The 251,735-nt window shown below is 40.1% G+C and overlaps 14 protein-coding genes across 43 annotated transcripts; 7 read left to right on the top strand and 7 right to left on the bottom strand.

Annotated features, from left to right (window-relative positions):
* Positions 1–10,116: 10,116 nt before the first annotated feature.
* entpd1 (ectonucleoside triphosphate diphosphohydrolase 1) lies at positions 10,117–27,107 on the top strand. 2 transcript variants are annotated; one of them, XM_044178701.1, is made up of 10 exons: positions 10,117–10,313; positions 18,434–18,561; positions 19,017–19,134; positions 21,599–21,749; positions 22,054–22,213; positions 22,357–22,560; positions 22,735–22,992; positions 23,613–23,726; positions 23,851–23,988; positions 26,485–27,107. In XM_044178701.1, exons 1-10 carry the CDS (start codon positions 10,298–10,300, stop codon positions 26,689–26,691), a joined length of 1,494 nt encoding a protein of 497 aa, XP_044034636.1. In that variant the 5' UTR covers positions 10,117–10,297; the 3' UTR covers positions 26,692–27,107. The 2 variants fall into 2 exon arrangements, with proteins under 2 accessions (XP_044034636.1, XP_044034637.1); XM_044178702.1 differs by lacking the exon at positions 10,117–10,313 and adding an exon at positions 15,239–17,269.
* LOC122867646 (potassium channel subfamily K member 1-like) lies at positions 27,079–32,731 on the bottom strand. The gene is made up of 3 exons (XM_044178703.1): positions 32,189–32,731; positions 30,233–30,637; positions 27,079–29,018 (listed from the first exon to the last, which is right to left on the bottom strand). The coding sequence occupies exons 1-3, from the start codon at positions 32,538–32,540 to the stop codon at positions 28,726–28,728; spliced, it is 1,050 nt and encodes a 349-aa protein (XP_044034638.1). The 5' UTR covers positions 32,541–32,731; the 3' UTR covers positions 27,079–28,725.
* A 788-nt stretch (positions 32,732–33,519) lies between these two features.
* Positions 33,520–45,269, bottom strand: LOC122867644 (thrombospondin-2-like). 2 transcript variants are annotated; one of them, XM_044178700.1, is made up of 18 exons: positions 45,082–45,269; positions 43,944–44,037; positions 43,683–43,847; positions 43,202–43,378; positions 42,945–43,118; positions 42,470–42,600; positions 41,422–41,556; positions 41,098–41,316; positions 40,856–40,963; positions 40,581–40,740; positions 39,355–39,473; positions 38,877–39,111; positions 38,163–38,390; positions 37,940–38,070; positions 37,508–37,648; positions 37,223–37,320; positions 34,701–34,840; positions 33,520–33,887 (listed from the first exon to the last, which is right to left on the bottom strand). In XM_044178700.1, exons 1-18 carry the CDS (start codon positions 45,256–45,258, stop codon positions 33,880–33,882), a joined length of 2,640 nt encoding a protein of 879 aa, XP_044034635.1. In that variant the 5' UTR covers positions 45,259–45,269; the 3' UTR covers positions 33,520–33,879. The 2 variants fall into 2 exon arrangements, with proteins under 2 accessions (XP_044034635.1, XP_044034634.1); XM_044178699.1 differs by lacking the exon at positions 33,520–33,887 and having other exon boundaries at positions 34,663–34,840.
* A 264-nt stretch (positions 45,270–45,533) lies between these two features.
* LOC122867977 (putative uncharacterized protein DDB_G0283223) lies at positions 45,534–50,362 on the bottom strand (the record flags this gene model as incomplete). Its single annotated transcript, XM_044179474.1, has 6 exons — positions 50,238–50,362; positions 49,638–49,800; positions 46,990–47,213; positions 46,782–46,847; positions 46,537–46,673; positions 45,534–45,878 (listed from the first exon to the last, which is right to left on the bottom strand). Coding segments are annotated over exons 4-6 (546 nt in total), but the record flags the coding sequence as incomplete, so codon positions are not given.
* psme4b (proteasome activator subunit 4b) lies at positions 48,988–86,044 on the top strand. The gene is made up of 47 exons (XM_044178698.1): positions 48,988–49,764; positions 50,459–50,599; positions 53,446–53,562; positions 55,155–55,199; positions 55,378–55,527; positions 56,304–56,367; positions 57,043–57,117; positions 57,228–57,350; positions 57,444–57,536; positions 57,816–57,994; positions 59,376–59,462; positions 59,960–60,146; positions 60,516–60,605; positions 61,294–61,358; positions 61,575–61,725; positions 62,278–62,376; positions 62,859–62,928; positions 63,898–63,965; positions 64,626–64,829; positions 66,345–66,502; positions 66,820–66,915; positions 67,009–67,064; positions 67,199–67,255; positions 67,375–67,430; positions 67,544–67,642; positions 67,737–67,799; positions 67,940–68,035; positions 68,250–68,381; positions 69,798–70,007; positions 70,106–70,242; positions 70,452–70,505; positions 70,795–70,924; positions 71,838–71,919; positions 72,264–72,417; positions 72,875–72,941; positions 73,033–73,158; positions 74,825–74,977; positions 75,096–75,200; positions 76,301–76,392; positions 76,598–76,729; positions 76,990–77,192; positions 78,591–78,676; positions 78,844–78,972; positions 80,482–80,637; positions 81,739–81,877; positions 82,060–82,193; positions 85,069–86,044. The coding sequence occupies exons 1-47, from the start codon at positions 49,571–49,573 to the stop codon at positions 85,201–85,203; spliced, it is 5,439 nt and encodes a 1,812-aa protein (XP_044034633.1). The 5' UTR covers positions 48,988–49,570; the 3' UTR covers positions 85,204–86,044.
* A 326-nt stretch (positions 86,045–86,370) lies between these two features.
* On the bottom strand, positions 86,371–91,140 carry chac2 (ChaC, cation transport regulator homolog 2 (E. coli)). Its single transcript, XM_044178705.1, has 3 exons — positions 90,777–91,140; positions 90,059–90,094; positions 86,371–88,488 (listed from the first exon to the last, which is right to left on the bottom strand). Exons 1-3 carry the CDS (start codon positions 90,909–90,911, stop codon positions 88,111–88,113), a joined length of 549 nt encoding a protein of 182 aa, XP_044034640.1. The 5' UTR covers positions 90,912–91,140; the 3' UTR covers positions 86,371–88,110.
* A 15,130-nt stretch (positions 91,141–106,270) lies between these two features.
* Positions 106,271–164,618, top strand: nrxn1a (neurexin 1a). 22 transcript variants are annotated; one of them, XM_044178674.1, is made up of 27 exons: positions 106,272–106,629; positions 107,761–109,184; positions 115,779–115,796; positions 116,553–116,582; positions 117,641–117,652; positions 128,253–128,554; positions 129,516–129,539; positions 131,463–131,624; positions 134,194–134,265; positions 134,591–134,815; positions 135,184–135,331; positions 136,291–136,421; positions 137,509–137,761; positions 141,600–141,803; positions 142,987–143,013; positions 145,820–145,942; positions 146,399–146,780; positions 147,198–147,388; positions 148,129–148,302; positions 148,601–148,627; positions 149,565–149,684; positions 150,629–150,810; positions 153,187–153,358; positions 154,300–154,389; positions 155,476–155,786; positions 161,146–161,224; positions 161,958–164,618. In XM_044178674.1, exons 2-27 carry the CDS (start codon positions 108,452–108,454, stop codon positions 162,257–162,259), a joined length of 4,494 nt encoding a protein of 1,497 aa, XP_044034609.1. In that variant the 5' UTR covers positions 106,272–106,629; positions 107,761–108,451; the 3' UTR covers positions 162,260–164,618. The 22 variants fall into 22 exon arrangements, with proteins under 22 accessions (XP_044034614.1, XP_044034623.1, XP_044034625.1 ...); XM_044178679.1 differs by lacking the exon at positions 142,987–143,013 and having other exon boundaries at positions 106,271–106,629; XM_044178688.1 differs by lacking the exon at positions 154,300–154,389 and having other exon boundaries at positions 106,271–106,629.
* Positions 164,619–169,319: 4,701 nt separating this feature from the next.
* fshr (follicle stimulating hormone receptor) lies at positions 169,320–186,611 on the top strand. 3 transcript variants are annotated; one of them, XM_044178672.1, is made up of 14 exons: positions 169,320–169,799; positions 172,831–172,902; positions 173,642–173,716; positions 173,956–174,030; positions 174,119–174,193; positions 176,090–176,164; positions 176,576–176,656; positions 178,310–178,378; positions 178,478–178,552; positions 179,155–179,340; positions 180,013–180,233; positions 181,037–181,128; positions 181,250–181,441; positions 182,782–186,611. In XM_044178672.1, the coding sequence occupies exons 1-14, from the start codon at positions 169,603–169,605 to the stop codon at positions 183,316–183,318; spliced, it is 2,022 nt and encodes a 673-aa protein (XP_044034607.1). In that variant the 5' UTR covers positions 169,320–169,602; the 3' UTR covers positions 183,319–186,611. The 3 variants fall into 3 exon arrangements, with proteins under 3 accessions (XP_044034607.1, XP_044034605.1, XP_044034606.1); XM_044178670.1 differs by having other exon boundaries at positions 180,947–181,128; positions 182,782–186,468; XM_044178671.1 differs by lacking the exon at positions 176,090–176,164 and having other exon boundaries at positions 180,947–181,128; positions 182,782–186,469.
* Positions 186,612–187,882: 1,271 nt separating this feature from the next.
* On the top strand, positions 187,883–201,310 carry fbxo11b (F-box protein 11b). Of its 4 annotated transcripts, none has more exons than XM_044178669.1 (22): positions 187,883–188,215; positions 189,411–189,574; positions 189,795–189,855; positions 190,107–190,248; positions 190,353–190,482; positions 192,023–192,106; positions 192,287–192,419; positions 192,574–192,680; positions 193,639–193,750; positions 194,937–195,043; positions 195,161–195,298; positions 195,388–195,605; positions 195,825–196,005; positions 196,173–196,295; positions 197,200–197,285; positions 197,435–197,511; positions 197,599–197,742; positions 197,966–198,076; positions 198,164–198,271; positions 198,382–198,490; positions 199,577–199,675; positions 199,883–201,310. In XM_044178669.1, exons 1-22 carry the CDS (start codon positions 188,128–188,130, stop codon positions 200,010–200,012), a joined length of 2,652 nt encoding a protein of 883 aa, XP_044034604.1. In that variant the 5' UTR covers positions 187,883–188,127; the 3' UTR covers positions 200,013–201,310. The 4 variants fall into 4 exon arrangements, with proteins under 4 accessions (XP_044034604.1, XP_044034601.1, XP_044034603.1 ...); XM_044178666.1 differs by having other exon boundaries at positions 187,884–188,215; positions 189,795–189,876; positions 190,104–190,248; XM_044178668.1 differs by having other exon boundaries at positions 187,885–188,215; positions 190,104–190,248.
* Positions 201,311–202,851: 1,541 nt separating this feature from the next.
* msh2 (mutS homolog 2 (E. coli)) lies at positions 202,852–218,335 on the bottom strand. Its single transcript, XM_044178665.1, is given in 17 exon segments — positions 202,852–203,136; positions 204,731–204,906; positions 205,728–205,975; positions 206,064–206,268; positions 206,918–207,163; positions 207,474–207,571; positions 207,673–207,823; positions 210,091–210,214; positions 210,337–210,378; positions 210,380–210,447; positions 211,855–212,054; positions 213,135–213,268; positions 215,086–215,235; positions 216,108–216,254; positions 216,485–216,769; positions 217,640–217,788; positions 218,086–218,335. Coding segments are annotated over 17 exon segments (2,808 nt in total). The 5' UTR covers positions 218,294–218,335; the 3' UTR covers positions 202,852–202,959.
* A 2,957-nt stretch (positions 218,336–221,292) lies between these two features.
* On the top strand, positions 221,293–225,681 carry gch2 (GTP cyclohydrolase 2). Its single transcript, XM_044178662.1, has 6 exons — positions 221,293–221,717; positions 222,507–222,616; positions 222,728–222,783; positions 223,344–223,375; positions 223,530–223,614; positions 224,868–225,681. The coding sequence occupies exons 1-6, from the start codon at positions 221,426–221,428 to the stop codon at positions 224,995–224,997; spliced, it is 705 nt and encodes a 234-aa protein (XP_044034597.1). The 5' UTR covers positions 221,293–221,425; the 3' UTR covers positions 224,998–225,681.
* A 1,457-nt stretch (positions 225,682–227,138) lies between these two features.
* On the bottom strand, positions 227,139–231,859 carry cript (cysteine-rich PDZ-binding protein). Its single transcript, XM_044178663.1, has 5 exons — positions 231,698–231,859; positions 231,424–231,489; positions 229,890–229,944; positions 229,607–229,710; positions 227,139–227,598 (listed from the first exon to the last, which is right to left on the bottom strand). Exons 1-5 carry the CDS (start codon positions 231,711–231,713, stop codon positions 227,534–227,536), a joined length of 306 nt encoding a protein of 101 aa, XP_044034598.1. The 5' UTR covers positions 231,714–231,859; the 3' UTR covers positions 227,139–227,533.
* Positions 231,860–233,351: 1,492 nt separating this feature from the next.
* pigf (phosphatidylinositol glycan anchor biosynthesis, class F) lies at positions 233,352–238,916 on the top strand. The gene is made up of 5 exons (XM_044178661.1): positions 233,352–233,732; positions 235,004–235,095; positions 235,457–235,573; positions 236,486–236,594; positions 238,539–238,916. Exons 1-5 carry the CDS (start codon positions 233,505–233,507, stop codon positions 238,650–238,652), a joined length of 660 nt encoding a protein of 219 aa, XP_044034596.1. The 5' UTR covers positions 233,352–233,504; the 3' UTR covers positions 238,653–238,916.
* Positions 238,917–245,564: 6,648 nt separating this feature from the next.
* LOC122867634 (cytochrome c oxidase subunit 7A-related protein, mitochondrial) lies at positions 245,565–251,152 on the bottom strand. 2 transcript variants are annotated; one of them, XM_044178660.1, is made up of 3 exons: positions 250,995–251,152; positions 246,800–246,934; positions 245,565–245,929 (listed from the first exon to the last, which is right to left on the bottom strand). In XM_044178660.1, exons 1-3 carry the CDS (start codon positions 251,064–251,066, stop codon positions 245,789–245,791), a joined length of 348 nt encoding a protein of 115 aa, XP_044034595.1. In that variant the 5' UTR covers positions 251,067–251,152; the 3' UTR covers positions 245,565–245,788. The 2 variants fall into 2 exon arrangements, with proteins under 2 accessions (XP_044034595.1, XP_044034594.1); XM_044178659.1 differs by having other exon boundaries at positions 246,800–246,952; positions 250,995–251,131.
* Between the last annotated feature and the right edge of the window lie 583 nt (positions 251,153–251,735).

Genomic DNA, 251,735 nt, shown 5'->3' with positions numbered 1-251,735 from the left:
AGCAAATGCTCACATTTGAGAAACTGCAACCAGTGAATTTCTGGCATTTTTGCTTAAAAAATGACAAACAAACAATTAATCAATTATTAAAATAGTTGTCGAGTAATTTTCTGTTGATAATCAGTAAAACAACTAAGCTCTCAACTCTACTGTAAATAAAATAAGACAGGATTTGGACACAATCTCTGTTACCAAAGCTGCTTTTTAACCATCGGTTTTGCATGAGAATATTTAGATATAAATATCTTAATATCTAGTTCAGATGAGACCATCCATCAGAATCATGATTTTAAAAATAAAAGTGTGATTCTACTTATTATTACTCTACATTAGGGCTGCGACTAAGGACTATTTTCATAATCACGTTAATCTGACTATTTGCTTGATTAATCGATTAGTAATTTGGTCTATAAAATGTCAGTCATGGGCATTCTTCAATATTTTCTGTTTCCTAAAGCCCACCGTGATGCCATCAAATTGCTTGTTTTGTAAAAACAAAAAGATACTCAGTTTGAGATCACATACTACTAAGAGAGGCAGCAATTAATCACAATGGAGAAGTAGAATTATGGAATGTTTAGCATTTCTGGTTGAAAATGACTTAAACGATTACTTGATTATCAAAACAATAGCCGTTTCTGTCAATTGACTAATCGATTAATCGACTAATCATTTCATCTCTAGTCTACATTATTTTAGTCTGGATACTGCCAGTAAAGGATAGGTTCACAATTGTTTAAGTCTGTCTTAAAACAATAGTCAAGTGCCCATACGAATATTGAAACAGGTTTTGCTTGCTGTAATCGTTCCTCCTGTTTATACTAACATTAAAAGATCCCTTCCGCTTTCTGTGCAAAAATGTATTGAAACCTGTCAAATTAATATCAGGCTTTACATGTCTAAGTTAGTCAAATTAAGTGAATAAGTGAATACATTTTCTCTTTGTGTTTTCCCGAACAGCGTTTCCTTGTTGAGCTGCAGTGGAAGCATAGTAACAAAAGGAGGGAAAGGCTGTAACTCTGGAACATATCCACTTGATTTGTCTAATTTAGCTGGCTGAAGTACCATAAACTTTGGAACACATAACAGAACGAGGACTGTATTTGTCCCCCATGAGTTACAATGAAAGCACATTAGGGAGGGATCTTCTAATGGCCAGTATGAACAAGAGGAACAATTAACAGCAAGCAAAAACTGTTTAAATGTTCATATGGAATTCCTTACTATTGTTTTAAGACAGTCTAGAAAAATTGTGAACCTATCCTTTCAGTTCAACTTCAATTTGCCATTTTGTTCCAGACAAAAAACAGTTACAATTGCTGTATAGTATGCAGTTTTCCTTGTTTTTTGAGGAAAATACAATAAGGTGGATGCACAATAACTAAAAGCGATGTAGCTAAAAAACCACAACCGACTGTGATAAAAAACAAACAAACAGAAAAACCTCAAACTAATTCAAAACACGCACAGCAACAAAAGAAGTTCAGTTTTGTCTGTCTCCAACACTCCTGTTTGCATATTTCCATTCTGTTCAATGAAAAAAAAAATACACATAAGTCACCACTGAAGATACCTTGCTTGAAAACTGTCAGCAACACTCCCCCCATTAAATTACACCTAAAATCAGCAGTTGGCCAAAGTTGCACTGGTTATGTGACATAACACATTGAGACATGCAGGCAGTTTTCTTAGTACTAGTTTAAGCCAATAGGGGGCAGTGCACCTCAAGCTATATGTAGATGAGAAATTCTATTAAAAAGGGGAAATTTTACTGATGTCAACTGTCAATTTCTGTATAATTTGACAACCAAAGAGCAAAACTGTTGTGAAGCTGCTCTATAGCTGGTGAATAATGCAACCTATTACATATTTGAAGGATAATTTGTTTTTGTCAGTAACAAATATGTTGAATAAAATTTAAAAAAAAAGGTCCACATCCATGTAAATCCAAATGATCTCTTCTGTGCGATAGACTGCTTTCCACTAAATATGACATCTCTACAGAAACTGATAAGGCTTTAAAAGCACCAAAAGCAGATTCAAGATTACAAGAGAAAGTTCCTCTTTCAGAGTGTTGCAAGATACATTAGCAGAACAAATAAAAATTGATCTCCTACTTCCAAATATAAATGCGTAGTTACATAAAGCTTTTGTCCATGTGACTGCCACCAGTCAATAACAGGGAGAAGTAAATGTGAGCTATTTTTGCCAAACAATCATGTTTCTTATTTTGCAGAAAAACTAGAGTGACAAAAAGCCTCTTTGTTGACAATTTCCACTTCCTCTGGGACTCGGTGTCATGGTAACACTCCTCAGCAGGAGGGGCTGTAGCCCAAAACAAGGTCAGCATGAGTGAAGAGGTCATATGAATTATGTATTAACCCTAACTGACTCTCTTATTTTGACTGACCCTTAACTAATTATATTTTGTCTTTCACAAGGCTTTCCATTTTCTTTCTAATATAATATGGAACATGAGCCATTTATTGGCAGGGTGGCCTGTGCTGTGACCCCTCTGCTGAAATGCTTTCATGTGTGGCTTAGGAAACTAATTTCTGATTACACTGTGTATGTGTATTTCAAGTCTTTTTTTCACTTGTTCTGTCTGTTTTTTCCTAAACATGTTCACATTCCACATTTCACCGTCTCCTGAACGGAATAAGGTTCAAGTTTCAATAAGACAAATGCATGAGAATTAAATATTGGGGACTATGTCATGTTATTCCATATATCATATGGAATCCATCTTTTACATTTGTAAAGTACTGAGAAATTCTAAAAAAAAAAAAAAAAAAATTTGAAGAATGCTGTTTAGACTAAAACATTGTTTTAAATAAAACTGTGCCTGAGTTTTTCCACTTTCATTCACATTTGTTAAAGGTGAATCAATCCACACACTTTCTCCATGTGAAAACACATTCAATAAGACGTGAGAACACAGAATTATCACTTCAAAGTGCTCCTCAAGCAGGTGGTTCTTGCCTCACAAGACATAAGACGTTTGTTTTTACTGATACAACAAGGCCAAGAGTCTACAGCCATGCTAGCAGCTCTGTGAGGCTGTACTTAGGCACAGTGGTGCTTTGAACTAAATGCTATCATCAGCATGCTAATATGCTCACAATGGCAATGCTAACATGCTGGTGTTAAGCCAGTATAATGTTTACCATGTTCACCATCATAGTTTTTCATGTTAGTATGCTACCATATGCTAATTAGCACTAAACACAAAGTACAGCTGAGGTTCATGGGAATGTCATTCATTTTGCACATACTTGGTCATAGTACCAGGACAAGTATTGGACAAATTGACATTTTGATCTGATGATGTTGCTAGATAAAAAGTTAGGGTATTGCCAAAGTTTTTACAATTAATTATGTGGGGAACATGAATGTGTGAACCAAATTTCATGGCAATCCATCCAATAGTTGTTAAGATCTTTCAGTCTGGACCAAAGTAGTACTCCTAGCAAAGAAAAACAGAAGTTAAAATGTTGTATGTTACAAAAAGTGGGGTTACTACCGTGACCGTGTTAGCACACTCTTTTCTCTTGCCTCAGTGTGGTTGTGGCTGATGAAATTAGACAGGCACAAGGTAGAACATGGAGACTGTACCATTAACATCCTGAGAATGAACCGGAGATCCTGTCTGTCTGTCTGTCTGTCTGTCTGCCACTTCACATCTGAGTTACAGGCTTGATAATGACTTGTTAAATTTGTTCTTTCACTCTCTCTTCCTCTCTCTGTCTCTCTTTTACAGCGCAGCATCTTGCTACACTGAAAACATTCTCAACAGGTGCTTTAAGTCTTAACATAATTCAATCAGACAGCTCTTACTGGGATGTTAATTTGACACAATGTCCCCCAAAATGCATTACAACTGTTATCGTCTTCCTCCCTTGTTCCATCAAGGTAATAAGCTTTTCAACATTCTTTTTCAGGAAATACTGTGAAAGCTTTGATAAACCAATTGCTTGGCTTTGACCCAAAATGTATAAAAATAAAACATAAATGGCCAATATGATAAAATCATAGCTGGTATGCATGTCATTTTTGGAATATGTTGCTAGGCTGCTTAATTTTATACTGCTTAAAAGGATAAGCCTGGTGATATTCTATATTTTTGTCATTGTCAACAAATTTATTGAGAAGACCAAAACCAACAATGCATTAGTCGATCTCTCAGTGCTATTCACCTTCCCTATCCTGTTTGTGGCTCAAAGCCACAAGCCCATTGATTCCTACCGAAGAAGAAAATCTTTAAAAAAAAGGCATCAAAAATATTAAGTAAGGTAATTTCCTAAAACAGCAGGGCACTGTAGTTTTTAGCAAGCATCACTCAAATCAGGAAGAAATCGTGCATTTTATGGGAATTATTTTTAGCTGTGGATTTTGTGCGCTAGTGAGTATTTATGGCAACAGGAAAGTGTATCCGAGATCCACCCATGTTCATTGTAATGAATTTTGTGCTAGTCCACTTAATAGATGTTGAGACATTTAACTGAATAGGTGAAAACTTGTCTGGTGGCCCTAGATGAAAAGTCAGGGGATCACTAAAGTCATTGGGATTCATCCTCCAGGCACCATAGATAACTGTACCAAATTTCATGGAAATCCATCAAATAGTCAAGATATTTCAGTCTAGATCAAAGTGATTGCTATCCCTAGAATGGCTATAATGGCAATAATATTTCTGATTATTCATATCAGAGCTAACATTCCAGCAGCAGTATATTCATTTAGCTTCAGCTAGTTATGTTTTTGGAGCAGGCCACAGAAATTATGGTAGTCTTGTTTGGTAAAGTTACTAAGGGAGATGTAAAAGTCTCTATTTTTCAATTTACAGATAAACCAAGTTGGCCACGGTTAAAATATTATCAACTGTGTCAAATCAAGTAAACCACAACAGAAACCATACCGGTATCCGCTATAGTTCCCATGAAAAGCTGACTGGAAAACATCCAGTTACAGTTGAATAGTTGCTCAAGGACAGTATCTTACCAAGAAAGGGGAAATTGGTTATAGGCCTATAATTACTAATTTCAGAGTTTACTTCAATATTATATTGCCTTGTTAACAGTGTTTATGAAAAATTGCTTTAATGAAGCCAGATAAAAGCAAACAATAAGACATAAGAACATAATTGTTAAAAACTGAGACGACAGAATCAAAGCAAAGCACATAAATAGAATTAACAACAGGGCCCCAAACTGTATCACAAATTATTTCTTTCATGTTGGAGAGAGACAGAGCTGCATTACAACATACAGTATAGTGTAGCTGATTTTAGTCTGGTTAGATTCCACGCAATGGATGGCAATAAGTCATTTAAATAATCAAGAGAGTGGAACAGTTTGCGTGTTGATGTTAAGTGCACTACCAATCCAGTTTGTTTTAGTTTGAAAGTCAAATTCTGATTTATATTTTGTTTGATTCTTTAGGTTGCTACTATTTGTTGTTACTATAATCGCATGATTGTCTTTGTTAGGTTCTACCATGCAAATTGTATCCGTGTGTTATTCTTGCTGTTTATATATCGAGGACAACAATGGAAATGGAGCGCCAAACTTTATTGTGATATCTTTGGCAAACAAGCTTAGAATCTTGCTTTTTACAGTCAGAAAAAATAAAAATAAAGTTAACCATACTGAGTGCATTTCCCCATAGGGTTACCTCCAGTGGTAATACATGATGAGAGTGCTTACTGGCAGTCCTAGAGAGTGCTTGTGCATCTGGTTTAAAATCAGCTGAACATCAAGGGTTCTGACACCACAAAGTCAGAGATCTCTGGCCAGAAGGGAGGCATAAAAGCGAAACGAGCCAGCACGTGTCTTTGATGTATGTGTCATAAAGGGAAGAAAAAATGCACAGTCACAGCCAAGAGCAACCCTGCCCAGATGTCTCCTCGCTCAAGCAGTAGCTGTCATTCTTGACTGACTTGAGAAATGGCATGTACAGTAAAAGTAAATCAATACTTCTTCAACTACACTGAACCTTTTAAACCACTGCGTAAAATAACCTTTGATGTGCTTTTTAAATAATTATGGTCAGGTGTGCCTCCCATTTCTAAGTGGGAGAAATGGTGGTACCAAAAAAACCACATAGCCCACTAACTTATCTCTAATAAACAGCGGGGTCTATCATCTTTCAGTTTCTGAAAATCTACCACCATTTTGTTGTTTTATTTAAATGAAATACAAATTGCTTGAACATCAACAAAACCTCAGTCAGTAAATAAAACCGGAAATAGAACATTCCCTGACTATGCAGCTTGTTGACATCTGTTATTAAGAGTGACAATATGAACTGAATAATGTACAGGGTTCCTTTTTAAGAGGTCAGCATAGATTAACAAAAGACATTAAACAGGAAATATTGTTGTTATGGTTGCATTTCATTAACCAGCTGCTCTCCAACTAAAAGCCCTCTTTGTGACAGTCAGGGAGAGGTCATAGAATTAATACTTTGATTTATTGATTGTCTTTTTTCAGTGATTGCTGATTGAATTTGTGGTCTAACCAACATCATGAGCACTGTCTGGCGACCCTCTTAGTTATTTTCTCCTCTTCTGTCTGTCTGTTAGTTGTCTCTCTTATCGTTCGGAGGAACTGTTAGATGTTGCACAAGTAAGTGATTTGTAAAATGAGGAAACAATGAGAGCCATAGAAAAGGCCTAAAAAAACTGTCACACTTCTTAAACATTCTGCTTGCAACAGCTTCAGTTTTGCTGTTCAGTCACTTTTCATGGTGCTGATATAGGAATGTGCAATAAACATTAAATTCTGTCCTTGAACAATACATGATACGTTGTTAGAACTAGAGAGAACTACTTTGTAAAATAATCTATCTTAAATGCTCAGTAAACCTCTAGTATTTGCATTTGAAGAACAAACAGGGTGAGTCCCATAAGGTAAATATCTCTATATAACACCAGCAATATTTCATTGCCAGCTTGATTCAACTTAACCAGGGCTGCCATACTTATACATCATCAAAGCCTACAAAGACTCAATTTGCTAGACGTTAAACAAATATTAATTGGAGTATCTTTTTGCTTGTTTAAGGATGAAAGGGTGTGGTTTGGACAAAAACAAATGAGAGTTAAAAAAACAGTTAATATGGCTTAGGAAATGAAGAGATTGTTCCTCAATGTCATGAAAACACATCCTGATGAGGTGATCATTTTGTGAAAAGTGTTGAGCAGGAGGTAAATGTCAAGTGATTTGGATTGGGCTCATCAATACGTTTCTGTGCAAGTTGTGATGAGATGTTGATGTGAGAGTAATATCATACGTGCAGTTCAGTGTAGCTTGGCTTCATACATATTCTCTATGAATAAGGCATAAGGTTTCTGTTTGCCTATTAATTTGTAAATTGTAGATATACATGTGATAACAGAGAGTTGTGGAGTATTACTAGACAGTAAACAATGATCACAGTGATGTACTTCATTAGTTTGTCTTAAAAATATATAAACAGCTGAGATATATAGGGCAGTATACCGCTAAAGGAAAAAATACCATTACTGCAGCAAAAGACATCAACAAACTAGACTACAGTATACACCGTTATTGAGTTTTATTGAAACTGAAATATTCAGTGCACATTAGCTAACATAACTACCTTCTCATTTACGAAAATAAAAAACTGTATGGCGGTAGTCTGATGAATGGTAGCTGAAGGCTTTGCCAGAGCAGCAGTGGTGGTATTCAGATCCTTTACTTAAGTACTAATACCACACTGTGAAAATACTCCACTACAAGTAAAAGTCTTGCATTCAAAACCTTACTTAAGTTAAAATATGTAGTATTATCAACAAAATGTACTTAAAATATCAAAAGTTTAAGCACTCATTGTGCAGTAAAATGTTCCCTGTCAGTGTTTTCCTATTATATATCATGTTTCTGGATTAATATTACTGCTGCATTAATGTGTATGTTGCATTTTACTGCTGTAGATGTTTAAGGTTGAGCTAATTTTAACTACTTTATATACTGTTGGGTAGTTTAATCTACAGCAATGCATCATATTCTATAAGCTCATCATGTTTGTAGCGTCACTGTCCTGTGAGAACTACGTATCTCTCAGAAAAACAGAATTTTCAACCCATGAATGAATCCTTCAGTTTATCAGAAACATTCAAATTCTCCACATGTGGAGATACATGGTTTTCACTGGACAGGATGGGTATGAAAAACATCGTTTTTCATCTGAAAAATAGTACCTAAAGCTGTCAGACAAATGTAGCGGAGTAAAAAGTACAATATTTGACGCTGAGATGTAACATTAGTGGAGTAGTAAGCGTCAAGAAAAGAAAATACTCAAGTAAAAGTAGAAAAACCTCAAATTTGTATGCAAGTACAATAACGTTACTTGAGTAAATGTACTTAGTTACATTCCACCACTGCAGATTGGGCATATTCGCAGTAGACAAAATCATCTCTAGTACGTGCAGCCAGACTAGCAATAGCAGCGAATGACTCGATGGGCATAGCACTTTTTCGAGTGCTCGTGCTTTTGAGATTAAATGTGAGAATCTGTGCTTACCATTGTTCCAAGTTTGAACAAGTTCACATCGCGCCTCATAAGAATCGCTGGACCTTCTTATTAAATTTGCATTTAACCATGGCTGAGCCTGCTTTGCTTGCTCGCAGCGATGTGTTCTTTGTGTTTTCCTTAAAACACATTATTCTTCTAGGTTAAAAATGCAGATCACAGCCTGTACACAAGGCGCACTACAGCAACCTACCAAGCGGAGTGTACGCTGCCTATCTAACGTAGAAACAAATAGATATTAGACGTTGTGGAAATTGTCATTGTTGTGAGATATAAAATACCGGTAAAATAAAACATAAAAACTTAAGGAAAAAAAACACCCATTCATTCTGCCCCAGATCAAATGTTATGCCTCCCATCCTACAATTCCAGACATTTAAGACATTTTTAGACCTTGAATATCAGAAACTAAATTTAATTTTAATATAATAACGTGTGTTTTTCTTCTATCACTGCACAAAATACTGGGAGAGCTCCAAGCAAAAATAATACTTCGGTCTGTGGTCCCAACATACAAAAAAAAAAAAAAAAAAAAACAAATATCAAAGCTTTCCCCCAATACCACTTCTACTGATTGCACTATAGACATTAGCATGCATACTGATCACACCCATATATTAACTGTTTCCTGCTGATGGTGGCAGATTGGAGGAGTGGTGGTTTATTGTCGTGGTTAAAGTGTAGCCATTAGTGTGAATTTGAATTGGACTGTGTGACCATGGTTCAAAAACAAACAGGGCTTTGTTTTTCAGCCTTGGTAAAAGTGCAACAAGCACACACACACACACACACATACACACAACATACAGGTAGCAGTGTCCATGCCATGGCCCTGGACTCAAGGTTTCTTAGTCATCCTGAACTGAAAGCTTTGTGCTACTCTACATGTAGAAATCTTACATAATACCTCTTAGAGTTAACTTTATAGGCTCTGTATTTGAGGTTAAAGACTTCAGTAGAACCATTAAGAGACCAATTTTTTTCCACAGAGTTAAGATTACATCTATTAAAACAAGAGTGCCGGGTATCAAGGATTTCAGCGGGAGACTGAGTTCACCCGCTGCCTTTTCTCTAATATCCCTCCAGCTCCAGCTTCCCTCCAGATCTAACACTGCTTTCATGTTTGACCCACTTTTACAAGACAGAGACAATGACAAAGAGAAGAGAGGCAGAAGGAAAATGATGAAAAAGACACCAGTGGAAGAGAGTGGGAGAGTTGAGGCAGAGTGACAGATTAAGATAGAGATATAGAAAGTGGGAAAATGCAGGAAGACTGAGTTAAAGAGTGACAGCGGCAAAGAGAATGGCAAAGGTGTAGAGAGAGAGAGAGAGAGAGAGAGAGAGAGAGAGAGAGAGAGAGAGAGAGAGAGAGAGAGAGAGAGAGAGAGAGAGAGAGAGAGAGAGAGAGAGAGAGAGAGAGAGAGAGAGAGAGAGAGAGAGAGAGAGAGAGAGAGAGAGAGAGAGAGGGGTAAAGAGAAGGCAAAGCTAAAGGCGCCTGGGAAGGAGGGGAGTGGGCTGAGCAGAAGGGGAGGAGGGAAGCTCTGCTTCTCCTAATAAAGCGAGTGTATGTGAAAGGAGGTGCTGAAAACGTTAGACTGAGCAGAGCTGCGTTACCAAAGAGAGAGAGAGGAAGAGAGAGGGCAGAGAGAAAGAGTGAGAGAGTGAGCGAGGGGGAGACAAAGAGGAGAGAGAGGGGGGCAAAGAATAGAAAGAGCATTGTGTTGCTGCTGAGAAAGAACCCATGTCTACACAAAGAGGTAGGTGTACTGCTATGACTGGCACACAAACACAAATACACACACATGCATCACACACACACACACACACACACACACACACACGAGCAGGAAATCCTTATTACCCAATGTATCCAGCAGTAGGATGTACCAGAAGTCTGTACAGTAAATGTATCAGGTGAGAGTGTGTTCTCTTCCAGCTGTGTGACTTGCTTCACTGCATGTAGCAGCTGTGTAGCTGTGCGAGGCAGGTGTGTAACTTTTCCATAGCATGTGTGGAGTGTGCCTACAGGCAGCATAAGAAGGTGCCTGTGTGTGCATGTGGGATTCAGCGGTGGCGTTTAGGGTCGGTGTGATTGTGTCGCTGTGGATAAATACAGTGAGACACTTACACAGAGGCACTTTTAAGATCATGAGAGGTTTATGGCAGTTTATCAGGCAAAGAGCATGTGACTGAGGGTAAATGTGCAATGTTATCTGATTATTTGATGGTTAAAGTTTGATTATCAATATATTTGACCAATCCAATTATTATTATTTTTTTTTTTAAATGTACTGATAGATCGACAGAGCAATTAGCTAATTACTGTTTCTGCAATCATATTTCATACTCACTATGAACCCAAATGGGCACTGATTTGTTGACAAGTCTAATGCAGAGCGGAGTTTTCAACAGAGCACCTACAGTCTATGGCTTTAGGCTACCTAGGTATCACTGAATTCAAGAATGTTTAGACAATCTCAAAATTGTATACAAAAGACACATATGCTTATGTTTGGTGACTGACATCTTACCTGAAGTTTCACAATAAGACATCTGGCTCCTCCCGTAGATTAAAGGGTCAGTTCACCCAAATAAAATAAAAAAATCATATGCCATGCAGATAGTTTTGATTTTATGTGCCAAAGTTTTATGATATCCTCGCTTTAAACTATATTTACAAAAGTCAAAAACAATGTGTCTTTCCACAAACAATTTCTTAGATATCACTTTTACGCTTGAATTTTTTAGTAAGTAAGTCATTTTAATGCGAGCGCCACAAATGAAATTCCATTCCCCTCCACTAACTGGTGTGAAAGCAGAAATCTCAGAGAAACTTGGAGAAATTAAACCTTAACTATGTTTGTTTGTAATTTGGGTGACTTGACCCTTTAATAAACAATCAAAAAAGGTTTGTTTTATGCTATTTAGGTATCAAGTGAAGAGAATGTTTGGACAATCCCATAAATGTATACAAGAATCCAATTTGCTTATGCTAAGTGGCTGAAAAATGATTTAAACTGTCAAAATAAGGCACATGGCTCTTCATGTAGATTAAAGGTGCTATTGATAACATTGATAACATCCAGCCACTAGATGACACACTTCCCTTCCCCCCTTCCATTACATTCCAGTGGTTGCCAGTTCGTTGCCCAACCTGCATATTTCATGGTTGAGTGAGGCTTAGACAGACTCAGTCAAGTTAAGTGATGAATCTTTCGTGATATAGTAATGAACTCATTTTGCAACATATAAACTATACATTAGCTATAAATTTAGGTTACTTTGTGCGGTGGTGTTTCATGTAACATTAACGTTAGACTGCTATATGAGATGACACCCTCAATAAAAGTCACGTTTTGGGTCTAAACACTATAATGAGCAGATTTACAGTAGTTCTGATATTTAATTTACCTTCGACATGCCACATTGGTAATATATTGGGATCCCACGTCCACTTCGTTCTTAAAGAAGAGCGACCATCTTTTTTTTTTTAATATAAGCGGACCAGTCAATCAACTTGCCCTGCATAAATTTGTACTGGCACCGAGCCATCTGTTATGTCAGACCCCGGCCCACTTCTTAATCCCCTATGATACCCATCTTTGTATGTAACGTTACATTGTTTGATGGAATTAAAAAGTTAGGTAACTGGATGCAACCGTTACTAATGCTAATGTAGCTCCTCAGTGATTGAAGCTGTTATGTTTCTACCTTTGACAACCTAACTGGTGACAAAAACAATCGTTTGCCATGCAGACGGTTTTGGTTTTATATGTCGAAGTTTTAAGATACATAGTTTCTTCAAACCATTACAATGGGGGGGAAAGGAATTTCATTTGTGGTACTCGCTTTAAACTACATTTTAAAAAGTCAACAACAATTTGTATTTTTAAAGTAAACAAAACTATCTGCATTGCTAGACACTACTAGAGGACCCTTTAATATCACAGTCTCATAATAGGATTTTTTTTAGTCCATCTAGGTTTCAAGAACGTTTGGACAATCCCAAAAATGTATACAAAAGCCAAATTTGCTTATATGCAGTGACTTACACCTTATCTACAGTGTCAAGATAAGGCGACTGGCTTTCCACGTAGATGAAAGTAAACACCAAGTCACCAGTGGAATAATATTCAATATGTGGCTATTATTTCACTCCAACCAGGGATGTTTCCTTTAGAATGATATCGCAATGGCAATTTTTTTTCTCTGCTTAAGGTCAGGGTAGACCTGCACAGCCCAGGGTTAGTGTCAGTGAGTCTGTAGGCAAGGTCAGACTGAACTCCAACGAGGACAGATCACTTCCCTGTGGCGAGCAGAGATGCTTCCTCTCATTTTTCATCATATGACGCTGCCAGAGGTCCCCTTTTCACAGCAAGCGGCAGACAATGCTGTTTCACTCTAAACAAGAGTATTTATAAAGCTGCTGAGTGAGAGTTTTTTGATGTTTCATTGCACTTTTTGCTCCACTACAGTTATCCGACAGCTATATTTATAGTTTGTATTTCTAATATTCCATCTCCAATTTTGTCGTCCCGTCTTTCCTTATATCTTTCCATCCTTGCTTCTGTCCTTTCATCTTTCATAATTTCTTTCCTTCCTAAACTGTGCTTAAATGAAAATGAAAATCCAGATCTGGAACAATAAATACTTTAACTTTAGATACTTGATCAAATTGTACTGCTGATACTTGTTTACATGTATTTACTACAAATGTAATGCAAGACTTCACCTTGTAATTGAGTACCGTGGTATTGCTAATTTTACTTAATTAAAGGATTTAAACACTTGTTTCAGCACTGCTGTTAGGCGAGTTATGGTGACGGCACCTCTGTAAACACATGTATTACCTCTACAATGTTCATGACTTATGACTTGTTAGAGCCTAACCACCAGAACAGGATAACCTGTCTTACAGAGACGTGTTGTCTCGTCTTCCTGTCATTATGAAACCACACAGTCGATCCCCAACTGTGTCACCCTTTGACTCATCACTGAATGTAAAGCAACAACCCTATCAGTTGCTGCTGATTCAATCAAAACACCCTCCTCCTTCCTCTATTTCTGTTTCTCTTCCTCTTTAGATTTTGTATTTCTTTTTGTCAGAAGTTTTATGAATATCATGAATATGAATATAGCATAAAATAGCAAACAAGGACCTGGGCTTCACCACATTGCCAACCTATGGAATGTGTATCTTGGCCTTGGGGTATTTAAATCACTACGTTGCCAGTTTTTCCCGCAGGATGCTTGTCAGGAGGCAGGAAGTTTCCTGCCTCCTGACAAGCAAAAGTTAGTTCAAGCACTTAGTTAGTTAGTTCAAGTACTCGTGTTTTTTATATTTGCTTAGATTGCTAAAAATCTCTTACAATCCTTAAAATATTTGCATTCAACTGATAGCAGACGTTATGTTTTCCCACTTCTATTTCCCCGTGCTCTCCTTTTCCCATCACTTCGTCTTTCCTCATGTTGTAGTCTGAACCATCCTCCTGGCCTCACCTTAACACGTGTGCTGAAGACAATTTTGGAAAGTGATGACATTTTGGTTGGTCCTCACTTCTTTACATGGCTGTTTGATGGTTAAGACTTGGTTTCAGGGTTAAGATTAGACTAGGTTTGGGATAGTCCAAGGGTTGGGGTTAGGCATGTAGTTGTGATCATAAGGGAATGCATAATGTCAATAAATTACAAACATACAAACCTGTGGCCTAAAAGCCTGTGTTTCAGTCTGTGTTGATGTTTGAAGAGAGGTTCTCTATGATGCCATACACAATTTCCTTCTCAGGTAAGCCCTGTTTTCTGTCTCAACATGTATTTGTGACTATGTGTCTGTATCTGTTTAGTTGGCAGCCAACAGCATCATCATCAGTAAGCGATTAGACATAATGTCTTTCCCTACTTTATTTCTGAAAGCAAATTAAATTAGGGCATTAATTGGAAACTAAATGGTCCATGTCTTGCTAAACACTTCTCAAACTTGACCATAACTAGAAGGAAGGGTGAGGTTCAGGTCAGTCCAGGGCACCTTTACAACCCTACTATAACCACTTCCGTCACAAACTTTTGTAATAAAAGCATGAGTTTTGTAATTGGAGCCAGTTGTCATTAATGGAGTCATTCATAAATGCCAATGCTGGTTGTTGTCACTAGCTGACACATCACAGATGTTCACATACATTTTAGTTGTGCTAGACAAACAGCTAATGACAGTATAAAATCAAGGCATGTGAAGACGTAAAACAAGTCGACATGTGGCAATCACATGTGGTTTCATTTTTGCTTCATTGCGGCTGTATGCCTTCGAGGAAAGATTTGATGAATCCCATAATCCTGCTGAAGCAAGAGGCTGGCCTTGTATGATGCAGCTCAGACAGTAATGCACTCAGGGTTTGTGGTTGGACCTTGGACACTGGCACTGTATGAGGCTATGATGGCCGACACCATGTGGCTACTTATATAGAAACTGTACGTGTCTTGTATTTTGTGTTGACTATTAATATCTTTAGAATTTCCATACCAATGAATTCCAAATATTTTCCCCATGCACTGTAAAAAAGTTAAGACATCTTAAAAGCAACTTTCTTTGCTGAATTGTAGCTAAATTTTAAAGAATTTGAGTTCAGTTTAAACTCACGTGTTTTGAGCTAAACTAAAAAAGGGTTGTGCCAATTATTAACTTTTTTTTAGATTTACTTTTTTCTTTAAAAGTACTTGAAAGTCACACCAACAGTTAAATTTTGTCATTCTTTGAGCTACAATTTTAAATATTATTCAGCAACACTAATTTGCTTTTATGAGTTTACAATAATCATAAATATAAAATAAATAAAGTTTTGGCAACTCTCACTTTTGTAAAGGAGAAAAGTAAATTATCTGAACTAAAGATTGTTAGTTGGCAAAAATGTTCCATGTGTGACAAAATAATCTTAACTCAAGGTCCACTACTTACTAGCTTTTTCAGACCTTTTAACCACATCTTACGGTCTTCATTCAGCGAATGGAACTTTTATAATTTTACTCCAAACTTGAGCATTTAAATTTGTCTAAAACCTCAAACATTTTGCAAAGCACATTTTTCACGCAGGGTGTTTGTTAGTATAGAAGCTACTGAAAAATCATTTAGATGATCAGACACAATGCATCCCACCTACACAGTAACCAAAAGACTTAGACTAACTTTACTGCAAGTTTTGCCCTTTTTATGTAGCTGTTGTCCATCAAGTGGTAACAAAAGCGGGAGCCAAAGTGGACATTGACACTAAAAAACAAGAATGTTTTTGGGCCTGTTTGTTGAATTGTTGTTAGGTGTCTCAGCCTTACAGTAAGACCCTAGTAGTAGTCTCTTCATGTCTTGCGTGCAATTTAATTCTGGTGGTGCATTAAATATTTTATTGTTACTTTTATTGTGGTAATATTACATTTTGTTTAATTTATTTGAAATATTTAATTTTAATAAATAAGCACAGAGCTACATCGGTCTGACTGTCATTTCCATATGTCACCTGCAGGATGCTACACTTGCTATTACAAAACGATAAAAGATTTCAGCTGGGTGACAAACCTATGCTCATTTACAGAATACACGGTGAATAAATAAACAGCCAGACTGCTGCAAGACTGCATCTGGTTGAGACAGCTCCTGGGTCATGTTTTAAAAAGAAAAATAGCCATGAACTTTGGTTGTTTCCTTAAAACTGACATGGTCAAACAATTACAGGATACTTTGTGGTGGCTGCATGTATGTGTGTTTCCTTATTGTGGGAGGTTCTGAGTCATACAGCCCTCACCAGGGAGGAAGTTTAGGCATTGATAAGTGAGATATATGTGTGTTGATTCTTCTCTTGTGCATGTTTAAATACGTGTGTTCACGTATCTGCAGTGTGTAGCAAGAAAGGAAAATAACAGAATGGGTAAACAGATTTGCAGGCAAGTCATGTTTTGGGTCTGCACACACACAGCTCTCTAGCAACCCCTATTCTTATAAATATACACACATATAGACGCACACACAGAGAAAAGCAGGGGATTCCAATCCGTCACAGAGATGACATCACAGCCTGCCAATAATAAACAGCTAAACAAGGGAGTCCCCACTTCCCCTCCCTCCTACACATCCCACAGAATGAAGAAAAAGAAAGAGAGAGAGAGAGAGAGAGAGAGAGAGAGAGAGAGAGAGAGAGAGAGAGAGAGAGAGAGAGAGAGAGAGAAAGAGAGAAAGAGAGAGAGAGAGAGAGAGAGAGAGAGAGAGAGAGAGAGAGAGAGAGAGAGAGCGAGCTGGGGTGAGTAACTCATTAGTTCACAGAAAAGGGGGAGTGGGGGTTGGGAGAGAGAGAGAGTCCCTTTTAAGGGGTTCACACACACACACAAGAGTGCGCTGACACACGCACAAACACACTTTAGCTGTGTCTCCATAGTGACTGACTGTGCTGCCCCGGCTTGGGGAGGAAATGCCAAACTCAGTGCTTCAGAGCCGCTCCACCAGAAGCACACAAACACACACAGCTCTATTCTAATCCTCTGTCCGGCCATGACGGAAATACCTCTCCTCGTCTTATCACTCTGCTACCTCCCTTTGTACGTTCTCTCCTTTTCCTGTCCTCCCCATATTTTCTTTTCCCTTCCACTCTCTTTTTTCTCACCCCCCCTCTCGCTATATCTCTCTGTCTCTCTCCCTCCCCTGTCAGTGGGAATTTCACTGAAGTAGACAACAGAGGTAAGTACTTGCTTCCACTCTCTGTTCACCATTGGCTCACTGCTTTCTTGTGCTGTAAATTTCAGTCTTTGTGTGTATTCCCACAGTAGACAAAGGTCAGGTTTACTATCACTGCTGCAGGTCCTGCTGATGCAGCGCGGCACAAAAGCAGCTGGGTGTGTTTGTTTATGTCTTTCTATGTCCTCATGAAATGTGTACTGTACTCTACGGTCAGGTCAGTTTCTACAATGTCTGTGTCTACTTTGCCATTTGTCATGTGCACCTAGATAGTATCTGCCAGCTTACTTATCCTGGTAATAAACAAACAACTGTGTGTGTGTGTGTGTGTGTGTGTACTTTTCAGCCTGGTGTCTTGTTCATCACTCTTTCCTATCACAACAGCTTTGTAAATGCAGCCTGTTACACCCTTTTTTGTCCCTGTATAAACTTTAAATATAAAAGCACATATTATCTACAATAGCATCTGTGTGTACGCTTCAAATCCCATACAATGGAAACTCAATGAGTACTTAGGAAGGAATGGGAACCAAACAAAGCAGTGGCAGACACAGCGACCATATATACTCAGGATTAAAATAATACTTATAACAGGATGTTGAAATTATTAATGACCGTTGGATAACACTGACTCATTGCTATAGCTTTAATCATAGTAGGTCAGTATTTCCATAATATACAAATTATCTTTTTGATTGAAGCCATTTGTTCTCTTGTTTTGTATAAGCACTTTGGCTATTTCTCCAAAATGAATGTGAAATTGGTTTCCTTTTATTCATTTTTCAAAGGGGAAATCTTGTTGATCTTTCAGCATTAGCTAAGTACTTTGGTGGAATACCCTTTCAAACGTGCTGTGGCTGAAATAACAACCCCCCTAGAATCAATGATCAGCTTGGCATGAGTTCAGACACACCAAACCAGAAATCCATCTGTAGTCCATGGTTACAAAACAACACAATTAAACACTTCCTGAAACTCCCGGACAGACTCTCTCTCATACACACAAAAACACATGCTGTGACATCACTCACATCTGGATGCAAGATTGGCTAACACACCCCCTTCCTCTCTTTCGATGTGTCCCCATCTTCCCCTTTCTACCCCGGCAACCCTCTCGCTTCTCCTTCCTGTCTGTCTGTCTGTCTGTCTTTCCGCCCCCGCTCTCAGAGATGAAAGAGAAGAACTCCTGGCACACGCCTGTGACTATCATCATCACTGTGATTGGTGTCATAGCGATTGTTGCCTTGGTGACGGTGGCAGTTTTGCAGAACAGGCCTCTCCCCCAAAAGTACAAGGTATGCTAGAGGAATATACTGAAATGTTGTAGCCTGTTCCCTGTGTGGGAGCCCAATGCATTACAGTGGGATCTCTGTCCAAAGTCCACATACCAAATATGGTCCCTTGTCAGTATGACCTCAACCTAGACTACTGGTTCTAGAAATCCACTACCAAATAAGGTCAGTGGATGTTGATAAGAATATTATCATTTATTAATATCACCACTCCTTTTTTGTCACAAATGCAAGCCCAGTTTGAGTCTTACAGCTATTAATGTCTAAAGTGCTGTTTTACTAAATAGTTTTAGCACAAAACTAATATTTTTCTGTCCGCACAGATAGACGTATTGCTGATGTCTGTGGGCTATATAATCATGACACTGAATGTTTAAATGGTATGTCTAGATGGAACTCATCCAGAGTTAATGTCTCTGAGCACTGAACTGGAATTCTTCCTTCTGTCTCCACTCCAGTATGGGATTGTGCTGGATGCCGGTTCCTCCCACACAGCTCTATATATCTATGAGTGGCCTGCAGAGAAGGATAACAACACTGGAAGAGTTGAACAGACACATTCCTGCAAAGTCAAAGGTATATGCTAGACAATGCGTCACATACACACACACTTAACCCTCACATTCACAACCACTAATCATACTAATGTAATATTTAAAAAAGGAGCTGTAAGCGTTCACTGCCACTAAATGTCGCAGTAGAGCACCAGCATCTCAGACCAAAACAAATGGGCGCCACGGCGCACCAGACTCCATTGAGAAACAGTAATTTTACCTCGTAGATCATCGTAAAAAACACACTTCAATTAAACTCTACAGAAACAAAATAAAACTCACCAAAACTTTGTTAGATGCGTTAGATGGAAGAAAAAAAAAAAAAGAAAAAAACCCAGCTCTCCTCACAGACGAACAGTTTCATACGAGGGACTCACATGCAGGACACCATTACTCCACTATATCTTTATACAGCAAATAGTTGCTATATTAATGTTCAGAATCTCATTTACAGAACCTTTAAGGAAGCGCAATAAGCTTATATAAACGTGCACATGTTTATATACATTGACTTAATGCGTTAACTGTTATTAAATATGCTAATTTTGCAACACTAGAACTAGTAAAAGTTGTGTCTTGCATAAATACTGACATACATGTTACCACTTTATAATAAAACATACTTTATAATGAGTTAATAAGTTGTAAATAATGGATTCATTAATGTCAACAGCTAATTTATTCATACTTCATAGATCAGTAATGATCCATTAATATGAAAAACTTTTGGGTTGCCACAGATTGTGAAAAGTTCTTTTTGTTGGTGTTTATTCACCTCCAGCATTATTTGCTTTGTCTTATAATCTAGTTTTTTCATTAATCAGGAAGACCAGTCTAATGGAGATTAGATTATTTTGTGGATTAACTGAATGATTGTTTGGTTTATAAAATGCCAGAAAATTTACAAACGTTTTTATCTACATAAGGAGTGGTGGCCACCATGTTTCTACAATAGCCCAGAAAGGACAAACCAAACTGGTTTTCTTACTAAGCTTAAGAGGTCCTGGTAGGCACACTTTTTTTCACCTTTTGACAGAGTCAGGCGCACAGGCCGCGATCTGTTCATCTGAATCTCTGCAAGAGAGTGAATAAGTGTGTGTCCCAAAATACCTAACTATTCCTTTAACAAGCTATTTATTAATCATTAATAAAGCCATTAGTTATTAGAACACAACTATTCATAGAAAGTGGCACCTACAGTGCCTGTGTTGTATGCACGTATATGTAAAGTCAACCAGTGTGAAAATCCAAATGTGTCTGTCCAAAGTGCCTCAACCTCAAGGCAACTTTCTTATGCAATTATTCTTGCTGAATTATTATAAAGCACTTTTGAATACACACACCATATAATAGACAGGTCTGTCAAACTGACTCCTGCTGTTACCTTCTCTTCTTTAAACTGATTTACTGCTTTTTATCTATCAAAAGCACTATCAGTGTGTGCTGGCCTCCCTCTTCATGTAATTTACATGGGTTATCAAGACTTAAAGTAGAACACTTTCATAGGCACCAGTTAGCAGATTCTCACAGACAATAGGATCAACATGTTTCTCTGAGAAGGTTTGCCAAAAACTACAGTGCCCAGCTGTTTGGGCCTTTTTTAAAAAAAAAAAAAAAAAAATGAAACTAGATATTTTTTGAGATGTTTTTTAAGATTTATCTCTTCAGTAGCAACCATTCTCAGGGCTGAGACACAGACAGGGTAAGGAAGTCAAGTATTGTGAGATGAACTAAAGCTGGTTTTGGGATTTGTGAACAGTCAGACAAACATAGAACACCACACGTATCCTTTAACCCAGAGGTTTGAATGAACGGAATGAATGGAAGTGAAAAATTATTAATTAGTTATTACATTAGTTATCAAAAGGAGATCACATATAGAATAGCCTAAATGTTTGTGATTTGGTTAAGAGATAGTTTTCCCAGAGTCAGAAACTAATGAATGCCTTAGGACAGACCTTTTTTTATGTATTTGGTGTAGTCTGAAGTTATGTCAAACAGCAATATTAGGCTATCTTGGCTCAATTGTTGAGTGTCTATGGGATCAAATAACATAATCGTAATCCCACAGGCATCCAGGAATTGAGCGAAACTAAGCAAGTATACTGGATGCTTTACTCATCTATATTAACTGAACACCTGAACTTACTCTCAAGCAGGGAGGAGGTGCTCATTCATGCTGGATATCTAATCAGGGATACCCCTGGCTATAATTTAGCCCACTGGGAAACTCAAACAGAGCAAGCTGAACACTTGCTTAAGGTAGAGTACATCAGGCATGCTTACAGGAAGCAGACACCTTAACGTCTTCACCAAGCTTTCTTCTCCATAGCAAATTTCCTTACCAGTTCATGAATTTGTACATATGACCTTCAATTTCCAAGCAGGCTAGCATCTCTGACCTCAAGGCTCTTATTATGTTTTATGGTCTCTAAATTTAGGCTGAATGACTTCCCCCTCTGCTTGACATTTTGCTCAACTTGCAGGTCCAGGTATCTCCAGCTATGCTTCCGTTCCATGGAAGGCAGGGGAGTCTCTGAGAGAATGTATGCAGGAGGCCAAGCAACGGGTCCCCGGAAAAAGACATCACGAGACCCCTCTTTATCTGGGGGCTACTGCAGGAATGAGACTACTGAGGTACACCACACATCCCCATAATCAAACATAAAACATGCATCCACAAAAAAGTAACACAGCAGGCCTTGACCGCCTTAACTCTGTAATTGTGTTTGCATTGGCAGCCAAAGTGCTGCTATCTGTAGCCTTCTCCATCTGGCTATTTTGTGATTTATCTCCACATGAACTTTAGTGCTATAGGAGCGAATATGTTACTGTCATATCCATTATATATGGCACAGTGTATTTATTATTTATGGGCTGCTGTACTGATTTGAATTATGGATGTGAATCACTCTAATGAATTTCTTGTGTGTGCATGCAGTATAGAGAACAGCTTGGCGTCAGACAAGGTCTTTCAGGCTGTGGAAGAAGCCCTGCTAAAGTTCCCCTTTTCCTATCAGGGAGCGAGATTACTCAGTGGCCAGGAGGAGGGCGCCTTCGGGTGGGTCACAGTCAACTACTTGGATGACCGCCTCAAACAGGTCTGCATGTCCCTGTCATGCATACATGTCCATGCAAGTTTGTTCACTTTTAGATGTGCTTTTTGTGTGTCAGTCAGGATTGCGTGTCAGTCAGTGTGCTCCTGCTGTGCACTGACTTCAATGCATCTTTGTCTTTGCTGCAGGGTTTGGAAACCACAGGCGCCCTTGACCTTGGTGGGGCCTCCACTCAGATTAGCTTTGTATCTGATAATTATGATGGTTCAGAGTCACCTAGTAACTCTGTGACCTTCCGACTCTACGGAAATGACTATAACCTGTACACCCACAGCTTCCTGTGTTACGGGAAAGACCAAGTACTACGAATGACGCTGGCACACCAGACTCAGGTTAACTGCAGATTTTTTTTCTGTTAACATTAATGGACTGTTTAAATCAAATCTAATCTGAGATCATTTGAGACTTAATAATCTTTAAGAGAGACATGATATGCTGAAATGTGCAATGATGCTGACTTTGAATTTAATTAGCTTCCTCTCTCTTACACCTCTTCACTTTCCTAGTCAGGTCCAGGAACAATATTAGATCCTTGTTTCCACCCTGGCTACACTGAGACAAAGAACTACTCAGCCCTCTATGACAGCCCCTGTGTGTCAGACAGGAAACCCCAGAAAGCTCCTGCAACCTTCACTCACACGGGAGAAGGGAACTTCCTACAATGCCAGAAAGTCATCAAAAGTGTTTTCAACTTTACTTACTGCAAATACAGCAGATGCTCTTTCAATGGGATCTTCCAGCCACTTTTGCAGGGACCATTTGGGGTAATGTAACACAGCTGTCAGTGTTTATTTATCAGCATATATCAGTGGCCTATGAAACACTGTGTTGTTTGGACTCCAAACAACACACAGGGGTCACACAACATGCAGATCTATCAGTTGTAGTCTTTAATAGTCACAGTTCACTGAGCATCTTCTGTTCTGGGCATGGCTTGTCTTTCTAGTGAGCAATGATTGGAGTTGTGAGCGCTTCTTGTTCATTTTAGTGTTCCTCATCTGCATCAGAATATGAACTCCCTAAAAATTCAGTTGTGTCAGTTCACCCAAATTCCATATAAAAATACATTTTCTCACTTATCTCTAGTGGTATCTAGCCATGCAGATACTTTTTGGTTTTATCTGATCGATCTTTGAGATTTCTGCCACCGCCCCAATATAATGTAGGTGAATGGCATTTTGTTTGTGGTGCACATAGCATTGTAAACTTGTATGTGAAAACCTCAACATTCCAGAAACAGTGTCACTCAGTTACTCTGAATAGTCCAGACCTCACCGAACAATTTTCAAATAATGATAAAAATGTATATACTTCATTTGCTAAAGATACCAGGAAAAGTAATTTTGTCTCATATCTACCCCCCCCACACACACACTCATTGTAGGCATTCTCTGCTTACTACTTTGTGATGAACTTCCTCAATCTGACTAATACATCCATCCCTCTGGAAGCTGTCAAGGAAAAGCTAACACGCTACTGCGCTACCCCCTGGAATCAGGTTGGATCAGTTAAACACACAAAAAAATGTCCTGCCATATTTATCTCCTTCTGTGTCTTATCTATGTCCTCCAACTTGTTTATACTGTACACTGATGATATTACTGCATTTGAACTTTGAACAGATAACACGCAAGCATCCGGAAGTAAAATTGAAGTACCTGGCTGAGTACTGTTTCTCTGGCACGTACATCCTCACCTTGCTGACAGAAGGATACAACTTCACCTCAGAGACCTACTCCGACATAAAATTCATCAAAAAGGTCAGGAGATCACAGTCCACTCCTTTCCTATAACACACTCAGGAGCCATGCCCCTACTTGATTTAAGTCATATCCTATTGGCCATTAACTCTGTGTGTGTGTGTGTGTGTGTGTGTGTGTGTGTGTGTGTGCGCGCGCAAGTGTGCCCTTGTACTTCTATCTTTGTGAGGACCTATTTGAGTTTTAGACCTTCAGGACATTTTTGAAAAATTTGTGATTTTGTCTGGTTCTCTCTTATTTAAATAGCTGGCTTGGGTTAAGACTTGGTTTTTATGGATTATAGTTAGATGTAGGTTTAGGTTTGGCTGTCCGAGATCGTCGGCCTCAACATTCAGCACTTCATATTCCACTTCAAAACATTGATTTTAATAGCATTAATGGTGGCTCAAAAGATTATTGATTGATAACTGATTGCTCAATTGAGAACAAACTAGATTACCCATCAAGGACTAGCTCAGTCTAGAAAACCTCACAGCAACCTTACCAGACAACGTCAAACAATTCCAAGACACCTGATGCACATTTCCTCAGTTTAGTCGGAGACACTTAGCATATGTCAAGGAATTGACAGTTAGATTTGGCAGGAAAGGCTCTGCTGTTCTCATCTGAACTAAAGCTCTTAGACAACTCTCTGGCTAGCCTTAGATTAGCAAGACACTTTTAGTATCTACTAACAATACATAGAAGAAAAATATTCTACACTGAATGTACCTAAGTGAAGCAATAAGCTGTTGCAATGTTGCAATTCCAAAGCCTCTCTCATATGAGATATAGCTCGGATGAAATCTGGCAAGTTACTAACATTATTCTGATTCAAAAGAAAACGTTATGCTGAATGTACCTAATCTATGTGACGCAACAGGCATGTTGCAATTTCCCTTCTATGGACTAAATGGACTCCCTTACTGTATATTGGGCTTTTCTACTATACCTTAGCGCTTTGCAATTTGCCTCTCATTCACCCTTTCACACACACATGCAACAGCTGGCTTAACCATCAGAGTTTAGTATCTTGCTCAAGCACACTGCGACATATGGACATATTCCCTAATGCTTAGCTAAATACCATATGGAGAGAAATTATGAATGCGACTACTTATCCTTCAGCATTTCCATGAGGCCAATATTACGAGGAAATACTGCAAGCAAGACAACCAGTATACATTACAATATTAGCCTCTGCAAGAGACCTGAATTGCAGTGAACCAATAAGAACCCCAAAAAAAAAAAGCCAACACCATAAGGGAAAAATTTCACCAAAACCAATTCAGCTCATAACAGGAATAGTAACTTTCACTACTTGGTAATTAAAGCAAGAACACATAATGTAGGCCTACATGTCAAACAACAGATAATTAGCTCATCTGCTACATTAAATAGTTTCACACCAATGCAAATACACTGATTTAGCAGCATAATATTAGCAAACGTAACTTACAGCAGCACAACATCACCAATGAGCATGTGGAAGTAATTAATCCAAATAATTCAAGCTAAATTGAAGCTACTTCAAGCTAGCTTACAGGCATTATGGAGAAAAACAGCCTGCTGAGCCAAAAACATCACTAGCAAGGAATGAAAGCAGAAGCAGGTACCTTGGACCCAGGTATAATGGCCGAGTGGATTTCAGGTGAGTATCCCCTTACCAAGAAGCAGTCCCACAGCAAACACTGTGAAACCAACTGTTGTTATAACAACCAGCCGACCAGAGTCTTTTGACGCAGCAACGTGTTAAAGCGTCCAAAAACAGGAAGAGCGGACTGTTGTGGCGCTGGCATGAGTGAATGAGCAGAATAGTGAGGAGCGTGTGCTTGTAATGGCCGCGCTGTACACCTGCATTTAATTGGACATTACTAGTCAGCTGGTAGCCAAGCAGAGAATAAGCCTGTGATGGTGACTTATGGAGGATCACAAGTGTCATGGAAATGGTTTCAGCATTCCATTAACTGAGATCTAATTGGACAATAAAAACAGGAATTGCTTCCAGTTTTGCCCAGTGCCACTTGTGGTATTTTAGCAAAAAATTCCCATGGCCCAAAAGGCATTTTCCCCATAGCCCACCATTATAAAAGAGATGTCTGTATAACTGTTGATAAGACACCTCAAAGTGCAAACAAGGTCAATTTTGACTCTTTCTATTATGAATTTTTGATCCATGGAGGTTTCATATCATCGTGATCACTTGTAAAGTCTATGGGCCAAGTGGAAACTCGCGGGCGGGGCCAGCGAGAGAAACATTACGGTGCATATTCAGTGGGCCGTATACCCCGGAAGTAAACCCGGAAGCTAGAAACTTTTTTTGAATAGGCGCTATCTTTGGGTGATGTATCCAGTTTTTTGTATATATGGGCTTTTTTGCCTTTATTTGATAGTGCAGTCGAAGATAGAAAGTATAGGGGAAGAGAGAGACAGTATGAATACCTCTAAACCATACTGGCATGTTGTACATCAGTGAATGACAGTGATAGTTTTCCCTCTTCCTGTGTTTGTGTCCAGATAAAAGGCAGTGATGCAGGCTGGACGCTGGGCTACATGTTGAATCTGACCAACATGATTCCAGCTGAGGCTCCTGACTCTCCCCCTCTGCCCCACGCCGGCTACGTCTCCATAGTCACTGTCACGGCAATACTGCTCTTCATCCTCGTCATCATCAGCCTGCGCCATCTCTGGCCCTGCTGCTCCAAACAGCCACAGATCGTATAAACACACACAGATACTGTATATGTATGAGTGACGGTGAGGGAGGGAATGTCTGTGAGGGCTTGTGAGTGTGTTGGTGTGGACTATTATACCAGTGTGTGAACAATAAACTTTACAATTTCCAGCCTTTGTGGGGAGGTCAAAGGTCAACGTCTGCTGTACAACAACAGATCTGCAGCTTATGTGGATTCAAGGACATTTCAGAAGGACAAATACTTTCTCTCACTGGGGAGTTAGTTCTGCTTTCTCATTGAAGGACAGTTTCTTTGTTTGTGTGTGAATGTGTATGTTTGAGTTTGAATGTGTGAATTTGAATGTGTGCTTGAATGTGTGTACCCACATAAGTCTGCATGTATGTGTCTTGAATTAGGATGTGAATATGACACTGTATGAATAAAATATCCCAAGTTTATATAAAATGTTTGATTCGCTTGTCATTTGTACATTTGTAAAACTATAATCAATTATAAAATTTCAATGTTGCATGATTTATGTATACTAAGCTAATTGGATTGTATAAAAACTACCATTACAAAGTTCTGTTCTTGATTAAAACCCATAAACCAGCAAAACGACAATGAAAACAGCAGCAAAATTATCTTTGATAGACAAGTTATATCCTTTTGATTTGTGATTTAGATTTTAAGTTGAGTCACTAGCTAATAAAAAAAAATTAATTAGACATAAAACATCCACCATACACTGCACATGTAGTTTAGCACTCCTGTAAACTGGGATGACTTTGACAAAACATATGGATAATAAAAACTGCAACATGTTACAACATGTTTCTTTACCCTCAGCTGTAACAATGACATATTCTTGCAGCTTATTTACATTTTTAAGAAACACCCCCCTAAGCAGCATGAGAGATAAATTCCCAGTAACAACTAACTGCATGTAAATCTATCTTTTGTATATAAAATCAAACTGCTTCCCTCTAGTGGTAGGATGGCACACATTGCAGTATGATTACCTCAATGCAGTACAGTACATTCACTTGGCAGTTTATTAGGTACATCTAGCTAAAACTAATGCAGCAGTCCTACTATAAATCCTCCCTTTATGAAGGTTATAATGTCCATGTTCAATGTTTTTATTGAAACAGTTTTAGAGAGTTACTGATTCAACTGTATGGTCATATGGAGGCTGCAGTTTGCGGTGCTGTTGGATTGCATTGTGTTATACAGAGAGTTGTTTTTTTGTCCACCCAATTCAACTGCAGCCTCCAAAATGATCATACGGTTGAATCAACACCACGCTAAAACATTTTTAACATAAAAATAATTTTATAACCTTCATAAAGGTAGAATTTATGGCAGAACTATTGTATTAGACTGTAGGCCTATTAGTTTTAGCTAGGTGTACCTAATAAACTGGCATCTGAGTGTACTTAAACATGCCATCAGGAGCAGAAGTCAAGTAATCACTTGTAAGCATCTAGGAAGAAAAAAAATGTGTATTACTTGCCATCAATTGATCTTCTTGGAATCATTGCACATAATGTACAATAGGCCAACTGATGGTATGCCTGATTCTCCTGGTACCGCTTTCCTACTTCCAAGAAGGCAAATATCCTATGCAAATACCACCATAGATTATATAATGTGCTATGAGCTGATGTGAAATCCTCTAGAGCATACTGTGCTACTTTTGAATTACGGCATCAAGACTTTGGCAGGAAGTGGAACCTTGTGGGGTTTTCCTCCGTTTGGGGCCCCAGCCCTTCCTCTATATCACAGATCTAGGTCTTATCTGCAGGGAATGCAACAACAGATGAGAACAAAAAACAATGCCTTCCTGTCTGTGGGTGGTTCCTGCTTTTACGCCTCAAATGTCTGTTGGTGTTGGCAATGGCAGAAAACAATCCCTTTTTAAGTGATCAGCTAACATGTAGATATACACATAAGCGTGCTCCTTATATATTCGTAGATACACACTTAGGCAGAGGTCAAAGCTGGTATGTCCTGAGCAGTCATGAATGGAGCACAAGTTTATGGACCAGTCGCTCAAAAACAATGTGTTCCAGACAATCTGTCATCTAAGTTTTCTGTTAACAGCAGATCCTGATGCTGGGGTGTAAGGCGTCAACTTGTTGTCCTGCTGTAGGTACGCAGCCTGTCCTGACACAGAAGGGATGACCGGTAGGTGATCTGTCACCTGATCCGAGTGGTCGCTCAGGTGATCGCGGTCAATGATGTTAGTCGTCTCAGAGTCCAGCTCCCGAAGGTTTTCTTGGTAGAACCTCTGTCTGAGGCGTCTCATCTGCGGAAGCTCACAACATGTCTCCAGCACCACCAGGACACACACCAAGCCCAGCAGCAAGTAGACTGGAGAGCAAACACACACACACACACACACACACACACACACAATGGCAGCATGATGAAACAAATTTCAGTTGAGTATGACTAATAAGATCAAATCAAGGTTTGGTCAGTAAAGAAAGGGTGTAGTGGCTACTAGTCATTGCTTTGTTTAACTCTGTCAATCAGAAAAGCTAAAATGGTAAATGGTGAAAAACAAGATGGACTTGTAATGCAGATATTATCAATGTTCAATGAAAACCTGTGTTTTAATTTTTGTGATTATGTTTTAACCTCAATTAAAGACCACATGGTCCTCTGCAGCAGTGGTTCCCAGCGTGGGGGTCAATATGCTCCAAGATGATAAAAGGGATAAGAAAAACAATTATTCATAGCTATGTTTATGTTATTTTTCTTAAACTGTTCACTATTTTTGCCATGCTAATGATGGCTCTAGGGATGGCAATGTTGGTCTGTCAGTTGGTCTACCATTTTGGTCCAGAGTAAAATATCTCAACAACTATTGAATGGATTGCCATGAAATGTTGTGATGATTTATAAAAACTGTGGTGATCCCCTGACTTTTCTTCTAGCGACATCAACAGGTCAAAGTTTCACTTATACTTATAATACACACTACTAGTTTATAACCAAATACCTGCAAAACTAATGACATTCCCATCAGCCTCAGCTGTACTTTGTGTTTAATGCTAAATAGCAAATGTTAGAATGTTAACATGCTAAACTAAGATAGCATACATGGTAAACAATACCTGATAAAAATCAACATGTTAGCACTGTCATTGTGAGCATATTAGCGTGCTGATGTTAGCATTTAGCACAAAGCTCCGCTGTGCCTAAATATAGCCTCACAGAGCTGCATTTTCCCTGTGAGATACTAGATAATCTTCAACTCTCCAGGCCTTGAAACATGACGAGGAAAAATCCCTCTTTGCTTGAACTGCTCTCAACTCATAGACTTATGCTAACTGAGACAATGAGGAGCAAGTAAACAATGCTTCGTTTTCAGGGGTCACAATCCAACAAGGTCAGGAACCACTTCTCTAAAGGATGAGAACATTAACTAATGCTTGAGCTTTTGAAACATTTTCTAAACCCATGGGTACAATCAAAAATGCAACAAATGCATGTTTTCCTTAATTGCTTAAGTTTTCACTTTTTGGAGATAAAATGCTTCCACCTGACAGCAATGGCAGTATATTCAACCACTTACTCACCTGTAATAGCCAGCCTGTAGAGCTGTGGGTGTGGGTTGGCCTCCTTACTGTTGGTCTCTCCGGGGACATAATCCCCGAGGCCAATGGTTGTCAGAGAGATGAAACAGAAATACAGAGACTCCAGAAAGTCCCAGTCCTTCTCCAGGCTGATAAAGATCCACGCAGGGATGATGAGGAGGAGCACGGTCATGATGATGGCTAAGCAGGTAGCGTGTATGGCGGCTAGCTTCGATTTACACATGGCCCATCGACGGTGGAAGTAGGACACTGGACGTTGAGTCACCAGGACCATAACCCTCTGCACCACAACAGAGAGGAAGAAGAGGGTAATGGGGATGCCAAAGAGGGAGTAGAAGATGCAGAAGGCCTTCCCTTCATCTGAGAGAGGAACAGTGTGGCCATAACCTGAAAACACAACCAGACATGCAGCATAGCCTTAATTACACAGGTTTAATTAGAGGTGGGATTCTTCTCCAGGAGCCATTTAGCACACATAACAATAATTAGATAGAAGGAAAGAAAGCAAGCAAGAAAGACAGACAGAGTTCAATCCAAGACTGACTAAATCTTAAATCTATAAATAAATAATAGGCTAAACAAATAAATGAATTATTCATTTAGTTTCAGTCCAGCCTTTCAAAACTTCATATGTTGACTGAGCGCCAAAGTTCTGTGGGTTTTAATTTGCTCCTTTTAACAAAACTTCCGGATAAAGTACTCAATGTGTTATGGAGCTTCAGGGGCGTCAATTCTCATTAAAATCACAATAATTCCCCAGCAACGTCTCTACCTGCTTCTGCTTACTGAATAACAAGTGGTGCAACAGCTAAAGCCCAACAAGATGTTAGTATAGTCAATATAAACAGTTAAATAACCTAAAAGGTTACCAGACCATATACATTTTATCCTTGAGCCTCCCCTGGTGTCAGTGTGATGACGTCCAAATAACCTTGACTGATTTTCATTTCAGCATAATAGTAGCCTACTATTTTCTAATACGTCACTTTGTATTGGATTTGTAAGCTGTAACTAATTACTTTAATTTTTATGGTTAATACATGATTTACTAATTCTTTACAAAGCAGCTATGAGTCATTAATAAGGACACCTTTTTTTGGTAGCCAGGGCAGGTTTTTGTCCACCAGGACAAATTATAGATCTAATGGACCACTGCTGGAAAAACCTGTGGAGAATCTGGACCAAACCACCACCATCCATTTGTGCATCCATCCATTACCAACTTAGTAATGTGTAATGCTCCAGACATGATGGTTTAGAAACCCATAAGTATTTATTAATGGATTACCAACATTTATAACCGAATTATTACCAAATAGCCTCGATAAGGATAAACACCAGCGAGAGGGATTTTTCACAAGTTGGCAAACCAAACGTTGTGATTAATAGCATTTTCGGTAACTGATCTATAAAGTATCTGATGTATTAAAGTCCCCCTCCACTGAAAAATATGTTTTGCTTATTGTTACTTCACGTGCAGAAGACACTAGAAGGCTGTTGTCACATTCATGTGATGAAGAGGGAAAGTTTCTCTGTGTTCACCTTAAATCTCAGTTTCAGACGTGGACGTTCCAGCGGGATTTTGTGACGTCACAACTGGTTCAGGAAGCCAATCAGCATTCAATTTACACCATGAGGTTTGGAAATTTGAAATTTTCAGCACACATACACACATTGAGAGGGGACCTTTTTGTGAAGGAGGAGACAATTTAAAAGAAGTTTATTGAACTTTTTTGTCCTAAAAAAAACCAAACTAATTATTATTCAAAGCAGAGTATTTTATGTCTGGAGGGGATCTTTAACCATAAAGCCATTAACACTAATCAAACCTTTCATAAAAATTTAACACTGACATGAATAACCGCAGCTTAGCGCTCAGCAAATATGATGCTGTGTAGAACACTTTACAGTCTTCACACTTGGGTCTCCGGACCTCACCTGTTGTGGTCAGCACGGTGCTGGTGAAGAACAGGGAGGACACAAAGTCCCAGTTGCGGTTGGTGTCGTTTCCCAGCACGGACACTCCGTAGTTGCTGGCCTCCAGCGCGCGGGCCAGAAGCTCCTCCAGGTTCGCGTCGGACACACAGGTGTTGTTGCTCAGGAAGTCCTGCCGGGCCGCTATCAGCTCCTGCCGAAGCGCTTGCTCGTACGGCTGCTCGATGGCGGAGAAGATCCCGGCGCCGATTATGAGGTAAAGGATGTAACCAGCAACCAACAGCGCAAAATTCAGCGCTGACTGGTGTCGCTCCACAAACTGAGCGCACGAGCCTTCGGTACAGCCGCGCACCATCCCTCCAGTTTCCACAAGTTAAGTTAATGGCACTTGATTTATTAACAAACTACACTCAACCAGTTTCAATCAACTAGACTGAAAGCCTATTTCTTTTTTGGTAACGACTTCTATCCTCTCTACCTGGTGGATGGACTCTTCTTCCTCATTCTTCACATCTCAGAGGAAGCGGGTAGTGATGACGTCGGTCATTCACCGCTGCAGGTAAAGAGAGAGAGAGAGAGTGTGTGTGTGTGCGTGTACCTGTGTGTCTGTGTGTGTGTTTTAGTGCCTTCCTGCCTTCCTGCACTCCCTCTCCAACTGGTTTAACAGGTGTAGTGTTTTGAGTCATTACAAAGGATTTATTTTCCCTGACACTCATGTTTCCAGATTTATTACTGGAAACACTTGCGTATTTTGCTTTTTTAAAGTTACACAAAACAGACAATGGAAAAAATAGGGTTGACAGGACAAGAACACTAAAACTAAGAAGAAATGTAAGGGATGTTGGCTACATATTTCCCTGAAATATATAGTTTTGTTTAGTTCTTCCAGGATGTTTAATCATTAATCTAGTGTTATCGGTTAAGAACAATCAATTCAATTCTTATTTACTTTACCCAGTAGTAGAAAGTAACTACTCAAGTACTGTACTTACAATTTTGAGTTTTACTACTTTTTACTTAGTATTGTACAATTAGTTGATAATACTTCTGTCCCTTTACTAGTAAAATTGACTTTTATATTTTTGTAGTGTGTTAGTGCTACTTTAACTTCAATAAATTATTTGAATACTTCTTCCACCTCTGACTCTACCAACCTCAACTAACCTTTAACAGCTTACTTTCTTCTCTCACTCACATCATTTGTAATTTTTACTTTCACCACTAAAAGGCGCTAGAGACCACGTTTCCACAATAGTATGTGAACTGTACTGGCCTCATCAGAAAAGAAAAGAAAAGAAAAGAAAAGAAAAGAAAAGAAAAGAAAAAAGAAACAATTGGGGAAGAAAAGTATTTTATTGATAAGTTACCACCAGACAGTGATCTACTTACTCCATCATCAATTTATCCTCCCACCTCTCCCTTTCACATCTGGTATCTGGCAATAAATAATTATTTACAACCATTAGCAAAAGCAAATGAAAAGCAACAAGAGGTTACTGTCACTAGAGATGCTGTCTGAATCTTACAGTAATATACAGCGAATGACACAGCCTGAAATCAATACTGTTGTATAAAAGCTGATAGATAGATGATGGTCACTAATTGATAGTCTTGGCAGGATAAAGGCCTGGGTCTGGTGCATCCTCTGTTGTGTTAAGATTTCCTGAAATGAATGTGGATCTCTGGTGGGTTGTTCAGGTATCTGGGGAGAAAAATTAAAGAAAAACAGGCCACAGATGTGGTCATCATCAACTTTGAAAAGAGGAAGTGATTTGCAAATGCTAAAGCACACAGTAATCAGTAGCAGTGGTGGAAAGTAACTACAAAGTACAGTACCTTTACTCAAGAATTGTACTTGTCCTTGAGTATTTCCATTTTATGCTACTAAATACATCTACTCCACTATTATTGAGAGGGAAATATTGTACTTTTTACTCCACTACATTCATTTGACAGGTGTAGTTATAGCTACAGTTGAAGATTTTACATAAGAAAGATAGGATAAACTTATAAAATACAACACATTGTTAAAGATTAAACCAGTGGTTCCCAACACTTTTGGCTTGTGGCTCCTTACAACGAAGCAGTGTCTAGTTGGGCGCCAAACATTTCAGATGTCAGTTCCACCAAAGAAACATTTCCGTTCTAAACTTCTCAGATGGTTTCATTTAAATAACTGTTTGAGGTCCAATATTTCACAAAAAAGCAAAGATTAGATGTTTTTTCTTCTTTCCACTCCCATTAATCATCTCACGACACCTCAGATTTATCTGGTGACCATTTAGAGGGGCCCGACCCCTATGTTGGGATCCACTGGACTAAACTACCTAACTGTATATAAAGTAGTTAAATCTAGCTCCACTTCGACCTGCTACAACAGTAAAATGCAGCTTACACATTAATGCATCAGTATTAACAATCTAATAATGCCATGTCACAGGGGCAGTAAAGGATCTGAGTACTTCTTTTTCCACTGATCAGTAGTCAGGATAAATGTTTTGACAGGATAACCTACCTCTGCACTCATATCTGAGGTCTGAGAAGAGGACGTGTTCCTGAGAGAAGACAAACAGTCCCAGTCTGCCTCCAGCCAGGGTGTGGTCGTACACCGCCCCCGAGTCGGATAAAATCTCCCTGCCCTCATACACCACCACCCTGCGATGGGCACACAACACAGCTAACATTATCATACACAGCCGTTATCATGTGTTTTACCACAGATGCAGACCACCTATTACTGCGGGTACCTGAGAGGAAACTCAATTTTCAACGTTATAAGTTTACATTCATGTTAAAAGCAGCATTTACTCAAATACTATACTTAAGTACAGTTCTGAGGTACTTTACTTATTTTTCTGCCACCTTATACTTCTACCCCACAACATTTCACAGGAAAATATTGTCACTTTTACTCCACTATATTTTACTTATTTATTACTTTGCAGGTTAAGATTTTAAAACCCTATAAAGTATAATATAACCTTATAAAATATGATGCATTGTTATAGTAAATTAAACCACCCAACAGTATATAAAATAGCTGGAATCAGCCAGATACAACATTAAAATGCTGCTTATATGTTAATACATCAGTAATAATAATCCAGTAGTATAATATTTAACAATATAACTCTTTTTACCTGCATAATGGGAAATTTTACTTTTATTCTTTGAGTAAATTTTGCTACTTTTACTTAAGTAAAGGATACGTCTTCCACCAAAAATCTCAATGTACCTAACATTACTGGGTCAAGCTTGTTGTTTATTCATGTATTTTACTTCCTGTTCCCCATTTTACTTTTTATACCTGGATAACACTGAAGACATGACGTCCACGAGAGCTATATTTAAAGCAGTTACAATGGCGCGTCATAGCAACTATCCAAAATAACGGTGTGTGTCTGACCTTCACAAATAAAGAGCAGGAGCTTCTTTTCAGCCTCACATTCAATAAGCGTACAGTAATCCTACAATCATTCAGTACCCAAATTGCAACACCGCCATCACTTCACATCTTCAAAGACAACCTTCTTTAAGAGTATTTTAATAATTTGACCAACTGGGCTTGTCACATTACAGTTTTGCTCTCTTTCCTCTTTTTTCTCAGCTTGAAAACCTTGCTATAGTACTGATGTTGTTCTCTCCATCTGCACATTAACAGCACAAAGCACAGAGAACTCATTGCCCCGGGGATGTTTTTGAAAGTCCATTAGTGAGAAGTACAACTAAGTAGAGATGTGGCAGGTTGAGGAGAACCGGGAACAACACAGAAACTGAATTACACTGTTATAAAATAACTCTTGGAGATTGATGATATCCTCCAGTGTAAGAACATCTGAGGGTATTTTTTTTTCTTCAAAAGGTGGAACTGAATGTGATTTTCTCTCATTTAAGAAGTTATTCCACAGATTGTTGCTCCACTAAAACCTGCATTAAGTGAACTTACTGCCTGAGCCCCAAATGTGTGATTTAAAGGACCATGACAGCATTTTGTGCATGTTTTATCCCATTTGGTAAATCACATTTAGTTTACAGAGTTGCTAGTGGTTTATAGGTACGCTTTTAAAATGTTTTTGGTTTTTTTTACCTTTCATTCAGCAATTTGTTTTCATTCACTTCATTACATTTTGAAAATCCACTTGGGTACACTTACAGTAAAACCTGCTTTAAATTGATGATCTCCAGTGAGCATAGTAGTTGTAAAAGCAGATTGAGTCGAAAAGTGATAGAAATATTCTCCTGTGGTTAGAGATATTAGAGTAGGCATTGGTTCTCGTCCCCAGTATTCTCCGGTGACTCCCCGGTACTCACTACAAAATGTGTAAATTCTCAAACAAACTGACAACCTAGCTGATAGGCAGGGAGGTAGCGCAGTAGTCCTAACTCAAGCCTCACGGCAGTACCAAACCAATAAGAATGGGATTTCATTGGACCGTGGCCATCAGAACCAGTCAACAGGGGGAAAAAACACATTCACATTTTTAAAACAATACAGGAAAATGATGTATGGGCTAAAACATTGGCACAGTCCTTTAAAAGCCAAGCCAATATCAAATGTTTAACTGTAAACTAAAATGTACTGGTTACTGCTGATGTAGAGGTATTTTCACTTGGGAGGAGCTGTTGTTCCTCTAAGGAAGTCCAGAAATCTTTGTTTTTGTAACTTTAAAAGTTGGGTGATTTCCATGATCACAATCCAGCTGTGGTTTATGACAGCTCGACATGAAAATATAAATTCAGGCTCCAAGGACGAAAACCAGCCAAGTGACGAATGCTTTAACTAAATACAGTACATCTACAGGTTCATTTATCAGCTGTCTTGTTTGTTACTATACTTGCCTATAGAAATAACTATTTAACAGAGAAAAGTTTTCAAGATAATAATGAGAAAACACAAGGGAAAAGTTCCTCATGTATGCTGGATATTCTGGGGTCTCATTCAAGAATCTTGCTTGAATAAATCTAACCACTGTTAGATCATCCAGTGATAAAAATGACACTTTATATGATGAAGTTATATGATGACAGTCTTTGTACCTGATGAACCCAGTCTTGGGTCTGTGGATGAGGTGCATGCGGTAGGCTGTGTAGTCCTTCCAGCCAATTTTATTGGGGTCATGCCACAATGTTCTGACCTGAAACAGACAGACAGTCAGACACACACACACACACATCAGGGTGGACAAGAAAATTGTACTTGAGAATCTGAGCTTTACTGTGCCAATCTAACAAAGGATGGTCTGTTCAAAGTTGTTTTAGGGAAGGTTTCTCTGTTCAAATAAGAAATAAGAGACAAAGAGAAATAAAGTCACTGATTCGTGCCTGGTGTCTTGTGTTTCCGGTGTGCCACAGGGCATTGCGTAGATACTCTCCTGGTCCTGTGGTGGAGTTGACCAGTTTGATCGAGACTCCTGCTGTGCCAAAAGCTTTGGATGGCTTTTTCTCCCAGTAGGCCTGAGACACCTGCTCTCATAGAAAGAAAGAATGTGGAGGATAAAAGAGAGTGAAGGTTAAGTCGATTTTTGTACAGTAGTACATGGCTGAAGACAATCACTGCACACAAAAAGTGTGTGTTTGAAAAGTCATCTTTCTTTTATGCACTTTTCCATTTCTTGCCAGTGAGAACTGTAATTATAATTTGTTAGGACATAGAGAAATGCAAAGGAGGTTATGGTCAAGGAGATATTTGAAGATGCATAAAGATGGATATAACTTTTGATTCAAAAGATTTTAAAGTCAGCCTTCAAACCTCACCTGTTTCCACATGACAACATAGAAGCGACGACTGGACTGGTAGGCGAACACAATGCCTGCGTAGTCGTCATCTCGGTTGGTATTCACGTAAAACGTCACACTGAAGTCTACCGAGCTGAACTTGTCATATCCTGTTTAAACAAAGGGATATTAATTTTGTAGACTAACAATTTTCATTATATTTTTTCTGGGTTAAGTATTCTTTTTTTATAGTTAATCCCACCTAAAGCGATGCCAGGGTCCGAGTTGGCTGTCTGCAGCAGCTCAGTTCCTTGGCTGCGGATGACCCACAGAGGGTCAGACTGCGTGGTGCCTTTAGGGTCCAACAAAACAACCTGAAACTTCCTGAAGTCTGTTGACCCAATATCCTGGTTCAGCGGACAGGGATCCAGCGCATCTGGAATACTGTCATTGTCAAAGTCGTCAAAGCATGCATCTCCACTACCATCACCTGCAAGAGAGAGGAATAAGGAGAGAGAATGCAACGATGTGATTTCCTGGATATATTTTTGCCAAGAAGTGGGGGAGGACTGGAAGAGATAACGTGCAACTGTAGTGAGAAAGTCCCATATGATGCTGGATAGTTTAAAGAAAATTTTATTCATGATTAATCACACTACTGAGAGCCATAAACGGTTTGTTGTTGTTGTCCAACATTAACAAGACCTGGACCACTGGAAACATGCTGGACTGATAGTCACAAGATTTTACTGCATGACTGCAAAATCCATTTATCATAAATTGTACAGAACATCTTCCCCTATGTGACAGCAAATTGATCATAAACATCTGTATCATGATATTAGAGATATTCTCAGTCCTATTGATGGATTTTCAGTAGATTCTGTTTGAGTTGCTATAGCTGACACCTTTATTTGGTTGTTTTGAGAAGACCTATCAGTCACCTAAAATTTAGAAAAACTGTAGCAACACTGACCATCAGAGTCCAGCTGGTCCCTGTTGGGCACTAGTCTACAGTTGTCCCGGTCATCAGGGATACCATCGTTGTCGTCGTCATGGTCACAGACATCTCCCTTCCCGTCCTTGTCATGGTCAGCCTGGTTGCTATTCGCGATGTAGGGACAGTTGTCTAGAGAGTTTTGGTGGCCGTCCTCATCGATGTCCTCATTGTTGTCGCACATGTCCCCCACCAGGTCACTGTCAGAGTCAAGCTGCAAACACACACACATACAATATACTTTATATATTTAAATAGTGTTAAATCACAAGTCTCCGTGCTTAGTTTTACCTTAACCAACACACCCACTCCCTGCATTTACTTCCAAGATTTCCTTTTGATGTATCAAAAAAATCCATCCATCCCTGATTGATTGTTGCCACCATCAATGGAGTTTTTTCAGTATGTTTTTCAGAAGATTCATGTGTGCTTTTAAGCATTTGTGTTTTTCAGAAACCTGCAATGGGTTGTGTAGAAGGGGACAGTTGTCACACTGGTCTCCAACACCATCCAGGTCTGTGTCCCTCTGGTCAGTGTTGTAGACTAAAGGACAGTTGTCACGGTCATTCAGAACCTCTGGAGAAAGAGGGACACACACACACACACAGCAGATAAATTGCATTTCCTGTGGCTTTTACTCTTTTATTACACATAAACAAGACACACCAACCACATATGGCAACTGTCAGTAGTGTGATTGAGAGCAACTGAGAGTAGTAGTTGTAGAAATACTACTACTACTAGTAAGCAAGTAGTTTACAGTGTTGATCTGTGTTTTATTTTTTTCTGGCAAATCTACAGACTCACTGCCACTCATTCATATCCCCTCCCTGCACTGCCTCTGCTGTAGCCTTGCTAAGCTAACTTTAAGCTAGCAGTTCATATCAGACTAGCAGGCATAGGACTCAATAGCATGACCTAGGAGACAGGTAAGTGGTAAAAAGTCTTTACTTGAATAAGCAAAAGGCTTCAAAAACAGAAAACAGGTCTAGGAATCACTGGAAAACTTCAGACAAACTGGTAAGCTCACTGGATACAGGTAAGACGAACTAGCAACAGACAAAGGGAGCACAAGGACTAAATACACAAGCGAGGAGGGTTAATGAGGAGCAGGTGGACACAATCAGGGTAATGACTCAGGCGGGAGACACACGAGGGCAGGAAACATCTGAAACAAGAGACAGAGGTGAGTATATCAAAATAAAACAGGAAATGATGAATGCAAACTAGAAACAAGGAACTTCTAACTTAGCTAAAAGGAGGGGATGTAACAGTTCAAACTGTTCTGAACCGCCTTATTGGCCGTCAGTAAAGGTGGAGACTCGGAGGAACTACAGTAAATGTCACTGCTTTCAATTTTGGCCAGTAAGACACGCACTACGGGTCCCCCCTCGAATAGTGTTTCCCTCCCCTTCAAACAGTGTTTCCACTGAGGTTTTGTAGAGATAACTGGTTGGGGTTAGAGTAAGGTTGGGTTGAGGTTAAGCATCACAGAAAACGACAGGTTCAAATGCATTTTCTGAATTTGTGAAGGTGGTAAGCTAAAGCAGGGTGTTGAATTGATCTCTTTTATCTCGTTGATGGATAGATATATAAAACAAATTATGGAATTCTTTAATTAAGACTGAAATAATTGGATGAGTAACTGCACGTTCCAGGCCTGGTATAGTGAGTCGCTCCTACCGTCTCCATCAATGTCGATGCTGCAGGCGTCTCCCTCTCCGTTGTCATCAGTGTCTGTCTGCAGTGGGTTGCTATCAAACGGACAGTTATCACAGCGGTCTCCAACCCCATCTCTGTCGGAGTCAAACTGACGAGGGTTGTACACCAGCGGGCAGTTGTCCTATGCCAAACACAGACATTTATGCATACATACACACACACAGTGGATGTGAATATTTGCCTGTTTTCAGTCACGGTATTCTCAGAGTTACTTAATGTCTGGGCCACAGTCTCACCCTCTCATCTATGATGTCATCATTGTCGTCATCAGGATCACAGGCGTCTCCCTGTCCGTCCTTGTCCAGGTCTTCCTGTCCAGAGTTTGGTAGCATGGGGCAATTATCCTGCAGCCAATCACAACTCAGTTTAGTGAAATCGCATCCAACCAGAACACTGCCAGCCAGTCATATTAGATTTTTTATTCTCTATTTTTTTAAATTATTCTATCTTCTTTCTTTCTTGTTTATGATTATTTTACCTTTTGACAGTGATAGGTTGCATTCTGCTTGCAGGTTAATCTGTTGTTGGGCCAGCCATCCAGATCAGAGTCTTCGCCACACAGGAAGCCATCACCCGCGAACCCGACAGCGCACGCACACTTGTACAAAACTTCAGACGCCAGGCCCAGGTACACGCACTCAGCATACTTGTGGCAGGTGTGTGTGTTGTCTTTGCAAGGATTGTATGGTTCACACACCTACAACCAAAGCAAGCATTTTAGAATACAAAAGTGATCCATGATTGTAGTTCAAAGCAAAGAAAGTGGTTCATACAAAAGAAAATGTTTATTCAAGACACATGCCTGCCTGGTTTTCTGGGCTTCCTGCAGTCCGAGACCATATGGCTGGGTGCCTTTATAGCGAGGAGGACAGGGCAGACAGTAGAACCCAGGGTCTGTGTTTACACACTCTGTGACACACACATCCTCCACTTCACACTGCAGAGATAGAGGGATTATCCATGTTCAGCATATCAAACACTAACTGTAAATACAAAGGTTTGACAGACTAGAGGTTGAACTCTGACCAATCATAGCTTTCACAACCTGCATGACGTGCAAACGTGATCAGGCAGGATCAGGGAGAAGCTTTCAGGATCTGGAAAGTGTACAACCCAAGTTTCACAGCAATCCATCCAATAGATGTCGAGACATTTAACTCAAAACCACAAATGTCATCCTGCTGGTGGCATTAAAGCAAAAGTCAGGGGATCACCAAAGTTATTAGGATACATTGTCTGGGAACCATGAATGCCTGTACAAAATGTTGAGCCAATCCATCTGTTAGATGTTGGGAGTTTTTACTGGATAAGTGATGGTATTAGAAGAAAAATCAGGAGATCAACAAAGTTATTAGGAATCACCACCTGGGGACCATGAATATCTGTATAAGATTTCTCGACAGTCCATCCTACAGCTGTCTAGTCATTTCACTAAAAGCCAAAAATGTAAACCTCATGGTCGCATTAGAGTAAAAGTCAAGCGGTCACCAAAGTCATTATGATTCAACCTGGGGGGACCATGAATGTCTGTACAAAATTTAATGATTATCAGTCCAATAGTTTTTGAGATATTTCTGTCTGGACCAAAGTGGTGCGACTGCCTGACTAGACGGACTGGCATTGTCATCCCTACAGCCATGCCTAAAAAAAATTTGACATTTTGTCTTTATGTTGGGGCCTCACAAGGCATCTTACTGTAGATGTAGGATTAGCTCACTTCAACTATAACTATATGGATAAGCTATATGGGACAACAATCAACAAACTGTTGCTTCCAGTGCCCCACATCTGTGACACTGAGCCATTGGCTCATGTGTCATGTGGTCTGATCCTTTGTCTGCTCTTATTACCTCATTCTCATCTTCACAGTGAGTGCCATTGCCATTTAAACCCAACGGACAGGGTCCACACTCCCATGATCCATCGCTATGTGATGTGCACTCCACTCCAGGAAAACATGGATTTGAGAGCAAACATATATCTGAAAACACATACAAATGTGCACATACAGTAAAGACAATGAATCTTTTATACATAGTCACAATCCAAATAATCCAAGATTGGGTTAATAGCACCTAAATTATTCTGAGGAAGTTGATATTTGAATCACTTGTCTGTTCTGTCCTAAGCCTCAATAATTGAATAAAGGATGTAGGATATTATTTTTTAATCCTCTATTGTTTGAAAATATGTTTCATCCAATAAGAAAGGAATAAGGCGTATCCATGGATGTGATGCTTAGCCTACTAAAGTAAGTAGTAATATCTGCTTACACAGTTAAGATGTACCTATAGCCTGAGGTTTGTGGACAGGGTTAAGGTTTACCTATAGGACATGGTTGTTTGTTACATGCTTCATAGTCCACAGCGTCTCCAGCACATGGCTTCCCCCCGTTCTGAGGGGCAGGGTTCAAACACTCCCGCTGGCGACTCATAAGACCTCCCCCACACGAGTCTGAGCACAGTGACCACTCAGTCCAGCTTGTCCAGGCTCCAGCAACTACACACAAGCACGTCATTTACATGTAAGCCAGTTAAGTACTACAGTGCAGTCTGTATGTGCATTTGTGCTTCTATACTCACTGGGGCAGAGTGTATTGTTGCAAGGTGATGTCTCCCTGGCGCTGCCCGTGCACCCTCTGCCTCTCCTCTGTGGTGGAGGGTTGTTGCAGAGACGAACCCGTGTGATGCTGCCTTCTCCACATGTGGTTGTACACGCAGACCAAGGAGACCAAAGGCCCCAGTTCCCGTCAGCACGCACTAGACATGAAACAAGCACATAAAGACTGTAAAAAGTCCAGGTTTTTTGTACAGTAGCCTGGAACAGTCTCTGAGTAGAATTCGACACAGACTACCACCACAGCTCCACACTGTGCATACATTTACAGAACTACAACATGTTTCCAATTATGATTACTCTAAAATCTCTTCGTGTAAAGTTACATACTTTTGCTCTTTGAGGAATGTTCTATTAATTCCCTTGGACCAGCTGTACTCAATCAATCACAAAAAATGTATTAAATCAAGACATGTGACAGATCAGACATGCAGAATGATGTCCTACCCTTGCGGTCACATTTCATCATCATGCAGCTGCGGGTTTGGACTGACGGGCCAGCACAGGACGGCATGATGCCATTGCAGGATCGGCCCCTTTGGTGCCCTCCACGTCCACAGGTGACCGAACAGTCGGTCCACTCAGACCACGGGGACCAGCCATCTTCATTATCTTTATACACACATATACTGTTGGTTTACCTTTATCACATTTTTTGATCTTAGCACACATTTTTAAAACTAAAGTATAATTACAAACCAAACTCACTGAGACAGACAGGACAACACTTTCCATCGATAAAGGATGGATTGATGCAGGATACAGGAGGACAAGACATCTGCTGACACACCACCTTTCCATCCTACACAAGGTGAGGAAGATACAAAATGTGTTCATACATTCAGAATTTGTAACAATATTATTAGTCAAACCATGCTAGTTTGAGTCAGATGTTTTGCTAAATGCCAGTCCTTGCAGAGGAATGGTATGCTGTCATGACTCATATTAAGTTTGGCTACTCCCTCAATCCATCCTTGACAAAACCAATGATGTTTTATAAGGAGAAACAGACTTAGAGAGGAGGATGAAGCAAGCATAAAATATAGGAGACTAAGAAAGGCAGCTCTGGAAATAAATAAAACCACATTGGATACAAGTGAAACTTAAGTATCTCCCTGTTAATACATTTGAAAGGAATAGTTTGACATTTTGGAAAGAATGCTTATTCGCTTTCTTGCCATATCTGAAGCTACAGCCAGGAGACCGTTAGCTTAGCACATAATAAATTGTACAGATTAAACAAACATGTACAAGATGTAAAGTAAGCTTTAGAGGTGCTGGTAGGCGATTTTTTTAACCTTAGTTTGAACCTTCTTTTTATGCTTTTATGCTAACCTAAGCTAAAGGTCTCCTGGCTATAGCTTCAGATTTAACAGATAAGAGAGTGGTATCAATCATCTCATTTAACTCTCAGCAAGAAAGTGAATAAGCGTATTTCTAAAAATGAAGAATTATTCCTAAAAGGTTAGGCTACATTAGAGCCATGCTAGAGGTTTCTTAGATTTTTTTTTGTTCCAAGATTTTACCAGGTCAAAACTTGAGACTTAATGTTATGGCTTTCAAGTCCCAAGTCAAGTCAGTCAGTCTCAAGTAAGCCAAGTCTTGCAGCAGTCAACTCCAGAGACTTGACTTGGACTTCCCCTGAAAGACTTCCCCTGGACTACATACAAAGTAGAATTACAAATAAAGATGGAAGTAATTGCAGCGCAGAAGATTTACCATCTAACCTACAGTAGATGATGCAGGTGATGTCTAAGTCTGTTGTCTATCTATGACAGGTCCCTCTCCCAACACCTCACTGCTAATATTTTAGATTGTAGTTACATAAGATTTGTTCAGCACTGACCTGGCAAGTACAGGAGGTGCAGCTGTCAACCTCCCAATCCTCCCCCTGCTCGTACACTCGTCCATCCTGCACACACCAGACCTCTTCGTCTCTGTGTCTGTCAAGATCATTGACATCACCGCCGCTGCCATGGCCACGGCCATGGCCACGACCATCCATCGCCATCGCCATCGCCATCGCCAAGGCCATCGCCATCGCCAAGGCCATCGCCATCGCCATGGCCATCGCCACGGCCATGGACACGGCCATCGCCACGGCCATGGACACGGCCATCGCCACGGCCATGGCCACGACCATCGCCACGGCCATCGCCACGGCCATGGACACGGCCATCGCCAAGGCCATCGCCACGGCCATCGCCACGGCCATGGCCACGACCATCGCCAAGGCCATCGCCACGGCCATGGACACGGCCATCGCCAAGGCCATCGCCACGGACGGCCATCGCCACGGCCATGGCCACGACCATCGCCAAGGCCATCGCCACGGCCATGGACACGGCCATCGCCAAGGCCATCGCCACGGCCATCGCCACGGCCATCGCCACTGCCGCTGTTGCTGCTGTTGCTGCTGCTGCTGCTGTAGCTGTTGCTGTTGCTGTAGCTGTTACGGTTACGGTTGCTGTTGCTGCGGCTGTAGCTGTAGCTGTTGCTGTAGCTGTTACTGTTACGGTTGCTGTTGCTGCGGCTGTAGCTGTTGCTGTTGCTGCGGCTGCGGCTGTGGCTGCTGCTGCTGCGGCTGCTGCTGCTGTTGCTCAGCTCAGCCAAAGATATGCGCATCTCTTCATTTTCTTTTGACTGAGAATACAAATACATACATGTAGCATTTTCAAAACATTAAAATCATTACCAGAAAAACAAATTTTTTTATCTATTTATATCTATCCCTATATTAGAACACAGAGACCCTTTGAATTAGGCTAGAATGGTGGTTGAGTCTATTAGTAGCCAACATTTTTAACACTGATGGTATTCTTTCTGCTTGTTTTCCCCCCCAAAAAATTACCAGGACATTTACCACAAACCACAGTGCTTCCTGCCAGAAAATAGAATGTCGCTTCTTGTTCCATTTGCCCTGAAAGAAGAGCTACTCTCTCTTGGTTTTGTCCCACAGATTTCCCACAAAACTCTACCCTGTCAAATACAAAGAAAAGTGCATTGCAGAGGCTGGTAGACTTAGACAGCGTTCTCTGCAATTGTCTCCGTTTGTTTATTGTAATTACAAAATGAGTCACAGTTCATTTTACAGTGTTTTACAGATGTTAGTGTTACACATAACATTTTGATATGTTTCAAATTATTTTTTTATAGAAAAGAAATAAAATGTATTTTCTTTTTCAGCTAAAATCCAATGTCTTGCTCATGCCATATCAAAATAAATGTAGCATCAGAGAGTTAAAAACAACAAACAAATGCCAACTTGCAGATGATACGTGTGCATATATTTGTGTCTTACTACTCTCTCCAGATCTTCAAGCAGGTTACTGGTCACAATACGCAGGCCTTGGATCTCAGTGAGCAAGCCCACCAGCTCCTCACATGGATGACGACAGATTTCTGATGACACATTGTCGACCTTTGCACCACCCACACCTATAGAGGAGGCACAAGTGTGTGGAATGATGGAATGATGATATATTTGAATGCAGGTTTACTATAAGTGTCTGTGACCAAATGCACATGTGAGAGCATGTATGGTACCTGCACACACAGCTGCTGCATAGAGGAATAACAAAAGCCAGGGAAAACCTCTCAGCGGACTCATTCCTGTTCACACATAAATCACATACACAGTCACCATGAAATATAACAACACTATACTGCTACACCACCGTACAATGCAAGCAGGACTGCTGCCGAGGAGATAAAAGAAGAAGAAGAAGATGAAGAGGGAATTAACCTTGCATACCTGCGTACTCCTTACTGGTCTGCCTTTCTCCACGATTAGAAATCACGGCTGGTAGGCTCGTCCCTGCTGCAGCTCCACGGGGGCTGTGATGGAATGTCTGTCTTCTTTTCCTCTTCCTTATGTCCTTATTTCCTTGTTTCCTTCTCACCTTGGTATCTGGCCAGCTTCCTCAGTCATTTGTTGTTGAAGCATCCAAAAGAAATAGCAGTTGGTGCGAATGAAATCTAAGTAAAGAACATGCGGACAGCTCTGTTGGTTCTGTAGAAAGTTCTAATGTGGTTATGTATTTGATTGAGTGTGTGTGTGTGTGTGTGTGTGTGTGTGTGTGTGTGTGTGTGTGTGTGTGTGTGTGAGAGGCAGGATCAGGGGCCATATATTACCCGTCTGTCTGGCGATGAACTGGGCTGCATATCTCCCAGCGAGAAACCCAGCTGGATGGAAGGAACTCTGTGTGTGTGTGTGTGTGTGTGTGTGTGTGTCTTGACGTCTCGAAGCAGGTTTCCCAGACACATCATTTACACTCTTCATTCTCCAAACTGAGACACACACGAAAACATGCACTCACACATTGAAACACATACACACACACACACACACGCACACACCACACACACACACACTTGTTGGCTGCCCGAGTTTTCCAATACTTTAGGAGCGAGAAAACTGGCATCACCATAAATCCCTGGTGAAAATGAGAGGTTTGATGTGTGTGCGTGTGGTTTGTATGTGTGTGTGCGTTTGTTCTTAGGACCGATCTTTCTTGATGTCTGCAGAAGATCGGGAGGTAAAGATGAGCAAGCTGATGGAATACAAAAACATCTTCTTCCATTGGGACCATCTTCTCTCTTTTCTTTCTCTCTCTCTCTTTTTCCTCCATCACTTTCCACCCTCTCTCCCTCCCTACCTCTCTCTCTCTCTTTCTCTCTCCCTCTCTCTCTGTTTGGTCTTCTCCCTGCTGAGTCAAAAAGGCATCATCGTCCTGAATCATATTTTCCATCTGTAGACTCCACTTGTGGAATAATGAATCTCACAGATGTGTGCACACATGCAAGCGCCTGTGCCCATACAAACACACTCACACACAATTCCAACAAATTCTCTATTTCCACATACCTAGAAACATCACAACGAAGAACAAATAGGGAAAGACACCATGTTTCTTCCTGGAAGTGGTTCAATGGTGGAGACAGTCAAAGCAGGTGCTGTCACTGCTCTGAGAGGCAGAAGAAGCCCAAAAGTAATAAGATCTGATGGGACATAAAAGGTAAAGACTTGGGTGAGATAACTTGGCAAAGTCCAGCGGGACACTCTTGGACTGATAAGCCGTGTGGAAGGCTGTTCTGGGATCTCTCTCAAAGTCTGTGACTATCTTCCCCTGTGTTTCTAGAGAGAAAATAGTTTTAAGGAGAGCACTCCGCTCGCTGTCTCAGAAAGGTGAAACTGAGTGAAGGCTGCAGGGCTATCATGGGCTGTAGACAGACCTGCAGAAGCAACAGTAGGAAACTGCTAGTGAGATTGAGGCATGCAGGGTTGAGAAACAGGGCACTTTATGCAATCAGGCAGCTTAAGAAAGGCTGAGGTGGAGTTGTAGCAATTGCCCCATTTCTCTAAAGGTAACCAGACCAGAGAACTTCAAGGGCTTTTGCATTATGCTCTAAGCCCTCGCTGTGAGCAGCAACCGTACTGCTAGGCAGGCCAGACAATGTCCTGCAATTGCTGGCACCGCTCTAAGCATGTAGTGGTCAGAGAATTACATGGGCTTAAAGTAAAAAGATTTACATGGAAGGGTGTACAGTAACGCAAGAATGAAGAAGGTCAGGGACAAAGGTATCAGAAGACAGCAAGGGTAGAGACAGCAAGATAGATAGATAGATAGATAGATAGATAGATAGATAGATAGATAGATAGATAGATAGATAGATAGATAGATAGATAGATAGATAGATGATTCACTGAATACACCAGACAGACAGAGTGCACCTCTTTGTTAACAGGAGAGGAGCATTAATCCAGTTATCAGATCATCCTATTATTATACAGATTAGTTTGCAGTGTGCACGGATATAGCGCCTCTGGGATTTGTAGTCCTGAATGATGCCTTCCTGGTTTCCTCCTAGTCCACTACCCAGTGCCCACACATGAAAGCCTTCTTATATCATCTCTTATTAGGCTCAGTGGTGCTGAAATCAAAGCCTGACCATATAGCAATGCACCCTCTCCAGCAACTTGTGGGCTAGTCATTTTGTTCGACCTCCTATCGTGCGTCATGGCGAGTGCACGAACCCTTATGCGCAGGCCGCCGGTGGACATCTGTGAGGTGTGAAGTGAGAGGTGACGCAGCGCCTGACATTGCAGGTCAGAGCGGAACCGGCCCATTTACGCGTAGGGCTTTGCACAGCTCAATTAGCGTGACATACTTTCCCCTGTGATCGCCTGCCTTCCGCCCGGTTGCTGGACACAGCGGATTATGCCCACTAACTTCGGAAGCACACTTCCCAGAAGGCACAACATTCATTAGATAAAGAGGGACGTTTTTCTTTACCTTTTTACACGCGCAAAGTGACCCGACTATCAGTGGAATATGACTGTGGATGGGGATATGGCTGGGTTTATCCCTCAGAAGGAGATCGTGTATAACGGCCTGCTACCTTATTCCGACCGGTTGGACAAGGAGGCCACGCAGCTGTTGGCGGAGATCAAAGCGAACCTGTCCAGAGCTGTTGTCCTCAGAGAGCTGTGGCCCGGGGTCGCGTTCTGGTCCAGGAAACTCTTCTCGTAAGTGTTGAAGCAAGGTTGTCCTCCGGATACAAGCTATATAACAACAAGTTGAACTCATTATTAGCCACGTAGGATTCATAATAATGATCTATATAGCAGTTCATTTAGGCTCTAAGGTCATTTTTGAGGCTGTTGTATTGGATTGACTGGGTGTATTTTTGTCCCACAATGCAATCAGTCCAACAAAATCACAGCCCACAGCATCACAAAGTATCACAGAGTTGCATGAATATATCTCTGGCACAGTAACAACAAAAACAAAATTAATAAGCTTCATAAATGTGCAAAAATATCAGGGCTGTTATACTGAATTACATTGTGCAGTGTGTCAGTATTTCCTTACAGGTGTCCACGGCTATAATAAATGTTAACTTTAAAACCCAGATATTCAATATTAGTTATTCAAGAGTCTATTGCCAAAAATAGTGTCATAGCAGTAATTAAAGAGGAGACCAGGAATTGTTACTGACCTTAGCCCTCCAGAGGGCAGCCTGTTCTGCCCCTTAACTTTAAATAATGACTGCACTGTTAATTCACTTTGTCCACTTGGCATCAACCCAGACTCAATTAGGTTAGTCAAGGTTTCATGTTGACAAAGTCAGCCACTGAAGCTGTGTATTTACTGTGTGTGTGAGGATATGGGTCAACTGCAGGAAGTGCTCAGCCGCTCACTGATGCCCCCCCCCCCCAGGTTTCTGAAGCTGTACGGCCGGAGGTTCTGTAAAGAGGACCATATTCTCTTCATCAAGCTGCTCTATGAGTTGGTCACGCTGCCGAACCTGGAGCCGCACATGATGCAAAGCTACGCCAGGCTGCTCATTCAGCTTCTCAAGTGGGTGTGACACAAACACACATGCATACACAAATGCATAAAGGAAATCTGAGCTCAGACATTTAGAAGGAGCTGAGAGAACCGCAGCTCCTTCGTATTAATAAAAGAAGCCAGTAGAGGTGGTTCGAGCATCTGATCCGGATTTCTCCCGGTCGCCTCCCAGTGGGCCCCGGGGCAGATCCAGAACATGAGGGATTACATTTCCCATCTGGCCTGGGAATACCTCGGGATCCCCCAGGAGGAGCTGGAGGAGGTGGCTGGGGAGAAACATGTCTGGGTAGCCTGCTTCTGGATGGATGGGTTGTACTATGCAGTACAGCACAGTAAAATAACTGTATAACTAATAAAACATGAGATAAATATTAAAAGTCTAGCAAATTATCAATGAGACCTTAGAAACCTGGAGTCCCCAGCATTGGCCTCTCTTGCCCTTCGGTATTCTTTAGTATAATGAGATCAGAGAGCAGCAGGGTTGGTAAACATCACTGTGCTACTATACGATGACACATGATGTGCTAAAGTGGATTTTTTATTTACCTCTCTGCCATTTGGAATGCTGCCATTTTGGAGCTTTAAACAACCTGCAGACCTGAGAAAGAAAAATAAAAGTCTTAGAAAGCACTCAGAGAGCAGATACCTCCATGAAGGCTGCACAATCCTCTAAATGTGTTATTTTAATGATTTTAATGATGATTTTAATGAATCTTGCATCTAGATCTGGATCTGCATCAAAATAAACATAGTGATAGATATTCATCCAAATAAGTGCATTATGGTGATTCACAAGAAAATAAGATTTTTTTAAAAGTACCCTTTAAAGCAACCACAGCTTCATTGTGATTTTCCTTTCATGCAAAGGACAATGTCTGGCAACACTGAAGTTTTGATAGATCTTCAAGTTTAGATGGACAACCATATTAGCCTCAATTGCTGCCCAATTTTGAGATTTTGTCAGTGTTGAAGTGAAAATGAAATGGCAGTTCAGTCTGATTGTGAGGCTACAATAATATACAAAACACATATGACACTGATATGAAATAGTCCACAAAGTCATAGTTAGTGCGTGGAGTAGTACTCAGACACTTTACCAGAAATACCAGTACAACAGAAATACTCCATTACAGGTAAAAGCTTGTCATTCAAAATCCTGCTTAAGTAAAAGTAAAATGTACTAAATGTACTGTTTCAAAAGTAGAAGTAGTCAGAAAAGTGCAGAAAAATGGCCCCTGTGAGTGATATTATAGATGTTAAGACTTGATGCGTAAGTAGCATTTTACTGTTGTATCTGGTTTAGGTGGAGCTAATTTTAACTACTTTATATACAGTTGAAAAGTTTAGTCCAGTGGTTCCCAGTCTAGGGTGAGGGCCCCCTTCAAGGTCTTACAAAATAAATCTGGGGGGGTCATGAGATGATTAATGTGGTATATGAAAGAAGAAAAAAAGTTCTTCTACACACAGTGGATTTGTTTGTTTTTGTCCCTTTCTCTAATCTTTATTTTTGTAATAAATATTGGATTATTTGACCTCTTAAGGGCTCGAACGGTTATTTAAATGAAACCACGCGACATGGTGCCCCGACCAGGCAACTACAAGCCAAAAAGCCGTCAAATAAATGTAGTGGAGTAAAAGTTTAAAGTAGCAAAAAATGGAAATACCTGAGCAACATACAAGCACCTCAGAATTGGACAGTGCAGTAAGTAGAGTTCTTGAGTAAATGTACTTTGTTATACACCTACACACACACATGCAATCAAGCAGACACACTCATAATAGGTAAAAAGGACAGTGAAGTATGTTGGCCTAACAGTACATTTATTACTTTTTAAGCCCTGACCTATATCATAGCTCCCTGCTTTTGTCTCTCAAATCAGATCTGTCACTACTTCGGCGACTGAAGGATATTCTTCAAGACGGTCACATTCATCACTTCCCATTTGTCTCCAGTTGTTTCCATGATTTTCACATCCATCACAAAACAACACCTTAATGTAGATGTCATTTGTCTGAGTGTTTTCCATTAGATGAAAAGAGAAAGATCTGGGCTAACCGTATATTAAGTGCCAGGTCTCGCAGCTGAGAGATGAATTTGATACTCAACATCACGCATCAGGTCTCAATAGGCTTTTTTTCCTTTCCCTCGCATTTCACCGTCATTTCCCCAATTGTCTCTTCTTCCCTTCATTTTTCAAATCTCCCCAATGAGAGTCTGTTCCATAGCTGTTAGATGAATGAGAGAGGAAGAGACGGGTAATCTCAGGCTGTGGAAATTGTGCATATTCTTCCCTTTTAACCTTTCTGTGGAGTTTCTTCCTATAAAAATTGTGATTTTACAAAGAACTAAGTAATAGTACAAAGAAAGCAATGTGAAAGTTTCTCAGGAGGATTTTAAGGATTAAAACCTTAAAAACCTGCTTGCTTTAAAGCTTATTAAGTACTCATTAGTGGCACACCAGTTACCGTGCAATTTAAAAGCTTAACAGGGTGTTTGAAAAATCAAGTCAAAGTAAAAGGTATTTTATACCAGCAGTCTACACCTGCAAATTACTAATGTCTGCAGCTGTCAGTCCAGTTATGCTTTATTGAATACAAAGAATCACAGAGTTGTGTTTGCAGACATGTCAGAAGTTGGCAGTCATCATGTTGAGCACAGCCTGCGAGGCAGTGACTCATTTCCCCACGATTACAGACTCGTTCAGACACCCTGTAGTTTCTCACTTCAACATTATTACATTTTGTCTTGACAAGGTTTTTTTTCAAAGGTTTGAATATCAAAGAACCTGATTGAAGTCCTGCAAAATCCTTATAAATAGCCCAGACAGTTGATAATTGACTTCTTTTTCAAACAGGAAGAAGGAACTTCTATCAAGGGATGACTTACAGCTGCCATGGCGACCACTCTATGATCTGTACGAGAGGGTCATCTACTCCAAAACTGAGCACCTTGGACTCATCTGGTTCCCCAAGTATGAAGTTTTACCTTTTCATTGACCTGTTGTGGGAACGTGAAACACAAGTACTTCCTATCAATTCCTATCAAAGATCTGTGATATCGTTTTATACCCTGTTGTTTTATTTTTAGACTGCCAACCCAAGCCTTATCCTAAATACCTATCTGTATTAAAGGAAAAGTTTGACATTTTGGGAAATATGCTTATTAGCCTCTTGCTAAGAATTAGATGAGAAGATTGACACCACTCTCTTGACTGTACGCGAAATATGAAGCTACCGCCAGCAGCTAGCTAACTTAGTTCAGACAGGAAACAGCTAGTCTGGCTCTGTCAAAAGTTAACAAAATTCACCTATCAGCACCTCTAAATCTCACTAATTAACATGTTTTACAATACAGTACAATCAATGTTTACATCTAACTCTCTGCAAGAAAGCGAATAGGCATCTAAATACATTAGTATCTATTACAGTTCTATTCCAAACCCTAAACACAAAAGTTAAATTCCTTCCTAAAAATTTAGAGTGAATATGTCAAATAGTACTGAATTGATTAGTTGATCAACAGAAAATAAACTTTGATAATCTTGATTAGTTGTGGGCTTTCGACCAGAAGGTCACCACCCCAAGGAACCTGGAGAAACCCTCAACTGTTCCAGTGGCTAACAGATCAGACTGTGGTTGTACCATGGATGTATTAAGAGAGTTGGATACGCTTCCCAAAAAGCATCTTCCCCACAGGCCGCATGTATAAAAGAGATGTCTGTAAAACACCTTTAAGACACCTTGAACTGCAAACAAGGTCAATTATTACTCTTTGTGTTATGAATTTTTAAACCATAAAGGTTTAATATTGGCAACATTTTCCCAGAGCCTAGAAAACAATTTTATGTGCATGTCGTTATCCCAATGTAAAGTCTATGGCCTGAGCCATGGAGAGAAACACTAATGAGCATGTGCATTGGGCCAGACTATGTGGAAGCAAGACAGGAAGTGGAAAAAAAACTTTTTTGGCTCATGTAGTGGGTGAGCAATTTTCATTCAGATGAACGGGCGCCATCTTGGAGTCCAGTTTCCAGTTCATCTCAAATGTCCATGAGGTGGTCATGGGCAAATTCCAGGTGTGATTGTGTGCAACTGTGTGACTGTGATCAGGGCCTTCGTGCAAAAGAGAGGCTAGCTCTCAATGAAACTTTTCTAAATAAATAATGGTTAAGAATTGTCAATTATCAAGCAAAGATGACAAACATTCTCGGGTTTCTGAAATATGAGGATTTCCGTCTTTTCTCTGTTTATATTGCTCTGAACCTATTATCTTTGGGTTTGGAGCTTGCTGAGACAAAAGCAATTCTAAGATGTCACCATGGGCTTGGGAACTTTCTATGGGCACTATTTCCTGACATTTCATTGACTGAAAGATTAATTGAAAAAATAACCAACAGATTGATTAATGAAATTAAATGAAAATTAAATAAATTATGTTAGTTGCAGCCTGAATGTTGAAGGTTTTTTTATCCTTAGTGAGGACATGTGGCTCTCACAAAATAGTAAAAACAGAATTCCTTTATAAACACACACTCACACACCTCCTCTCTCTGCTTGTTTGCAGCTCAGTGGACCACATTTTGAAGGCTTTGATCAAAAACTGCAGACTGTAAGTCTCATCCTCTGTGATCATGTAATTTGTTCGCCAGATAATGTATTGCTTTGATCTTCAGTTGAGCTGTGTACTGTAGATCAGTGTATCTATTTGTGCTCATGTCTGTCCTTGCTGTGTGTGTGTGTGTGTGTGTGTGTGTGTGTGTGTGTGTGTGTGTGTGTAAATGTCCCAGGTATTTCCCTGCATCGGCCACCCAGGAGATGCTGGATGAGTGGCGCCCCCTGCTGTGCGTGTTTGACGTGGTCATGCAGAAGGCCATCAGCAACATGGAGCTGTTCCTGCCCACCATCATGCCCCCGGAGGAACACAGCCAGGGCTTCCAGTAAGTGGGCCAACTTGAATGGCTCTGTTTAGAAACAGGATTATACGCCAAGTGCAGCTTGTCTCTGCCAGAGCTAACACAAAAGGTTTATAAAGTTTTAGCAAAAGCACCCTTTGTTTATTTATAGAACAATCGCTGCCAGCCGTAAAAGGTAAAATATGTTGCTTTTTTTTTGCCCTGTGATGGAAACTCTACCTTTAAATATGTTGTTAAATATTAACACTTTTATTAAGTAATTTGGTTGGATCTAGTGGCCATGCATTGCCTTAAGAGTGCATGTCATGTACAACCGCATTTTCAGGCTCTGTAAGCGTTTACACCTCTGCACCTGGGAGTTTGACTAAAATAGTGTTCTTCTTGCATTAGCAGTGCTTCCCCTCTCCTTGTTTTGCTAATATTTTGCTTCCTTGGAAAACCTTTGCCCCTCTCTCTCTCTCTCTCTCTCTCTCTCTCTCTGCACCCTTCATGGTTGTGTTCCAGCTACCAAGCCTCTTCACAGCGTTCACTGCATTCTTCAGTGTATTCACTCTTTCGCAAGCTATTTGTCAGGATTTAGTCTTGGATTCATTAGCAGTTTCCGCACAGTTTCCACAATACATCATCTTTAATACTTTACTTTTCCGTTTCAGTATTTCTCTCTCTCCTCCAGAATCTACAAGGGAGGTAGTGAGTTCATATTTGGGGGGGATTGAAAATAGATGAGGGGAACTCAGCTTCAGGTGTGTGTGTCAGTGTGTGTGCATGAATATAATAGTGTTTTTTGTGTGTGTTTTCAGGTTGTGGTTTTATGAGTTGATGAATCTTTGGACATCTGTGCAAAATCAGCCAAGCTGGGAAGGGGTGAGACACACACACACACACACACACACACAAACACATTCATGCACAAAATTTCAGGTATTTTTTGAGAATTTTTGAATTATACCTAGTTTTACAAACTGTTCACTGGCTTGAAAGTTAAAGTCTTAATGACACAGCGAAATGACCTGAAGTTGAAATGAATGAAAATTCCACCACTCCACATCAAATTTTCATATAAATCTGCAACACTGAGTTCATCCTTTGTGTACACAAATAAATACAGACCATCCATACCATAACAACCCACATAACCATATACCCAGTGCACTCGCATGTTACATTGCACACATACTATTTACAAAAAGTGACCAGTGCGTGAGGGAACATCAGCTATTCAGCATCCCGACTGCCTATGGAATGGATAGAGTCATTTGGATTGACACGCTTTTCTACAATTCCTGATGACAATGATTAAACTGTTGAAATGTTGTTGAAGTATTGGCAGTTTCCACTCTGCATGCAGATAAGATTTTCCATTTGTGCCTCCGCTCTGCTTTCAGCCAGCCTCCTGGCCCAAAGCGGCCTGGCTGTGCTCTCTTCTCGAACATCTCTTTTTTTTCAAAGTGGCTATATTTAATTCTTGGAATGACAGCCCTCACTTCTGGGAATGTTCTTTGTACTCGCAGTGATTGTTTGCCTGATGTTTTCTCACAGCACCTAGTGAACCTGTTTGCTCGCCTCGCCAACGATAACATCGGCTACGTGGACTGGACCCCTTATATTCCCACAGTGAGTCATTAGCAGAATTATGTGGATATACAAGTGTGTCTGTTAATGTATTTTATTGGGGACTGCTGGGTTATGTGAGTGAGGTGAAACTCTACACTGTATGTGTGCAGATCTTCACGAGGATCCTGCGCAGTCTGAACCTTCCAATTGGTGTCAGTCAGATGGTGGCACCACGGTATCTGACCAACTCCTATGACATCGGGCACTTGGTGTTGTGGCTCACAGCGCTTCTGGTACACACTTTGCAGACTCATAAAAATACATTAAAAAGCATATATATTTTTGTTGCAGCTGCTTAATTACCTAGCTGATTTGCATTCCTGCAGGGTGGACCAGGAAACCCTGCACAGAAGGAGCTGACCTGCCTCTTCAACAGTATTGCCTCCTTCTACCATCCCTCCAATCATGGTCGCTGGCAGGTAAGTCTCTCACTCACTCACACATGCACACACACACACACACAGTCTGAGCAAGTTGTGAACACATTTTCAGCTGCTTCCTGTCACACTCCTTTGATTTATAACCTGTCATTCAGGACTTGGCTGGCTCTCTTCGCACTAACAAAGCAATAATGAAATGCACAACTGCCGGAGAAAAGAACGATATCACAGATCTGTTTACTGCAGACTGTGTGAATGTGTCTCTGGATGATAACGCTAATGTTGAATGTCTGTGTGTGTATGTGTGTGTGCCTGCAGTCTCGACTGATGCGGCTACTTCAGCGTCTCCCGGCGAGCGTTGTGCGCCGCGTGCACCGCGAGCGTCACGCTGCCCCCAGCTGGATCACGCTGGTTCCTGAGTTTCAGAGGCTGACTGATGCAGACTTGCAGGAGTTCACAAACAGCCTCATCGGAGCCGCCTTGCTGGCCATGTTCAGGTACTGAACTTTGGTAGATAGCCATAATAAGAACTACAACTTTTCTGAATGTAATCTTGCACAGTTACACCTGTGTTTCAACATTAGAGATCTGGAGGAATTTACACACCCAGGAAATGTATTACTATAAGGATTATAACTCATGTACATGCATACATCCACACAAATATATACATATTCCTACATATATACTCATATGCTTAAATATATGATATGTAAATACAAATATCTGTACATATACACATGCATAAGATAAGATAAGTAGTAAACCAAACTTGACATAACATGATGACCATGTGTTTAATTTAACCACGGTATGGACAGTTGGATCACTACAAACACAACACAGTAACTCAGTATTATTCAGCGAGTGATTTATTTATAGAGCTTTTAAAGCAAGATGTACAAAGTGGTAAAAAGATAAAACTCATTAGGAGGCCATGAAAGCAAGAGCATAAAACATATTAAGCAACAAATGTTAATATAATATTGCTGAAAGTCTTAAATGAAAAAGTAAAATTACAATAATAGAATCAAACAAAAGAGTGATTAGAGATTAAGAGCAGCCATTCTGTAAAAATAGGTTGTAAGATGACATTTAAAGACAAAGACAGTGTGTAGGAAGGCCGATAGAAACTATTTCAATTCATGCAGAAATAGAAGCTATAGGTGTCATTGTGGGAGTAGGTGTAATCATTCTCTTGCACAGTCAGAGCCAATCAGTGGTCTTGTAATGACCAAAATGTCTCCAGACCTCCATCTTTTGAGCCAGAGCTTTGGTTCACAAATAGATTCTGACTACATGGTTGGTTTTCCACCGCCCAGTTATTAGTTTTATCTCAACAATATCACAGCTACCAAAACCCTCCAGGAAATGTGGTGATCAACAGCACTATCTTTGACTGAAAAGTGAACGTTTTGGAGACATCTAGGTCACATATAACCCTTATTTCAACAACATTTGAATGACTAGTTTAGAGTAGTTAGGAAGTGCTTCATATTTAATACAGATTTTGAAATGTGGTTAAAACAACGGTTAAATGTAACATAGACGTCTAAAACACCTTTACTTTTCAGCCAAATTTAGCCCACTTTTTAGCAGTTTTGACCTACAAGTCACCATATCAGTATTTACTGGGTATTGCTATGTAAACATGTCATTTGAATCAGTGCCAGTCAGTTATCTAACAAGTCCAAGCCCTGCTGTGGCTCACTAGTGAGTGCAGTCACTGGCCTCCAGACGGTGGCCGCAAGAAACAACAAGGCTAATCTGGACAAAGACAGGTCATCTGTGATTATCTGCCTGTGCGTGTGTGGGTTGTTGTTGACGCTATATTGTATATTGTTGTGTGTTCATCTGCCAACTTCTGTTGATGTGCAGTAAAACCGGCAGTACAGATGCAGCCTACTCTCTCCAGAACCTGGCTCTCCTCACACCAGAACTCGCTATACCACCTGTACTTGAGAAGTAAGTGTTTGTGTGAGATATCTGCCATGAACCCTGCCGAAAAAAATATCGATAGTGCAACATGAACAAACGTTAATATTAATGAATTTTTTTCCTATTATTATTCTATGTCTTACTTTGATTTGGGGGATAATCATGCTCTAAGTTTTGGAACTGCAGTTCCCATAATTTGGGGGAGTTTCTGAGTTATGACTCAGAGAAGGAGTACGAATTCTGAAGCAAATTGCAGAAATCTGGTGCTAAGGTACCACAAGGTTTTAAAGTACCTTAACTGCCTCCATAAGCTGTGTGTCACACAACTGCTGCAACTGCAGACAGAGTTGGTGAATGGGCCAAATCAGTGACCAAACTACAAGAACTACCTTCCTGTTGTTTTCAGAACACCAACATACACCTGTCCCTTTCACCTCATGCAGTACCTTTGCCTCATGTCTCTCCCTCTGCGCCCCCCTTCAACTCATTTTGTTATTTACCTCCCCATATCTTATGTATAACAGGACCTATGCAGCGATGGAGACCCTGACAGAGCCCCACACCCTCACCGCCACTCTCAGCTGCATGATTGGCATGGCTCGCAGCCTGGTTTCCCCTAACAACCATTACCCAGAGGGCCGTGCACACGTGCTCCCACTGCTCATGGGTTCTCTGCCAGGGGTGGACCCCAATGACTTCAGCAAGTGCATGGTGAGTAATGGATGTGTTGATTAGTAATGAAGAAGAATTGTCAGACAAGTAGACAATACAGCTCTTGCTGATTAAATTCCCTTCTAGCGTACTGTGGTCTATCCTATTAATAATTCCTGGAAGTGGAATGAGTATCTCAGTTTGAAGAACTCGCAATTACTGAGCCTCAGTCCTCAGTTTCTGCTTGGATTGTAAAATGGATTGGTTTTCTTTCTTGGTGTGTTCATTGTCTCCAGACTACATTAATCCATCACACCAGAATAAATTAATACATTTGAAAAAGTTATTCCACCAGCATCTGGTAGGTTATTTAACTTAGGCCTTAATCACGTAAGATGATGTAAATTGATCTATTGCCGCTCTGTCCAGATAACGTTCCAGTTCATCGCTACCTTCACCACTCTGGTGCCTTTAGTGGATTGTTCGTCTGCTCCTTCTCGACACAGTGATCTCACAGAGGTACACACACAACACACATTAACAATTTAGTCATGAAATATTAAAGATTAAATAAACATAATATCTACAACATATTAAGTAAATCTTTTGAAGTACTCTGCATTAATCAGACCTTTTTTCTTAAAGGAATAGTTTGACATTTTTGGAGAGGTAGGTCAAAAGATTAATACCACTCTCATGACTGTACAGTAAATATGCAGCTGGTTAGCTTAGCTTAGCACAAAGACTGGAAACAGGTGGAAACAGCTAGCCTGGCTCTGTCCAAAGCTAACACTGTAGCTTGTTTGTTTGTTTTATCCATACAAAAACTCTGTACGGATGTAAGTGTAAAAATGTGGGCAAAAAAAGTTGTAGTTTTTTGGGGGGGATTTACTGGAGTCTTTGTCACTATGAGGCTGCCAGTGCCAGGCTAGCTGTTTCCCTCTGCTTCCAATCTTAATGCTAAGCTAAGCTCACCGCCTCCTGGCTCCTGCTTGATATTTAGCATACAAACATGAGAATGGTATCGATCGTCTCACCTAGCTCTAGGCAAGAGAGCAAATGAGTGTATTTCCCAAAATGTTGAACTAGTCCTTTACATTTTTTACAACTATTTGGAATAAAACCAGCTCACATACAGAGTCATAAACTAAAATACACTAAGATTATACAAATACACTAAACAATAATTTCTATTTCTCCCTATCAGATTGAGAAAGATCTGTGTTTTGCTTCAGCTGAGTTTGAAGACTTCGTTCTCCAGTTTCTGGACAGGTAGAGACAAATTAAATTAAGTCAAACTGTCACTTTGTAAAACCTCGCTGTCAACATCTGAGTACGAATGTATGTCTTTCTGTTTGAAGTGCTCCGGTCTGCATCGCTGGCTCTGCTGGCTACGTAAAACAGCCTCTTTGGTTTTTTTCACCATAACACTGTTGACATTTGTGTAAATGTGTGCTTGTGTATGTGTGTCTATCTGTGCTCGTGCAGGTGTTTTGCTCTGATAGACAGCAGCACCCTGGAACAGACGAGAGACGAGATGGAGACGGATACCCAGACTCATCTGGAGAGCCTGGTGGAGCTGGGCCTGTCCTCTACTGTTAGCACCATTCTGACACAATGCTCCACAGAAATATACAAGGTAGTACACACACACACACACACACACACACACTCACAGGCACATCCTTGACTTAAAGGTAACGTCACTCTCCTTTAAGTTCATTAATTTGCTAATCCCAAACTTAACTTTAACCCTCACTGTACTCTGTGACCCTACTAAACACTTCTAATACAGATCGCTAACCTTTTAACGTAGCTGAGTTTTTCAGTGTTCTCCTAATAAATAATAACTAAAGATGTTTTTTTTACTTAGATAGGTGCTTATTTAGTCATGAATATTTAACATTTAGCAGCCACAGTTCCCATGATATAGCTGAGAATTCCCAATATAATTAATACAAATATCTTCTATCATTTCCACAGTATTAGCCTCATATAACACCTGATGTGTGGGATCAGCTGTTTCTGTGGAACTATTGAGTTTCCCAAAAAATATTTTGTACATAGGTGTACAACAGAAGTTAAAAAAGTCAAACTCTTGTGTTATATGTGGAAATTAAAATTTTAATACATACACGTTAAGTAGTACATATGCATCATCTGATCTTTCCAAACTTTGCCTTTGTGTTAGGTGGCGTTGCAGAAGGTGTATAATTTTGCCACCTCCAATATTTTTGAGACGTGTGTGTCAGGCAGGATGGTGGCTGACATGTGCAGAGCTGCTGCAAAGGTATGTGTGTGTGTGTGTGTGTGTGTGTGTGTGTGTGTGTTTATCAGATAGTGCTCTGCCTCACGTATTTTACAGTAATGTACTGTAGATTTGTGAATTTCACTCAGTAGATCTCAAATTCAAGAAACACAATACAGAAGAAAGATTTGTGGCCTTTCATGTTTCATATGTTGAAGGTTTTGATATAGTTGCAAGAAAATAACACCTTATAAAGTCATGTATGATACAAAATCATTTTTTCCCACTTACATGTCATACTGTGGTTACATCCTCATTTACTGTGTGTAATTTTCTTCCTTTTCAGTGTTTATGGTTATTTTACTTTGCTTCATTTTTGGTGAAATCAGTCCTTAATGGTGTCATTTTCATTTTCTGCATGCTTGTGTTTCTGCTTGGGTATCGAAATGTGTGTGTGTGTGTGTGTGTGTGTGTGTGTGCGTGTGTGTGTGTGTGTGTGTGTGTGTGTGTGTGTCTGTTTGCAGTGTCATCCCGCTGAGTCTCTGCGTCTGTTCGTTCCTCACTGCTGCAGCATCATTTTCCACATTACTGACAGTCAGTACCACACTGTGTGTGTGTAGAACAGTCTAGTGTGTGTGTGCAGAGTGCATACAACTGTAGTGTGTTTGCGAGAAGGCTGTACAAGACCTCTAGAATCTAATTAGCTTTGATTCACAAGTCTATTTTGTCTATAAACAAAACCTGCAGTTTTCACCGTAAAGAGAAAACTTGCTTCTTCATGTTTTTAACACATTAGATCACAGTGCAATTAAGAGATTTTATTAGACAGTGTGAAGTTTATTAAAAAAGGTGTTTTGTTTTTATTTTGTTTTAATCAGTGATAATTATCTGTTGATTAAGTCAACAAAGTAGACTTTTAGCAGTTGATTAATAGTGGTGGCTAAATGGAACAAAAATAAGTTTAGAATTTTAAGAACATTAACATTTGAGTTAGCAATTATGTGGTGACTTAGCCAGCAAGAAATATAATTTATGTAGCCATGTATTCTGTTATGTTTTCAAAAATGTATTTTAATGAAAACAGTCAAATTTTGTTGCATGTTTTTGCATGCAAACATGCTCACAGTTACAAACATGTTGATGTATGCAGGTATAATGTTTATCATGTTCACCATCTTAATTTAGCGTGTTAGTATGCTAACATTTTCTAATTAGCACTAAACAGCTGAGGCTGATGGGAATGTCATTTTGCAAGTATTTGGTCATAAACAAATTAGATTTTTGACATGATGGTGGCTCTAAATTAAAAATCATCATCAAAGGTATTACAATTCATCCTCTGGTGACCATGTATAACTGTACAAAATGTCACTGAAGTCCATCCAGTAAATGTTGAGATATTTCAGTCTGGACCAAAGCGGTTACTGACCGTCCATAGAGCCACCGCGCTAGCATGGCTAAAAACTGAAATGATCCCAAAATTAATCTAAATTAGCTCAGTCTGTCAGGGGAGTACAGTACATAATTCAGCTTCTTTATGTGTGTGTGTGTGTGTGTGTGTAGATGAGGAGCTGCAGAGTGAAGATGAGCTGGATAAGGAGCTGTTGTGGAATCTCCAGCTGCTCTCCGAGGTGAGACGAGTGTCTATCACGTCCCAAGGGCTTCAACACTCTAAAAAATGTTAATCCTACTCATTTATTTTATCTAGTTTGTGTCTTAAAGTGTTATTTAATCTCAAAATGATTGAAAAGTCTGCCGGGGTCGTTATATTTACTTGATTCCATTACAGATCAATTTGTTGTAAGAATATTTTGGAGTCAAGTGTCATTTCCTAACTGGTACTGAAGTGATTTGTCTATTTTACCTCAAATCAAGGTCTCATCATGTGTTTCTACAAAACTTCAGAATCATATGAAACACTTAAAATGCATGGAGGGATATTTTTCACAAAAAATATGAATAGAATTGTGACATTGTATGAGAAAAAAATGATGACCAAATGACATTTTTTGCAGTGTGCACCATGCACGGTCATAAATATCAAAGAGCTTTGTCGTTAACCAGAACATATTGATACCCTTTCTGTTTTGTTTTATTACTCCTGGGAGCTTAATGCGAGTGGGAGCGAGCCAGATGCAGTGATTTACTGGAGAACCTCAAGATTTAAGACACAACTCTCCACTGAATTGCCTGTGTCTGTGTGTGTACATGTACTTGTGTGTGTGTGTGTGTGTGTGTGTGTGTGTGTGTGTGTGTGTGTGTGTGTGTGTGTGTGTGTGTGTTGTTTTTAGGTTACCCGTGTGGATGGTGAACAGCTGTTAAAATACCAAGGGGACCTGGAGCGGATCCTGTGTGTGTGTGTGCGTCTGCGCTGTAAACGGGCTTACACACTCGCCTGCAATCTGGTGGAGCACACACTCCGGTCGCTGTCCCTCATCTATCCCACCGAGTACCGCAGCACCTCTGGAGGCTTTAATGCTGACCTCCCTATACGAGTAAACACACACACACACACACACAAACCTCTGCAATGCTATACGGCACAGAGGAAGATTAATTTAAAAGACAAAACAATGACCATCATTATTTAATCTTATTAACTAATACTAAAGTTAAATCCAGTTCCTCGACTAACTGCATAGTTTCAACTGTGGCTTATTTGCTAACCTCCGCAAGTGCAAATTGGCTGTTATCACAGCTATTACAGTATCTAGTCTGTGACAGGAAACAATGAGGCTGTCTTAGAAACACAAAATCCCATAAGTACAACCTTTAAAACTGCTCTGTCTTGCAGTTTAATTAAATGGGGTCTTACAGGTTCGGTAATTGCAATGCAAGGTCCATCTCCAGGAAGAGAATTAGAAAGCATTTAAAAAATCTGAAATTAAATGGCTACACTGCTGGACTATACTATCGTATACTGCTCTCTTTCTGTCACTGTCTCCCTTTATCTTTCAAGTTTGATTTCAAGTTGCATGCTTTGCATGACAAATAAACTTTAAATAAAAATAAATACCCTCAATAAATAAATAATGTAAATACATTTATGTTGCTTCTTGTTGGGAAGGGGGTTATTATGTTTTGTTTTGCCCTAACCAATCAGTACCGAGTATCTGTCCATTATTTTCCATTGCCATGGAAGCTGCGGTAGCTGTTGCTAGGAGCAGTTTTTCACAGAAACATTTAGATTTATGAGTTGTTATTTCTGTACGTGGACTTCAGCAAAGTGACTCAATAATGTCAGTTACACCGTTTGCTAACATTAGCCACCAAAAGCTACTGGTTATACCAGACCAAGTGAGGTGTGTATTGACCTTGTTTTCTTGCTCATAATTTGAACTTTTCATTTTTTATTGAACGTATGTGCTCAATTCTTCTTTGCTATTGCATAATCTCGCTTTAAGGCTGCTAAATGCAAGTTCAAAGGTGATTTCTCTCATGTCTGTTTCACTTTGTGGAAATTGAGCTGCTGCCCAGCAGTATTGCTATCATCACCCAAGAGAAAAATTTCTCTGTAATAGTTTTTTTAAAACCTTGATAATATTTTGTAATGTTTTGTACGTGAGTGCAGAGGTATGTTTCTGTTTTGATGTCGTGGTGGCGGTAATTGCACCTACGTTCCTCTGCTGCATTGCACAATTTCAAATACCAACCTCTTTTCATCTGCAGTTCATGGTAACTGATTATTTTGTTTAGATTTTATTTTCTTTGAATTTCTCTCATTCTGAGGTATTTTGCTAGTTGAATTCCTCTGCTAGTCTGTCATCTGATAGTAGATAAGTTTGTTGCATAATTATTTCTCTTCTGTCCATTGTTTAGTGTCCTTACCCTTGTGTCCTTACACATGTGTTTTAAATGCTTAAATACCAGTAGATTACACAGGACTGTGGTTTTGAGATGGACTGGTTGTTCTGGTTTGCTTGCCAGTTGTTCCAGTGGAACAACTGGCAGCAACTCTCTCTCTCTCTTTCGCTATACAACTTTCTGAGAAAACCTCTCTCTCTGTCCAGGACTGGGGCAGAGCTGGAGATGTGGCAGCCTTGGGTGTGTGTTGGCACGTGCCTGGTCAGGAGGAGGAGAACTTTGTTTTCCAGCTGTTGACCCGCCTCCTGCACCCTGAGCTGCAGCGAATCAAGGGCCACGTCTCTGGAGATCAGCCAATGAGCAGGTGTGCTGTCATTTTTTCCTTAGTTTTCCATTTTTAGACCTAATCACACACAACAAAACAAAGAAACCCGTAGCCTTTCATTATTGATAAAATGGGATTTTGTCTGCGTCAAAAGATGTAACCTGAAGTTCAACATCTGTTTTTAATATCTGTCTTAACGCTCTTGATGAAGCCTAATCAAGAGCACAGAGGGGGGAAATTGAATTTAGGTGCTCAAGAGTGTTGAAACACCTTTATAGACTTGCCAAGTGAATTTATAACAAACACAGACACACACACTGCTATAAAAGGACTGTAACGTGTGGTCTGATTCACAGGGAGGAGCTGTTGCAGAGTCTTGCGATTGTGCAACACTGCCTTCTTGGAGCTGGAAGCATGCTGCCCCCTCTGGATGGACCACACGTATCTGACCTGTGAGTCCTGCAGCTACACAAACACATATAAAAACCCAACATTTTTGTGCAGGCTTGTCACGTTTTGCCCCATACGTTTTGTTTTCTTCTCAGTGTGCCCTCCATGGTAAATCTGGGGGAGATCACGCTGCATATAGGTGTTGACTATGGTAAGAGAACACAAACAAGCAGCCACATAACACACATGCACAAGTAGTCGCTCCCTCAGTTTCAGAGGGCGATAAGGCTGCTCATCCTGCATTCTGTGTCCATACGGGACGTCTGTGTGTCTCCTCCCCTCCAGATGATTCACGGGAGAACTACAGAGAGTCCATCTGCCAAACCATGAAACTGCTGCTACGTGAGTGAAGATTTTAACTCCACAACACTCCGGCTCTAAACTCCTCACTTTGTTTGGAAAGTGATTATGCACAATTATCTATCTAATTATCAATCTATATCCACTTTTTCCAAATCCAGATCACATCTTGGAGTACTCAGAAGATGACACAAAGTCACTCTTCGTCATCATTAGGGTGTGCAGCCCTTGTGATTTTTCTGTTATTCATGTATGGAATGTTATTATTCTATCCTGCGGTAGGCCTGCGAAGGTCTCACAGCACCCTTTTGTCTTTCTGTCTCACTACAGATCATCAGTGACCTCATGTTTTTCCGAGGCACTCACAAGAAGGAGTTTGACTCACGCTGGAAAAGCTTCACTCTTGTCAAGAAGTCCATGGAAAACAGGGTGAGCTGAAAAAGCGCAACAAGGCTGCTGATTGTTGTCAGCCTCAATGAGTCGCTTGCAGGGTGATTTAAGTATGTCCTCTTTCCTTCTGCAGCTTCATGGGAAAAAGCAGCACATCAGAGCACTGCTCATTGACCGGGTTTTACTCCAGCACGAGGTTAGTTTAATAACACACACACTTTGTGCAGGGTCACAGCTGTAGCTGTAATCACATGCACATGAAATAAAATGTATTCTGATATTGCGAGAAGTTGGTGTTTTTTATAATATTTGAACATTGTATTTCTGTGTGAGTAGATGAGGAAGCTGGTGGTTGAGGGCAGTGAATATAAAGTGGTTCATCAGGAGCTGCTCTGTAATCTGCTGCTGCTTTCTACCAGCACTTACAGCCAGGTAAAACTGACACGACACACAAGAAAAATTAACAAGAAAAATCCAATCAGAACATCTGTTGGCTCACATTTACCTGATGTTATTAACATAAATATCTCTAATAGATAATAGAAATAGAAATTAATTGAGAATGTTTGCATGTGCATCTGTTTATGTGTGTATGTGTGTCTGTGTGTGTGTGTGTGTGTGTGTGTATGCATGCATGTCCTTGCAGGTACGTAGCAGGGCCCAGAATGTGCTGATGGCCGCACTGGGAACCTTTAGCTTCTCCTACAGAGACCTGATTCCCCGAATCCTACAACTGCTCTCACCACAACACACCACTGGCACACAGCAGCAGTTTAAGGTACCACACCACACATATACAGTCCACATGGTGACCAACACAGTTGTCGCTCTGGGCTTGCTCATAATGGTCACTGTCCGTGGTGCTGAAGCTTGAAGGTAGTCCAAAACTGTGTCTTCAGTATGTATTTGATGGCTACATTGGCCTCCCTGCACCTGTGGCCTTCAGAATTGATTTTCAAGTTTTACTGTTTGTTTTTAAGGCATGCAGGCCTTGCCCCACCCTACACTGTTACCCTTTTCTCTCTTTACACTTCTGATCTTAGCCTCTGCTGACCAGTTTTTGTTGACTATCCCCAGGGCTAGACTGGAGACAGAGGGTGCATTTACTGTCAGGGCACCAAAACTCTGGAAAATGTCTTCTATTGGAAATCAGGCGAGCAACATCATTGTCCTCTTTTAACACTCTTCTTCTTCTTGTCTGTGAAGCACTTTGTAAACTTGTTTTTGAAAAGTGCAATATAAATAAAGGTTATCATTGTTATTATACATGATATCATGCTATAGCTACCATATTGATGCAAAAATGCTAAAACTAAAGGTTACAGGTCCCAGGCAAAAAGTCAGCATCCTCACCAGTTGATGATCCTTGTAGAAGATATGGAAACAAAGGAGCAACATTGGTCCTGCATTTCAGGGTTGGCCCTAGTATTACAAGGGAAAACGTGTGCAAGATTACACTGATATTTCTTTCTAATGTTGCCCGTTCGGTTGCTTACTGTAGCAAAACTTAAATGTGCAAGCAAACGTGTAATTTGTTTGTTAGTGTTTGAATTTCAAACCTATGTTTCTACTTTTACGAGAGAAATGGTTTCAAGTATGAGGACTAACTGATGATTTTGTTAAATGTGTGTTTGGGTTGCTAAACTATGACTGGACGATCACTTTTCAGCTGAAGGTTTAGCAAATGGTCCAATCAGGGGCTTGATCCTGACTTGCAATTCACAAAGTGAAATATTTCGAAGTTTACCACCAGGAAGTTGCCCTTAAATGGTCAAGGTACAAATACCAGTGGGAAACTGGGACAAAATTCATTATAGCGTGTTTGTAGTGCATGTTATGATGTTCCCCTTCAACATATAATGGACAGTGTATAAGATTAATGGTGAACATTTCCGTGTAACTTTCATTTTTCTGCCCTACAATACACCCTACAATTAGATTAAATTGATGTGCATTCTACTAACAAGAACAATGGAGTTTATGCCTGTTATGCATTTTAATTGGTCTTGTTCAAGTGAAATATTTGACTGATGACAGCCTAAATGCCTCAATAAACAATTGGCAAGTATTTTACAGATTATTTGAGCTGCAAAGATACACAGGTTGTGTCCTTCAAATTCAGACAAAAGGCCACTGATGCATACTGTGAAGGATTCAGCACCAAATTCTGTCTGTGTGTGTTTCTGTTGCTTAGGGCGCTCTGTACTGTCTGCTGGGTGTACATAGTGGTGTTTGTCTAGCCAGTGTGAGGGACTGGGACTGTGTCGGGGAGGTGTGGCCTGCTCTGGTCCGCTGTGGCCTGTCGCTTTCCATGACCTTGGAGGAGCCCTCCATTGGTCGACTGCTTGACGACATCACTGACAGGATCCATCGGCAGCACGACACCATAGGGATCTATTTTACTGTGAGCAATATGTTCATTAACAATCAATAAGCTACCCTCATCTGATTTTTTTTTTTTTTGATTGCGTATTGCTCCCCTTTGTTCCCTTCCACTTCTAGGTATCTGAAAGATGTGTAGAGATAGCCAATCATATCGCACAGTCCGAAAATCCCATGCCTTGTTTAGAGGCACCGTCCATAGAGGAGCTGAAAGAGGGGCTTCAACGTCAGCGAATCAGAAACGTGGTTGCTGCAAGGTAGGAATATGAACTTGAGTTGGTATTATTTGTTCATTCATTTAGTTTTAATTCCCTCTTAGGTTTTCTCAAGGTTACAAAAGAGCTAGAGCACCAGCTTAGCATGCATTAGTAGTTTTACAATTAAATGGCTCCATTTATCATTACCATCAGTACATGTAGTAGTAGGAATAGTACTACTGGCTAACGCTTCTTTTTCTTTTGTACAGGAAATATGAGAAGCTGGTCAATGATCTCTTGGATTGCCTTGAAGACAGAGACCTGTAGGTTTTCTCTCCACCTGTTTAAATGTCATAGTGTGTATATGCACTTGTGATGGAAATGTTGGAAAAATGTCACAATACACTATGCGAGTTATGTTATATATTCTGTATTTAAAATGCAAATGCACTCTTACTGCAGCCTCGACACAGTGATGTTGGCCTGTAAATCAAACAAGTTATGGTTGAAAATAGAAAATGTGTGCTAGAAAAAGTTTAGTGAAAAGATACTACATTGCAATACAGAATTACTTCTGTGACTTGTTTGCATGTGTGTCTGCTTGTGTTTCAGGCCCTGGAAGTTTGAGCACATGGCCACAGACTTGTTGTCTCTCCAGCTGAGAGAAGATCACCCACTGCCCCCCGACGCTGTCCTCTACTTCACACAGAGCCTCATACATGACTCCATCAGCATACGCAAGGTCTGCAGCTGTGTGTGTGCGTGAGATTGTGTTTGCATGGATAAATGGTTAATCAGTTTATGGTAAAGTATCTGATATTCCACTGGGTTATAAGGATGAAGATGGGGTGGCTAAAAGCTTTTTTTGTGGTTCACATCGAGCCCATGCATGCGAATGTGCTATGGACTCACATGCTAGAACATCACCAAAGCATAAATACTTAAATGCTGTCCAAACATTGAGATTATGTGATGATTCAGAAATGGAGTTACATGTCTCCATGTCTTAAACGCAGATGCCGTGTCCCAGTTTCATACTACATAATAACTGTCTACAGTACATACTTTATAGTGTACTCTTTTTGCAGTTAGCATGCAACATACTTTACTATTTTCAACTAACAGGTGTGCCCTTAGATGTCAGTCAAGCTGTGACTTTAGATTGTCACTTCCAATTAAACTTGGAAACAAAAAGAAACTTCTGTTATGGTGCCATATAAATAAAATTGAATTGAAAGCAAAATGTCTTTCTAATGATTTAATACAGACATTTTTGAGCTGCCACCACCACCTGCATTTTATTACATTCTTTTCCAGCTGTGAGTAGAGCCTCCATTTCCTTTGTGCATTGCATTGTGGGACAGTCATGGACAACACAACGATACAGACCAAATACCAGACAGTCACAAATAAGCAAGTCCCAAAAAAGTCTGTGTTAAAAGTGTGAGTAGCTAAAAAACTAATAGCAGTACAACTAAAAGTAGCAGCGATATATCCAAAAATAAGCAGCAACATAGAATAATGTAAAACTGACACAGTGCATATACAACAAATACAACAAATACCAGTACAGATAGCACTTTGTACTGGACCTGGGGGATCTGCTGTGTTTGTGCGTGGCTCTTATACTATTGTATAATCTTTCTCTCTCTTAGGTGGCGATCTCAGCAATGGCCGGTATCCTGAAACAGCTAAAACGACCAAGAAAAAAAGTGGCTGTGAAGCCATCAGATATCAGTGAGTATAAGCACATAATCATATACAGTATACAACATTTAGTTCTTGTAGGAAAATGCAACAATTTTAGTTGTAAGGCCATCTCTCAATCCAGCTACTGATACAGTATCAGTTGCAATTTCAGCATTAGCAGTCCTAATTTTAATTAAATAATACATCATGGTGTACAGACTAATTGTGTGGTAATTTACCTTGAGTAAGCAAGAAGACCGGAATATAAACCGATTTTTGTCTAGAAACAGGGCAGTAACACACACTCACCTACTAATGAGTCTCAAAACATGCTTATATGTGTGTGCTCATGACTTTTCATGCATTTGTATTGTGTTTGCATGTGTGTTTAGGTGGTATAGAGGATCCAGAGGGTGTGTGTGCAGGGGATCGTGAGGGGAATCGCTGGCTGCAGTATGACAGCAACAACCTACCTCTAAGTCAGGAACAGTGGGATTCTCAACAGTATGTGGAGAAAACACACTGGGGCTACTACTCATGGCCAAGGTAAAGAGAATGTGTGAAGAGAGTGTTTAGGTGGTGGATTTAGAAACTGGAAGGCTGATTAACTGCTTGGTTGGATGGAGCTAAATAGCTGATTGACTTAAGTGCCTGGTTGATTTGATGCTTGGCTTTGTGGCTAAGTTTATGTCTGACTAACTGTTGGATGACTGATCTGGGTGGCTGGATAACTAGCAGGATGTTGAACTGACTTCCTGTCATGGCCTGGCCTAGATAAGGCTGACTGAATGACCTGCTGCCTGGCCTAGATAGAAGAAATGATGTAGAGGTGGAGAGCTGGCTGGCTGGCTTGGTGTGCGGACGGCTTGCTGACTAAACAGACTTTTTAATCATTCCTGTATCCTTGCTGCTTAGACAGTACTAAGACAATATTTGTCTATCCACATTTTTTTATTTGTTATTATCTATAAATCACCTCTTCTTTGTCTCCTGCACCTCTTAGAGAAATGATGATCCATGCAGCATCTGAAAAGCCAAAAGATGACCTGCCATATGAAGAGATGAGTGAGGTGCATGCTCATACTGTACCAGACATAAAAATCTCACTGATGCCTCAGTATTACTATTATTACATTTGGTGTTTGTTTGTGTGTCGCTCAGGGTGAAAAGATCATCTTTGAATATTTCTCGGACCCAGAGTTTATTGACCAGCTCGTAGAGTTTCTCTCTCTGGAGGATCGGAAAGGAAAAGACAGCTTCAACCCCCGTCGCTTCTGTCTCTTCAAGGTGCAATTTCAGTTCAATTCAATTCAAATTCCACAAACAATGCAAATTCCACCTAGAATTCTAAAATAATAATAATGTAATGGTAGTGATAGGAATAATAATGATTATAATAGTGATAAGACTTTAATAATAATTGTAATAGCAGTTGTCGAGCAGGAACACAGGGCAGCAGGTGGCCCACAATAACAGATCCAGACTCTGCAGCTCCAGAGGCAGAAATACCTGCTGAAAGCGAGAGAAGGAGGCATGCCTGAAGTTTAGCTAACTGATTAGTTTCATCTGGCTTGATCGATAGATATAATTGGGTATCATCTGCATAACAATGAAAGTGTATGCAGTGTTTCCTAATAATACTGCCTAAAGGAGGCATACATAAGGTGAATAGAATCGATCCAAGCACAGAACCTTGTGGAACTCCGTGACTAACTTTGGCATGCACGGAGGACTCACCGTTAACATGTACAAACTGAGATTGATCTGATAGATAGGATTTAAACCAGCTTAGTGCGGTTCCTTTAATGCAGAATAAATGTTCCAGTCTCTGTAATGTAATATCTAACAAGTACAGAGACAAGTCCAATGTCTGATGCAATTAAAAGGTCATTTGAAATTTTCACCAGTGCTGTCTCTGTGCTATGATGCGCTCTAAATCCTGACTGAAAATCCTCAAATAAACTATTATTATTTAGAAAGTCACACAACTGATTGGCAACTGCTTTCTCAAGGGTCTTAGAAAGAAAGGGAAGGTTAGATATAGGTCTATAGTTGGCTAAAAAACCCTGGATCAAGAGTGGGCTTTTTAAGAAGTTTAAGAAGGTTTAACTACAGCTATTTTAAATGATTGTGGTACATAGCCAGTTAATAAAGACAAATTGATCATATCCAGTAAAGAAGTGCCAACTAAGGCTAAAACTTCTTTAAGCAACCTAGTTGGAATGGGGTTTAAGAGACAGGTTGATGGCTTGGATGAAGAAATCATTGAAGTTAGTTGAAGAAGGTCGATAGGAGATAAATCGGTAACGGTTGAGGGCAGGACATGATGATTTTTTTCTCTAATAGTTAAAATGTTATCATTAAAGAAGCTCATGAAGTCGTTACTACTGAGGACTATAGGAATACTTGACTCAATAGAGTTGTGACTCTCTGTCAGCCTGGCTACAGTGCTGAAAAGAACCCTGGGGTTGTTTTCATTTTTCCTCTATTAAGGATCAGTAGTAAGCTGCTCTGGCATTACGGAGGGCTTTCCTATATGTTTTAAGACTATCTTGCCAGGCTAAATGAGATTCTTCCAGATTGTTGGAATGCCATTTCCTTTCACGTTTTCGTGATGTTTGCTTTAATTTGCGGGTTTGGAGGTTATACCATGGAGCTAACCTTCTTTGTTTTATTATCTTCTAATTTAGAGGGGCGAAAAAGTCTCAGCCTCTATCCATCTGGCAAACCTTTAACCAAGAAATGACATGTCATACCACCGCGAGCCAAGGCTGAATTGTATTACGTAGAGCTGGAATTTGTGTCATTAACTGCTGTGATTCCTTTTTTCTCTGTCAGATAGCTGACATTTTACTTACATCAAGCGAATGACTGTAATCTTTCTTTGGTTAAAAAAAAAAAGGTCTTGGTTTCTCCACATCGAACAAACCTTCATGCTCACTTTGATTGACAGGGGCTGTTTTGTAACTATGGTGACGTGTTCCTGCCGTTACTATGGCCTCACCTAGACCAGCTTGCCAGTGACCCCCATGAGAGCTCCCAGCGCTGTGTGTGTGAGATTACTGCAGGACTAATCAGAGGCAGCAAACTCTGGAGTTTCAGCAAGGTACTGAAAACACACACACACACACATACACAGTGACAAATATACACACTACACTACTTTTTGATAAGAAAAGTCAATATTAATAACAACTTTCATTATTGTGTGTGTGCGCACTCAGGTGGACAGGCTATGGAAGCTTTTGTGCCCTTTGATCAGGACAGCATTAACCAACATCACAGTGGAGACCTACACAGACTGGGGTACCTGCATCGCTACTGCCTGTGTGAGTTGCTCACATGCATACAAATACACCATACACAACATAGCTTAGGGCTCATTAAAGAAAATTGGGAAATTATCTGTATATTTTCAGTATAAAAAAATTGAAGATCAGATTTTAAAAAATCAATAAAACAAACATTGCGGTGAAAATTGGATTTAGAAAACACCATTTGCTGCACAAACAACTCTTAACAATTTTTTTGTTGTTGTTGTTGTTGCTAGTATGGTTCTAGGGATGGCAATTTTGGTCAGTCTGTCCACCACTTTGGTCCAAACTGAAATATCTCAACAACTATTGAACTAATTGCCATGCCATATTGTACAGTTATTCATGGTTCCCAGACGATGAATCCTAATGACTTTGCCTCTAGCGCCTCCATGAGGTTGACATTTGTAGTTTTGAGTGAAATGTATGGACAACTATTGGATGGATCACCATGAAATTTGGTATATACATTCATGTCCCCCTCAAGATAAATTGTAATAATTTTGGTGATCCCTTCACTTTTCACCATGATCAGGTCAAAATTTTAATGTATCCAATATTTTGCTTTATAACCAAATACCTGCAAAGCTAATGACATTCCCATCAGCTTCAGCTGTACTTTGTGTTAATTAGCAAATGTTAGCATGCTAACACGCTAAACTCAGATGGTAACAATGATAAACATTAGACCTGCTAAACCTCAGCATGTTAGTATTGTCATTATGAGTATCTTGCCATGCTAGCGTTAGCAAATAGCTCAAAGCATTGCTGTGGCCTCACAGAGCCGCTAGTCTTGTTAATCAGCAACAAATTAATTTCCCCATTTCTCTCTTTAATATTACCAGACTATTTTCTAAAACTATGCTCTTCACAGGAGGACAATGTTACTGTAAACTATTGTTGTCTGCAACTTATTGCAGCAGAAAACATAACTTTTGGATCGATGAGGACATAAACTTTTGTTGTAAATCATTTAGACCGATTTGCAGGGACTACTTTCTCTGTTTCCATTGGAAGTAAAAGTATGGGAATACCAGCATGTGCATACAGTACCTCAGTGGATGTAAATAATAGTTCCAAAAATAAGCCTATTTGTACTGGCTGCTGTCCAATAGGAGGGCAGGGACCCCAGGAAACTGCACTGGCTGTTTGAGCTGCTGATGGAGAGCCCGCTCAGCGGAGAGGGCGGCTCATTCAGGGACGCCAGGTATGTGTGTCTGTGTGTGTGTCCATGTGTATGAATAACTATACGCACAGAGTATGTATTTATGTCATCTACAGTATTTCAGGGGTTTCTGATTTCAATAATAACCTGAGCTGACGTATGCTGAGCTAACATGCCGCAGTAACATAACAACCCCCTATCCCTCAATCCCCCTCTCTCTTGTTGTTTTTGTCTCTGTTTTTGTCAGTTTGCTGTATGTGCTTCAGGGAGGTCTGGCCCAGCAGCAGTGGAGAGTTTCTGAACTGTTGCACAGACTGCTGGCTTACCTGGAGCCCAAACTCACCCAGGTGTATAAGAATGTCAGGGAGCGCATTGGAAGGTACCAAATTAACTTGGTGTTATCTCTTCTGGATTACATAATCATGGTTATATAGGTTAATCTAATTAGTTTGTGTGCACTGCTTGGGCTGTTCCACTCTAAGCCTCTTTATCGCTATGTCTGTCTTAACTGCTGCTATTCTGTATTTGTAACTCTTTTCCTTTTCTTTGTTTCTTTTCCTTTCTGTTTCCCCTCCATTTTTCCCCTCCTCTCCCTCTGCCTCTCCTCCCTTACCCCCTCTGTCCCCCCTCTCTCTCCAGTGTCCTGACCTATATCTTTATGATAGACGTGGCCCTGCCCCACACCCAGCCCACCTCCTCCCCCCACGTGGCAGAGTTCGTCACTCGGGTCCTAGAGCGGCTCAAGCCCCTCACGTCGGAGCCGGAGATCCACAATCACGTCCACGATGAGAACACCCAAGAGACGGACGAGCGCACCCAGGCTGTCAAACTTCTCAAGACGGGTCAGAATGTGGATGCAAGCATGTAAACTGTGTGGTGGATGGACATGGTGTAGGCCAGGGATAGACAGTAGCTGTGGGAAAAAAATATATACACACACAAGGACAGCTTGTTCTCTTGATGAAATAGACTGACACTCTGAAGCCAGATGAAACAAGCTAAAAGCTGTGATCCCTTATTGATTTCACCTTTTAAATCCACTTTTAAAAGGTAGTGAGGTGTAGATGAAGGGGAATTTCAAGGGTGTGTTCAAGCTTTTCAAAATAAGTTATGTAAGGGAGTCTAACTCAATATTTGGGAGGGTGTCTCTAATATTAACATTTGTACAGGCCACATAGTGCAGTAATTTGTACTAGAGGCAGGCAGATAGATACAGGTCCAAATAGCAGAAAACCAAAACCAATAGCCAATTTAGCAACTAGGATGAACTGACAAAGATTAAAGGAATCACAGAGACTAAATACACAAGTGAGAGAATGATAACTAGACACAGGTGAAACTAATCAGGGCGGGGCAAATAATCAAAACTGGAGGGAAAAACACAAACAGGAAGTGAAGCTACACCACACATGAGGAGAGGTGAGTATACAAAATAAAACAGGAAATGACTAAACTCAAAACCCTCAAACCATGACAGTTAGTGCTTACAGCATTGAAAAAGGACATTTACAAAATTCCCCAGCAACATTTCTGTCCAATAAGAGCTGGCAGCAGAAATCCCAGAGACGGATATTTTAAAACCTGGGAACATAAAATCCGAACTATCTGCATACCACTAGAGGCTATCGGCCTAACTGGTGGTTTTAGTAAACTTTACAACTAACTAAAAAATTACATATTATATTATTTATTCCTGGCAGTGGCGAGAAGGCTTTGAAACAAGCAGTGTTTATACCTGTACATGTAGGAAAATATTATTTACAAAAAAATGAAAGTTAAGTTAATAAATAAAATATGAAAAGTGTGAATTATAATACTTTATTTATTTAGTTTTAAAAGATAGTTTTATTTTGCTACTCGAGATCATGCAGTAGGTGTGGAAAATTATTTGAAAATAAAATTCTTTATAGTTTTGGCACAAATATTTAATTTTAGATCAAGATTTCTTGATTTGTTTTTTAGAACCTGCTTCTGTTTTTTATGGTGGTATACCTGTTTACCAAAGGCTGAAATTTGTCTTAACATTTGTTGCTCTTTCAGTTTCTGTTACTACTCTAATTTCCATTATTCAAATACATTCAGAAAATCTGGTTATGAAATTATCCAAATCATTAGATATTAAATCATGATAGATTGTGTTGTAGCAGAGCAATGCAGTAAGGTCACAGCGCCAAGTCTGTTGTTTTTATTTTTTGGCAGCAACCCAAAATCTCCTCTGTGTGTGTGTGTGTCATTTGCAGTATTGAAATGGTTGATGGCGAGCGCAGGGCGAACTTTCACCACTCCTGTCCAGCAGCAACTACAGCTCCTTCCTCTACTGTTCAAGGTAACAACACACACACACATATACACACATACACACACAGGTCCCAGCGCAGCATTATTACCCACTCAATCTTACTTGCCCATTAAACTCAATTTCTCTCTTCATTTACTCAAAATGGTGTGTAGCTCTGTGTCTTCCTACCTCTCTCTGTTTCTCTCTCCCTGCAGATTGCCCCGGTGGAGATTGATGAGAGCTATGATGAGATGAAGCAGGATGCGCGCACGTGTCTCTCTCTCATGTCCCAGGGCCTGCTGTATCCTGAGCACATCCCTTTGGTTCTGGCAGCGCTGGAAGAGGTAATATGCACACACTCAAACACACACACTGCCCCACCTGCCTGCTGTCAGTGTTCCGAGTCTAATGCTGCCCAAGGTGTTGTTAGACTAAAAACAACCTGTGCTATTTTAATTTGCTTACTTTGTGATGCTTACAGTATTTATGCTGTGAGTTGTGTATGTGAGTGGTACCCCTGTGTAGAAATTTCTGTTCTCGAATGTTCTCAGAATGTCTAACCATCATGCCTACAGCTTCATATTTCATGGTAGACAGGATCAGAAAACATTGCATTCAAACATTTTTTGGTTTCACCTTGACACCAACAACCTACATTTTTTATCAAGTGGGAACGAGATCTCATGTTTTGTGCAAAAGTTATTTAAAGGAGTATGTTCACATTTTGGGAAATACTCGCTTTCTCACCTAGAGTTAGACAAGAGAATTAATACCACTCTCATCCTGTAGCCAGCAGATGGTTAGCTTAGCTTAGCATTAAGACTGGAAGCAGAGGGAAACACCTAGCCTGGTTCAAAGTGGTAAAAAAAGGTATACATTTTTTTATTTGTCCAAATTTATAACCAAATACTTGCAAAACCAGTATCATTCCCACCAGCACCAGCCTTGTGTTTAGTGCTAACTAATGTTAATGTGCTATCAAGCTAAACAAGATGGTAAACATTATACTTGTTTAGCATTAACATGTCACTGTGCGTACGTTAGTATGCTGATGTTAGCATTTAGCTCAAAGCACCACTGTGCCTTAGTACAGGCTCACAGAGCTGCTAGCATGACTGTAGACTCTTAGTCTTTGCTAGCTGTTTTCAGTCTTTATGCTAAGCTAATCTAATTGTCTGTAGCTTCATATTTAGCATACATATATGAGGTACTAATCTTCCCATCTAACTCTCAGCAAGAAATTGAATAAGCGTATTTCCCAAAATGTCAAACAATTCTTTTAAAAGTGTGTACATTTTAGGGAAAACTGCCTACAGTAGCGCTTCTAATGCTTAGCCCCGAGTAACTTTCTGGTGACTGCTTGTTTGGTAGGCATTCAGCCAAATGATTTTCCGTGAGAAAACTAAAGACATTCCCATCAGCCTCAGCTGTACTTTGTGTTTAGTGCTAATTAGCAAATGTTAGCATGCTAAAATGCTAAACTATTATGGTGAACATCGTAAACATTATATTTGTTGAACATCAGCATGTTAGCATGGTCATTGTGAGCGTGCTAGCATTCTCACAGAGACCCCCAGCATGGCTCTAGACTTTAAGTGTTGTTATGCTAGAACTGAAAGATTTTTATTATTATGAAAGGTGAAAATAAGCCTTGATAAAATGATAGAGAAGCATATGAACTCATACAATATTATCTTGTTCTCACAAGATAGTACACAACATATTAACTTGTGTTCACAACATAATATTTTGTTCACACAAGATACATAAAACACCATCTTTTTGGACTTAAGGGGCTCTGTACAAACCCCAACCCACCTCTGTCTCTCTCTTTCTCTCTCCCCTCTCTCTAGATGGCAGGCAGCAGGTCGTGGCATGCACGCTTCTCAGTACTGACCTACCTCCAGATCATGGTTTTCTACAACTTGTTTACCCTGCTCAGTGTGCCTGCCGAGGTGCTCCGCATCCGAAAGCTGGTGATGCAGCTGCTGCTTGATGAACAGCTTGAGGTAATGTATGCACAAAAAGGCAGCAAACACTGGTTTAATGCAATCATCGCCCCTCTGTAAGGTACAATTGTCACAGGATTAGAAAAGGCCACTTATTATCCTCAAGTCTTTCCTCACTAAATATTAATCCCTCTTTTCTGTTCATGCTTATTGCTTAAAAATAACACTCTACCTCACTGCTCAGCTCCTATTTTGGTGCCTTTTGTGGTTATAAGGATGTTGATAGAGCTCTATGGCCATCTTGCACTCCTTTGTAGCTGGTTGTAATTTAAGAGATCTAAAAATAACATCATAAATCAATCTAATGCCCAAAATATAAATGCCCAAAGCATATTTGTTTGGACGGTTTATTTTTCAACTGTTGTTATGTTAATTAATTATTCATTTCTATTTATTGATGTAATTTAATCAACTTACTACTGGTGCACAGAATATAGAAGTCTCTTCTAATATTGAGTCATCTTTTGTACAGTCCATGTCTCACTTGTCATGCTTTTAAAACCTTCTTTAACCTGTCTCTTTCCATTGATTTGGATGTGCAGGTGAAAATCAATAAGCACTAGGCTTCACCCATGTTCTCTAACTTACAACTTGGTGAATGTGTTGTCTTTGTATCATTGTCTATTTCAATGCATCAATGCATCATCACTCAAGAGCTTATTCATTATTTATGCAAAGTAATGCAGGAAGGCAGTGATGTTCTGCAAGTGAATTTTACCTCAGTTCAACTCAGCATCTATCCCTCCTCTTCCTCCTCCTCCTCCTCCTCCTCCTCCTCATCCTCCTTCTCCTCATCCTCCTCCTCATCCTCCTCCTCCTTCTCCTCATCCTCCTCCTGATCCTCCTCCTCATCCTCAGCTCATCTCTGTGCCTCGCTTTTCCCCGATCTCTATGCACTCGCCTCTTTTAATAAATTGTGTATGCGTTTCTCGCTCTGAAACTGCCTTGTGCTTTCCGCCGCATCCTTTATTTGTCAGTTCTGATCTTCACTAGTCCCCTTTTTTAAAATTCTAAATCTTTCTCTCTCCTTGCTGTCCCTCCCTCCCTCCCTCCCTACTCTTTTCCTCCCTCTCCCTACCCTTTTCCTCCCTCTCCCTGTAGGTGAGGGACATGGCAGGCACCACCCTCAGTGGTTTACTGCAGTGCCAGTTCTTCCCTCTGGACTCCAGTCTGCAGACACAGCTCCAGACGCTGAGTCAGACTCGCCTCCCCAGGGCCAGAGGAGAGCTGGCCTCCACAGGTATGCACACACACACACACACACACACACATTTATGTACGTCACAATCACACAGTGAGGCAATCACAGTAAAACTTGCCCTATTACCCTTTCTTATCCCAGGGGAATTGTGAACCTTGAAATTCTAAGGCCGATTTTAACTCTCCGTGTGTGTGTGTGTGTGTGTGTGTGTGTGTGTGCAGACTTAGTCCGGCGCCATGCTGGAGTGCTCGGCCTCAGTGCATGCATCCTATCGAGCCCCTACGACGTTCCAGACTGGATGCCTCAGATACTGATGGACCTGAGTGACCATCTCAATGACCCACAGCCTATAGAGGTACACACACACACACGCACACACACACTCACATACAAACATTTAGCTTAACACAGTGTAAGATGAAAGAATACAATTTCATTGTCCAATTGAGGAGAAAATTGTGTCTTTGGCCTTACTTCAGGCATGAAGAAGACATACAATGTAATCCGTAGCGTGGAGTTTGAATAATACATTACAATGATGGGAAGCCAATGATGATGATAATTTAGTGCTTCTCCGGTTGCAAAGTGAAAGAGATGAGAAAGAAAATACAATGGAATACAGTTACAAAATATATTTGCAAGTAGATGAATTACCCAGTCTGTTACTAAAACTACTGAATAGTTAAGAATAGTTGTACAAATTCTATATGAAAATGTTAGAAATAGTAGATTTTGTGCAGAATAATAAGGGATACAATATCTTGGATTCTTCAGGCAGACTAACTAATCTGTAGTCAAAATCAGTTTTGGTTGTCAGGCTAGAGGCCTTTCCTTAAAACCTAATAATTTTGTTTGAAGGCCATAATTTAAAATGAATGCACTCAATGTTTAAGTCATGAATACATCCTTGGTTATAGTGATCATCAGTTTAATTCCCTGTTTTTGTGTCCTTGTTGAACCATGCTAACTTTTCACTCCAAACTTGTTTCACTTTAAATAATTTCTATGTTGCGCTTTTAAATTGTTAAGTGTCATTTTAACATCAATAAATTATTATTACCTCATTCATTTTTAATTAATGTAAACAAATGAGACCATTGGTGGAAAGTTTGTCAGTTGCTGTTAGATTCTACATAACATTTTGCATTGTGTGTCTCCAATTCAATGGCTTTGTTTTACTGCTCAAAACAGGAACTATTTACTTTGCCAACCTTTGCCTAGTTCCACTGTTAAACTTGAAGGTAGTGGTGGCTAGTGGCTGTTATCAAAGGCTGTTATCAGCTCTTAACTGTTTTTCGCTCCTCATAACAAATAAAGCAGAGAGAACTATCAAAATCCTCATTATTCCAGGAGTTTACTGCAGAGTTTAATGGAAATGTCCTAATTTTGAGACACAAACACACCACTTGTGTGTTTTTAAAATGTGCATGTTCTCGTCAAGGATGGAACATTATAGTTCTCCATGAGCAAAAGAGCTCTACTCAGTCTTTGAGGATACTGTATATACATATATATAAAAATAATTTGTGTTGTTGTAATGTTAACTCCCTTCAAAGTAAGCTTTTATTCAAGTTTTGAATAAAAATGAATTGGAAAATATCTTGTCAAAACCAAAAATATGGAAGCCTATAGGGGACTATATTAAAATGTAAACTTGAAAATGTAGAAAAGGTTTCAGTCGTGGTCATCTGGACACTGTTTTCAGAATCAAGACGTTTCGGCTCCCATCCGGAAGTCATTCTCAATTGTGAAAATGGTCTGAAAACTCAGAAATTTAAGCTACTCTGTGTTACTTAAGCCCTGCCCTCAGGGAGGAGTCTTCCTGAGTATCTGCTGATTACTCTGCCTAGTTTCACCTGAAACTGACCTTCTTTTGTTTCCATGATGGCCCAGTAATCAGTAATCAGGCCTATTGTTTTCTGGCTGCACCTCCCTCATCACTGTTAAGTACCTGATTAGCATATGATTGGCTTGACCATGGTGTTAATACACTGTGGTAAACGGTTGGCAAGTTGAATCTCAGACCACCATTTCTGACTACGACTGAAACCTTTTCTACTATGGCACACTCCTGGACGAATGAGGGACTACACCGTCTAAACTTGAAAATGAAAATGTAATTCTACAATAGCATTATAATTTTCCACATACGTATATGTTATTTGAGTAACAAAATTAAAATGCAATAATCCAATCAAATTTTCATTTTCAAGTTCACATGATCATTTTTATATAGTCCCCTATAGGCTTCCATACAAAATTATGTATGTATATGTTATATATGTTACTAAACTAAAGTATGGCCCTGAATCATATGTTGCATCTTGGTTATCTAAAAGCCAAAGATCTTTAGTTGCACAATTGAGAACTGGTATTATTGGCTCTTCAACTGGCTGTTGAGGTTGGAATGTACCACAATGTAAAAAATACTCTGTTATGAGTAAAAGTCTTGCGTTCAAAACTGTAGTTAAGTAAAAGTACAGAAGTATTAGTTAAAGTCTAAAATGTAAAAGTACCCATTATACAGAAAAATGTCCCTCTGTGAATGTTGTATATATTATATTATTGGATCATTATTACTGATGCTATAATGTATAAGTGGTATTTTACTGTTGTAGTTGGTCTCGGTGGAGCTAACTTTAACTACTTTACATACTGTTTGGTACTTTAATCAATAACAATGCAACACATTTTGTTTAAATGGATATTAATATACAAGGTAACAAGTGACTACAGTTGTCAAATAAATTTAATGGAATAAAAAGTACAATATTTCCCCCTGAAATGTAGTAAAGTATAAGTATAAAGTAGCATATAATGGTAATACTCAAGTAAAGTACAAGTATCTAAAAATTATACTTGTAGTTAGTTGTAGAAAAGGTTTCAGTCGTAGTCATCTGGACACTGTTTTCAGAATCAAGACGTTTCGGCTCCCATCCGGAAGTCATTCTCAATTGAGATATTGAGAATGACGTAGTGTCCAGATGACTACAACTGAAACCTTTTCTACAATAGAACACTCCTGGACGAATGAGGGACTACACCGCTGCTTTTTTGTAGTATTGTAGAAGTGTTTAAAAATGTGTGTGCTGCATTCTGGATCTGGCACAATTTGAGGTATCTTGTACCGTAACCTTATGCGAGCTGGGAGTAGATGAATATATGTCATTCATTCACAATAATTTTTTTTCTTCCATGGTGTCAGTAATGATTGTGGTTTTTGTCTCGAGATGACGGTGAAGAAGACCCTGTCGGAGTTCAGGCGTACTCACCACGATAACTGGCAGGAACATCGGCAGTGCTTCACTGATGACCAGCTGCTCGTGCTCACAGACCTCCTGGTGTCGCCCTGTTACTACGCCTAGACAGCCAGCTGCCTTGCCAGGTCCTTTACAGACTGACTGACCAGTACCATAGAAAAATAATTACACCTTTTAACATTGTCAGGAACTCCTGTCCTCCGTGCAGCCTGTTAAAATAATGTCTGATGTTGTTGCAGTGGCTGAGAGCTGTGCCTCTGGAACCTCACGTGCCAATGTTGGCCTTCAGTAAACCCAGCAGAAAAGCAGTCCTGGGCAAAACGGTTTCAAATATTTAACTTACTTGGTGTGTTTATATTGTCTCGCCAAGCAGCTCAACAGCCCCAAAGGTGGCCACTTTACTTTAGAGATAACCACCCTTTAGCTGTAGTTGTAGAATATATTCAACCACTGATTTGCCCACATCCGCCAGAAACCTCTGCATCTTTTCACTATTCTAATCACTATTTCTCCCTGCAGTGTTTCACTCTACCTACTTTCAAAAGATTTTTAAATAAACTGTCCACTTATTTACTAAATAACTTGTATATGATGATATAAATATGTAGAATTAATATAAAAAATGACATTAATAGTACTAAACACTACAAACTCTAATGGTATTTCTACAGTCATAATATAATCCAACACACTGCAATGTGATGTTTTCTAATGCTGTATAATATATAATACTATATATATACTAATATTGATATAAATTGTGTGATTTATGTAAATGTATTTAAACTTATAAGCATATATACACCTATAAGTAATAAAATGTATAACATGCTGTAACATCATTCTATCATATTCCTATACAACCCATTGTGTTGTATTATACAATAGCTCAACACTGAGAATTTACTGTTGTTTCCTGTTAAATAAATTCACCGCATCATTTGTAGAGAGATATATTTTATTTTACAGAGGAGGAATGAGTGTGGTGTGCTGTACGTTTGCCAGGATTGACTGATCATGTAAAATACCTGCAGTTTATTTGCGTACATCCATATCACATAGCTGTCCACAGCAGATTATGTTCTGCACAGAGACAGAGCTCAAATATCGATGTTTCTTTCTGCACGGATAGTTTTTAGTTTTGAGCTGAACATGTTATGTTGTACAGATAAAGTTATAAACTGCTAAAGGCCACAGCCAATAAACACTGGTAACTGGTTGCAACTGTGTGTGTGTGTGTGTGTGTGTGTTTAAGAAAGACAGGATCACAGATAGAGCTGTCACCATCTTTATTCTGCATGTTGATCTTTTCGGATGCAGTGCTGTTGACTTTGATATGTTCACTGTGCTGAGACGTATGCTGGTAGAATGAGAAGACGCATAGCTGGTAAGTACAGTCTGGAATAAACAACGTGTAGCTTGTGTGGCTGTACACTGTGTGATAGCGTGATTACAGTAGTAAGATGATGATATCTGCCCTGAAATTTGGTTTTCATATCAGGAAGAGAGATGGAGGGCATTTACCAAAGCAGGATTATCTGGTTAGACAATCAACTTTGGAAAGAGTTATGATAATATCTTCTAAAAGAGGTGTTTGGATATGACTAATGATACTCCTTATTCGACTTTTCTTTTAGAGATTAAAAACAGTATCATAAGTTGTCGGGAAAACCTTGTTCTACTTTTTAAAATAATTTCAATCATCTAAATTAGTCTAATAAAATCTGAGACACAATTCATTTAATGAAATGGTAAGACATGTGGATAACATGCTGATATTTAGCAGGTATAATGTTTACCATGTTCATTATCTTACATTTGCTACTTAGCACTTAACACAAAGGCTGGTGGGAATGTCATTAGTTTTGCTGGTATTTGGTCTTAAACCAAACTAAACAAATTAAAATGTTGACCTGATGATGGAACTTTGAGAAAAAGTTAAGGGATCATCAAAGTGATTACAGTTCATCTTGATGGGAACATAAATATCTGTGCCAAATTTTAGGCCAATCTATCCAGGTGTGATATTTAACTGGATATGTGAAAACTTTTGACATACTGGTGGCACTAGAGATAAAGTTAAAGAGGATCACTAAACTCTGTAGGATATCTGTATGAGACTGCATGGCAATACATCCAATAGCTGTTGAGATATCGCAGTCTGGACCAAAGTGGTGTCAAATCCTAACATCATCATCAAAGCCATGTTGAGTTTTACTCTTAAAGGCTCTGAAAACAAATTTTCTCAACCCAGTTTTTATGTTGAGTGACAAACTCCTACACGAACACACAACTTTCTCACCAAGTTTAGACAGTTTAGGTTATTTCTCTTCAGAGATTTCTGTCCGTGTTGTTTTTCTTTGTGCTCTTCACACTCACAGATATAAAAAATAAATGGGAGGATGTTTTTTTTTTTTTTACTTCAACTGTTGCTTATTTAGTCATGAATATTTAATGTTATAAAGGAATTATCAATATTTCAATCCAAGTTTTCAGGGGCCAAAAATGAAATGTGCCAAAATTGCTATGGGTTCCAACTATTTAACAAAATGATCCTACTGGAAATTTTGGATGGGGCCTACATTTCACTTCTGTTGTGAGAGCAGTGCAAAACAGACCACAAGTATCTGTGAATGCAGATATGTTCACTCAGAATAAATAGTATTTATTTAGTCATTCTTCCTTTGTGCTGTTTATCCACAGCATATTTTGTGATCATTCAACATGTAGTTTGGACGCCAGTTACAGTACCTTTATGTATTTGTCATCTTCTCTATTTTGAAGCAGCTTTCAATGCATATTATTTGCAGGATAATGGACAAAACAGTGACATTTCTTTGTAGTGTGACACTACTGGAGATAAAAACAGACTTTGTCAACTTATTTTCTGTACCCGACAAATATCCCGAATGGCCCCATGTGTACCTTAAACCCTGAGATATTTTTGACAATCCAGCCTGATATAATACATTGATCAAGTCTTATTCATTATATAATTAAAATCAACCTGTTTCAGTGTGTCTGCCCATTGTGTAGTCGTTCCCTCACTAACGTTTCTAGAGAAAACAAGTGTGTGTCTGAGTCCTCAGGCAGAATTGTCCTCACAGCATCAGCTAACTGAAAGAGGTACTCCGTATTTTGCCCGCTTGGACCGGTAGAGTTGACAATCTGGTTTGCTATCTCCTCCAGAGGGGCGGGGCCGAGGTAGTCTGGATTGTCCTGAGAGCCGATGTAGAGCAGCGTCTGGCTGGGCGGGGGAGTGAGTGGTGGACGGGGGTGAAAGGTCACCGTGATAACCTGATAACCACCTTTTTCTCTGTAGTCGAGGTAGCTCTTCACTTCTTGCTCCCGGCCCGTCGGCAGTTTGTAGGCAACACCCCAAACGCACCCCTGAGGAGAAAGAGTGAAAGACAGTAGCTTGACATTTGACAAACAAAATTCCTTTCATCTTTTGTAACTTCTACTATTAACAAGAGCTGAAACGATTAGTCAATCAACCATTAATCATTTAAGTCTTTTTTTCTTTTTCTTTTTTTTTTAGCAAAAATGACAAACGTTAACTGAATCCAGCTTCCACTGTTTTGAAAAAAACAGGCAACCTGAAGATGTCAACTTGGGCTTTAGGAGATAATGAAAGGCATTTTTGTACTATTATCTAACATTTTTTAGAACAAACCATGAATTAATAAATTGAGAAGATAATTGAAAATAATCGTCAGTTGCAGCTCTACTTGTAACTAATACTCAGTTACCTTTACTCCATATATTATTAGTCAAGCCTAACCATGTGTTCAATATTAATGCAAAATAGGGCTGTTTACTCTATAAAATGTCATAAATAGTGAAAAATGTCCATCACTATTTCCCAGAGCCCAAGGTGAGTTGTTTTGTCTGACCACCAACCCAAAGCCCAAACATATTTAATTTATGATGATATAAACAAAAGAAAAGCAGCAAATCCTAACATTTGAGAAGCTGTAAACAGTAAATGTTTGTAATTATTGCTTGATAAATGATCTGAATTAATAATCAACTGTCAAAATTGTTGTTGATCAATTTTTTGTTTTGTTTCAATGAAAATAATTTTTAGTTGCAGCCCTACCACAGTTTGTATTGACATCCTGTTTGCAATCACAACTGGCGACTGCTGTAGAAAGATGATGAACAGTTTATTTTAACCTTATCAGCAACACTTTTAAGATACTCATCAGTCACCTCTAAATATGTTTTCTAGTTGCTTACCATGTTCTCGCTACATTGCAATACATGCTCTGTATCTCTCTATCTCTTTCCCATCAACAGCAACAAATGTATCTCTCATCCAAGGTCAGAGTACAATACACTGTCCTTTCCTTTGTTTCAACTGTATAAGATGCCATCTCCTTTCCTGAGGAGTACACACTCTTGTTCACCTTGTTCAGCATGAGTCTTTGTCTCATGCTATGCATGTATGCCAATAAATAAAATATCCATAACCCTATGACAATCCAAATGAGAGTTCTTCAACACTGGCGCTGTTTATACTTTCCATACAGGATGTAAGTGAATATCACCTGAAAACTCTGCATTCTATTCAGTGGAATCTCATTTTTAAAGTCTTTTCTCTATTGTTAGTTTATCAGCCTCCACACTGCAAGTTTTCTCTTAATGATACCCAATAATACAGTAATAAATAACATTTAGTTAGTTAGTTTGAGTATTTTCTGCAATCCTCAGCTTTATATTATTGTAAACTGACTAAATTTGGTTTTGGAGTGTTGGTGGGACAAAACAAGACATCTGAAGATGTCACCTTGGGCTCTGGGAAAGTAGGGTGGGCATTTTTCAATATTTTTTGCAGGCGAAACAATTAATTGAGAAAGTAATTGGCAGAGTAATAGACAAAGAAATGAATCGTTAGTTGCAGCTCTATTACAAAGTTATGTATGGTACCATTAAGTTTAGGAGGGGCATGTCTTACCTCAGGATCCTCGACCAGTGTCACAACCCGGCCAGGCTGTAAAGGACACAGACAGAGAAACAAGTACTTTGAAACAGCAGCAAAAACACATACAGTAAAGCAACCAGGTAGGATTATGTAATATTGTAGAGGGATACTATACAAATGTCAACAAAACAAACTATGGAATTATTTTATGGACAGGTTATGAGAATAATACAAGCAACAGTATATGCTGTAATGAATAACCTGTAATGTATAGTATAAATCTCCATAATAATAGTAAAAAAAATTATAGAAATGACACCACAATGAGCTGCTGTATGAGGTGTAAATCGTTTTAAAAGATGGACAATGACTTCGAAATGGCAACATCCTAAAACTTATATTTCCTGCAGTAACTTTACTTTTGTACTCAGCAGCGTTACTGTATAACCAGATACTGCTTTTTTGATGGGTACAGACCAAATACGATGTGTTTTTACAGTAAATTAACAATGTCATCAGACAATTTTGTACTTAAGTTCCTGTGTTTACACACTTACGTAAAATTCAGGAATTTACCAAGAACTTGTCAGTAACTTATACCATTAAATTAGTTATTTAGAGGGGACTCGGTTTTTGCAACACTGAGCTCCACAGACACTCAAATTCAGTGTAGCAACACTGCGTTAGTTATTGTGACTGTTATCATGAGTTAGCTACCGTTCCGGTCACAAAGCCAATAACGTATACTCACCTTACCCGGTACTCCCCGATGGTCGGTACTGCCCTGCCAAAACCGACGGCTGAAGCCTTTTATGTAGCCAATTCTCTTTTCCTCATAAGGAAAATCCACTTTCCATATCAGAGACCCGTAACCGAAAACCCACATGATAAGACGTTAAGCTAACGTTACCGTGACGACAAGGACGGTTAGAGCTGTTAGAACGTTTTAGTCTCGGACAGCTAGCCTACAACGATAGTGATAACATTATAATGACTGGCCACAGACCGACATGTACACCTGTAGCAGTGTAAGTGCTGTCTGACGACAGTAACACGCGCTCATTACGGTCACCTGTCCCAGGGACTAGATTGTCAAGTCATGTGTACTACGTAAAGACGCATACTTCCGCTCAAAACTTTCAGTATAAACAGCAATTTCCGAACATATTGTACATATTTTGACAACATTAACTATTTAGAGGGGTTCTCGGCAGTCAATCGCAATAAAATGTTGCTTTTCATAGTGTTTTTTTTTTCTAGCCTATGCCGTATCACTATAGGCATGCTTTTTAGAGCTCTCTGCTTTTATTTTGAAAGCAAGACGCTATCCCAGGGGTTTTGGCTACTTCAGTGTGGAGTCTAATTTGAGGCAAGGGGTCCTGCCAAACATAAATCTGTGCAACACAACTGATTAGGGCCTAAACCTTTTTTCTCTACCCACATCGGTTTTTATGCCTTTTTTTTTTAGCAAATGGCCATGACATCCTCATTTCATTTTTGTATGTTAACTATAGCCTACTTTATTTTATGTTTATGTCTGTAAACTAGAATTTTTTATTTCTGTAATTGACATATAAAAGAATAATAACACATTAGCCTAATTAAAAAAAACAATGACACATAAATAATAAATAATGTGCTGATGTGACCTTGTTCTCTTGTGGGAAAAAAGGCTAATTTAAGAAACAATGTTATTCTTTTTTAATGATCCGAATGACCTATTGATGAATGTGAAAGATACTAGATCTTCTTGTAGGCTACCTTTGATATGCACCCATTAATTCATTTTCAATAAATGTCTACTTGTGCCCTGTATTTGCATTAGTTAAAACATGAACTGGGACAAACAACAAAAAAATAAAGGCAAAATGGGCTTCCATCCTGACACCAGGGGGTGCTGAGTTTCTATTTCCCTTAGTGTTTCAGTGAGTGTTCTCCCAAATAACATGCTCTTCATGTATGCCGTGGGAGCACTGATTCAGAACCAAATAAAGTGGACAGCAACAGTCTGGCCTGTAATGTCAGCTCCATGCACAGCAGTCGTGCTGATTCTTCTGCCTCTGAGAGAAGCTATTTAGCAAACCTTTTATGTAACTTACCGGCTTTGTGTTCGGAGAGGCAGATCTGTGCTGAAAATGCTGCTGAGGAAACATCTGCCATAAAAATACCCTTGTCCAAGACACCAAAAACAAACCTGGTGGAGTGGAGCTGGTCACTGGCCAACAGTGGCAGACTAAAGGTCAGCTCTCTGGTGGGAATGTGTGTAAATGTGTGAAAAATAAATGAAATAAATACCTGCTATAAGTTCACTGTTAATAAGTTCACTGCTCTTGAAACCTGTGGTCACAAACTCAAAACATTCTTTTTGGTTTTCATCCTCTTATGTGTTTTTACCCCCTTATGTGTTGCCTAAATTGCAGTCATAACACTTCCTGTAATTGATGTTCTGTAAATTCAGTGGTTTCAAATAGTTCATGTTCCCTACTGTGAAAATAATGGGCTATTCATTTTAACGATAAACCTCTGCAGAGCTACACAGAAGTGTACTTACTGATGTGGGAAAATAGCCTAAATCCTGCTCCAAATATCTTAAACCAAATGTACACATGATTGTTATCTCATTTATATGTGGATCAACAGCACAAAAAGCTTACAAACTGTCCCTTGTGCTCACCTTTTGTGCAGTATTTGTCTTTGACAATTCTTGTCTTCTACAATGTCTATTATGATGACAAACGACAGAAATTCAGGGAAATAGAAACAGTCCCCTGTACAGCCTGTTTGTCGTCCAAGAAAAAAGGCAGTTTTTATGATGAGGAAAATGTTTCATTTGCTGTGTTGAAGAAAACATGCAGTACAGTATGTGCATTCACAAAGTGAATTTGGCAAATGTGTTATCTCTTGTTTGGAAGATGGAAAACAAAGATGTTGCAGTAAATATGAAGATAACTTAAGAGGAATGAATGTGAACAGACTTTACGGGAAATAATGTTGCGTTCTTCTGTCTGCTTCTATCAATATAAAAGCATTTTCTTTTTAACACTAGTCTGTAGCTTTAAATTCTAATGCAGACCATAAGCAATTAAATGACTTCAAAAATCCAAATTAAATCTACCGTAATCCACTCTTTATTGCTGATGTAATCAAAAGAGTCACTGTATCAACACAATAATCAAACTAAATCAAATAAGTTATTATTCCAAAACCATTAATCAGTGCTGGTATGTAGGTAGCTTTGCCCTCGTGTCTTCCTCCATTAGTGTTTTTCTCCCACGGACCATACATGTTACATTAATTTCATTTTATTCTCATAGGCCTTCTTCCTCTCTGACAAGCACCTCCTCTCAGTTTCAGTCTCTTTTCCCTGTGCTCCACCTCTCTTTGTGTTCCTTCTCCAACTCCAGAGCTGTTGCTAAATCTTCTTGTTCTCTTCCTGCAGAGCCTTCTATTTATTCATTGAGGAGGTGACCAAGATAGAGAGATTTACACCACCATTTTCATTTTTTTCTTTATTTTACTAATTTGTACTGGCCTCCTTTCATTTAGGAAAGTCTGCATTATACTCAAAGACATCTCATTTGATATTTCTTGCATTTAAAAGGTCACTCCACCAATTTTACACATCAAAGTCAGTTTACTCAACATGACAAGCACTATGCAGCCTTTGAAAACAGTTGTGTAATGTTTTCTGTGGCTCTGTGGGGAGCTCTCCAAAGTTTGAATCAACAAAACATAGGACTTTGCCACAGGAGACTGTTGTTCATTTCCCATTTTCTACCATGACCGCAGTCGTTCCCTAACCATGACCAAGATGTTAATACTGTAACCATGACAACGAAGGATCCCTAACCTTAACCAAGTAGTTATTTTAACCCAAAGCATGATCTTTCCCTAACCCGAACCAATTATTTTTTGTGCCCAAAGCTAACCAAACCTTAACTATAGTGGTGTAAGATCAGAAAACGGTTTTGTTTTTTAAACGGCGATGTCATCCTGTTGATAGGGGCTTCTATGTGTTGTTGTAGAGGGCATGGACCAACAACACATTGTGTAGTTTAATTTAGAGGACTTGTTGACTGTGTTACAGACTGGAAGTGTGGATTTTGAAATATGTGGGCATTTACCAGGCACGAGAATAAAAAATCAGGATGTCACAACCTCTGCTTTTGACCATTCTGTTGCTTGCAAGTCCTCCAAATTTTTGGATGTACAATATTAAATTGCACCCTCTCCTTTTTGTTTTCTTGTCGTTAATAGTGCCCTGCTCTGAGTGGGTTTTCTTGTTGAGACCAAAAAATCCAGGAGAATGTGTCTGTTCTCTCCTTAGTCCTTTCTATTTTGTGCCGAGCCCTTATTCTCGTGCCTCACTGAATGGAGCTTTCAACATTCAGAACTTCTTCTGAGTTTGTTTGTTCCAGCCAAGTCTGAAGGCTATGTGAGTGATTCTGTTCCACACCAGCCAGCTTAATCATTTCATTCCATGTTATTGCTCATAGTGAGCAAACACGCACCACCACTGATGCTTTCTTTCATCCCATCCCATTGTAAAAAGTCTACATGGTCTTTATCTCCTTAAACTGCTCTTTACTCTCTGGTTGAGCTTTGGAAAGAGATTTCTTCAGTTAGTGGAATTTCTTTTTTCCACCATCCACCTACACGATCATCTAACTAACCTCCAATATTAAGTTGTTCTCCTGCAGCGACTGAGGTCTACAAAACCCATCAAAAGGTTTCCTACATATTGACTGACTCTAGCCGCAGTGGTTGTACACAAAAAAGCTCTTGAACCCCTGACTCCATCTCAGCAGCGATAGTGAGGAATTGGCCTGTTGAGCCATAAAAGTCCACTATATGTAGAGAGTAGAGTTGAGTGGGCCATTTTGGGCTCTGAGGCCTCACACTGTTTGATCCTGAACTGCTCATATGACTCCTGAGATTTCTCTCAGAGGCTCACATACAGGCTCGGTGAATGCAGCCACATCTATCAGCACTGTTGTACTTGCCTGAGAATGTGATTCTATTCTAATAATGATGATGTGAAGGACTGTAAGATAAGAAAGTCGTTATTAGCAAGTCAATATTATCTATTTTGGCTCAGTTTTACACTGAGACTGCAAAATCCTCATTTGTAAAATGTCGGACCAGCACAATTAGAATAATAGAATGAGAATCATGTTCACATTGGCATATTCTTCCTCTGTCTTCAAACATTGTAGATGTATTAATAGAACTGATGATAAAATAGAAAGTTTAATACATGATAAATGCTGTGTTCTCCTTTGTCTTAGCCGCAACAAAAGCCAAACATTTGGAGTCACTAAGAAGAGAGCTATATCCATGTTATTCATTTTCTATAAAAATTTAGCTTTTTTTTTTACACCTAAATTAGATTACTGATGATTTTAATTTGTTTTATAATAATGAACCACAGGCTACTTTTCCTCATTTACTGATATCAACTAGTAAAACCTCTGTCAGCAGTACAGTTAGACATTGCTCTTTTTTCCTCATTTCATTTGTAAGTTAGATAAATGAAATGTCTAAATTGGGGTCAATGTAACCTTCGAACATTTTTATTAAGTGTCCAATCATCCAACTTTTATTTTTTTCCCTTATGCATGTGGTGAGTAACCACAGAGATGCAGATTCCTCACTTGAAACTGATATAGCTGAAGGGATGTGAGATATTTCCCCCCCCAAATTGGTATAAATAGGGCTTAAGTCCAGTTGCTGCAATGGAAACTAATACTCTAAAGCTTCCTCAAGCTTAGCCAAAGTCTATAACTTTAATAGCATGTTTGAGTGAGAACCATGAAGTGTTATAGGCTCCTGATCAGAAGGGACTCCCTTTGGTTTTCCTGGCTGCAGTATTGTCCAGTTTAAAATGATCTATCTCTGGGGGGCCTTACCGCAGCAGCCTGGGTTCTGATCCAGCCCGCGGCCCTTTGCTGCATGTCACCCCTCTCTCTCTCACCCGCATTCCTGTCTCTCTTAAGCTGTTCATGTCAAATAAAGGCAAAAAGCCCAAAAAATTATCTTTAAAAAAAATATAAAATAGCAGAATATGTGGCAGATTCCACAGTGCAATTCACAGTGACCCACAGGATGTGTGGGATGTAAAAATGTAAAGATACTTTGTTAAAAAAGTAACAATAAACTGCAGAGAAGAAGTAGGAGTTATGATACAGATCTGGGCTGGTGCAACTTTGCCATTGGTAAAACCATTGAATAAAAACCCTGGATACTTTTTTTTCCAAAAATGTTTTATAGAATATCTTTTTGCTCTTTTAAAAATATGAATGACTCAGATGTTATGTTTTAAAGAGAAACGATGCAACCATTCAAAATATGTTTTTGCTATGCTTGACATTCAATAGGAATTACGTCAGCTCAAATTGGTGCTACAGTATTTGGAGTGATGGCAATTCTCAAGCAGCAATGAAAAGTATTCAACATCTCGGTGGTATTCTAGGAGAGGGCTTGGTGAAGATAAAACTGACCCTGAAATAGGCTGCATTGCTGTTAACTATTCAGGCAGAACTATGGGTGGAAGAAGACTAAGAGTACAGCCATGCTAGCGGCTCTGTGACGTTGTACTTAGGCACAGCAGTGTTTTGAGCTAAATGCTAAGGTCGGCATGCTAACATTTCATGACAATCCATTCAATAGTTGGATGAGTCATTTCACTCAAAAACACAAATGTGAACCTCATGGTGGTGTTAGAGGAAAAGTGAAGGGATCAACAAAGCCTTTAAGATCTATCATCTTGGAACCATGAATGGCTGTACAAAATTTTCTGCTAATCCATGTAGTAGATTTTGAGATATTTCACTGCATAAATGAAAACCTGCTGGTGGTGATAGGGTAAAGGTCAGGGGATCACCAAAGGCATTAGGGTTCATCCTATTTGTACAAAATGGCATGCCAATCCAACCAATAGTTATCAAGACTTTTCAGTAAAACTCAAAAATGCCTACCTCATGGTGGTGCTACAGAAATAGTCAGGGGGTCACAAAGTCATTAGGACACATTGTCTGGAACCCATTAATGTCTGTACACAATGTCATGGCAATCCTTTTGTTAGCTGTTAACATATTTCAGTCTGGACCAAAGTGGTGGACTGACTGACTGAAATTTACCCTGGAATTGGCTGCGTAGGTGTTAACTATTCAGGCAGTACTTTGGGTAGAAAATAAAGTCTTTCCACTGTGCTTTTGGAAAGAGATCAGGTTTGAGTCTGAGGTTTAAGAGCAGAGATGAGTCAAAGCCAGAGTTGGTGGACAGCTGGCTCGGAGTCAGAATGGAGTCAGGGCCAAAGTGGAGTCATGGACATATCAAAGCAGTGCTGGTGTTGCCGCCAATCTGGCCGAAGAGCCACAGAGGAGATGGAGCTGAGATTGAGCCAGTGCCAGAGAAAAATTTTCAGCAAAGCTGGAACTGATGCCCATTCTGGAGATGAGTAGGAGTTGATGTCAGAGAGGGAGTCTCGCTCTTACTGAGGAAGCAAGAGCTGATGACGAAGAAGACGATGAGTGGAGTCTGAGTTGCGTCAGAGTGGAACCAACCAGATAATTGCTGGAGAAGAGCCAGCATAAAGCTACTGGAGTCTCTAGTGAAGTCAGAGACAGAACTGGAGTGGGGGAGGAGAACTGAAATTATGAAGTGTAAGAGACTGGGGATTCATGAAAGTTTTCTCTTTCTTACTCCATTTTATTCCTTTTCTTATCTCAACAATGTGTTGAATTTAGAAGAGAACAGTGCGAAGCTGACGTATAAAAATTGTGCTGTCATTGAATATGTTGAGCTTGGCAGGTGAAGAGGCCTGATTTGATATGATGAAAGGGAGCCTGTCACTCTGGCTGGAGACAGAACATTTTGCTCTGGACACTTGACAGACTTGCTGCTGGTAGCCATGGAAAAGAACATTTTCTTTTTTTTTTGCAGTAAATAATGTCATCTGCAGTTCTTATTCTGACCTTAAATCATGCAACTATTTCAGAGCTCAAAATCAAATCAGTCTTTAATCTAATTTTCAAATTAAATCATTTGCGATAGTACATGCCCTATAGAGGCATCTTGAATGACAGTTTTGTCCTGAAGTCATTTTTTCCTTTTCTCTTTAACTGAAACAAAGAACATACGTTGATTTCTATTTGTTGATATTTTTCTCAGTCCTCACTACCCACTAAAGACATGTCCAGGACCTTTTTCTGCAATATATTCCGTGAAATTTCTTTCCCACCTCCAGAAGACGATCCTTGTCTGCATGTTTTGTGAATGGATTGCCATGAAATTTTAAACAGACATTCATGGTCCGCAGAGGATTAATCCTCATGACTTTGGTAATCCTCTGATTTTTCCTTATATACCACCAGCAGGTCAAAGCTTTCACAACTCAATGTCTACTTAATGGATTGGCACAAGATTTGGAAGTTCATTAGACATTTATCATTTCTATACATGTGATACAAAAAATGTGTACAAATAATACAAAAAAATTGTACATTACAAAAATTTTGTATCAAATAAAATAATCACCCATTCAAAAAGAGATATAGCAGCCTGAGTAAACGAAGTCTTATCGTATTTTCTATAACTATATATTTTGTATTATATGATTCTTTGGGATTGCATGTCTTATTTTCAAATGAAGGCTTTTGATTTAAGGTATTTTAGTAACCAGCTGATTATAACAGAATTGTATATCACTTACGCAGGGCTGCTGATTAAATGTTCTCAAAATCTTAATAATATAATACTTTATAGTGCTGGTAGGTGGATGTTCATACTTTTGGACAGTCAGGCTAGCTGTTTACCCCTGTTTCCAGTCTTTATGCTAAGCCAAGCTACCCGTCTCCTGGCTGTCGCTTTATATTTAGCATACATGTATTACAGTGGTATCTATCTTATCATCTAATTCTTGGCAAGAAAGGGAATAAGCCTATTTCCCAGAGACATGAGACATGCCTTATATGATGAACAAACACATCACTAAACCTGACATCACCAGGGTTATTTTTCACTGTAAAGTATTTAGACACATATTGACATTTGCATTATCTATAAATGAAAATTCATCCATTTTACACGACAACCTTGGACTTATTGCCACTTACAGACTCTACCTCCCTTTCTTTCACCCACCATCTCCTCTTTTGTTTCATTTTAGTGTGACAGTGTGTGTTATAAGCACTGCAAGTGAAGGCACAAATGAGGTGGAACCAGTTTGTAGCTTGCAATGATCAGGTGGCCATGACTTCTGTGATGGGTCAGATTGGAAATTTAGCCAGGCCACCAGGGAAGGTAATTGTTTTCCAGGGATGGCAAGAGTTACATGGGAAAGCTAAAGGAAGAAATAGGGACTGAGAATGGAGGCAGGAGGGGGAGGGTATGAGTAGGTAAGTAACATAAAGAGCCATTCTCTCCTCCTTCTCCTCCTCCTCTTCTGTCATTTGTATCTCTCTGTCCCTCCTCCCTGTCTCCTCCCATTCCTTGTCCTTATCAGATAAGCGAAGACGCCTTCATTCTAAAGGTGCTACTAGACATCTCAAATAACTATGTGTGTGTTCGTGTGTGCGTGTGTGCGTGTGTGTGTGTGTGTGTGTGTGTGTGTGTGTGTGTTTGTATGACAGTTATGGGAGCTTGTCATCGTGCTCCTCTAGATCAATGGAGCACAGTTGCCTAGCAACCTGCTGATCGGGAGAAAGGAGGCGGGGGAGAGAGAGGGAGAGCGCCGTAAGATTAGAAAAGAGAGAGATGGAGAGGTCTGGAGAGCGAAGGAAAGAAGGAAGAGAAGTGGGTGAGATCAACAGTATAGAATACTGTGGTTGGATGACAGGAAATAAGACCTACGACAGTAGAACTTAGCGTGTCGAATCTGTCTTTGTCTGTACTGTAAGAGTAGGGTGAGGAGGAGGGAGGTAGTAGGTGGAACGTGGGGTGTGAATGTATGGATTGTGCATATGTGTGTGATGGTGTGTGAGTGTGTGCAACAGTAGTTTGGGACTGATGAGTTGATGTTGATACTATCGCGCTGAAATAGAACATCAAAGTGCTACCATGGTGACGCCAGCAGCACACTCTCTCATTTAGCTGCTGATTTAATTATCTTTATCTTAAAGGGGAACAAAGTGGTTAAACGCTCTGCATTGGGCGGGAGTGGCGGTAGAGATAAACAGCGGGGAATGATTGGGGGGAGGGGGGAAAATGGAGAGGGAACTTGGAGGGAGATGAATTTGGACAGGAGGAAATGAGGAGAGGGGAGATGAGTGTAAAGAAGGAGAGCGGAGGAGAGCAAGGATGAGGCAAATGAAACGAGAGCAAAAGAGAGATGGATGGAAAGAGAGTCTGATGATCAGGTGTTGGTTGGCCTCAAGAGAGATGCACACATATGCTCCAGATCATCTATGATATTTACACAGGCTCCCTCTCTCTGCCAGTGATGGCAGGAGGAAGGAGGAGGAGATGAAGGAGTGTGAAGGGAGGATGGGGTGCAGTCATTATAAATGAAAAAAGAAGGAGGGAGGGATGGTGAGACAGAGGAATTGCTGTACATCCCAGAGGTATACTCTGTGACTGAGTTAGAATAACATGTGGAGGCAGAGTGGCTGTTAAACTTTATGGAGGATTGAAAATGGACAATTAGCATCTCAACGATCTCACTGTCACCTGGAACATTCTCCCCCGTTGTCATAGTAACCCTCCTCTCCCTGTTCACACTTCCTAATTCATGCTCCACCATGGCCGAAGTGCACATGCTTGCACCTTAATGCTCCTGCGCTCACAGACACACAAATGGGGCACTTCATTCAAGGCCCTTTCCTGGTTCAACTTGACAAAGCCATTGTACACAAAGCAAGGTCCATAAAAATGTTTTTTCCAGTTTGTTGTGGAAGAACTTGACTGGCTTGTACAGAGCCCTAACCTCAACCCAATCCAACATCTTTGGGATCAACTGGAACGCCGACTGCAAGCCAGGCTTTACACTCAACATCCGTACTCAACTTCACTAATGCTCTTGTAGCTGAATGGGAGCAAATCCCTGCAGCCAGGTTCCAAAATCTTGTGAAAAGCCTTCACAGATGCGTGGAGGCTGTTATAGCAGCAGATTAATGCCCATGGTTTTGGAATGAGATGTTCAACAACAGGCCTTTTAAACAGCAGACATTTTGACTTTGCACAGGTGTTGCTAATAGCATCAATGATGGCTGCATATAAGTGACCCAGTAAGCTAAGACAGTGTGACAGTGAGCCTGCATGCACAATACCAGGACCCTGAACTGAAGCAGCTAAATGGAGTTCAGCCATCATTAATTCACACCTGTGCTTTTCCTGCTGTGACATGTCAAAATGTCGTCCATGAAAAAGGCCTATCGTATATGGGTATGATGTTTGGGTGGTTTACTCATCATTTGTGTGTGTGTACTATACAGTATGTGTGGTCAGGTATGCAGGTGTGTCCACTTTATTTTATTCCTTCCTTTGCTCTGTGAGGTCCATGTAGCTTCAGGCAGTAGGGCGCTGGAGTGTTCTCCATGTGTGCTGTGTATCTATCATGACATTTTGGAGGCCATGAGGTAAAAGGTTAAAGGTGACGATGTGTTCCTTGTTATTGGTTTCGCTGGTTATTATCCGCTCTTAAAGTCTTTTCAACTGCACAAAACTGCTCCGACTTTTGACCCCTAACTGTACGGCATGGAGTGGCGGGGGCTGAGAGTAGCTGCATCGCCATGACAACCAGTGGCAGCTCGTAGGTCAAGATTTATGGTCATTCTGATGCACACAGACACACACGAAGCTCTGCACATGTACAGACACACAAACTTGAATCAGTGCAGTGAGGGCTAATGAACTATGGATCTTGAGGTTTTTTTACATTTGGCCACACATGTAATCAAGCCCACTCTCACACACACCTCCCCTCTTCTCATACCTCTTCACCCACTTCTGTGCGCGCGCACACACACACACACACACACACACGCACACACACACACACAATCAGACAGGCTTTGTTTGGTTCTTGTCGGTCACTCTCCATCTGCTGGTCAGATGATCAATGCTAATGCCTGTTGAGAGTTCTAATGACACACAGATCCATACGCAGATGGACTGCACGTTTGCTCTTGTGCTTGCGCGCTTGTGTGCCTGTGCACGTGTGTGGGCGTCCATGTGTGCATGCTTGTGCACATGAGCTAATGTTATTTGTGTTTAGAAATTGCAATCCTTTGATGAGGACAGGTCAGCTATTGTTATAAATGAGAGTAAGATTGCAGGGAGGTGACCTCTCCAACCTTACACACAGGGACACAGACATATACACACATATACACACATGCGCACGTGGCTGTTTGCACTATTGGCAAGTGGAATTAGTAAATGTATGAGCTACACAGAAACTCATTACAACACGATTAGAGACAAACCTCCCATTTAATCTCATTTAGAAAAGGGTGGTTGCCTGTCAAACACACTCACACATACACACACTAACTCACTTATGCACATGCACAGATACACACACATTTGTACTTGCACAAAGAACACCCTCTCTGTATGAATGACAGCAGGGGTGTCTATCTGACTCATAAAATGATACCCTTATAATCATATGCTCTCACCACTGTGTAAGTATGGTCTTTTAAATGACACACTAAGTCTTCTACATACATATAATCCCACTGTTTATATCATTTCTCTACATGTGGCACTTCAACTCCTCCCTTCCTCAACCCCCTCTGTGCCATTTGTCACCATTCACAGCACAAACTAGGTAAACCTCGCCGTCTCAAGCTCAGCTCCAAACACTGTAGCACAAACTGACATAAACGCAAGCACAAAATATGGCCGCACAAACATGAACACACACCCACTGGATGCTGACAGATGAGTTTTTATTTTTGGCTGTATATTCTCTCTGCTGGCAGTTCAGACACATTACCCGTGCACAAGCGCTCTTGCACACACGCACACATATATAAAGAAAATACAGTATGTATACACACCCAGACACACGCATATACAGTGACCTTCTCTCTGCTGAGTAGGCAAAGAGTCAGGGGTCACTGCCTGCTGTCAGCCTGTCAGGGAGAGGAAGGGAGAGGGGAAGTAAGAAGAGGCAGAGGAAGAGTAAACGTGGTTGGAGAAATGTACAGAATGAAGCTCCTCTGCCTCATCATTCAATAAAGACTAATGCAATCAGAGGCGGCCCATATCTGTCACGGTTAATGTTGGCTGATAGAGTCGCAGCAATTTAAAATGCTCATGGTATAATGCATTTTCCTGTGCCTCTTACAGACTGATGATGCATCACATCACGTCTTGATGGCTCTTGTAGAAACAGATAACCTGCTCTGCAGCATGCTGAATGGGGCCTCCATCAGGCCTGACCATTTTGCTCGTTTTTATTGTAATTGGCTACAAAGACGTTTCATTCCGAAAAAAAAAAAACTTACCTGAAGTTCACTGCTCAGTCTTTCAGAATTGTTGCAAACAATTATATCCTCAGGCAAAAGCAATGCTCCCACAAAGTTTTAATAGAGCACTTTCTCAAAATGGATTTTTTAAAATATGAATATATCTTTAGAATATCTTTGCTGCAAAAGAATCCACATCGTCGTCTTATTTTTTAGTCATGAAAATGTTATTTTCTTAAAACAAGTGAAAAGAAAACTCCCTGTGTGATGAGATTTTTTTCAACCTAAAAAAAATTGTTTCAATCAATCTAGTAATATTTTATAGTGATTCTAGTGCAGTGATGTGTTTCGTTCTGTCCTCTGTCAAGACACTGACATGAATTTCTTGAAAATCCTTGAAATGGGTTGATTTGTATTGGGAAGCTGTTGAAATAATCTGACTGCACTGGCATTTATGGCTCAATAGACAAATGTTACTTGATAAGATAAGATTTTGCAATATCTTTTGTTTAGAATGAATGTCTCACTGTATTAAATGTGAATTATTTGATAAATACTTCATTTCACATCAACTTTAATTTTGTCAGAGCAGTAATTAATCTCTGCACGTGTGTTTTACGTTTTATTTGTACATGGTCCTCTACACCGAAAGCGTGTTTCTACCAGAATTTTCCGTGGTGTTTTTCATTGCACGGGGAAGAGATGGAAGAATGTTATTATTTGATAATGCCATTTGGTCCAAAAGGTCAGCCTGGCCCAGAGATGGGAAGGGGGGGGGGGGGAGTAGGGTTTAAGGGGGTCTAAGGAGTGGTGGTGGTGGTGGTCAGTCCAATGGGAAACCAGGTGCTGATGTTGAGATAGTTTCCATAGTAACTCCTCCTCCTCCTCCCAGCCTTGTTCTCCTCTCTTCCCTCTCTTACACTTCCCTCACATAAGAACACACACAAAAACATGTGCACAACTGCATGCTCAGACCTCCCCTCTTTATTCCGGCGCTGGTCTCTGTGTTCACCCCCTTTTGCTCTAATATCTGTTGCTCAAATCAATTTGAGCCTTCATGTTCCAACTGTGTGGCCATAAGACATACTGTGGATCAACCATTAAAGCTGCCAGTCGCCTGCCTTGCTGGAGTAAATATGTACATAAGCAAATATCTCATAGCAGCAAACAGCCGGACTGCACAATCCACTGCAAACAGACACAGATAAAGATGACAGCTACTGTACAAAAATAGGAATGATGTATGTGTGTGCAGTTGATGGCTGCATATCGCTAAAGGCTGAATGCTGCTCCATTCATCTTTTCTGTAAAGTGCATCTTGAATCGGCATCTCCGATCAGGTCAGGGTTGTTCTTTTTAACGGAGGCCCCAGCCGTTGGTTTCCAATTTTCTAGCTCTACTACTCCTCCTCCTCCTTCAGCTTCAGCACTCGATGATGAAGGTGAGTGTTAAAGCAGAGTAGAATGAGTAAAGCAGATGTGCTGGCTAGTCGGAGACAGACATATGAGGGAGAGAGAGAGAAAAAGATCAGCAGCAGCAGCTGGCCCAGGGAGCCCAGGGAGAGCACCTCTGCGCTGGGCTCAACGCAGCTGGAGTCCCTCCATGGGACAGGCTGGGGGAAAAAAGCCCTGTGTGAGTGCATCTGCATGTGTGTTTACTGATGATCTTGCATAGGATTGTGCGTGTATTTGAGGATGTTTGTATATGCAGCATGAATGTAAATACACCACATGCCCAAAAGTATGTGGACACCTGAACATTACACCCATATGTGATTGTCCTACTGCCTGAAGCAATATGCACCTCGCAAGAATCAAATAAAGTGGATACACCTGCATACCTGACCACACATACTGTACTGTACAGTATACACACACACACACACACAAATCATGAGTAAACCTCTGGGATCTCATACACTATATGGCCAAAAGTATGTGGACACTCGAGACTCCTATATGTGATTTTTTAACATCTCATTCAAAAGGCTTCTAGGAAGGCTTTCCACACGGTTTTGGAACCTGGCTGCAGGGATTTGTTCCCATTCAACCACAACAACACTTGTGTGGTCGGACACTGATGGTAGGTGATAAGGCCTGGCTCTCAGTTCGCATTCCAGTTCATCCCAAAGGTGTTGGATGGGGATGAGATCAGGGCTCTATGGAGGCCAGTTATGGCCTGGGAAAATCATTTTGTTATGGACCTGATTTTGTACATGTGGGCAAGTTGAAACAGGAAAGGACCTTCTTCAAACTGTTGCAACATAGTTTAAAAGCACACCATTGTCAAAATTATTGTTTTAAAAATTAAGATTTCCCTTAATTAGAACCAAGGGGTCTTGCCCAAACTATGAAAAGTAGTAGGACTCCACAAGAACAAAGTCCATATATTTTTGGCCATAAAATGTATGTTTATCTAGAACCTTGTTTATGTCTGTTCAGATGAATTAAGTGTGTGTTATGTGAGTGTAACTGTTTGAGAATGTGTGAGAGGGAGAGAAACAGAAACAGATTGAGAGAGATTTGTAAATTGAGACGGCTTTTCTGTTTCCTTTTCATTCCGTCCTTCCCCCCACAGTTCACTGAATCGCTGTCTTCCTTACACTCGCTCCTGTAGCACGAGAGAGGTAAAGGCCATCGTCCCTGTCACTCACGGAATTAATCATTCGGATCTACCCCGGTTCTCGCCTTATTTTCTGCCTCCGGTAATTGCGTTTCTGTTTCGTGCGGGCGGTGTGTGCGCGCTTCCAAGGTGCTGCAGCAGCGCGCGGCCCCGCCCATCCTCTTTATCTCACTCTCTCACACATACACACTCTTTCTCTCTCTCTCGTGACCATGTGACGCTCCCTCTGCCGAGTCTCGCGGAGAGCATCAGACTGCACCTTTTCCCCTCAAGAGAACGGAGAGAGAGAAGAGAGAGAGACATTGAGTCAGAGAAAGAGAGCGCGCGAGAGAGGGAAGGAGAGCTAGAGAGAGAGACAGCGCGCGCGAAGTGGAGACCAATAGCACCTTGTCGCTTGAAGGCGAGCCTGTGATAATTTCATCCCTGTCCTGTAGATCGGCTCTATCTACCACCAAGCGCGCGGGTTCTCTCTCCTCTCTCGTGGCTTTGAGGTTCTCCTCAAATGGGAAGCGAAATCGACGAGTCGCGCGCCGCACTGTTGCCACGGAACCACAGGATGTGCGTGAGGTAGGTCTATGTGCCTGCATTGAAGAAAAGACCGCTGTTGGGTTGTTTTTTATACACCGGGGCGAAGCTGTCACATCACCCTTACAGGTTGTGATGTCAATTAAAACAGTAAGCGTGTAAAAAAAAAAGTAATCACCGAGTTACTGGTTAGTTAAGCTGTAACGTTAGTAAGGTGTTACGGGGCAGGTGATGAGACTGAACACCCGGTGTAGTCATGTAGCGGGCGCGTAGAAGAAAAAATGGAGAGGGGGTAGGCTATGGCCGCAAATCGAGAATCGATATTTAAACCGCATTCATTCACCCAGTCTATCAATAATTGTGATGTCGCCCGCTTTTCGCCTTTCAAAGATTCGAGACGCGGGGAAGAAACTATTTGTAGCCTACTGTGTGTGGAGACTACATTTACAGCGGTGGTTTGTTGTGTGTGAATGTGTCCAGTTGTTAGAAATGAGCTCCGAAGCCGTTAATTCGATAAAAGCGAGGCGGTTTGAGTCATCCGCCGCAGCGCGCGGTGCTGCTCCCGCTCTTTGTGATGTAGCTAACAGAATCCTTGACGGTGGCGTGAGGTGCCCACCGCTAAACGTTATTAATTCCTTTACAAAAAAAATGACCTAAAAAACAAATTTCGTTGGTTAAGGTGTCTGTTCATAATAATAAGTCTCAGAAGTAGAAAAAAATATGCTTTATGACGTTAAGGCAGTCGCAGGTATGCCACCTTATAAAAATCCCCTGCGGCATGATGGGAGCTCTACTGAGGAGGTGCTGTTTGTGTATTTCTATGTGTGTTTATGTGTTTAGCGTAAGTCATTTTTGTGTGGGCTGTGTGAAAGTAGCCCAGAAATCTAGGTTTTATTGTTCAGTATGTTCACAGACAGTCTTGATTTGGGCCTGTTAAATGTGTAATGTGACAATGTGATGTCTATGTGTGTGTGTGTGTGTGAGAGAGAGAGAGAGAGTGTGTGTGTGTGTGTGTGCACAAAATGCATGAGAGAGAGTAATCTGAGAATAATAGCGGGGTTGTGCATATGCTGTGAGTGTGTGTGTGTGTGTGTGTGTGCGCGCGAGAGTTTGTGCATGCATGTTTACTTGTGTGTGACCCTGGTTGATTGTGCATCTCTGTTCTCTCTGTAGGTCGCTGGAGAGAGTGATGACGTGGCAGTGAGAGACACACATACCTCACTCACACACACACACACACACACACACACACACACACACACACACACAGATTTGCCCACACACACTTTAAGTCTTGCCCTACTAAGACTGGGAGGAGGGGGAGAAAATTCTGCTATGACGGTGTCATTTCTCTCCATTACTAATGTGTGAGCCACACACCCACACACACACACTCATACTCTGTGGGGAGTTGCCTTCATGGGGGATAAGGCCCTATCTAGGGCACAAAAATGGAGTTCGCATCCTTTTTGTCACATATCTAACACTCACACAGATGTACACACACATGCACACACCTGGAATCTCATATGTCAGAAGTGAAGACTGAAAGACTGAATGGAGAGAAGACATTGAACTTCTCAGAGAAGACAAACACCAGGCAAAGGCAAAAGAAGATTCTCCAAGTGTGCTGAAAGGACGGAGGGAGCTGCTGTTTGACCCCCTCCCTCACTGGAGCTTTATCGTGTAGGAGCTTCCTCTTGTAAAGAGCACTACCAAGAAAGCAGGGTGCACCTGAGACACATAGAAAGTGTTCTACGAAGTGCCCTACAGTTGTCACCATGAGTTGTAGGCTAGAGGGAACACCCCAGCTCTAGCCTCTATTCCCTCCCGTGTGTGTGTGAGTGTGAGGGCGAGTGTGTGCATGAGTGTGATGGCGGTGTGTGTTTGGGCGGCAGCCCCCCTGCTCTTCCTGGGGCTGTGCCTGTGCAGCGTGGGGGGCCAGGCCCAAGGAGAGGTCCTGGAGTTTGGAGGTGTGTCCAGCCAGTGGGGACGGTTTCCAGTATGGAACGCGTGCTGCGAGAGTGTGCTGAGCTTCAGCCTGCGGACTCACAGCCAGGAGGGCTTGCTGCTCTACCTGGATGATGAGGGCTTCTGCGACTTCCTCGAGCTGCTGCTTCTCCACGGCCACCTCCGCCTGCGCTTCTCCATCTTCTGTGCTGAGCCAGCCGAGCTGCAGTCAGGTGTGGCGGTGAGTGACGGGCACTGGCACGCAGTGCGTGTCAAGCGGGACTGGAGGAACACCTCGTTGGAGGTGGACGGGCGACTGGAGGGATGGGCGGAAGTGAAGAGCAAGAGAAGAGACATGACAGTATTCAGCCACACCTTCATGGGCGGGGTGACGCCAGAACTCCACTCTTCGCCCTTGCGCCTCACATCCCCTTCGGTGCGGGAACACCCGGCCTTCCGTGGCTGGATCACGGCGGTGGGCATCAATGGCTCATTGGTGACGCTGGACAGCTCGGAGGGCGTCACAGTAACAGCTGGCTGTGGGCCAGATCACCAGTGCCAGAACGGAGGGGTGTGCAGCGTGGTCAACGACAAGGCCATCTGCGACTGCTCCGACACCGGTTACCAAGGCAATGACTGCAGCAAAGGTAAGGCCCAGAACCATGCTGACCCATTATATACATCTCATCCTTTACATACACACACACACACTTAAATACACACATGCACATACTGTTACTTTTGTTGATGCATATCTCCAAATTTATACCTCCAATTCCAAACAACAGGTCCTTCAGTGTAGACATTTATTTTTCATTCACACCTTCACAGCCTTCACAAACAGCTCAAGACATGCATACTGATTGTGTTTGATATTGATTTTTTATGGCTGCCAATGACTCTCAATTTAGTACGTACCGCCAGAACTAAGCCCACTCCCAAGAAGTGCAGTCAGTTTAGTGAAGCTGAAGCCGAGAGCTTGAGAACAGCTCTGAGCTGCATTCAGACCGTCGAGTTTTGAGACTATGGAGATTTGAGGCTAATTCCTGAAACTCACTGAAAAGCATTACCTGCCTGGCAGTGCTAAAGCCTTGATGGGCTCAGTTGGTGTGTTTGGTAAAACACAATAACCATATACGGTGTGCGAAAGTGCTTGCCCTCTTCCTGATCTCTTATGTTTTTGCATGTTTGTCACACTTTAATGTTTCAGATCATCAAACAAATTTAAATATTAGTCAAAGATAACACAAGTAAACACAAAATGCAGTTTTTACATGAAGGCTGTTATTATTAAGGGAAAACAAAATCCAAACCTACATGGCCCTGTGTGAAAAAGTGATTGCCCCCTAAACCTAATAACCGGTTGGGCCATCCTTAGCAGCAACAACTGCAATCAAGCGTTTGCGATAACTTGCAATGAGTCTTTTACAGCGCTGTGGAGGAATTTTGGCCCACTCATCTTTGCAGAATTGTTGTAATTCAGCCACAGTGGAGGGTTTTCGAGCATGAACTGCCTTTTTAAGGTCATGCCACAGCATCTCAATAGGATTCAGGTCAGGACTTTGACTAGGCCACTCCAAAGTCTTCATTTTGTTCTTCTTCAGCCATTCAGAGACCCTACAACAACTCCTGAAGGAGAATGTCCGGCCATCTGTTTGTGACCTCAAGCTGAAGAGAATTTGGGTTCTGCAGCAGGACAATGATCCAATACACACCAGCAAGTCCACCTCTGAATGGCTGAAGAAGAACAAAATGAAGAATTTGGAGTGGCCTAGTCAAAGTCCTGACCTGAATCCTATTGAGATGCTGTGGCATGACCTTAAAAAGGCAGTTCATGCTCGAAAACCCTCCAATGTGGCTGTATTACAACAATTCTGCAAAGATGAGTGGGCCAAAATTCCTCCACAGCGTTGTAAAAGACTCATTGCAAGTTATTGCAAACGCTTGATTGCAGTTTTTGCTGCTAAGGGTGGCCCAACCAGTTATTAGGTTTAGGGGGCAATCACTTTTTCACACAGGGCCATGTAGGTTTGGATTTTTGTTTTCCCTTAATAACAACCTTCATTTAAAAACTGCATTTTGTGTCTACTTGTGTTATCTTTGACTAATATTTAAATTTGTTTGATGATCTGAAACATTTAAGTGTGACAAACATGCAAAAAAAAAAAAGAAATCAGGAAGGGGGCAAACACTTTTGCACACCACTGTAGATCCATTATGGATGTGGTTGTTGGCTCATGTTGAGAGACTTTAATTGGAACTAGGCTAAGAGGCTGGAAATCAGTGGTTGTTACATGGCTGAAACCTGGCTGCCTGTGTTAATGGATTTGCATTGATTCTAGATGGACTTCACAGGTACCATACATAGGGTGTTGAAATGAAGTGTGTATAATCTATGGCCTGCCATTAATTGGAACAGCTTGCAGTCTGTTAGGATGCTCTGTTTGTGTATGTGTGAGCGTGTATAGTATGTGTTTTTGTGTCAGTGTTCTTATGCATTATAAAAGAGGAATTGTGTCCTGTCAGTAGTACTTTATAAATACAAAGAACTGTGACAATAAACAGCCTGATAACAAAATAAAACTTTTATGGAAGAGGCAAAAGAAAAATGCTGTTTCACAAATGATTTAATATCTCAACTCTACAAGAACACCCTCCCTTAATACTGTCAAACAAGCCTTTGGTCAATACAAGTGCCAATATCCAGGGCACTGTAATGATGGCCATTACAAAAACGAAACAGCTGCTTAATGAACTCAGCTACCTTGTTATGGCCAGTACTGCAAATGCTTTTATTTCCCCCTGCTTAGTTGTGTGTGTCGCCAGATTTGCTTCAGTTCATTCACAGAGCAAATCTGCATTCTTAATCAATAGCACTCTAAACTGTTTTTTTTTTTTTTGGTTTGTCTTTAAAGCCAAATATTCCTTTCAGCTTTGCCTCAGCGATTGATGTTTTAATGATTTAAATACATCTGCCAAAAACGTTCGATTGGCCTTGCTGCTCAGCCACCATTTGTCACAGACCTGACCTCACACCCCACCCAGCACCGCTGTCAGCATCACACCTCCCTTTAGCCACCCACCATGTCACACCCTACCATTTAGTGGACAGTGGGATGGTCTAGGTTACCATGGAGACAGGACTAATAGGGAGACCTCATACCAGGAGTGTTTCTCTGTCCTCACTCTTTCTCTCTACTCCTACTCCTCAGCTCCAAACCTCCCCCTCCCTCCTAGTGATTTCAGGCATCCTGTCTGCCATACAAATCTACTGTAATTACATATTTGTGGTGAGAGTGTGTGTGTGTGTATGTGTGTTTATATATGACAGGCAAACTTAAGGCGATAATGACTGACCACTGGTCTTAATTTTCCAAGCAGGTGGGGAAGGTAACTGGTGTGTTATGCTCACTAGTGCTGAAATGATTTGTCGATTGACAGAGGAATAATTAATGAATTAAGTAGAGCTGCAACAATTAGTCAATTAATTGATTAGCTGCTCGGCAGAAAATTAATCAGCAACATATTTTATCAAGCAAAAATGCCAAACATTTGCTGGTTCCAGCTTCACAAATGTGAGAGGTGGATGTTTTTCTTTGTCATGTATGATAGTAAACTGAATATCTTTGAGTTTTGAACTGATGGTTGAATAAAACAAGCTATCTGAAGACATTACTTTGGGCTGTGGAAAATATTAACAGTCATTTTCTCACTATTTTCTGCCATTATATAGACAAAACGAATAATCAAGTAAATTATTTGCAGATTAAACGATCATGAAAATAATTGTAAGTTGCAGCGCAGCGTTTAAGATACTTAAGATACTAAAGCAAAAATGCCAAACATTCCCCTGTTCCAGATTCTAAAATGTGAGGATTTGCTGCTTTTCTCTGTTTTGTGTCATTGTAAATTGAATATCTTTGGGTTTTGGTCTGTTGGTCAGACAAAACAGCCATTTGAAGATCTCACCTTGTGCTCTGGGACATAGTGACTGACATTTTTCACAATTTTTTTCACAATTTTATAGACTAAACAATTCATTGATAAATCAAAATAATTGACAGATTTATCGATCATGAAAACAATCGTCAGTTGCAGCCCTAGTGCTCGTGTCTGCATGTGGTGTGTCTATACGTTCAGGAAGTGACAGGTGAAGCTATGATCAGTTCTCTGCAGAAACTCAGTGCTGCACTGAGAATTACGTGTGATCTAAGCCAGTCTAATCCAGTCTGCTGTTTTGCTGCTGGTTAGGGCACAGTGGGAGACACAGAGAGCACTGACACACACACACCTGCACAAACACAAACATACACACCTGCATGTAACACAAACATACAAACACTTGAAGAAACACATTCACACAATGTGCAGGCTCCAGCAAAACCATTAGTCACATCACCACTGAGGTACCTAATAGCAGTGTAGCTCTACAGGCTAAATGGGAGTTGCAGACATTTTACATAAAGGCTCTCACCAGATACAATACGTGCTTTGGACTGGCACTTTGTCGTGCAACAAGAGGCTACTTATACCTTTTAAGGGGCTGTTTTATATTCCTAGAGATGGACTCACATTTCAATTGTGAATGATGCCAAGTGTTGCCGTGGAGAACAAGTGCTAAAATATTTTTTTCTCCTGGCAGTAGTGGCCCATGTTAGTAATAGTAGTCTCATAAAATGGTTCCAGTTAGGAGGTCTGCTTGGATGGATGTATATGGGGTGAGCAGAACTGTATTTGGTTGTAGTAGTTTTGCTATGATGTGAAATCATATAGCATTACCAGAATAAATATTGTGTATATTCTGCACTGAATAAAATACAGCTTCAGATAAAACATAATAGGTAGTTGTTCTTGGGTTGAATTTTGCTGTTAGACTGAAATGGAAATACAAAGATCCCTTCTAGCTCCCTTTTTGAGTGTTGGTATGAGTGTCTTGTTTCAGACTGGTATTTCACTAGTTTCTGAGATTCACATTTCAGAGTTTTGGCAGAAAGTGCTGCAGGGTTAAGAGTATGATGGTTTGATGATGGTGGAAATTGAGAGTAGTTTAATCGGTTTAATGGATTTAAAAGGTTATTTCATGTCTTTTCTTCGGTTACTCATGGGTAGTGATATTAAAGTAATCATGGACATTAGCACAGGAAAGAGATTCAAGGTATGGAGGTACAGCAGCAAATAGGGCCAGTTAACAAAAACATAAACCATGGACAACAAAGTGCAACAACATCTTCCGATGCTTGGTTCTTATCTTAGACCTCTATGAATCATAGAACTCATCCTCTGAAAATAGTTCAGAGATACAGAGAGGTCTGAGAGGAGAAGTGAGCAGATGATGTATTCTTTGTGGATGGTTTAAATTTTGAGTGCTGTGTTGTGGTATAAAATGTTTTTTGAAAACTGGCCCCATGTACTGTTGTTCATTTCAGTCTGACAAGATGCCGGCTCAGTGGGATATCCGACCACAGGATCCACAGGCAGGGCTAATATCCATGCATCAATATCACTACCAGTAAATAACTCATACCAACTTATACTATGTCAAAATAAAACTTTCTTCAGGTGCACTGAGGAACTCTGGAGAAGAAATTTAAAGGTTGTATCTAAGAGAAATGAAGTGGGTGGCAAATTTCGTTTAATATTCGAGGAATAGTGGAATAAAAGCTCAGGCCAAATCCCTTTTTGAATAAAGAAAAAATATTATGTTAACAGCATCTAAGGTTTTGTTGATTGTATATGGTGGAACCAGAGTTGACTCTATGAAAATGAGGATCATCAGTATTTGCCAGTATGTGAGTCCAGGCTGTGTAGTTTTGTAAGAGTCAGGCAGAATCAGGTATAAAGGTTTATCTCTTATATGGTACCTTGAAATTATTGTTATTTTGAGCACAGCAACCTCACTGGAGCTGCACAATAAAGCTTTGAGATAAAATTATAACCCTCTGAAAATTAGAAAGAAATTCTGTTATGAATCTTTAATACAGAATAAATATGCTCCGCAAGAGAAAAAAATGGATCCTTAGGACCGTGTTTGAAGCAAGAAATAAGCAATTTGGCTGTGGCAGTGCTAGTTTCCGTACACGTTTACGTCAAGGCTCCCTAATGATCCATTTTTATTCACACTCATATTTTTGCTGATTTGTGACAAGTTAAGAAACATTTGAAAAGTAATATAATTATATACTGTAAGCATTTTTTTCTCCCCTGAAACACAGTATATTCATCTTTCATACAGTTTGAGGAGAGGGCTATTTATCATGGTTTTGTTGCAAAGCACAACAATGTCAGTTTTGGACAAAAAATTATTATTTGAGATATTCAAAGTACACTGAAGCGAGTTTGGGCAGGGCTATGCATAAATGTAATTACTGTCTAAGCTATTGTACCCTCCAGTGAAGGCAGAGTGAACCTGGCTTGTTAGGCTGGCCTGGCTTGCATTGTCCTTGAGGGCAAATCGCTGTTAGCATGCTAATGACTCCACCTGTTTCTGCCATGCTACTAGCACAAGGGCAGAGGCAAGGAAACACTCAGATGAGCACACAGCTCAGAAAACACACACACACACACACACTTTCATATGCACACACACGCACACACTCAGTCCCAGTATTGAACCATGCATGCCCCTCGTGTTCCTGCACTGCTAATCCATCCCTACATGTTTTCCTGCTATTTCACATCATTATTACTGCCATAGTCAATGTAAGTGTATGTGTGAAAGACAGAGAGAGTGAGGGAGAGATTGTGAGACTGAATGTGTGTGTGTGTGTGTGTGTGTGTGTGTGTGTGTGTGTGTGTGTGTGTGTGTGTGTGTGCGTGTGTGTGCGTGTGTGTGTGTTGCATGCTATCTGTCGGGGCGCTCTGGGGAGAGGAAGCGGCTGCAAGGTAAGTTCTGGGGTAAAAGGCTCTTGAATCCAAACATACAGGTAGGAAAGTATATTTTCGCGCTCACCCCCTCCAACCTTTGTATCTACAGGTGTGGGTGGGTATGTGTGTGCGAGTCAGAGAGAGAGATGCATTTTTTTTAATGCGGCTGTGTGCATATACATAGACAAACCTCAGTTTTGGCTACCAGTGCAATATATCCATTGTGACGTTTGCGTGGACTTTGCATGTATGTTACCACGGTAACCCTGGATGGGTGTGCATGTACAGTAAGTAGCCATGGTAACCCAAGGGCTTAGCATGCATGTTAATGAATGTCTGTCTCTCTCTCTCCTCGTCCGGCCGCGACAACTTTCCAGAGCACAGCTACACTCCAGGTAGGTTGCACTTCTATCTATCTATCGATCTGTCTTTCTCTCAGTTCTGTCTATAACTGTCATTATTTCTAAGTTTCTCTTCTTGGTCTTTATTCAAACATCTCTTTCTTTCCTTTTCTATCCGATTCCCTTTTTTCCCCATGTTCTTAACTTTATTATTAAGTACACATTTCTAGCTCTATCATCATCTTATTTTCTCCATTCCGCTCCATCCTCTGTACCTATCTTTTCCATATCTTCTTGTCCTTTATATTCTTTTTTCTGGCCTTTATCTTCTCATTGCATCTTCTATATTGGAAATACAGTACAAGGTAGCCAGCGTAAATGTATGTTGGTCTATGTGGGTATTTAGGGTTGGTTGCTGACGTCTGGTAAGTTCTACATCTCATGTGCAATCATCTGAAGTGGCTCTTACTTCAAGGTAACAGACATAGGCACATACAGATACTGTACTGTATACGACCTAGTTCATGGCTGTGTGCAAACGTTTGTGTGCGTACCCATTTGTGCGTAGGATCACTGCCTAGGATGAGTAAGTGTAAGTTTTTTTTAGACATTTGGAATAATTTAGAGGACTCGTACACACACTTTCACACAGAGAACTTTAGCCTTCACTAGCATGTCATTAACAAACTCCTGTATCACAAAAACACATATATGCACACACACACACACACACACACACACACACACACACACACACTTCACGCCCCATGATCCTTTGCTGTGCTGACTGTGCTCTTGTCTTCCTTTAAGGTCTGGCACACCTGATGATTGGCGACCAAGGTATGGCCTCCTCTTACCTCACTTCCTGTTGTCCTCTGCTATACCATCATCCCCTACCTCCTCACTCCCACACTCACAACTCCCTGTATCCCTCCCCCACTTCATCATTACCTGGCGCGGGAGGAAGTTGTCTCTCTAGGCACTGAACTAAGGTCAGTTTTTTTCTGTAATTGAGATGTTTTCATTTTAAAACGGTCCCATTTGGTCTCATCAGAAATTTCTGTTTTAATTTAAACTGAAATGGATGACTTGGGCTTTTGCAGTGGAACGATTAAATAATAATAAATGAAATGTGGCCTTAAAAAAATTTTTTGGTTTGATTTTTGAGGAGAGTGATGAGCCTGAGAGCAACTTCTACTGGTATATATAATTTAATTATGGCTGGTGATGGGTGAGGGTGTAGATAGCTGCAGCTTGACGCCGCTTGGCTGGGTTACACTTGGCAGGGCTCCAGGTCATGGAAATGGAGCTAAGGGCCGACTGACCGACTGACTCCATGGATGGTTTGAATTGGTCTTTACTCTTCCACCTCATTTCATTTTCTCTCATCTGTATCTAAGAGTTTGACTGAGGAATGGGAGCGTTGAGTGTGTGTGTGTGTGTGTGTGTGTGTGTGTGTGTGTGTGTGTGTGCACGATGTTTACATATGTGTGCATGTGTGCTTTTAAATTTTGGTTTGAATCAATGACTGTGGCAGTTTTCACAGGAACACTTCAACACAAGTCCACAATCATCGATGACTTTTCATCGGCTTCCAGCATGTCTCGCTCTGCCGTTGCTGGTTACTCACATGGGCTCCTGCTCATACATTGGCAAGCGCATGTGATTCTGAACAGATGTTCCTGTGTATGAAAGCAATGCTGTTATACCTCAACCCCCAAGTTGTCCAGTGTTTTTGAACACAGCCCAAAAACAAGTGCCACTGCTCTGCCATTTGAAAAATGTTCACTGATGAACAAAACTCACAATTCCACCTCTCTCTTCTTGCCCTCTTTCTCCTTTTTCCTTCTTTGTTTCTGCTGTTTCACTGTTTGCGATTCCACCCTCTGTGAATTTAGGAAAGCTCAGAGGTACACCCCCTGATTTTTTCATGTGTATGGCTAATGGGCTGTTTAGGATGGTTTTGAAGTTGTATGTATTGACAGGCTCTTGTATGTATGGTAATGCAGACCTTTAAAGCCGTTCTGCTTCAAGTTCTTATTTGCGGTTTCCATTAAATTGGAATATTTAATTTTTTGTAAGGTAAGCTGTTGATGCATGTGTGTTCGAGTGTGCTCATAGTTAAGCGTGCATGCATGCATGCGAATGAATAGGAGCTCCGGCCTACAATGCTTTTGAAAATCTGAAGGTAGGTGCTGCTGGATCGGTCGGCTCTGCATGACGCTGATGAATACACTGATTGACCCACATAAAGACAGGCCTGACCATGACAGGCTGATCTGCGTCTATTGTGCTCTTTGATTGGATGAGAGAGGACATGATGACGGCTGTCTCCCATTGTGACAGGGCTGCCATGTATTCGGTAAAATGTGCTATTTAATGAAATGTTCATCCACGCAGGTGGATAGAAATATCTTGAATAGAGCACAAATGATGTCTGCAACCATCTATCACAGTGAGACATCTCTATTCTGACAAGTATATTTCTATCTGAGCATTTTTGCTGTGTTTTGATTGCTAAGTAAGCTCCTCCTGCTGGAGTTTCTGCCTTAAAATGTCTGCCATGAATCATCCAGGTGGCAGTGAAAATTTAATTTCTTCATCTGGCTCATGCTCAGCATTTTAAATCACCTACTTAAGGACCAACATGTATTAACATATGTTTCCAGCAGTATTACACAATGTATTCAGTGTATTTGTGTATAGTGGATGCCCTCACTATTACGGTTGTTAGGATTGTGATAGACTGAAAGTAGAACTGTGGTGGATTTTTTGTTGTATTTTTTTAAAACCTTTGAAGTCTCATTGAGAAACTGTACATATGAAAACGCTGTGTGTGTGTGTGTGTGTGTGTGTGTTTGCGCGAGTGTTTTTTTGCTCTGCATACGGAGATGTAAAGGCTGTCAAATGGTGCAGATGAAGCCTAGCTTAGGTTAGCTCAGCATAAAGAGGCTTTTTGAGGAGCCCGCAAAGCTAAAATGAGTTTCTTTGAGGGGGCGGATTGGGTGCGGGGAGGAGTGTCTTCGAAAGATATATAGTATGTGTGTCTGCTTGTGTGTGTCTGTGCTGGAGAAATTGAGAAAAAGCAACTGTGACTGTGAGAGAAGAGCTAAACGAATGAATGATAGAGCATGTAGACAGGGAAAGAGGAAGCAAGGGAGAGATAAAGTGAGTCGTCTTCTCTCCTGTGATGTAGAGCAACTGCCTGTATCTGCAAAGGGACAGCGGTGCTCCTGTCTGCCCTCCCAGCCCAGTCATTCTCCAGGGGGACATCAGCCCTGATGGGGAGCCCTGGACCTTTCCCCTCCTCCATAAAACACAGCTATCATTCTCCCTGGAAACGATACCCACAGATCACTAATCACTTTGAGTGGGTGAAAATGCACGAATTGTGGAGGGAAGAAAGAAAAGAGGGAGCCAAATTGGATTTTCATAAGTATCGAGCAGCCAAAGGAAGAGGGGGAAATGGATTTTTTTTTCTTTTTTTTAAAGTATTGAGCAGCAATAATCTGGATGGAAAATGTGCTTAAAGCCAAGTAGCAGATTTTGCCCTTTCTCTTCTCTCTGTCTGGCCAAGAATAGACCGTGAAGGGTTCTGGGTGAATGAGTGATTGTAGGTTCTGAATAGGATTGAGAAGTGGCTCTTGGACGTAATTGGCAGCATTGCTCGTTTATGATATTTATTTATTTGTTTTTAGCTTTGAGGCGGGTTGTTCGATTAATGTCCAAGTGTTCTCGATATCAATCCAACAATCTGTGCAGTGCACGGCATAAACAAGTGGTCAGCCTCGCTTGAAGTGACCTTTACACACGTGCTTACGTGAACGGACAGACAAACAGACACACTCACACACAATAACCTTTAGAGAGTGCCCGCTGAGTAGGTGAGCGAGTGTGTGTTCAGTGTAAATATGCATGAGTAAGACTGCCTGCACATATTCTTCACGGTCAGTGATGAAGGCAGGAGAGAGAACGAGGTATGTGTGTCCGTATGTTTGTGTGTGTGTGTGCGTGTCTTATATGAGTGCATGAGTGCGTGTTCAGGGGAGGTGGATTGTGAGTCATCACTTGTGACTCATAAAGCGTCGGCAATCAAAGCGGCTCATTTTAACACATTGTCTTATGGCAAAAACACACAGATGGACGCACACTCCACTCAGGCACAGGCTTCACACACACATGTTCAGTGTCAAATTCTTTGGATTTCTCTTTTTAAATTGTCTCTTTGTTTTTGTCCCTCCACCTCTCTCTCATTCTCTGCCGGATATACACATGTGCGTGCTTTTCTCACAAAAACACACACGCATACACACAAGCAGAGGACGAGCTCCGTGCTGACTCCACCATATGTGGGGTTGGGAGTGGTAGCAGACGCCAAGACAAGAGGAACCAGTCAGTACCAGCAAAGTACAGCATGTCTCCTACCTCTTACTCATCATCATCTAACAGTCCTAATAATAAATGTCACAAGGACTGATTATTCTTTAATAAAATACGGGCACTGACACTTAATGAAAAAAGAATATTTTTGTTATTTGAATTATGCCTTTATAATTAACTAAATAATAGTATAATAATAACTATAAATAACTTATGTCACTCAGGTGTTGTCTTTAGGTAGTAGTGCTGAAATTTGTCAATTATTAAACTAGTTGACCATCTGAAAATTAATTAACAACAATTTTGATAAACGACCATTATTGATTAATCTGCTGATTAATTTCTCGATCAATTAGTTAATTGTTTTCTTTATTAAATGTCAGAAAATAGTGAAAAATGGTCGTCATTATTTCCCACAGCCCACGTTGATGTCTACAAATGTCTTGTTTTGTCAACAACAGTCAAAATCCCCAAAATATTCAATTTAGTATCATTTAAGAAAAAAAAACCCATTTACCTGCTAGTAACATCTGCACAATCATGTAAGCCTTGAAGTAAATACTGTAATGCACTGTATATTTGTCAATAAAAGATATTTGTCAGACACACATTAGCCACTGTAGTTGTAATTCTTACATAATTTAGCAAGATGGAAAAGTGAGCAGCACCCAACTCGAAGTGAGAGAGAGAGCTTGGTGTTAAGAGGCAAGTGTCTGGTGATTGGCTGCCTGCCCGACTGACTGGCATGAATTTGGCTCCTGATGGCCACATCTTGAGCTGTGAAAAAAAAAAACAACTGTTAAAACTAAGTTGTGCCCGCTCTGGCCTTCAGCAGTGATAAAGCAATTGCAGCAAAGTTTTGTTGCAAAATGCACAATTTTTCTACATATACCCTTTCCACTAATGGGACTAATTCAGACTCTATTCTCCGCTACTAACACCCATTACAGTACTGTGCTACAATGCTCATTAATGCTTAACACCCATGTAGTTCTTGTAATGAAAGCCACAGCACCACATACAGAGCTCTTCCCCCACATTATCAGGGAGATGCACAGCTACTGAATTCTCCATGGGAAATGTGTAGCAATCCCCCTAGTAAATGTATACATTTACTGGTAATTGTATGCAATTATTATCCCTTTAGCAACTGTACACATTAACATTTTCGCACATTCACCGCAACGCTAATAGGGAACACAGAAAGCTGAATGCACCCTGTAATCGCCTAAAAATAAAGACATCAAACGGACTCCCCGTTTACAGAGGATGAAGGGGAAAGATAGAGCAGAGGCTGGCTGCAAGTGTGTAAGGGAGGGTGGGAGGAGGGGTGGGCAGGATAGGGTAAAAGAGTGTAGAAAAGTGATGGTGAGGAAAGATAGGAGCGCATTCAGAAAGTGGGAAAAGAGGGTTGGAAAGAGAAGGTCGGAGACACAGAGGGAGACAGGAAGGGAGATAAGACTGCAGCGTTTCTCAGCAGGGGCGCTGCATCTCTCCTTGGGCTCCCCGACTTGACACAGTCTCGCATCAGCCAGGATGGTATTCATCAGTGATGCAGATACCTCATCCAACACCGACACACACACACACACACACACACACTCCCTTTTCAGAAAGAAAGAGAAAGAAACAGGCTAGTCGGTGCTGCAATTGTCTCTTACTAGCAATTTCCATTGTGTCTGGGCGGGTGCTGAGGGTAGTGGCCCAATTGGCGATTCACTCCAGTACCCCATCTGGCATTTGAAGTTCATTTCTTTGCTGTTTGCCAAAACAAGAACAAACACATGAACAAGCATACACGCACTTGTACTCACAGGCACACAAACACTCATTTACTCTGGCATAACTACGACAACTGAAATAGCCACAGCATTCATTAAAAACCCATTACATTACCTTTATGAAAAGAGGTCTTTATGCTCTTGTTATTTGTTAACAACCTGCTGAAAGGGGTTTCATTAGGTGTGTGTGTTTGAATGACAGTGCAGTATGTGTGTGGATCTAGCATCGTCATTTGTCTGTGTGGATATATTTAACTTGATGGTTTCAAATCAGTTTGGCTGCCTGTATGCACAAATGCACATTTTTTCAGTGTGTGTGCTTTTCATCGCTCTATGGTCTTCTCTGTGCATATGTGCCATGATGGTATGTGCGGGCGTGTGCGTCTGTGTGTGTGTGTGTCTAACATGGATGAAACTGACTGATCTTATCCAGCTTAAGATAAATACACTGTTCTGCCTGCAGACATTGTCATGGAAACAAGCCGGTTTCCCTGGGTACCAGCGAGAAGGCCAAATTCAAGCTACAGTCAAAGAGAGAGAGAGAGAGAGAGAGATGAGCGTAGATAAAAGAAACAAAAAAGGGACAAGAAATAAAAGACTGAACATAATGGCAGGAAGTGTGCTGTTCATTGTTTTTCTTAAAATGAAATTCAAAGGGATTAACAATACAAGATATTATTTAGTTATGTTCTATGTGTGTCTCAAGGAAATTCACTTTGAAATTCACTTAAAAAAAGACCATATCTGCTCAAAAATAATTTTACTTTAATATGTTTTACTATTTATCAAGAAAAAATGTTTCTTTTCACAGTTTTTTATCAATGTAAACTGAATATCTTTGGTTTTTGAAGACATCACATTGGACTCTTGGAAATTGTGATGTGGGCATTTTTCACTATTTTATGTCACTTTATAGATTTATTCACTATAGGACTGCAAGTAATGAGTATTTTCAGTACTGATTAATGTGTTGATCATTTCTTCAATTAGTCGATTAATCAATTACTCATTCGAAAATTAACTATCTTGATAATTAATTAATAACAAATCCTTTTTCAAGTAAAAATGCCCAAAATTTGATGGTTTCAGCTTCTCAGAAGTGAGAATTTGCTGCTTTTCATTGTTTTAACATTATAGTAAATTGAATATCATTGGGTTTTGGACTGTTAGACAAAACAAGACATTTGATGACATCACCTTAGACTTTGAGAAATTGTGATGGGCATTTTTCACAGTTTTCTGATTTACAGACAAAACGATTAATCAATTAACCAAGAAAATAATCTGCAGATTAAAAGATTATGAAATTAATCATTAGTTGCAGCCCTATTGTCATAAAATAGTGAAAAACGTCCATCAAAGAGTCCAATGTGATATCTCCACAACCAAAAAATATTTAATTTACAGTGATAAAACAGAGAAAAGGAGCATTATGCTTGATAAATGACTTCAACAATTAATCAATTAATCATTTCTGCAATAGTTTTACTTTTGGGACAAGAACACCTTTGTCAGAGATGGCGTAAATTTTTTTAAACTGTATATCTCTATGCCTTCAATTTAACAACAACAAAAAAGGAATAAGAGCTCAACGTTGCAAACAAACAATCTGTCACTTGTGTCCTGACAGTAATATCCTCCTCTACAGTATCGCTCCCTTGGCTGTGATGTGATAGCCCAATCGGTTTCAAAGCCAGATGCTGTATATCACTGAATAGAGATGGAAGCAGCAGTCGTAGCCTTTGGTAAATTTGGCTGTATGTATTTTCACACTTTAACTTAATATAGATACTATGCATATGTTAGCATACATTTACATACATTTCCTACACTGGTCATCTATCTGTATACTGTATGAGTGCATAGTTAATCCACCTGTCTGTTATTAAGGAGGGATGCCTTCATGCACGATATTTGAGTTTATGCTGTGTGTGTGTGTGTGTGTGTGTGTGTGTGTGTGTGTGTGTGTGTGTGTGTGTGTGTGTGTGTGCATTTGCGTGTGTGGACAGTCTGAGAGGAGCTGATAGCAGAACTGCATGGTGGGCTAAAAACGAGGTGCAGGGGAATTGCAATGTGCTATCTCCAGAATGACAGGGCTGCCATGATTGAGGCTTGCTACACTAGGATTTAGATACACCAGCATTTTTCTCTTTTTCGTTCACTCTAGCCATCCATCCCTCACTCTCTGCCACTCCCTTTCCTTGTCTCTCTTTCTACCCCTCTACCTCTTTCTCTCTTCTCTTACATTTTGTGGAAGCGAAGAGATGAGTCCCTCCATCTCCCCTCTTTTATTCCTTCTTTCAAATTCCCCCTATGCATCTTTCCCTTTTTCTCTACCCTGCATCTTTTCCACCCTGCTCCCTCTATCAGGTGCTGTATAATGTAGGCTCCCCTGATGTGCTCCCAGCCTCCATCCGCCATTTTGATTCAGTACAGCTGTCCATGATAATGTACTGTTCACTCAATCACTCTTTCTCTCTCGCCCTCCTTCCCCATCTCTCTTCCTGTCTCTCTCTCTCTCCCTGAAACACACATGCACAAAGACACATATTTGCTGTAGCCCCTGTAACACAGGGTTGCCATGGAAATGACAAATTAGTGTGTGAAATGTTGAGGAGGAGACCCATGAGAAGAAACAAAGCCAAGCCATATGAGACACACACACACACACACACACACACACTCGCCATATGCACACAAGCACACAGAAAAATCCAAGTGATGTGTGTTTGAACGTCGAAGGGGCGGTACAGTTGCAGCTGGTCCCAGTAGCAGCAACCATCAGATCAGTTATTCACTCTCTCTCTCTCCTTCCTGCCTCCCCACAGATTGCTTTATTCATGAGTAGTAGTTTAATGATAGCCTTCAACGTCTAATGCCAATCACCCTTTACATTTTTTCCACTCTGCCTACCATAATCATTAATTACTTTAGTCTTTCCCATACTAGTTCTTTGCATATTTTCCTGGTAATTTTTTACACAATTTCCTACGTCTCTCCTTTCCTTTCGTCCTGCTCTCCTCTCTATCTTTTCTTTCTTGTCTTGTCCTTTCCTTTAGTAACTTAATTTAATCAGTCTCAGTGGGATCAAGATCTGTTTTTCTAGGGAGAGCTGAAACAACTAAAGATTATTATCAGTATCACTTAAACTGTTGATAATATTTGTTAATTGGTCAATACATTGTTTAGTGTATAAAATGTCAGAAAATAGTGGGAAAATGCCCATCAGAATTTCCCAGAACCCAAAATGACACCTTCAGATTGCTTGTTTTGTCTAACTAACAGTCCAAAATCCTAAGATATTTTATTTATGATGATATAAAACAGAGAAAAGCGGCAAATCCTCATATTTCAGAAGCTTGAGCCAACAAATGTTTGGCAATTTTACTTGAGAAACGACGTCAACAATCAACGGTTTATTAAGGCTTTTGTCAATAAATTTTCTGTCAAATTACCTTTCAATTAATCGACTAATCATTCCAGTACTACAGTCAGACCTTACCTTACACAACTAGCATACAAAACAGTGGTCACAGTTAAATAAATATTAAGTCAATCCAACAATCAAGTGAAAACAAGAAATAATAGAAACATTTACAAATCTGATTAGAAAATCTGATTAGAAAGCTTTAAACTCTCCCTTTCCTTCATTTAGTCTGGGGGTCTTGTTGACATATAGTAAAGATCTTTTTCAAAAAAGAGGCCGGAAAGCAATGAAAAACATTAAGTCAGACTTTACATACAACCACACAACCAGCCCACAAGAATCCATTAGTTAAACAACGAATAGAAAAAAACGTGGAAGAGTCATATAAACATAAGATGATAGTGCTTAAAAATCTGCAAAGGAAAAGAAATATTTTAGCTTGAGAGATTTTGATTATTTTCCTCTGCTTTTCTTTTTTCTTTCCTATCATTTCATTTGCGTATTTTCTCCTCTTTCTCTGCATTCCTTCATCCTCCTGCTCGCTTGCTTTGATCGACAGTGCTCTCCACAGGATGAAGTGTGACATGTGGTGTGTATGTCAGTGTCTGTCTCACTGTTTACTCTAAGCTAATACTGACTCACTCCATTAATCTGAGCTACAACAGATCCACTCCAACCTGCCCACTTGAGAGCGTGCATGTTTCTGCGTGTGTGTTTTAGGTGTGTCTGTACACTGAATACGTGCATGAACGACACATGTTCTTCATTGTGTTTGTGTCACCCAATATGCATTTCCCTGCCTGATTTGTGTGTCTATACGCCTGTTGTTGTTGCGGGCCAGAGCTTCCAGATCGATGCAGAGATGCTTTATGTGCTCCTGTCTGGTCTAATGACATGTCTGTAAATTAGCAACAGAATGGTGGAGCACCACACTGAAACTTAATGGCACCTCTGTAAATTACCGCAAGAATGCTGCTGGACGGCTGCGTGTGTTCTCATTGTGAACAAGTTGGCTCCCCCCCTCACTCTGCCACCTCATCTACATTTGTCTACGTGTCTGCTTGTGTGTGTCAGTGCGTTTGTGTGATTGTGTTAGCACTGGTGGCTGTTCTTTCTGTGTATGTGTGTGCCTCCCTCCTTGCTCTCGCTCCTCTCAGTAAAGACTAGCCCGAGGCCCTGAGTTGGTAATAGCTTTTCTGACAGCAATACACCAATATTTACAGAGACCAGCACCCACCCACACCCCTGCACATTTCATGCCCGCATATATACACATTCACATGCTTGAACACAAAGTTGCACACACTGTTTTTCTTTTTGAAGCATGCTCACATACACACACACACACACACACACACTTAATTAACATGCTGGGAGGGAAGGAATCACACACTAGGGGGAACTCATACGCATGCTGGCAAACAACTTGTTTCTCACTTATATATTGGCATTCACACTTCAGGTTTTTTCATGCAACAGAAGGAAAGAAAGACAATTTGCCACAATTGCTCTTGAATTGTGATATGTTCTCACTTTTTCCTTCTCATTATTCTCTCTGTGTTATATTCACTCAAGTGCGGCCGATTCCATTTCAGCACTCTTCCCTCTGCTTCTCACTACCTTAATAAGCTATTACACTTCAGTCTATTCATTACGTGCCCCCCCCCCCAGCGGTTCCTCACCAAGTGTCTGTCTTGCTCCAGCCTGACCTAGTGTATGTTAAATTCCCCTCTGTTCTCCTCATTATCGTGAACTACAAGTTGGTTTTTAAGCCAGAGGCTCCACAGAACAGAGAAAAAGAGGCCAACGAGATGTGCGAAGAGGAATGGTGGCTTGAAGCTTGAAGGGAGGTGTGAGAGATATAGGGATGGTGGTGAGGAGAACGCAAGAGTGGATGCGGAGGAAGGGTGATGCTTTGGGGGGGGTGAGGGAGACAGATAATGTCACCCCTGCTTGTGTATGCCAGTATGATAGTATGATCATTTTTTGCACACAGATGTGTGTGTAGGTGTGCATATTTGTTCCTCTGCTGGTTGGCTTGCATATATGGCTGTGCACTTCTGTATGAGTAGGTGTGAGAGAGTAGATAAGAGAGTGTGTGCTTAAGGATGATGGATTGCAAAAGCTTGGTCTAGTGTCCTTGGGGGTCACTAAGGGTGTGCAAGGTAAGTTGCCATTGGCTGTCTGCTTGTTATTCTGAATTCTAATTGGTCAATCCTGCCTGCTTTGGCTGCCATGATCCTTACAGGCTGCTGTTCATCATGCTCCATCTTCGTCATCAGTTTTAGCCATCCTTCTCAAAACCTTTCTAACCTCTACTGCTACTGCACATACATACGCAGACTCACATATTCTGGCATTTGATGAACATCACGAAATGAGCCATGTTGTCAAACAAGACCACATCACTTTAGACTACCAGCACAGCTGTTCTCTCAAAAGAGAGGATGGCAGGTTTCATAACGAGTTTGGAATGCTACAGACTCACGACTGTCTCTCTCGCATCCACACTGTTTAATCTCCAACCCACATGAGTGATCAAAGCTTGTTTACACACCACTCCATGGTACGATTAGAGGTATGTAAGGAAGTGTTTCTTCCAAGTGCTGGCATCAGTGAGGCTTTGCTTGACAGTAACAACATTTTCAGCATCTTAAACAATATGTCTTGTACTGCACATCCGAATCACATTTAACCAGACCCAGCAGCTTTGTTTTACTCGGCTGGCTCTGATAAACACCCACCATTTTATCATCTTCGTGCATATTGTGAAGAGCAGTGTGGGAAGGAGCAACATAGCTTGGATATTGTACTAATCATTATGATAATGCTCAACAAGAGTATAATGGTTCCTCACTTCTTTGTTCTTCCTCCCTGTTTCCTCCTCCATCTTCCTCTTCCACCTCTCCCTTTCTATCTCAGCTCGCGAGGAGTATGTTGCTACCTTCAAGGGCTCTGAGTACTTCTGCTACGACTTGTCACCCAACCCCATCCAGTCTAGCAGTGATGAAATCACTCTCTCCTTCAAGACGCTGCAGCGCAACGGCCTGATGCTGCACACCGGCAAGTCAGCCGACTACGTCAATCTGGCACTGAAGAACGGTGCCGTGTCACTTGTCATCAACCTCGGCTCTGGGGCCTTCGAGGCCTTGGTGGAGCCCGTCAACGGCAAGTTCAACGACAACGCGTGGCACGACGTCAAGGTCACCCGCAACCTGAGACAGGTAACCAGACAACAGGAGATGGAAGAATGAGCGACCAAGCAAACAGGAGAGGAGAGGAGATATAAAATTCATATATTCATAAGTTGTGAAGAAGAAAGATTTGAAGGGTCATAGGGAGGGACAAAAAGATGGCAAGTATTAGCTCAACAAATGGATGGAAGCATGCTTGGATTTCAGTTAGTAATGAAGTGATTCGCAATCAACGGGAAATTAGTTGACAACAATTTTGATAATTTTGATTAATCCTTTAAATAATTTATCAAGCAAAAATTCTTTGCTGTTAATTAGTTTATTTGAGAAATAATTGACATATTAATCAAAAATGAAAATGTCAGTTGCAGCATTAATTTTAATTCCCTGTTAAGTAGTTTCAGTGTGTATTTTACTTTGATGAACCACAGTGACTGCTGCAGACGTTTCAGGGGCAGTGGGCAGCAGAAAAGACTGTAGTCCACAGCAAGAAACTAATCAATGTAGAAGCTACGGTCAGTGGTCTGTTGTCCAACTGCAGTGATGCTGTGGTAGGAAGAAAATACCTGAGGTTTTGGTCTTAGTTTACAGTGGGTTAACCACCAGACCAGCACTGCTTTCAGCTCTAGGTGAGTGCTTTTTCAATTGTGTGTGTGTGTGTGTGTGTGTGTGTGTGAATGAGAGAGAGAGTGAACTAGAGAACACTGAGGGTCACTAGCACTCAGGTGCTTGAAACCCAGCTGTGCCCTGCCTCTACCGTTTGCCTGTTTGTACTACTAACTTGACTACTAACTTTACTAACCTGCTAGTGAAACTAACCACCATCCATGGAATGAGTCATTCTACTAACCTAACCTGTGCCCTTCTCCTAGCGAAACCACTCCAACCAACCTACTAACCTCACCAGAGGCCTTCTAGCTTTCCTTTTTTTGTTCCCAAAGTTGTTCTGTTCACAGTTTTTTGCTTTCCTTTCTCCCCCTCTCCTACAAAGCACTCAGGCATTGGACACGCTATGGTAAACAAACTCCATTGTTCGGTAGATATCATTCTAATTGTTTCTTAGTTTGGGTTTGCCCCGTGTCTATTTCCTTTTGAACCATAGACATCAAAACTAAACCAATAAAAGGATAAATCCGGTTGGTAATCTTTTGCCCTTAAAAGACCCCCGTTCCCCCTCCTTGCCAACCACTTTTTTTCTTTAAATCCTATCCGCCCTTTATCTACCGTTTTATTCACCCCATCACTCTGTGACTGACATGTAGGCGTGTACTGATTGGCTCATCCCTCACCTGCACGCAAATGGCGAGCCCCCCCACCCCCCTTCCTGCATGGCGTGACTCAAAAACCTTTCCCCTCTCTGATTGGTCTGTAAAATGGATAGAGAGGTCCCTCCTTCCCCTCTTTTTTTTCTTTTTCTTCTTTTGATTTTTCGTCCTCCCCTCTGCCACTGCATGTTCTCCATGGTGCCTCTGATTCATCCTGTCGTTTTTATCTACTGTGTCCTCTTTGCCAGTGGTTGCATGCAGAGAGAGGAACAGGCTGCATGTTTATATATTTATGTGCGTGTGTATGTGTGGAATGAGCTGTAACCCATCTAACATCTGTGCGCGTGTGTACATCAATATGTGTGTGTTTGTCCATGTGTCATCTCATTCAGACTCGCTGATCTAACAAACCCCCCCAGACCACAAACTAACTAACTAACACCATCATCACAACTCACCCTAACAACACAATAACATAACATCATCACAACTACTAACAGCATTGAAATCATTAACCCTAACCTCAGTAACCCAACACAGCTTGGCCTAACACGACTGTGGCTGTCCGCAGTGCAACAACTAACAACCACTAACAAGTAAATAGTACTAACACCTACTGTATAGCACGAAGAAGCCTGCGGAGACTTTACTAACACCTGCCTGGCTGGGCAAGTTTGCCTGGCAATGATAAGCACCATCAGTGAGAGGGAATTTACTATAGTGGGAAACTAAAGAGCTTACAACCTTTATTGGCAGTTGAACATGGTCTGTAATGTACTGTAGAATATCAGGGTGATAACACTAACTGTGACTTACGTGTGACAGGGTTGGTAATCAGTTCAAGCTAAAAGCCCCCATACAGGCTATTATACTGCAGAATGGGCTAGTTAAATTATAAGAACATCAGCATCAGTGTCACTTTAGGTTGAGCATTAAGGAAAGTTGTGGTTAGTATATTCACAAGTAAATCTAACTGCATCTTGTACTTTAAAGACAAAGCAGCTTAGAGTCTGTGGCAGACTCACAAGGAGGAAAACTTTTAATGTAAAGGTTGAACTGGTGTACATAGAAGACGAGGCTAGCATTTTAATGCAACGCTGCTCAAATCATGTTGGTTTAGTCTGTTTTGTAAAGTCAGTGACAGAATAACAGACTGGCTTTGAAGTCTGGATGTAGAGAGTCACAATCCACCAATGGTGGCCCTGGAGCTTTGGGTATCAGTAAATCTTTATTAATCACACACAGGATCAAGTTGTCATTCTGTACTATAGACTTACCACTGTTGATAGGCAGAAGCAGGCAGACCACATAGTCTGATTCCAGTTAGTGTGTACAAGTGGTAGATGGGGCTACAGAGTGTATTACTAACTGTAGGCAGAGCTAGTGGTATTTAGCAGTGTATAGAAACTTATTCCTAATGTCAGTAATACCAGCAAAGGCAAGAGGCAGCACTACTCAATTACACCACACTGATCCAACCACACCAAATCAAAGTCCCAACAGCACAACTAGCCAATTCCCAAAACCAATCAGGCCTTCTAAACACCAGAATGCATACACATTGTTTACCAGAGTACCGGGGGCTAATTTGGCTGGTCAGCGCCTAGCTAGCGCTTAGCGCTGCCTTTGGTGTGAGTATATAGCGTGTCCTTTCCCTGTGCTTTGTTGTGTAGGTGACCATCTCTGTGGACGGCATCCTGACTACCACGGGCTACACCCAGGAGGACTACACCATGCTGGGCTCTGACGACTTCTTCTACGTGGGAGGAAGCCCCAGCACAGCTGACCTGCCCGGTTCTCCAGTCAGCAATAACTTCATGGGCTGTCTCAAAGAGGTGGGATGCATGCATGATTAACATATGTGTGTATACCCGCACAAAGAAACTGTACTCATACTAGTGCTTGGCAGTATGGTTGAAAATAAATAGCATGATATTAATACGATTATTTTCTAGTATTTAGATATATTGCAATATAGCAAATTGCAAAACCACATATAAAATTGTCAAACTGCTCTATATCATACAAAACTCTGCACACATGTAAAACAACATCTTCAATGACTAATTATTGTTTGACAGTTTGCTCAGAATTATTTATTTAGACAGAATTTAGACTGAATGTGCTACTGATATAATCTCCACATGATCATTCCTTTACAATATTTTTTGCGGAGACTTTTTGAGCGTCCTTTGCTTTTTTCAGAACTGAACCCACTCTGACAAAGACACCATTGAAGTTTGGAGTCAAACTTTAACAGTTCGCCACACATAATACACTTAACAGCGCTTACTTTATTCTCGTCTTTGTCCACAATTTGCATGAAGGAGGCCCAGACAGAAGAGGTGTCACTAGGTTTGACCTCTTTATATTCATTTTCTTTGAGCTTTTTCAGTGAAGAAGGTATCCACCTTATTTCACCTTATTTCCCACCTGCTCTTTGTCATCCTAATGTTACAGTGTTACAAAGTTAAAATACACACACACACACACACACACACACAGCACTTCCATCATGATCAGCACTGTCTGATCACGGCTGGGTGTTCTCTGAGCCACTTACTATTACTCATAATGTGAAAACAGACCCAGGACACGCGGTAATAGAATAGGACCCGACCCGGACCTGATTGACTGTATAAAACGTGGATCCGAACCCGTGCGGGTCCCGGGTCGGTTCTCCTAGGGTTCAAGTGGACCTGTGAAGACCTCTAGCACAGATTTCTGTATACTCTCAGGTTTAAAGAAACACTGATCTTCTTCTTTTTCTCTGATTTGCTTTCTATCTCGCTTCCTTCCTTCCCTTTCTGTCACACACCACGCAAACATTTTACACACTTATAAAGCGCATGCACACAGAAATTCTTCCATTTGGCAGACTCCCACAAACACTCCCAGACACACACACCCTCCCCAGCATCAGAGAGAATCAGTGATGAGTGTCGTTGAGGGAGTATATACAGCACTAAGCACTAACATGCTAATTAGCTACGCCACAGAGACGCTCCATCCATCCGCTGTGCTTGAAATGGGCCACAACACTGCAACAACAAAAACTCACATGACACACTGATGAAAACACACTAATAGACTTGCATATACACATAAACACAATCTCAGCATGTATACACAGATGTGTGCTTGCGCATACATGGGCAGGAATGCACAAATATACCCACTAAAACACACACAGACAAAAATAGTCTAACACAAATAAACATACATATGCATACACAGCACTTGACACAACAAAACTCCCAAATACATCCTCATACCCATTATATATACACAATGTCTAAGTCTCACTTTCATTTACACAGACTCACACAGAGGCATAAACAAACAACCAAACAAGCCGACAGATGATGTGCCAAACAGAGAGCTATCTGTATCAGTGGTGAATGCGCTCTGTGTTGCTTCATTAAGACTGATGGTGTTTAAACGAGGCTGCCGCTGTCAATGTGAACCTTCAACTGGCACATTTACATATTTAATACGATGATATGATAATCTGTGTGAGCAAATTAAGATGTATGCAGTGAATCACGCGCATGAACGATCACAGCTGTAATTTTGTGCATTTGAAGCAGCACAGGCACACTCCTCCACACACACGCTAACACCATTTTGCACACTTGCAGCACTTATATTCAAGAATCACCCTCATTCCCCTACACACAGACACAAAAGCACATGACATACAGAAAATTAAAAACACAGGTGAAAAGCCAATGCAGAGGAGAAATTTTGTGATGTTGCTGAGTTGCTCACAGGTCATAGAAGGAGGTCTGGATTAATAAAGCAGAGCCTGTGTGTGCTCGTCTCTCTCTACATCAAAATGCTCAGCACAAGCACACTCTTTACACTCATGCTGCCCAGTCAGAGAGCGTACTGTGTCAGGGAAAAGAAAGAGAGAAACAGAAAAGGGAAGAAGAGAAAGAGTAAAAGCGATCATGCAAGTGGCAGGGACAAATGGGAGTTATGAAAAGATGAGGCTGGAGTGGCTCGCTTGTCTTAAGGTTTTAACTTTCATATAAAAATACCAAAACATCTGAATAAAACAAAAGTTTCCTGGGTTGAAAGATTAATGGATGTCTGGTCATATTTAAAGTGTCTTGTCCGCTCTTTATCTCTTCAACATTCTCTTCTTTTCTTTCTTTCTGAAAAGGTTAATCAAAGTGTGTCTTATTCTTTTTGCTTGTTTTTTGCTTATTGTTCTGAAACACTAAGGTTAAATAAGGAAAAATCACAATAGTCCAATTCTGTGCCACACCAGAAGTATTTGAAAGGAATCCAAGAAGAGGGTACATCTATTGAGCAAAAGTGAAGACAAAGGCTTCTTTTTATTTAATCCAAAGGTGAATTAATGTTTCATTCTTTTCCCTGTAATCCCTTCCCCTGAAGGTGGTGTACAAGAACAATGATGTACGATTGGAGCTGTCTAGACTGGCCAAACAGGGAGACCCAAAGATGAAGGTATGCAGTTTGAACAGCATGTACAACTTGAACCAGACAACACATTATCCTCTTATACACAGAACACAGGCATCGTTTTGTACCACAACCTTCTGTCAGGCCCTGCAAGGCTTATACTGTAGGAATTATAAGTAAATGGGATTAAATTTTTGAGAGGTAGCCTCAAGCTTTTGTCTTTTAGTCAGTTCAAAGCAGGGAGCAACTGGCTTTATTTCACACCTAGAATACAAAGGAACCATTTTGGTCTTGATATTCACTCAGTTTAACAACCCATTCTTTTTATGCTTGAACCCCATAACATTTATTTTTCTTCTACCTTCCCCAGGTAAGTGGGGTGGTGTCCTTTAAGTGTGAGAGTGTGGCCACGCTGGATCCCGTGACCTTTGACACCCCAGAGTCTTTTGTGGCACTGAGCAAATGGACAGCAAAGAAGGCGGGGTCAATCTCGTTCGACTTCAGGACCACAGAGCCAAACGGGTTGATGCTTTTCAGCCATGGCAAACCCCGACAGCAGCAACGCAAGGACCCACGCACGCCTCCTGCAGTCAAGGTGAAAATATAATATATATTTTTAAGAAACACAGAGGAAATCTTCAAACTAAAAGAAATAGGACTAACAGTCTATAGTCATACTAGTGGCTCTGTGAGGCTGTACTTAGACACTGCAGTGCAAAAACAAGACCATCTAGAAGGTAGAAATCCTCATTCCCAGTCCAAGATATACAGTATGTACTTTCTAAAAATGTATAGGTTTACTAACCTCCATTAAAACTGAATGACATTGCACAAAGAACCTGATTATAAATGATTAGACTGGACCTTTATTGTAACTTGCAGCTATAATTAGCATTTTTATTGCTATCCATCAATGTCCTTGCTTTTTACAGAATACTGATGCTGTGTCTGTTTGACCTACAGGTGGATTTTTTTGCCATTGAGATGCTGGATGGGCACCTGTACTTGTTGCTGGACATGGGCTCAGGAACCACCAAGACCAAGGCTATCGACAGAAAGGTCAATGACGGAGAATGGTATCATGTGGACTTCCAGAGGGACGGACGCTCAGGTACACTCACAGCTCTCTCAACTCTGATGCTAACCCTGACCACAGAGGTGGATAAGGAGGAGGTGGAGAATAATAAGTAGGCGAGATCGTACCTCAACAATTTATAGTAAGCACCAGTTTAGCAACGCCATTTGGCTGCCATCTGCCTGCTGTCTGTATTTAATTCAAACTGGGTTATTGAATTTGCTTTTAAGGGTGCTGTATAGACCATTTTTAACACAATGAATATACAGTAGCACTGTCAAATTTATGGTAATGTGTTGGTATAATTGCCATAACACTGAGACTATAATTAAAGCAATTGGTTGCCTCTTTCTCAAGCTACTGGTAGTGCTGTTAACGTTTTTTAAAGTTATGGCCACATTTGCCATTAAACCCATGTTTCCTGTGGGTAGATACATAAAACATACTTACATAGTGCCTTTTGTTGTCTTTCACAAATGTTACATGCTTTTATTATGTGTTTTTTTTTTCCGGCCACACACCATCACCCAGATGACAGAAACCATATATATAGTACCAGGATTTTTAATGTTTTTATTAGGTTATAGTTTGCATGTCAGTGTTAATTACAGTTGAGGAATCTACAGTAGAGGCTGTCAATATTCTGAATGAGGTTCTTGTTTGTTTACTGTAACTGTACTAATGTCTAAATAATAAATGTGTTAATGATTTATTGGTGACAAAATGTTGCACATTTTAAGCAACATGGACTTAAAGGCACTAACTGATGACTATGGTCTGTGTAGTTTTGGATTTCCATTGCTTCTGATTATAGCAGTGATGAGTGGTTGTGACGATGATGAGGAGGAGTACAAAGAGGGGGAAGGATGATGATGATAAAGATGATGGTGATGATAATGATGATGATAGGTGGTGGTGGTGATTGTGATGAGGATGTTCACATTAAAGGTCATAACGATTACTGAAGTTGTTTTGATGTCTCGTGGTGAATCCAGGAACCATCTCGGTGAACAGTGTAAGAACAGCGTACACGGCTCCAGGAGACAGTGAGATCCTGGACCTGGATGATACTTTGTACCTCGGAGGGCTACCTGAGGACCGTGCTGGACTCATCTTCCCTACAGAGGTTTGTGTGTTGATGTTGTGTGTCTACAGTTTGACATACTAATTTTGATATTTGAGCTGCAACAATCAGGCGATTAATTATTAGTTATTTGATTGTTTCTTTGGTTCTTTTATGATAGGATTTTACAAGCCAATTACTAATTGCTTCTCTTATTGTTATTGACAACAAAAGTTAAGCGCACTGTTCAAGAGTAGAGCTGTAATAATTCATCGATTAATTAGTTGATTGACTGAAAATGAATCTGCAAATATTTTGGAAATTGATAATCGTCATTCTTCAAGCAAAAATGCCTTTTAATGTTCCCGGTTTTTAAATGTGACAATTTGCTGCTTGTTTTGATCTTACATTATAGCAAGGAGAATCTCTTTGGGTTTTGGACTGTTTGTCAGACAAAACAAGGCATTGGATGACGTCACATTGTGCTCTTGGATGTTGTTATCATCATTTTTCACAGTTTTCTGATGTTTTATAAACAGAACGATTAATTGATTAATCGCGAAAATAATCGACAGATTAATTGATAATATAAATAATCGTTAGTTGCAACCCTATTCAGGAACAATATATTTTGTTATTTTATACTTTTGTTACTAACAGTAGTTACACTGAAATAGAAAAATAGATAATATAGATGAAATATAAGTGTTGAAATGTAAATATAAAATACAACATATACATCATTTAGCCTGGGAGTACAGATGAGCGCTAGCTTTCTTTTTCAACATTCCACTGTTTGAAGAAGACATGATATGCAGACAAAAGCTTGAAAATCCACTAAGTGAGTCATTCTTGACTACAGTCTGGACCTAAATTTGGATGAAACAATCTAAAAGTTAGTAAGTAAAAATTAATTTGAGCACCTGACTTAAGCAGCTTGTGTAAAGAATAAATAAACAAAAAATATATCAGGGTGAAAGTATGACAAAAATGTGTTTGCTTTCAAAGCCATAAATAGCTGGCATTGCTAGCTTTTAACTGTGCCTTGAACAAGCGATTTAATTTTGACTTTCATTTAACACCAATCGCTGCAAAATGAGGTCAAATTCCTTCCAGTGAAACGACTCAACACTGGGGACTTCTTCCTAAGGTGTGGACAGCTCTGTTGAACTACGGTTACGTGGGCTGCATCAGAGACCTGTTTGTGGACGGGCAGAGCAAAGACATCCGGAGGCTGGCCGAGGCCCAGAGGGCGGTGGGGGTGAAGCCCTCGTGCTCCAGAGAGCCACCCAAACAGTGCCTGTCCAACCCCTGCCAGCACAACGGCAACTGCAGGGAGGGCTGGAATCGCTACGTTTGTGACTGCTCTGGGACAGGATACCTGGGACGCTCCTGTGAGAGAGGTGAGAATGACGGGAGGTCGGAGAGGACAAGGATGAGAATAATACTTCAACTGGACTTTTGGCAGCCTGTATAGTAATTTGCATGAATGCTAAAGTCCCATTTTCACAATAGAGATGAGTAAGCTGGCTAATTACAGTCACTTAACAGCAACATTTTGTGAAAAATTAATAATATGTCATGATGCAAAATACAGTCATAATGACAGCTTTGTCATTTGCTTTTTGGCTTGAAAACACTGAGTAATGCCAAAGGGATGAGTGACAGAAGACAGATGGTATGGGGTGGATGGAAGTTTTAAAGTCAGAAATAACTATAAATATATTATGATCATCAGTTATATTGGGCAATAAAAAAAAATTTCATTATACCTTTAAGTTGTGCTTTTTTTCCTTTAAAAGTCCCAACCCAACAGATTACATCAGTTTGATAGTACTTACACTGAAAGTACCCTTATAAAGATTTATAGCAGATAAAAATGTAAACTAAACTATTATTAAATAAAAAGGCTTGCAAACTGAGCTTAGGTAAGTTTACCCTCCACTACGTCCCTGGTGGTGGAGAATAGGAAGGTGAAAATGAAAAGAGGATGGCAGGTAGAAAGTAGGTACTGTAGAGATAGGTGGAGCTAGAAAATAAGGGCAAGGAGAAAATGAGCCTCAACAATGAAAAATAACAATAGTGCAGCTTTTCTATCTTTGGTTTAATCTTTTTTTATTAAAAAAACAAATGTTCTGTGTGAAAGTGAGAGTAGTGAGATGGAGGCAGGGAAATGAGAGGATCAAATGGGGGTGAAAGAGAAGAGGTGGGAGGAAGAAGAGCTGCAGATAGGTGTATTGGACCGCTATGGATGTAGAGACTGGGAATCGATGGGAGAGGAAATGTGCAGAAAGCAGGGAGCAGGAGCTGTGACAGAGGAGGGAGGTGGAACCACCAAGCTGGAACTGCCATATGACAGCAGGTAAGGAGATGAGGAGGAATGGGAGATGGGAGTAGAAAATCTGACAGAGAGAGAGTTATGAGAAAAGGTATGCATTCAGGCCGAGAGAGAAATGGAAAAGGAAAGATTGGCAGAGGGACTGATACAGGCCTGTTGAAAGCGAGATGGAGTCAGATAAGGAGAAGAGAAGAAACGTTGTTTGCGCCACAACTGCTGACGCGTCTCAAGTGATGATTGTACTATCATCTAACAGGAGATATAGACACACACATGCACACACACACTTTCTGAAAGGTGTTGATATGAAAATGTTTTATTTCGGAGGACAAACATCCGCAGTGTATGTTTATCATAGCAATGCACCCTCTCTCTCTCTCTCTCTCTTCCCTTAGCTCTGTCTTCCTTTCCTCTATATCTTCATCCCTCTCTGTGTGCATTGAGGGGTCACTAACTGGTGGTTCAGTGGATTAAAGGAAGCACAGATGGAGAAGCAGATGGAGAGAGTGATTGGCTATGTTTACGCCTTCTACCTGCAGTTTCTCCCTCCCTTTTTTTTCTTCCCTCATTTTCTCACTCTCTCCTTTGTTCCCCCTCTCTCTTCTTTAATGAACAAAGATGGTCGATTTTTTATTTTGTAAAGAGACATACATATTTCTAGGGACATATTTGCAGATCTCTTAACACATTTTCAGTTCTTTCCTCCTGCTCGCTTGCTGCTGTTCACACTGGTGGGTTGCATTTTTTTCTTGCTGTCCTGCTTTCTCTATGGAAGCCGATTCCTGCCAGGAAAAGAAAAAAAATAGATGAAATGTTAGGAATTACCAAAATTTCATCTTAATGCATCAGTAGGTAAAAGGTTGAATCTAAATATTTCTATACCAAAGAGCACATTGTGTACTCTTTCGACCTAATTTTTCGAACAATTTTTTCAAAACACAGTATATTATTTTTAACCCTAACTAATTTCTAAGTCAATCTACAGTTGACCTTTTATAACTAAAGTTCATATTGCTCTCAAACAATAAATGTTTTTTGAGGATTGACAAAAAAAAATAAAAATGTTTAGTCAAAATGATGAGAAAGAAAGTCAAAATTACAAGATACTAAGTCATTAATAATGAGAAGCCAGTCAAAATGATGAGTTAATAAATCAATATGAACAAATAAAAATAAATGTGTTTTTGATACTTACTGAAAATATGTCAATGCCACGTCAAAATTACAAGATAAAATGTGAAAATGAGAACTGATGTCAAAATGATGAGATAAAAAGTCAAAATTAGTAGATACTAAGTCAATATTTTGACTTACCAAATCAAAATTATGAGATGGTAACACTTCACGATGTGCAACTGACAATTTTATCATGCTCACCCCCTGGATTGGTAAATCCCAGCTATCGCTAATATTTTTAACCCATTTTTAAAGATTTATGTCTTCAGTAGGAAGCAGTGAGCTTGAGGCAGAGTGCATCAGACAGGGTAGGAAAGTAAGAAAGAATTGAGAGATGGACTAACACATTGTTGGTTTCAGTCTTTTCATGGGATCATTGACAACAACAAAAATATTGCCAGTCTTATCCTTGAACTACTTATTCTGTTTGTATGGTGCATCTGGTGTGTGCCACAGGCATCAAATGATGTGACGTATGCGACAAGGCCAGTGTACATTGCCCTTTGTCAAAAAAAAATGTCATTTCCTGGCATAAATGGGCTTCCATACTTCCTTCTCACCAACCCTTCCTCCTCTATTTGCCTGGTAGTGAGTCAGGTGCCGTGATGAGGAAAATTTTGTCAGCTGTCTCCCTTATCAGGAATGTGTGCACGTGTGTGTTCGAGTGTGCTTGGGTGGGTGTGTGTGTGGCTGTTACTTATGTTATCTGTGATATAACAGGCCAACTACCTCCTTTTTTCCTCAAGTTAATGAGGTTTCATTTACATTTTAGCCAAGAGCTTCTCTCCCTTTTCCCCCTCCTTTCTCTCTTTTTTGCTCTGTCCCTATTTTCTCTCCCCCTGCTCTCACTTTACTAAACCCTCCTCTGTTCACACTTAAATTCACTCACTTATTCTGACATTGCACGTACACATTCACACACTATCTCTCTCTTTCCCTCCTTCTCAGCTCATCAGTATTCATGAGGCCTCCCTCTCTTCCTGTTCTCTTGTTTTTGCCTTGGCTCCAACCGTCTCCCACGGAAACAGGGAGAGAGAGAGCGAAGGAGGAATGGAATGGAGAGATATAAGAAGAAGGAAGAGAGGGAGAGATAAAGGCACAGAGACATGGAGAGTGTGTTTAGCTATGTATGTAATTGTCCAATAAAAAACAGGGTCCTCGGAGGTAAACAGTTTAGTGGTCGGGGATTGGCCCCAGCAGGAAGCACGGAGAGAAGATTATGAATATGTAAATGAGTATGCAAAAGACATTAAAGCGGGATCACCTGAGCTTGTTACATTATGACTCCAGGGTCTGGGATGTCAGCGACGGTGGCTGACACACTCACCACCATGCATTCTGATTTAACCGGATAATAGGGCCAGCCAACCAGCTGCAGCTATTTTTACATCCTCTTTTGTGAGGGAGTGTAGGGAGTGTGATGAATTAAGGGTGGAATGTGATGGGGTAATTTTGTAGGAAGCAGGTTTTGAGTTTGAACATGACGTGGCAAGGGAGTGTAGCCATACATTGTTTAAATCTGATTCACGCAATGTCAAATTGCCTTTGTCTCTTCCCACCTCATGTGTTTTCTCCTTGTCAATCTTGTCTGTTTTTTAATGTTTTTTCTGTTTCCACCCACCTCACTCTCCTCCACCATCATCTCTGTCTTCCTTCGCCTGTCTTTCACTTCTTCCCTCCCTCTGTCATTCGCTCCTTGTCTTTCTCTCTTTGTGCATCTTGTACAGATGCGACTATCCTGTCGTACGACGGCAGTAAGTTTATGAAGGTGCAGTTGCCTGTGGCGATGCACACCGAGGCGGAGGACGTCTCGCTACGCTTTCGCTCCCAGCGGGCCTATGGCGTTCTCATGGCAACCACATCCCGAAACTCCGCAGACACCCTTCGTCTGGAGCTGGATGGGGGCCGTGTCCGACTCACTGTCAACCTAGGTACACACATGCACACAAACATGTAGATTCTCAAGCATTAATTTAATTACCTGTCAGGGGAGTGCAGCTGATACTGGCCTCTTGGCTATTCATTGTATGGGAATGTCATTAAATGTTGGTTTAATATATTGTCCCTGGAAAGTAAACTCTTCCTGATAATTCTGATAATTCTTCCAGATAATTCTGCTGCACTTTTATTCTCAAGATATGGGTGTCACAGGTTTTGACAGATACTTTTTAGCATTTTTACTTCATGGTGTATATACAGCCTATCTTTGAATACACACACACAAACGTACACAATTGAAGGGCATTTTTGTGTTGAACAGAGGGTCAAGCCTCAAGCTGCATTCTCTGCTCACTCCCAGTGGACCTGTGCATCCCTAACACCTTCAACAATCAACACAAAGACTCAGAAACTGTACAAACACACACAAATCGTATACTCCACACATAACTGCAGGGAAATCCCTTTCTTTTTTGTACATTTCTCCCCCTCAGTTCAAATGCTAAACATATTTCCATCCTCACTCGTTCATAGCCACACACTTTCACATGAATTCAAGTACATTCACATGCTAACACACACTGACTAACAGAGGGGTGCATGTGTTGGTCTCTGGTTGTCTGCAGCCGCGTCTTTTCTGTGGTTGACGCCACACGACACACCAAGGCATCATGAGTTAAAAAATATATGTATATAATAATGGGGCTGAATCTTCCGACCATTTGCGGAGATTTGTGCTCTGGATGGGCGACAAAAATTATGGGATGTGTTCGATGTCATCAGACAAACTGACACACATGACCCATCTCAGTCTCCTGGTGCTTTTGATTGGTGACTGAAACTGTCGCTCAGGCCAGAGCAGCCAATGAGCACACTGCTCATGCTGGGACACACTCCTCTCCTTAACATGTAACTGTTAAATATAAAGATCAACCAATCTTGATCCAGAATTTACTTTTTATTGGCAAAAATCAAAGTCACAGAAATTGCATTTGGCTACACACTGTTGTAAGAAAATACACGGTCCAGCTTGAGGTCCTGTGACAAAGGAGAGTGTGTGTTTTCTCAGCAGTGTGCGTGTTTGTGCGTGCAGGGTGTGTCGATGTGTGCGTCCCCAGGGCGTGGAGAGTATGTGTATGTGTGCAGCATTAACCCTCTGCTCTGCTCTTCCTCCAGACTGTATCAGGATAAACTGTACAGCCAGTAAGTGATCCTCCATCTCACCTAACCCCTCCCCCTTCCTCTTTGTCCTCAGTGTGTGTGTCGGTGTGTGCGCAGTAGTGTGTGTTTTTGTTAATATGTCTGACTATTTTTCACTGTCTCTGTCTTGTCAATCCATCTGATTGTAATCCCTTATTCAACATATCTTTGTACCGTGTGTCTGTGTGCATGTATGTGTGTATGAGTGTGTGTTGGACAGCAGAGGTGCACATATGCGTGTTTATGTCTGCATGTTCAGCTACACCACAGGAGTGGTGCGATTTTTGCTGAGGGCCAGGGTTTTCCAGGTCGGCCATTTTAGCAAAGAAGAATAAACAGAAGAGGGGATGGTGGGGGTTGAAGGGAGGAGGAAAAAAAGAAAGAGAAGAAGAAAGACAAAATTTGAGGTGTTCAGGTAAACTTAGGTGTGTTGGGAAGTGTGAGTTAAAGAGGCAAAGAGTGGTAACTGATGGATGAATGCAACTCAGAGCTGCAGGGTAATTACTTCTCCTTCATGCCAGGGACAAAAGACGTGTTATCCCCCTGTTTCTCTCTGCCACACCTTCATCCCAATGTCTGTCTGGTTGCTTTCTTTGTTTGCTTGTTGTTTCTCTCTGAACTCTACATAAGGGATTTTTGGGTAGTGTTTTCCTGTGTGAGAGTGAGTGTGTGTGTGTTTTCTCTTCATGCTGCTGTGGTTGGAGCTGAATCCCTGATGAAATTTAATTCCCTCACGTGGAGTTTCTCTATGTCACGACCACAGAGAAAGTGAGAGAGAGACAGGGAGACGAATGCTCTGTGATGGCAAAGAGGTGGTGAAATGGACGACTGCAGTTGCCATAGAAACCCTAGCCACACAGCGCTGTTGCTATCCCGCATGTCTGTCGGACAATTTTAGACCAGTTGTCTCAATGAACATTTCAGTAGGCAGCCACTTTTCTGGCACACTGTGTGCATACAATAAATTATACATCTTATATTCGAGAGGGAAGAAAAAAATTATTTAACAGCCAGGCGCCACCAAAATAGTCCACTCAGCAGTCAAATAAAAGCCTCGGCATGGGAGAGATTGAGGCTTATCCGGCAGAAAAGCCATTTGTTATTTGGAGCTAATGAAATATGAAACGCTTTTTGTCACTTTGTTTTCATTTTTCTGCTCTTATAATCTCCAGTAGCTTATGTCATTTGATTTGAATTGTATATCCATTGCAACAAACAGTCCCTTTTGTCTTTCTGTTTGAATTTTTCGCCTCGTTGTCTTTTGGTTTATCAGCACAGAGCGCAGTCTGTCTTCTGACCGCCACAGCGATCGCTAGTAGCTCAACATTAAACTGAGTTCACCATGCTTCTGAACACACTGTTAGCACTGACCCAAAATAGGTGCTCGTGCAAGTGTGTGTGTGCGTTTTGGTGTGTATTTGTGCCTCTCCCTGTTCCCAGGTTGACACAGATCACTGCCTCACTCTCACATCAGTCTGCTCATTCTTTGAGTATTTGGTTATATATGCAAAAACACACACACTCATAAACTCACACATACATACACATATTCTCTCCTTCACTCAGTGTTAGGCAGTGATCCATGGTAACAGGATGAGATGCTCATGCCCAGAGCACAGCTGAGTCTCCTCAGGGGAACCCTGTGTCCTCTCTGAACACACAACACACTCTTTTAGCTTTGCAAACACACACACATGCTTTTCACACTGCCATATCCATTTTGATTGACTTCTGATATTTGTTTAGTTTTCTTTGCGTGTCAGCATGCCTGCATGTCTCTCTCTTTATCTACCTCTCTACCTATGTGTCTATGTGTGCCTGCTTGCGTGCCTCCATGATTGATGTGGGCATGCTTGACATTTTCTGCAGCAGAATCCGTTCGGGTCAGTTTACTTCTCACCTCCCCCATCATTACCTCCTATAGGTCACCGTAAGCAGACTCACTCACACTCCTCAAACCAACAGGGCTTGGAGGAGGAAGGGGAGAGTGTGTTTGTGTGTTGGGGGATGGTGGGTGTTGTGTTCAAGGTTGGTGGGGTGCTTGTAGTGAGTAGGAAGAAGGGGACACTGAGGTTTTGGGAATGGTCCGTCTGTCAAATGTGTGCAGTCAACTATGTGAAGATACAAGCTGGTAGATGGGCAGAAAGAGAGACATCATGAGAGGAAAGCTCAGCTTCTTTCATTCTGGTGCACATCAGCACCTTGGAGAGCTCTCTGATGTTCCACTGTGTGTCTAGTGTCACCAAGAGGCTCACTGCAGTATTGCGCTCTTGTGGAAACATTTTTCCTGCATGTAGAGACAGGATATATGTTATATGTGAGGGGGCGAGGGGCAGTTTAGGTGTCATGGGGGTGCAAATGTGCTGTCTGTGCATGTGTGGGTAGTGGGTGGTCATCATGGTGGTGTGATCTGTCCACAGATGGATTGTCTCAGCGTGGGCCTGTTGTGACTCAGTCTCCATCTTAGGCACCCATGGCATCCATTTATGTTAATATTTCTGTCTGTCTGTGTCACATCATCTGTCTCGCTGGCGTATCTGCAAAGAGACCTGTCTGTCTATCTGTGGAGCGAGTGTGTTGACACGTAGGTGTTTGTCTCCCCAGGATATGTATGGTTTCTCCTTCCCTCTGCTATTTCCCTCCATTTCCTCACTTTCTGTCCTTAAATTTTAATACAACCTTCCTGGCTTCTTCTTCTTCTTCTCTTTATCTGACTCTGTCTCTGGATCTCTATCTCCTCTGTCTCTCTCTATCTGTCTCTCTCCACATCTCTGTGCATTATGTTAATGGTGCTCTGGGCTATGTGTAGGTAAAGGCCCAGAGACCATCTTTGCGGGGTTGGGCCTCAATGATAATGAGTGGCACACGGTGAGGGTAGTCCGGCGTGGCAAGAGCCTCAAACTCACCGTGGACGACCTGCAGCCTGTTGAAGGTAACCACAGCAGCATTACATATACCCCTTTTAGATTTTCACCATAAAATCACTCTCTAAACTCTACCCAGGTCCTGAATCTATGTGTAGACATCTGCTTTTGTTCTGTGTGAAAATCTTTTATATATTTTTACTCTTTTTTTTATTTAATGTTATAAGACCAACGATAAGGGGATTATTTCTTTTTTTAGAAAACATCTGTACCTGTAAGTGAAAATAATCATTCTGAATTATAATTGTATAATTGTGATCATAACTGTACACCACTACACAAGTATTTACACTACTTATAGTATTAGTAATAGCGTCTGTTAGATCTATTACTAGCAGTCTGTCACTGTTAGTTCAATTGTTTTAATAAGCATTAGCATTTGTATTAGTATTAGTATTGAATAGTTCCTTTTGAAACAAAAATTTCAGTAGCCCTCACCTCTGAAGTTTATCCCCCGCCACCAGGTCAGATGACGGGCGACCACACCCAGTTGGAGTTCCACAATGTGGAGACGGGTATTGTGACGGAGAAGCGCTTCATGCCTGCCGTGCCCTCCAATTTCATCGGCCACCTTCAGGGCCTTACACTGAACGGAATGCCCTACATCGACCTGTGCAAGAACGGCGACATCGACTACTGCGAGCTCAACGCTGTTATTGGCTATAAGAGCATCGTGGCTGACCCTGTCACCTTCCGCTCACGCTCCAGTTTTGTCACACTGCCCACGCTGCAGGCCTACTACTCCATGCATCTCTTCATGCAGTTCAAGACAACGTCCCCCGACGGCCTTATTCTCTACAACAGGGGAGATGGCAATGACTTCATAGTGGTAGAGCTGGTTAAAGGGTGAGCTGGACAAAACTCAGTGTGTGGTGTTTATGTTACACGGGTCAGTGCAATGTCTTAATATTAAGTTTAAAATAGCATAAATACAAACAATGACAAATGTAAATGAATTAATATGCAGTTTAAATGTATGTTTATGGTAAAATATGTCTTGCAGAAATGCATGTGCCTGTTTAGTTGTGCCATTTTTACTGGTATTTACAGTTAACATTGTCCTTGATGAACAAAAAAAAGAGAAAATTCTTGACCATGAGGCTGAAATATCAAACATGAAAAATGCACAAGTCAAGCAGCTCTTTTTCTGTTCTTGTAATTAAATTTCTACAAGACAGATTATAATTCTCTGAAGCATATGACCCTGAGTTGTTCTTCATTTGTTTAAACCCCTCCTCTCTACTCTCCTTGTTCCCTTTCTAGCTACCTACACTACATCTCTGATCTGGGCAATGGAGCACACCTGATCAAGGGCAACTCTAACAGTCCCCTAAATGACAACCACTGGCACAACGTGCACATATCCCGAGACACTAACAATCTCCACACAGTCAAGATTGACACCAAAGTCACCACGCAGACCACGATGGGCGCCAAGAACCTCGACCTAAAGGGTATGCACAAAAATACAAGCAGTGATACCTCAATTACAGTAGCTTATATAGGGGAAAGGGATGCACAAACTTGAACATATGATGATTTGTGCTGAAACGATTAGTTAGTCAATTAAGGGAAAAGGTCGACATTTTGGGAAACAGGCTTACCATATTTGCTTTCTTAATGAGAGTTAGATGAGATGATTGATACATGTCTGTATGATAAATATAAAGCTGCCAGCACTTCTAAAGCTCACTAATTAACATGTTATATCTTGTTTGTTTAATCGGTACAAAAAATGTTTATTCTTGGTTATGTGCCAGACAATTTCTTGGCCGGTGAACTATAAAGGTGCTAGTAGGTGGATTTTCTTACTTTAGGACTAAGCCAGGCTAGCGATTTCCCCTGTTTGTGTTAAGCTAAACTAACTTGCGGTAGCTTCATATTTACTGTACAGACATTAATGGGGAACAATTTACATAATCGATTCATAGTTTGTAACTTATCAAAAAAGAAAGGCATATATGGCAGCTTTCAAATTTTGCAGCTTATCTCTGTTTTATATCTGGGGTGTTGGTCAGACAAAACAACCTTTTTTTCAACCTTTTATTAACAAAGAAAAACAATCAGTTAATTGAAAAAAATAATGGCTAGACCAATCAGTAATGAAAATCATTAGTTGCAGCCCTGACACTGATACAGGCTGGCATTGTGTTTGGTTCATGAAGCTGCCATTCATTGTGTTGCTCCGCATCAGGTGACCTGTACATCGGGGGCATCTCCAAAGAGATGTACCGAGAACTGCCTAAGCTGGTCCACTCCCGCGAGGGATTCCAGGGTTGCCTAGCAACGGTTGATCTAAATGGCCGGCTCCCTGACCTTTTGGCTGATGCCTTGGCAACCATGGGACAAGTAGAGAGAGGCTGTGAAGGTGAGGTGCAAACACACAGAAACCAGCAGATCTGTCCTGGTCCCATGTCCCTACTACTTTTTCTTTCAGTTTTCATTTAACTCATGCTCTCTGTTATTAGGATAACCCACTAACCCACTAGCATTTGGTCTATTAGATGTAAATTTTACTCTCTTTCTTCTCATGTCCTCTTCAGTCTCTCTACACATTGTGTTTTCTCTCTTTTCCACTCTTTCAGCAGTTCACAGGCATCTGTGTGCATTGACTAACCATCTAACTTAATTTGCTTGTATTTGCTTTTTTGTTGGGCTGACAAAAGTTACATTGATGAAAGCTGACTTGCAAGGTATATCGCTTTGTGTGAGCATGTGAGACACGTGTGTGAGGGTGGGAAAATGTGTGTGTGCGTGCGTGCGTGCGTGCGTGTATGCGTGCGTGTGTGTATGTATGTATGCGTGTGTTGAAACTACCCAGTGGTGTCCAGTGTTGTGTGGATCCCAGTGATCCAGAGTCAAAGGTCAGAGGTGACCTGTCCTCTCCTAGCCATCATAGTGACTTCATCACAGTAGTGACATCACCACCGCTTGACTTGAGTTGACCACAGCTCCACCACCCGGGTTGCATAGCAGCATGCTCTCTAACCCCTCCTACTGACTCCCAACCTAAACTTCAATACTCCATTTGTGAATCATTTCACACCCTGTCCTCCACGCCTCAAGTTAAAAATGCAACAAAGGAGAACTAAGTTTAGAGCTTTGACATTCTCCTCCTGTGTAGTTTTAGCATGAGGCAGGGAGTGAATGGTGACAGACTGCTGAAGAAAGAGTATTGAGATGAAGGCCTTTAAACATAACTCTGCCCTCTTATGTTTAACTCCTCCTCCTCCTGTCCTTGCCCAACTCATCTAGCCTCACCACCTGCATGCTCTCCACATTTGGCTCTTTTCACCTAGTAACGCAGATTCCAGTTTAGTTTCAGTTCAGTTTATATGGATAATCTAGCATCTTCTGTTAGTGTGAAGCTAAAGAATGGGAGCCTATCTACAATATCGTAGTCTCACAATTTTTTTCTACTAATACTACTAATCATAACACCATTGCAGCACAACAGTCTACCCGGCCATTTCAAAATGCAAAATCAAGGAAATGTGGTCTAAAAATAAACATACTGTACTGGCATACTGTTGTGAACACACTGGGCTCCAGACAAAAATCAAAAAAGTGTGTCTGTTTATCTTCTCCTAACTTTTGCACCCTCCCACCCTACCACATCTCTCACTGTAGGTCCCAGCACTACATGTCAAGAAGACTCCTGCTCAAATCAGGGAGTTTGTTTGCAGCAGTGGGAGGGTTTCACCTGTGACTGCAGCATGACCTCGTATGCTGGGCCACTATGCAATGATGGTGAGTCTTTGCTTTTCATTTTCTCTCTCAGACCTAGGTGGATTACAGAACATTTCAGTTTTTCATGGTGTAGACAGCTACAGTAGGAGTGTAGGATGAGCTTATTTCGATATTTAAATCCAAAAAATACATGTAAAGTCTATTGTAATAATATACAGTATGTGACCCCTGAATACTCAGTAGATCAGTTTGGGTAGATAGATCATAGAGCATCAGGGTTAAAACATGCATTTCTAGATGCTATGTGCACAATGCCCTTTGTCCTGCATTCTCTGTCAAACCCTAATCCTTACTCTAAATATCTCTAAACTGTAGAAAACACACCAACAAACTTAAACCCTGGTGTAGAGCTGCAGGTCTAAAACTGATGCACTTGGATGATTTGGTTTCAAACACTGAATCAAAGCATTTTTGTGTGCATTTTATCAGAGCCACCACGTGAGGGCACTCTCATCTGTTGATTCTAAAGTGGCACAAAAATACCTGCTCAATGTCTAGTTTGGTTATTCTAATCTAGTTTCTCTGTGTAACAATGTAATAATGTCCTCTGTACATTTTCTAGCTTTTGACACTAAATTATCCTCAGCAGCCTTACAAGCAATATACTTGATGATTATTTAGTCATCCTACAGTGAGTCAAACAATTGTATGCTGTTATTTGTATGAGTCAGTTATTGCAGTCAACCCTGCAGTAATGTTGAGAAGTAGTTTGGGAAATACTGATTTTATTTTTCAGTCTGTAGGAGGAATAAGAAAAATGTGGAAGGACAGTCAACTGTGATATTTGAGTTTGGGTTTTTTTCCAACATGCCCCTTGTGTATTAAACATTTAGCAAATAAAACTGGTCCAGGTGCCATCTGCAGTAGGAAACCTCTGATGGTAGATAATACTGTTTTTGGCATATAGACGTGTTTGCAATAAAATTTTTATCTGTGTGGGTCAGCTGGGACTACTTATATCTTTGGCCGTGACGGAGGCATGGTGGTTTACACATGGCCCCCTAATGAACGTCCCAGCACCAGGGCAGACCGGCTTGCGCTTGGGTTCAGCACCCAACAGAAACATGCCATTCTGCTCCGTGTGGACAGTGCATCTGGCCTGGGAGACTACCTTCAGCTGCAGATAGTAAGTACACACCCTTATATTCAAACACTAGGCCAAAGAAAATATGATTTTTCATACTCGTAGCACCCAATAATGTAATAATTTCCTGGAAATGTAATAACGCCTAAAATGTAATAAAATTTGCACTTAACTTGCATTTAAAATGTAATAAAACTCAATAATGTAATAAAATGTTAACCCGCCCATACCCATGCTGACTGGTCGTTGTGCAAGGACCGTCCATTAGACCAGACTGGATCTTAGATTTGACACCATCAGAAGATGCCAAAAGCTGCATTACATGGCTAACGTTACACAAGCGAGTGATTAAGGCAAAACAGTCAATTAAGTCTCCATGAAATGTTCTTTTTCATCTGAGTCAACAGTGATTCTTATTGAATGAAGTGTCCCATTTGCCTAGCCTGATCTTATGAAATTTCTGCATTCAAAAAGGGTTTCGAATCGAATTTGAAATTAAGAAAAAAGTTTACCTTAATACTTCATTTAAAAGTAGAAAAGTTTTGACTTTTACTCACTTGCAATGGGGGATTCCAATCACAGATTTTCTAGTTTTAAACGGGGGCCTGACCAAAAAAGTTTGAAAACCACTGATTTAACTTAAGTATAATTTCTTGGTACTCTTTACACCCCTGGTGATTTATATCCTGATGTGCCACTTTGCGTTGTTACAATATCAGTCGGGACATTTTATTACATTATTGGTCAAGTTATTACATTATTGGGTTTTATTACATTTTCGATCAAGTTGAGGGCAAATTTTATTAAATTTCAGGCGTTATTACATTTACAGGAAATTATTACATTATTGGGTGCTACAAAACAAGAACCATTTAAGATTTTTACATACTCCTCTTCCTTGAGGTAATAATTTCTCCAACTCATATGCTAACACATGCTTCAATTATTTATTTATTTTAACCTTTATTTAACCACAGAGTTTCATGAAATACGTTGGGTCTGTCCCAATAACCACACTGCATTCACGTGCCATCACGTAGTAGACAAGTGTGTCCCACGTCTGAATAAATGCCAACTGAACCGACACTTGATGCACACTTACCCAAATACCACTTCAGAGTGAGCAGTATCCCACAGTTCACCACAGCGTAACACCAATCCAGTGGTTGGCGGCAACATATGCAAACATGAAGAAGTCTAAGTTTACGACATGTTGCATGAATATTATTATTCACGTCCAAACACTACGCAATTATGGCAGAACCTGCAGAGATGGCTATCAGTTAAAAATCTATTCTTCTTGATGAGATTGCTAAAAAATAATGTTGCATATCTGATAGAAAGAAAATTAATCAAATATTAAATTTCATATCATTTTATGAAAGCATTAGACAAATATATCCCTTCTTTAAAAATGTTATAAGACAGAAAACATTCAAAATAATATCATGTTACAGTATGTCTCTTTTATGTACAGTAGTTTTATACACTAAATACCACTAATACTTTACCATTACTTGATTTAATTACAGCTCTCAGCTCCTGAATGAACATTTGTTTGTCATCTGATTGTAACCATAATACTGTATGGTTGATCCTACTTATTTGGTCATTATGTGTATGTGTTTTTGTATTTGTGAAAGTGACAAGATGACCTTATTAACCAATCATTGGCCTAAACAAAGTCACACAAGTAGGAACTTCACTCCACCACTCGCATTCCGCAAGTGTGGGTATTTGGACAGATCCATTATCTTCTTTACAAGAGAGACCTGGCCAAAATGGCACCATAAAGAAGTTTAGAGTACTCCACCAATTTACATTTTTTTAAACAAAAGGGGGGGTCAAAATCGATGCAGCAAAACCAGAGATATCTTTTTTTATTCCATGCATTCTCATTATTTGTCGAAATCTGTCGCCTACATTACCCACAATGCAACTCAACCGCAGACAGTTCGCTCTGGGATCCAGGTGTGTTATGCTAGTAGAGGCTAATGTAGCCTTGAGCTGCTAGTCTTAAACACAGATGAGGAGCGGGCTACCAAGGTCTGGTAAACTCACTTCTTTCTAACTCCACACTCCCAGATGTTTTTCATTTTCAAACGTGTATGTCAAACGTGTCTTCAGCCCCAACCGATGTGACGAAGTGACATCGCTTGAGGCAATTTTTCGCACAGCTCCGTCTGGAGCCACAAAAGGCTTTATACAACTTTTTCCAGATATCCAGTTGTGCAGATGTGGAAAATCGGTGGAGTTCCCCTTTAACACAAAAACACAGGCAGTCACATGGGAACACAATTTTTTAGGCATTAAGCACAATAAACTAGGACCTGAAAAACATGAAAGAAATTATATCCTTGCCTTTTTAAAACAGTTACATTCCTCATGAAGCACTTTGGTATCTCTCCTCCTCCTCAGGACAAAGGCAACATTAGAGTAGTGTTTAATGTTGGCACTGATGACATCAACATCGAGGAGAGCTCGAAGTTTGTCAACGATGGGAAGTACCACATAATTCGATTCACCCGCAGCGGAGGCAATGCAACCCTCCAACTGGACGACCTGCCGGTCATAGAGCGCTATCCCTCAGGTAGGCCCTGCCCCGCCCACATAAGCCCAACTCACTGACCCACCACAGCACTGCCTGTCCTGGGACAGAGCTAACTACACCTTAGTCCAAATCAACCCACCTCCTGATTGATGAATCACATCAGTGTTCCTATCAATGTTTATATTCAAACACTGAGGTTGAGAAATATAATTGCAGCTTTGTTTTATGTTATTGTGTTTGAAATGAAATATGTGTGATCTGATATGAAACATGACTTTTTAAACCATAAAATGAGTTATTACAATAGCTTGTATATTAGTCAGCTATGTCATGTTAGACCTGTTAAATAGTGTTAAAGGTAATTTATGAAAATATTCAATTCAGGTGTCAGTTGTTTTTCTTACCATAAAAGAAAATAATAACAGTTGGTGCATTTTTGGACAAACAATAATTTAAAAACATGTCATATGTTGAGTTAAATGTTTAACTAGAGAGAAAAAATAAGGAAAAGAAAAAAGTGTATTTTGTCTTTGTTTTTATATTTGTTGGTTTTTATATTTAAAGTGGTAATCTTAGGTAGTAGTCTTTAACACAATGAGATCCAGCCTTTAGGTAGCTCATAGCTAAAATGCTAAATGCTAATTGTTGTGAGGTGTGTGTGAGGGTTCTTCCTGTATGTAACTCTAAATATAGACAGTATGTGGCAGCTGTAACATTATTTCCCTGTGCTCTTGCAGATGTTAACCCCTGAAATGTCTCTTTAAATTAAACCCAATGAACAGAGAGTAAGAGTCCGCTCACTGGAAACATAGTGAATTCAGCTCCTCTTCTCTTAGCACATCAAGCCTACCTTAACGCAGTGACATGCTAACAATGAGCAGACCATTACTTTCTTTTCATTGCTGTTCTTTTTGTATCCAGCTCCTGTACCACGTTTGGATGTGCGTAATTACTACTGTGTTTTCATCTCTAAATTAAAGGCAACATTGATAACGAGCGCCTGGCCATCGCCAGACAGCGAATCCCCTATCGGCTCGGTCGAGTAGTTGACGATTGGCTACTCGACAAAGGTAAAAACCCTGATTAAAATTCCTTAAAACTTTGAGCTTAAAAAATACAATTTGAAGACAGTTGAATATACTTTATTGTGCACCATCAACTAACATCTAAAAATCTAAATCCATAACTAAGTATTTAAAAGTTGGGCAGCTGTAGTGTGTAATACTGTGTAAACTGTAGTGCCTGTGAACGTATCTTGTTAGTGTGTATCTGATAATATCAGGTTAAAGGGACGATGGAGAGATTTAAATGTGAATAAATCAGAAAATAGAAAAGAAGTACTGATAAAAGATGCTTTATTAAGACTGGTAAATAATTTTTTTCTTTATTATCAAATTGTAAACAATAAAGCATTTACTAAAGATTATATGTTGAAAAACAATTTTGTAATCAAATTAAAGTACATGTAAAGTATTGTGACATGTAAGAATTATGTAAATTTGAAATGACCAATAGAGCAATGCTTTTTGAAAAAATGTAAAAGTTTTCCTCATAAACGTCAGCAGAGCTCCTTAAATTAGCCTCTAGTCCCTTTAACAGTGAGCAGTGCTAGAGCTTATAACCTGTGCATGCTTCATAGGGCTGTTACAACAGTTCTCTAGATCTCTGTCTCTCTGTCTGCCTGTCTGTTGCTCCTTCAAATACAATGTCGTGCCGCACAACCATCACCATAGCAACCATCTGTCTGCCCCGTCTTCTCAGGGCCCTCTGACTCCTCTCATCTGCTGCCTCTTCCTCCTCCTTCTGTCCTTTGCCTCTATATCCTCCTCCTCAACTTTTCAGTCCCCAACACCCCCTCCCCCCGTCCTCTTCTTCTTTGTTTTCTGCTCTCACTCTTATCTCTCTCAGTCTCAGCCTTCTCCACGGTTCTCCACGGCTTCGATTTGCTCTGCCATGCTTAATCTATCCCATCCTCTCACCATGGCTTGGGGGTGGTGGATTGTGTAACACTCAAACACTCTTGTGTGTGTATGTATGCACGTATGTGACCACTGGTATGTATGTGCGTGTGACTGTATTTGCGTGTGTCTGTCCGTATGTTCCTTCCTGGTGTGCCTTTGTGTGTTTGGTGCGTGTTTGTATGTGTGTCCATGTAGGTCGCCAGCTGACCATCTTCAACAGCCAGACAACAGTGCGTGTTGGTGGAGGTGAGCGAGGTACAGGTATGTTCCAGGGCCAGCTGTCTGGCCTCTACTACAACGGCCTCCGCATCCTTAACATGGCCGCTGAGGGGCACCCGCACATCAAAGTGGACGGCAGCGCAAGACTGGTTGGCGACATGCCGTCCTCCTCCATCACCCCACAGTCCAGTGCTGCAGCTGGGGGCAACCGCTCTGACTCCGCCCCCTCCATAAGTGACATCACAACTACCACGGCCACCAACAGGAAACAGGGTGCCACACAGCAGGTCAGAGCACAATCGGAAAAATTTAAGTTTTTCCGTGGCAGCTTGTGAATCGGAAACTCACTAAATCCCTGCTGTGTGTGGTCATACAAAGATTTACTTGTATGTAATTCCTCAGATATCTTGTATTGCATATATGTCCTGTCACCCCACTGCCATCATACGTTAGTGTGACAATGGGTGATTAAAAAGTGTTAATTTGCTTTGATAAGTTTCTTTTCGAACTCAGTAAGATGATTAGCAAGCACATAGCCCACTAATCAAAGACTAGAGGATAGCAAGATATGTCAGGAGGAGTGGGATTGTTTTAAACTCCACTCAAGGCAAGACTAGTTTATTTATGTCGCACATTTCATGGAAAATATTTTAATTTTAAAAGAAATCAAAAACATAAATAGAAGATAGTTCAGGATCCAAGCACAAGGTGGATAGCGATGAATGCTCAAGATTCAGTCAAAGGCAGATGAGAACAAAAGTTTTTGTAAAGTATTTTTTCAGGCATTTTAGCCTTTATTAGACAGTACACAGTGGAAAGCTGACAGGGGGAGGGGGTAGCAAAGAGGGGTGATGACATGCATCAAAGTCAGACTCCAACCATGGACGTTGAGATGGTCAGTTAGACCCCTCGGCCACTAGGATGCTCAAACATCAAAGTTTTAAACCTTATCTGTTTGCTCCAGCTCCAAGGAGCAGAATAACTATGAATGATGCTTTAATCACTTTTTTTTCAGATATCTGAAAAGTCTGCTTATTATTGTAATAAGATTCAAAATTCAAGAATGTCTTGTCTGACACAACCAAACAATCAAATATCATAAGAAAATATGCTGTATTTAACCTTTCTTGGGTGTTTTTCTTCTTCCTGATGAGTGACTAATAGTATTTTATTTGCGCTGAAACATCATCTATATCAAACAATACAAAGCAGATGTCCTTAAAAAAAGGGCCAAAAATATTTATCAATAGAAGGCTCATATATGCATATACTTTTTCTGCTACAGCACATTCACATGAATGGATTAGATGGCAAATTCTCAAATAAGTGGTCCCTACCCACTAAATTATAGGAGGAGAATTGTTTGTGTTAATGGAGGCTGTAATAGCTTTTCCATAATATGCATCTAGTAAACTGATTCAAATGGAACTATAATAGAAACACATAAGTGTTATTGAAGCATATTTATAGTGGATGCAACTGCAGAGTCGATGCTAATGTCAGAGGATACATTATCAGCAGGTACCCCGCCGACTCTTTTGCTCTATTGTTCAGATCACTAGTGAGATGTTGTCAGGCTCTTTGTGGGCGTCTGTGTGTGCTGCAGTTCTTCTTCTGTGTCATAAAACTGTGCCTGCCGCACTAAAAAAGATATTTTTTTTCCCAATGATACAAGTTGCCATGGAGATAGTGAGCCCCACTACCCGCTGCTTGCTTTCTCTCTCCCATCCAGACTCCCATAGAGAATAACGCCTCTGTGTATAAACCACCAGCTGTTTCAGACATAAATAATAGAAGGCAGAAAGCTGTGAGCTAAGCCTCAGGCATCAATAATGGATATGAGAGCTGGATGGATAGTGCTGCAGAGTGACAGCCTTGGTCACAGGGGCTTGTTTTCTCAATTGCTCCCTGTTTACGTGTATGTGCTTTAAACTAACTATTCCTGCTCTTATGATATGCTGATGTCAGTGCTAAATCTGGGATGCTGAGTTGTGCACTGGAGTCAATATCACTGTATGAGAACTAGGTCAGACCCACTATATGCTCAACATGCTGCAGTGTGTGTGCGTGTGTGTGTTTGCTCGTTTGTGTAAGTCAAATCACTCCTACTGGCCTCTAAACTCTGTGTGTGTTGTGTGTGTGTGTGTGTGTGTGTGTGTGTGTGTGTTTGTCTTTAAGAAGAATCTACAGCCTCTCCATTGAGGCTGCCTAGTGTTGCCTGGCAACCAACCTAGCCTCAACCAGTGCACACATACAATGTAGAGGCGAACGCAGAATGCACGCACACACACACACACAAACACTCAGGTGGACTGAGAACAATAGGCTTGAATTGCAGCACATTGCATCAGGGGGGGGGGGGCAGTGAGATGTCTTCCAAAGGTGCTTCGGGTCCAAGCAATTTATCGATTTCATGCACATGCCCATTGGGTGCGCTGTTAAAGTGGATCTGCCTAAGTCGCCCCACGGGTTTACTCCTACTGTCGGTACTTTGTGCAGTAAGGATGTGTTATGTGCTTCCTCCTGAAGTCCACAGTTTATTGAATTTTTTTATTTATATTTATATATATATATATATTTTGGTGTGTTGAAAAGTGGAAGGGATTAATAATGCATGACAGCAGAGCACCAGCGAGGAGAAGAGAGAGAGAGATTGTGTGAGAGTGTGTGAGTGTTTATGCTAGAGGCTGCTCTGAGTCACAGAGCTTGAGTTTGGTTTTGATGTTTGGCGTCTGTCTGTGGATGTGTGTGTGTTTGTGTTCATGTGTATGTGTGTACCTGTGTTTGATGGGAAGACTGATAGAAGAAACGTGAGGCTTCTTATTGGCTATCAGGCATCAGCTGACCCATACACTTCCACAAGCCCTCTGAACATCTATCTCTCATTCGCTCCCATCCTCCCTCCCTGTCGGTTTTTTCCTTGCTATCTTCTTCACTCTTACATCTTTTTCTCCCTCTTGCCTTCCTTCCACTCGCTCCATCTTCTGGAGATACTTTCTCCCTCCTCCTTCGCTCACTTTTTTCTTTTCCTTTCTTCTCACTTTTCTTTGCTCTCTCTCCCTCCATATCTTTCCATATTTACCCGTCACTACCCCCCTCCTCTCTCCCACTCTCCCTCCCTCCCTCCCTCCCTCCCTCCCTCTCTGTGGTTGAGCTCCAGTGATAGGCTGTTAATGCAGGCGGTGTATGAGTCTATCTCACCATCTGCAGTAGTGAAGCTAGCTTCTCTCCTCTCTCGTCAGGATCTATTCATCAGCCTGCCAACTTCAGCCTGATTTGGTGTATGCTTGTGTGTCTGTGTAGATGTGTCTAAATAGAAATAGACCAATGGAGCACGTTTGCCTATTGTAGAGTTTGTGTATGTACACGTGTGTTTGATATCCAGTTGTGAAAGTAGCAGACAAGCTGTTGAATCTTCTGCAAGAGTGTGTGAGGACAGAGTGCAGCTACTATGTGTGAACTAGGCAGTCAGGGAGGCATGGACGGTCGTTGGCACTGTTCGGCTGCTCAGGTAGAGATTTTGCTCTTTCAGCATGCAGATATCCTTCTCTTTATGCTCTCTCACTTCCTTTCTCTTCCCTCCTGTATCTCTTTTTTCCCTCCTCCTATTGTTGTGTATCTGTGTCCATCATTATGTCAGCATGCTCTATTGATAGACTATGAAAAGATGTGGACAAAGAGGGAGGGACCAAAGAAGGGTGAGATGGAGGGTGGTTGGAGGGGCGGAGGTTTCTTCTATAAACTTCTTTGGTTTATTGATGTGATTTAGGTTGTGTTTGGCATGTCTCTAGTTTTCCTTGTGTTCATTGTCTCCCATGTGATAGGTGGATCAATAGTCCAACTGGCATCTTCCCGGTTGAATGGGGTGGTCAGCTGACGGGGAGATGTCACAGATCAGAGGAGGGGCCTTGGTTAATTTTGTTTTAGCTGAAATCAGGATTCTAAACAGGTTCCCGTGGAGGGCACATAGGTGTCTTTAGATCAATAATCGAGCATGGTGGCTCGACATTGATCGGTGACAGTCAGGGGTTATGTGTTGCCTACTGGCTGATTGGTTCTTGTGCTATTTGGATCCTGGCAAAGGCACCGAGGTTTATTGACTGGCTGGATTCCAGAGGCTAAGCTCACCCTAGCAGCATTTGACAGCCCAGTGGGCAGAACTGATTGGAAAAGCAGTGGAGGAAAGAGACAGAGTCAAGCATCAATAACCTAATGTATGTTTCAGGCCAAACTAAAACACAGTAGACTTGTCAGGACCAAGACCACACCATACGAGGCCACTGCAGGCTTTTTCAGATGAATAAACTAAGTGGTCGCTTCTCTAACCTTATGTAATCTATGTTCTTACAAAGACAAGGAGGCGAGGAAATAGAGCAACCAAGGACAGAGAAAAAGCTTAATGAATTTCTGTTTGAAATACTGCCAGTAGGATTGAGCTAAGACATCATCGACCACTTAGTACTTTGATTTGGTTCAGATTCTGTTCTGGTCTGGTTGTAATCTGGCTCTAGAGCTCTTCTCTTTTATAGTTCTGCCGCTCTCTCCTCTCTCCTTTATTCTGTGGGTTACTAACATCTACTGCAATGCATCACAATCCAATTTTAATTTAGTGCTGGCACTGAGCGCCCAGTGTGGTTAAAACACACACACACATTCATATCTCTCATGCCGAAGCGTCAAGGCGGGCGATGTTTAACAGTACTTCATGAATATGCGGAGCACATTAGCACGGTGTTAAGTAACGACCGCAGCACTTTGAAGTCCCCCTCCTCCTATCCAGTTTTTTCTCTTTCTTTCTCGCTTTCTCCTAAAATTCCTTTTATCCATCCATCTATCTTTCACTCCTTTCCTCCGTCTTTCCCCCCTCTCCTCACACTCTGGCTAGGATGGCAGAGGTCCCCACTGAGGGTGCACACTCCTTTTTTTTTATTCCCCATCATTTTTAACAGCCTGAACTTAGAGTTGCCATGGCAACAGGAGGACCAGGGATGGAGAGGAAAAAGGGCTCCTTTTCCATAGAGAGGGAGCAAGTCACGGAAATAAAGCAGTTGTTGAGATATTAGTTGGTTGATATAGGTTAGAGGTTGAATGTAAATGAGTTATTGACATGGTGCTTATGGAGAGGTGTTAAAAAAAGGAGATTTAAATGAACCATCAAGTGCTTAGCTGGGATAATTAATGAAAACTGAGAACTGTATCCCTCTCTTCTCCAACACATATGAGCACTAGCCAATATCAGATGGAGAGAGCAGAACAGAGGGAAGCAGGGAGGTGTGGAAGATAGAGAGGCCGGAGGACAAAAAAGAGGGGGAGGGTCAAGAGAGTAGGAGATGATAACTGGCTTTCCCCTTGTGGATTTAAACAGGATTCAATGTTTCTCTGCTCCCTCCTCCTTTCTTCTTCTCTGCATGGTACTCTAGTTTTGGCTGCTTGCCATTGCTGGGGGCCGTAACAGGCAAAAGTGTTTGTGGCAAACTAGAAAACAAGTGGGCGATGGATTTGTGCTGTGTGCTCACACATGTAGGAAATAAACAGAAGGGGTGTGGAGCACAGGCTGTTTTTTCTTGGAGATGTTGTGGATAGTGAGTATCTATAAATGTGTGTTTATGTACCTTTTTTTTTTTTTTTTGGATCCTCTCTCCATAGTCGGCAGACGACCTGCTGGTGGCTTCTGCTGAGTGTCCTAGCGATGATGAAGACATTGACCCCTGTGACCCCAGTTCAGGTGAGACCACCCCGCCCCCTACAAATGCTCACATCACACTGCCTTTTTGACTTTTTTTCCTATGCCCTCCACACTCACTGTCGCTCAGTTTTTTACTACCGTTTTGTCCCTCGCTACAATGAATTTTTCATTTCCACTTAGGTCTCTGCCTCCAGGCATTACCTAACACTCTCCATCCACTCCCCAATCTCCGTCTCCTTCCCTTACTTTGCTTTCACCCGCCTTCCCTCCCCTTCCCTTATCCCGTTATTCAACCTTTCTTTTTATATCCTTTTCTTTCCTTTTTTCTCTTACTTTTCCTTTCTTTTCCTGCCTTTCCCTCCCTCACCTCATCTCCATCCAGCTCAAAGAATTCACATGCAAATTCTTTTACCAACAATCTTTTAATATGGTGTCATATATCACCATCCTGCAGCCCTTGCTGCATGTGTATGTCAAATGTATGTAATAAAAATTTATATAATAGGCAGCTGTGCTCTGGCCTTCCTCAACACGGTGTAATGGAATCTGTTTATACATTATGTAATAATATGGAAACAGCTTTGGCTCTAAGCTGCAGCTCCCTTGCCAGCATGTAGAATTATGCAAAATGCATGTCAAATAATTAATCATGATGATGCATTGTGCCTTCTTGCTCCTGCTCTCTACCCATCACCTTGACATGTAATACAAATTAATAATGTATGCAGTAAATTGTAATGTAACATCACATGCCTCCCCTCTCCCCTCACAGCCCGTCCTCCCCTACCGGAGGTGAAGGTGTTCCCAGGTCCATCTGAGGTGGTGCGAGAGAGCAGCAGCACCACGGGCATGGTGGTGGGCATCGTGGCGGCTGCAGCCCTCTGCATCCTCATCCTCCTCTATGCCATGTACAAGTACCGCAACCGAGACGAGGGCTCCTACCACGTGGACGAGAGACGCAACTACATCAGCAACTCGGCCACACAGCCCAACGGCAGCACCAAGGACAAGCCGGTGGGCATCACCAAGAACTCCAAGAACAAGAAGAACAAAGACAAGGAGTACTACGTCTGAGGCGGAAGACGTCCGACAAGCAGACATATACGCATACACCTTTATATATAATGGTATATGTACATAAATAGATATATCCTCCAAAAAAAAATACACACATACACACTGACATAGACATGCTGATGTTAATGTTTACTCTCCAATAATCACACTTGCACACATGCTGGCAAGCACAAACATATATACATTCAAGCACACACACATACATTTAAGCACAAACATACACAAACACACACACACACAGACTGGCTCAAGGGCATGGACCCTTATTGTACAGTATTTACCAATGAGCAGAGCCTCTGAGAGAGGCTTGTTTTATGAACATAAACACCATTCCAAATGATTTAAAAAAGCACCAGTTCAACTCCCAGTTAAGAACCATTTTGGGGCCAGCCAGATAAAACGACCAGTCGCTCCCCTGCCACAGTAGGACCTCTCCTGTTGGACTCAGAGAGGTCAAGGAAGACTTTAAGTGAAGCACATGGCAGACTGAGTGTGTTGAGCGAGAGTGCAAAGCACCAGAACAAAGATGATGTAAAAGCACCAAGACAAGCACTAAGTGTCTCTTCCAAGCTTCTTGGCCTTCCTCCCTGTTTGCAGATGGGACTCGATAAAGCACTGAGGATGCCGAAGAAACAAGCACACCGACGGTCCAAGTCTAACCCCAAACAACAGGACAGGAAATCAGGGTGTAGCCATAGAGACGGTGAATTACGAGTAGGCAGAGGCAGGGCTGGTGCCATTAATATAATGGATGGGCTGTGGCTGTTACGCTGCAGAGCTGATGTTTTTCGGCCCCCGGTAAATCATGAAGGTGGAATCAGCGGGAAACTGAGAGATATTTTCCTGGACAGGATACTTGAGACTTCAGATGCTACCTACAGACACCAGTCGTGCACGACTGCAGTGTCACACACACACACATACATACAGCACACATACTAAAATATTAACAATCTACAAATGCAGACATACACATACCTGCGATGCTAAAGACCCACCATTTCTTCATAAGACTGAATACTATACAAGAAGACAATGGTGAAAATAAGACCATTATGACAACTGTTATGGCAATGATAATGAAGAACATTTGGGCAGTATAGACTCTTTGGGGAAGGGGGGGGTCTTATTGCACGTGAATTATCTTACTCCGTGTGATTTATACCGCGTTGAAACTCCAGAGGTTACACCGTGACGCACCACCATCATAAACTTACCACCTTGGCTTGCAGTATTCCTAAATACGCACTTCAAATGGTTTTCAGTCTGTGGGATTCAACAATGATTTAATCTCAGTTCAAATCCTCATTGACAAAGTGTGACCATCTCGAGTGTGCTGCATGCCTGAGTTTCTGAGATGTGAAGTGGTGGCGTGTCCAACGAAGTCCGGAGGTGGTAGGTTTGTTTGTCGGGGGAGGAGGAGGAGGAGGACGGGGGGTGTTGCGGGTTGCAATGTAACTCCAGTGCAACACCTGGATGTCTGCGCCCACCACAGGCCACGTCCTGTTTTCTAGCCTGATGTCTTATAGGCCACGCCCACTATACCTGCTCTAACCAACCACCTTTTATAGCAAAAACCAGCCGAGGAAAAGAATCAAAAACAGAACAAAGTAAATGTTACCATGTGTTGCTAATAGATAGAAAAGTCCACTTCATGATGCCATTGGCGATATGACAACTTGAGTTGCTTTGATTTCATTGGCTCTCCCTTTTCTCTCTTTCTCTTTGCGTCCTTTTGTCGGTTGACTGATTTATCAATACTCATGACGTGACCAATACAGGACAGACAGATAGGTTTCCGATAAACTACAGTACAATTATCTGTTTATGGACTTTTGCAGTGTCTGGGCCCTCTACAGCTCAAGAATTGTAGCTCCATGATATATCAATACAAACAGTGCCATGACATGAACAAGCCCCTCTAGTTCTTCCAAGTAACCAACCAGTCAGATGCATGCAAAATGACAAGGGCAAGAAAGGACTGTGTGTGAGATTTCAAAGTAAAATGTCAAAATTAACTTAACATATTCCCTTGTTCTCTCCATCCTTAACTGGCCTTTTTGACCTCCTTTTCCTCCCTTCTCTTTTCCTATCTGCCCTCCCAGTTCCTCCGTGTCTATCGCTTTCTTTTCCCTCTATCTATGTTGTGTTGTCATCTGAAACAAAGGAGGTGTCTCAACCAATGGGATTCTACATCTAGGTGTTCATTAACCATGTTTATTTTCTATATGTACAATTTTTCTACAGTATTTACTTTTATTTTTATTGTTACGGTTCTTTGATGAACATAAAGTGGAAATTTATTATGAAAAATAGTTTTGAAGATTAACGAGTAAATAAAATATTACCCAAGTGAGTCTGGAGTGTGTTTGTGTGTTGGTTTTTGCTCCCATCTGCCTGCAGGCAACAATACTGTCTGTCTCACATCGCCCACAACCATGAGAGCAGATAAGTGTCTAATTAAGACAGACAAATAGAAACCCACATTGTGTTAGGAAGCAGATCTTAAAGCAATAGTTCAACATTCTGGGAAATACACTTATTTGAGTTAAATAAGATCAATAACATTCTCATGTCTGTCTTTTAGCTGTTAGCTTAGCTTAACATAAGTCTGGCTCTGTCCAAAGATTAAAAAACCCACCTTCCAGGCAGCCCCTCTAACACTCACTAATAAACACGTTAAATCTCATTAGTTTCATCTGTACAAAAACAGAAGTCTAGAAATGACAATTTGCTGTTTTACGGGGTTATGTACCTCTTGGCTGGGAGCAGTAACTTCCTGGAGTGTTTTCTGGTTGCCTGGCAACTGCTCAGAGCCAAAAAATAGTCCAGAACATAACCCCCTGTAAAACTTCATGTTCAGCCTTAATTTAATACAGTTAATTAAACAAGCACAATATAATGTGCTCAATAGGTAAGGGATAATGTACATTATTGCGAAATTAACCCTGACAGGGTGATGCAGGACTCTTTACACGGACACTTACTAAATAAATCAATAATTTAACACCAAATATTGATTTAATTCATTTAAAAATTATTTTTAAATGTTTTTTTTGCCACAGGACTTCTTTCTGCGGATTGATATGATTGGACTCGAGAGTCTGATCAGAACTGCGTACATAGCAAAGGTCTGTTATTCATAGCAACGGTCTGCTCTTCAGAAATAACAGACCGTAGAATGCCATAACTGACCAATCAGAATCGAGTATTCAATAAAGCTGTGTAATAATGAGCTTTAAACTTTCGCCTATAGCTGTTTAGTTGATTTGTTGATTAACCGATTAGTCGATCGACAGAAAGATATTCAGCAAATCGATTAATTGTTTAAGTAATTTTTAAAGCAAAAATGTGAATATTTTCTCGTTTTCTTTGTTTTCTATGATAGTAAACTTAATAGAGAGCCTGTCTTTCTGAAAAAATGAAGCGTGTTCCCTGGGTTTACTGACCATATTCTGAGACAAATTGGCATCAACTACAGCAGTTGCCATTATTTTGTGAGCACAGAAAAAAACTAAAGCACCCATGAAAATTTACAAGTGCGGCACCGTGGGTATTTGGTTTCGTCAATATCCATAAAATTTGCCAAAGCTACTCTTCTCTATCAATTTTGTAGAGAAATTAGTATAGATATTAATTTAATTTGAACAAAAAAAAAAACATCTGATGCATTTTTTCTATTATGCTTTTCTATTAAGTGCACAATTAAGGACAAGTAAAAAACTAAAGTTTGTAGCACAAATATAATTCCATATTTTTATGCTTTCTTTAGTTCTATTATAGTTTCAAATAATTGGTAGATTAATCACTAATCAAAATAATCAATAATGAACAAAGCCAGGCTAGCTGTTTTCCCCTGTTTCCAGTCTTCATGCTAAGCTAAGCTAACCAGCTGCTGGCTGTAGCTGTATATTTAACAGACAGTGGTATTGATCTTCTCGTCTATTTCATCGCTAGAAAGCGAACAAGCGTATTTCCCAAAATGTCTGCTTCTAACAATATGCTTCTAACAATATCTACATATTGCAGATTCTCCCACATTCCTGCTATTCCCTTTCACCTCTTACTTCATTAAAGTAAGTTAAGCAGCACCTTTTCTTCTAAGTCTCGTTGTGTCTAACTGGGACAGTAGACACACATAAATACCCCCACACACACACCGAACAGTGCTTTGAAGTGTGACTCAGTGCGGTGAACGGTATAAGTCTCTGCAGAGTTGTTGTTTGCCGGATGAAAGATCCCTGAGCCTGCAGAGTTGAGTTTGCGTCCTCAGGTGAGAGGATCTACAAGGACCTGCTATTTCAATAAACACCTCCCAAGTCTTGCTGTCTTGTTCTCTCACTGTTTCTTTTTCTTTAACTTTCTTTTGGTCTTTTGCTGAACAGTCTGTGCTCAATGAAAGGCTTGTGTTAGGCTGTAGCCATCTGCCACTGTGCTGTCCTTGACCACAGCCAGCTAGCACAGAGATAAAGACACGGCCCTGCTAAAATTATAGGGTAAATAACAAACAACTCCAGTGCTCACCAGTGGCCAATCAGTTAACTCGTGTTAACATACACCTCCAACATTTAAATTTGCATTCGCAAATAGAACAAACCCACACCAGCAGCCCCATAGGGCTGCAGGCTAATCTGTTCATTACACACCAGAAAACAAAACTTGGATGGTTGAAAACTGGAGAGAGAACTTTACTATTCTTAGATCCTTAACACTAGGACATCTCATACATTGTCAGACTTGGCTGATCCTTCATTTGGGCTAAGACTACACAATCACTAGCAGAATCAATTTGAACCATTGTCAAGCTTTGGAGAGAACAATGAAGCAGCTCAGACCACTAAACAATGGAAACAGCCTGCATGTTCTTTGTCATCCTGAGCCTACTTAGGCTCAGCTGGGCTTTGAGCTGAATTCTAATGTTAGCATATTAACATCCCCACACTTCAATCTGCAAGTTCACAACTATGGGATCATAACATGCTGACATGTAACTTTGAGCATTTTAGCATGCTAACATTATGTTAAGGTGCGTACTGTTAGCATGCCTTGACCAAAAAAAACAGACCAAGTGACACTGTCATGCCAGAGAACCATGCTGCTAGCAGTGAAAGTAAAAAAGTAACCAATCAAGGTGTAGGCTTGTACATCTTGTACATCATCAACACATCTTTTTCACAACAGACATTTGACTTGTCACAGCAGGAAAACCACAGGTGGATCTAATAACATTAACAATGGCTGTGGTCCATGAAAGTGCCACACTAAGCCATCTCAGCGAATGAAAATGCACAATAGCAGGACACTGGAATTTGACCACCTAAATGGAGAGCATCCATTGTTAATGAAATTAGTTAAAACTGTGTTCAACTCTGTCAAAATATCCGCTGTGAAAAAAGTCTATTGACGTTTTCATTTTATGCATTTATTGGCTTGTTGAGCAAGGAGAGTGTCTTTTTGCATACTGCAAAGCTAAAAACAATGCAATATCTTCATCCACACCTCCCCTGTACAGGTGCAGAACAATCAGCAACAGATTAATCGACAAATTCATATCATGTGTCATTTCCACTCCTTTGTGCACCTGCATTTGTCAGACTCTGTCTATCTTCCTGTCTTTCTCTCTCTCCCTCTGTTTCTTTCTTTCCTTGTGTATAAGCAAAACTGTGGGAGAGTGTATGAGTGTGTGAGAAAGAGAGAGAGTGTGTGTGTGGTCATGTCAGGAGCTCAAGGCTGCGTTTTTTTCCCCCTGCTTTGGAATAATTCATGAAAAGCTCTGTTTCTTGACGTTCCCACAGTACACAACACACACACAACTAATATAAGAGACAACTGTGCATGTGGAGAGGAGAAGCTGAAGATGCATAAAGGAGAAAATATCAAAAAAAAAGATTGTTACATAAGTGTGTGTGTGTGTGCATGTGTGTACACAGGCGTGTGCACATGAATGCAGAGAGAGCGTCCTTGCAAGCTGGGTGTCCTGCTGATGTGTGGGGAGTGGAGTAGAAAGGAATATTATGTCCATCGCTATCAAACTGTGCTCATCTTTCAAAACAAATATGACAAAGGAGACTAAACAGATTCACTCCTGTTCCCCATAATTATTTTTTTGTTAGTTTGTTGACATGACTTTGAAGCTAAAAAGAAGACAATCCAACAGAAATAAGTAACTCCCGACTGTCTGCATTAAGTACAAAATGTAAAAATAAATTTTCAATTTGAACTGTAGCTTAAAAACTATGGAGCCCTGAAAGGTTATCAAGACAAGTCAAAAATATAACTGAATACATCGATAAATACTATTGTTGATTAAATAATTAAAATGGATTGTAAAAAGAAATATAAAGTTTTATTATTTTCCTTTAACCTCCAACCAATTGGTAAAAAACATAGCTTTTTTCCTTTACCACCAATTATATTAGTTGATCAAATAAATTAATACTTATTTTTTTTATTTACCTTTTACTACATTTTGCCAGTTTTGTGGCTTCACAACAAAAACAAAGTTAGAAATACATTTTTGTTAAGTCAAATAATACAAAATGCTCTTGCCCAACAGCGAGGTTAAGCTATTTGACTTCTGTATACTATATTAGATTTTAAAATTTATTTGCTATTCAATTTTTCTGCTTTTTCCTCACAAGAATCATTTTTTAGGTGACAAATGAGGTGAGTCTTGTTGTGAAAGATTGTTACTGTGTGGGATTTTCAAATCTGTTTTGAATAAGAAATAAATACATTTTAAAAAGGGAGAAATTTCATTAGCATTGCATGCAGTACTGAAGTGTGATTGCTTGCTTGTGTGATTTGATTTGAAGGAGAGATTTTGAGGGTCAAAGTGGAATGAATAAAAAGTGGAAACTAGCGCTAGAGACTAGAGCATGTAATTTTTAAATAAAAAAATAATAATTTTGTCACAACATCCTATCAATATCTATCCTTTGCTGTGGTGATTTTTACACACACACACACACACACACATACACACATACACAACCCAGCAGAGACCTCCTACATCCTCTTACACCCATAAAGCTTTTCACACGTCCCCATCATTCACCACTGCATGGCAGAAAGCACTAAAAGCACCTCACACTTCGCTCTTCGACCTAGCTGTGAACCCAGAGTGGATAAACGGAAAAACGGGCAAAACCATTCATATCAAATGTGGAGTGTGTGCTCTGGTCGAAGGCCTGCATACATTTAAACAACACGTAAGAGGAGGCAGAAGACAGGAAAGCAGAGACAAATCAAAGTGATAATAAACAAAAGACGAAGAAAAACAAGGAGATTTGAAAAGAGAAAACCTAAAATACAACAATCTGGACTGTGGACAGACTGCAATGATGATGGTGATGATTCTGATAATGTTAATGATTGCGATGATAAAGACGGCAGCAGCCTCGGCGCCTGGCTCTGAGATGGACATTAGACCTGGAGTTGAGACCAGCTTGGCCAAACGAACCCTGCGCTTCTGCTACCTGCTGAGCTTTGGGGTCACAGAGATTCCCTCCAACATCACCAGCAACACCCAATGCCTGTGAGTACAAATACACACACACACACACACACACAACATACACACACAAGTAAATGCACACAAATATCTGCAGCAATGTTGGGAAACAAATGTAAAGTTGCTGCATCCATTGTAGATGTTTACATTTTACACAGTTGATTCACATCTCAGAGGAATTGTTTGGAAATTCCCAGTGGTGAACTGTAACAAAGGACATTTACTCAAGTACTGTAGTTAAGTACAAATTTGAAGCATCAGTACTTCACTGGAGTAGTCCCATTTCATGCCACTTTCTACTTCTACTCCATTACATCTCAGGCAGAAATATTGTACTTTTTACTTCACTACATTTATCTGACTGCTTTAGTTAGATTTTTGCATACAAAACATATGCTTATAGAGCTTATAAAATGCTTTGTTATAAATTAAACTACCCAGCATATTATACAGCTGAAACAATTAGTTGATTAATCGATAAGTCGATTGACAGAAAATGAATTGGCAACTATTTTGATAATGGTTTAATTGTCAATGCAAAAACATTTCATAGTTCCAGCTTCACAAATATGAGGATTTGCTTCTTTTCCTTTTTATTATTTGAATTTATTTTTAATAATATTGAGGTTTGGACTGTTGGTTGCACAAAACAAGCATTGTGAAGGTGTCACTTTGGGCTCTGGGTAATAGTGACGATATTTCTCACTATTTTCAGAATTTTTACAAACCAAAAAATCAATCCATTAATGGAGAAAATAATCAGCAGATTAATCCATAATGAAAATAATCAATAGTTGAAGTCCCATACAAAATAGTTGAAATGAGCTCCACCTCAACCATTTACAGCAGTAAAATACTTATTTTACATGAATGCATGAGTAATAATAATATAATGATATATATATAATACACATTCACATTCACAGGGGCCATTTACTTTTACTTTTAATACTTTAAGTACATTTTCCTGATTATACTACATTTTCAACTTCGACTTCGACTTTTATTTGTTGTTTTGTGGTAGCACAGGTAATGATAATCCTGCTCATCTCTTAATTCATTCCTCTTCTGGTTGGCAACTGTACAGAAAACCACAGGATAAGCTTTTGTGGAGCCTTGTGTAAAATCCTTCTCAACTTGTGCACAACAGGAGAGCAACTAAACAACATGCTCTGACCAAATCTTCTTCTACTCTACTTTTACTAACACCCCCCCCCCATTCCCTTCTTTAGATGATTTTTCGATCTCAGTGACAATGACGTCAACATGTATATTTGTGGTTTTCATTTTTTTGTATCAAGTGTGGGACATTATACCACTTTAATGTCCCACACTCCAGCAATTTAACAGTGAACTTCCTTAAAGTTGTAGGACTTGCAAGAGACAGATTTTAAAAAGAAGGTACTCAATTGAAGCAGCAAAGGCCAAGTTATCCTGACTTTTATTCTCTAGTATGGGTAAAGCTCCAAAAACACTGGATCCTACATTTCCCATAATGCAACGCAATAGCATCTTCTGCTGGACCCTCCATGGCTGGTAAATGCCCATGTCTTTCAAACTCCACACCTCCAGTTTGTAATGCAGGCTCTCTGTTATAAATGTGTAGTCTCCAGCCCTGATGATATCATTCAGGGTTATTTTTCAGACTTCAGAGAGCTGGCTGTAGAGCCACAGAATGAATACAGCTGTTTTCATAGAGTGAATAGTACTTCTTGTGATGAGTAAACTGACTTGCATGTGTAAAATTGGTGTAATGTCCCAAACACAACAAGTGACAAAGGTCAATATTCCAGAAAATATGTATTTCCCATTCACCATCTTACACCAATACAGATTCAGGGTGTATGCCATGTTCAAAATCCCATCTCGTGAGCATGCATAGTCATTTAGACTTTCCTCTGTAATCCTTGCTCATCTCCTCTTGGCCGAATATTGCACTCAACTTGCCAGTGCTAGTTTTATTAAACATTCATTTACTCAGAGAATGTATGCAAGACAAGATTTAGATAAGAAGATTGATACCACTGTGTGCCTGTATATGTTAAATATGAAGCTACCACCAGCAGCCGGCTAACTTAGCTTAGCACAAAGTCTGGAAACAGGGGGACACAGGTAGCCTTGCTCTGTCAAATTGTTGTTTTTACACTTAAATCTTTAGTAATTAATGAGCTTTAGAGGTGCTGGTAGGGTAGATTTTGTTACCTTACCCTCTGTTTCCAGTTTCTATGTTAAACTAAGTTAGTCGGCTGCTGGCCGTAGCTTCATACTTAGCATACGAACATGTGAGTGGTATCAATCTTCTCATCTAACTCTCGGCAAAAAAGCGAATAAGCTTGTTTCCCAAAATGTTGAACAAAGGCGTTGATTGAAGGTACTGCAAGTGATTTTGGTGTTTTTTGACACAGGGACACAGAGCTGGATGAGGCAAGAGAGGGTGACTGCCACACAGAGTAAACAGACCTGTTGTTTTGGCCGTTGAAACATTTTGAAGGAATCTCAAGGCCAGAAGAGGGGGTGGGACGGTGGCGGTGGGGGTCAGCATAAAGATTAGGATCGCCTGAAACAGAGTGCAGATATACATAATCTATACAAAATACAAAAGCTGACAAACACACACACAGATGAGGACGTAGGCTACTTTGTGGCAGAAGTAGCGACTATTCCCAAGAGACGTGCTGTGAACTCCCAGGCGGCGATGTGTGTGTTCTCATCTGTTCTGTTCTGCTCGAAGGTCAAGGCTCAGGAACAGTGGGGATATTTACAAGTATGCAGCAATGGATGGCCATTTCAGATGTCATCTACAACAAACGACCAGATGCAAAATAAACTTGGGATCTTAGACATTCTGTACACAAAACAGTTTGCTTCTTGCATGAAAAGAAAGTCCCCAACATGAGTGAGTAACTGACTGGTCATGGCCTCGCTGACCTTGCTGTCCCCGACACACAACAAAATTGGCCCCTAATGATTTCTAAGGATTTCTCGTCAGTGATTACTTTCCTGTGATCAGTGTATCGCTGAGAGCTGATGTGAGTGGCTGTTTCTGTATCAACAGGGAAATTAAGCAGACGCAGATCAGAGTGATTCCCCAGGGCGCCCTCAACCACTTGCAGCACCTCAGGAAACTGTAAGTGTGTGTGTGTTCGTCATTCATGTTTATTCTTTGATGTGGAACATAATGAACTGAGGAGGACAAAACATTCAAAGTATGGATCACCCAAACAGAGGAGAAGTGCAAGGGATGGTGACATGTCAAATTTCTCTGTACCTAGATTTGGTGTTATTCCTCCAAATAAATAAAAAAAAGGAATTTAGGGGTAATATGGTTTTATGTTTAGCTGAATTTCATATAAAGTGTATAAAGCAGTATTAAAAGTACCCCCTACATTCATTGTATTTCTACAAGAGTTTAAATAATATATATAAAATCCCTGAAACTAGTGAAAACAAGAAATCTCAAAAATATGGAATTACAAACTTTGATTTGTCTTTTATTGTGCGCTTATGTGCATAATAGAAAACATGCAACAGGGTATAATTATTATAATAATTTATAATGATTTCTCTTCACTCAAATACTTACATTGGACCTCAGTGTTCAAAACCTTCCTTTTTCTATATTTGCTGTTTTTCACCTTAGTGTTGTTTTTTATGAGTGTGGTGATCTTCTCAAAAGTACTGTTGTAAGTGTAAAATGACAAATGTTTCCCATTCTTGTATTATATTTGGGTAACATGCTATAACTGTTTGTAAATGGAGCTTCAATAAACTTGAAAAAAATGCCTGTACAACCCTTTATATCCTTTAATTTTCCTCCTCTCAAACCTGCATCCTCTTCCTCTCTTCTGCACTACCTCCAACCTTAGTACCATATCGGAGAACAACATGCTGGAGAGCATCAGCGCGTTTGCCTTCGCCAGCCTCCCTCGGCTCACTGATATGTGAGTATATGGACTTCTAAAAGCCACTGCTGCTCGTGACTTAGTTTATCCAACGTACTTGTGTGTTTAGTCTTTGTAGTTGCAAACTCTGAGAAAGCCGATCACTCAAGCATTTTGTCTCCACCGCCCTGCCAAGTGGAGACAAAATGTGTCAAAGAATAAGTGTGAATGAACACCTGACTGCTGAATCTTTTAAATATATGTCATATTATTAATTTATACATTTGTGTTTCCCTTAGCGTCATCTCTGAGAATGTTGCGTTAGAGAGTATAGGAGCTTTTGCTTTCTCTGATCTCCCTGAACTCTTTGAGATGTAAGTATAACTGGCAGCGGTGAAACCCTGCAATTGTAAGACCAGTCATTTATATTAATGAGTACATGACTGTATGTGTTTCTTTCAGAACCATAACAAAGTCAAAACACCTGAGACACATCCATCCAGATGCATTCAAGGACATCGTGAAACTACAGTATCTGTGAGTTCTCAAGTGCAATTTGTGTTTTTCGAACTGATTGTGAGTCCAAAATGGGTCATGGGTGACAGGCCTACTTCTGAGGGGCCCCTCACGACCAGAGACATAATTTTTTAATTAGCTTGGATCCCCTGGAAGAGAAATCAAGTATCACACTTCATCTCAAGAAAAAAAGTTTTTCCACAAAATGAGTTATCCATCATTTCAGACATGTTAAACCTATTTGTTGCAAAAATATATACTAAACTGATATATACTAAACTTGTTTATATCTTTGGAAATAGTCCAAATAACCAGGGCAGTGCATCACCAAAAGCCCTCACTGACATTATCATAACTATTACTGTTGTGTTTGTCCCAATTTGTGAGAAATGGGACACATAAACAGAACAGTTTATGGCAAAAAAAAAAAAATACATTTATTAAACTGTTAAACTTTTAAACCAGGGCACCTTAGCACAAGAACATTGTATTTTGAATTAGATCTCAAATATTTCAGATTTTATATGATTAAATGTCTTTCCTTGAACTTGGTTTCATAATTTCAATTTGTTTAAAAAAAGGTTAAACGTTATTGCTGTGCGACTTGGTAGCCAATTGGTTACTACGCAAACTGCATAACTGCAACGTCACCGGTTTGATTCCATTCGGTGACCTTTGTTGCATGTCATACCACCCACTCTCCATGAAATTTGACATTCATGGTGCCCAGAGGATTGAGCCATATGAATTTGGTGATCCTGTGACTTTTCATCTTGCACCACCATCAAGTCAAAATTTAATTTTGACCAATACTTTGATTTATAACCAAACACCTGCAAAATTGGCATTCCCATCAGCCTCAGCTGTTCTTTGTGTTGCTCTTATGTTAGCATGCTAACACGCTAAACTAAGATGCGAAACCTGCTAAACATCAGCAAATGTTCGCTTTATCATTGTGAGAATGTTAGCGTGTTGACATTAGCATTTAGCTCAAACCAGAGCACCACTGTCTCCATGGTGATGCGGCGTGTGCCAGTAGCTCCTTCGCTACATTTTGTTTTTTAATTTTTTCTCCCGCCTATTTTTCCCCCGCCTTATTGGCGAAGCGTGCATTATCTATGGGAGGCGGACATTGTGTTTATATATATATATATATATATATATATATATATATATATAATTTAGAATTTATTTATAATGATACTTGGTGCTCAAAAGGAGTCAAAGTTTCCCAGTTGAGTTTTTTTTTAAATGTTAAGATGCCGACCATATTATCAATACTATCATGTTGCTGCTGTTTACATTCCCTCAGACGCAAATTCAAAAAAATGCACTACAGAATTATTACTTTCTGGGTGTACACGTGTATAGGTATGTAATGTAACTGTACATGTTGTTAATTGTTTTTCTCTTCTAAATTTTAATATTTGTATGTTCTATGTGTGTGTAGCATGAAGGGGCTACAACTTTCGTTGTGTAACCTTGTGTTGTAAAATGATAAATAAATGACCTTGATCTTTGATTCCTTGATAAGTACAACCTCACAGAGCTGCTAGTCTGGCTTTTTGTCTTGTTTTGAAATAATCAAGTTTATTCTTAAAAACTGAAAACCTGTTTTGTCCCAGTTCCAAATAATCAGTGTTTTACAGACTGACAAATATTTCAGATACTGAATGTTGAACTTGTTATGTGTTTTTGCAGTTGTTTGGAACAAGGAGCTCTTTAAATGTCTGATTTATCTCTCTGCCACCTGAGTTTCTCTCTGAATTGTCTTGGAATCTCTTCACTTGCTAATTTTTATCTCAGTTTAACACAATGAACGCTACATTGTCTGATTTTATCACTATGACTGTGTCTGTTGTTCAGAGGTCGCAGTGTGACTGTAGTAACATTTGGTGCTTAATCTTCACATCACAGGACCATCTCCAACACCGGGCTGAGAATTTTTCCAAACTTCACCAAAATCCACTCCACAGCCCACGGCTTTCTGTTGTAGGTCTCAATAAACAAACAAACTACAAATGCATGCTTAGACACACACCATTATTCCCACATGCACTTGAACATATAGGCTACTGTATGCACACAGAATTAAATATGCCCAGACGAAATCACACCATTAAACATGTAACACTGCAGTTTAAACCTACGCATGAGTAGTGCTTACAGAACAGAATATCAGGAATACAAACCATCTGTCCCCTTTGAAAATCTGTCTCCCGTCTGACATCTATCAGCTTAAAAAAGGAAGTGGATTTAAAAGGAGCTGTAGCATCTATTCCTAATATTTAGCACCATAAGTGTACAGATATATGCTATTTTTCTACCTGAAAATGTACTTATACTATTTACTTCTCAGCATTTGTTGTTAATCATTTGTTTTTTGATCAATGTGCTGCTTAGTGACCTGGAAGAGAACAGCCACATAGAGAGAGTCCCCGCTAATGCCTTCAGAGGCCTCTGCACTCAAACTATCACCGAGATGTAAGAGATTCATCACTTTTTTAGAAACACATGCGCACCACCCTCACACAGCTCAGACTGGGCTTTACATGCACAAAGATGAATGTTCCCTGAAATGCTGTCTGCCCTCTTTACTGAGTTCTGTCTTCTCCTACTTGTCTCTTTTTTCTGCATTTCTAACACACTTAATGCTACATTTAGCCTCTTTATTTTTTCCATTGTCCCCCTTTTAAGCTGTAGATCATGCATCCTGCTGAAAATCACATGCAGGTCTATATGTAGGCCTGCTGAATCAGGTTCAGTAAATCAGTGACTGTGTATTTTAATCTTGCTCATAAATGTTTCTTTTATCATTAATTGTTTTTCTCAAAAATGCAAAATTATAGTAGTTAAGTAATATTTTTGAAAACATAAAACTCAACTCACTACCACTACATTTTTCTGGTAACTGGTTATTTTACAAATTCATATTTTACACACAATCCATGTCATCATCAATAGTTAGAAGTAGCTCCCTCTCCACTAGCTGCAACATTAAAATGCAGCTTACAGTAAATGGTGATGCATCAGTAATAATAATCCAATATTACAATGTATAGTAACAACTGACAGGCACAGTTCTTCTGCATAATTATTACTTTTACTTTTGATGCTTCAAGTGCATTTTGCTGATAATGCTTTTTTACCTTTTACCTGAGTAACATTTTGACTTTAACTTGTAATAGACTACTTTTAAATTGTAGTATTGCTACTTTTACTTAAAGCAAAAGTTAGACATTTTGGGAAATATGCTTATTCGCCTTCGTGCAGAGAGTTAGATGGGAAGATTGATACCACATATGTTAAATATGAAGCCATAACCAGTGGCCAGTTAGCTTAGCTTAGCACAAAGAATGAAAACAGGAGTAAACAGCTAACCTGACTGTGTCAAACGATGCCTACCAGCACCTCTAAAGCTCACTAACACTTTATATCTTGTTTAATCCTTACAGAAAACGAGGTGTAAAAATTACAATTTGTCGTTTTATGGGTGGTTATGTGCCTGAATGTACATAGCCATTGTGACGTCACCCGCTGGTTTGTGGACCGTGTTGAAGCCTTAAGTTTGGCATTTGCCTTCTTGGTTTTTTGCACAGAGGCAAGAAATAGTCCGACACAGCCCCCTGTAAAACAACAAGTTGTCGTTTTTACACTTTGGTTTTTGTACATATTAAACGAACAAAATGTAACGTGTTAATTAGTGAGCTTAAGAGTTTCTGGTAGGCAAATTTTTTTACCTTTGGAGAGCGCTATGCTAGCTTTTCCTCCTGTTTTCAGTATGCTAAGCTAAGCTGCTGCCTGTAGCTTCATATTTAACAGACAGATATGAGAGTGGTATCAATCTTCTCAAAATAAAGTGTATTTCCCAAAATGTCAAACTATTCCTTTAAGTAACATTTTTAATGCAGTGCTATACTTAAAATGGAGTACTTTTAAATTGTGGCATTACTACTTTTACTTTAGTAAAAATCTGAATATGTCTTCCACCACTGCTGAATCTATATTCTTTAGTCACTGAGAACAAAAGTACTGCACACACTAAAATTAGCTTTGATAGTTCAGATAAGTTTACTGTTGGGACTGTTCTGTGTTGGAGCCACATGACTGTAATTTGGCTTCTCTTTCTAATGACAGACGGCTCACCAGAAATGGCATCAAGGAGGTGGCAAGTGACGCCTTCAATGGCACAAAGATGCACAGATTGTGAGTCACAGGCAGAGACACAATTACAAACAGAAGTAACAAGAAACCGAATAGTCAGCTCACATATTTAATTCCTTTCTTTTTCTCCCTCTCACTTAGGTTCCTAAGAGGCAACCAACAGCTTACTCACATCAATCCCAACGCCTTTGTGGGTTCCAGTGAGTTGGTGGTACTGTAAGCATGACATCCAACAGTAACTCATGCCTACATGATTCACCCTCCTCATCATCACTTATTAAACTCAGGATGTAGGAGAAAACAAGAAACAATGTGGCATGTGTGGGGAGGCTCAAAAAAACTTAGAAACATGCCAGATTTAAGGTAAAAATAAACCGAGAGCCGGTGAAGTCATTTAATTGTAACTGGAGAGAGAGACCTGTTTATTCCCCAAATAAACTATTTTCTATTTCTATTGAAGTGGCAATCAGAAAAAAAAACTGTATTTGTTTTTCTTTTGGGCTGCCATTGCTGTAACGTTTTTTCAGTCCACATCCTGGCAATATCTTGGCAATCAAATAATGGCTCTTCCCATGATTTTTCTCTTCAGGAACTTTGAGTTTCAGTGTTTTATGTTAAGCAAAACTGGTATTTTTGGCATTTTTAAGCATCACTTCTCTTAATCCAGAAAGTTTTTACTAAGAAAAACTGATCATTGATGAAATACTTATTACATATAGCAAACAGAGAAGACATCTGTTGATAATGACATGGATTCTGAACTTAAATGACTTTTATTCCTCTGTTAAATACCAACATTTTTGTGTTTGTTTGTGCAGGGACATTTCACACACAGCCCTCAGCTCCCTTCCAGACTACATCCTCGGTGGACTCCAGAGGCTGATCGCAGAGTCCGCCTTCCACCTGAAAGAACTTCCTCCTCTGCAGCTCTTCACCAAACTCCATCAGGCCAACCTGACATACCCATCACACTGCTGCGCCTTCCAAAACATACACAGGAACAGGTAAGCAAGCATTATCGTCAAAAGGTGTCTAAACATCTTATTATTAAAGGAATAGATCGAAGTTTTGGGAAATACGCTTATTGATACCATTCTTGTGTCTGTACGTTAAATATGAAGCTAGAGCCAGTACACAGTTAGCTTAGCTTAGCATAAAGACTGGAAACAGTCAGAAACAGCTAGCCTGGCTCTGTCCAAAGGTAACAAATATCGCCATTATAGCTTGTTTGTTTAATCCTTACAACAACCAAAGTGTTAAAACGACATTTTACCATTTTATGTGCTGGACTATTTTTTTTTTTTTTTTTGCTTTCCCGGTTTGTTCCTGGGAGTGAACAAATAAGTGATTTCGGAAACAGCTTTAATTTCTCTGTGTGGACAGAGAGATAGACAGATAAGATAACATTTATCTTAAAACAAACTTTACTTCTTACTCATATTTTCTAATTTTAGGATATTTACAATTAATGCAATGCATCAAGATTTAACCATAAATGACTAACAACAGTATATGTTACATATTATAGCGCCATTAATTACCATTAACTAATACTGTAGTATTGACCACAGAGCCTTGATCTCATAGAAAAACATGTAGAGTAAAGCTGTATTAGTGGAAAAACTATGGAAAACTATGAAAAATTAAAACAAAATATGTGTGTTGTTGTGTGCTAGATCGAGGTGGAACTCCCTGTGCTCCCACCCCAAGGCTCAGGATAACCTTCACTTCTACAGGGACCACTGCTCCAACGCCACTTACATCGCCTGCAGCCCAACCCAAGATGACTTTAACCCCTGTGAGGACATCATGTCCGCCGTCCCCCTACGGGTCCTCATCTGGATCATATCTATCCTAGCGCTGCTGGGGAACGCAACGGTACTCCTGGTCTTGTTAGGTATGAAATGGGACAATTATTTATAAGGCAGAATTCATGTTATGTTATGGTCATGCTGTACCTCAGGTTTTTTGGCATTTTCATGGATCATTCTGTGTTGAGTTTGCATGTTAAATTTACCTCTTTATGCCTGCCTGCACATGTCAGATGTTTGGTAGTGCTTTTACAGGTGGAAAGTTACAAACTACAACTAAACACAATTAGTCAAGTGCTATATTTGATTACAAATTTGAGGTATTTGCACTTTACTTCAGTATTTCCATTTTGTGAGACTTAAAACTTGTCCTTCACCACATTTGAGAAGCAAATGTACTCTTTACTCCACAAAAGTTTACAGATTTAACATGAGATTAATTAATAATTACTTCCTTCTTTTATTATTTCTTTACTTCTTTCCCTTCCTACTTTCTTTCTTTCTTTCCTTATTTTTTACTTTCTGCTTTCCTTCATTGTCCTTTCTTCCATTCTACCTTCTTTCCTAATTTCCTTCCTTACAGTTCCTTGTTTTTGTCTTTGCTTATGTGCTTATTACTTTTCTTATTTACTTCCGTTTTTTTTCCCCACAACTGAAATTATAAGGTTTTCACATAACACCAAAACTAAGTTTTGCTCTCTTTCACAATTGAATATCAACCTGAGGACATTTTACTGTTAATACTTTTGGGTAGACGTTATACTTGAGTAGAGTCTCACTTTTTTCTTTCTGTTGTCAGGCAGCCACTCCAAACTGACTGTCCCTCGTTTTCTCATGTGCCACTTGGCTTTTTCTGACCTCTGCATGGGCATCTACCTGGTAACCATAGCAACTGTAGACATGCTCACTCGTGGCCGGTACTACAACCACGCCATAGATTGGCAGATGGGCCTGGGTTGCAGTGCTGCAGGCTTCTTCACGGTGTGTATGCCTGCATGGACTCCTTTGCATACATATGATAGCATTACATAAATAACCCTAACCCTAGCAATCATAAATGTTCATGTTTGAATAGAAACGTGTGTTTATGTGTCAATTGCAGGTATTTGCCAGTGAGCTGTCAGTGTTCACATTAACAGCGATCACCCTGGAGCGCTGGCACACCATCACACATGCTCTGCGGCTCGACCGTAAACTTCGCCTGAGACACGCGTGTATTGTCATGACAGCAGGCTGGATCCTCTCCTCCCTCGCCGCTTTGCTGCCCACAGTCGGGGTCAGCAGCTACGGCAAGGTGGGTGCTTCATGTAGACCGCTCATTCTCCATTCAACTCCTCTGTGCTCTTCAGTTTGTGACAGCAATTTACCGTATGTTCCTTTAAGAAGTTGCTCAGGGCCATGTAATTGGGGATGCAAAATGGTGCATGAACTCCACAAAACGACTTAGAATATGATTTGTATGCTTCAAAATATGCAAAAAAATATGCAAAACAACAAATGTAATGTAAGGTTTTGTATGTCTCAGATGACATTAGATATAGGGCTGCGACTAACAGTTATTGTCACTAGCAATTAACCTGCCAAGCGCCTGAGGTGATCAGGTGTCTTGTTTTGTCCAACCAACAGCCCAAACCCCAAAGATATTCAATTTACTATTTTGTAAGACAAGTAAAAGCAACAAATTCTCACATTTGAGAACCTGGAACCATCAAAAATTTGAGATTTTTGCTTGAAAAATTATTTTTACAATTGATTGATTATCAAAATATGTGCTGATTAATTCTGTTGCTCAACTAATCAATCAATCAACTTAACCATTTCAGCTCTACTTCAAAATATGCAAGAATGATGCAAAGCCCCAAATGTAATGTCCTGAGAGAACTATAGATAGGACTATAATTGCACATAGTGTGCTGTCTGCAGTGAATAATAATGCATTTCCAGTATCAAATCTATGTTTTTAAACAAAGTTATTTAGCTATTATTATTTTTCTTTATAGGAAAGCAGCTTGTTCTCAAAAAAACATTAAATGGTAGCCATTTTAAAGTTCCCCTTTGTCCATGTCCATTACACGTAGTAGTAGTAATAGTAATTCCACTAGGATTAGAGCAGCATCAGCAACAGCATGTGTAACTTGTATAGTGGCTTCACTGTTGCAGTTTTTTTTTTCATCATACAACGGTTCGTAGATATCTTACAAAAAGTAATTCACCATTTTTCGTGCATAATCTCAGAATGTCCAGCAACCAGCAGCAGGTGATGGACTTTTGTCGTCATGGTAACAATAAACACGTTGTGAAACGTTCATAGTTTGGTTAGGTTTAGGCACCAAAACTACTTAGTTAGGTTTAGGAAAAGCTCAAGGTTAAAATAAGTAAGTTACGTTAGTAATACACAGTCACATGTCACGTGATGTAAACACATAAAAAGCTCTAAAGCTCTGTGTTTATATAGTCTACTGGTCAACAAACCTTTTCTGAGGCTTTTATTTGGGGTTAAACTGGTCCAGAACTCTGCAGAGTAGCTTTTTAGCCCAGTTTATGATGTGGAAGTTACTACATCCAAGGCCCTTGTACACTGTGTGATTTTTAAATATGTGTGTGTTTACATGTCTGTATTTGTTTGTGGTGCAGGTGAGTATCTGCCTGCCCATGGACGTGGAGTCTCTGGTGTCTCAGGTCTATGTGGTGTCTCTACTCCTCCTCAACATCCTGGCATTCTTCTGCGTGTGTGGCTGCTACCTTAGCATCTACCTGACTGTCCGCAACCCCTCGTCAGCGCCAGCCCACGCCGACACCCGAGTGGCCCAACGTATGGCTGTCCTAATCTTCACTGACTTCATCTGCATGGCTCCCATCTCCTTCTTTGCCATCTCAGCCGCCCTCAAGCTCCCTCTCATCACCGTCTCAGATGCCAAACTCCTGCTAGTCCTCTTCTACCCAATCAACTCCTGCTCCAACCCTTTCCTGTATGCCTTCTTCACCCGCACCTTCAGACGGGATTTCTTTCTCTTCGCAGCTCGCTTCGGCCTGTTTAAGACCCGGGCGCAGATTTACCGGACAGAGAGTTCCTCCTGTCAGCAGCCTGCATGGACCTCTGCAAAGAGCAGCCATGGGATGCTGTACTCCTTGGCCAATACATTAAGTCTAGATGGGAAACAAGACTGCTGACTGTCATTCAAAAACAGATACAGACTTTTTGCTGGACTGTCAACAGGAGGGTCATATTTCTCTCCCCACAAAAGTCCTATTTATCTCAGGCAAATGAAGAAAATCCCTTTTAGCTCTGATGGAGATATTGACAGAATCAAATGCATGAACACCTCTCAAAGTTACAAGAAATTCAATTTTGCTAAGTTGTGGAGATACCAAACAGACTGCTAGATCCTTAAAATTATGCCCCAACTCATCATTATTATGCTTTGGATGACATCGAATTTTGTTGGATTTCATGTATATCTGATATGTTGCTAGTATCTTAGGCCAGCACATCAGCTGCTGACTCTGACCTCAGACCTGCAACAACACAGCACACAAGGACAAGTGTCCAGTGTCCTTCTGAAAGCAACTACAAGGGTTTTTTTTTACTGGTTATGAAACAGTCTCAATTTAAAACTGATGCCTCTATATGACCTACATAAGCAGATGAGGCCATCAGCGAGAACATTGGCTATTTCCACATATAGGTATTCTAAATGCCTGTCCCCGGGTCCCAGCGAAATCAGACGAAACTACTTATGGCATGCACCACGCAGACCAGAAGCCTATGTTTACATTTTCCCAGGCAAAGTTTCGCAGTGAGTAGTACATTAGCAGGTTAAAAGGAAGCAGGAGGAGATATTTCGTTAGAGAATTTTATTTTTGATGTTATATTTTGTGGTTATGGCTGATACTGGGGCAGGATCAGCAAAGAGAAAAAGAAAATAATTGACCGAAGAAGCTAAAATGGACAGTGATAGAGCACGGCCGAAAACACGATTCAACCATGGTCGGTCATTCAACAGATGGAGAGAATTGCGGGATTTGAAAGGATTCAGAACCAATCTTGAATTGGCCCTCTTCCTCCTAGACAGGTATTTGTATTTGGCTGTATACAGTCCATGGAGGTGTAGGTCACAGTGGACATTACTGTAATACAGCTGGCTTATAATGTAACATTTTATGTTTGCCTTGCTACCGAGCTATATCTTGCTGTTGACTTATTATTATGAAGACATAATAACATTACTAGTGAATATTGATAACTTTAGCATTCTCAACAAATAACAATACTATTACAGAGCAACTGAATCTGCTAGGACCCATGAAACCATGTGACCCATGGGTAAACTCTACTATATATACAGTGTGTATAGAAATCCAAGTAAAGATAGCTACAGAAAATCTGCAGGTACTTTGACCAAATCTAGGTCAAAATGCTGTCCTAGATAATTCCTTGTGTTTGTTTTAACATAATTGGACCGCCAGATAGGTGGAGTTTACTGCATCATAACAATTTAGATCACAAGTAAAAGTAGGAAGAGTAGAAGAAGAAGTAAACTGATTTTTACTTTCATGCATCGTCTTATGTAACAAATGCCATCCATTTGGTGTCCCAAGATAATGAAACAAACTGAAGTACTTTGAAACAGTTTAACAAAGGCTTGACACTTGGGAAATCAGCATATGCACATCAAGACATCAACATTCATTTAACATTCAACATCATGATTGAATGATATTCATTACAAAGCACACTGCAGGGGCATACTGATTAATAATCTCCTCATACACTCTGTCTGCTGCTCTCCATGCCTCCACATCCCTCATACCCTTCAGTTTCCCTATTTTTAGGACGTGTAATTATCGTTGTAATGTAATTGTGTTTGTTTGTAAATGAAAGTATTATTAAGTGCCCCTTTTTTATATCTGTGTGTATTGTACAAAATATATCTTTGTGATGTTTTTTCATGTCATTTATAGTTTTTGTTTTTGTTATATCCGCTCTGTTTGAGTAGATTGTGTATGGTGAATGAGAGTGCATATGGACTAGTAACAAAAAGGACAAAACACACACTAAACTGAGTTGCCTTTATCTAGGAATTCTGTCCTTCAGACCATCCAAAGTTTTCAAGGACAAAGTGACCCTACCAACCTCTGCTCTGTGTGCCAGGGTGGGTGGGTGTGGGAGGGGGAGCCTACACAGCTGCTCTTTCTGCTTATTACAGGAGGATGGAAATGGCAGCTAGATAACACACACACACACACACTCAGAAGCAAGCAACCCAGGGTTTCAAGGCTGCAGCTGCAAACAGGGATCCGAGTCCATCTCATTGATATGGGTACACTGCCTCCTACATGCCAACATTGAACGTGTGGGTGCATTTATACTCTTTAACCAGCAGGTGATGCTACTGATGCAGGATATATTTTGATCTCTGCTCTGTTATGGTGTAAAGGTAATGTCACCCTCTCAGCAGACACTATAAATATGCAGACAAACAATTGACAGAGACAGCAAAGCACACCTTTACAACAGTTCAGCGTGGGGTGAAATGATTTTAGATACAAAAATATACATCAATGTGGAAGTTGAGTTTTAACAGACAATAAAATGTCTTTTAAAAAATATTTTTTAACAATAAAATGTACTATTCTCTGTCTTCATGGCTGGTGGCATTCTTTCCTAACATGTCTTCATAAAAACAGAACAGAAAACAAAACAGAGGCATCAAACCATCACTATTATGTCAATAAAAAAGGTTGTACACAGAGAACAGTTGCATACAAGATTACATCACTATTTCTGAGAAAGGCTGACTTCAAGTTTAGACTGATATAGTCTCAGTAAGATGTTGCTTTGCAGCTCAGGACTGCAAACAGCCTCTGAAAAACTCCTTCTCCTCACCTGCTCTTGCAGACAATAGCACATGCAGTGCTGATGATCTGTGAAGTCTCCAGACAGAGCACGGTGGAATAATGTGACACATTGGGGCCTACAGAAAAAAAGCCATTGAGGTACAGATTTTTCCCAAGTTGTGCGGTTGATGCTCCTCAAAGGATATTTAGCTGGAACTACTAAGTAATAACATTCAGGGCATCCTGTTGTCCTTCTGATGTGTACCACATTACCACAACATCCTCATGGACCTTAATTTGTTGCATGTCACACCCATTTCTCTCCCTAATTTTTACCTCTCCACTGAAAACTATCTAATAAAAAAGGCCACATTAAAAAAGTCAAAAAGTAATAACATCTAACCAGCAGAATGTTAAAACTTGCAGATTGTAGTTTATTTGAGAACAACCCTGTATGAGGATGATTGTGTTAAAATGGGTAAAGAAAATTGCAAAAGTCACTCTGTTCATCAGACAACTATTTCATGCATAAACTGTATTTTTTCTCACATATACAGTGTATTTGTTTACCTTGATTTTTTTTTTCCAAGCACTAATGATTCAGTGGATTACATCCCTCTGTATTGTAATGTAATCATCCTCAAACTCATATGCACTGATAAATAAAAATGATTAATTGTTGCTTTTGTTAAATGTTGAAATAAGTATATATGAGCTCTTGCCACACCTTTAAGACAGAACACAATGTGACAAAAGAAAAAGAAAAAAATCAAACTCCAGATAAACCCTTGTAACTAGGTAACAAAACAGTGTCAGTGTAATGCTGTGAGATCATAGCCTAATCGTTAGCAGCAAGACAATGCCCTCTGGTGGTCCAATTACATAAAACGATACTAATTGACCACACGTGTTTATTAAAGTGATACTCCACCCAAAATCTATAATTTTAGACTCAAACACTCAGCTCCTGTAAGCTTGAAAAAAATATTGTAGTTTAGTGACAGCTTGCATTCAGCTTGCATTCATGGGAGTTAAAATGGATTATGTATTACTGAAATAGTTATAGACTTGTGAAAACTAGTGTTTCATTATAATTGATTAATACATTGATACATTTTACATTTTTATTATAAATTGATTAATACACTGTGTATTTAAATGATGCATTAAAAAACTTAAAATAAAAAAATGACAGAAAGATCATTACATTATTATTTATTATTTTGGGTTTAAATCATTAAATAATAATTAAATGTTTTAATTGAATTGTAAAATTCAGTTTTACATGTCGTTATCCCTTTACAAATGTATCTGCCTATTATGCTCCATCTCACAATTCATGTGTCTCCTGTTTTTAGCATTCACATTTCACTTTTTAGATTTTAAAGTGTAAAAACGTATAAACTTCTTATATAAACATTTCCTGCAGCATAACCCAAGTATCTTCCCTCCATATGCTCAGTATGTTCCAAACACTCATATTTCCACTCTCATATATGGCAACTACTAAATGTCAATACTAAATTAGATAGGAAGACAATTAGAAAAATTCAGTGTTATGTTCTTTGTTAATAATTAAGTGATAGTGATTGTTGTTTTAACACTAAATTATATCCCTTGTCAATGTGGCATACTGTAACAATACACACTAACATGTAGCACAGTCCTTATGTATTACAATGCAAAATATACATTATTTTGATGACTGTAGAGTCCATTGGTGTGCCCATGCATTGATTAAATCGCCGCTTGACCGATCCCGAACCCCAACAGAAAGGTTTGTCAAGTCGTCTAATACGAAGCCCCTGATTGGCCACTGCAGGAGCATATGATAAAACGCCAAATATGATTGGTCGAACGGACACCCTGCTCTTTTTTTCCTCGTGATTGTTTCCCGTGTGGGTTAATGGCTCCTCCTGCTACAGACTGAGACGGAGCTGGCACCGAGCAGCGATACGGGGGGAGCTGTAACACCACGGAGAGAAAAAAGCGATTACACCCCAAATACCAGCGGGTTTTTGATCGCAATTGTCTGGGTGTATCTGGGAAAAAGGCTGTCCGGGTGGTAGTTTGGGTCGAGGGCTAAATTTAGAAGCGGGCGGTCGAGAATAGCAGTCTATTTTTCAACAACCAACTCCCCAGATGAACTCCGTCAGAGCCACCAACAGGAGACCCAGGCGAGTGTCGAGGCCGCGCCCGGTGCAGCCCGAACGGAACAACGGGGACAGAGGTAAGCTAGGCCACGGTCAGCTAATGATTTAAGATGAAGCCGTGTCAGGCGGTAACAGTCTTCACATGACCCTCAGTTTTTGCTACTGGCCTGTTCTCCTCTCCTAGAGACGGCGGGTTCAGCAGGAAAACCCGAGGCTTCTTGCTCTCTGGCTTAGGCCAGGCCGCGCTTTGTTTGGCTTGAGTGATTGGGGTTAGCTAATACCGCTAGCTAGCTTACCAGGTTATGTGGATGTTGGGGGTTGTCTTCGCCTAACGTAATGCGTATGTAGCTATACGGTCAACATTAATGGCTCTTATTCAGGTAACCTCAGCTGGAGGCAAAGGGATCGACTTCACACGCTTTAACCACAATCTGCGTGTCTGCTCGGCCGTTGCATTCCCAGCTGTCACTACCGATTCTGAGGGTGTAAATCTGCGGTGTCTTTGGACTGCCATTTTTGGGGTGTAACGTTAACAAAAACATTAGCAGCGAATGGGGGCAATGCTAGCTAGCTGCCCCAGCTTCAAGAGGCCACACAGATCAGCTGTGATAGATGATACGGTGTGATTTGGATGAATTCAGTCTGTCAATTTTCTGCGACTGTAGTAAAAAGCTAACGTAGCCTGCAGAGTGAACCTATATCCCCTTCCTTGTTCGCGGTGCCTGCTAGCCGTAGCTCGATTTGTTTACACCGCGGATTTGCCAGCTACGCAGTTCAGTTTTTAGCCATTAGCCGCACGTATGATCGACTTCATCTGCGGCCCTTAATTTGACAGCACCGTATAAAATGGGTCTGATTCTGCTCGTATAGGACCCAGAGACAAAAACACACTGCCCGATATCAGCTGGGAATGACTAGACATGAAAGATTGGTAATGTGGCTGCAGGGGGTGCATCTGCCATTATCAGTCACTAACCTTTGTCTGCCTTACCAACTATTACCCTGTGTGTTAGCCTGCGCAGTGTGAATACTGCATGTGAGCTGAATGCACACCATTGTGTCATTAATGGTAAGGAGTGTCAAGTGTTTGCTGCAATCACTGGAGAAATTTTAGTTGTGTAATTGAGCAAAAGAGAGATGATTGGGCTTCTCAGAGAAATACCCTTTTCTTTTTTTATTGCATGGCCTTGTTCTATACCACAGCTCTGTGCATTGAAGTGCCTATTAAGAAAATGGTGTATGTATAGGAAATCTGTTTGCCTTTCTGTCCAGATGAAGAGGCTCCTGCAGCAGCTGCAGCAGAGATGGCTATTGAGGAGTCCGGTCCAGGAGCTCAGAACAGTCCCTACCAGCTTCGACGCAAGACCCTGCTTCCCAAGAGAACCGCTGCTGCCTCTGCCACCGCCTCTGCCTGCCCCAGCAAGGGCCCAATGGAGGTTAGACTGAAACATTTGAGTGTTTTTTTTATGTATTGACTGCAGTGTGCATCCCTACAGACTTGAGTATTTATGTGTGTAAATTAGAGAGAATTGCTGATTGATTGTGTCATGCTCCTGAAGGAACAATGATTTTGGGACAGAGCAGTAAATTTCCAAGTTGATTACTTGTGGCTGAATGTTGTAATGAATGTGATATCCTATTTCCCCTCTTTTACAGGGAGCTTCCACTTCATCAACAGAGGCCTTTGGCCATCGAGCCAAGCGGGCACGAGTGTCCGGTAAGAGCCACGACCTGCCAGGTGTGTGTTAAATCTCCGCAACTGGGGCAAGGAGAGTGTTAGCTTTTTTTTTTTTCTTTTTCTTTTTTTTTTGGTTTGTTTTGAATCTTTATTGATTTTTTTGTGTGTGCTGGTAAATCTTGTTGTTTTGCAATCCATTAAATAGCATGACTCCATAGTTTAGTGTGCTTGGAGTGAAAAGATTTGTGTGTGTGTGTGTGTGTGTGTGTGTGTATTTGTGTTTTTAGCAGCCCCAGCAGAGCAATATCTGCAGCAGAAGCTTCCAGATGAGGTTGTTTTGAAGATCTTCTCCTACTTACTGGAACAGGACCTCTGTCAGGCAGCTTGTGTCTGCAAGAGATTCAGCCAGCTAGCCAACGACCCCATCCTATGGTCAGTGTTGAAAAGATGGAAACTTGTTTGTTCTTGTTTTGAATATCACAGTCTTTAAAAGGCAGATAACTGAAATTAATTTTATGTGGTATTTAATATTCTAGGAAGCGCCTATACATGGAGGTGTTTGAGTACACACGTCCTATGATGCATCCCGAGCCAGGCAGGTTCTACCAGGTCAGCCCTGAGGAGCATGAACACCCAAACCCCTGGAAGGAGAGCTTCCAACAGCTAGTAAGTCTGTTTTCTGTGTGTTGTTTTATCGGGAAGAAGAAAGTGCTCTCAGAAGTGCTTCAATATCTTTGCACAGACTTGGTTTATTTTATTGTCTCTTTGCATTTTCTCTCTATATATGAAAAATAAACAATGTGCAGGCCTGCAAAGTCATATATGGCTTTGCTATAAAATACATGCCATTCACTGGGGTAATAATATGTGACCCGGGGAAAAGACTGCTTGTAAAGTTAAATCACTTTGCACGCGCGCACACACACACACATTAGAAAGGAAATTAATGTCTGTATATTTATTTTTGAAATGTTACAATATGTGCGGGGAGAAATAGAAGATGGTAGCTATCACTTGACTGTATAACATGGACAAGCACTTGATGCACAAAATGTGCTTGAATAAGCAACAGTAAGCAGTTAAATGAAAAACAGTCAAATATAAAAGTGCTTTTACTTAAGTGCTTGTGATTATTCTCATGTCATTATTTCCTGGAAACACCAACAAGCCACTCAGTCAGAATTTCTCAAAACCCGTTACTTTGCATGTTTTGTCTGGGGGAAATTTTGGTCAAACTTTTATGATCAGAAGCTGTCAGGACTCTTCTGCTTAATTTATTTTTAGTACATATCCAGTATTTCTCAGAAGTTCAGTCTCACAATTAATGCTTTCAGTTCATCCACAGACAGATCAGTTTAATATGTGTACATGTGATTACAATGTTGTTCTAATGCTATGTCAACAATAGTATGTGTAAAATTCCTTTCTGTGGAGTTAATCTCATTATCTAATTATGTTATTATCGTCTAAGGTCCTCAGGCTAACACGAGACAAACATGTTTGCTTTATTAATTATAATGAAGTAAAATTCAAATTGAAAACAACATTAATTGCAGTTTGTTTTTTGTAATGATCACTTGACTCTTGACTCGAAATTTAAAGAATGCAGTGTTTTGTTGTTGCATCTGTTGTAATCACTCTGAAGTCTTTGTGAAAATTTGTACCTCTGCATTTGTTGTTCTGTGGTGGTTGGTTTGTGGGGTGCATATATTTATGGTGCCAGTGGCTCCTAAGTTGAGGTTCAGTGGTCGCAAGATGGTACACAGGACCAGAACCAGAAATAACATGTTTCTGCTATACAGAATTAGATTTATTTTTTCAGACCTTTGCAGTTTTCTTTACAGTAGTTTGTTGGATAATTTTACCTCTTCAGGAAAAAAACATCACTGTGGTTGAAGTGTTCACAACCAGTAGAGACATACAAGGGGTCACAAGTAAACATTGCTTTGTTTTTAAAGGGTCACAAGCCAAAAAGGTTGGGAACCACTGATGTACACTCACTTTTTATGGCACCATCTTATGTAGCACATTCTCTTTGCTCTGTTTTCTTACTTTAGTACCTAAAAAAAAAAAAAAACTATATTTTTGAGTTATATATTAGCTGTTTGAAAAGGTTAGTGTGATTTCCAGGTTATATTGGGACAACATTAATGTTTGATGTGATCACCAGCATCATATTTTGACCTTGGTGTTTTCTGTGTTGCAGTACAAAGGTGCTCATGTAAAACCAGGCTTTGCTGAGCATTTCTACAGTAACCCCGGCAGATACAAAGGCAGAGAGAATATGCTGGTAAGTCAAATCTTCATAGCTAAAGAGAAATCCTTCAGGATTTATTTCGTTGGTCATAGTACTGACATTTATGCAAAGTACAGCTAATGTAAACACCTGCTTGCTTTTCCAAACTGCCTTCTGGTGAATTGTAGGTGTGTGTATATTCTGCCTGAAAGTGTTTGTGCCTTTCTCCTGCAGTATTATGACACCATTGAGGATGCACTGGGGGGAGTACAAGAGGCCCACTTTGACGGTTTAATCTTTGTCCACTCTGGCATCTATACAGATGAGTGGATTTATATAGAGTCCCCCATCACCATGATCGGTGCAGGTAACCATGTTGCCTTCACTGAAAAGTACTTAAGAAATTACCTTGATGCTTGTGCTGCATGCAATCAATATCTCTCAAGATGGGATACACTCTCAGCGGTGTTTATGCCCATATGTATGAGGGTGTTAATGAGTTTTCTCTGCTTTCCCCTCAGCTCCTGGTAAAGTAGCAGACAAAGTGGTGATAGAGAATACTAGAGACTCAACATTTGTCTTCATGGAGGGCTCAGAGGATGCCTATGTGGGATACATGACCATCAAGGTAAACATAGATCATCTTTTCAAACAAACTGTTGTAGAGTCACATCACAGAGCTCCACTGTTAAGCATGTAGTCACAGTGGGGAAGTCTAGCTTACTCTTTAATTTATTATTTATTCATAATTGAGGGTAAAATTATTATAATTTCCCAAATGGAGACTCCTGGGTTTCTGTGTGGCTTGACAAGAACATGCTATAATTAAGAGCCACAAATGAGTCAAACAAACAAACCAAATTGTGTGGCCAACTAGAAAATTTGTCTCTGCAATTTTGAGGATTGGAAAAGGACAACGTTACTAACCTATAAGTAATGTTTTGCTGTATAGAAGATTATGGCCTGATAATGGTACAGCTCTTAGTTGCTTCATGGTCGTGATTTCTTTTGTGATCAAGAATTTTCCATTTCGGGTCTATTTGCCTTCTGAGTTGTTAATCAACTGATATTGTTTTTAAATGCAAGCTAGAAGGTTATAATGTGAGCCACGTGCCTTATTAAAGAGCTCAGGAGGTAGACATGTGGATGTAATCAGACTAATTTATGTAATTGTGTTCAACTCAATGTCATACAATGCCAATTACGCAGGACACATTACAAGATTTGGGTTTATGTTTGGACTGAAAAAATGACACCTTTCACACATCAGTCAAAGACCAAAAACACCTATGTTGGTTGTCTGGGTGGTATGTAGAGTCAAACCAGCTATATCAATTTGTAAGTTATGAGACAATTTTATTCAAGAATGTTTATGTAAAGGTTTTCCGTCTGTTGCAAATTCATCAGTTACAAAAACCATACAAGAGAAAATAAGATATCACTGTTCCCTGATTATATCCTGTTATCAGCTACGAATATTAGTGGCACTAATGCCTCCACTAGGGAGATTCCAGTGTGGATGTGGTGGGTGGAAAGAAGCTTGATGTGCTGCCACTGTCTGACTTTGGCTGCTCTTCTCGGCTCAGTTTAATCCTGATGATAAGTCAGCGCAGCACCATAACGCCCACCACTGTCTGGAGATCACAGTCAACTGCAGCCCCAACATCGACCACTGCATCATCCGCTCCACATGCACAGGTAACACCCACACACAAACACACACACACACTCTGACCTCTTGTTAGTGGGGAAGGACGCAATAACATGAACACCTGTTCAAACCTAAAAACATAACAATTTAATGTGCACCTTGTTTACAGATCCAACATAAGCTTAACAAAAATAGCATTTACTGCAGGGCTCTTGTATTATTTTACATGATATTGTACGGGTGTATGTGTTTGTGTGCTTTGGCTCTAAACTGTTACAGGACTACAAACTATGTAGCTAATTTTGGTTAATCACTTAATGATCAGTGTGTTTTATGTCCCTGAAGGAGAGACTAAATTTGTCATTTGGGTCTTGGACTGAAAACCAAAAAACCCTGGAGCAGTAGTTTTTTTTTTTTTTTTTTTTTTTTTTTTTTTTTGGCAACTACCTTTTATTATGACAGTTATTTCTCTCCGGGGTTGTTGGATTGCAGCAATGGGAAATCTGGAAAAATCAATGCTAATATTATACGGTATAACACTCCCTCTTGTGTATTGATGCTTAGTTTCTATCAGCCTTGGTCTTTTGATTAAGTGTCTTGTATTTGTTGTCTGAAGACCAGGTAGCATGAAATGTCACATCACATTTAGCATCGCTATATCGTATGTCTTGGAATCGACTTATACCTAGAAAATATCAGAACCTTTGATATAACAAGAACAGTGATGCCAGTATTACTTTTTATGTATGTGCCCCCCAGCAATGCAAATTTTCTACCCGGTAAATGCGAATGTGAATAATGTGCATTTAAATAAAATTCAAATTGTTGTTTTATTGAGGATTCCAGTCCTGATAGTATCCACGAGCAGTTGACCTGTGCGTGTGTGTGTGTGTGCGTGCAGTATGTTGGAGGTGATGACTAGATTTATGATGGCAGCAAGAATGAAATATTCTGTCAATCAGCAGAAAATTAATCAGTGACAATTTTGATAATGATATGAGTCTTTATATAAATACCAAACTTCTGCTGGATTCAGCCTCTCAAATGTAAGGATTTGCTTGCTTTTGTCTTGTCTTTAACAAAAGAGTTTCCCCTCTGGGATCAATAAAGTATTTCTCTCTGTTATTATATTTACCTTTTTGGTTTTTTTTACTGTTGGTCATTTGATAATGGAAGTTATCATTACTTACAGCCCTACTGACGTGTGACGCTTCTGCTTTTTTCTGTGTTTAGTGGGTTCAGCTGTGTGTGTGAGTGGCCAGGGAGCATGTCCAACAATCAAACACTGCAACATCAGTGACTGTGAGAACGTAGGACTGTACATTACAGATCATGCACAGGTAAAAATTACTTTTCCCCCTCAATAGTAACACTTAAGTCATAAATGCACAAACATACAGACACAAATGTTCATACAGTGCTTTGCTTCTGACTCCAAGTCTTGTTGTCTGTTCCAGGGCATTTATGAAGACAATGAAATCAGCAACAATGCGCTAGCAGGAATTTGGGTGAAAAACCATGGTAATCCCATCATTAGACGTAACCACATTCACCACGGACGAGATGTTGGAGTGTTCACCTTTGATCACGGCATGGTAAATACACATTAACTATGTCACGTCATAAATTTTTACTTTAAGAAACATCACAGACCATGTAATTTGTCTTCTTTTCTGTGTTTCAGGGTTACTTTGAGAACTGTAACATCCATAGAAACCGTATAGCAGGCTTTGAGGTGAAGGCCTACGCCAACCCCACAGTGGTGCGTTGTGAGATCCATCATGGACAAACAGGTGGCATCTACGTCCACGAGAAGGGGCGGGGACAGTTTATAGAGAACAAAATCTATGCCAATAACTTCGCTGGTGTGTGGATCACGTCCAACAGTGACCCAACAATACGGTGAGGACACACACAGGCATTTGTAGTAAACGTATAAAGGGATGCAGGCTGTGTGGGTAGTGGTTGGGTGCAAAACAAAATTTCAATGGCTACATTGCTGATATGAATATGGACCATCAAGAATATTTGTGGTTGTGTAGGTAATTTGATTGCTCCATTGTTTGTCTCCATGTGTATGTTTATTCCAAGATTGTGACAGTTTTTTTCTTTTATTTCCAGGGGAAATGCTATATTCAACGGTAACCAAGGAGGGGTGTACATATTCGGAGATGGACGGGGTTTGATAGAGAGTAACGATATCTATGGTAATGCCTTGGCGGGAATCCAGATCCGAACCAACAGCTGCCCCATTGTACGGCACAACAAGATCCACGATGGACAGCATGGGGGCATCTATGTGGTAAATACACTCTTCAGTTTACCAGCAGATATGAAATGTCTGTATGGTATTTGGTTAAAATATAACCCTTTTCCAGCAAGTACAGATAATTTTTTTCAGTTTTTAATAAAAGCATAAAGCTCTCCCTGTCAAGACGTTTTTGACAGCTGATCCTGTTTGTGTTTCAGCATGAGAAAGGCCAGGGGGTGATCGAAGAGAATGAGGTTTACAGCAACACACTGGCTGGAGTCTGGGTGACCACAGGCAGCACTCCTGTCCTCCGCAAGAACCGCATCCACAGTGGCAAACAGGTCAAATTAAAATGATTAAATACTGTCAAACATTGGAAACCTATATAAAGCCTTGAAATCTGATTCATTTCCAGTGAAGTGATATACATATAAGCATTGTACGAGCTGCTATTACCTAACATTTTGATTTGAGTGACAACAATACTGTACGTTTAGTTATAAGTATCAAACTAATTAACAATTGAAGCCATTTGAATTTTAAATTTCTACATCTACTTGGTTTCTGGAGTAATCTGTTTATAGCTTGAGACATGTAAACATAGGTGTAGTTAGGGTAACTCAAGTAAGTTTGCTGTTAATTTTTAGTTAGATGCCAGATATACTTAGATACAGAAGGTGTAGCCTTTTACTCAAGTGTTTTGTGTGTGAACAGGAATGTTCTGTTGTGTTATTCTTGGTAACAGGGAGACTTAACTGAGGGCATTTATATTAACCTTTGACACCCTGCAATCTACAGTATGATTAGCCCCTGAGCTACTCCATTTATGTAAATGTAAGATAAGCCTTTATTGATGCCCAGAGGGGAAATGCAGGTATATGTAAATGTAAACATTGCCACACATTTTACCAAAAATCTTCTTTCTGAATTACCTTCAGTAACGTAACAGAATACTTTAAACAATCATTTTAATCCTCCGATAATCAGAAACAGTTCACTAATTGAGGTCTCCAGCTGTCCTTAGTTCGCTCAGCCTCCACACTGTTTCACAGAACTTTTACTTCCACTTCTGTCTACTTTCCTGTTCTGGGTTATATATTGAATCGACAGTATATATCTAGAATGTAGGATAGTGTGGAGGATAATAAGGATAATGTGCCTTTTTTATGTCTTTAACAAATCTATATGATCTTTCTTGTGTTCATTCAATGTTGTGATCATCTGTTTTTTATTTATTTTGTTTAGGTTGGTGTGTATTTCTATGACAACGGGCACGGTGTGTTGGAAGACAATGACATCTACAATCACATGTACTCTGGTGTACAGATAAGGTAACGATTACCCCCTGTCAGCAGTGTATTCACTGAACATTAAAGAAAATGAGACACCTTTTTAAACCAGATGAGTCTATGTAAAAGCTTTAGCACGTTCCTGTTTTTTTCAAAAAAAAATTCAAATCATTCTTGCTGAATCTTGACAGGACGGGGAGCAACCCAAAGATCAGGCGCAACAAGATATGGGGAGGCCAGAATGGAGGGATTTTAGTCTACAACTCAGGTCTGTATTTCTCACTCAGCCACTCTGTTTGTTTCATGTAGTGTATTTGAACTTCTACGTCTAATCCTGCTGTTTTTAATGTAATAGGTCTGGGCTTTATCGAGGACAATGAGATTTTTGACAACGCCATGGCCGGGGTGTGGATCAAGACAGACAGCAACCCCACGCTGAGACGAAATAAGATTCATGACGGCAGAGATGGAGGCATCTGCATTTTCAATGGAGGCAGAGGTACTTTACGTCTTCGACAAAACAAACAACACAGCTTCTGAAATTTTCTTCCTTTTTTGTAGATATGTCTGAAACTCAATAGTACAATCAACCTACTATTGAACTTGAATGTTTAGATTCACATAGTAGAATTAGGGCATCTTTTTACTAGTTGGATGTTTGTTCCTTGTGATTTTGCTCGTGTAGATCTACAGTTTGAACTATGAAATCTTTTTCTCTGCAGGTCTGCTGGAAGAGAACGACATATTCAGGAATGCTCAGGCCGGTGTGCTGATCAGCACTAATAGTCACCCGATACTCCGCAAGAACCGCATTTTTGACGGCTTTGCTGCTGGTTAGCTTTTTTTAAAATCAACTCCATATGAGCACAAGTAACATCTTTATATTTCCTTTTGGTGCTGATTTTCTTTTTCTTCTCCAGGTATTGAAATCACTAATCATGCCACAGCCACGCTGGAGGGCAACCAGATCTTCAACAATCGCTTTGGAGGCCTGTTTCTGGCCTCGGGAGTCAACGTCACTATGAAAGGTAACTAGCTGCTTTGTGGGTATTAAAGCTTTGCCCAGTCTGGTTACAAGTCGGTAGGATCTGCTTTCTAATCTCTCTCTCCTGTTCACTTTCTGTCCCTCTTCGGTCAGATAACAAGATTCTGAATAATCAGGATGCCATTGAGAAGGCAGTGAGCAGAGGACAGTGTCTCTACAAGATCTCCAGCTACACCAGTTACCCCATGCACGACTTCTACAGGTAAACTGCATCAGATAAAAGGTTTAGAATAATATTGGTACATTTAAGTAGAGCTGTACAGAGCCCCCTTCTTTTGAGAACTTTTGCTTTTCCTTGCAATAAATTTTGCATTACCTCACAATACTTTTCTTATTCCATTCCTTCTGAGCCATGTCTGTTTCCACTCAGCTGCTCCCAGCGCAACGCCCCATTGAATTTTACTTTGAACTGGGCATTAAGAATGCTGATAGTACTACTGCTCAATAGGCATGCATGGTTATGTAATTAAGTAAACTTAAACAAATTCTTAGATCAAGAGGTCTCTCCAGAATAAAGCAGTACGGTAAACAGCAGGATGCTGTCAGTTTCATTTGTGAACAGTTACTGTATCTGTACTGAACCTCAGAGGGGTTTCACTGAGGAAAAGGAGACGCCTCTAGAGGCGGAATTACAGATGTGCAGTTGAATCTACCTCATAAAGCTAATGTGCTTTATTTGTATGAGTCAAAAAAGCAACAAACAAGGTGACTGAAATGCTGCAGTCTGTGGTTCTGTCACAGAAAGAGCAGACAGCACTGGACCACTTGCAGAGATACATCAGGAATGCAACCAACCCAAGATGGAAATGTTTTTTTTGCGTTTTTGCACAGGGTCCTCTGTTCTTAAAGGAGGTAATGCAAAAGTATTGCGAGGGAATGCAAAAGTAGTCCTCAAAAAAATCTCACCTTGACATTTACGGGGCTCCATGGAGCTGAAAAGATTTGATAGTTAAGTTATTTTTAAAGCAAAAATGTTACTTAGTTCATTGTCTTATGTGACAGTTCATTAAATATCTTTAATTTCTTTGGGTTTTGGACAAAACAAGAACTTTGAAGACGTCACCTTGGGTTTTAGGAAACTGTGGTGGGCAATTTTCAAAAATGTCTGACATTTTGTGGACCAATTAATCAAGGAAATCATCTGCAGATTAACTGATAATGAAAGTTTCATTAGTTTCAGCCCTACATTTAAGATACAATTATTTTGAGAAATTGTTAAATGCCTATTAGATCGTGTTTTAATTTTTCCTCATTGTGTAAATGAATGTTTTGTCTTTTGTCTCATCAGATGTCACACCTGTAATACAACAGATAGGAACGCCATCTGTGTAAACTGCATCAAAAAATGCCACCAAGGGCACGATGTAGAGTTTATACGGCACGATCGGTAAGACGTTTTTTTCTGATGACGAATTGTTTTTATTTTTCATTTGTTTTTTTTAATATTGAAAAAACAGTGAAAATCTGAAATTGATTTGCAAAGCAACCACTCTGTAGTTTAACTGTTTTATATATACTTGAAGAGTAGTTGAACATTTTCTTTCACTTTGTTAAGGGACTCTGGTTCATAATTCCTGATATCTATTCACTCTAGGTTTTTCTGTGACTGCGGAGCGGGAACGTTGTCCAACCCGTGTACGCTGGCCGGAGAGCCCACACACGACACAGACACTCTGTATGACTCAGCACCGCCCATCGAGTCCAACACGCTGCAACATAACTGAAGGCATCCTGTTTAGTTACACTCTCACATAAGCATATAAACACATTACATTGCACACAGCCATACACAGACACACATACACACAGTTATATACACACACATCCACTTGCAGCCATAAGGACCCAGAGAGACTCTGTGATTGCGGCGCTCTCAGACGGGCTCGAGGTGAAAGAGGCTGCAGAGGGAGCAGCTTCCTGCCTGCTGCAGTGAGATACGCTGCAGCGGAGGCAGACTCCACTAGAGAGAGCAGTGGAGCTGAGGGTAGACTGACAGAACAGCCACAAGAGATTCCTCACTTGAGTATTTCTTATTGCAGTCTGTAGACAAGGAGAAGATGGCAAGAGAAGGGCTCTGCGGAGGGGCTGTCGATGGCCGCCTGCACCCCTTTCTGCAGCACGTGAAGATCCCCCCTGGTGTTAACCCTCGGCTCCCGGCCCACCTCTACTTCTTCTTCTTCACAAGAACTGCTCTCAAAAGAGACTTCCTGCTTCCTCACAGCTGCCATCCCCATTGGCTGCCCAGGCAGTTGTAACTAGGCAACGGATGGGCGGCTGTTGCTCTGTTGTGTGTGGATAAAGAGCAAGATTGTGTGTGTGATGGAGCACTTGGGCTTTTTTTTAAAAATATGTTCTGATCAATGGATTTTATTTCAATGCTTTCTCATGTAGTTTTGTATTTTCAAGCAAACAGCTGACTGTATTTGAATGTCTTTTATTTTATTATATATTATTATTATAATTATTATTTTTATTTGGTTAGCGTCCCTCCTCCCACCCCGACACCCAGGCAAACTGCAGAACTCAAACGTCCCAGTGGTGAAGTTCTTTCTGTGAAAGAGAATCTCGTTTAAACACTAAAAACCCTCTCCGGTATATTAGCTTAAATGGCAGGTGGAGGGGCTCCACAGTTGTATGTGTGTTGTGTATAGTGAAAGGTGTGTGTGTGCGTGCGTGTGTATGTATGTATATGTTTATAAGTTGATGCAGTCAGTGTTCTGTGGAGAGGGTTTCAATAGGAGGCGTCAGAGCTCCTTTTGAACTGGAACTGAAGAGTCTTTCTGCAGTCCCCGTCCCCCCTGCCCCCCCTTCTCTCCCCAGTGTATCGTGGTGACTGTGGCTCCTCATGCAGCCTGAATCGTATGCATGTACCATAACATCTAGACTTAATATATTGTGAAGTATTCAATAACCATTATGTAGATGCTAGTTGGAATTCAAAAAGGGGTATACTTTCTTAGAAAGACAAAAAAAGAAAACAGGAAACTGGCCATTTCTAAGAAAATAAAACTTTATTAGATCAGAGGTGTCTGTCTTTAAATTCACTTGCTATGATTCACATCCTGCAAAATTACCAATAAATGCCTGCTGAAGGTGCAGGTGAACAATCCCCCCCAAACCATTGTTCACTTGAAGCTGCTCTGATCTTCTGTCATTGCAGGTCCTGATGAGTTAGGAAACCTGATCTTTGTCAAACTGAGGGGATGTTGCTGGTGACAGGTCGTAGAAAAGGTTTCAGTCGTAGTCATCTGGACACTGTTTTCAGAATCCAGACATTTCGGCTCCCATCCGGAAGTCATTCTCAATTGTGAAAAAATTGGACGGGAACTGGAAATTTAAGCTACTCTGTGTTACATAAGCCCTGCCCTCAGGAAGCCCTGCCCTTTGTTTTCACAATTGAGAATGACTTCCGGATGGGAGCCGAAACGTCTTGATTCTGAAAACAGTGTCCAGATGACTACGACTGAAACCTTTTCTACGATAGAACACTCCTGGACGAATGAGGGACTACACCGTCTTATCCTGGTGACAGATTGTATTGAGACACGGTGAACCTATTGATGATTTATAATCTCAAAACTGACTTGCTGCTCCACCTGTTTGAATTGTTTTTCATACAGAGTAAACTTATTGGTGATCTTAACAGAACAAGTAAGTCTGATATATGCACAGTATTACTATTTTCAGTAGGCCCTCAACTTGCAATTATTTTTGTTAACAATTCATCATTGGGTCTATAAGATGTCAGAAATATCAGTAGTTACTGAAGCTGGCTAAATTATTTTAGCTGCCTAAATTGCAGACATCTGGTTTGCATTATACATTTGTCTACATTTTCTTGCAGTTCAAAACTTTTCCTGGCTACAATTATTTGTGTTTCTGTGCTGTACCAGTACAGTAGAAATGGTGCAATGGGGGTCACATCCTATGGACTTACACAACAGAAGTGTAAAGTAACTAAGTATAGTCCTGTATACAGGATGTGACAAAGTACACTTTAGGTTCTGGTACATTAGTTGAGTGGGAAGAGGTAAATATTGCACTTTGTATTCTACTGTATTTACAGTAGAATATAAAGTAGTGACTTTACAGAATACAATATTTACTGCAAAACAAGTTTACAAGTGTTCAAACCCACAGAACATGTCAGGCTGAATGTTTAAGGAAATCTAGAATATCTGCATTTGAATATCGCACTGTAGATACCAGAGTGGAAGTGACATTTTGGAATAAGCAGAAACTGAAAATACAGGACAGTGTTTACCTCTAAAATGAAAGAAATGCAAGGGTGAAATCCAGAGTTTAGCCTACACAATACAATATAAAGTGGACCAGCTACATTAAAACATTGTTTACACTTCTGTGCATTTTATAGTTTAATGCTAATACTTACATACTTTTACAATAACAACCTGCTTGCCTGCACGTAGGGTAAGGGAAAACCATTATTTCCTAAGGAATACAAAAGTTATTAACATGCAGCATTATGTTTGAAGTGTATTCATTATAAACAGAAGCTTCAGCTACAATAACTGGGTCAAAAAACCAAACTCAACACACATCCAGGAATTATTCTTTATTGAAAAAGTATACAACATAAGAGCTTTAGTGTGGTTGCCTACAGTACATGAACTACCTTTGATGGTCATGATGAGCACAGGAGTATAAAAATCAAGCTGTTTTTGCAGGAGCACAGCGTGCAAGGATCTCTGTGATGTACGTGTTATTTTTGACAACAAGTTCCTGCTTCATTCTCCTGAGCGCCGCCTTTACCTCTTCTTCACTCATGGTGGCAACAGAGAGTGACTTCGCTTTCTCCAGGAAGTCCTGGATCAGGTTTTCCCCCACCTGAAGGATAAGCAGTACATCAGTTTTACAATAAGCTCAAAAACTATTGCAGTTGTTGGGTAAAAATGTGTAACTCTAAAATGTCAACTTTTCAGTAACCCTGAAAAGAAGAAGAACTTTTTCAGCCTCATGAAAAGTGCATTTACATGTAAGTTTTAGAGATAATTTGAGGCACGTGTAGTCCTTCAACTGAAGTTGGCATCAGTTACAAAAAGTCTTTTGTCCAATGTTGTGAGATTATCATTACTGACATAGTACTACGTAAATTAACACTGTGACAGGGACAAATCTTCACAATGAGTACTTTTGATACTTGAGTCCATTTTACTGCTTGTAATGACTTCACGTTTACTTAAAGCCACGTTAATTTATTTTTTTGGTCACTTGGCAGCTGAAACAAGCTGGAAACACAACAGTGACATTATCAAGTTGCTGTGGTGAACTTGCTTGCAAAGTTTCCTATTTACACCTCCAGCAGATACAGAGCAACAAGTCCAATAAGCCCGGGTGAAAGAGCATGTTGGAAATTAATCGTAGGGTTGTTTGTTTTGATCGCTGAATGTCAAATTGTCTTTGAGGAACACACTGAACACAAAATTGCTCCCAATTTCCTCCATCTGAGTGACCCTGTTAACCCATTATCACCATTAAACATGACTGCTTGAAATTGTTAAAACATTAAATCTTGACCATGTGTACCCCACGTTTACCCTGTCAAAAATATTGATAGTGCAACATGAAAAAAGTTCATATTCATTTTGTCACTCACACTAATATTATTCTTTGTCTTACTACTTTGACTTACTTTGACATGGGGAATAATCATGCTCCAAATTTTGGAACTACGGTTCCCATAATGCTTTGGGAGATGTAAAAAGGAAGTATATTGTTGCCATAGAGTCAGTTAGTTAGATGTGGACTACACTTTGAACCACGTTTTTTTAGCCTATAGTTTGTTTACATTTTGGCAAATTGACACCACTAAAAGTATGCCGAATTAGCTATTTGCAATTCCTGTTCGCAGTGTACCCACTGATGTACAGACAACTATCACTGGATTACGTTGATACTGAAGAAAACTTAAAAACATGATGATTCTTAGGCAAGTTCTGGAGTTATAAGGAGCGTCTGGTTTTTATGGTTTCTAAGAGGATTTACAAATGTTTATTCACGATGGGACACTGGAGACAATGATATCCAAGAGACAAACTGAATCTAAAAATATGACACACGTCTGTGTGTTCAGATTTGACTGAGTTATGACTCTTACCTTAATTTCCTTTCACCTCACTGCAGTATCTTTGCCTCTCGTCTACCTCTACATCCTCCCTTCAACTCTCCCACGCCCCCTTGGGGAGGTGCGCCTCACAGTTTGAAAACCTCAGTTTTATAATTTTTTATAAACACTTATATCTGCTTACAACTACATTTTCAATTTATTAAATGCTTATAATGCTACATGGGGGTGGTGGTAAAGTAAAGCGTTATCGTTTCTTGTGTCTATTCTTTTTCCTCGACCTACTCATCAACCTTGCAGACAACATATGAGGTCACTGTGCATGACCATATAACTAAGTTGTGAATTACGCCCTACTTGTTTGTCTGTCCGTCGTCTCTTGGCCTCAGGCTCTTCCTCCTGCTCTGACTTCTCTCCTGCAGGTTCCTGGAACTCCTCCAGCTCCTCCGCCTTCTCCTTCGCCATGGCAACCACCGATGGCGGGAAGCAAGCCAACTCGGCAACGTGGATTCCAAAACTCTGGTCACACACACCTGAATACACAGTTAGGGCTGGGTCAGTTTGGAGAGTTTATGGCACTGACTGAATCACATTAATACTTACAAGAGTTCACTGATTTTTAAGCATTTTAAAAATCAGCTGCACACCAAGTCCAACTATTGCTGAAACTTGGACAAAATCATCCAGGTTTTTCTGCTTAGTTTCAGTTTTCTAGTTTTGCATCAGTTGACAAAAGGAATAATACATAATAATTTTAACAATAAAATAATTGTCCAAAGAAGTTATCCTTGAAGAAATAGTTAACCATCTTAAAGGAACAGTATTTTTACTTGGGTAGTAATCCATCCCTGCTCGTTTGTTTAATCTGTACAAAAAAAAAACGACATGTCAAGATGACAATTTATGGTTTTACAGGGGTTATGTACTCGATTATTTCTCCACTAGTTGGCTGGCAACCTCACTGTAAAGACAGGACTCCAGGAAGTAACTGCACCTGGCCAGGAAATAACCCCCCTGTAAACCCACAATTTTACATTTACACAGTGTTTTGTACGAATTAAACGAACAAGACACAACGTTTTAACTAGCGAGTTTAAGAGGTGCTGTTAGGTGGATTTTCTTACCCTTTGACAGAGCTAGGCTAGCTGTTTCACCCGTTACCAATCTTTGTACTAAGCTAAGAGTCAGCTGGCTGTAGCTTCATATTTCACAGACAGATATGAGAGTGGTATCAATCTTCTTATCCAACTATTGGAAAGAAAATGGTTCTTCCTTTGTATCAGTTTTTATCCTTGTTAGGGATTTTAAATGCAGAAAAGGCTGAATTAACGTGTGTAAAACAATGTGTGCTTACCTGGTTTGACTCTGTACAGCATCGTGAGTGTGTTGTGGGAGGTCAGGGCTGTGACATGCAGGTTGTGAACGGAGGGCTGCTGTGTTGCCAGCGCCGTCAGCTCGTGGAAGTGAGTGGCAAACAGACAGAAGCAGCCGATGTTGGAGGCGATGTGCTCGCTGATGGCCCAGGCCAGACCGAAGCCATCGTATGTGGACGTGCCTCTGCCGAGCTCGTCGATTATGATGAGCGAGTTCCCCGTGGCCGAGCTGGAGGGGCAGTACGGATAATGAGAAAAGGCTTGTGTATCACCTTTGTTTAGTGAAGCAGTAAACACGCTTGTGTGTCTGTTCTTACCGTAGAATGGCAGCTGTCTCCAGCATCTCCGACATAAAAGTGGACACTCCTTTGACCTGGCTGTCTCCTGCTCCCACCCTGGCCAGGACGCTGTCAATCACGCTAAGCTCCGCCTTCTCGCATGGCACAAAGCAGCCGATCTGAGCCATCAGCGCGATCACACCCACCTGCCGGATAAACGTCGACTTGCCGCCCATATTTGGTCCTGCAGACAAGAAGAGAGGAGAGTTGTAGAAAGTGTTCCATGTGTGATGGTGAGGTACAATATGTACCTACAGATACAGAAGAAATAAAGTTTTTAAAACAGTTTACAGTGAAAGTTTAAAGCTTCCCTTCAATTTACCTGTTAAAAGATTATCTCTGTTTACTTCAATGTGGGTCTTATTTGTGTAGTTTTTGGCATCATTTCATGTTATCATTCAGATATCAGCAATTACTTTGTGCGGCCAATTAGTTCCAAAAAAGGAACTAAACTCAAGAATTAGATTACAAACTAAAAGTCCCTTTTGCGCATTCCTGTTTGTGTTTCCACTGCATCTGAAGAACCATGAGGATTAGGCAGATTACAACGTTGACCGATTTAAAACTGACTGCTGTGATTAAAAGCCAATTTTCACAGACAAATTTTGGCACTTCTTGGTCCCCTGAGATGAAAACGCCCTATTGATGAGTATAATGTTATTATTACCAACAGGAATAATGGCCAGAACTTTAAAAATAAGACCAAACTTGTAATAAACCGGAATTATTCTTTAGTCCCATATTTTCGCTCTTTTTAGTGTTGACATTTTTATCATAATAATTGCACTGAAACTGTGGATACTGCACTGAGGAACTGAGACATCTCTTTACACCTGTTATAATATAGAAGCTCTTCTCTCCCTGGATGAAGGTGATGTCGTTGGGTATGAAGGCGGTGTCTGCGTCCGTCTCCATGCAGGGATGTCTGGCCTGCTGCAGCTCCATACGCCTGCAGTCGTCCGCCAACAGCTGGGGCCGAACATACGGCACAGGAGCAGAGACGGACGCCACGGCAAAACTCACCACTGCATCCAGCTGCGCTATCACGTCGCTTAGCGTCTGGAGGGGATCCACGTAACCTGGTAAATCAAAGAGTTCAACACTCGAAATGAGTTATCACAGAGATGGGAAACTGCAGCATGTGCAGGCACCAAAAAGATTGATATTTGATTACAGAATGCCATCTGACCACCATCTCACTAATTCTTCGAGTCTTATTTAAAAGTTCAAAGCACTGTACAGTTTACTGACCTTGTGAATGAAATCAATTATTAAATGTCAATATAGGACAATTTCCATGTAATTAAGAGATCATCATTTTTCTTTTATCTGTCAAATCAATGCCATGCTGATGAGACACAGTAAACAGCATGTGATGAGATTCCTCACCTGAGGCGATGTTGATGATCTCTTTGACGATGGCATTCTGGGCCTCCTCATACTCCTCCCTGTTCTTGGTGTACTCCTCGTTTAGAGAGCTCAGCTTACTGTAGACATGTGAAAATGCACATGAACAAGAAAACATCAGCTGACAGGAAGAGCAGGGTTATCTGAGGCTGACAGTTGTGTGACACATAGTGAGATGGACCTGTTTGTGAAGCGCACGCCGTTCTTCTGAACATCCAGCGTGGTGAATTTTTTGTTGTTCCTCAGACTTTTCTCCTCCTTGCAGGTGACTCTCAGGTAAAAACCGAGCATGGCATTTGACTCCAGCTTCACCGTCTTACCAGCATCCAGCCCTGAAACACAAACTTACTACGATGAGCTCAAACAACATCCAAGTATAAAAAACAAATATTTGTCAACTCCATTCAAATCCATTTTCTGTCATTTAACTGGGTCGAGGTCGGTGTAGCAGACGTTCCTCTCCCCAACCACACCCTCCAGCTCCTCATGGGGGATCCCAGGTAATCTTAGGCCAGATGGGATAAACAATCCCTCCGGCATGTTCAGGGTCTACCCCGGGGTCTCCTCCCAGTTGAAAGTGCCCGGAAAACCTCCACAGGAAGGCCTCCTGGAGGCATCTAATCAGATGCCCAAACCATCTCAACTGACTTCTTACAACTACAGGAAGTAGTTGTAAGAAGTCAGCAGCAGCAGTTCTACTCTTGGATCTCCAGGCTCTTCACTCTGTTCCTAAGACTGCGAAGGAAACTCACTTGGCTGCTTGTATTCATGATCTCATTCTTTAGGTCATTGCCCAAAGCTCATGATTATAGGTCAGAAGGCAAACATGAAGATTTCATTTTACTAGTTGATCAAAGTTTCAACCCTCACCCCACCTGTGGTCATAAGCAATATTTATAAACTAAATTGAAATAATAGTGATGTAATAATGCCACCTGATTCTAAAACTAACTATCTTTGTTTTCATTTAGATCAAATACTAAATATTAGTATGGAAAGAAGAAGAATTTCTGGTATAATGGCAATGAAGCCTACACACACAGCCGGCACACAGTACCTTACATGCACCTTCTCAAAAATTCACCTACACATCACAGCTGAGTTGACTACAGAGATACCAGGTAGACACCACAAACTGCCACTGATTGGTCAGCTTTAACTGCTCTGTTCTTTCTCCTACACGTTTCCAATGCATGTGGAATTGTCAAACATGTAGCAAAGCCATTTCCACTACAAACCTTTTGCTTGCAGCGATCATTGCTCTCTGTCACAAACACAATTATTTCAGCTGTTAATAATTGAGGGCATAATTACTCTCCAATTCAGAGAAGGCAAACTTTTTCGTCATTGCGCTATATCAGATGTAAATGAAAGAATGTCAACACTGTACTTTGGAGAATATAATAAGGCCTGATAACAACTGACACATCTGTTTAGTGTAACGATGGTGTTATTAACTGGTGAAATCTGACGAACTATAAATATTTTTCTTGCATTTTTTTCTTCTTATACTAAAGCATACATATCTGCTCTGTAAATCACTTGTCCTGTGCTCGATCTCCTTTGGGAAAAAATCTGAAACCAAAAGGGAGAAATGTATATTTTATACCTTTTGGTTTCATGATGGTGCCCCCTAGTTTTGCATTAATTAAAATGTGTATCTGTCTACATAGATGGAGACCTTATTTTCGACCTTTTTTTGTATTTAACTTACAAACATCAACACACGTCTTGTCCTGCACCTTAGCCTGTTAATTGAGCGACCAAACAAACATTCACTGGGGCAAAGTAAACTGCTAACGTCAGTTTGAAGGTTAGATAGCTAATTAGCTGCTCAGCTGCAGCACATTAAACAGCATGTAAACATACCTGCAAGTGTCACTTTGGTCCGGTTAGATGCTGGTGTGGTCCTTACTCTTCAATACTACTAACAACACCATGACATGTAGACTACAGGGCAGGTTTGTTTATTTTGTCTCTTGTTCCTTACAGTGTAACATGGACACTCTGGCAGCCTGCCAGATGCTGTCAATCAAACACAGACCCTCCAGCTGGCTGAGAGGAAAAGGAGCATTTCTGATATTTCCCCCAAGATCTTTTTTCCTTCCTTTTATTAAAAAAAAAGACATTTAAAAAACATGTTGACTGATTATGACCAAATTATTTTTTACTACAAAAAAGGGATAGCTAAATGTGATTTCAGTTGGACTTTAATTTCATCATGTAAAAAGCATTAATAATGTGGCCAATTTTCCTTATATTGACTTTCAGAGAATTTGTATCGTGATGATATGATATAATCTCAGTCTTTCATTTGGAGGGATCTGAAGAATTTACCACATTCAAAAAAAGTTTATAGCACATGATGATTGCGTGGTGGAATCGATTTGCTTCACATATTTAAAACTCATCAACAGATGCATGCGTACAGTCTTAAAATACAGTATCAAACTTCTTTGCAAGGAACAGGTCTATCTATCTCTTAGTAATAGATAATCTATAGGTCTTGTGGCTGTTATATTTGTGTGTGTGTGTGTGTGTGTGTGTGTGTGTGTGTGTGTGTGTGTGTGTGTGTGTGTGTGTGTGTGTATATAATCACCTAGTTCTCTGGCTGCACTGTTCAGCACTGCCTGCATGCTCTTTTCCAGCATGTCCATCTTTTCTCTCAGCTCACTCAACACTGGATCAAACGACGCCTTCACAAGGAACTCATGGTGGTCAATCTAGATGTAACACGCAAGAAAAGATACATGTAAACAACATGTAGAACTGATAATGTGCAAACATAATACACAGAAAAACATTCTTACATTATACATGTGTACAGAAATACTAAAGAAAAGACCTGGTTCATGTCCAGAGTCGTTTCAATCATCTCCTGGTATTTAACAAAAGTCGGTCTGCAGGTCTCTGAGAGGAGACAGGAACACCGCCTCCAACAGAACCTGGTAGCTACCTACAACACACACACACACACACACACACCAGAAATCAAAATAGGTAGTATGCACAGACGATGAAATAATGCAGGCCATTAATGCATATAAATCAAGTTGCCAGTTTACACCAGTACACCACCAGCCTTCTTTCAAATTGAAATATTAATATAAAATAAGTCCTATGTGACATGACTACAGTGTGTGCAGTGTAAATCAGGCAGAACAGCATCTTTAGCATCACTGTTCAACTGAGCATTTACAACAGGCAAAACAAGTACTTCCAGTCTTTATGCTAAACTAAGATAAGCTAATAGCCTCTTGGCTCTAGCTCCATAATCAGCATACAGCTGTGAGAGTGTATGAATCTTCTCATCCAACTCTCGGCAGGACAGCAAAGAAGCATAAATGTCGACCTGTTTCTTTAAAAAGTCTCACTGATCACTATAAAAATCACTGCTAAGTTTTTCAAATGACTTGGCATGATGGATGGTACAAGGCGTGCTGATTCTAGCATCTCTTAAATGGATGTCTTCTTAAGCTTTTGACACAAAAAACTACCAGGTATCAGTGATCTTGTGGGTTATCTTGACAATCAGGGGGTCGAAAAGAGAACGGTAACACGAGACATGCCATAACTAGAAAAATCATATCTGAACAATGGCGTGCTAAATGTCACCTTAGAACTCGTTACTAATTGGATACGAAGGGGCTACAAAAGCTGGAAACCATGTCAGGTGACATTGTTTTCAGCAAAGAACAAGAAAGTGTGTCTCTAGTGGGCTCAGGAACAAAGCCGGACTGTTAACAGATAAATCCAGGTTTCTTTTGCATCATGTCGACAGAAGGATTAGATTTAGGTCCTAGGCAACATCCAGTCCATGGAGCCATACAAGTATCAGCGGTGAAGGCTGGTGGTGGTAGTGTGATGTATGGGGGAATGTTTTCTGGCACACATTGAGGCCGGTGGTACCCGCTGAAAAATGCCTGAACAGCGCACATATCTTAACATCATACTACTGACCAAGTTCAACCTGTCATGGCTCCAGCTTATCTACACTTGGATAGACATATCTAGCATGATAATACAACATGTCACCAGGAACTTATTGTCACCAAACGATTACAGGGACACAATCACAAGACTCGCAACCCTATCAAGCATCTTTGGGCTCAGGTGCAAAGAGCTGTTTGCAAGAAGAATAAGTAGTGGTCAAATTTGCAGCAACTGTAGAATGCAATCGTTTCTGCAGGGCACAATTTTCCTGCACAACAGATCCAGCATCTTGTAGAACCAATACCCAGATGAATGAATGCTGTAAAGGCCAAAGGAGGAGCAATACACCACCACAAAAGTGTACCTAATAAACTGGCACATCAGTGTACAGTACATATACACAGTGTATCAGCTGCAGCTTTGTGTGTACCTGAGTATCTCTCCAAGGATGTGATGAGGGCAGGGATGTGGGTCACAGCCTGGAAGACACGGTAGCAGTCCTGCAGCGTCGCAGTGTGACGGTGGAACTTCTTGGCCAGACGGTGAAGATCAGGAAACCGCCGCAGTAAGTCCTCCTGACAGGTCTGCCTAAGCTCAGAGTCACACACAAAGCTCTCCACCAGGTCCAGCCTACACACACACACACACACACACACACACACACACACACACACACACCTCAAAATTTGTCCTAGTGCAATGAATGTAAATAGCAGATTTCATGGCAAACCACTCTGGACAATAGTGCTTTTACCTACATCTACTACAATTTAATCAAGCAAAACAATAAAACACACTTCATTAATTAGAGTACAAAGTTATTTCAAAGAACAATGTAGAAATCAGGGAAGATCAAGTTTTTTGGTCCGATCCGAGTCCTTTAATAGTGGGTACCTGCCGATACCAAGTTTAATCTAATACTTACATTTACCTAAATGTTGATTAAATATGTATCGGACACACTGAAATACAGCTAAAATCTGACACCTTATTTTTCCAGACTTGATCCAAATACTGGATTCCTGGATTAAAAATTATTAAGTTTATAAGCTTAAATTATTGATCTGATATGAATGAAAGTTTAACTGGCAGAATGCGACTCCTGAAACTGACGTGATGCAATCAGCTAGAAAGAAGATGTGTCACTGTGTTGGAACTACAGAAACACAGTAATAGTTACAGTGGAGGGTCTTCCCTCAAAAATTAGCTTTTGGCTTAGTACATACACCAGCTACAGACAGCATGTTAACCAGACAACAGATAAGTTTAATTTAGGCCTTCCATCAAGTTACTTAAGGAACGTTAATTAGGGGCAGCTGATATGACCTGCCGCTGGCGACGTTTGTCATTTTAACCGACAAAAGTGATGCCTATAAATGAGAAGATGCTACCTGAATTTTTGTGCACTGCTCTCTGCTGGTAAAAGAGGAGAGATATCAGCTTTGTTAGTGTAGAAGTTTAGGGACTTCAGAGCAACCCACACACTAATTTGCACTCGCATATGCAGTGAAATGCTGCGGTGTAGTATAGAGCCCGGCTGTGGTTAAGGATGCTGCAACAGGATGAGTTGGACAAAGAGTAGAGTTCAAGAAAGAAATAACTGAAATTTGATCGGCTTCATTTTAGCCAATACGATCAATTAAAATATACCTCGAGACATCTCTAATAGAAGTATTTGATCTCATCAGTTTATTCCCATCATTGTATTACCTCTCCTCTATTTTTGTTTTGTCCATGAGTGGTTGTTTGATCCATTGGTTGACCAGCCGCTGTCCCTGTGGTGTACGGCACTTGTTCAACAGACCGGCCAATGAATGAGCTCCACTGGTGTCGTCAGGTGATCCCTGAACGATACAATTGAAATAGCTTGTTTCAAAGCCTGTAAAATGTTATGATAAATGTCTCATATGGCTTCTTTAACACATACTTCTGCTGATCCCTAAGAACAAAAAACAACATAATACATTTTTATCATTATCATTAGCGTATACAACGCATCTACAAATCTACAAAAGACATCCCATGACATCCACACCCAAATGTGTCCGCAGCTGCAAAAGAAGAGGTTCAGTCTCAAGCTATAACATTGCAGAAACTATTCTGTTTCAACAACTCTTACAGGACCAATTACTGTTACAAAAACAGGTCACAAATAATTGTGACGGACGTAGCCTGCCGGGGTATTGCAACATATCATACCTTTAGACAGCAATGTTTACCTTGTTTCATTCTTAAATGTGTTCCTTTTCCCTGACTTACTGACAGAGTTAAAAGATAAGGCTGGATGTTATTTTAGCTTTTGTTATTAAAGGAATAGTTTGACATTTTGGGAAATACGCTTATTCTCTTGCCTGTTGAGAGTTAGATAAGAAGATCGATACCACTCTCATGTCTGTGCTGTATATATGAAGCTAGAGCCGGTAGGCAATTCCCTTAGCTTATAATAAAGACTGGAAATGGGGCCACTACACCTAGCCAAGAAATGGACACACATAACCCCCTATAAAACCAAAAATGGTCATTTTTACACTTCTGTGTTTCTGCAGATTAAACAAACAAGATATAAAGTGTTAATTAGTGAGCTTTAAAAAGGTGTTGGTAGGCAGATTTTATTACATTCAATGAGAGCCAGACTAGCTGTTGTTTCCAGTCCTTATGCTATGCTAAGCTAAGCTAAGCTAAACAGCTGTTGGCAGTAGCTTCATATTGAATGGACAGATAAGAGAATGACATTTGAAAAACTTAACAGCAGTGAGTTATTTGCTTTCTTGCCGAGTGATAGATGAAAAGACTGATACCACTCTCTCCTGTCTGTACTGTAAACATGAAGTTAGTTCTAGCTCCATAATAGAGTTTCGAAGTGGAATGGGCCATAGGTCCCATATGTGTTTCACCCCACTCTGTATTCCCATTAAAACATTTTTCTTTAAATGTTATCCACAATTGTTATTTCAAAATTGATCCAGAATTGAAAAGCAAATTGATTGAAGCTGCAGAATGTCTTTAGTAGTTTTCTCAACTTTCTCACAGCTTCCGCCCACCGTTAGCCACACGTGTAACAGAATTTTAAACTCTGATTGTATGTTTCTTGCCAAAATCCAGATCAGAAGTCATAATATACTTCTATCTCAAAGTTTTTATGTACACAAGCTTGTAACTTCGACTTTTTAAAATCAAAGAACCAGATATTTTCTAACGCAGTTCATCTTTTGTACTGATTTAACTGGCAGGGTTTTATGCCCATCCAAGCCAGAGGTGCCTCAACTGTGAGTCACATAGCATTGTCTATGGGTGAAAATAACTTTTTTTTTTTTTAACTTTTTAACTGTATTAGCATACAGACATCAGAGTGGTGTTGTTCTTTTCATCCAACTCAAGAAATTTCTCAAAATTGGAACTATTCCTTTAACAAGTGTCATTGATCACTGCTGTTTTTCAAATGTCATTTTTTTATGTTTTGAGCACAACATGTGGAATTCCTTTCACCTCCATTGTATTGGCGTGGTTGCAAAAATCTCAGAGATAGATATCTAAAAACCTGGACAAACCAAACTACATGCATGGCTAGACACCTCTAGGGTTAAGAAATAGAAAGGAACCTTTAGTTTTTTCAAACCACTATGGTTACGGGGGCTCCTATGACCTGGTTCCTGTCACTGACCTGGAAGAGGTTAAGAGCCCTCACGGCAGCATTGTCCAGCCTCATGTACTGACCCAGGTCCAGAGTGGTCAGACTGAAGGAGTTGAAGTTGGACTCATCAGACAGCAATTCAAGGAAACGCACCACTGCAGCCAGGCACGACATAGCCACCTGTGAATGAAACCACAAGCTGAGATTCTAGTCAAACATTTCATATATTGAACTTTTCAACTATTTAACGATTATTCTGATATTGTATATGCAGACGGTGGGAGTGCATAATAAAGCTAACTTCCAATCAGGCCTTTATACTTTATATTTCAAGATGTAGTTGACAATACACATTTTTGGACAATTTCATCACCTTTACTGTTTACTATTTAACAGGAAATCTAACTGGTTACCAAGCAGCTTTTTATTTTGCCATAAAAATCAGACAATGAATAAGCAAACGCAGATGCTGGGAAAGATATGACTTTGACTGATTGTTGCATGAAAAAGATCATTAGTCAGGCAAAGGAAAGCCGAAAGACTTTTCTAGTTAATCCACACCTCCTACTGCATTAACATATAATAATGACATAAATAATAAAAATAAAGTCACAAATGACAAAAGTAAAATGGAGGATTGCAGGTGCCAAGTCACATGAGTATTATCTTATCTTCTTACATTTTCCACACTGGATATTTATAGTTACATTTGTAATATGTACAAACGTTTCATATGTTCCACGGACTTTTGTAATATGGATATGAGGAATCTGGTTGTCCTGTTCACTGTCACAATATATACATGTAAAAGAGTTGTCAGGTTTATCTGATTTCTAACTTTTAGAAAATTTGAAATAAATGTCTTATTTTGCTACACTTACAGGGAATTTATAAGATCATATTCCCTCTTTGGAAAAGAGATCAATATCGTTATTGGGTTGTCCTTGATGTTATCATGCATGACAGAATCTCAGTTGATATAAGTGGAATTGTTGGGTTTCTTACTCAAGTGAATCAGTCTTAAGTGTCAGGGAGCTCTTTCTTTTGTTCACCTGTTTGTCCAGCTCAGGTAGCGTGTTGCTCGCCACAGTCTCTCCTCTCTTGGCCCTCAGCAGCCTGTTGAGATCCTGGACCATGTCCTTGCTACTAAATTCTGCTCTCTTCCTGTCAGAGACCAGTACGCCACCACGCTGTACCACCTACACACAATAATAACAATGTCTTCACACCATAATCGCACGATGTATTCACACCATACCTCTGCCTATCCTGTTGGTGGGCATTCAGACTGAAAATAGCTGTGTTAAAAAATGCAAGGGGCTGCATTGGTGGAGGTGTATTTGAACATACAGTGGCAGTTATTAAATTTCTTTCAGATGGAGCACAGATGTTTTGCTGTTATCTTGTCATAACCCTGCCCACCACATACCTCTCGTAGTTTATTGCCGTCTGTGTTGCCTTCACCCTGGGCTAAGAGACACTCTTTGGGGCTGATTTGGACAAGCAGGGACTCCAGGTTGGAGAAGATCTCGTTGTCTGGAAACTCACACACTCCCATCGTCCTCTGGGCTGCATCAACATAGCCGACCCCGACCACGCGCTGTCCGTCAGCTCCTGTACCAAACCGCACGGCTACAACTCCTGCACAACCCTCCGCTCCGGTTCCACCACCAAACAGAATCTCCTCAAACTGAGTCAAGTTTCCGGGAGACGCCTGACAGTGGAGGAAATGGGCAAGATGGATGACAAACAAAAAGACAGAGACTGTAACCCTTTAAGCAGCTGTCTGCTGCAGATGAAAACGACACAATGAGAGCAGTGAGTGTGAACCAAAACAGTAAAGTTGTTCACCGGACAGCTAAACAATGAGCTGAACTTGCTATAAAGCCCACGTAAAGTTGAGGGGAGCTTCAGATTCAGGTGATAATTCTCTGTAGCTTCATCACTATGAGTGACCGCATCACATCATCTCATTGCCTCCACATCGACCTTGTTATTAGAAAAGTACTGATTATAGGCATTTCAGCAGGGACAGTTTACCAGCTTCTCAAATGCCAGGATTTTATGCATTTCTTTGTTATATATGATAGTAAACTGAATATGTTTGGGTTTTGAACTGTTGGTCTGATAAAACAAGCATTGTTAAGATTTCACCTTGGGCCTTGGGTTAATGTTACGTGTTTTATATGTCTTTCAACATCTTGGGACCATGTTGAACTTTTAATATGCAACCCCTTGGATTGGTATGTTTTTCTAGATCCATACATAAATGAAATCAATTCAAAATCTGTTGACTTTTGCATATATTTGCCATACTGCGATACGTCAACCCAGCTCTAGGTAATATGCATATCGAAAGTATGGACTAGATCCATCCAATATCCATTTTCAAGTGCTGATTAAAGAATGCAACATAGAAGCACAATATCCAATACAGAGCATCTACAAAGAATACAATTCATAATGGAGGATTGGCACAATGAAATTAGGATAGCAACAGAGCTCATCTACATTTTAAAAAGGTAGATGGGTCTTTAAAACAAACAGAAACCACACTGACACTCCTCGATAATCAACACAATACCTTGTACTCGATCTTCCACTCGTGCTCCTTGCTGCTCTTGCTGTGGTTCTTGTACACTTCTACTCTGTACTGCCTCACCAGCAGCAAGTCTTTCACAAAGGCCTCAAAGTTCAGCTTGCTAAGGACCACACTCTCCAGCTTGCGACTCCCTGTAGACCAACACGTTCACATTCATATTAGAAACAACCTGTGCGCATTAGCTGCATTCCTGCTTGGCATACTTTTCCTGCAAAGCTCCCCTTGAAGCTTTGCAGGAAAAGTATGCCAAGCAGGAATGCAGCTAATGGATGCATTTGTAGCTAGTTTAGCTTGCGGCTACATCAGCCTCTGAGTAAATGAATCAACAACACGCAACTGAATTAGTTTGCTAAATAGTAAACAGCCTGCCACCAGTTTGCAAGCTTCAGCTAGCTACGTGGTTAGCTAGGCTATAGAGGATAGGTTACCTGAGCCTAAATATTTGATGACCCCATTCGTCTTGAAAACTTCCCTAGCCGCGAATATGGCGTCTTTTCCGTGAACAGTGTAGTAGTCGTTACGGTCGAATATCCTGAAAGTAGTGTCCGGTTTCTCCGGCATTGAGAAAATGAAGTTTAGAAAGCCGTGCTCGGCTGCACTGTCCATAGACAGGTTCTGTTTCGGTTGCACCGCCATGCTGGAATCTCCCGCCACCGCTGTGCCCAAACAGGAAACTACGTTGTTGTTCTTCTTCTTCTTTAGTGTTTATTGGCGGTTGGCAAACCAACTTAGAGCTGCATTACCGTCACGAACTGGACTGGAGTGTGGAACAAGAGCTTATGCATACACAAAAACAAACACTAAACTCTAGATTAATTTAGGTAAATCAGTTTCTTTTAAAAACTTGTAGTCACAGTATATCTTGCCTGCTTCCTTTCCCAAGAGACCTGGCAATGAAAGGTCATGCTGTTTTGCCTTCCTTAGTGACTGAAGAAGGTGATTTCTCTTGATATTGTATTTTCTACAATGAAGTAGTTCATGTTCTGGTTGGCTACAGTGTGTGCATTTTGAGGGGTGCTTGCCTATTTTATATAATGTATGGATGAGACATGTATGACCTATTCTCAGACGAGTGATGATATTTTCTTCCCTTCGTTTCCAGCCCACCATCCTTCCAGTACCAACATGTCTTTGTATATTATATAATGATACCTTCCAGTTTCATTATCATCCCAATATTCCTGCCATACTGATTGTGCATATGTCCTAATGAATGTCTTAGGGAGCACATTATCACTAATAATGGTGCTTTTTAAAAAGAACAGTTCACCCCCAAATCAAAAATACATATTTTTCCTCTTACCTGTAGTGTTATTTATCCATCTAGATTGTTTTGGTGCTATTACCCATTTTGATGGAGTTTACAGCTTCCCAAAGACTTTCAGGATTAGAATGAGAGCTTGTAATTAGGTCAAATAGTATTTTTGATCTGGCTTTCCTGACAGCAGATGTACGCAACTGTGCCAAAGTCCTAGGCCACCCTGAAAATGCTCATTAAAGCCATTTACCTGAAAAATGTTTATCCAATTAGTTAAAACACTTTATAACATTTAAGTAAACACAAAGCTACAAAGAAAAGTAGCTTATTATTGTTTCTTTCTAGAACCACACACATATATTTTAGATCTCAAAACCTGGAAATAGTCATGCAGAAAACGAGGGACATGAATGATTTCAACTGTGCATTACAGATGCTCCACAATGATCACACCAACATGTAACCTGTTACTGATTAGCCTATTTTACACTTCATAACAGCCAGAATTAATTGTATGACTGCTTTTGTGACAGTTTATATGCTGGTTTAGCAATGTGACGGACTTGAAATGGCTTACTGACAGTAAGAAAAGGCTAGGACTGAAGATGGGACTGATGTGCAAACTGATCAAGACTCCATGACTGGAAACAAATCACAGACAGCTGAATATTATAAATGGATGAATATTATGAATGAATGTTATTTATATGTTACAATAATAATAATTGATCTGGTATAAGGCTTAGTTGAGGCGCTGGTACTGTATAATTAGACTTGAAAGAGGCTATGCAGATTATGCAGGACAGACATTTTCATTCATTAGGCCTATTACAGCACCTTGTATTTCAATTTATTAATGTGGTTCATCAGTTTTAAGTGCGCCCTGGCCCAAGATCGTGCAAATGGTCTGATGGCTCCTACCAGGTTACTTGTGCTTAGACGCCCATATCAGCAAGTGATGCACAACTTGCTCCCTTGCGTTGTTGTTCGACATCATTGATGCCACCTTCCTCGTGAATATGTAGGAGCGCCATAACTCAGGGTCCCTCATTGGCCACGACCAGAAAAGCCACGTACATTTGTGTTGTGTTAACGTGTAGAAATATTTCTTATTACTACTACAAAACTCTACGTGGTAACACACATTTTAATGAAGTCTAAACAACAAATATGAGATGTTACTTGTGCAGATGGCTTTCCATACACGGCTACCTCGAGAGGCTGCCTCACAGCCCTCATTCACTACACAGATCTTTAATTTCATCGCCGGCCTACATTGTGTTTTTCATTTATTGTTTGATTGTCTTATCGAGGCATTTCATATGGATATGTGGCTTCTGTAAGATTTGTGGAAGTTCAGCTTAAGAGACATAATAGGTCTAACTGCACAAAAATCATGCTGAGCTCCACGTGAAGTCACGAGCCTGCTGAGCTCTTTGTAAAGTGGTCTGTCTACTTTCTAGTAAAGTGGCCTAACATAATCTGAACTAATGGATGATGATAGGCTACAGTATACGTGTCAAGTCAAGGACGTGGAGCTTTGCGGGATGAAGTTGCCTGACAGGCACATGCCTGCCTATCATGTGACACTGTAGCATCCAAACTCGGTATAGTTGCCCTTGTGTGAGTTGTGGTAATGATTAATGACGAATGGTATAACCAAAGGGATGCCCTGTGACTAAAAATCTCCACATATGCTTCACAACCAAAGCGCGGCTTGTTATAGTTGCATCACGTCACGCAACATTGCCTTATATTATGTTATCATCACATGGACCAATCTTAGCTGGCTGGCTAACATACAGGCAGTCTGCTGAGGGAGGCAGCTAAGGAGCTCACTTTGCAGAGCCGCAGGCCAGCAGGTGAAGCATTATGATAGAAATGTCAAACAACCATTTCCTACATAATCAATTTAATGTGAAGTATTTTCTCAGAAGCATTTTTAAAAAGCTGGGAGTAGGCTAATGAACTAAAAACGAATATTTCAATCAATGATAAATTAGAATCAGCTTTATTGCCAAATAGGTTTTCACATACGAGGAATTTGCTTTGGTGTTTTGGTGCAAAATAATAAACACAGTAGAAATATAGGAAATATATAGCAAGTACTGCAGGTCAAGAATCATAAATATAAAATATACAATAAGATATTACACAGTATATTATATATGTGCATAGTATTGTGAATGAGTTTCATCTTTAACATAACGTTAAAGAGAGCGGTTTTCTGCAGGGGTCTAACCCTAAAAGCTCCAGTTCAGAGAGCACCGGAGAGCCTGGTGACGGGATGCAGACTTGCTTTGGGAGGGGTGCTCTGTGGTGACATTTAACCCTGCTGCTGACGAAACTAAATGTTTGACGTAGGCTGCACCTTGACGAATGGGAAACTGATGCGCACGCGGCAGCGGGTTATAAACGCGGCGAGCAGCGGGAACATTGGTAGTCTACCAGACATTTAGGACTTCTCCCAGCTTTTCTTCTCTTCTTCTAGAGTCAAAAAGCGCTCCGACATGAACGGCCACTGCAACGGAAAGGTCAACGACACCGTGGAGGAGTTCCACTGCAACAGCGGCTTCGGCGACCTCATCATAGACAGCAAGAAGTCCGCCGTGCACCGCAAGCACGAGACGTCCCGCAAAGAGGCCGAGGACATGTCCCGCTTACCTGCGCTCGAGGCCGCCTACACCAGCATCCTCCGCGAGCTCGGGGAGGACACGGACCGACAGGGGCTGCTGCGAACGCCGCTGCGCGCCGCCAAGGCCATGCAGTTCCTCACCAAGGGCTACCATGAGACCATCGACGGTGAGTCAACAGGTTCCTCTCTGTGGGCTTTACACTGGAAGATGCTCCTGTGTGATTATAAGACGGTCATTAATGTGATATGGTCACTTCTTTCTTATTCCTTATTCTGTCTATTATCGATTAAATGAGAAAAATCCACTGTTGAGTTACTAGAAAAATATAAAACCCCTGCACTTTAATGTAACCTAGTAGTTTGAAATTTGCATTGGATTGCATTAAACTGTAAGGTGTTAATAATATTTTTACTCCTCCATATACAGAAGTATATGAACACCTTTATATGATCTAGGGACTTAATGTACAATAATAATGAAGCTATGCACAAACAACTAGAGAAGTCATTTCCATAAAAGTTAACATTTGTAGTCAGGTAGGCCTATTATTTTATGGCAGGGCTATTGACTATAATTTGATTCCTAAATCTGTTAGATTACAGCAGCTATAAAAGATATCTTGAATTTAGAGCTGCAACAATTAGTCAATCTACAGAAAATAACATGACTGATGACTCCTTTAAGTTATTTTTTCAGCAAAAAATGCCAAAAGTTAAGTAGTTCCAGCTTCACAAATGCGAAGACTTGATGTTTTTTTCTATGATAGTACTGTAGATGCAGTATATTTGGGTTTTGGACTGTTTGTGGGACAAAACAAGACATTTGAAGATGTCTTCTTAATGGACATGTCAAAATCATGGACATATCAAATATCAGAAAATAGAGCAAATAGTTTCACAATTTGCTCTATTTTCTGATATTTGATAAGTGTATATATGTGTGTTTGTGCCCCCAGACATCTTAAACAATGCCATATTTGATGAAGACCATGATGAGATGGTGATTGTGAAGGACATAGACATGTTTTCACTTTGTGAACATCACCTGGTGCCCTTTTTTGGCAAGGTAAGTTTGTGTGTGTGTGTGTGTGTGTGTGTGTTTCTAAGCATTGTACATTTGCAATAATTTTCTCTGATTATGTGACCTCTGCTCTCAATGGCTGCCATCTCTCTCCAGGTTCACATCGGGTACATTCCCAACAAAAAAGTGGTGGGACTGAGCAAGCTGGCAAGGTAACACAGCACACACACACATCATACCGTTCTGCTGTCACTGTGGCTGTATGTTTCTGGTGTTAGTGCCGGGTGGCTGCGTTCTTCTGTTATCTCAGTGCATTGACCTGGAGGCTTAAGTCTAAGCCCAGTGGCCATCATCTAGTCCCCTCATCAAGCACACTCACAGACACGAATCTAAACTCTATCCGCTCTCGAGCCATGAGAAAATCCCTTTGGACCTGTGGGAATCAGCAGTTATTTTCACAGCCTCTCTGTCTGTCTTCTTCTCTCCCTTTCCTAAAATATCACTCCATCTCTGAACATACAAACCCAGAATAACAGTAACAGTGTCACTGGGTTTTTTAGACAGATTTGCTGTTGCTGAATCTTGCACGACAGATTCAGAGAGTTCTTTAGGGTGAATCATTAACAGATGAAGGGTCTGTACAGTTGGCTGGCCAGAGTAGAAGCTGGAGGTCATGGACTGATGCCAGTCTGTGTTTATCAAAAGATTAATCATTATTACACCTGATCTGTAATCAATCCTCTACTCTTTGCTTGCGTTCTGATTTCTGCAGGATTGTGGAGATCTTCAGTCGGAGGCTTCAAGGTGAGCGACCAAAGAAATTATGCAATATTAATAGGCTTTGCATATAGTCACAGCACTTTTCTTCTCATTTACCCAACAAGTTTATCAATCTAGCAATCTGGTGTTATCATTTTTACATGTGTGCCATCGTGTGCCATGATTTTGTTTCTTTCAGTTCAAGAGCGTCTGACCAAGCAGATTGCCATGGGAATATCAGAGGCTCTGCAGCCAAAAGGTGTAGCTGTGGTTATTGAAGCAGCGTAAGTACACACACACCACCTTCATCATCATCATCTGTATGATTTAAAGCTGCCCTAATACCTCACAGGCAAAATCTAAAAAGGTCATGTTTCCTTAAAGTCAATTCCCTTATTTGATCTTTCCCCGCTCCTCGCTTGACCCGAAAATCGTTTCGGTCCGTCATCATGAAGGCCGTTCCAATGCTCTTATTTCTTCTCTGAGGAGACATGATTGAGGATACACAAGACCAACCTTGGCGGAAGTCAGACACACTCCTTTATTGGAAATCTGTTAGTGACTAATCTGAAATCGCATCACAACATCACTGCAATTTTATACCGAAATTGACAAGTAACAGAACCAACTCAGGTATAATACTCCTCGGTTTTATAATTAGATGTCTGATTCACCGTCTATTTGAAAGTAATGGGTCTGTGTTGTGTGTGTGTGTGTAGGTCAATTAACAAAAGAACCATTACCTTCATTCGTTAGAAAGATTTTTCTCATCATGACCAGTTATTTTCCCTTTTAATCTGTATCATGGATAATATTATAGTCAGGGAGAGAAGGAGAGTCTGTTGTCTTTCAGCAATAAACACATTTTAATTGTCATTTCCATTCAGTCCCAAGTGAGGAAAATGTGGATCCAATTCAGGGAACTGGCATGTACCCTATGTAACTTTTAAAATCAGAATTAACACAGTCTTCCTTTTACAAATGAATTCATAAGCAATAAAACGCACTCCTGCTCAATTCGATACACTCTGCTACAGCCTTATTTGGTCTGGTATGACCAGTAGCTTTTGGTTGCTAAATATTAACTAATGTTAGCAAACTTCAGCTAAATTATTCTCTATAACATACATTACTGAGTCAGTTCGCTGACTTTATGACTCATGTCTACTTTTGCTACTGTTAATACTATGTTTTAGCATTTACCACGAGCCCATTATTGTGACTTGTGGCCACAGTGGCTGCTCAACAAAAGTTACTTGCTTTAAAAGAGTACGGCACAAATTTAGCATTGCACTCCTACTAATGTAGCCTCGAGCCAGAGTTGAGGAGCTAACTCCACACCCCCAGATTGTTTTGTTCATTTTCAAACTTGTAGTCTTCAACCCCAATGGACACTGACTTTACACAACATTTTTTCACAAATACCCCTAAACGGACTGATGTGTAAAATCGTTCCCCTTTAAACATATGTTCTAAAGGTCAAGGACTTTCCTCAAAGCATGTCAAATCTGAACCATGTGTCTGTGTGTGTTTGCAGGCACATGTGTATGGTCATGCGTGGCGTCCAGAAGATGAACAGCCGCACAGTCACGAGCACCATGCTGGGAGTTTACCTAGAGGACCCAAAAACCCGGGAGGAGTTCCTGACTCTTTCACAGCACGCCTAACAAATCCTGTACACAATTCACACCCGAGACTCTTTAAACAGTAGCACACGTAAAGCTCTAGAGTAACAGTGCATCCGCATCTGACTTTTTAAGAAAACACACAAACCAGTAGCAGGAAACATAAAGCTGCTGTTTGATGCAGGATCTAAGCCAACCCTGGAGCTTACCTCAATATGCTGAAGCCTGATAGATTTCAGTCCTGCTGCTGAAATCCATCATTTGAAATCACTGTGAACATAATAGGAAATATAAGACTTGCATTCTTGGTGCCTTTGGTAGATATTTTACAGTCTTACATGGCAATATTGTTGTTATAAAGTATGAAACCTGAGTGCAATGTTGTAACGTGACAATAGGATTAATTGGATTTTCTGTTTTGTTCTTTTTTGATGGGAATTTCATTGGTGCTTTTGCAAAGTGGTACTCTTGCACCTTTCCTTGCTTTATTATAGTATTTAGAATCCACTGATTTTAATAATTTAACAAACTGTGTCATTTATAAAACACATTTATAAAGTCTTTGTAATATATGACATTTTTAAGATACAAATCAAATTATTATATCTGTTGTCCAAAGAGTAGAATAAATGATGTACTGAATAGATTTTTGGTTTTATCAGTGACCACTGTAGCATATACTGTATGTTGAAGAGTCTTTGCTTAAATAAAATGATAGAAACATTATGAAAATTGTCAAACCTTTCTTTGTGTATGTCAATAAGAGATAACAGCAAGGCAACATTTCTGTGTGTTATGTTTGTTTCATTAATGACATTATAAAAGACAGTTACATACTAGTTCTAATGGATTTTGGAAAAGTGACAAGATTAAGAATAACTAAACAAGACTAACAGCCATACTAACGGTTCTGTGAGGCTGTACTTAGGCACAGCAGTGCTTTGAGCTATATGGTAACGTCAGCATGAAAACATGCTCACAATGACAATGCTAAAATGCTGATGTTTAGCAGATATAATGTTTACAATGTTCTCCATCTTAGTTTAGTATGTCAGCATGCCAACATTTGCTAATAAGCACTAAACACAAAGTACAGCTTAGGCTAATGGAAATTAGTTTTGCAGGTATTTGGTAATAAAACACTACTGGACAATTCAAATTTTTACTCGATGGTGCTAGATGAAAGGTCAGAGTGATTACAATTCATCCTCTGGGGACCATGAATGTCTGTACCAAATTTTGTGCAAATCCATCATATAGATGTTGATATATTTCACAGGATAAGTGAAAACTTTGACATGCTGGTGGCGCTGGAGGGAAAGTCAGTAGGCTTCATCATCTGATGATCACAGACCTCTGCACAAAATTTCATGGCAATTAATCCATATAATAGTCGTTGAGATATTTCAGTTTGGAGCAAAGTGGTAAACAGACCGACAGACCGACAAAGCCATCCCTAAAAAGTCTAAATCTGCATTTTTAGTACAAAATGGTACATTGACTTCATGTATACAAACTGCAGAAACAGTATATATAGTATTTAGTACATTCTGTATACTATAAGTATGTAGTATGGACTTGGGAAACAGCTATTAAGTTGATCCTCGAGATTATTTTGCATCAGTGTTGGACATTATCCACATGATATGAGCATTGAAGGCTCTAGAATTGGCTGTGTAACAAGTATAAACTGGGCTATTAAACCAATGTCCCTGAATGGACTACAACTCAGAATAACAGGAGCAAAAGGGCAGTGATATAACAAGCAAACTAGAGGATCCAGAATTAAATAACTAGTTATAGTTGTAGTCACTTGTAACCAAAGTAGATTGTTTTTTGAGACTGGTGCTGTTTTTGTGCTGTGGTATAACAGCATAAATCAATAATGAGACATAAAAGCAAGTGTGTGCACATGTGGTTTAAGGCCTGAGGGAGAACATGGCCTTTAAATATCAGAGGCCTTTCATCAGACAACCTGTGAACTATAACCTGTATCCCCGACAGCAATGATGGGGGGAGGACACACCCGATTGTGCAGCATACAGTTTCCTAATATGATTATGTAAGAGTAAACCAATTATTACAGGCATACAGGACAAACATGGGTATGTTGTGCGTAAGAGGCTAAAATTGTACCCATAATGGCTTCAGGCAGAGGTACAAAATAATCCTGTCAAATGTCCTCATATTGAATGCTTTAATTCACTCAAAAAAATTTAAACACTTGATATATTACATACGGAAATCATTTTTAAAAAGCAAAGAATCCAAGTCTAAGTATTGACTTTAAAATATACAAAAAATCTAGAAGCCTCGACTTGAGGAGCAGGTGATAACTGGTGGTGTATTTGGAGACAACAGTGCTTCCCTGTGTATGGCCACTGTAATAGTTCCAGTGGCGTTATATAATAAGTAGGCAAATCTTTCTCTTTCACGCAGGTAAGAAGAATAACAGTAAGGAGCTATAGGTGTCTATGACAGGACATGGTACTGAAAATGTGACAAGAGGACATGCACAATCAGTCTCATCCACACATCTGCTATTCACTCGTGGAACTGTTCTCTGATCGGCACGCTGTCACACAGATGTCTGTTTGTAGTTCTTGGTGTCCAAAACTTTCTTTCCACACATCGCACAGATTCCTGGAGAGACAAAAATGGAGGAAACAAAGAGAAAAGCAATGAAAAAACACATCAGTAGAGAGAAAATGTAAACAACCATACTGGTGCATTTGCTGGCTTACGCTTCTTAACATTTTTGCAGATCTATTTTTAAATGCGTGCTACAGTTGTCAATTTTTTTTTTTACCTTTGCAGGCCGCCTTTAGTTTCTATTCATTTCTGTACAGTATGAAAATCAGTTATCACATTATTGAAACTTGCTTGAGTTGTTTAAGTCTGCATCCATTTTTGCCAATGTTAGAGCTGCAATAATGGATTTTTTGGTCACTTGGGGGCAACGGGAACAAGGTGTGAACACAATACTGACATACTGTATTATCTTAGCTTATAAAGTTGTTATGGGTCGCTAGGAAATCCTGCAGACACAGAGCAACAAGCATTCATTTGGAGTTGTTTTTGTGTCCACCAGATGAATGTAGTTCCAATATTGACTCTCCTTTTGCTCTGTTTTTGGTCACCACCAATTCCTGAGGGAAATATCTGTCTCTTTAGCTGCTAAATGCTAGTCGCTAACGTTGTCTGGTGCCAGGCAGGTAGTGTACAGTTTTTAGAGCTTTTTTTGCTGAAAACAGCAGCCGGCTGCGGCCGAAAACAACGCTGATGAGAGCAGTGAGACTGAACCAAAACAGTCACGTTGCAGGCCAGAAAACCAAAAATAATAATAATAATGATTCTCTGTGGGTTTGTCACTACACGTGACCCTTTTCGTATACAAGTAGTCATGTGATCCATTGATATAAACATGTTGATTATAGCCCCTTTAAATAATGTTTGCATGGTAAAGGAGCTAATTACAGATTGAGTTGAAAAGTCTACACTTTCTTAATCCAACAATTATGTAACTTTGACAAAAGTTTGCGATTTTGGGCTATTATACAGGAAATACACTTGATGTTTCTATACTGCGCTGACAGATTTTCGTACCCTATAAAAATTAATGAAAACCAATGGATACCTGGAAAGTTAGAAAAAAATACATTCAAATTTCAAAAACACAGCAGCATGGTTTGCAAAATGATCAGTTGTGATGTTAAATATCCATGAGCAACAGTTAAAACATGCTAAATTTATATGGTGAGGTCCATTAAATTAGCAACATACACGGTGACTATATTCCTCCCTCTGCAGCGTATGAACTGGAGATGGGGCTTAAACATTGGTTTGTTATATCACTTTGTCTTTAATGTGACTTTTCTGTCTAACCTCCCTACAGTGAAGTCCACATGTGGATTATAAAACAAACAAATCCCACAGCTTTTTTAGTGGCACATACAAACTGTAAATACCCTTTTCTTCCTAATCCAAAACACTATGGTAGGAAGTTTTTTTGGAGTCCACTGAAGTCATGTCATGTTTGTGGAACTATCAGGTAATAAAGCCATCATGCACTGCACTTGAACCTGCCCTTTACTTGTTTATACTGTTTATTGTATGCCCACAGAGGTTTTATAGGACCTGATTTTCTGCAGTTGAGACTGTCTGCTTCAAGGTTCATCAAGATATGCTTTTTGAGATGCCTGCTTATTTGGATTTCATTTTTCACTCTAAACAGAAATAGACACTGAAGTGTGCTGCAGCAAACATACTATATTCAAACAATCCTATAAAAGTCCACAGACATCCTTGTCAACAGTTTTCATTTGAACTACTTTCTTCTGAAGAAATAGTGCCTGATCACAGTGAGGTGTGTGGATTTTACAGGGTAACTGGGACATTGAAATCTCCTGGCAAAATGAACCCAACACCAACTGCATTGCTACATACAAGAAGAAGTAGGTGAGAAGACATGTTTTTTTGTTTTGTTTTTTTCAATTTAGGTGAACCAACCATGGAGAGTAACATACAAGCATCTTGTTGTTTTAACTAAGATTCCACAAGTCATGAGACCAACGGGGGAAAAAAACTAGTGGAACATAAAACTCATCAGGATTTCGGCTCAGTATGGAGTCCAGTGTGAGTGAGTTAATACCTTTCTTGTATGCACAGCCCTGACAGTAGTGTGATCCAGACTGATGAACTGAGCTCTTGCAGATCCTGCAGGTAGCAAAGCCTGTCTTGCTGTAAGGGTCAAACCTGAGAGGGAGGGAGAAATTACCATGCTAAATGTTAATGTGCAACAATAAGAGTGAGTTGATAAAAACTACTTGTGTGTGACTTCTTGTAGATAAAAACAGAGATAATGATGGAAACAAAGTGATGAGTCAAATCAAATAACATTTTGATTTAAAGTCGAGCTTTAGCGAGTTACTCACCTGGCTTTCTTAGAAGTCAGGATTTTGTTTTCATTTAGCTTACGCCCACCACCCTCTGAGTGAAAGAAGCAGAAGGAACTCTATTAAACATCATCATCTAAGTAACATTACATTATAGTATGTCACAATTAAAAGAAAAAGAGAAATCACAAATAGTATAAAAGATTTATGAATAAGAAATAAGAAAAGAGAGGTCAAGCTTGTTTTTGTAATCAAAGTAGTTATTATCATTTGATTTGAACTTTGGAAGAAAAAAAATTATGTTGATCAGTGATAACATTGAGTATCACATTAAAAACAAAACAAAGAAGACACAATATGCATATAATATGAAACATCATCAAGCCAGCAAGATATAGAAGTAGATTAGACAAGTCTTAGGGTAAGCAGTTGGCCTGTATTGGAAGTTTTATTTTGTTTTAGCTAAAGTAGAGAGTCACACCTGACATGGTAACCTAAATATGTCACAATGTACAGAACAGACCAGAATGATAAAAGGATCCATTTTTCCATGTCAAAGTGCTGAAGACAACGTTACAAACTGAGACTGAGGGTGTTGTCCTGATTGTCACTCTGTCAGAAACTACCACACAGAATAATACCACATGAGGCTATAAATAACTATTGTTTCCCTCACACATGCAAAGGCAGACAATAGAAAAAAAGTAAGATTTCGAAGGTAATATGACAGTCCACAGGGCACATGGCACATAGCCACTAACCTGCAGTGCTTTCTGTTCTGTAGAGTATTTATTTTGTTGTTATTATTATTATTGTTGTTGTTGTTGTTGTTTTCATGTACACTGAAAATCTCTTTGGGTTTTGGACTGTAGATCAGACAAAACAAGCTGTCACCTTGGGCTCTGGGAACTTGCGATGGGCAGTTAGAATAACATGATTAAAAACTGAATCCACAGATTAATGATTTTTAAAAAATAGATATTAGTGGCAGCCCAAGTACGGTATGTAACTACCTTAGTAAATGTATACAAATGTACGAGATAAACAACTTAATATCATAAGTCAATAGTACCTTTTACGATTTGTGTACCTGCCTATCACAAAGTTAGTGTATGTAATTAAGGTGTACAAATACTTGTGCTTATGGAAATCTGAAGTCTTGCTCGAAAAATAAGTAGTATATATTTGTGGAATAACTATTCCCTGATTAAAGACAGTCACGCCTATTTTACAAGTAATGCAACATTTTTAAATTGTTTCTTTTTAAGTGTTTGATGGATAAAAACACATTTCTTTCGTATGCACCTGTACAATGAAATAATCTCTCTTCAAGCCTAAAACTGCTCAAATGGCAGATGATTTCTCAGTAACCCGATTTATATTGTGAAGAGAGCTTGGAATATTAGGCTTTGCCACTCCGCCATTGCTTGTTTGTTTGGCTCGACTGGTGTTGTAGTTTTAAAGTCTAAAACCTGACCCCAATGTAGCCATATACAGTAAATGAATGAAACTACGGTTGCATAATAGCTACCGACAAAACCAAATTTTCACTGAATCGGTGCCATCAGTTCACCTGTTGTATTCCGTGCTCCATCCTTCCAGGTGTCAGGTGTGATGACTTTACCAAGCTTCTTCTCGCCTGAAATAACAAGTAACACAAACATCGTTATTACATTAAAGTCTAAAGGGCAGGGTCGATGGTCACAAACCAATACAGTGATGAGGACAGAAATGAAAACAGTTAGCATAACATAACGTTAGCTTTCGCAGAATCTCCAGCCTTCGCTAACAGCACATTTGTAGGTTAGATTTGAAGATAGAAAGAATCTTAACAGTCTGATACGTACACTTTTCACAAACCATCTTTTCTCTAGGTTTGTTTAAATCGACGCTTTTCGACGGCTGGTAAAAAATAAAACACAATAATAGCTAAATGACGCTTGCTCGGTTAATGTTTGTAAACTTCCGGCCGTTTCTTCCGCTTACTCGTATTCGCAACAGATTGATTGGTCAAACTTATGGCAATCTCACATTTCATTGGCTGATACTACCGTTCGTCACAGAAGGTCCCGGTAAAACTTAACTGACCGTCTGTGATTGGTTATAGGATGACTTTTACGTCTGTAAAGATTCCCACAAAATAATACTTCCTGTTTTCTGCAGACTCGTAATTTTTCTTCAAAATAGAAGTCCGCTGAAGGTGGCAGTTAACTTCTTGTACAGGTAACATGATAGGTGTACATGACATTTAAGAGTCGTTGAGAGCAAAATGTGTTTCTAACTAAATACAGGTCAAACAGCTGGAGTGTAGCCTAATTATAAAGACAGAACTAAAGAACTAAACTAAACCTCAAACTTCTGTTTGTGTTCAGACTAATCCCAACAATCTCCTAGAAAATTTACAATTCCCCATTATTATAATAATATATAAATATACTGTTATAATAAATATAGTTTCCAAAACCAATGTAGTTATGTTCTTAGCAGAAACTGATTTCATTAAGGAAAAATGCTCAAATAAATATGCCAGAAATATCATAAAAGGTGTTACTCCCAGTGATATGTTTTTGGGCATACCTTTATGGAGCAGTGATCTGGCAAAATGTATGGTAAACTGGTGAAAAATACTATGTTTGTAATAAAGTAAGAGAGGTTTTATTTTTTGTTTTGCACCAGATATATCCAGTAAAAAGTGTTGGAAAGATTTAGACTGAATATTTAATATTATTGTGATTGTTGTGGATTAGGAAAAGGAAAGTATTTGTCATCTGCTCTTTCATTGTATCTAGACAAAAATATTCCATATGGACATTTTATAAGGACTAAATGATCCTACAACAAGATACAGAGATTATTCAATTGTACAATTGGTTTTATTAATAGGCAAATACCACATACATGATACGTAAAGAATGATGCCAATGCAATTAGGTCAGCTCTCTAAAATTAGATTTATTTTATTTCAGAGAACACAGATATTTAGAATTATAATGAATATCTCTGAAATTCTCAGACTGTATTTCTCAGTTTCTACACAGGCACACAAAAACTAAATCACAAAGGCAGCTTGTGTCAGCTTTAGGAGGGGTCAATATAATTAGCAAGCAAACAATAGAACTTATATATATATATATATATATATATATATATATATATATATATATATATATATATATATATATATAGAGAGAGAGAGAGAGAGAGAGAGAGAGAGAGAACATATAATTGAATCTATCCTTAAAAAGAACCAGACTCACTTTAATACACTGCTGCACTTTATAATTGTCATAAATATCATAACGAACAATGACTCTTGGATGACATAGACAATAAAGTGTATGTGTATAATGTGTACAAGCCTACCTAATACATGTAGAGGGTGTAAGATATTATAATTTAAATACAATAGTATTTACTTTTTTCGTTTTATTTCACTTTAACCCACCAGCCGAGCTTGCAGTTGCAGGGTATACCATTGGACTTTTATTGTGAAGTCCAAGCGGAAGTCACTGTCACGCCATGTTTACGGAAGACAGGTCGGGAAGCTCATTCATGGTTTTAACCTACTCTTCATCCGTTACTAAATTAACATTTTAAAGTATTTTATTTGAGGTTTGTCTTAGTCTGCTGTTGTAAATAGGTACAGTCTTCATAATGTGGGACCATGAAATCAGAGCCATGGCGTCCACTCACACCATCATCGCTGCCTCGGTGTTCATGGCGACCGTCTTACCTGCGGTGCTTGTGCCGGGCTTCTCGGTGTACGGCACTCACCTGCTGTGGCTCTACTCGGTGTCCGGGGCGGTCACCGCGGTCAGTGTCGTCGTCTTCTGGCTGCTCGGTATCACACCGCCCACCAAGAAGCACACACTGGGATACAAGGTGCTGCCTTCCCTTCATTGTGACTGTTGTGTTTGTGGTGTTAAAATACTAAATGTACTTGTAGTATGAAAAGTAAAAATACTGACTGTAGTAAAATGGCCCCTGTGACTGATATATTATCATATATTACATTATTAGATCATTAATACGGATGCATCAATTTATAAGTAGTATTTTAATGTGGTAGCTGGTTGAGGTTTAGCTAGTTTTAACTACTTTATGTACAGTTGAGTAGTTTAGTCCAGTGGTTCCCAACCTCGAGGGTCACAAGGCAAGGGCAAGGCAAAGCACGTTTGTGTAGCACCTTTCAACAGCAAGGCAATTTAAAGTTTATTACATAAGATATAAAAGGCATTAAGAAAAGAAACACAAGGCAATATAAGAAGACACATTTAAACAGGATTTAAAAGAGTAAAATGGAATAGAAGATAAAAGTATGCTAAAATAGAACAAAACATCAGAATAATTACAGTGCAGTGCAAAGTATAAATAAGTAGTCCTAAATTTAATTTAATAAAAGACAGCGGCAAACAGAAACGTCTTGAGCCCAGGATTAAAAAGAACTGAGAGTTGGAGCAGATCTCAAGTTTTCTGGGAGTTTGTTGTTATAAAAACTGATTGCTGCTTCAAGATAAATCTCGGGAGTGGTGATATGATTAATGGGGTGGGAAAGAAGAAAGAAGTTCTGTTACTCAAATCTGTATTCATTTTTGGACTTGACTCTAATTTTAGTTTGTTTTTTGTGTGACATACTGGATCATTTTACCTTTAAATCTGGTGAATAAGATCATTTTAATCTTGTTTAGCCTGTATGACATTTAAAATGAAATGAACATGCTTGTCTCGCAGTGTGGCGAGACAAAATAAATAATGTAAAAAAAATGTTTAATTTATTTCAACTTCTAGTTCAATTAAGATACCTAAGTAAGCAAACGTTTTTAGTTGATTAAACTACTGTGCAACCATTTTAGATAAACCTGATCAATGTTTAGATTGGAATTTCAGATTGTGCCAAATTCCTTTCATTCTTATTTTATTTGTATAGAAATTAATGGTAGCTTGTAAATACTTAAGTCTTTGAAATTTACCAACTTTTTTGAACCTGAATGAACCTGCCATGTCCAGCTACTTTCATCCAACCAAGACTCTCCAGAAAGTGAACTTTTTGAGCCAAGAAACATTCATACCTGCATATCAAAGGCTACAGCTGTTACTCTTTAACTTTACATGGTTTATTTACCTTAACTTTCTTCACCCGTTTCTTTCTGCAGCTGTCCAAGTTGTTTCGTTCGTGTCTGTACTTCTTCCTGTCGTGCCTGTTCTTCCACGCTGTGGTGGTTCTCTATGGAGCTCCGCTGATTGAGTGAGTAGCTGGTGCTGCTCATGTACTGTATCTGTATGTATGCATGTTTGTGTAAGATGTACAACAGAGAAAACAAAATACAGAGGGCACACATTTGCACACTGTGAGATTATTCTGTCAATTAATATTTACTTTTTGACATGCTACATATTCACAGATTTTCATTTTGTCTCTGTATGTTTTATTGATTACAAGTTTTATACCTTTTTAATTATTCACTCCCAAAAATTGCTGTTTTCTTTACTTTGCAGTATCGACTCAGGTTCTGCCTCTACAAAATGTTTGTATCACTAAAGCTCTGTTGTAGTAGACACAGCTGTCATCAAGACCGTGAGCCTCTAATTTCTCATATGTGTTTCAGATCCGCTTTAGAGACATTCTCCCTAGCTGTGCTGCTGACCTCTCTAACCACACTGAGGTGTCTCTGTGTCCTCGGCCCCAACGTCCAGGCCTGGATACGAGTGTTCAGTCGGCATGGGTAAGCCTAAAATCTGATTTTAAATTACTTTAAAATTATGTTCGATTATTCGTTCTACAAAAAACACATAGGTTCGAACTATTCAAATATCTTTTTTTGCGCATTATGTCCATAAGGTGACAAACCAATACAATGAGAGACACAACTACTTATTTGTTTTAACATAAACATGTCTTTTAAAAGATCTACATACCTACACATTACAAAATAAACAAATTAGGTTTGGGTGGAGTTCCGGACATCAGGCCACACTCATTTGGGTGCATATTTTCGAGATGTGCCCTCAGATTGCTAGTGCTGGAATAAAGGCTAACTGTAGCTTACATAACTTGCATACAACTTTATCTCGAGGTTCCACAATTTTGCCGTCTACTGACCAAAATCCGAATCTCAGTCAGACATTGTGTCTGGTTTTTATAGAAGTTCTTTGGATGTATAAAACCTCTTAAAGCCACCGGGTCGCCCGCTTGAGCTAGTTCTAAGCTGCTTAGATTGTGCATACAAATATAAATGTCTAAACCTTTGTTACTATGGACATGCTACACATCGTTAGATCAGTTAGATTCTCCACAGTTCAATCGTTCAGTTCATTTTATGGACACCATGAGCACCAAAGTATAATTCATTCAGATTTACCGGCATGGTGAACAAGAGAGACAAAAAAAAGTGTTGCCTCCCTATCTTTGAAGCGGTTAAATTGTCCGAATATGCACTACAGTGCTGCTTTTTTTTCCACAATCAAATATTAATTTTCACAATCGAATGTTTTTTTTTTTTTTTTTTTTTTTTTTACAATTCGATTATATAATCGGATTTAGAATATTCGTTGACAACCCTAGTTTCATGTGCTTATCATGTATCTCTAAATTGAATATACTAACTGTCTTTGCTTTGCTCTATCTCCGTCTTCAGAGCTATGTCTGTGTGGGACACCTGTCTACAGATTACAGTGGCCTGCACAGTGGTAGGAGCCTGGGTGGGAGCCTTCCCCATACCTCTGGACTGGGACAGGCCTTGGCAGGTCAGCACACACTTAAAAATCCTTATTGCTTTACACAGACTTTATAACAGAATTTATACTGTGGGAAGACATTTTTGTAATTATATTCTAAACTCTCTCTTACTTTTTTCTGTGAGGTTTGCTCGTACGTGTTCCAAGTGGGATTCACCAAACTCTCTTAACTGCACAAACTTGTCATAAATCGCTCGTTTCAGCTTGATGAATGCCATCTGTTCATTTGTGAGATTTCATCGTAAGCATAATAATCGATGCCCCTAAAACTTCCACATAAGGCTGCATGTTCCGCTCTGTTTGTGGGCAAGTTTCCTTCACAAAATGTTATCGAAGAGTAAGAATTTCACAGACAAAAAACGATAACAAATTCATCAGTGTCAGTAGTGGACCAGAAACAACTAGAAAATATTAAAATAAATATATATATATATATATATATAGCTGTCAATGATGCAACATCAGAGCAGCCATACTGGGACCCACATAAAGAGGGAATAATTTAACCTGAAGTTATATGCTAAAAACAATCTTAAGTACAGCGGCCCATGACTAATATGAGACACATGACAGTTACAGAGATATTAGACAAGAGAATATTATATCCTACAGTAGGTGATGTTACACTGTTGGATGCTACAGAGGATGATACTGGACAGTGACCTGCATAAAGACCCTGAGGCAGCTGTCTGAGTGAGAAAATTTTCCTAGCGACTGAAATGTTGCTATGCCACAAAAAATCCTTAAATAAAAAAAACTCAGTAAATTGGCAAGCCATTATGATGATGATGATGATATGGTGAATAGAATATTATTTTTTGCATTAAGTTTGTCGTAGTTATATATTTTATTGTAGTTGATTTCAGTATTTAAATTCCAAATTCATTTAGATTAAGGCATTATGATTTCAGATCAAGGTTAGTGTTTTTTCCCCCTGTGGAGAAAGACAGACAGTCTGTACATGACTCGTTACGACAGGTCTGGACCACTCGTGAATTTTGTTAAGAGAAAATTCCAAGTACAAGAAAATTTGTGAATGGCACAAATTCTTTTAAATTACTTTTAAGTGCAACTTAAGAACAGTTGTTCGGTTGTTCTTGCATGAGGCCCAATGTATTAGCAGTACAAACACTGATGTTTGTAAGAGTACAAAGAGCTCTATTTTGTGGTCATTTATAACACTGGCTCTCAACCTGTGGGTCGGGATCCCTCAAAGGAGTCGGAAGATAAATCTGAGGGGTTGTGAGATAATTAACAGGAGAGGAAAACAGAAAAAACATATTTATGTCACACAGACTTTTTTGTTTTTTGCTTGTGAATTGCTGGACAATTATACATCTTCAGGCCTCTAAAAGTATTCAGATAAAACAATTTGACAAAGAAGAATTAAAGCATGTCCCTAATATTGAGTCTCTGTAACTGGTGCGTAACAATAGGAGTATTTTTCTGTAATTTTTTACCAGTCATATTGTTTGCCCTCCTCTGGCGTACAGCACAGTTCCTCCACAGTTTCCTCTGTTAACAAGAAGCCAGTTTACATTTATCATTGAACAGTATTAAATACAACCTCCACAAGTACGAGATTATAATTCAATACAGTAACCATTAAATAATTCTCTCTATTTAATTAATTCGATTTGTTTAAATGACAAAAAGGAAAAGATTAGGCAGTGCTCTGCAAAATGACTGGAGAAAAATGCAAATTAGAGGCAGACAGTGGTAATTGGAGCATAACTCTAAATGACACTGGTGCTGTATTTTTCCTTTAGAAGTTCCTCTTTAAATTAACTGAACATTACAAGTGGAGACATGCTTGTGGGGACAAAAAGGATGAACTTATAATACTAGTAGTATAATAGTTTAGCTCCTCTTGATATATCAGAGCAACGTTGGGATGTTTTATGACACTTTGAGGCTGTGAAAGATTAGACCCACTTGTCTTGCTTCTTGTAGGTTTGGCCCGTTTCCTGCAGTCTGGGCGCTATGATTGGCTTCCTGACCGGTCTTGTTGCTGCTCCCGCGTGGATCCACTATCATCGCAAACAGCTCACATACAAATGCAAGTGATGAACAGACATATGTTTTTGTGTTTCTGTGTTTGTGTGAATGTTACTATGAAGGTATTTCTTGCGTTCCTGCTGTATTCCTTTAACTTCATACTGATTATTTATTGGGAACGTTCACTCAGTTTGCTACCTGTAGGAAAGATAATTTTGTAATAACAAAAGACTTACTTTATGAGCAACATTATTTTGTACGCATGGAGGCTGAATATGTTCCTGAAAATTTTTGAAATCAATAAAGCATTATTTCTTGCACAGTGTGCACTCACTTTTGTGAATTTTGAATTTAAATATCAGTGATTTGTTTTGAATGATTTTGAATCCTCAAACCTGTGGGTGGTGCTGTTGGATAACCTCCTGTGTCTGTGTCTGTGTCTATGTGAAGGCACAGAGAGATTAAATGAAGAGAGGAAATCAGGCCCCACTCTCATTTGCAAATTAATACAAAGTAATCAGTATTATGGTTGGGTGGTCATGAGGGAAAGTTAGAAAGTTAAAGACAAAGTGCACACACACACACACACACACATACCGATGCCATTCTGCACCTGAAGCTGACTACTGATGAATACTACTCCTTTTTAAACAACCATTAATCTTGCTCCAACTCTATTTCAACACCCCGCTCACTCTCCCGCTCTCATTCTCATTCTACCTTTTCACATCCTCAGGCAACCATATTGATTCACTCTCATTTTAGGGACATTAATTTTCCTCCTTTCATGCCGCCCACATCTCTTGTTCTCCCTCGCAGCCAGTAACCACAATGAAACTTACATTTTCTGCATTGCAGTGTCAAATTGCAAAGTAAATGAGGGATGTTGTTTGCAGACAGTCTAGACACTTGTAAAACAATTCGACTCAAGTAATTATGTGCCAGAAAAAAAAGAAACTTCAGTCATCTTTGCAGTTTGAAATTTACTGTTTAGTATTAGTGAGATTTGTGGACAGTTTCAGCACAGGGGCAGAGCTGCCCATTCACCCTGTGTTTGAACTCTTACATAAGGTTGTTGCCAGGGAAAGGCTGAGAAAAATAGCCTCATGGAAAAAGAGAAAAGAGGGAAAAACACATTTTCAAAAACCATACATGGAGAGAGAGAGAATTTCAAAGCCTTTTAAGTAGCCTACTACACCAATCAGCAGACCATTTTCATGCCTCAATCTCTGCCTCCATCTCTGATGAAGTTCAATCTGACCTCACGCTGTTACCTCCATTACCCTTGTTCTCTGTGCTTTTTTTCTATTTTCCACCTCGTGTCTGATATGTCTTTACCTGTGGAGAGCAAAGGAAGTGGCAAGTACAGCCCTTGGAGAGCACAGTGTGTGAAACTGATTTCACCCTGATTTCAACTCCAACCTCCATGTAGTGCGAATGTATATTTTTAGGAAAGCTAAGATGATTCACACCTGACACGTCACTTGGCATGTCACAGCTGGTGATTTTCGTGTGTCTCTTTTTGTCACTTGAAGTGTAATCAATGTACTTTGTGGACAGAAAGGTGGATGGAGTTGCTGTGTTAATGTGCTCAATTCCACCTCTGGTCGTTTCATCTGCAAGACAAGCAGGTCATTCGCTCATGCACACACAAAAGCGACTGCTTCACAAATTGCTCTCCTCATTCAATCTCAGAGAACTTTATTTATTCATTATTTGTTCTCAGGCTGTGCTATTGTGGCGGGGCATTGTGAAGAGAGGTAATTTATCACTCCCCGCCCCTCCTCCCTCCCCTGCCTTCCCTGTAAGGCTGTTGTTGTGTTTGCAGAGCTGTTATGTTTCTCCATTGTTCCTGTGAGGAGGGAGAAACAGACAGAGTTGTATATTCTGAATGAAGATGCATCATCTGCTCTCCGTGGCAGATCACCCAAACTCAAACCTGCCTTAATCAATATTTTTTAAGGGTAGCATTGACTTAAATGCTGCTGAGAACACAGAATGAACACCCAGCTCTGCTGCTCTATATAGCTTTTTTAGCCTCCTTTAGATCATCTTGGGTTTACAGCCTGCAAATTAAATGTAAGGTTCAGTCTCACAGCTCTATTAACTCTGTTTCCAGCTTCAGCAGACATCTGTTTTCAGCAAGCAAGTGCAGATTAACCTCCAGTACACTACCAACCCAGCACCAAATGGCAGGTTGACAAAGCTAGCTAGTAAAGAAAGTCAAATATCTAACAAGCCAGATATTTTTCTCAGGAGCTGGTGGAGACCAAACCACAGTGAAAGTTCTTCTGGTAGATTACACCATTTGCATCTTAGTATACAACAAGGGAAAGGGGTGAACCTGGGGTAAAAGGGATTTACCATTTTCTATTTCAAATGTTTAGTTTGGATCAGAACATCCAAACATAATTATGTCTACAGCCAGTATGTGTATAACTTGAAATCTTCTGGTTCTGATGCCCACCAGTTGTTTTATCAAAAAAGACACAGTGGCAGACAGTGGAACACTAATAAAAGGGCTAAAAGAAACACATACACTTCTCCAATTTTCACCAGGATTGTGTTATATTTCTACAAAAAATTAATGCCACATAAATTATCACATAAAAATTCTACATGTACTGGCTTTGCATTGGTCTATTACAGGGTAGGGATTAGAGTGGGGAAGGTAGTGTGACAAGATAGATGAGTGCCTCATAGTGCAAGATAAACAGCTTCCTCGTATACTCATCTGGTACTCCTGAGGAGTCACACCCATCCTCCATATAAAAGCCTTCTTCTCACACTCAATCCAAGTGTTCACGCTCCCCCTGGTGCGTGCTTCATTAATAGCTGGAGTGCTGTGTTATTGAGTGGTAAACATGTTATTGCAGCTCTCATGTCTCTCCTGTCAGGTCTAAGAGCGACAACAAAAGGATCCATTGTTACTAAGGTACACTCAAGTGGGCTGTCATGACGCAAGACGGATGGGGGAGACAGAGGGGTGGAATTAAGGGGATGCTGAAGTATTCCTCGATGAAAAGCTACGAGCTTTATTATCAAAACAAAATATTAGGTGCATCTCATGACAAGTTAATGTGTGCACATAATGATTATGTTTTTCTAAGAAAAGCTTCAGTGTGAGGATAGTGACTGAATAACTGAGAAAGGTAGGTCTGTTGGGCCCATGTGTTGGTGCACCACTTTGGTCCAGACTGAAATATCTCAACAACTATTGGATGGATTGCCATGATATTTTGTGCAGACATTCATAATCCCAAGAGGAAGAATCCTTCTGACTTTGGCGATCCCCTGAGTTTTCTTCTGGTGCCATCAGCAGATTGACATTTGTGGTTTTGAATGAAATGTCTCGACAACTACTGGATGGATTGCAATAAGATGAAATTTGGTACAGATATTCGTGTTTCCCTCATTATGAATTGTGACAATTTTGGTGATTCTCTGACTTTCAACTAGTGCCATCATCAGACCAAAATTGTAATTTGTCAAATACTTCTACTGCTAATGATGAACATGGTAAACATTATACCGGCTAAACATCTGCATGTTAGTATTTCCATTGTGAGCATGTTAGCATGCTGATGTTGCCTAAGTACAACCTCACAGAGCTGCAAGCATGGCTGTAGACTCACATATTTCTTGTCAAGGTACTGAGTCCAAAAAACTGCAACTGGGATTTCTGCCTCCAAAATACTCGCAACACTCCTTCTTTGGACAGAGGAATATTCCTCTGTATTTGGGCTCAAAAGGTACATTTTCCAATTAAATAAAATATACATTTTAAAGGGAGCATTCAAGAGATTTTTTATCAGAAGAAATAAAAAATAATAATAATTCTGCAACACAAATGGTTTATTTTTTCTGACTTTGCTCTAATCTTTGCTCTTTTGTTGTGAAATACTAGATACATTCACCTCTTCCTGCCTCTAACTTCAAATCAAACCTTCAAGCCTTTAAATCAAACCATCTCAGAAAGGAACTTCACTCTTCTTTATTTTAAAGGATCAAAAACCAAACACAGTTGGGAACCATTGTGTTAGACTGGTCTACAATCTTGGTTTTACACTTACTCTTGTCTAACGCCAGCTAGACAGTTGCACAAAAATTAACAACTGGATAATTAACTCTAAGTTAGCCACCCTCATCCCTGAGCCATGTTTTCATGGTAACAATCAATTACATGGCTCCATTTGTGGTTTGTGAATATTGTGGAATAAGCAATGTCAAAGTCCACCCCTTTGTAAACATGTCTAGCTTCTTCTGCTGCTGTTAATTCAGCTATCACTAGAATTATATTTCTTCAACAAGGCACAGCACATGTTTTCAGTTTGGAGTGAATGGAACTTCGCAGTTAAAATCCCTAGCACCCGTAGAGCATTTTCTCACAGAGCAGAGTCACTGTAGATGTAATACCAACCACCACTAGCTCTTCCTTTGTAGGATGGGATGTTTTGGAGTAAGACACTCTTCAAATTATGTATTGAGTATAAAGAGTACTCATTATTTCCCACAGAAGGTCAAATTACTCATTTTTAAGTGTGTGCTATCATCAATTATCCATCATAAGGTTTTCCTCAGGGTGTGAAGTATTGATGCCATGACAAAGGGAGGTCCAGATTTGAGTCATACTGACAAATTAAGATGCCATATTTTAATAGATCTTGCATTCATTGTATCCATTCATTTGAAAAACTTTCAATTCTATTTTTTTTTTATCTAGAAACCTTCTTAGACAAAAAAAAAAAAAATGTCAGAGAGCATATTATGCATACAACTAAAGCCTTCCATACCCTCAATCTACACTGCAGTTAGAAAGTGTTTGGACAGTGACACATTTTTTTGTTGTGTTGGCTTTGTACTCCAGCAAACTGGATTTGAAAATAAACAGTGACTATGTTCTGACTTTCCGTTTTACGACCTATGGGTGTTTTTGTCCGTACAGTAACAGATGAACAATGTAGGTCCTGTAGCCATGTTTAGCCACCCTAGCAGTGTGGCTCTAGGAATGGCAGTGTTGGTCCACCAAATATTCCAACAACTGTTGGATGGATTGGCACAAAACTTTGTATTGACATTCATGGTTCCCAGAGGATGAATCCTAATGTCTATCTGGCACCACCAGCAGGTTGACATTTGTGTTTTTGAGGGAAATGTCTTGACCACCATTGGATGGATTGCCCTTAAGTTTGGTTACAGACAATCGTTTCCACAGGATGAATTGTAATGATGTTGGTGATCCACTCACTTTTCCTCTAGTGCCATCATCAGGTTAAATTGAATTGCTGTGTTTAATTAGTCCATTACTTTGGTTTATGACCAAATATCTGCAAAACTAAAGATATTACCATCAGCTTCCCATGCTAACATGCTAAGCTAACATGCTGAACATGCAAAACATGATCTGCTTAACATCAGTATGTTAGCTGTGAGCAGCACAAGTCAACATAAACTAAAGTCATCATATCTAACATTTGGTGCAAATCATTTGTCAATGACTGAAGTCTACAGTCCACAGAAATCAACAGACACTTGGTATCTTCTCTAGTGATGCTCTGCCCGGTCTGTACTGCAGTCATCGTCACTTTTTTTAATTTTCTTGCCTTCAGTGTGGTCTTCAGCAGTCAAGAACTCTCAACTGTCTGTGTTTAGGATGGTGGCCTCAAATTGGGAAACTTTCTATAAAAAATACTAAAAGTACAGTGGTTATCACAGTGAATTTTAAGTGAAGTTAGGTGGAGTATAGAGCTGATGAGATGATGACAAACGTACCTCTGACCTAATACCCAGTCCCTGCCCTATAGTCTCTGATTCCAACATGCTTCAAACTGTCAATAGCGGTCCCTGAAGAAACCTCATCCCAGCTGCCTAAATGACTACCGGCCGGTAGCTCGGACCTCAGCGTTATTTTTTTATTTATTTGTTTCAAATATGCCTACATAAATACAAAACACATGAAGGAAATATGTGTATGTGTGTGTATGTGTGAGGATGTGGTAGAAACCTGTAACGGCTTATATGAAAATTATTATTATTATTATATGATATTATATATTTGATTATATTACTATATTAATAATACAAAAAATAATCAACAAATGAGATAAATAAGATAAGTCATTTCTTGATCCCCGAGGGGGAGGGGAGCAGAGTATTTTTACAGTGTGGTTTTGATTGGGATTTTTATATAAACATACTCAAAAGATTTTTTGACACATATTGAGCATGTAACAAGAAGAAATCTATTAACACAGGGACACAGCATTAGAACTTGAAAAATGTATTTTGTCATTACTTCTTCCACCACTGTATATGTGCCTATAAAATGTAACACATTGCATATGTCATTGAAAGACCCTGCTCCCTGTACAAATATTATCTTGCCCATGTCAACCTACTATTTTTGCCTGAAAATGTCAATAAAGTTGCAAAAGAAAAAAAACATTCCACACACACATCAAGGCAAGAGAGAAAATGCAGAGACTGAGATTATCATCAGTGCTTCAGCAGCTTGATGTGGGACGGCCAACAAGTCTGTCTGAAACAACCTCCCTCCCTCCCTGCTTTTCTCCGGACTCGGCGAGAAGCATCTGACATCACACCAGGGCCCACACATATAAATACTGTATAAGACAGTACTTAAGCCAAGTGAGCAGCAGCTATGTTCCAGACGGGGTGTCTCCATCATGCTTGCTCCCTCTCGCACACACATGCTCATCACTGCCCTACCACAAGCCTGTTGAAAGCTGTGAGCATAAAAAGCAATCTTTACATCTCTGCTTCTATTTTAGCATCTGTAAGATCTGAGAGAAATGATGCAGCTCTCTACACCCTCTAGACAGTTTCATACATGATGTCCGTGTATCTGTCTGTTGATTGGCAATAATGGTAACCCTGCTACAGTGAGTGCTATTTCAGTGTCATATAATAGATATAGAGTTGAAGACAAACAAAAAGGGAAAAAAGACTTTAACTCAGAGCTTCCTTTACCTTTTCTCCTTAAAATTTATTAATTCACATCTTTTTTACAAAGAAGACAGACATTATTATTGTTATTGGTGTGATGTTCTGGCAGCGATTCATTCTCATCTAAGAGTCCCAAAAGGTGGTGAGGCGAGGGCAGATGGAGTCTGGGAATGTTGGGTTGATGTATTGCAGCAGCGACATGTCAGAGGTGTTACAGAAAGATCCTGGGTTTGTGTCTGTCACTTATTGCTGGGCTGGGCTGCGATGTAAAGAGCCACCAGACAGTAGAGCGCGCCTCCTACAGTGAGAGCCATGGTGGTGCGGTACAGTAGCCTGTCGGGAACGCCGCGCTTCAAATGAATGGGGATACCGTCTGATGTCTGAGAGAGGATGAAACAGGAGGGGGCGGGTGGGAAAGCAGGGGAGGGTTGGAGCAAAAGAAAAAGGAGGAAAAGATGAAAAATGAAATAATGAAGTTGTAACAGAGAATATTCCAAGCGATTTGCTCTGTAAGATAGGCCTCAACATATTGAATTGTTTGGGTCAGAACACAATGTTCCTGTAACTATTTATCTCTCTTTTTTCTCTTTCAGAACACACACAAAAAAAAGTTTTTTAAAACATGTTTCCAAAATTAATTTTTTCCTCATTATTGTGATAGGAAATCCTCTTCTTGTTCTACATAAATATTTTCAGAATGAAAAATTGTCTCTGAAACTTTTGATTGGGATAACTCAAATGAGAGTTTCATTATAAGAAAAAAAAGGTTTTCTCAAGTGTGTAATTTGCTTTGGAGGCGTTTCTCCAGATTTCTTGCCAAAGAGTTTCTCCTGACTTCTTGCCAAAGTGTCTGTCTGGAACACCTTTGCTTTAATAAAAGAATGTTCTTGCAATTAGAAAATTGCAGCAGTCAGTACTGCGATTTCCATTTGTTTGAGTGATTTCTCTGCCCAACTTCAGTGTCTTATTATTTCCCTTACATCCCTTGTGTGATGAACACAGAGGGGGAAGCAGGAGGCCTTTAAGAACAGAGTGAAATAAATACCAGTCATCTCCTAAAACTAATAAATCTTCAGTGCTTTGATAACGTTTGACCCATCAGACAGCCACTTTAGCTGGTCATGAACCCTTATTCTTAGGACTTCTTTTAATTAACAAATGCTGATTCACTGTGAGTTTGTCAGAAGGAAAAAATGATTGTCTTGTTGTGACTAAGACTGACACCTATTTCAGTCTATGTTCTTTATTACCTGGAATATCCTCTGGAGGTCAGGAACCCTGTTTGCTCCCATGTACTCCACCGTGGCCCCGGCCTCTGACACCATCTTGGTGGGTGTGGCAAAGACCATAGCTGGGGACTCTGCTGGCACACCTGGTCTCAGCCCCTGAACAAAAACAACCAACTGGTCACAATAATGAACAATTCTATTCAATGTCAGTAATATACATGTATGAACATTTACTTACAACATATTTATAGTACCTATAATGCTTTGGGTTATGCAAACAGGAAGTATATTTTTGCCATGAATTCAATTAGTTTGCTGTGGGCTTCAACTTGAGCCCTATCTTTTATTTATATTTTGGCAAACTGGCAACATTAACAGTATGCCAAATTAGCTATTAGCAGTTCCTGTTAGTAATGTACCGGAGGATGTAAAGACAAGATCAGTGAAGACCTTTTTCCTCAACTAGGACAGTAATAAACAGAAAAGACTTGAAAGTCAAAGGGAAACAAATCTTTTCATATTTATTTATATTATGTAGAACAAAAGTCCATATACTTTTTGTAGGCACTGTACTTAGCTCAATGCTACTGCATAAATACAAGTGATTATATGAGTACTTGATTAATCTCATCTCGCAAGTTATGCCTCCACTTGTGAGACTGTTTAAGTACCTGCTTAGATTATTAAAGAGCACCTCAAGTAGCAGTTCAACACTACAAACTACAGTATATTAACATCTAGGCTTATTTTTGTCTTAAAGGGACAGTTCATTCCAAAATTTAAAAAAAGTAGTTTTTTGGCACTTTGAGCACCACAAGCCGAGTGCCATATAGTCGCATTATATTCAAAAAATGCAGACATCTCTACAGCCGATATCTCCAAAACTCTGCAACTCACAGAAAAACAATCTAGATGGATAAATAGCACTACAGGTAAGAGGAAAAATATGTATTTTTGATTTTGGGGTGAACTGTCCCTTTAAGTTGTTCAATTTTATAATCAGTAATAATTGTTTTGGGCTCCCTATCTAATGCTGCCAGACCTTTTTACACACTTTATACCTGTAGACATTAAGACCAGCATTTTCAGACACACTTTGCCCCTAGAAAAGAAAAAAAACAAAAAAACAGAGACAGGCTGGTCTTTCTTGCAAGCTTTTTACTGTATTATTTTGGCCTGTGATCATTTCCAACCCAGATATCTTAAATTTCTAGATCAGTGTGATTTTGGACCAGTACCATAGCTATTTAGCTGGATGAGTCTCGGAAAATTATTAATACTGAAAGTAAATAAACCAGAGGTACACTGTGGTGTTAAGTACAAGTGTGCTTCTCACCCACCTTGGGTTTGATACATACTGGGAGACCCATTACCTTGTTAGAGTGTGGAGGCAGATAGTGTGGGAGCACGGAAATTAAATCTGACATATGAAAATGCAGAGGCACTGACAGCAGATTATTTTTACTTGCAATTTAAGAAAAAGCTTAACTAAAAGTGTTCACAGCAGGAACTCATCTTTGTGCATTATACCAGAAATACAGCGACAAATCACCTTTAATTTTTGTAGCTTCTCCTGCATAACTTGTTATTACAGAGGGACGTGTGCTGCACTGTGCAAGATGCTGAGGAAAAATTAGCAAAATGCAAATGAGAAAGAACAAAAATGTTGCCTTCAGTTGTCTAATGGGGGTTCCCTAACCCTTACCTAAACACATGCAGGTTAGGTAAACTGGAAACTCTACATTGCCTGAAGGTGTGACTAAGTGTGAATGTTGTCTGTATTTATTAACCTTTTGACAGACTAACAGCCTTTCTATCGATCTGCCAGATGTGTGCTGGTAGAGGAGACCCTTAAAGGATAGACCAAGTTGAGGTCACATGACCAGCTTTAAAGGTGATAATTGCTGAGTAAGTGCGGAAAAACTGCAATTACCACAATATTACAGTTGCCGCTGTAAAAAGAGGCCGTGTCAACAATTGCTGGTAAAAGCGAGGTTTTCTATTACCCTATATCAGGGATCAGCAGTTTGGCTGAACCGTGGGCTTTTATTTTTCAGCATTGTTGGTACCTATGTTTTACAGGCATGATGGAAACACAGGCCTACTGTGTATGTTCAATATATTTAGTTTGTTTAATTATTTTAATTAATTTAAGAATAACACATTTATAAAACTTTGTTCTAGGATTGTATCTGATTGCAGATGTCATTTTTCCCATTATTAACTAAGGGCTAAGCTTTAGGGATGAGTTCGGGTAGCTGATTTCATTTTGGATCCCGGATTCTTTAAGCTAGGTGGCCAACAAATCGCATATCGAATCTTTCATTCACAATCTCTCTTAGATAGTCTCTTTTGCCTCTTTCTGACACTATGTGCATCTGCAAAGAAAAAAAACAACTGCTAATTCAGCAACAAAGTTTTTAACAAGACTGAACCTGGCGAACAAGCTTAACATCCAACGTGTGTATACACTTCACCAGTCAACAAAAGAACTGCGAAATGCAATATTTGTGGGAGCGTGCTCACAACAAAAGGCGGGGAATGACAAGTCCCTTGCTTAAATATTTATCTACCGTCCATCAATTTAACAGCCTACCGCCGGTGTTACACTGTAGTTTAGGACCTGTCAGATTCTCTGACCTGCAGCAGTGCAATGACAATTTCACCTTCAGATTAAGTGCATCATACGTGCAGGAAAATTAATTGATTTATTTAGTTGATATTTGCTGAATAATACAGTAGAATTTATATTTCCATTGTATTGTTTTTACTTCTGCAGCTGTAGCACAGCCCCCCAGTGAAGCGCACAGTCAGGACAGGGTTAATGAATGTCAGCACAGTAACTCTGTGGTTTAGGTATGATACGGAGTGAAATAAAAACAGTACATATTTGTTAACTAGGATGCCTTCATTCCCCACCAAACAAACTACCCCAAAAGATTTGATAAGGGATTCGAAACTGGATTCAGATTTTATAAAATGCTATTGAACCCCGTCCCTACCAAGGCAAATACTCATTTGGCAAAAAATTACTCATATGTGAATGTATATTCTGTGTTACACTACGAAACTGCAGATACAACTGACAGGTTATCCATACCCTATAAACAGTGGCCTGCTTCACTTACAGTTGGAAAAAAGTCCTGTTGTTGATACAAATCTGTTCTGGTCAAATAGGCTAAATTATATTATTTATGTTTTATTCATCTGATAAGTTAATTAGACTTCATTTCAGCAAAACTGGGCTGTTCAGGCAGCCTGCCTCTCTTCACTTTGGGGTAATATTGAATGTTATGAGGGACTTACATGAGCCTTGCATTTACAGCATTTTCTACAGGAGACTTGTGAAAAATCATGTAAAAGTTTTGATGTAAACAATGAAAGGGAAAACCTTTTGTTGGAGGGCTGAATTTGGCCCACAGGACAATATTGGCCTACCACTGCCCTATGTTAACATTTGGCATTTTTGGTTTGTTTGAAAAAGCACTATATAGTTTTCTCTCTTTATGTTTTGTTTAGTTACAAGACAATATTTATGTTACAGTGACATTTTTCTTCCAACAAAAAATAACTTAAATGTTGGATAAGTGACTTCCAAACTGAGACACAGGAGAGCTTGAAGGCAGCCTAACCCACCAACATAGAATAACAAGGAGGCTGCAGTGTGAAGGACAGAGGAGCAATAAAAAAGGTCACATCTGGCAGATTCTGGCGTAATTGGCTGTAAAGACACGTGAAGGCCAGATCCATTGATAGGAAATAACCTTTCAGGATAAAAGGTTAAATAAAGGTTCTGTGATAAGGCAGTGATGGAAAAAGGGAATTGAATTTTTAAAAGAAAGAAAGGCCACTGGTAGTTTTACTTTATAAAAACTACACGACTTTATGCGACACATTCGGAGAATTAAATAATTGAATCAAAGTTAAGATGAAAATGGCTGTAACGTTTAACTACCGTGTAATGAGACAGGAAGCCACCGGTAATAAACGTTATTTTTCAACAGAGAAAACACGTCACATAAACCACGCTGCGTTTGGGAAATAAGATATATAACTGTACATTTAACAGCACTGGAGACCTTTAAATCTCTTCAAGGGAATTGAAAATGGCTACAGCAAAGACAACACTGCGTCGTTATCCAACACAATGACACGAAGGTCATCCTCGGCGGTTACCGACTCGGTTTCTCATCCACACACCGCTTCCCGGTCTCACCTGAGGGCTGTAGGCGGGCGTAGGAGCAGACCCCGTCAGTTTTTGGGTAAACCCGCTGAACTTGTAGTACATTTTACTGCTGAAGGACGAGGAAAGGTGTCATCCACAACAAAATCAACCGGTAAAGGGTCTTCCTGCTGCGACCGTCGAGGGAAAGTGACGTAGCAGGCAGCTGGCTCAACGCTGCCAGTTTAAAATTAAAGAGGAGCGCTGGAGAAGGTGTGTGTGGAAATGTTTTGTAAACTACATTAAAAGTATCTCAGAGGATGCAAACACTTTGCTGGTAGTAACTGTACTTTCGTCAATGATAATTTATTTAGAAAGTGATTTATATGTTTTGGCATTGTGGATCTGTCATAACTTTAGGAAAGAGCTAGGTAAATTTCAACTAATCCTACTTAAAAGCACATTAATTGATAGAGAACTGATACTTAATATAGATACAAAATGTTTTACTGCCTTATCTTTGATTGATGTTCAGCTTAACTTAAAATATGTTTAAAATATTTTTTCCTGAAAAATATGCAGTTTTTCCCCAGCCCTGAATAGTGTCTGCAGGTCTTCCCCTCATGCTGCATACAGCCTCAAAATGCTCCATCAATTAGAAGGTTAGAACAGCCATGATAAAAACAAAATAGAATCTTACTTGCTGAAAAACAAAACAAGATCTTTGGTTTCATGTATTACAGTAACACAAATGCAATTTTTTTCTTTTTAGTCAGTCTGACTTTTCTGCAAGAA

Source organism: Siniperca chuatsi, linkage group LG20 (genome assembly GCF_020085105.1).
Source record: "Siniperca chuatsi isolate FFG_IHB_CAS linkage group LG20, ASM2008510v1, whole genome shotgun sequence".
NCBI classification, from domain to species: Eukaryota; Metazoa; Chordata; class Actinopteri; order Centrarchiformes; family Sinipercidae; genus Siniperca; species Siniperca chuatsi.
Note: the sequence above shows the minus strand (reverse complement) of the source record. Positions and strands in the feature narration are given on the sequence as shown.

Bases quoted from the DNA above. Each gene is read 5' to 3' on its own strand.
- entpd1 (XM_044178701.1), top strand. The intron at 21,750-22,053 runs GTACACCACACA...GTGTGCATGCAG, and splicing joins GCAGGAATGAGACTACTGAG to TATAGAGAACAGCTTGGCGT. The intron at 22,993-23,612 runs GTAATGTAACAC...CACTCATTGTAG, and splicing joins TTTTGCAGGGACCATTTGGG to GCATTCTCTGCTTACTACTT.
- LOC122867646 (XM_044178703.1), bottom strand. From the start codon at position 32,540: ATGGTGCGCGGCTGTACCGAAGGCTCGTGCGCTCAGTTTGTGGAGCGA. The intron at 30,638-32,188 runs GTGAGGTCCGGA...TTGTGTTTTCAG, and splicing joins CACCGTGCTGACCACAACAG to GTTATGGCCACACTGTTCCT. The intron at 29,019-30,232 runs GTGAGTAAGTGG...TTTGCTCTCCAG, and splicing joins CTACAGGCTGGCTATTACAG to TCTACTTGCTGCTGGGCTTG.
- LOC122867644 (XM_044178699.1), bottom strand. From the start codon at position 45,258: ATGGCGATGGCGATGGCGATGGATGGTCGTGGCCATGGCCGTGGCCAT. The intron at 43,119-43,201 runs GTGAGTATAGAA...GCTTGTGTGTAG, and splicing joins CAACAATACACTCTGCCCCA to TTGCTGGAGCCTGGACAAGC. The intron at 39,474-40,580 runs GTAGGAGCGACT...CTCTTTCTCCAG, and splicing joins CATCGACATTGATGGAGACG to AGGTTCTGAATGACCGTGAC.
- psme4b (XM_044178698.1), top strand. From the start codon at position 49,571: ATGACTGTGGATGGGGATATGGCTGGGTTTATCCCTCAGAAGGAGATC. The intron at 49,765-50,458 runs GTAAGTGTTGAA...CCCCCCCCCCAG, and splicing joins TGGTCCAGGAAACTCTTCTC to GTTTCTGAAGCTGTACGGCC. The intron at 57,118-57,227 runs GTGAGTCATTAG...GTATGTGTGCAG, and splicing joins GGACCCCTTATATTCCCACA to ATCTTCACGAGGATCCTGCG.
- chac2 (XM_044178705.1), bottom strand. From the start codon at position 90,911: ATGTGGGTTTTCGGTTACGGGTCTCTGATATGGAAAGTGGATTTTCCT. The intron at 90,095-90,776 runs GTGAGTATACGT...TGTCCTTTACAG, and splicing joins ATCGGGGAGTACCGGGTAAG to CCTGGCCGGGTTGTGACACT. The intron at 88,489-90,058 runs GTAAGACATGCC...CTTTCTCCTCAG, and splicing joins CACTGGTCGAGGATCCTGAG to GGGTGCGTTTGGGGTGTTGC.
- nrxn1a (XM_044178674.1), top strand. From the start codon at position 108,452: ATGAGTGTGATGGCGGTGTGTGTTTGGGCGGCAGCCCCCCTGCTCTTC. The intron at 128,555-129,515 runs GTAACCAGACAA...TCTCCTACAAAG, and splicing joins TCACCCGCAACCTGAGACAG to CACTCAGGCATTGGACACGC. The intron at 147,389-148,128 runs GTATGCACAAAA...GCTCCGCATCAG, and splicing joins CAAGAACCTCGACCTAAAGG to GTGACCTGTACATCGGGGGC.
- fshr (XM_044178670.1), top strand. From the start codon at position 169,603: ATGATGATGGTGATGATTCTGATAATGTTAATGATTGCGATGATAAAG. The intron at 172,903-173,641 runs GTAAGTGTGTGT...CTCCAACCTTAG, and splicing joins TTGCAGCACCTCAGGAAACT to TACCATATCGGAGAACAACA. The intron at 173,717-173,955 runs GTGAGTATATGG...TGTTTCCCTTAG, and splicing joins CTCCCTCGGCTCACTGATAT to CGTCATCTCTGAGAATGTTG.
- fbxo11b (XM_044178666.1), top strand. From the start codon at position 188,128: ATGAACTCCGTCAGAGCCACCAACAGGAGACCCAGGCGAGTGTCGAGG. The intron at 192,107-192,286 runs GTAAGTCAAATC...TTTCTCCTGCAG, and splicing joins AAGGCAGAGAGAATATGCTG to TATTATGACACCATTGAGGA. The intron at 197,743-197,965 runs GTACTTTACGTC...TTTTCTCTGCAG, and splicing joins CATTTTCAATGGAGGCAGAG to GTCTGCTGGAAGAGAACGAC.
- gch2 (XM_044178662.1), top strand. From the start codon at position 221,426: ATGAACGGCCACTGCAACGGAAAGGTCAACGACACCGTGGAGGAGTTC. The intron at 221,718-222,506 runs GTGAGTCAACAG...TTGTGCCCCCAG, and splicing joins CTACCATGAGACCATCGACG to ACATCTTAAACAATGCCATA. The intron at 222,784-223,343 runs GTAACACAGCAC...TGATTTCTGCAG, and splicing joins GGACTGAGCAAGCTGGCAAG to GATTGTGGAGATCTTCAGTC.
- cript (XM_044178663.1), bottom strand. The intron at 229,945-231,423 runs GTGAACTGATGG...TCTTTCACTCAG, and splicing joins TGGAGCACGGAATACAACAG to AGGGTGGTGGGCGTAAGCTA. The intron at 227,599-229,606 runs GTATTAACTCAC...TTGTCTCTCCAG, and splicing joins GGGCTGTGCATACAAGAAAG to GAATCTGTGCGATGTGTGGA.
- pigf (XM_044178661.1), top strand. From the start codon at position 233,505: ATGTGGGACCATGAAATCAGAGCCATGGCGTCCACTCACACCATCATC. The intron at 233,733-235,003 runs GTGCTGCCTTCC...TTCTTTCTGCAG, and splicing joins AGCACACACTGGGATACAAG to CTGTCCAAGTTGTTTCGTTC. The intron at 236,595-238,538 runs GTCAGCACACAC...TGCTTCTTGTAG, and splicing joins ACTGGGACAGGCCTTGGCAG to GTTTGGCCCGTTTCCTGCAG.
- LOC122867634 (XM_044178659.1), bottom strand. From the start codon at position 251,066: ATGTACTACAAGTTCAGCGGGTTTACCCAAAAACTGACGGGGTCTGCT. The intron at 246,953-250,994 runs GTGAGACCGGGA...TATTGTGACCAG, and splicing joins CGCCCGCCTACAGCCCTCAG to TTGGTTGTTTTTGTTCAGGG. The intron at 245,930-246,799 runs GTAATAAAGAAC...ATCCTCTCTCAG, and splicing joins ACCTCCAGAGGATATTCCAG to ACATCAGACGGTATCCCCAT.